The following is a 288,358-nucleotide window of genomic DNA, read 5'->3' as shown; positions in this document are numbered from 1 at the left end:
GAGCCTGCATCATTTTATTATGTCATTAAGCAGAGAGGGGTGCTTAAAAACTAATAGAGACTAGTCAGAAGGATGCAAGAGCCATTTAAGGCCAAATTTGGGGTAATTTCAGCATAAAAAAAATGATAGTGAATTATTTGAAAAAAAAAAAAAAAGAATCTATATGTCCAAAGTAATACTAAAGAAAAGAAGGTGCAAGAGAATTTCTTTATAGGAGAATGCCAGCTAATAAATGTAGGATGAATGTTCAAATTTGAAAACCAACTTTGTGTGACCATCAATAAATGATTTCAGCAAAAATCATGAAGGGATGCTAAAACCATTGGGTGAAAGTTTGTTGAGATACAAGATATTGACATATTCTCATAGTATCTCACATAGATGGCTATGGATTACAAAAAGAAAAAGATTAGCACTGAGAAAATCTGCCAAATGCCACTTGAGCCAAGTTATTAAATTTCACATCTCCAATTATGGGACAAATTGACAATATGTGTGCATCTTGATATGATTCACAATACTTAGAGTAATTTGGGTTAAGAAAACTGTATATAACCCCACCCACTTGCCACTACAAAAGGAACAATTACTCAGAATTATACAGAATAAAAAATCAGAATTACTGTAAAGCTCAAATGATATAATGTATCTGAAAGTCTGTGTGCCAAAAATCAAATCTTATTCTAAAGCCAATTCACTGAAAGTCGATTAGCTAAATGACTAAATTAAAAAGTCCATTTGCCAACTCCCCAATATTAGCAATTTACAAAAGTCTTGTTTCTTTTAACTATTTGAATAACATTTCAATAATTTTCCATATTTTTTATAGCAGCAATATGAAACTAATGCAGCTATTCTGCAGTCTATGCTGTACAGTCCACATCCAAGCCGCCCCCTGATGACACATACTTGAACAAACCCAGCCAACATCAGCAGATGTTAAACTATCCTACCCTTTACAACTTGCTATAACAATTACCAACATTTAAAAAGACATTTATTTTTTGACAAATTGAAACAATAGGTAAATTTGTCAACCTGGTAAACACCATATTTAGCAAACTCACGGAAGTAAAACAAAATGCTTCAAAACATTATTATTTTCATTATACTGTTAATAAAAATACTGTCCTTTTACTGCTGAATTCCATTAAACTAACCAGAAAGATAGAAACTACAAATAAGAGTTTAATGTCCATCGTAATATTACCTTCTGAATGGTAATGATTAATCAAATACAGCCAAAGCATTCTAAAATATGGAATAATTCAATCCAAAGCATTGTACAAAATGAGTACTCGTGAGGAATGGAGTTTAGGATATCATGTGTGTCTATGTGTATAGTTGTGTGTATGTGTATATGCTTCTGCATGTGTGTTTTTCACAAGATGACTGCAAAAATCATCATGTCCTATAGAGTATGTTCTCATTGCCTGAAAATCTAAAAGTGTGCATCAGCCTTGGAGATAAATGAAGAAGGAAAGAGAAGGAATTAGTAAAAAATATAGAGAGAAGAGGAAAGTTAAAGGAAAGCAAAACGAAGAAGGTGGACGTTCAGTCTTTGGGAAGATAAAACAAACACAAGGGTAGCTGCCAATCCACTGGGACCTAAATCTCAACCAGATTACCAGTTTAATGGCATGGGACCCCAGACATTGTGAAGATCATAATCACTGAACATGATCATTGATCACACAATGGCGTCAGCAAGAGGTGGTTCCTGGTAACGTAAAGGCCATTAAGTCCTAAAACAAGACAGGAAAAAGTGATGATTTCATGAGAAGATGAAGCTGCCAAGAGCTGAAGAATCTTTCTTCATTGTCTCATACATAAGTTTTGCCACACACAGACACTGACTGATGACATCAGATTATAACAGCTGACGAGGCTCCATAGCCTTGGAGCCAGCAAATATTTTCATCAATACACCCCAGCAGTTATGATTTGCATCCATTCATCTTTGTTGATCTTGGAATAGTTCCCTTTTATTTTTAATAATATGATAAGCTATTGTTTCTACAATTAACTCTGAACATACCCAAATGCAGTCTGTTCATGTTTTGATGGAAATGTTTTTATCTGAGCATGATTGATGTTATTTTTCCCAGTACCCTTTGGAACCAAGCCATTCATGATTTCCACTGGGTGCACCCTCATATGCTGACAGCAAAGTTCCAATGCTTTGTAAACTTTTCCATAAATCACCTTCAGCACTCATTATTGAAATGCAGTCATACACAGATATCAATTTACCTTTTCTTATCCAGAATCCAAAGCCTGGGTAGGAAAAGGGGTGTATGGTAGGGGGAGATAATATTTGGAGAATAGGAAAATTCTCAAATTGAAAAATGTTTTCAATTTTCACTTTTTGTATTAACAACAGGGTTCATGAGACTTCCAATTCCTGATATATATTCAAACTTTTATATAGGCTGGGTTAAGAACTAATATTTTTACTTTTCAGATAGAAAAAGTCTTAATTAGAACAATTTGGATACTGTCTAAGAACAATGATAACATGTAGCGCAAACATAAGATCTCGGAGATATCTTGACATAACATTTCCTGGATTAAGATCACTACTTCCATTTCTTTTAAAAATTTAGCTGGTATATGAGAAAACTTCCCAAAATAGCTAGCTGTGTGACCTTAGACAAGTAACCTAACTTCTCTAAAATGAAGGTTGAACCCTAGGACATCTTTACCTCTAGCATTTTATGACTGAGTGATAATTAAATTTATTTTGATATGACTTCCTCTCCACAGATGTTTAAAACCCAGTTACCTCTACTGCATATCTTCTTATAATAGCTCTAAATAAATTTTACTGAAAGACAGGTTATTCCTAATCTACTCACAAATTTTTTCTCAATGTATTTTCTTAATTTCAGTTTTTATTTTCTAACATTTTTGGGGTCCTAATTTAAAAATTTAAGATTTCAGCAGATTTTTTAGAAGACTGATGATGCACAATCATTACTGAACTGTTTTGTGACATAATCTATAGGCCCCTACAATAATGCCCTTGTACTTAAGACATGCTTGACCAAGCCTCTCCTCTCCCCCACCCTCACCCACAACCTTGCTCTCACCACCCTAAACCAAGGCATGCCTTCTTGAAGGAATAAGGAAGGCAATGAGGAACTAAAATTCTGTGACCATTTCATTATTAAATGTATCCTTGGTCCTAACTAGCCAGTTGAGTTAGGTCTTTCCCCAAGTTAGGTTGGTACTTCGTTCTACAGATAGCACAGAATATGCCCCCGTGCCCCCGCCCCAACATCTCTGATCTTATTGGTCTTGGCTGGATCCCAAGTTTCAACTTGTTGGAGCTCCCAAGTGACAAGCTGCTACAGGTATTGAGAAATGGAAGAGCTTAAGGTTGATGGCTTTTTTAAGCACCCCCTAACAGAGTCTTGGTCGGGGAAGAACTGTGGGGTTGGGACATTTCTTCATGGATGGGGATTGGCCTTGAGCTTCCACATGGTATATCTTTCTTATGCCCCATTTCAAGGTTATTTACCAAAATGTCAAAGGGATGGAATTACCAACATTCAATTAGTATTTATTGCATGCACACTCAACATAGGAACATTTTCACGTGTAAAATAATCAGATCTTATGGCGTCCTTCCCACCATCAGATAATATTATATGTAGGATTCAGAATAGTATTGTCAGCCACACAATACTGATCCCCAAACCATCTGGGATAACAATGCAAGTCACATGGGGACATTTTTTAAAAGCCAAAATCCTGGCCCACCACAAATCTACTGAATTTGGATATTCAAGTCCTTTTCTCAGTCTCCTTTACTAGTTTGTAAACTGCTTTCAGAATAGATTTTTTGCCTCATACAGCTCTGTATCCTTCACAGTTTCTAGAAGGGTGCTTTACACCTAATAGTGCTTATTTAATAATTTTCAGATTAAAATGGATATGAGCACTGGAAATCCTTCCCTTTATAGCCCAACAAGTGGTTAGAATAAATCAATAGAGAAGAGTATCAAGTTATTTCATATGTGAGCTAAATTCTAATTCAAAACCTCAGGCCAGGAAAAGTTGATCATACTTGAAATAATACTGATGAATCTTCAGAAGCAAGACAAAGTTATCATTTATCAGGTACCTAGAATGTAATATTATCTTGAAACCAGTTTCATAATTATGGGAACTTGAACTCACAACCCTGAGATCAAGACCCAAGCTGAGATCAAGAGTTAAATGCTTAACTGACTGAGCCACCCAGGTGCCCCAATAAGCTCATTCTTTTTTGCAAAGAGTTGTATAATAGTTTTCAAAGGTGTGGACTTTTAAAGCATACTAATAGTACTTCCATTTTATGCCACTATTACTGAGTTTTAGATGGAGAAAGTCATTTAATAAATATTTATTGAATGCCAAATATGTGCAAGGCACGCTGCTGGATAATAGGTATTCAGCAGTAATAGGACAACTTTTATGAGGCTTACATTCTCACAAATAAGATAGCTAATTAATTAGTTTATTGCATTTTAAATAAATGCTATTAAAGAGAATTAAAAAGAGTGGTGTGAACATATAACAGGTGGATTTGATTCAGTCTTACAGTAAACGAACTACCATCTGAGCCGAGTTGAAGAATTAATAGGAATTAACTATGAGAAAAAAGAACGTTCTGACATGAGGAACAGCAAATAAGATTCTACAACTAGAAGGGGTGTGAAGCCTACAAGAAAACAGATGAAGAACAGTGGAAAGCCATAACAAGGGATCCCTGGGTGGCGCAGTGGTTTGGCGCCTGCCTTTGGCCCAGGGCGCGATCCTGGAGACCCAGGATTGAATCCCACGTCCGGCTCCCAGTGCATGGAGCCTGCTTCTCCCTCTGCCTATGTCTCTGTCCCTCTCTCTCTCTCTGTGTGACTATCATAAATAAATAAAAATTAAAAAAAAGAAAGCCATAACAAAATTGAAGCTAGGAGTCACACAGTCAGACTTGCATTTTTCAAAGCACCCTAACTGCCATGAGGCAAGTGAATGCAGCTAGGGGTAGAGAGAATGAATGGAAAGAGATCTTCAAGAAAGCTATTCAAATAGTCAAGGTAAGAGAGACTGTGTCTCCAACTAGAGAATTGACAGTGAAGAGAAGTAGGTTGATTCATGAAAGATTTAAAGCTAAAATCAACAAGACTAGGTGACTGATTAAACATGGAGGTGAAGGAGGGGAAAGAATCAGAGCTGATGCCCAATCCTCTGGCTTGGACCACTGGGCAAATACATGCCAGGGCAGGTCATCCAAGGAACATGTGAAGACTCTAGCCTTGGGGAAAAAGGAATAAGGCTGTCAGGTCATGATAAAGCAAGCAATTATGCAGCAATACTCTGTACTTGGCACTATTCTAGGTGATACAGCTATCTATCTATCTATCTATCTATCTATCTATCTATCATCCTATCATCTATCTAATCTATCTATCTATTTCCCCAATGCTTCATGCCAAGTCTTCAAATAGGTTCTATATAATCCCAAGTCTTCAGATAGGTTCTATACAATCCCCAGTTCACCAGTAGGGAGAAGAGGCGCAGGAAGCCTGGGTGAGTTGCTCAGCCACACAGCTAGTTCATAGCAGAGTCCCTCAACCATGATATTCATATTCAACAACCTACCTGTATTGAGTTTGAGGTGCCCAGGAGGCATCTTCTGAGTGGACTTACCAACCAGTCATGTAGAAGAAGACCTTCAAGGGGATGTGACCGCCAGTTGACCCATAGCCAGACCCAGAAGATAAGAGGCCCCTCACCTCCAACCCTGTTCTTGGAATGTGCATTCCACCCACCATTCCCACAGCCAGAGCCATATTCAAGGACCCAGCCTTGAGAGAGCAACGTGTCGTGGAGACTGAACTGTATCATGACTGAACCCGGTTAAGAGTCTCTATGTAAACTTTGGAGATTCTGACCAGCAGGTGCAGAGGTCTGCCTGTCTTGTGACTACAAGAGACAAGCCTTGTGTATAAATTCCCTTGCTTATTAAAACTGCCACCTACCAACCTGGAGTGGTCCTTCTCTTTGTCATCTCCTTACCCTCTTGTACTCTGGGCCAGTTTACAACCAACCAGTAGATTCATAGGTCTGGAATTAATTGAAGTCTGGCTGGATACATCATTTCATAAAAGAACATAAGGTTGTGTTAGCAGAGTTAAGAACATTACTTAATTTCAGTTGATCCTTGAAGACCAAATAACCTTTCTCCAGAATAAAAAATCTTAAATGGAGCAGATTAATTTTGGAGCCCTTCCCAAATGATTTTCTATTTAATCGCACTGAGGACATCAACACCGTACCATTTCCCCCTCTTTACATGTACGGTGCGGGACTCCGGTAAACAGGGATTCCAACCTCAGGTTTCCCTTATAACTAGCTCTGTGCCCTTTGGGGGCGGGGGGGGGAAGCTTCCTTGGGACACCTGGGTAGCTCAGTGGTTGAGCATCTGCCTTTGGGTCAGGGCATGATCCCAGGTCCAGGATCAAGTCTGTATCAGGCTCCCTGCATGGAGCCTGCTTCTCCCTCTGCCTGTGTCTCTGCCTCTCATGTGTGTCTCTCATGAATAAATAAATAAAATCTTTAAAACAAACAAACAAAAAGCCACTTTGCCAGTTTCAGACTCAGTTTCTTCATCTTTAAGTAAGGATTAAAAAAAAAAAAAAAACAACCTGCTTTCACATGTATAATGATGAAGTAACATCACATATATACAGGATCAGGCACTCCCCTTCTATTCGCTCTCCACACGGCCTCCTGATGAACAAGTTATAGCAAGGCTATGATGTAAATATTTTCCGTATTTTACGTTAATTGGATTATAATGCAGTTGTAAGAGAGTGTAGACTCTAAAGGGGGGGGTGTGTGTGAAAACAGTCTCCATTTAGCCTTGTATTTTTGGCGAGCATCCAAGAGCCTTAACATCAGAAGGGAGGACATTGCTGGGGGGAGGACATTGCTGGGTGACATGAACAAAAATGTTCCAGAAAGAGGAGGTGTGTGACTACCTTGATTCTTACACTAAAATATTCAAACTACTTAGCATTCTTTGTGTTAAGAAAACTGGCTCTGCGTTCCACCCACTTACCCCCACGAGAAGAACTGAGAGGCACCTGGCCTGTATGGACTTGCACCACGCCAGTTTACTTGAACTCTTGTGGTAACATCAACCTTTCATGCAGGAGGAGCAAGGAGGATTTGTTAAAAGGGGGGTGCAAGAGATTTTGCAGGAACTCCTTAAGTGCTTTTAAAGCAAACATTTAAATCACTGCAAGAGACACTCGGTTTTTTAAATTGGGGCTTTCCATTTTACTGTTCATTGGATGTTTATTCATAAGCATGCAGGAGTTAGAAGATTTTCTTCAAACTCTTACTTAATGCTTGGCCAGTGCCAACTGTGAACCTACTCCTTGCTATAAGAATATAAATGTAAAGAAAATCGAATAATTCTTGAAGATCATGGAGCTGCCCTGCTGGGAAGGGAGTTTGAAAACGTTTGCCTTTGGTAACTGAAAAGAATGGTGTTTTAATGTACTATGATTTTCTCCATTTGAAATTATAAGCAGCCACAGAGGGAAAAAGTGAAAGCAGAGGAACTGGAAAAACAAAAGTAGGAAAGGATTTATTCATCTTAGCACAATGACTAGAGCCAGACTGAATCATTCTTCCTTTGCATAAACATTCTAGAGTTGTAAGAATAGCTTATACCCCCAACGCCAACTTGAAGGAAAAGGAAAAGAGGTTAACTTCTGTAAAATAATGAGCTTGTTACTAGTTTTCCATTACACCTGAACACAGGTTCATGTAATGAATTCAGTCAAATATTTTCTAGCAGTTTGCAAAACAGGATGTTTTTAAAAGCTGAAATCAACTGCGCGGGTCTATGCGGACCTTCATGAGTAATAAGGTTTGTATAAACTATATAAAATAACAATACTTGCTACCAATAGGGCAGCTAAAATTCCTGAGTTTTTAGACGAACTTTGAGAGACTATCAATTATAGGTCAAAGGGATCCCTGCTTTCTAGGCTGTGGGGAAACAGGGGGACTCAGCTCAGAAGAAAAAAGGAAGTTGGCAGGAGCCATGTGTATACTTGACCCTTTCAGAACAGACTTTTGACTAATGAATGATTCCCATTACTGCAGAAGCAACAACAATGGCCACAAAGCACAGGTCCACAAGTGGACCCATCAGAACTACCAGTTTCCTTTCTGGAAGGCAATTAGAACCAAAACACACACACACAAAAAAAAAAAAAAAATCACAGAGCCTCTGAGTGAACATCCAGGGGTTCTTAGATTTATCAAAGGGAAAATACCCTACAGAGAGAGGGAAAAATATAGGTCATTCTTGAACTATTATTAAAATCTATTGATTTAAATCAGTAGATTTAATTTAATAGATCTATTAAAATCAGTAGATTTTAATAATAATTTTTAGATGTTTTCTATCCCCTAGCTGGTACCAAAGGATATATTGTAAGCACTTCATAAATCTCCCATTTCCGTTAAACCATTTTCAGTAGAGGAGCAAACTACCATGGCTTCTAGGTTTATTCTCTTATAACCACTGTGGCCTCTGTCTCCCATGGCTTATAAGGGACACACTGGCGGTGGCTTTATCCCTGATGGATTTTATTTCTAGAACTCCTTTTCTGAGGGTCCGAGAGCCCTACAAGAAAAATAATCTTATACACTTTCTACAGTAGAGAAAAAGAGCAGCGGTGAATCACTTAAAATATCAAACAGCAGGTATAAATCACTCAGTACCTCATCCCCATTTTGCTGATGTAAAAAGTCCATTTCCATGGAAACAGGGATTAGAAATAGCAACCTATGAGAAACACTGGGTTTATTGGAGCACATGGAAGTTTTAGTTTGGTTTTCAGCCAAATCTTGAAAAAGAAAATCTTTGACTAATACCTACATGCTATTTTTATCACTTTGAGAAGCAATGTTTGAATTATGGATTAAGGGAAAATCATTTTTTTCCACTTAAAGACAATCAAAAACAACATAAGCTAATTTGGGGATTGGAAAGCATTATAAGATTTGAAAGGCTCTCCTTGATTGCCCCCAGTTTTCTATCTGGGCTCTGCCTAATATAGGTGTACAAGAAAAAAATGAGAATAATCTGTCCTGATTTGCAGGCTTAATTGCAGATTGAACCCAGGGTTTTAAATCAATGTCTATCCCTAACTGTGAAACTTCCAGCCCGTTTCCATTCGCAGACAAAAGAAGTGTACCTTGGTTATGGAAACACATCTAACCATACTTCATTCTGTAAATGAGATGCCTCCCTGTGTTTGATTATGAAACTGCTTCTTTAATCAACAGTAGAGTTCAAAGGTTCGCCTTGGGAGACAGCTTGGTATCCCAGAGTCAGCAGACAATCGGCAGGAGCAAGGTAAGAACCGTGGGAGACTGGCCCCTGTGGGGGCCTGCTGTCTCTCCCCATCCATCTCTCTCACCCTTATTGGCTCATTCCACAAGGCCTATCTCAAAACTCTCCTCTTCCACAGAGCCAGGCCTCCAGGTTTACAATGTACATTATTCACAGATTAGGTGTCTGCAAATTCACCTACTGGCTGCAGTGTGTTTGTAACCCCCAACATCAGTAGTTGGGGTGCTTCCCCAGTCACTCACGAACACGTAGAGAGGAGCAGCCTCCCAGGGCAAGTCAAGCCTGGCAACGCTCTGTCTTCCTATTTCAGCTCTCATACCGTCAACACGTATGAAACTCTTGGCCAAGTACTAAATGCAAGTATTTAATACTGTAAACATCTAGTTCATGCTATGTATTTAGCTACATGTTGGTGCTTCCTGTTGGTGATTTCACTCTTTGAAATGGCCCCCAAGCACAGTGCTGAAGGGCTGTTGATATTCCTAAGCATGAGTAAGCGGTGATGTCTTAGGGAGAATACATGGGCTGGATGATCTTCATTCAATGTGACGCTGTTGGCGGTGAGGTCAGTGTTGAAGAACCAACAATGTATATTAAATAAGTGTCTTTAAACAGAGACACACATGGAACAAGATTATGTATGGATCAGTGGATGAAAATGTTGTGACCCGAGACTCACAGGAACCTAACCCCGTATTTCCCTCTAAAAGCAGTGATCAATCCTAATTAATCCTAACTAATACTGAAGCAATTAGTTTCAGTATTCCCTACTTCAGTGTTCGCAGCAACTCTATAAATCATAACTTGCAAATAATAAGAATTCACTGTACCTTAAACCCTTATTGCTCTCATTTAAATGTCTCTACTTCCTAACTAGCCCTTTATTACAGACTCAGACTCTAATTGTTGATATTATACTGTTCAGCTCTTTGATCTGTATTTTTTGATAATTAACACAGTAATAATATTAATAATATCAGCTCTTAGGGATTGAGGTCCCACTGTGTGACAGACAGGTAACCGAGAGCTTGACAGACATTATCCCATTTGTGGGCGACTCATATCTCAAATTAGGTGGCAAGTTCCTTTATAGTCAGGGACTTGGTCATTTTTTATTGGATGATATTGTCTAACACAGAAATAGACCCATAAGCTGAAAAATTGTGATTTTTCTGTTTTCATTCTTGTTACACATTTCCTTAGATGACTATTTTTGAAAAGTGACTTAATCCAAGTAAATTTTAAATTATGGCTAATGGTTAAATCATAATGATTATATTTCTCATCTCTATCATGGATTGAGCATTTATGATTTCTCACATGCTATATTTAGTGCTAAATCTATATAATTTCATTTTAATCATTAAAAGCACCCTATAGAAAACTGATACAAAACCTTGAAGTAACTTTACAAAGTCATAGGTCCTAAGGGATGGAACTGGATTTGAATGCAGACGCTCTTACCCATTTCAAGTATTTTCCCTTTTAAAATCAGAATGTTTCTTTTAAAATCTCTGTAGGTGAGAAGTTATAATAGTAACTAAACCTTTAGTTTAGCCTGAGCCAAGGGCTGTCTGAGGAACTTGGATTGATCAATTTATTTAATCCTAATAGCAAACTTATGAATTCCATGGTGTCTTTCTTCTACAGATAAAGACATTGAGCCCTGGACAAGTGAAGTAACTTACCCAATGTCATGAAGCTAGAGAGTAAATGGCAAAGTCAGGATTCAAATGCAAAACGTTCTTCCTCCAGAACCTGGGGTCTTAACCGTTGCACAATACTGCTTTCTACCTGTGGGTCTATTTTCTCAAACTGTTACTATATAATGACTAAAGGAAATTCTAATTTTATTAAAGATCTAAGTAGGTTTATGACTTATTTTTTGTGTGTAATATTTAAAATATCTTTATTGATACTACTCTTTTCTTTCATATTTGATGATTTCATCCTCACCTTTTTATTTTTTTATTTTTTATCGGTCTTACACTTTTAATATTCTGTATTTTTCTTTTTTTCTTTTTATAAATTTATTTTTTATTGATGTTCAATTTGCCAACATATAGAATAACACCCAGTGCTCATCCCGTCAAGTGCCCACCTCAGTGCCCTTCACCCAGTCACCCCCACCCCCCACCCACCTCCCCTTCCACCACACCTAGTTCCCAGAGTTAGGAGTCTCTCATGTTCTGTCTCCCTTTCTGATATTTCCCACTCATTTTTTCTCTTTTCCCCTTTATTCCCTTTCCCTATTTTTTATATTCCCCAAACGATTGAGACAATATAATGCTTGTCCTTCTCCGATTGACTTATTTCACTCAGCATAATACCCTCCAGTTCCATCCACGTCGAAGCAAATGGTGGGTATTTGTCGTTTCTAATGGCTGAGGATATTCCATTGTATGACTTATTAATCATAAAATCAACCTTATATGTTTGAAAAACAGGCATAGGTAAATGTGAGAGATACCTTGTTTATTCTATGGGTATGTGACCACAGAATACATGTGACCAAACACAGTGCTGGTTTCGCTACCACTGACATGTGCGTCAAATTGAATAGAAGCTGCCAGAACCAGAACAGCTAATCACAGCTATTGTGACTGCACGATTCTGGGGTCAGACAGACCCAGGTTTAACTCTTAACTCCACCATTTACTAAGAGGTATGGGATGTTAAATAAATCACCCTCCAGGGTCTCATTTTTCTACCCTTCTCCTCAAAATTACTATCATATTCTCCACCTTGCAGACTTGCTGTGAGAAATAAGATAAAATATATGAAGAATCTAGCATAACAAACAATAGGTAATCAATAAATGTAGGTTCCTTACCTCCAGGAAACTCATCACTCTTCCACTAACATAGGGCACCTGGAAATCTAAGCCAGCTCAAATCAGGGAAGAGCTCACCCTCTGATTCCTGAAATGTGGACTGCTAGCCACTGTCATAGCCACATTTTCATGGGAATAGTTTCTGTCCAAGTACAGTAGATCCCCACCCCACCTCCATCCACCATTTTGCTTTCCCCAGTTTCAGGCTGTCAGGCATGGTCAGGACGCAGAAGATCCTCCTTCCGATGTATCTTCAGAAGGTCTATAACAGCCCAACGCTACTGGGCCAATGCCATGATAATGCCTATGTCATTTACTTCACTTCATCTCATCATGTAGGCCGTTCATCATCTCACATCATCACAAGAACAAAGGTGACTACAGTACAATAAGATATTGGAGAGGAAACACATTCAGTTAACTTTTATTGCAGAACATTGTTATGCTTGTTCTCTTTTATTAGTGGTTATTTTTGTCAATCTCTTACTGTGCCTAATTTACAAATTAAACTTTATCATGGGTAGGTATTATAGGAAATCACATAATATAGATAGGGTTTGGTAGTATCTGCAGTCTCAGACATCCCACCGAGGGTCTTGGAAGGTATTCCCCATGGACAAAAGGGGACCACCATATTCTACAATTGATTGTGGCAAGGGTTACACAACACTGAGTATGCTAAAAAACCATTGAATTTTATACTTTAAAAGCATGCATTTTTTGATGTTAGTGTATCAACGAAGCTGTTCAATTAATTTTAAGTAATCAAGGCCTTACATTTCTAAATCAATAAATGTTTTTTTTAAATCTTATCTTTGCATTAAACCCCCAAAAAAGTGAGTTGAAAATCAAGAAAGAGAGATAACTAAATTAGATATCAATAGGGCACTTATCTGTAAAGATACAAATGAAAGGTAGTGAAAAGCCACATGCCTCTTTAGAATGCTAATATAGGAGAGGACTTTTAGGACATTAAACAGCTCTATTCAAACAGGTCCTCAGTGTGAAAGCACACCTAGGGATATGGGCAACAACTGGATAATATTTTCAATTTTCCAAAGATTGCTTGTTTTTCTTAACTAATATTTATCTTTTTATCTCTTTCAGCATTACAAAGTACACTACGAACTCATAAACGTTGAGAACCACTGGACCAGTCTTGTCATGTCATGGTTTCCCCCCCACCCCCAAGAGATACTGCATTTCTGATCCTGAATCCTATCTTGGCACCTAGAACCATATCACTCTCTAAGGCCAGTTCTAAGACTCTGGAATACCAAGTGCCACCAACTCTGGATCTCCTAGTTCTGGTCTCCAGCTACTTACTGAGATAATATGTCTCATATTCACCTTTTTCTTACGGCCAATTATTTCCCAGACCTATGACTGAAAATACAGCTTCTCCTTCAACACTGCATTTTGTTCTCTAGGTTAAAATTCCTCTGTCCACAGCAGTTGCTGGGACAATTCTTTCATCCCAGGAGCAGGTATAATTTCTGATCCAATTCCCACCACAATCTCCATCCTATCTTAATTAATTAATCGTCCCCAGAAGAACCCCAGGATCTAGTAAATGACATTCCTAAACTCACTATTTAACCTCAAACCTTTTCAGATATCGTGGACTCCTTATTGTTCACCATCAATCAATGAGTTAATCACTGTGGTAGTTATTTCTTGTGTTTGGCAGTACTCAGATCTCCTCCACTACCAGCCACAAAGCAGCATTAGATTATCCCATGAAGTGAGGCAGGACTTTATTCTTTCCTTAGGTCAATAAAAATGGTAGCAAAAGTTACCTTGCAATAAAAGTATTTAATTTCTAGTTCCTGACTTTCTTAGCTCCTTCTTCTCCTGTCACAGTGATCATAAAAGTACTTGTTGATACGGAGGAGTCATAGTATCAAAGAATCTCGTAATGCTAAGCCAATACATGCAAGACAAGTGCCCCAAAGAATCATCTAAATCTGCAAAGTAGGGATGCCTGGGTGGCTCAGTGGTTGAGCATCTGCCTTTGTCTCAGGGCATGATCCTGTCCCAGGATCAAGTCCCACATCGGGCTCTCTGCATGGAGCCTGCTTCTCCTCCCTATGCCTATGTCTCTGCCTCTCTCTCTCTCTCTCTCTCTGTTGTATCTTTCATGAATAAATAAATAAAATCTTTAAAAAAATAAATTTGCAAAATGCCTAAATAAGAAATGCATTTATGTTGTATCAAGCACCTTAAACTTTAGGTTTGCTTATTAATGAAGCATAACTTGGCCTATCTTAACTGATAACAGTCAGCAAGTTCTGAGTACACAGAAGTATATTTATTGAACGTGTCAGTGATGATGAAAAACTAGGAACAACTCCAATATCATCAATAAAGGATTGGTTAACCAAAGTATAGTACAAGGGAAGAGTGCGGTCACTGGGAAGAAATATGTAATGACACTGAAGATGTCCAATACAAAAGTACAGATTCAAAGGCGTACAGCACCCCAATGTTTATAGCAGCATTATCAGCAATAGCCAAACGATGAAAGGAACCCAGATATCCACCAACTGATGAATGGATATAGAAGTGGTACACACACACACACACACACACACACTGGAATATTACTCGGCCATCAAAAGGAATAAAATCTTGCCATTTGCAATGACACAGATGGAGCCACACAGTATTATGCAAAGCAAAATAAGTCATTCAGAGAAAGACAAATTTCACTCAGGTGAAACTTAGGGGGAAAAATAGACGAACTTGTAGGAAAGGCGGAAAAAAGAGAAAAAAGCAAACCATAAGAGACTTAATGATAGGGAACTGAGGGTTGATGGAGGGAGGTGAGTGAGAGATGCGCTAGATGGGTGATGGGTATTAAGGAGGGCACTTGTCATGACGAGCACTGGGTGTTATATGTAAGTAATTAATCACTAAATTCTACTCCCAAAACCAATATTATATGTTAACTAGAATCTAAATAAAAGTTTGAAGAACATAAATATAAAAATAAAATAATAAAATAAAAAATTCCAAAAAAATAAATATGTCCAAGATATGCCATTGAGATGAAAAAAAAAGTCAGTTACAAAGCAGCATATAGGGAGGGGCAAGATGGGGGAAGAGTTGGGTCCCCAAATCACCTGTCTCCACCAAATTACCTAGAAAACCTTCAAATTATCCTGAAAATCTAGAATTCGGCCTGAGAATTAAAGAGAGACCAGCTGGAACGCTACAGTGAGAAGAGTTCGCGCATCTATCAAGGTAGGAAGACGGGGAAAAAGGAATAAAGACACAAAAGGCCTCCAAGGGGGAGGGGCCCCGCGAGGAGCCGGGCTGAGGCCGGGGCGAGTGTCCCCAGGACAGGAGAGCCCCGTCCCGGAGGAGCAGGAGCTGCACCGACCTTCCCGGGGGAAAGGGGCTCGCAGGGAGGTGGAGCAGGACCCAGGAGGGCGGGGATGCCCTCGGGCTCCCGGGGACACTAACAGACACCTGCGCCCCGGGAGACTGCGCCGAGCTCCCTAAGGGCTGCAGCGCCCGGCGGGACCCGGAGCAGCTCGGGGGGGCTCGGGGGCGGCTCCGCGGAGGGGGCTGCGGGGCGGGAGCAGCTCGGGGGGCTCGGGGGCGGCTCCGCGGAGGGGGCTGCGGGGCGGGAGCGCGAATCCAACAGCGCAGGCTCCGGAGCACAGGGCGCCGGGACACAGCCCAGGATCCGGCCTCCCACGGGACAGGCAGAGGCCGGGAGGGCCCAGGACAGCGAGGACGCTCCTGCCCCAGCTGAGCAGATCAGCGGCCCCGCCCGGAGCCTCCAGGCCCTGCAGACCGAGAGCTCCGTGCTTCCTGCGGGGGCTGATTCCAGGGCTCCAGAGCTGGCCCCGCCACTGCGGTTGTTCCTCCTGGGGCCTCACGGGGTAAACAACCCCCACTGAGCCCTGCACCAGGCAGGGGCAGAGCAGCTCCCCCAACTGCTAACACCTGAAAATCAGCACAACAGGCCCCTCCCCCAGAAGATCAGCTAGACTGACTGACAACTTCCAGGGGAAGCCAAGGGACTTAAAGTACACAGAATCAGAAGATACTCCCCCGTGGTTCTTTTGTTTTGTTTTGTTTTGTTTTGTTTTGTTTTGCTTTTTGATTTGTTTCCTTCCCCCACCCCTTTTTTCTCCTTTCTTTCTTTTTCTTTCTCTTTTTCTTCTTTTTTTTTTTTTCGTTTTTTTCTTCCTTTTTTTTCTCTTTCTCTTTTCTTTCCTTCTTTCTCTCCTCTCTTTTTCTCCTTTTCCCAATACAACTTGCTTTTGGCCACTCAGCACTGAGCAAAATGACTAGAAGGAAAACCTCACCTCAAAAGAAAGAATCAGAAACAGTCCTCTCTCCCACAGAGTTACAAAATCTGGATTACAATTCAATGTCAGAAAGCCAATTCAGAAGCACTATTATACAGCTACTGGTGGCTCTAGGAAAAAGCATAAAGGACTCAAGAGACTTCATGACTGCAGAATTTAGAGCTAATCAGGCAGAAATTAAAAATCAATTGAATGAGATTCAATCCAAACTAGAAGTCCTAACGACGAGGGTTAACAAGGTGGAAGAACGAGTGAGTGACATAGAACACAAGTTGATAGCGAAGAGGGAATCTGAGGAAAAAAGAGACAAACAATTAAAAGACCATGAAGATAGATTAAGGGAAATAAACGACAGCCTGAGGAAGAAAAACTTACGTTTAATTGGTGTTCCCGAGGGCGCCGAAAGGGACAGAGGGCCAGAATATGTATTTGAACAAACTCTAGCTGAAAACTTTCCTAATCTGGGAAGGGAAACAGGCATTCAGATCCAGGAAATAGAGAGATCCCCCCTAAAATCAATAAAAACCGTTCAACACCTCGACATTTAATAGTGAAGCTTGCAAATTCCAAAGATAAAGAGAAGATCCTTAAAGCAGCAAGAGACAAGAAATCCCTGACTTTTATGGGGAGGAGTCTTAGGGTAACAGCAGACCTCTCCACAGAGACCTGGCAGGCCAGAAAGGGCTGGCAGGATATATTCAGGGTCCTAAATGAGAAGAACATGCAACCAAGAATACTTTATCCAGCAAGGATCTCATTCAAAATGGAAGGAGAGATAAAGAGCTTCCAAGACAGGCAGGAACTGAAAGAATATGTGACCTCCAAACCAGCTCCGCAAGAAATTTTAAGAGGAACTCTTAAAATTCCCCTTTAAGAAGAAGTTCAGTGGAACAGTCCACAAAAACAAGGACTGAATAGATATCATGGTGATACTAAACTCATATCTCTCAATAGTAACTCTGAATGTGAACGGGCTTAATGACCCCATCAAAAGGCGCAAGGTTTCAGACTGGATAAAAAAGCAGGACCCATCTATTTGCTGTCTACAAGAGACTCATTTTAGACAGAAGGACACCTACAGCCTGAAAATAAAAGGTTGGAGAACCATTTACCATTCGAATGGTCCTCAAAAGAAAGCAGGGGTAGCCATCCTTATATCAGATAAACTAAAATTTACCCCGAAGACTGTAGTGAGAGATGAAGAGGGACACTATATCATACTTAAAGGATCTATCCAACAAGAGGACTTAACAATCCTCAATATATATGCCCCGAATGTGAGAGCTGCCAAATATATAAATCAATTATTAACCAAAGTGAAGAAATACTTAGATAATAATACACTTATACTTGGTGACTTCAGTCTAGCTCTTTCTATACTCGATAGGTCTTCTAAGCACAACATCTCCAAAGAAACGAGAGCTTTAAATGATACACTGGACCGGATGGATTTCACAGATATCTGCAGAACTTTACATCCAAACTCAACTGAATACACATTCTTCTCAAGTGCACATGGAACTTTCTCCAGAATAGACCACATATTGGGTCACAAATCGGGTCTGAACCGATACCAAAACATTGGGATCGTCCCCTGGATATTCTCAGACCATAATGCCTTGAAATTAGAACTAAATCACAACAAGAAGTTTGGAAGGACCTCAAACACGTGGAGGTTAAAGACCATCCTGCTAAAAGATGAAAGGGTCAACCAGGAAATTAAGGAAGAATTAAAAAGATTCGTGGAAACTAATGAGAATGAAGATACAACCATCCAAAATCTTTGGGATGCAGCAAAAGTAGTCCTAAGGGGGAAATACATCGCAGTACAAGCATCCATTCAAAAACTGGAAAGAACTCAAATACAAAAGCTAACCTTACACATAAAGGAGCTAGAGAAAAAACAGCAAATAGATCCTACACCCAGGAGAAGAAGGGAGTTAATAAAGATTCGAGCAGAACTCAACGAAATCGAGACCAGAAGAACTGTGGAACAGATCAACAGAACCAGGAGTTGGTTCTTTGAAAGAATTAACAAGATAGATAAACCATTAGCCAGCCTTATTAAAAAGAAGAGAGAGAAGACTCAAATTAATAAAATCATGAATGAGAAAGGAGAGATCACTACCAACACCAAGGAAATACAAACGATTTTAAAAACATATTATGAACAGCTATACGCCAATAAATTAGGCAATCTAGAAGAAATGGATGCATTCCTGGAAAGCCACAAACTACCAAAACTGGAACAGGAAGAAATAGAAAACCTTAACAGGCCAATAACCAGGGAGGAAATTGAAGCAGTCATCAAAAACCTCCCAAGACACAAGAGTCCAGGGCCAGATGGCTTCCCAGGGGAATTTTATCAAACGTTTAAAGAAGAAACCATACCTATTCTCCTAAAGCTGTTTGGAAAGATAGAAAGAGATGGAGTACTTCCAAATTCGTTCTATGAGGCCAGCATCACCTTAATTCCAAAACCAGACAAAGACCCCACCAAAAAGGAGAATTACAGACCAATATCCCTGATGAACATGGATGCAAAAATTCTCAACAAGATACTGGCCAATAGGATCCAACAATACATTAAGAAAATTATTCACCATGACCAAGTAGGATTTATCCCTGGGACACAAGGCTGGTTCAACACCCGTAAAACAATCAATGTGATTCATCATATCAGCAAGAGAAAAACCAAGAACCATATGATCCTCTCATTAGATGCAGAGAAAGCATTTGACAAAATACAGCATCCATTTCTGATCAAAACTCTTCAGAGTGTAGGAATAGAGGGAACATTCCTCAACATCTTAAAAGCCATCTACGAAAAGCCCACAGCAAATCTCATTCTCAATGGGGAAGCACTGGGAGCCTTTCCCCTAAGATCAGGAATAAGACAGGGATGTCCACTCTCACCACTGCTATTCAACATAGTACTGGAAGTCCTAGCCTCAGCAATCAGACAACAAAAAGACATTAAAGGCATTCAAATTGCCAAAGAAGAAGTCAAACTCTCCCTCTTAGCCGATGACATGATACTCTACATAGAAAACCCAAAAGTCTCCACCCCAAGATTGCTAGAACTCATACAGCAATTCGGTAGCGTGGCAGGATACAAAATCAATGCCCAGAAATCAGTGGCATTTCTATACACTAACAATGAGACTGAAGAAAGAGAAATTAAGGAGTCAATCCCATTTACAATTGCACCCAAAAGCATAAGATACCTAGGAATAAACCTAACCAAAGAGGTAAAGGATCTATACCCTAAAAACTATAGAACACTTCTGAAAGAAATTAAGGAAGACACAAAGAGATGGAAAAATATTCCATGCTCATGGATTGGCAGAATTAATATTGTGAAAATGTCCATGTTACCCAGGGCAATATACACGTTTAATGCAATCCCTATCAAAATACCATGGACTTTCTTCAGAGAGTTAGAACAAATTATTTTAAGATTTGTGTGGAATCAGAAAAGACCCCGAATAGCCAGGGGAATTTTAAAAAAGAAAACCATATCTGGGGGCATCATAATGCCAGATTTCAGGTTGTACTACAAAGCTGTGGTCATCAAGACAGTGTGGTACTGGCACAAAAACAGACACATAGATCAGTGGAACAGAATAGAGAACCCAGAAGTGGACCCTGAACTTTATGGTCAACTAATATTCGATAAAGGAGGAAAGACTATCCATTGGAAGAAAGACAGTCTCTTCAGTAAATGGTGCTGGGAAAATTGGACATCCACATGCAGAAGAATGAAACTAGACCACTCTCTTTCACCATACACAAAGATAAACTCAAAATGGATGAAAGATCTAAATGTGAGACAAGATTCCACCAAATCCTAGAGAAGAACACAGGCAACACCCTTTTTGAACTCGGCCACAGTAACTTCTTGCAAGATCCATCCACGAAGGCAAAAGAAACAAAAGCAAAAATGAACTATTGGGACTTCACCAAGATAAGAAGCTTTTGCACAGCAAAGGATACAGTCAACAAAACTCAGAGACAACCTACAGAATGGGAGAAGATATTTGCAAATGACATATCAGATAAAGGGCTAGTTTCCAAGATCTATAAAGAACTTATTAAACTCAACACCAAAGAAACAAACAATCCAATCATGAAATGGGCAAAAGACATGAACAGAAATGTCACAGAGGAAGACATAGACATGGCCAACACGCACATGAGAAAATGCTCTGCATCACTTGCCATCAGGGAAATACAAATCAAAACCACAATGAGATACCACCTCACACCAGTGAGAATGGGGAAAATTAACAAGGCAGGAAACCACAAATGTTGGAGAGGATGCGGAGAAAAGGGAACCCTCTTACACTGTTGGTGGGAATGTGAACTGGTGCAGCCACTCTGGAAAACTGTGTGGAGGTTCCTCAAAGAGTTAAAAATAGACCTGCCCTACGACCCAGCAATTGCACTGCTGGGGATTTACCCCAAAGATACAGATGCAATGAAACGCCGGGACACCTGCACCCCGATGTTTATAGCAGCAATGGCCACGATAGCCAAACTGTGGAAGGAGCCTCTGTGTCCAACGAAAGATGAATGGATAAAGAAGATGTGGTTTATGTATACAATGGAATATTACTCAGCTATTAGAAATGACAAATACCCACCATTTGCTTCAACGTGGATGGAACTGGAGGGTATTATGCTGAGGGAAGTAAGTCAGTCGGAGAAAGACAAACATTATATGTTCTCATTCCTTTGGGGAATATAAATAATAGTGAAAGGGAATATAAGGGAAGGGAGAAGAAATGTGTGGGAAATATCAGAAAGGGAGACAGAACGTAAAGACTGCTAACTCTGGGAAACGAACTAGGGGTGGTAGAAGGGGAGGAGGGCGGGGGGTGGGAGTGAATGGGTGACGGGCACTGGGGGTTATTCTGTATATTAGTAATTGAACACCAATAAAAAATAAATTAAAAAAAAACAAAGCAGCATATATAATGTGATAATTTTTGTAAGAGAAAAATGTATGTACGTACATACCTATGACATAAATAAGATATGTACTTGTAAGTATGGATGTAGGCTATATTCTATTGATGCTATTATATGCAGAGGAAAAAAATCTATAAAAATATTTTATAAACTAAATAGAATTACCGGACAGTTTTACTCTTTAATATGTTTCTGTATTGTTGGAATTTTTTTATTTTTTTATTTATTTATTTATTTTTTTAAACTTTATTTTTTTATTTATTTATTATTTATGATAGTCACAGAGAGAGAGAGAGGCAGAGACATAGGCAGAGGAAGAAGCAGGCTCCATGCACCGGGAGCCCGACGTGGGATTCGATCCCGGGTCTCCAGGATCGCGCCCTGGGCCAAAGGCAGGCGCTAAACCCGCTGCGCCACCCAGGGTTCCCTTGTTGGAATTTTTTTAAATAATGATCACAGTTTACTTTTATAACCAGAAAAAATATATAATTTTTTAAAGATTTTATTTATTTATTTATTTATTTATTTATTTATTTATTTGAGAGAGAGACAGAGAAAGTGACAGCAATAACGAGCCCAGAGGAGAGAAGAACCAAGCTTCCTGCTGAGCAGAGAGCCAGACATGATGCTCCATCCCAGGACTCTGGGATCACAACATGAGCAGAACGCAGATGCTTAAGTGACTGAGCCACCCAGGGGCCCCTATAATTTTTTTAAAGTAAGCTCTAGGCCCAACATGGGGCTTGAACTCATGGCATGGCCCCACTGAGATCGAGAGTTGCATGCTCTACTGACTGAGTCAGCCATGCATCCCTGAAATGTTTTTAATATAAGTCACATTTACCCTTCTTTCTAGCTCATCACTTTCAAGTGTTAACACATCTACCATAGGTTTAAAAAAAAAATCCTAAGTAAGAACATACAGTATTTTGGTTGTTTTTCTTTTCATTCCATTTGTTTAAAAATACCTATTCATCAGCAGAACAGACACAATGTTCTACTTGTTTATTTCCACCCTGAATTCTATGAGACAATTCAAAATTACTTTGTTGATATATTATATTTAATGCTTTCAATGCCACCTTATTTAGTTGTTTGGTTGGTCTTCTTGAGAATTCTTTGCTAGACTATATGAAATATATGCATTCCTGTTTGCTTTTGGCATCCAACATTGTAATGCTTCTGGTTAATGTTTTAATTAGGCATAACTTCAAGCAAGAGAGGAATTCACTACACTGCTGATAGTTCATTGTGTTCAAAATGAATGTTTAAAAATGTAAATTTTTTTAATTCTTTTTTTTAATTTTTATTTATTTATGATAGTCACAGAGAGAGAGAGAGAGAGAGAGAGAGAGGCAGAGACGTAGGCAGAGGGAGAAACAGGCTCCATGCACCAGGAGCCCGATGTGGGATTTGATCCCGGGTCTCCAGGATCGCGCCCTGGGCCAAAGGCAGGCGCCAAACTGCTGCGCCACCCAGGGATCCCTAAAAATGTAAATTTTAACAAAGTGCTAGAATAGATTTATTAAAGAACAATCGACTCATTTAATTCTCTGTGTAACTTTGATTTGCAAAATTTATGTAGTAGTTCTCTTTTATTAAGAATTAGGATTCTCAATTACTGTCAATTTAGCAAATAGGAGAAATGAATGCCATTTTATATAGTTCATTGGCAATTGTGTTTTCAATAGTTCAATATAAAAAATAACACATGGAGGCTTTAAGCTACTATCATGTAAGACATGCAAGTTGAGAAGAGGGTCATTAATGGGATAGAAAATTTTACTCATCCATATTGGTCCAAAGTGAGTTATTTGGGGAAGTTTTTCAGCCTAGAGTCACAGGAGCAGGCTCACAGTCAAATTGCCCGGATTCAAATTCCAGCTCTGCCATTTACTGACCACGTGACTTCAGGCAAGCTACTCGATTTCTCTGTCTGCAAAATGGGGATATTAATAGTACCTAATCTCAGGGTCCTTATGCAGATTAAATGAGAAAACCCAGATAGTTAGTATAGTGTCTGTCATTTGGCAACAACTCAATAAATATTAGCTGCTGCTAATCAGTGTAGTTGATAATGACATTGATATTGAAATTGCTGAAGCTCTGTTTTGTTATACCTTGATTCTTTTCACTGGAATATTTCTCTTACTGGTAGTGTCCATCTAGCAAGAAGCTAATAATATCAGTTAAAAGCCTAATTTTCTGATCCAAGTTTTATCTTTTGGTTTTCTCACTTAGGCAAAGTCTACAATGATCCTAACAGAAAAATCAAGACTTGAATATCTTTCTAAGTGTTTTAAGAGATAGTACTAAAGATTCATTTTATTTAGTAAATTTGAGTTTACTCTTGGTTTATTAAAGAAATGCAATAACAAGGGTCAAAATTGAACAAGATAAATATGAACTTTAATAAGTCTTTAAAATTCTTAAGAACTATGGTGCCTGTAATGTTCTGGATACACCTAACATCTCCTTTTAAAACTATCCTAATATCATATTTGTAAATTTATGGCCATTTAGAAAATTACATCAGCTGTAAAACGTCCATAATCAGCAGCATTCTTTCCAGGAAATCTACTTTATCCTTTTTTTTTCTTCAAAGTGTGCATTCTTTTTCTGCTCCATCACACCTTAATGACTAGCAGACATGTTTTCATAAATTTTAATAAAATGAGTTTAAAGGACATCTATAGTATCTGAAAGGAAAATTCTATAAATCATTGTTTCTCCAACTGATCCTTGAGAATTTTTTCAAGGGTCTCAGAAGGCTCTGTGGATTTTTTCCTTAATGTCATGTGTTCAGTTTAATGTTGAAACAGCACAACTAAAAAGAGATTGTGGAACTTTAGAATAATCTTATAACCAAATACTGTCACTCAATTTTAGTGCCTGCATTGGTGCCTGTATTTATGACTACACTGTCAACAAAGAGTACGCTCTAATTGTCACCAGTTAATGAGAAAAGAACAGAGATTGACTTAATACCTAAATGATTCATCTGTGCCAAGCAAAGACCAAATGCTATCATGGCATGCTGTACAAAGATTTCTTTATAGCCCAAGTTATAAACACAGTGACAAAATTAAGTGATCATAAAATATGTTATAGTACAGACATAGCAGGCTGGAAAGTATCCTGTCAAATAGTCAGTATTCACATAACAAGTAACAATTTCTTTTCAGTAAAACTTTATCCATCACATGAAATTAATATCACTAATTTATATTTTATTGGTTTTGTAGTTTTGTACATGTGTGTTAGTTTTGTTGTCATTTAAGAACCATAAGCATTGGGAATTTATATTTATTTATTTATTATTTATTTATTTTAGCATTGGGAACTAAACCAAGCTTAAGATTTACACATATTTAAATAATGAGAAAAAAATAAATTGTCAATGCTAAAAAATGCTGAACTTGAATTTTTTATTTTTGTTTGAGGATATTTTAAAATACTTGTAGTTAATTTGTCTTAAAGAAAATTAAGACTTAATTTTTATTGATTAATATTTTCTTTCTTTCTTTCTTTATTTTTTTGATTAATATTTTCTTCCTGATGTTTGAGTTGAATTATATATATATATGTGTGTGTGTGTGTGTGTGTGTGTGTGTGTGTATATATGAGTACTGAGTGTTAAACATGCATTTGTAGATTACTAACCATGGTGAAGATGAGTAAGTAAAGCAAATAGGGAGAATGTCTGCTTTCCTCTGTCTTTACAGATGTAATTAGAGATTTGTCAAATAGAATCTGTCTTTAGCACTTGCAATTGTTTAAAACAAATTGACTTTTGATAGTGTTCCCCTCATCATTTAAAAATAAGTGATCATAACCATACAGTTACATATTTTTCTTATTTAGAATTAAACCTGTGCGTGGGTGGCTCAGTTGATTGAGCATCTTCTTTGAGTTCAGGTCATGATCTTGAGGTTCTGGGATAGAGCCCTGGAAGCCTTGATGGCTTCCTGCTCGGCAGGGAGTCTGCTTCTCCTTCTTCCACTGCCCCTCCCCGCTGCTCCTGCGCTAGTGCTCTCCCTCAAATAAATAAATAAAATCTTTTTAAAAAGGAATGAATTCTTGCTTATACTTTAAAAAAATCTATAAAATTTTGAATGTGATCCAAATGGATACAGCTTTGCAAAACTGGTGGCCTGTTTTCTTAGACAAAAATAATATTGGCTACATCTAACATAGTATATCTAATGTTCAAGAATTAAGTCTTAACCACTGCATGCTTATAAGAAATTTAACATGGAGATCATGCTTATTTTAATGCTGAAGTCTCACCTTTTTTATGTTTAGTAAGAATGACTTACAGGTAATCAACACACATGATATGAGGAAAGCACAAATAGTTTCTTTAAATGATTTGGTGATTTCTTTGTACCAAAATTCATACATCTAAAAAAAGCTTAATTGTTATCCTGATATATTAAAAATAAAATACACTGTTTAATTAAGGCATTTGAACATTATTAGCCAAGGATAACAAAACACCACCATGTTTTTAGAAATATTTGTGTGAATATACATACATATCAATGGAGTAAATATCTTCCTCTTCACAAAAAGAGATGAATAGACAAAAATTTTACATTAATATTATTTCTGGTATTCATTTAAAAGGAATTTGAAATAGCTATGCATTCACAAAATTTCCCAAAGATCGAATAATCATTACTTTTTAATTCCAGTAAATCATAGAATATTCTTCCTTTCTGTTGGCTGCGACAAATCTACAACAAATTGACATTTTATCATTGGTTTTTTTTTTCTGCTTTTCTTTCTTTCTTTTCTTTTCTTTCTTTTCTTTTCCTTTTTTGCTAGAATTATAATCACAATTAATAAAACAAATTAATAAAATTACTGTAACAGTATGTTTAAGTATTTTTTCATAGTCTCATTTTTCCTATTCTGACAACCCTTTCTCAACTTTATTTAACACTATAAAAACAAATTGTATGGACATTTATGATGCGCTTAGAACACTCTGTATCTTTATATATGGTTTTTATCGATTATGTCCAATTTAATCTTGTCTTAAGATCGTTTGTTATACATTCATTCATTGCAAAGCACTGTTCTAGGTGAGGGAGATCCACAGTGAATATGACACCTCACTTCCCATTCTCACTGTCATGCTATCTCAATAAAAACAATAATAATCACCACTTATTGAGCTTTTATAAGTAAAGTTCACTGTGAGATGTTTTTGTTTTTAATTCCAGTATATAGTGAGGTGATTTTAATAGAATTATCAGTTTAATTCTCACAAATTGACCTGGCAGGTAACAGACAGTATGTTAGAGTTCCACTCAACTTCTAGCTCTGCCATTTACTAGGTGTGTTGGGCATGAAACTTAACCTCAACTTAATTAGGCCTCAATTTCTTTTTTCTTTATTTCTTTTTTCTTTATTTCTTTCTTTCTCTCTTTCTTTATTTCTTTTTTTTGTAAAATTGGCCTAATCATAGTGTCTTCCCTTTAGCTATAAAGCAGGAATAGTACATAATAATACCTAGTACAAGGAATTCTTGTGACTATTACATTAGTTAAGGTATCTCAGGTGCATAGAACGGTGTCTGGCTCAATGAATATGAGCCATTATAATAGTTGCTGTTTTATCAATGAGGAATCTGATGGATTTAAGTTACCCGACTGTAAGTGGCACACAGTCAAGAAACTAAGGCAGGCTCTCAAAACCCTGGTCTGACTCCATGGATATCCAAGTAAAGCTATAACTGTACCAACTACCAATCTGCAATAGGTTTTGCGCTCTTGGGAAAACTGAGATATAAAAAAGAAGAAACTACTACCCTCTGAATGAAGCTAAAGAAACTCTTTTAAACAGTTTAGTTTTCTCAAGTACAATAGGAGGAAGATACCAAAGATTCTCAAACAACTTATTGAGAGGAAGAGAGGGAATGAAAATGACAAAACATTTAGAGTTACAACAAAAGTGAATAACATAGTGGTAAGAAATTCCTGTTATGCGCTGTTTACTCCTTTGAACACAGATATTAGATACCTGTCACAACATGCAAAATTAGAAAAGTGAAATCATGAAATCATGGACTGATCAACAGACACAAGTAATTCAATCTATACAAAAACAAACATAGTCAAATCCTAACTCTGGTTTTTTGTCACTATAGCTGTCTTGAGCCAGTAATTTAGAATTTAAAGAAAATGAATCAGTCATATATTAAATCAATTTGTGAAATTTCTCACTTCTTACCAGTTTGCAGAATCACAGTAAATGTGAACATTAAGCTTAGTTTTATTTTTATTTTTTATTTTTATTTACGAGAGTCACACACAGAGAGAGAGAGAGAGGTAGAGACACAGGCAGAGGGAGAAGCAGGCTCCTTGCACTAGGATTCGATCCCGGGTCTCCAGGATCGCGCCCTGGGCCAAAGGCAGGCCCTAAAGCTGCGCCACCCAGGGATCCCCATTAAGGTTAGTTTTAAAAGGTCAGAAGTAATTTCGCGTCTAGAAACGTATTATTCCACATTTACATAGAAAAATAATTTAGGGAACTCTGAATGTTGACTGCTAGTGTATTATATCACAATGCCTCTGTATATTTTTATTTGAGTACGGATGATACACAATGTTACATTAGTTTCAGGTGTAAAATTCAGTGATTAGACAAATTTATACATTATGCTGTGTTCACAAGTATAGCTACCATATGTCCCATTACATCACTGTGACAGTGTCATTGACTGTGTTCCTTATGCACTGCTTTTTATTCTCGTGACTGACTCACATTCCATAACTGGAGAACTTTATCTCCATTTCCCCCTCACCTATTTTGTCTAACCTCCCATTTCCCTCCCCTCTGGCAACCATCAGTTTATTCTCTATATTTGTAGTCTTGATTCTGCTTTTTGTTCATTTATTCATTTTTTAGATTCCATTTATGAATGGAATCATAGAGTATTTGTCCTTCTCAATTAACTTATTCACTTAACATTATACCCTCTAGGTCCATCCATGTTGTCTCAAATAGCACAATGTCATCCTTTTTCATGGCTGTGTAATATTCCATTGATATATACCTTATCCATTCATCTATTGATGGACATTTAGGTTGCTTCCATATCTTAGCTATTGTAAATAATGCTGCAATAAACAGAGCGGTGAGTGTTATCTTTTCAAGTTAGTGTTTTCATTTTCCCTGGATAAATACTCAACAGTAGAATTATTGGATCATATGGTATTTCTATTTTGAATTTTTTGAGGAACTTCCATAGTATTCCATACTATTTTCCCCAGTAAACGTACCCATTTACATTCCTATCAATAGTGCAAGAGAGTTCCTTTTTTTCCCACATCCTCACCAGCACTTATTTCTTGTTCTTGATTTTAGCCATTCTAACAGGCATGAGAATGTATCTCATGTGGTTTCCATTTGCATTTCCTTGATGATGAGTGATGTTGAGCATCTTTTCATTAATCTGTTGACTGTCTCCTTTGAAAAAATATCTATTCAGTTCCTCTGCCCACTTTTAAATCAGATTGTTAGTTTTTTTGGTTTTAGTTGTATGAGTTCTTTATATAGTTTGGATATTAACCCCTTATCAGATATATTATTTGTAAATCTCTTCTCCAATTAAGTAGTCTTTTTCATTCTGTTGATAGTTTCCTTTGATTTGCAAAAGCTTTCTACCTTGATGTAGTCCCAATAGTTTATTTTTTGCTTTTGTTTCCCTTGCCTTAGAAGACAAGTCTAGAAAAATGCTGTTGTAGATGATGTCAGACAAATTATTGCCTGTGTTCTTTTCTAGGATTTTTATGGTTTCAAGTCTCATGTTTAGGTCTTTAACCCATTTGGAGTTTATTTTTGTGTATGATGTTAGAGAGGAGTCCAATTTCATATTTTTTCATGTAGCTGCCTAGTTTTCCCAGCACCATTTATGGAAAAGACTATCTATCCCCCCTACTATATATTCTTGCCTCCTTTGTAATAAATTAATTGACCATATTAGGTTTATTTGTGGGTGCTCTATTCTGTTCTATTGACCTATGTGTCTGTTTTTGTGCCAGTATCATATTTTGATCACTACAGCTTTGTAGTATAACTTGAAATCTGTAAGTGTGATACCTCCAGCTTTGCTCTTTCTCAGGGTTGCTTTGGCTATTCAGAGTCTCCTGTGGTTTCATACAAATTTTAGTTGTTATTTGTTCTAGCTTTATGAAAAAATGCTGCTGGTATCTTGGTAAGGATTACATTGAATCTGCAGATTGCTTGCAGTAGTATAGACATTGTAACAATATTTGTTCTTTTGATCCATGAGCATGGAATGTTTCCATTTGTTTGTGTCATCTTCAATTTCCTTCATCAATGTTTTATAGTTTTCAGAGTACAGGCCTTTCCCCTCTTTGCTTGAGTTTATTCCTAGGTATTTTATTATTTTTGGTACAATGTCTCTATATTAAGTTAGTTAAAGCATTCATTCCTCAAGAGGTGAGAGATCATAAATTTTCTATTTCTAGACCACTTACTTAAAAATTGCTTAATATTACATATCTATCAAATAAGTTCTGAAGATCTAACATATAATATGATAAACATAGGCAATGATATTGTATAATAATCATCAAAGTTGCTAAGAAACTAAACCTTAATTATTTCCACAAGAAAAAATAATAATTGTGTGATGTAATAGAAATGCTATTACTAAAATGACAATCAAATTACAATATATAAATGTATTGAATCAATATACATAACTTAAACTTACACATTGTTACATGTCAAATTATTTCAATAAATTGTTTATTTTCTTTTCTTTTAGAAAGAGATAGAATGCAAGTGGTGGCAGAGGTACAGAGGGAGAGGAAGAGAGAGAATCTTAAGTAGTCTCTATACCCAGTATGAAGCCCTATAGAGGGCTTGATCTCACAACTCTGAGATCATGACCTGAGCCAAAATCAGGAGTTGGATGCTTAACTGATTGAGCCACCCAAGCACCCAAAAATTACTTATGTACTTGTTTGTTTGTTATGAAGAGACTTATGGGAGAGTCTCATGGAAGAAGAATAAAACATAGATGATTTTGTTCCCTACCTTGATAAACACTAAAGTAGGAATGGATTCCTTGGCAAGTCTTCACATGATAAAATGGGTAGAAGAGACAGCTGGAGAATGAGTGATGCAAGAAGTAAATAGAAGTCAGCCAAACACATGAGGATATTATTTAGGGCATTTTTGCTTGCATATGTTCACATAACATTGCAGCTGGGTAATGCTGGGCTTTAACTTATGCATATCTGTGGGATAGAGGAATCCTTCAAAGAATGAAGAGAGACTTTATTCAAAAGTGTACAGTGGAAAATTAATCCTCACAATGAGCTTCCTTTATAGAAAACCACTGGGTTAGCAGTATGTATTCCATCACACATGATTTTCTAGGGTTTGATTCAGCTGGTCCAAGTAGAAATGACAATTAGAGCACTGTGCAACAATCATTGCTTGCTGTGGCACTGATCACTTGCTGTGGCACTAATAGAAGCAAAATCCCCACCCCACCCTCAAAGAAAGACGTTTAAGCAAAAAGAGGTGACTATGAATCTTTAAACCATGTCCATGAATAGTATTTAAACATGGGCAAATACAAGGCAGTCACATTTGGAGTAACACAATAATGTAGCAACTTCAAGCTGATATGTCCATGGCATTTGGATGAGAAGAGAACAAAGAACATTTGAAAAACAAATTTAACTCAGATCAAGATTCTCTTTTGGGGGTAAATGAAGGAGATACAATTTTCAATCAACATAATTATAAATTTTGAAGCTGGAGCAAATGAAAATATCCTCATATGTATAAAAATAAATTCTAGGTAAAAGATATATGTAAGGAATATGATCAATAAATGAAGAAAACCTTTCTAATCTACTGGGGAAATAATGGGTTTATTTTGGGCAGGATCTGAAGTAGTGAATCATTAAGAAAAAATTAGTTGGAAAAATCCTTGACCAGTGTCTATACAAGCATGCCCCTTGACCCAATAATTCTGTTCCTAGATGTATAGCCAACAGAAATGTATATAATGTCCACTGAAAGACATATACAAGAATATTCACGGGAGCACTATTTGTTTTAGAAACAAAATAAACAGGAAACAACCCAATAGTCCATTCAAAAGTAGAATAGATAAATAGTGATATAACTACACAATGAAGTACTGAAATGTAACAATATAATAAAAGTGAATGAGTTTTTCTTACACACAACTTAATGAATGAATCTTATAAATATATCCTGTATGATTCCATGACCCATTTATATGAAGTTGAAAAACAAGCAAAATATCTAGGTGTTAGAAGTCTGGTTATTGGTTACCCTTCTGTAGGAGTGTTGTGATAATATGAGGGGGCTCTAAAGCACTGGGAACATTCTGCTTCTTGATCTGCTTACTGACTGCACAGACGGGTTTACTTTATGAAAGTCTATCAAGCTATTATTCATTATTCTGTTTGTATATTATACTTCATTTAAAAGTTTACATAAAAATACAAAGCAGACTCTGGATTCAAGTCATGACTCTGTCTTACAAACTGCATGACCTTAAGCAAGTTAGCTAACTTCTCTTAGCCTCAACTTTCCGATTTGTAAAACATAATAGTTATGTAATTACCTCTAAATAATTATGTAAAACATAAATAGTGCCTACAATTACATAAGCTAATGGTCCTGGCCCAAAATAAGCATTTAATAAACTTGTCATGAACTGGTGAGCTATGGAAGAAAACAACCTGAGAGATAAAAGAAACATCACTAGAGAGAAGGCTCAAGGCACATAGGGAAGAAGACCATTCGAAAGCAAGAGCCATCAACAATGTCAAGAGCTGCAGAGAGGTCAAGGAAGACAAGGAGAGAAAAGATTTGGCAGTATGGAAGTCATTGGTGACCTCTATCTGAGCAGATTGAACCAGGGTAAGAGCAGACGTCAGACTGTTGTAAGTTAAGGCATAGAGGAAAGGTGAGGAAGTGGAGATAGGTAACTAAATCTTTCAAGAAGTTAGGAAAGAAAGAAAGGAAAGAGAAAAAGAAAGAAAGAGAAAGAAAGAAAGAGAAAGAAAAAGAAAGAAGAAAGAAAGAAAGAAAGAAAGAAAGAAAGAAAGAAAGAAAGAAAGAAAGAAAGAAAAAGAAAGAAAGAAAGAAAAGGAAAGGAGGGAGAGAGAGAGAGAGGAAGGGCAGGCCATAGGTAGAGAAGGATATAAAATTAAGGATTATTTTAAATTCGTGAGACTATACATAAAGAAGCAAAAGACAGAGATTGATAACACAGAAAACAGGAAGATCACCAGACTGAGGTATTGAAGGAGGTGAAGAAAATAGGAACCAAAGCACAAGACAGAATTTTCTTGAACAGAAGGAAAGATATCTCTTCCTGTGTGCCAAGGGGAAAAGAAGAAAGGATGAGAGCAGACTCTGAGCTATTGATAGGCAGACAGACAATATCACCAGATGGTTTCAATTTTCTAAGTGAAGTAAATACTCTCAATATATGTACTGAGAGTAAAGGTAGAATTGGTAGGCTAGAGATTTTTAAAAAGAAGTTAAAACAGTAAAATGGGAGTGACCCTAACCAGGGATACAGAAAAAAATACTGCCAAGTAGTGTTGAACTCCCAAATATGGTGTGAGCCATGACTGTTCCATGTCACCAACCTACTAGTTCATGTAAATCTCCAGTAATACTTACAACTCTTAGCGATTCTTGTAATGACTCTACTATTTTTAAGATCCCAGGTGTATAGAGATGACAGATGGTTAGGTTGATATAGACATGAGTTTTTTGAAAATTGGTGCAAAGGAAAGATTCATGGCTTCAGATGACAAAACCCAACTCGAACTAGCTTAAACGGATTCTTATCTGAAAGGAAGAGATGCAAGGCTGACAAAATGGATAAAAAGGAAAAACTCAAAAGCATTTCACTTGAATCCAAGCATCCCCTTTGCATTCAGACTCAGCATCGTCTTTTAATGCCCAGACCTAAACTTATACTTTTTATATTTCTGAATATCCAAGCTTAATCTTTTATTTTTCACTTTCTCTTCTACACATTCCCGTCATTCTGTTCCTTGGTCTCCCCCTCTATTCATCTACATTCAAAATACTTATTAATCTTCACTTTCTAAAATCCTTCATTGACCAAGATTGTTTCAATATTTAAAAAGAAAAGCAATTTTATTTTTTCAATGAATTCAATTTCATTATTACTCAATCTCAAAGTGGTGATGGGATAAAATTAATTTTCAAAATATCTTTTTATATTTAAGGATATAATAAGAAATAAAATGTGTAGATATCCTGCACACATATATGATTCCACAGATTAATTCAGTTAATATATATTAGCAATCTAAATGTAATTGACATTAAATTTAGGAGTTAATACAAATTAGATCATATTTCCTTCTGCTTAGAAGGAATATCTTCATATTCATAGGAGTTAGTGTTTAGTGTTTTGATTTCTCTGAAGGAAAAGACCAAACACCTTAATGTGGCACATGGAACTCACCATAGTCTGGCTCCTGCTATCCCCTTACATCATGCCATAGTCCCTTTGGGCTCACCACTAATCTTCTAGTCTTTCCTATATAACAGGCAACCCCCCCCCCCACCACAGAAGGGTCTTATAGTCTCTTATTTTTGCCTGGTAAGTTTTCCTTTTTTCATTCTTTGGAGTTCTGTTCAAAGTTCCCATCTTCAGAGAAGGAAAAGCCTTCCCTGACCTCCTTGACCACATCAATTCATCCATTAGATTAATTTCAGTTTTTGTGACATTGCAATCTTGACTTCTCTTGACACAGCTATAGCTTCATAGTTGTTTGTGTGATTACTTCATTACATTATGTCATACTCACTGCATTATAAATGCTAAGGTTGGGACTGTCATATCTCTAATATCCAATGCATTGTCCTGTGCATTGTTAGCATACAATAAATATATATATTTCCATATATAAATAAATATATTTCCATATATAAACATATATATTTCCATATATATATCATTTCCATATATATATATATATATATATATATATATATATGGAAAGAACCGATCTATTTATAAATTCTTGATGTAAAAAATAAACTCTTTTCAGTTTAGTTCTTAGCTTCCCAAGAAGGAAAGACTATAAGATAAACTAAAAGAATTTTTACTGGGTCCAAGATTTTACTTTGGGTGTAAAAAGAGTCATAAATAGGTATTTACTAACATTTATTTTCTAAACATTTGTTGTTTGTATATGTTCAACTAGATTTTTTCCTAAGCCATTTTTAGAGAGACAAAATGATGTGACATACTTATCTTCTGTCCAGTATCACCAGGGATATGTTCACAATACAAAAACAAAAACTCATGTATAATGAAAATTCTAGATTTTGGTCACTACTTAGCATTGTGTGATTATATGCAGTATCATCGTCTATTTGATAGCAGATGCTATATGTATCTTGGCATCAACATTATTGTTTACATATTACTGATTCTCCATGAAAAACATCTTTACTTTGTACCCTAGGGGACTCATTATCTCTCCAGGGGCAGATGGAGATTTACCTATAAAAATTGATAATGACCCTCTTTGCAAAATTAAAGATGTTGGCCAACTCCTTCTCTGGCAGCTGTCCAACTTGCATAATTGCATTTGCCTTTCTAAATTTCCCCTGAAGCTTCAGTTGAGTAAGGTGTTCTTCTGAATTTGCATTTTGAAAAGGCTTAATCGTGTGGCATTATACAGCTGCCCCCAGCTGAACTCTCAGATCTGGTTGGTATTGATGAATTTTGTGTGTTAGCAAATCACTTTGAGAATTTTCCAGTCAAATGAAAGCCATTAGTATTTGTGCACTTATATGAACAAAATGTTTAGATTTTGTGTAATGTCAGTTAACTGCACTTAACATTCCTAAGGTAATTTTCCTACTGTACTCAATCAGAAGTAAATGCACATTCAACAGACTTGCTTACTAAGGCTTTGCTTAGAATGACACTACACATAACAGTCAGTAAAGAGAAGTATGGGTAGCTTTGATTCCTCTTATATCCACCAAAGAATCTGATCTAATGTCATCTAAACTCTAATGCAATAAACTAGAAGTCTAATCTGGAGAAGAGTTTATCATTCTCCAAGACTGGTTGTACCCATAGGCACCTTCTAAGAAAGCAACCACATGTAACTTTTAATTCAGGGTTGGTTGGGGTTGGCTACGTATGATTGGACTACATATACTTCAATCATTCTCTTCCCCAGAAGCAACTGATAGGCTGAACTAAGAGCCTGTTAGTTAATCTGGAACAAAAATTTTGCATGATGGACTCCATATTGCAGGGCAACTAATAATCCTATCAGGTGTTCTACCTTTAGACATTTTTATTCATTCAATAAGTGTGTATTGAAAACATTCTCTAGGTCAGACAGTGCACTAAGTATGGCAGACATTGAAGAATGGACAGCGGTCTTCTGTACTCATGAGAATTACTGATGGAGAAGTCAAATAGTAGACAATCACAAGAATGAGTATACATTTACATTCTAACACATGTGCTAAGAAGAAATAAAGCAAAATACTCTGAGAGACTGACACAATATAGGAAGCTTAAGGAAGACTTACTTGATAAAATGAGGTTTGAGCTGAAAATTGGAGAAGAGCTAACAAACTGAAAAATGAGAGAGGAGTATTACTAGTAGAGAGAACAGCATTGTGAGAATCTTTGAACCCATTAGAGAAAATATAAAAATAAATAATAAATTAATACCACTGGAATGCAGGGACTAAGGAAAAGAGTAGGTTGAGGTCATGCTGGAGACACAGATAGGAGCTAACTTGAGAAGCCCTTGAGAGCTGTACTCATTATTTTGGTCTGTACCTAAAACAATAATGTTAAGACCCTCAAGGTATGGGTTTCAGGCATAGAGAGGAAGTAACATACTCAAAATTGTATTTGAAAATATTACTCTATAATAAAATAAGATGATGAAAGAAGTAGAGTGGATATGGGAAAACCAAATAGAGTGAATTTACAGGAGTTCAGGCTAGAGGAAAAAGGTCATGTGGGCTAGAGCAATAGCAGTAGAAAGAGAGAGAGGTGAATAGATTCATAGGATATTAAAGAGATTTGTTAAGAGGTTTAGACACATTGAGACTAAGAACTCTTTGAGATACTCAAGTAGAAATACTTAATAGGCAATTCAGTGTATGGTCTGGTCAGGTCTGGACTAGACGTATAAATTTGAGAATCATTAGCCAAACAATGAAAATGAACCATCCACATGGAAAATACTGCCCAAAAAGAGAATATGTGATAGACACAAAGATATACTACTCACATCTCTCAACAGATATTCTTTAACTCTCAGCTCATTCAGCATATTCTTCAGCTAAGAGAACCTCCCTGCAGGATCTCATGCCTTTTCTGGGCACCTCATATCTGATGAATGAGTAAGGCAGGTGTATGAAGGCTCAGCCATTTCAATTTAATGGTCAATGATTGAGAGTGCCCCCACACTCATTCCCAGATTGGCCAAAGCTTGGTTGGGACTGTCTTAAAATTCAACTTCGTTTTCACATCTCTGCCTTCTTGACACAGGTGTTGGTTAATAATGAACACCTTGTACTCCCAACTCTATCACAATAACATCTGATCTAGAGAACACAGGCTATAACAGAATATAAAGTGGGAAGGGAATAGTGCTCAGAACATACAACCAAAAGGGTGCCTGCAAAGTAACAAAGAAGGAAATGTTAGAAAACAGGAAGGAAAATCTGGATAGCAAAAACCTGGAAGCCTAAATTAACACATTACCAACCACATGGAGTTAGCAAGAGTGCTTAGAGATCAGAAAAAAAGTTACTGGAAAGCATCCATTGGATTTAAATTATGGAAGTCATTGGTGGCCTTAGCCACAGTTGTTTTGGTAGAGTTAGAAATAGCTGTCATAATGGCAAAAGTTAAAAAGTGAGTTAGAGGTGAAAAAAATGGACTCACCAAATAATGAAAGATCTTTAGAAAATTCAGATTTAAATAAATGGGAAAGACTGAAAGGAATTGGGTGGGATGAAATGGGAGTCAAGAAAAGGTGGTTGGTTGGTTGGTTGGTTGGTTGGTTGGTTGTTTTTTTTAAAAAAAATATATTCACTTATTTGACAGAGAGAGAGAAAGCATGCACAAGCAAGGGGAGCAAGAGAAGAAGAAGCAGGCTCCCCAGTGAGCAGGGATCCTTGATGCAGGGCTCAATTCCAGGACCCTGGAATCATAAACTGAGCCAAAAGCAAACACTTAACTGACTAAGCCAATCAACCACCCCAAGGTGGTTGCTAAGATAGAAGGGACATGAACAAGTTTAAATGTAGTTGGAAATAACCCAAGTGAGAAGGATATGTTGAATAAATAGCAGAGTGGAGGTGAAGAGGAGGAAATGATAAAGCCTGATAAAGCATGAAGGAATGAAATCCAAAACAAGTTGTGAAATTGGCCTTAAGTGATCAGAAGACTACATCCTATGCTAAAATAGAAGGAAAAGAGAAGAACATGAGTACAGATGGAACTGTATGAATTTGGTAGCAGGAAGCTGAGGGAGTTCCCATCTGATCCCTTCTATTTTCTTCAGGAAGTAGGAGGTGAAGTCATCTGCTGAGACTGAGGAGGAGCTAAGAATATTTAGAGGTTTGAATAGAATGTAGAATGTTTAAAATAATTTTTGAAAATAGAGGGAGAGAATTTACCAGGGAACAAAGAATTGGCAGACTTAAAGGGCCCAATGTATTGGCACCAATCTGCCCTGATGGGTGACTTTTTGTGGCAATGCCAGGTTGTTCAGTCATAGGCATAGAGAGAACAAAGATGAATTCATTCAGAGTTGGACTTCTGTCACATAAATGGAGGGGAAAATGCTTAAGAGACAAAGGGACAGGGAGTTAAGACTATTAGTGAGAGTGTCATTCAAATCATGGACTGTGGGACCTAAACCAAATAATGATGGCGAAAGAATGAAAACAGATAAGAAAGTGGGAGCAGAAGGGGGAAAAGGTTAAGCAGTTAGCATACTGAAGCAACACTTCTCCAGATCTGAGGATCTTGTTAGTATACAGAATATGATTCAGGTCTGGAAAGGGGACCTGAGATTCTGCATTTCTAACAAGTTCTTAGTTAATAGTGATACTACTGGGCTGAGGACCAGATTTTGAGTAGCAAGGTATTAGAAGTTCAAGAAAGATCAAATTTGAGAATGAGAGAGAGGAGAGAACAGAAGAAGAAGAAGAGGAAGAAGAAGGAGGAGGAGGAGGAGGAGGAGGAGGAGGAGAGGAAGAGGAAGAAAGAAGAAGAAGAGAAAGAGGAAGAAGAAGAAGAAGAAGAAGAAGAAGAAGAAGAAGAAGAAGAAGAAGAAGAAGAAGACGACGACGACAGAAGCAATAGGGGGAAAAAACAGCGGAAAGGAGTCAGAAAAAGAGAGAAGCCGAAATTTTTTAAAAAGTTCAAGCATTAGAATTTGAGAGGAGCAATGGATGCCCACTTTTGAGGGCAAATGACCAGGTCACCAAAGATGCTATTTAGATCAGTAGAGTTACAGTAGCTGAATGCTGAACAATGATAAACGGGATTCCATTAAGGATGCTGTACAACTGCTAAGGAGGAGTTCATCTCCTCAGGTCCTTACAAAATATCCCTGCTTGTGTGAGGTTACCTGAATGACTCTGTGTCCTGGCCATCAGAGAAGTCTAACAAAAGGAGATGCCTTGTGGATCCTGGTCAGGTAGGTTGTAGTTCAGCATGGAAGGGACACCCATACTACTACTAGGGAAGCAGAAAAGGCAGGACTGCCTTTTAAGAATAACACTATTGCAGTTGGAATTTAAGATAAACTTCCAACACATCCCAAAGCCTCAAAAGACAGGGTACTCCAATCTGTAGAGTGATTTTTTTTAAACATGGAGGGCTTTGAGCTTGAAACGTGTATGAACTGGGCCATCTGGGTGGCTTAGTCCATTAAGCATCTGACTCTTGATTTCAGCTCAGGTCACTGAGATCATCTCAGGCTTGTGAGATGGAGCCTCATGTGGGGCTCAGCCTGCCTAAGATTCTCTCTCTTTCTCTCCTCCCCCCGCCCACCGGCCATCTCCAACCCCCCCCTTCCTGTCTAAAAAAAATCCGTATCTATCTAGATATACAGTAAGGTAAGGAAAAGGAAATTGTTAGAACTTCTGGAAAGAAAGAGCCTATCCTGACTTAAGAGAGACTCTTAAATCTAGATAGCTCAAACAGGATTACCCAACCTTAGGCTCAAGTGATATAGAGAGGTCCACAAAGCCCATTTTCCTATCCCATTCTGTGAACCATTCCTTCCCAAGAAATTGTAACTTGACATCTAGTTCCTAAGCAAGCAGCTAAAGATTTCCTCAAATGTGGAATGAAATCAACCATTGAGACTTGTATTCAAACAACAAAATAATAAAAATGATAAATGAAAGCATTTGTAATTCAAGGTGAATTGATCCAACTCAAGTTAGGAGAAAAAACAAACCTGGGTTAGACAAATATTAATAATATCTAATTTTATTGCTCACTTTTGTGCTTAATGTTTGATTTTCTGTAAATCTTGTCCCATATGACTCTTCCTGGGAAATGCAAAGATAAACATTAGTAAATGTGTTGAAGGAATTCTAACTTTTGGAAGGGAAACAATTCAACAGAAAAATAGACTACAATTACAACTTCAAAACTATACTTCAAAAATTAAACTATCTGGACCACAACAAGCCCCCTTGCCTAGGCACAGGTAAGTAATAAGTAAGTGATAAGGCAAGTAGTAAGTAAGTATATAATAGAGTCATCCAGTTCTCTGGCAGAGTATTCAGAAAATAGCAAGTTGCATTATGTAAACCACCCTTGCAAACTTGAAATCTACAAGGAGGTGACAAATGGCACAAACATAAGAGGGCCTATTTGCTATTCAACAATAGCTTCATTGCATCAACCTGAATAAGTAAGAAATATCATCATTTCTAACACATGACTCGCTGGCAGGGAAAGCATGGGGAGCAGTAGGCTTTTCTGATATTCTACAAATCACATAAGCTAAGCAAATGTCTGTTCCATGGTTACTCTTGCACAGACTTGTCCATTTTGGGACAGATGGTGACTATTTAGTATAAACCAGAAATTTATAATTCAAGAAGTATAAAAATGCTTTAAACTGGCCACAGATCATTCTAGGAAGAGTATCTGCAGTAGTTGAGCAAAAGGAGCTGATCACCTAGATTCTCATATGCATGAAAAATCTGTTTCTCATAACAACTCAGTTCAATTTAGGAAGAAAAGCTTGTCAGTATTACCAAGAGTTAGTTCTTTCTTGAATTGGAGAGATCTTATAGACACATTACATTCTCAGTGCTGTGTTACTGTGTAATAGCAACACTCAATTCCAGGGTAGTGCCTGATATAAAGTTTTATCCAAAAGAAATTTATTTAAGGGAAGGAGTCTGGCCTAAAATGGAAAAGTTGTAGGTTTAGTAGGCTTGGAAATTTTGGACTGGAAGAGATAGGAGAAAAAAACTCACACTAGGAAGAAAAAACATAGAATGTTTTCTCTCACTCTCCCAACCTCTCTCTCACTTCTCTCTCTCTCTCTCTCTCTCTCTCTCTCTCTCTCCACTTCACACACACTATTCAAAAATAAATAATGTGGTTTTGGTGCCTTTTATTTTTTAACCTCTTAATAAATTATCTGATGCTTTAGCTCATAATTTACCCAAAATAGTAATCACAAATTAAAATGCCTCCACAAGGCAAAGGAGCGAAATCACTTCTGTCAAGTTTAAGAAAATGTGCAGCAGTGAGAACTTGGCAACGTGTAGAGTACTTGACCCACTGAAGGGTCTTAGTATTTACTTACCTCCACTCAGTTGTCATATGCAGAAATGTAGGCTGAGTGTTGCCAGATGTTACCAATTTTCGAGATAAAGTGTAAAACCCGAATTTTTATGTGCTATCTCCCAGATTTTAAATTTGGCAATAATCCGAACTTTGTTTGGAAGTGCGTGGGGACTTCTAGTCAAGATGGTTTAGTGAGCTCATAAATTACCACACCCTCTCTGTTCCAAACCCTCAACCATGATTGGAAATGTATAAAAGATAAAAGCTCAATGACATTAGCGGCTACAAAATCAAGATAAGTATCTCCACAGACCAGAAACAGAACAGAAAGATGATGTAGTGAGCAAGGAAAGCTCTGGCAGGTGAGTAGTCAGAACCAGACATCCTGCCTGAAGCCTCAGCTGTGTTGAAACTACCATGAGCATGTAGGAGGCTTAAAAAACAATCCACTTGCTTTTAGGGACTGTGGTCTATCAGGAAGTGTTGGACCTGAGAAAGCAGGAAAAAAGAAAACACAGTCTTAAGACCAGAACTGATCCAAAGACCCCCCAAAGATCTCTAGCACCACAACTATATCAGCACTACCTCCAACATTACCATGGGTCAGGAGCTCCCAAACAAAATAACTCTAGAGATTGTAAAGATGTTGTCTACCAAACTACTATAATACCTAATCACACAAACTGCTTCATTAAGTGACTCAGTTATTTACTCAACAACTATTGAGCAGCACCACATGTTAGGCAGCATCCTAGGTGCTGGAGAAAAAGGATCAAACAAAACAAAGCCCTTCATGTATTAAGGTTACGTTCTAGTTGCAGGGGGCGGGGGGTGCAAAATGAGAAGCAGATCACAGGGATCCCTGGGGGGCGCAGCGGTTTGGCGCCTGCCTTTGGCCCAGGGCGCGATCCTGGAGACCCGGGATCGAATCCCACATCGGGCTCCCGGTGCATGGAGCCTGCTTCTCCCTCTGCCTGTGTCTCTGCGCCTCTCTCTCTCTCTCTGTGACTATCATAAATAAATAAAAAATTTTAAAAAAAAAAGAGAGAAGCAGATCACAAATAAAAAGAACGTATAGCATTTCAGAGGGTAAGAGTCCCAGGAAGAAAAAAATAAACAAAGGTAAGGAGGAAGAAGAGCACAGAAGTGAAGGGAAGGATGCTATTTTATAGAGAATGTCAGAGAAGACTTAGTGAAAGGTGTTATTTGAGGGAGCCAGCCACAGAGAGATATAAGGGACAAGCATCTCATGCACAAGTTGCTCAAAGGCTTTGAGGCAGGGGCATGCACAACACATTCAAGGAACAGCAAGGAGACAGGAGTGAATGAGCAAGAAGTTAAGAGCAGAGTCAGCGTTGTAGCAGGAGGCCAGACCACATGGAGCCTTTTAGGCCATTTTAAAGTCTTTAGCTCCCTATGAAGTGAGAAGCCACCGAAGGATTTTGAAGAGACAAAAGAAAAGATATGACATACATTGAAAATATCACTACGACAGCTTCGTTCAGAAAAGACTGGAATGACATGCAAAGAGTAAGGAAAGAGGCAGGGAAATTAGAAGTCTAGTCAAGTAGTCCAGGTTGGAGATCATAACGGCTTAGACCATGGTGGAAGTAGGGGGGTATGTGTAAGACGTGGTTAAAACCTGAAGAGAGAGAGGAGGATTGGTTAGATCAAATCAGGAGTGTGAAAGAAAGGGGGAAAGCCAAAAAGAAGTCCAGACTGTTTGGCCTCCGTAGCTGAAAGAAAGATGTTACCATTTACTGAGACTGGAAAGTATGTGGAAAGGTCAGGTTTGAGTTAGAAGCTGAGTAAGAATCGGAGTTAGAGGTTTGGGACATGTGAAGTCTGTAATATATGGAATTTATCCAAGTGGAAATTTCAAGCAAGAATTCCAGCAAAGAGGTCCAGGCTATGGATAAAAATGTAGGAGTCATCAGAGGAATCATGAAATTTAAATCCATGAGACCCAATGAGATGAACAAAGGAGAGCTTGGAGACTTATCCATCAGTCCAAGGAGCAAAATTCAACCATACACCTTGAGAAGAATCTAACAAAGGGTCTATTTAAGTGGTGTGGCAGTTCAGGGTGAAGAATAATGCAGGAAACCTAAGGGGGTAAGGGGAGGGAGTTGTTACCGGGACCACAGAGGAGGTGGCCAAATGGACAGGGCCCGCTGACAAGAGCTGTAACTTTTAGTCAAGGGAAGCAACACAGCAGTTAAGAGGCTAGAGGAATAAATAGCCCAACCTCACCCTCTTCCCCACGGCCAACAGGAAGACAAGAACAAGGGAAGATGTTGATACAATGCACTCAAATCACCTCTTAGGCCACAAATCAGAGAAGGGAGGAATCAAATGGGGAAAGGCCAAAGATATTCAGCACAACAAACAAAGGGGCACGAGAACCAAGTCCTGAGGAATTACAACTGTAGAGATCAAACAGATAAGGAGTACAGTAGATATCATTACAAGATGGCCCCTATGATTTCTACTCCTTGGTGCTTCATACTCTGAAGCTCTTCTTGCCCACTCTTCAAGTGTGGGCAAGACCTGTGACTTGCTCCTAACCAATAGAATATGGCCAGGGTGAAGGTATTTTGAGATGTAATTAAAGCCCTAAATAATTTTGTTCTGACTTAATCAAAAGCAAGATTATCCTGGTAAGCCTGGTAGGACTTAATCAGATGAAAAGTCCTAAAGGGAGGCTTCCTGAGGTCCGAAACTCTCTTTTTGGTCAAATCCGTAGGATTTGAGCATGATCTTCAGCTGATAACTAGCAAAAAGCCATGACCTTCAATCATACAGCCAATAAAATAGCATCCCAAAAGTAAATTGAAAATATTTCAAGAAGAGAGTTATCATCTAATCAAATGCTTCTGGGAGTTCACGTAAGATGATAACAGAGAGCTGATTAGTAGAATTTAACAACGGGGAGCTAACTATGGCTTTAGTGGCTAAATGAGGACAAAAAACCTGATTAAAATGGTCCTAAAAGGGGTGATTGAGTGGCTCAGTTGGTTAACTATCCAACCCTTGATTTTGGCTCAGGTGATGACTTCAGGGTCATGAGATTGAGACGCGCTTGGGGCTCAGTGCCGAGCAGGAAGTCTGTTTCTCTCCCTCTCCTTTTTCCCTTCCCTCTGCTAGCACATGCTCTAAATAAATAAATAAATAAATAAATAAATAAATAAATAAATAAATATTATATATAATATAAATAAATATTATATATATTTATAAAACATTGTATAATATTATATATTATAAATATACATAAATACACATTAAATTATTATATAATATTTATTATATATGTATTATAATATATAATAAATAAATATTATATATGATAGTTATATATTATATTGTGATATATTAATATGCCATATATATGATAATAAAATAAAATGGCTCTGAGAGAGGATGAAGGTAAAGATGCTGGTAACCATAAATAAATTTTTCATTAAGTTTTGCTATCATGAGGAGCAGAGAAACACAGTAGTTGCTGGAAATGAATGTGGGGTCAAAGGAGGATGCTTTCACAATAAGAGGAATTATATTACTTTTTAATACTTATTAGAATTACCAAGGAGATAGTAGAGAAGAAAGTATTAATGTAGGGAAGAGAGGGAGAATTTGACAGAATTAAGTCCTTAAGTAGGCAGAAGGAGCTAGGAATTAGTGCTAAAGTGGAATAAGATCTGAAGAGAAACAAAGTTCATACATAAGAGAGAAGCCAAATTATTCAGGTTCAGATACCAAAACTAAATAAAGACCGTGTAAGCACAGAGAAGCAAAGAACAACTTCACTCACAAACATATATGCAAATATCCTGAATTAAATACTAGAAATTTAAACCATCGTTAAAACCATTTTTTAACATTTTTGAGATGTGATTCACATACATAAAATTCACCCTTTTTAAGTGTCCAATTCAGTGGTTTTCAGTACATTCATGCAGTTGGGCAACCTTTCCAGAACATTTTCATCACTCCAATAAGAAATCCCAAATCCTTTAGCAGTCACCACCAATCCCGGCTCCCTGAACTAGAAAGCCACTGATCTGTCTGTCTCTTTGGATTTTCCTATTTGGACGTTTAATATAAATGGAATCACGTGATACTGATCTTTTACTAATGTCTTCTCTCCTTTGGCATATTCTCAAGTTTCATCCTTAACCGTAGCACGTGTCAGGATGTCATTCCTTTGTACGGCTGAATAATATCCCCTTGTACGGCTGGCTATACCACCTTTTGTTCATCCAATCATCAGTTGATGAACATTTGGGTGGTTTCCACTTTGGGGCTATTATGAATCATGCTGCTATAAATGTGTGAACGATTTTTTGTGTGGGCATGTGTTTTCGATGTCTATATATCTAAGAGTAAAACTGTTGGATCACATGGTTACCCTTATATATACTTTTTGAGAAACTGACAAACTTACAAAAAAGCTGCACCATTTTACTATCCCATGGAAATGTACACATGCTCAAGTTTCTCTACATCCTTATCAACACTTGTTATTGCCTATTTTTTTTTATTATAGCCACCCTAGTGAGTGTGAAGAGGATTATCATTTTGATTTGCACTGCTCTAATGATTTTGAGCATCTCTTCAGGTGCTTGCTAGCCATTTGTGTATCTTCTTTAGAGAAATGCCTTCAAATGTTATGCCCATTTTTAATTGGCTTGTGTTTTTATTGTTGATTTGTCAGAGTTCTTCATGTATTCTGAATCTAATCCCTTATCAGATATATGATTTTTAAATCTTTTCTCCCATCCTGTGGTTTATCTTATCATTTTCTTAACAATTTCCTTTAAAGCTTGAAAGTTAAGTTGATACAATCCGTTTTTTTTTCTCTTATTTTATTGTGCTATTGGTGTTATATCTGAGAAACCTTTGCCTAATTCAAAGTCACAAGATTTATTTCTGTTTTATTCTATGAGTTTTAGATGTTAGCCTGTAAACATTTTTTAGTTAATTTTTGTACAAATCAGTTGTCATAGCACCATTTGTTGAAAAGACTATTCTTTCCTTATTGAGTTGCCTTGACACTGTTGTCAAAAATCAATCAATCTTAGTGGTACCTGAGTGGCACAGTTGGTTAAGTGTCTGACTCTTGGTTTCAAACCAGGTAGTGATCTCAAGGTTTTGAGATCAAGCCCCACAACCTGCTCTGTGCTCAGCAAGGGGTCTGCTTAAGATTCTCCTTCCCTCTCCCTCTGCTCCTCCCGCCCCCCCCCACATGTTCACACTTTCTCTCTCCCTCTCTCAAATGAATAAATCTTTAAAAAATAAATATTTAAAAGATTTTTTAAAAATCAATTGATCTTAAATGAAAGCATTTACTTCTAGATTCTCAAGTCTATCCCATTGATTGATATATATATATATATATATATATATATATATATCCTTTTTTTTAGATTTTATTTATTTATTCATGAGAGACACGGAGAGAGAGAGAGAGAGACAGAGACACAGGCAGAGGGAGAAGCAGGCTCCATGCAGGGAGCCCAACGTGGGACTCGATCCCGGGTCTCCAGGATCATACTCTGGGCTGAAGGCGGCGCTAAACCGCTGAGCCCCCCGGGCTGCCCTATATATCTATCCTTATGCCAGTACCATACTGCATTGATTACTATCACTTTATAGTAAATTTTGAAATCAGGAAATCTAACTTGCTATCTTTGTTATCTTTCAAGATTGGTTTGGCTAGTCTGGGACCTTTGCATTTACATAGAATTTTAAGATTAGTTTGTCACCTTTTTTATAAAGGCAGCTGGAATTTTGACAAGGATTACATTGCATCTGTAGATCAGTTTGGGGAATATTTCCATCTTAATAATAAGTCTTCCAATCCATGAGCAAGAGATATCTTTCTGTTTATTTAGATCTTCCTTAATTTCTTTCAAAAATGTTTTAGTTTTCAGTGTATAACTTTTTAAACTTTATTCTTTTTTTAAGATTTTATTTATTTATTCATGAGAGATACAGACAGGGAGGCAGAGAGAGAGAGAAGCAGGCTCCATGTAGTGAGCCCAACGTGGGACTCCATCGTAGGTCTCCAGGATCATGCCCTGGGCCGAAGGCAGGCACCAAACCACCGAGCCACCCAGGCATCCCTAACTTTATTCTTAAATATTTTATTCTTTTTGGTGCTACCATAACTGGAATTATTTTCTTAATTTCCTTCTTAATTGCTCATTGCTGTTATACAGAAATACAATTAATTTTTGTATATTGATATCGTACCCTGCAAGTTGGATGGATTTATCAGTTCTCATGGTTTGTGTGTGTGTGTGTCTGTCTGTCTGTCTGTGCATGTGTGTATATGTGTTTGAATTTCCCAGAATCTCTTTCTTTTTTTCCTCTAGGATTTCTATATACAATATCATGTCATCTGTGAGTAGCTTTATCTCTTCCTTTCCAATCTAGATGTCTTTTATATAATTGTTCTGGCTGGAACCTCCAGGACAATATTGAATAGAAGTGAACTATGTCTTTTTAAGAACTCATTATGAAATATGACATCTTGGGAACTTAAAAGCTGTTCAATATAATAACATTATTAAAGTTAATATACTGAATGAGAAATTTCAAATGACGAATTCAATATATTATATAAGGAACACTTATATCATGCTTGCTATGTATCAGATAGTTTTAAGCACTTTGCAAGTATTTATTCTTTGAATCTTTACAACAACCCTATGATTAGGTACTATCATCGAGCCAGGGTTAATGTATCCGATATACACAGCAGTAAGTGACAGAGCTGGAATTTAAACCCAGGCAAGTCAGTCCAGAGTCCTAGCTCTTTACCATTTGGAATGCTGACTCTCATATATACTTATTCATCAAGTAGCTTAATGACGAAATTTGAGAAGCATTATTTTAAATGTCAGGAAAAAAGACAAGCATGCCAGCTATCATTGCTTTTACTGAACATTGTAGTGTAGGTTCTAGTAAATGCAAGTCAATAGAATTATTTGACAAAAATTGGAAAGGAAGAGACCTAACTGTCATATATTTGTGGAAAATATGGTTCTCCACACAGAAAATTCAATAGCCTCTAAATCCAGCCATTTCAATTTTAAAAATCAGCAGATTTATGTCTACAAGGACTGCATACCAAAACTGATGGCATATTCTTAAGCACCACTAATAATCCATTGGAGATTAACATAACATCTGTTATTAACATAACAGAAAAAAATTCCACTCAAAGCAAACACTGTGAGATAGATAAGAATAGATCTACAAAAGATAAATAGTGGAATGAAGAATTAAAGAAAAGGAAGCCGACCACTGTAACTCTAGTATAGGGTTTCTGCAGGGAGATTCACATAAAGGAATTTGGCCAGATTGAAAAGGCTTGAATATATACTCCACAGAAGGCTTTTCAGCAAGGAAGTGGCAAAATTAATGTTGTAATTGAAGAAATTCATTCTGACACCAGTTAAATCGAATCCACTGGCCTAAGCAGGTCAGAAAATGTGGTGCTAGCATTCTGTTTTAACCACCTCCCCAGTGCAGATTTTTATAACTGGACCATTCTCAAGAAAAAGCAACATACTGCCACTGGCTCAATAAAAGAAAAACCAGTATTTTAGAGCCGACTATGTTTTTCCGTACAGTAAAACTGAAAAGCAGAAAACACTGCTACAGTGCTGCTTGTCAGATAAACTCTGTTTGGCCCTCATATTTTCAATATGAGGTCAAATGACGGAATCTTGAGTCATCCAGTGGCCTGGGTGATGACCAGGTCTTCTAGCTAATGACTAACTTTGGCATTTAGAAAGAAGACTAAGAATATCACTGTGATCATGAGCAGAATTCACTTACTTAAAAAATGAGACTCCAGGCTAGTTTTATAAAATTGTAATGAAACAACAGTAATAAGAGGCAGTAACTCTAAGGGTTAGAACGCAGGTTAAGATTTTCACATCAAGGGCCGCCTGAGATGCTCAGTCGGTTAAGCATCTGACTCTTGATTTCCGCTCAGGTCCTGATCTCAGGGGGTCCTGACCTCGGGGTGGAGGGATGGAGCCCCGGTGTCCAGCTCCACTCAGAGTGTAGAGCCTGCTTAAAATTCTCTCTGCTTCTCCCTCTGCTGCCCCCCCCGACCCCGGCTCATGTGTGCACATGCTCCCTCTCTCTCTCTCTCTCTCTATCTCTCTCTCAAAACAACAAAAATTTCACATCAAACTCTGAGGTTAGTTTGGTGCTATGTAGTGGGGGTCTCAGTCCCCAGCTGATCTGTTCCTGCTGCACGTAAGTAACTACAGCAGGCCCTTAACTTTCCAATTTCTTTAGAACATTTTCATTCCCAAGTATTTATTGGGCACCTGCTGTATATCAGGTACTGTGCTAAGTCCAAGGATTTGAGATGAGAACAAAGCAGGTGGAGTAGCTCCCATCTCGTGATTCACATTTCTGCCTCAAGTCCATCCGGTTGCACACTCTTCCTGGGCTTTCATGATGCTGCTCTTCAGAGTTTTTCCCTGCCTCCCGCATCACTGTCTCCCTTCATGGCTCCTAGCAGTTGTGCTTCATCTTCAGCCCTCTTCTCTCCCAATATTCTTCTAGCGCAATCTCATATACTTACATTTTTCTACTTCGTTCCTTAGCAAAATTATATACATATATATGTGCACATACAACTCATGTCTATATATGAATTTCATGTCCATGGTTTAATAGATGTGTGGATGTATAATGATGTGCCAAGCACCATTCTAAACAGTTTGCAAGTATGAACTCCTGCAATCCTCATACCCACCACTTGATGTAGGTAATACCACTTTTTTTCATTTTTCAGATGAGGAAGCCAAGGCACAAACTGACCAAGAAAGTGGCTGAACTCAAATTTGAACCAAGGCAGATCGTGCCTTCAGCCACTATGCTATGCACACTTCCATGACCTCAAACTATGCGTGGATGCTTCCTTCACATAAATCATTAAATCACAACCTTCCATATTGAGTTTCATTTTCCAGTGGCTACCAGGTGTCTGGACTTGAACTTTTCTCAGACAAGTCAGAATCAGTTGCTCCATTTCTCAAGTCACCTCTCGTTCATGTTTCTACATCTATGTCAGGTCCCCATCAATTTTCCTTTGGTAACAGCCTCCTAACAGGGTTTGCTACCCCAGTAGCTGTCAAAGAATGGTCCAACATCATCTGGGAGTAACTGATAGCATTCCCAGGGGTCCACAAGGTCAAAATTATTTTCATAGTAATACTAAGATGCTACCTGCTATTTACCTGCATTGACATTTGCACTAATGCTGAAAAATAAGACAAAACAAAACCCACAGTGGTGGTACAACTTGCTGGCAACTTAGCATACATAAGGTGGAGCAGCAAACTATACTAGAACACTACTGTATTCTTCACCACCATTACTGAAAAGTATCTTTGATGAAGCAGTAAAAATTACTAATCTTTCAAAATTTTGACTCTTGAGCACAAACCTCTTAAGTATTCTATGAAATGAAATGGAAAGTACACAGAATGCTTCTGGCATATTGAAATAATTCTCGTCTCACAGAAAAGCAATTATGTCAATGTTTGAGTTGCAAGCTGGATTTTTGAATTCTTCATGGAATATTAGAATAACATAATATTTATCCCAGTTAAAATATCAGGAAAATTAGAATTTTGGAAATCCAGTGTCTGATACCGTGAACCCGATTATTTCCAAACTTGATTTTTTTCTGTTGAGGTCCACGATGGTATTCACAAATTTTTTAATAATTAATTGAAATGTATCAACATTTGGAATATTTACGTAGCTTAGGAAACCAATATTTTTCAATGACCAATCTATGAGGTCACAAAATGATCCATGGGGACAGGATTCATCCAAAATGCAGGATAGATCAATTGTCTTTCGTGCAATATAGGAACAAATATGGTTTCAGATTCCACCTTGGAACTAAGCTTTATGAAATTGTCATTTTTTTAAATAAATTTATTTTTTATTGGTGTTCAATTTACCAACATACAGAATAACACCCAGTGCTCATCCCGTCAAGGGCCCCCCTCAGTGCCCGTCACCCATTCACCCCCACCCCCCACCCTCCTCCCCTTCCCCCACCCCTAGTTCGTTTCCCAGTTAGAAGTCTTTATGTTCTGTCTCCCTTTCTGATATTTCCTACCCATTTCTTCTCCCTTCCCTTATATTCCCTTTCACTATTATTTATATTCCCCAAATGAATGAGAACATATAATGTTTGTCCTTCTCCGACTGACTTACTTCACTCAGCATAATACCCTCCAGTTCCATCCACGTTGAAGCAAATGGTGGGTATTTGTCATTTCTAATAGCTGAGTAATATTCCATTGTATACATAAACCATATCCTCTTTATCCATTCATCTTCCGATGGACACCGAGGCTCCTTCCACAGTTTGGCTATCGTGGCCATTGCTGCTAGAAACATCGGGGTGCAGGTGTCCCGGCGTTTCATTGCATTTGTATCTTTGGGGTAAATCCCCAACAGTGCAATTGCTGGGTCGTAGGGCAGGTCTATTTTTAACTCTTTGAGGAACCTCCACACAGTTTTCCAGAGTGGCTGCACCAGTTCACATTCCCACCTACAGTGTAAGAGGGTTCCCTTTTCTCCGCATCCTCTCCAACATTTGTGGTTTCCTGCCTTGTTAAATGAAATTGCCATTATTGAGTTTTGCTTTCTGATCAGAGAATATTAGGCATCCTGAGTTCCTCAGCTATGACACCAGCCCACTGCATGGAACACCCACCCGGGCCCCTCCGAATCCCCCCACCAGGGGACTTCTGACGTGAGGACAACCTTGCAAACACGAGGCTCATGCTGCTTGCTGTGCTGTGAGTACTGGCCCAGGAATGCCACGTCTTTTGCCAACATCCATGATTTGGTGGCAGGCTAACCCGTTTGCTTGCAAGGGAGCTAAAATCTCAGACTCCTCACAGTTCTTGGCATCCAATGAATGATGAGAAAAATCTTTTAACTCAGTGAAGTGATCATGTGAGGCGATCCTGGGGAATAGATGAAAATGATTAGGATAGAGATGGTCTGACCTACAGGGAATAGGCCCACTGAGAGCATTTGGCGTAAGTAAAACATGACAAAATTTCACTTTAATAAGTGGCGATGGTATGCCAACGGTCAGTGAAGAGCTGGAACGAGACCCAAGCATCAACAGCCCCAGAAATTGACATTTACTGAGTCCTCCTCGTGAAGAAGGTGTTGTGATACAGATTGTATTTAATCCAGCTACAACTGAATGAGATCATTATAATCAATACTAACACTTACATAGTACACATTATGTGAACTTCTTCAAACACATGAATTCACTACACACGCATCACACACAACCTTATAAGGTAGATATTGCTTGACCACCATTTTTGCAAATAGGGAAACTAAAACAGCGAAAGGTTTAGTGATTTCCCCCAGGTCCCAAGAAACCACAGACAAGTAAATGTAAAATGGTAGAGGCAGGATTTGACCCGAGGAGGTCTTTTTTCCAGAGGCTATGCTGTTAACCATTCTCCTACACTACCTCTTAGGTACGTCGTGGGTAATCATTATCTGTATTTTACAGCTATGTAAAGTGTAGCAAAATAAACCAAAGCAAGAAAGCCAGGAAGTGGGGAAACCAACAATACTCTGCTTAACATAAAAAGATGGAGGTTATGTACTCAATCATATAAATTCGATTTCTACTTATTTAGGTTCTTTTAAATTAATCCTTTATTTGATTGCTTCGTTTATGTATGCACTTTGATTACTATAGCAGCATTAGCTAGTCCCTTTATTATGTCACATAATTATAATTTCTTTCTGTGTTGAGAACAGTTAAGGACTAGTCTCTTAGCAACTTTGAAGTTTACAGTACGGTATTGTTAACGATAATCACTATATTGTGCATTAGAGCTTATTTATCTACTAGCTGCAAGTTTGCACCCTTAAACTACATCTCCCCAATTCCCCCACCCCATGTTGTAAGTTGGCAAAAGTTTCTTCTTTCTCGGGGCTAAACAATATTACATGTATGTACACGACTGGTTCTGATTTAAAGGAATTCCTTTGAAAATTACTACAGAAAGGAGTCTGCCCCACGCTTAAATGGGACCTGCAGTCATTGCCCTGGTGATGAAAATAGGCAAATGAGGTAGGCAATATCTTACAGGATGGCTTCACTCAACTTAGGACTCTGACTAAGGGTGACAAGAACCCCGTTCAAAACTCAGGGTCAGCAACAAAGGGAACCAGGGCCTCACTCCTCTCTCTCTCTCTCTCTCTCTCTCTCTCTCTCTCTCTCTCTTTGGTATCTCCACCTCTCTCTGACCATTGCCATCTTTCTCAAAATCAGATTTTGTCCATGAAGCTGAAACTATGGATATTATAAACTCCAGGCTCATATATTACTAACTTCACCACCAAAAAGAGAAAGAAAAAAAATTCCCAATTCCAGTTCAAAAGATACTCAGGAAAGTATTCCATCTAGCCTGGCTAGAGTCATTCCCTAATTATGACCAATCCTTGTTGAGTAAGAGGGTGACATGTTTACCGATCTCTGGATGGGGGCAGGGTTGGGAGTGTATACAGAGCAAGTCAGGAAAAAAAAAAAAAAAAAAAAAAGATCAATAGTTCCTCCCAGGACCATGTGATTGTAGCCAAAGAGCTACTCTCCAAAAGAAGTAGGCAAAGAAGATGGACAGTCATCTCAGGCAACCAGGGCCAGTAGGTCTTCACAATATCTGGACAGGCACTCTTTCTATTTGGCTCTGGCACCCTTTCCATTTGAAACACATTTTGGAATTCAATACATAATTCAATTCAGTACAAGGCTGGGTTTCATTGCTTTATTCATGGATATCTTGATTTCTCTAACAAGACAACCATCTCCTTGGAGAAGGAAACTGAGCCCACACTGGGTATTTCCATACACTTAGTAAATTCCTGGTGAAACCATGTCCAGCCAACCTTTGTTATCACACCACAATATAAAAACCTTTCTTTGGTTGATAGAAGCAGTAGTTTCAGAAAGACTGATCATTGGAAATTCTTCCTCTTTAATAGACAGATGGCACAAAGTTTTGCTCCCAGAGAGATGGTCCCCACATTATTTTCTTCAAACACTGACAGCTCACTGTCACTAACAGCTCAATGTAACCAAATTAAATGCCCACTGATTTGACTCTGTGATGGTACTTAACACATTCCAGGTTTTTTAATGTTTATAATACACTCTTCACATGCTCAATTTTTAAACTTAAAATAGTATCTACTATTTTTTAAGCACTTGGTTTGGTGTTTTTATATATCTTAGCTGATTGGACAATGCTAGCATTTACACACATCATGCATCACACACACAAACACTCACGCTGGGACAAGATACACACACGCACACACACACACACACATACACACAGAGTTAAGATGATTGAAGAAGCTGAGGTCTAGTGAAATTAAGAGATGTACCCAAAATCCCAAACTTATGATCTCTACATGTTATGTAGCCAGAGTTGCATCGAAGTCTGACTTCCAAGCCTGCCTTATGGCACTACATGGCCAGAAAATCACTCCTACTTGCATCCCCACCGGTTGTACAGAACTATTATCTGAAAGATAATTCATCCTTTGAAAGAATTAGTGTATATTCAGTCCAAGCAAAAATGTTCACCTCCTAAGATAATGACACTTTCTCTCCACAAATCCAGCATGGAATTTCCAAACATTCATAATCATTTCATGTTAAGCTACTTGTTTAGAGAAGTCCTCATCTTGAACACTCTGGGCTGTCAAGAACAAGGACAAATTTGTGTTCTCAGGGTACAGAGATGACTTTCTAAAATTATCTTCAGAAACAAAATCATCACAAAGATTTTGGATGGTGAGGGAAAAACTCTTTTTTTTACATTTTGTTTGTTTTCTCTTACCAAAGATATTTTCCTCACATACTCTAAAAACCTCATTTGGGGCAGAAATCAAACAAAGCCGGCTTCAGTCAGGGGTAAAAAAAAGAGAAAAAAAAGAAGACGTGAGCAATAGGCAACTGCTAGCTAACGGCCTTCGCACATCACTTATGTGTCAACACCTCTCCTTCTGGTAGCCATGTTGGTACAGTCACCAAGAAAGGAAAAAGAAAAAAAAAATCTTAACTGAGGCATGTGAGCCCAACAGGGACTGAAGAGAATGGCAAAACAGTGTCAGCAAGTGGGATAACTATGGGTAAGAAGGGGGCCATGTGGTTGAACGCACAACTCTTCCTATTTCACTACAATAACTACAGAATTATGTGGGATAAAACACATTTGTTACCAAAATGGAAACTCTTTCTCCTTTCTTAATTATAGAATAAACTAAGTAAATATAGTCTGAATCCAACAAGATTATAACACACAGAAAGAACTCCCTCAATTTTTCTCTGAAACTAAAAGAACTCAAGGAGTTTGAATAATGCATGTTTTGGCTGTTGGTTGGTTTTCTTTCTTTCTTTTTTTTTTTTTAATTTCTTTACTTTTTTGAAAGAAGTTAGAATGTACCAGATGATGTCACTGATATATCTTGAGAAGGGAGAAGAGACAGAAACAAAAGACAAGGAAGTAAATTTAAATCAGCGTTCTCTGCCTCTACCAGCTGGCTGAAAAAGTAGTATTCCTAATAAATTTGAGACAATTCACAGCCTAACTGTAATGGAAAGAAAACTCGGTGGTAGTTTAAAGTAACATACAAATAGTAATATATGTGTGATGATTTTGATATTGAAGCCTTATATATATCTATCTGAATATCAAGCCCACAGACTAATATGTTGTCTGTATGTTATGTATAAACATGTATATTCTAATAGCTTTAGTTTTTAAAGATTTATTTATTTATTTGAGAAAGAGAAAAAGAAAGCATAGAGGGGCAGAGGGAGCAAATCTGAAGCAGATGCACACTGAGCACAGAGCCCAACATGGGACTCTATCCTATGACCCATGAGTTCATGACCTGAGCCAAAACCAAGTGGAACGCTCAACCAACTAAGCCACCCAGGCACCCGCCCCCTATTCTAATAACTTTAATTATAACTTCACAGGGTTTTTCTGGAAAGAGAATTTGTTTTAAATATGGTTTTGAATTTGGTAGGCATACGTCTGCTTGTAAGCCATTCTTCTTTTTTTAAGATTGATTTCTTTATTTTGGTGGGTGGGGGGAGGTAGTGAGCGGCAGAGGGAGAGGGAGAGAGAATCTCAAGCAGACCCTGTGCTGAGCGTGGAACCTGCCTGGGGGCTTGATCTCATAACCCTGAGATCATGACCTGAGCCAAAATCAAGAGTCAGACACTTAACCAACTGAGCCACCCAGGCGACCCTGTAAGCCATTCTTTAAAAGAAAAATTTCACATATCCATACAATACCATATTAGGAAATACAGTGAAATAAAATTTCATTTATAATACCAATAGTAAAATAAAAAGGAACAAATATAAATATAATTTGCAGGCAGCCCCAGTGGCTCAGTGGTCTAATGCCACCTTCAGCTTGGGGTGTGATCCTGGAGACCCGGGATTGAGTCCCACGTCGGGCTCCCTGCATGGAGCCTGCTTCTCCCTCTGCCTGTGTCTCTGCCTCTCTCTCTCTGTCTCTCATGAATAAATAAAATATAAATAAATAAATAAATAAATAAATAAATAAATAAATAAATATAATTTGCAAGATCCATATGGAGGGAATTTTTTAAACACTGATAAGAGGTCTAAAGAGAACTTGGACAGTTCAAAGGACATACCATGTTCTTGAATACTGTAATAAGAACACCAATTTTCTCTACTATAATTTAAAATTAACATAACCTCGTTAGAATAACTAGGATTTTTACAACTGGACAAAATTATAAAGTTAATATGTAAAATAAACGTGAAAAAACAGGACAATTCTGGGGACAAAAGGCATAGAGTGGAGGAAATAGCCTTAACAAATATTTAAAACATATTACAAATCTGTAATAATTAAAACAATCAGTACCTGCACATGACTAGACAGAGAAATCAATGGAGCACTATGAAAAGCCCAGAATTAGAGTCAAATACATACCAGAATTTGTATGTAGTGAAAGTTGGATTAATAACTGATGTTGGAAAACTGGGTAGTCATCTGGGAAACAAGTTCATTCTATCTGTAGTTCCAGTACACAAAATAAATTTCAAATAAATTAGAAGAAATCATGATGCATTTTAAAAACATACAACCTTAGAGTGTAGGAGAATTTCTAAGTATGACTCAAGACCTAAAAGTATAATTGAACAAATAAATACAACTCTAAGAAGGCAAAAATTTCTGCATAGCAAAAACTATTAAAAGCAAAATGGAAAGACAAATGATAGACTTGGAAAATATATTTCAGGGCAGCCCGGGTGGCTCAGCAGTTCAGCGTCGCCTTCAGCCCAGGGCGTGATCCCAGAGACCCAGGGTCGAGTCCCAGGTCGGGCTCCCTGCATGGAGCCTTCTTCTCACTCTGCCTATGTCTCTGCCTCTCTCTCTGTCTCTCATGAATAAATAAATAAAATCTTTAAAAAAAAGAAAGAAAGAAAGAAAATATATTTCAACAAGTATCACAAAGGACTATATTAAGGGCTCACACAAGTCAAAAAGCAAAGCCATTCACCCAAAAGGAAAAAAAAATAGGAAAGAATATGAATAGACAGTTTATAGGAAAGGAAATAAAAATGAGAGAAATGCAAATGAACTTCACATTGAATTATCATTTTTTACCTCTCAGATGGGCAAAGACCCAAATGATTTATTGCAGACTCTACTGGCAAGTGACTTGGGAACACACGCTCCCATGCATGCTGGGTGAGTATTGGCAAGACTGCTTTGAAGTATAATATAACAGAGTCTATCAAAGCTGCACGTATGCATATCTTCAGCCCAGCAAAGACTGTCTCGCAGATTTACTCATGTGTACCTGTGAAACACAAAGGCATAAGGTGATACACTGCAGCTTAAAACAAAAACAAAAACAAAAACAAAAACAGCAAACTACTGGAAACCGCTTAATACCTTGCTATAGGGGTTGGCACAATCAAAGTTGGAACACCTGTTCTAGTCTGCTAACTTCATATAACTCAAAACAACAAAGAAATAAGCAAAACACAGGCACACCATATTTATGATGGTTCAAAACCCCAGTTTCCAGGGCAGCCTGTAGTCCCACTCCTTGTCCTGGTAGTCCAGTTAATTAGCACTGTCTGTGTGAGAAATAATTCAGTCGCCCCAAGTGTTTAATTCTTGGGAGTGAAGGAAAAGAGTAGGGGTGAGGCGTGAAGGAGAATACCAACTGGATGAAGAGGAAAAGAAGAGAGAGACGAGGCATCCCGGTACCACTCCTCAATTCCCCTTCTCTTGGCCCTCTCAACGCCGTGTCCCTGGAGCCACATAGCCTGAGTTCAAATCCTAGCTCCCCTACTTACAGACTTTATGACCTTGACAAATTCCTTAATCTCTTTCTGCCTCAGTTTCCTTACCCATAAGATAGGGGTGCTAGTACCCATCTAACAGGATGATTGGGAGGATGTGATGAGCTAACATATATATGGCGCTTAACACAGCCTCAAAGTACTACAGACAGATTGATATTCCTGTGATTCGTAGCGCTTCTGCACGGCTACCACTTCTAGACCTTGACAAAGGCAACACACAGGAAGACTTAACTACTAGAAGCAATCACGGTTAAGATCTAACTATAAATGGGACCCGCTCATTCAGCAATTTTTTCACTGTGCACTTATGTTTAAGGCTCAGAGTTAAGCTCTAGGGGAATAAAATTACACAAAATCATATCAAGCACAGGAGAAAAATAAGATGGGCTGGCACTCAGCCTACATGCAGAAGATGACACTCGGTTTGTTGATTATAGCTTTCACTCAATTAAATTCAGCGAAATACAAATGTGCTAGTTCCCAGGAATTCGTTAAGCTCTTGATTATCTGGCAATCTCAATAAAAATTTCAAAACAGAATAATATAGACCAATCATCTATTACCGAACGATAAATGGGGATTTGTTTTTTTTTTGTTTTGTTTTGTTTTTTTTTGATAAATGGGGATTTAGATGGACTCTCATGGTCAAGACCTTTGGGACCAAGATTGACTCAAGCTTGAAACTGGCTCTGCCACTGCCCATGGGCTACCTTGGCCAAGATACTTTCTCTCCATTGAGCTTCACATATGACGTGAGTCACTCCGGCGACCTACTTACTTCAAGTGTAGTTGTGAGGATTAAACGTTTGTAGGGCATTCACCTAGCACTGAGCACATAATAAATGCTTAATAAATTTTCGCTAGCATCATTATTTTTATTTCTCTGACTTTAAGTACCCAGCACTCATTTTTCTATCCACGTTATATCTTCCCTGCCTGACTTATCTCCATTTATCCCGAAGCAAATGAGACAAAAGACAATTTGTTCTTGTTAGAGTATTCAATATTTTAAATGTATTTTCAAAAACCAGTGACTGGCTGATATTTCTCATAGCGGGAGTATAAACTAACTCCCCTTCAGGGAGTCACATTTGTTTAGGTGATTTCTAGATTTCCTATTTAGGCAAGGCCTTCATCGGCAAGACATACTTCTTCTAATCCTGCTCTGAGTGATGGAGCAATAAAGACTCCCTCCTCCTCCCGCATAAATCACGGATCTGCAGGATGAGGACCCAGTCGGTGGGGCTTCACTTGTAAAAGACACCTGTGAACCACTTCTTTCTTCAGCACCCAGCTGCAGCACCAAAAATTTTCAGCTCTACATCATCTCCCTTATAATCATGTTCTAGGCCAAAAGTTTTGCTAAGCTATTTATGTTTAAAGGCATTTAACTTATCATTTTATAGTATTAATAGGAAAGCAACTTAAAATTATTTGAAGATTGAAATAGAAAAAAAAAGTTGATGAATTACTGGGATAATAACTAAAGTGCATCTTAGGAATTTTAATGTCACATGTTCCAACAGGAAAAAAAAAGCGTGTTTGAGAACTAAAAAGATTAACTGAGAACTGAACTCTGAGGCAGGTATTTTTAGGAATCTTTGGTAATGTTTTAATGTCAGTTAGCTTAAGAAACAAAGTGTTTGTTTCTTGCAGTTGCTAGGCAGCATATTGGGTTTGATTTGGTTTCCAGTCATTTGAAATAACAGTGCCATGATTATAATAGTAAGACAGTATCACCTCTTTCTCGATTTAATATTAAAATACTTAGGAACAATCAGCTTTGGTGAAGTAATTATTACTTAACCTATTTTTTTTTCATTGTTTTCCATATTCTTATTCCAGGATCCTGGAGCCACACACCGTAGTCTTAAAAGAACATCTTATGTTCTAATTATTCATTAGGCTGCATTTCAATTTTAGACCAGAAATTCACATAAAATGCATGATACTGAACTTTGTATCCTTTTCTATAAATCTCCTCATGCTCTAATCATTAAGTTACTGAATTATCCAATATTCGCTTTTTAAGAAGGCAAAGGAGCAGCATTTCAACTCTTGAAGCAGGATAAACTTCAGACATTTTGTCTTTAAAACAAATACAAAAATCTAATACTCCAACCAAGCTGCAAATATTAGTCATCTACTGTTACTGTCACTATGCATTTTTGTGAGCTTTTAACAGATATTGTTTTACTATAAAGTTAATATGCTTTTTCATTATTTTTTTATTTTTTATTTTTTTTCATTTTTTTTTTAATCAGACACTTTTAAGTAGTATGAAATGAAAAGTAACATCCCGGGGATCCCTGGGTGGCGCAGCGGTTTGGCGCCTGCCTTTGGCCCAGGGCACGATCCTGGAGACCCAGGATCGAATCCCACATTGGGCTCCCGGTGCATGGAGCCTGCTTCTCCCTCTGCCTGTGTCTCTGCCTCTCTCTCTCTGTGTGACTATCATAAATAAATAAAAATTTAAAAAAAAAAAAAAAAAAGAAAAGTAACATCCCCCTTTTTACTCCTCCTCACATTCAGTCCTACTCCCCAGGAATAATCAGTACTAACGTTTTATGACCATGTTTCTAAGTTCTGCTTGGAAACCAGCATTTTGGATTTTGACACCCAACTCGTGTATTATTGGAGCTTGAGTGTGGTCTTTGTTACCGCCCAACCAAGAGTTTAAAAAAGAGAAAGAAGAGAGCAATTTTGCCAGCAAAAAACGACATCTCTGGACCCAACCCTTTCCCTCCTGGCTCATCTCTTATAGCACCACTTTATCTCCATTCCATTTCTGGACAACATGCACACACAGGCCAAGGACCCAGCTAACTTACCCTATTGGATGGGAATTTCTGGGTGTACGTTTTTAAAAGATTAATGTTCCTAAAGTAGTTTCCCAGTACTTAGCTCGGTCTAAGTTTAAAGTAGCAAACAATCTCTCCCTCCCTTCCTTTCCCCTGCTTTCCCTCCCCCTCTCTTGCTGCCTCTCCCTCCCCCACCCCAGCTCTGCCCATGTCTCTAGTTCTGCTAACTTTCTTTTTGTTCACATTATTTATTTCATTTATATTTCACATACAAGTCTGAAGGGCTGGGATGACCTGGGCCCCTCAGGGGAGACTGGATTTCCTCTACAGGGACGCATACAAGGCCACCCTTGCTCCACAGGCACCCCTGAACCCCTGACCTCCTCCGGCCTGCGCCCTAGGGCTTGTCCTCAAGGTTCACTTTCCTGCGTAGTCTAAGCAATCTGCATCCTCCAGCCCTAGGACAACCTCTGTTCTCAGACCCATTTTTGGTATCTGGAAGATTATTTTCCTTCCTGTTTAGATCTGGCTTTTTCTATAATGAGAATTCTGTATTCTCTCTCTCTCTCTCTCTCACACACACACACACACACACACACACACAAACACACACACACTTGGAACCTCTACCATAAGCTGTTTTTCCAAACTGTTCCTCAGCAACCATACTGTGAATTAAAACCATCCTGGGTATTCGGCTTATGCTTGTCATCAACACATTTTAGGATGCTCATCCAGCCCATGCCTTCTTCTCTGAGGCTGCATCTTGGTCCAGTCCCAGCAGTTTATATCACATGACACCACCACTCCTTGGCCAGCAGCTGATTGGATCACTGGCAGACATCTGACCCTTGTGCTGGCTCCCACCAGACCCCCCCTTACTTGAGAACTTGAACTAAAGAGTCCCAGAAACTGGGAGTCGGCTAAAATTAAAAAGGTACTGTGGCATCAGGAACCAGGTGGCCATTTGGATGTAATTGTACTGATGAGGAAGCAGAAGGAACCAGATTTCAGAGAGAAGAAAGTGAAATCGCATTCAGAAACAGGCAGAAACATGAGGCCATGTGACTAGAGAAAGTGAAAACAAGACCAAGAATATAAGAAAACAAATATGTCTTAATTATTGACAACTTCCCATTTCTTTACGAAGCAACAAATATATTTTCTGATCCTGGATGGTTTTAGATATCCCAGAATTCTTTTTTTTTATTTATTTTTTATTGTTGTTCAATTTACCAACATACAGAATAATCCCCAGTGCCCGTCACCCATTCACTCCCACCCCCCGCCCTCCTCCCCTTCCACCACCCCTAGTTCGTTTCCCAGAGTTAGCAGTCTTTACATTCTGTCTCCCTTTCTGATATTTCCCACACATTTCTTCTCCCTTCCCTTCTATTCCCTTTCACTATTATTTATATTCCCCAAATGAATGAGAACATACAATGTTTGTCCTTCTCCGACTGACTTACTTCACTCAGCATAATACCCTCCAGTTCCATCCACGTTGAAGCAAATGGTGGGTATTCCTCGTTTCTAATGGGTGAGTAATATTCCCTTGTATACAGAGACCACATCTTCTTTATCCATTCATCTTTCGATGGACACCGAGGCTCCTTCCACAGTTTGGCTATCGTGGCCATTGCTGCTATAAACATCGGGGTGCAGGTGTCCCGGCGTTTCATTGTATCTGTATCTTTGGGGTAAATCCCCAACAGTGCAATTGCTGGGTCGTAGGGCAGGTCTATTTTTAACTCTTTGAGGAACCTCCACATAGTTTTCCAGAGTGGCTGCACAGTTCACATTCCCACCAACAGTGTAAGAGGGTTCCCTTTTCTCCGCATCCTCTCCAACATTTGTGGTTTCCTGCCTTGTTAATTTTCCCCATTCTCCCTGGTGTGAGGTGGTATCTCATTGTGGTTTTGATTTGTATTTCCCTGATGGCAAGTGATGCAGAGCATTTTCTCATGTGCATGTTGCCCATGTCTATGTCTTCCTCTGTGAGATTTCTCTTCATGTCTTTTGCCCATTTCATGATTGGATTGTTTGTTTCTTTGATATCCCAGAATTCTTGGAATAAGCTCACCTTGCTTTAAGAGAACTCAACTGGGCCTCTGTGTTTTACAGCCAAATAGTATCTCTAGTTATGATCTACCTTACTCTCTTTTCTTCTTTTTTATTTTTCTTTTTTCCTATCTTCCTTGGTTTTCCCTGACCCAAAGGATAATGTTATCTGGATATTTTCTCTTATCTCTGAATTAGGGCCAGAAATTGCATGACAGATAATCAATAAATGCTGATAGACTTTCATAGCATTGGGACAGAAATTATAGGATCAATTGTACAAATAATATAAGGCCTCTATTTCTTGATGCAAAATTTGAGGCATTAACGTGGGTACTGTAGAGTCTCTTTTTTAATTTTGTCCTGTTTCAAATATTTAACTTACTTTCTGTTCCTACAACTACCTGACATCTGAGAGGTAATCTAAGAAATAACTCTAAAACACAGAATCAAAGATTTAATATTTGGATGGAGGATGAGACACGGGAAAAATATATATATATATATTCGGTATGATAGAATAATAATGGACGGACAGTCTCAGGTTAAGAGAGGGTTTTTTTTTTTAAGATAAGGTTTTTAAAGACAGGAGACAGTTCAGGATACCTGAGGGAAGGCGTTGGAAGAGAGGAAGGTTAAAAGTATATGTACGTATGCTCAGAATTTCAATTATTTATTCACCCTGAAATCAGCAGGTTATGGACATCTCATTTAATCAGGACAGGTACTACTACTACTACTACTACTACTAATAATAATAATAATAATAATCAGGACAGGTACTGCATGTTAGGGCCAAAATGAGACTGATAAAACAAAGCCAGAAACTTAAATCTGTCAACTAAAGACTATCACTTCTTTCTTTGCCGATAATGTTATTTTTTTCGTAGGTGCATAAGTACTTCTCATAGAAGCTAAATGTGTTACACTAATATAAATGACTCATTATTGTTATTACTATTATATCCCACATAAATGTTTGAACTCAATCAACATTTTTGAGACACTCACCGGATATTGGCAATATAGGGAATTAGTCATCAACTCTTCTTACAGCAACCTTCAAGGTAAGAGTTACTGGTCTCTTTTATAGATGAGGAAATAGGAGTCTGAGAACTGTAGAAAATAATGCTACCCAAGGATACATGTAGAACATGCCAGAGTCCATGTTGTAACCCTAGTTATCTGGCTCCCAAATGAACTCTCTACTGCACCAAGTCCATATATTTTCATGTACAGGTGACCCTTGAGCAACAGAGGTTTGAACTCTACAGGTCCACTTATAGGTGGATTTTTTTCAATAAATACAAGTAATGTAAATATATTTTCTCTTTCTTATAGTTTTCTTTTTTTTCTTTCTTATAGTTTCTTAATAACATTTTCTTTTCTCTAGCTTACTTTATCACAAGAGTACAGTATGTAGTACATATAACATACAAAATACTTGTTAACTGACTGTGTTATCAGTAAGGTTCCTGGTCAACAGTAGGCGATTAGTAGTTAAGTTTTGGGAGAGTCAAAAATTATATATAGACTTTCGACTGCATGGTGGGACAGCACCCCAACCCCTACATAGTTCAAGGGTCAACTATATTTTGGTTTTGTTTTTTTAAGATTTTATTTATTTATTCATGAGAGACAGAGAGAGAGAGAGAGAGAGAGAGAGGCAGAGACAGGCAGAGGAAGAAGCAGGCTCCATGCAGGGAGCCCGATGTGGGACTCGATCCTGGGACTCGATCCTGGGACTCGATCCTGGGACTCCAGGATCACACCCTGGGCTGAAGGCAGGAGCTTAACCACTGAGCCACCCAGGGATCCCCTATATATTTTTTTTAAATGCAATATATAGACTTGAAGAAGCTCAATCTCCCATTGGAGTGCTCGCAAAACTTGGACAAAAAAATACCAAAAGCAAGAAGTCTTCAGTGCTCTTGAAGTCAAAGAAACAATGCTGCAACACAGCAATAAGAATCACAGAATGAATGAGTTCTGTGAAATTTCCTCAAGATGAAAAAGTTGGTAAGTTTCTAGCTTAAGCTATAGAGGACGTGATGGGAGGGGGGTGTCTGTGTTCATCACCACTGAGCCACACTGCTCTTACAGTGTAAACTGTAAATCTATTCTTCAGTGTGATTCCAGTCATTCCCAGTCTACTGTATTGTCATAAAGTTTTGAGTTTAAGAGAATGAACTCATTCTTGGCGTTGCTATAGGTCATATCTGATCTAAGCTGACATTTGTAGACTGATCTGGTTGCCGTTCCCTACCTTTACTACTCAGAACTAGCCCCTCATTCATGACCACAGGACCTGAATACAAACCAGAGGTAACAAGTCCTTGCCTTTAAAGAATCTTTAAAACCATGCTGCCCTGCTTTTGTCCTTTCTCATTGCCACTGATGACTACACCTCATTTTTAATTCATGCTTATTTAAACCTTTCTAGGGTGGGAGGGTGGGGAGAGGTAGGTAGGTAGATAGATAGGTGGATAGATAGCCTCTCTAGGTTTTGGCCTATCTTCTGAGCTTTGGCAACCAACTTTTGCCTAACAGACTGGAGTTAATAGTTAAGTTTCAGTTCCATGGACTCTTCTAGTTTTGTTATAAATCACTAATTTTGTGTATTTTGGTTGGCTTGGTTTCCTTTTTCTGTACTTTCTCTTCACATATGACCCACTCTCCCATTTAGACAGCAGTTCAGGCAGTTTAGAATAATAAACAACAAAAGTGCCAAATTTTGTAACTTTTTAGTTTCTAGGACCTGAGCTTTATTACTTCAAAAGTAGCTAAATAAAGAGTTTAGGGGATAAATATGTGCTATTAATAGTAACCTTGTGAGATCATACTATCAACTAGAGGCAGTGTTTATGGCTCACTTTGGAAATCAGATCTGAGAAAGATAATGACTCAGAGAACGGAGGACGAGAATTTGGATTCTGGGTCTCTACAGGAGTCTCGTGCCCTGATGTTGCTCACAGACCAAATCCAGGATTTGGGGCAGAGGAGTGAGGGAGGTAGAAGATGAGACTCTTGGAGTTCCTTCTCTCAGAGCTTAATGGAGTCTCTGAGATGCAGGGCTCAGTAAGGTGCAGGACCAGTGGAGTCATATTGGCTACAGAGAATACATAGGCAGAGAGAAGCTAAGAGAACTCCTAAAGATCCCATAGATACAGAGGGAACAACTAGCATCCAAAAGCTTTTCCTACACTAGGTTATGAGCAAGAGACAGTTTATTTTTTTGTTTGTTTCAAAATTTTACTTAGATTCCAGTTAGTTAACATACAGTGTAATATTGGTTTCAGGAGTAGAATTTAATGATTCATCACTTACATACAACACCCAATGCTCATCACAAGAAGCGCCCTCCTTCATACCCATCACCCATTTAGCCCATCCCCCACCAACCTCCCTCCATCAACCCTCAATTTGTTTTCTATAGTTAAGTGTCTCTTGGGACGCCTGGGTGGCTCAGTGGTTGAGCATCTGCTTTAGGCTGAGGATACGATCCCACATCTGAGGATCAAGTCCCACATCGGGTTCCCTGCAAGGAACCTGCTTCTCCCTCTGCCTGTCTCTGCCACTCTCTCTCTCTGTGAGTCTCTCATGAATAAATAAACCCTCAAAAATTAAAAAAAAAAAAAAAGAGGCTCTTATGGTTGAGCAAGAGATAGTTTAGCTGCATCCTGCAAGGACTGATGAACAGGACCAGAGAGGTAATGTCCATCTCAGCATCTTCCTGAGTGAATGGGTCAAAACAACCAAGGCAAGATGTAAAGCCTCCACATGGCTGTACCAATACTCTATAAACCATGAGAGAAATTGGCCACAAGCTTGGGGAAGGGATGGTGAAACCCTGAATTGACTTAGATGATGTTTCAGGGGCTCTGGGTAACCAGCGCTCAAAATGGATATTAATTTCAGTCGGGGAACAACTATACAAGTTCTATTTCTTACCCACATGTGTTTGTGAGTCGTCACTGCTGCCCTGCTAGCTCAGCGTTTCAGTTCATGCCTTTATGAACTGTGATTACTTTGGGGCATACTCCTCCACCTAACTCCTGGATTTAACAAGCATCGACTGCTTTACCAGAATTCCAGAAGAAACCAAGCGATGCTTTTAGTTTTAATTCTTTGAGCCTTTCTGATAATCTGATATCCAAAAATGACCACCTATTCTTTACCAGCCTTAAATACTAAGAACAGATTCTAAAGAAAGAAAAAAAAGAAAAAAACAGAGAAAGGTGAGCTTCTATTCAACTGTGAAACATCAGAAATATTTGCATATTTCTGCATCATGAAGTTATAGCCATTATTTGCATTTTAAAGGCATAGGAAGGAAGATATGCAGGAGTTAAAAAAAAAAGTTTTCTGTGATTACAAACGTCCAACTTTCAACAAGATGAAGATTTTTCTTTTCTTAAGATTGACCTTTGTGGACGGCCGTGTGACACCAGAAAGGAGGAAGGTCAATTAAGGCAGCATTCTGGAAAAGTGATCTTAAATCTACTACATATAAGGTGGAATCAGAGTGTGGAGCACTCCCATGGCAGGCTTTGGGTTGGGGAGGGGAGAGCGGGGGGATTAGGATGGTCTTGTTCAAAATTGCGAGGGTAGGCTGGATTACCAAAAGCCAGCAGATTGTCTAAGATTGGAATTAAGGTCAAACCTGTACACAAAATCCATGCTTCTAATCCGCACACCAAGTTTGGGAGCCAATGGGATGGTTCTACAATAAAACAAGTTGACCCAGCCAGGAGTTGAAAAGGAATAGTGCCAGTCGGATTGGATTTGGGCCCACTCTAACGACTTCATTTTAACTTAACCACCTCTTTAATAGTCCCATCTCCAAATACAGTCACATTCTGAACCACTGGGGTTTAGGGCTTCAACATATGGATTTGGGGAGGAACACATTTAGGAACACGAGCCCATAACCTTGTCTCCTCTAAAATTAGACTATCAGCAATAATAAACACAGAATGGGAAAAAAAAAAAAAAACCAACAGTCTCTTAAGAAACAGATCTTCCTACTGTTCACAGAGTGTTTTAGGAAGCCACAGAATCTTTTGGATTAATGGTCTCCGATAGAACACACAGAAACGTATCACATTATTTGAACTAGAAAATCTACAGACCCCTAAGAGGTCTTAAAACCACAAAATGCTTTATATCTTGGGAACTTCTGTATCATTTAAAATCATGGTTGGTTTGGGGATCCCTGGGGGGCTCAGCGGTTAAACACCTGCCTTTGGCCCAGGGCATGATCCTGGGGTCCTGGGATCGACTCCCACATCGGGCTCCCGGCAGCCTGCTTCTCCCTCTGCCTGTGTCTCTGCCTGTCTCTGCCTCTCTCTCTGTCTCTCAAGAATAAATAAATAAAATCTTTAAAAAAAATCATGCTTGGTTTGAACACTGCACATTATGGAAGTTAGTACGTGCTTTATAATATAGACTCTCCTTGGCTATCTTTTGTCTCTTAGCCTGTTTTACTACTCTTTCATTCATTTTTGCCTTGGGCCCCAATTCCCAGGAGTGGACTGCTTTTCCTAAAACATATGCACTCTGCCTAGAGGCTAATAGAGGTTGATTGATAGAAAATGTGCTCTTTCATATTCTCTGCTTGTCAATTTATGATTTCTCCAAGGCCAAATTCTTGCCACTGACCTCAGTCCAGGGAAGGTCAGTCCCAAGGAGAGGTTCCACGTATCCACAGGGTCATGACCAGACTGTGGCATCCACATTCTCTTTTCTACACTTAAAGACAATGTATTGGTGCCACGGGGCATCAGTATAGTCAACCCCTTGTTAGAAGGCACATTGATTCTGTATAAAAGCATTCACTGCGGAGTAACATTTCACTCCTTTTTTCTTCAACAACTTCTTTCCCCACTGCTTCTGATAGAAAAGCAGCTATAAAAAAAATGATTATTTTTACAATTCTTAAAGCCTTACTCCTGCTTCATGCTAATACAGGGCTATCATTCCATTAGAATACATATTGATTTTGCATAGAGTCCCTATGACTAAAGTCATCATTTAAAATATAAATAAAAGATTCTGTCTGGGGTCTGACCTTCTATCTAGTGAAATGGAAATTCGATTCTGTAATTCTCTGTGGTCCCTGCAGTTTAATAAGCTACTTGATAATTTAATCTACTTTTCTCACCGTTCACCGTGCTTCAGAAAAGGAGACTATGGAGGTACAACATTCATGTATTTGGGCATTGTCAACACTGCTGGAAAGGAATGATACTGTACGTATTTAAGGCCAGTATCCAAATATTCTGGAAAGCCGAACCACATAAATATAGAACACTTTACACCAGTCACTACATAGTTGGGAAACTATGCATCAGTTAAACAAAGAAATTAAACACATAGGGCCTGCTACATTTAAATATTTAAGTGCTACATTTTAAACAAATCATATTATTGTAGGCCAGAGGATTTCCAAGGCAAAAAGTAAAGTCTGAAACTTTTATAGAACACCTTTTTTTTTTCCCTTGAGATTTTGAACTTCACACAATAATGCTTTTCATTTCTGTACTTTCTCCAAATGTTTTCAACTTCTTAGAGGCTACATTGTTTTGTAAGAATAAACTGTAGGTTTTCCAAAGAGCCTCTCTCTCCCACTCAGCTGCCCTGAGGGAATTAGAGCCTGTGCACACAACTTATTTTCATTTCCCTCACCCTAAAAATGATCAAATAAGGACTGCTTCCTCACCAACATTTCTAGGGCAAGAAGCTCTGACAAGTGCAACCTTTATCACCACAAACATCTCTTCTCTTTCCTGCTCCGGCATGTCCGAAGAAAAAGGTTTTCTGACACACACCAACCGTGTTAGAATCAGGGCTCCAACAATCACAAAGACACACAAGGTGAATATACAGTTTTAAGCCGTTGGAAAGTGGATACGTTGAGCATCCCTGGAATCCTGCCACTGACAACCGGGAAAGCTCAAGCACTGCCACAGGATCAGTGCTGGTGTCTTCAGAATCTGCCCCTGCTTGCCACCAAAATAGACACATGCTGGCTGCACAATTCTCAGCATCCTGGTTCAAATCAGGATACTGCATATTACATATTCTTTACTATTTTGGAGTTGCCATGGCAGAGAAGAGAAGAGATATTTTTGTTGATGGAATGTCTCTTAACAGAGCTCCTTATTTTGGCCTTCATGACTTTCTGACGCAGTTTTCAGATTTACTTAAAAATCCTTCTAAGACTTTCTTTAAAAAAAAAAAAATCTTTGTGACAGTCAACATTCCAGCATCCCAGAAAGAGTAGAAGATATGTTGTTAAATGCACAAACAGGCAGATGATTATATGGAGTCCGGATGAAAAAAAGGAATAATCTGTCAAAATTCTAATGAGCTTTTTAACAACTTCAGTCCAAACTCCTGGTCCTTTCTCAGCTTCCCTTTTCCTTTCTCTTTCCATTAACTCTTGCCTCCTAGTGCTTCACTGCTGCCTTACCATTTAAATACAACCTAGTGTATCAGATTGGACTAGGTTATGCTGTAACTTGAAAGAGAATCTCAATGGCTTGAAATAACAAGTCTTATTATTTCTTCCCCATGCTGGGTATCTTTTGCAGATCAACTGGGGACCTTGTGCTATTCTCCCCCAGAGTAGCCTCCATCTAGAACAGGGACCAACAGACTATGGCTGATAGACCAAATCTAGCAATTTGGTAAAATATACAAACATATGAGTTAATAATGAGTTCATAATGAATGCTTTAAAAAAAAGGTGGGAGGAACAGATGGACAGTAAAACAGAGCTCATTAGATACTATGGAAATTTGTAGGAGCATGGAATTGTTACTCCATAAATTCATAATAAAAGGGGAATAATTATGCATTCTATCCTGCCTTTCTTGGATGAATTATCTCAGAGTAACCAAGTATCTTTGGTGGATGAGAACAGGTCATTCTATTCATCAAAAATACCAAATAAATGCAGGTAAAATGATGGAATTAGAGAATTGCCATTTACAATTTTTTTTAAGATTTTAATTATATATTTATTCATGAGAGACACAGAGAGAGAGGCAAAGACATAGGCAGGGAGAGAAGCAGGTTCCCTGCGGGGAGCCTGATGCAGGACTTGATCCCAGAATCCCGGGATTACCAACTGAGCCAAAGGCAGACGCTCAACCACTGAGCCACGCAGTGGCTCATTTTTACAAATTCTAATGAACTAACCGATTTAGGATATGGTCGTCGATGGAGGTAATAACATTAGATTAATGGTTGATGGGAGACTGTGAAATAAAGGGATAGTCAAGCTATCACCACTTGCACCTATACAGCAATCTTAGTAACATGGAAGTGAGATGGCCTGACATGATATGTCATCTGATGGGATGTAACAGGAAATACTACATGTGTTGGAAATATACAGAATTATCTATGGTATTTCTGGCCAAAATAATTTAAGACTAATTCTAAGTTTCCACATCTAAATTCCATTCTATAGGAAATTCTACAGATAGAGAAACAAGTCAAAGGACATCATAGGAAGAAATGTGCCAAATGCAGAATTTCTCAGGACACCTGGTCAAGTTTGTTCAACAAGTCAACAGCATGAAAAACCAAAGGAGAGAGAACCATTTCTACACTACAAAGAAACTAAAAGATCTACTAACCAAATATAGTGAGAGTACCTTGCTTGGATCCTAATTCAAAACAACTACAAAAAAGACATTTTTGGATAATTGGGGAAATTTGAATATAAACTGAATATTAGATAATAATAAAAATTATTTATAATTATGTAAGATGTAATGACATGGGGGTAATGTGAGATAATTCTTTCCACTTTTTGAGGTGCATATATATTTAGGGATTGAAGTGACATGATTCTGGGACTTGCTTTGAAATACTTCAGCAAAAGTAATTAGAGGATTGATGAATCAAGTATGTCAAAATGTTGATGTTTGTTAAAGTTGGGTGGTGGGTAATTTTTCATAATAAAAATTTTTAAAGAAAACAGGAAATTCTAATATCACAAAAGTGACAACATCTACAAAATGGTTTAAATAGTCAAAGCTGGGATGCCTGGGTGGCTAAGTCTGTTGGGCATCTGTCTTTAGCTCAGATCATGGTCCTGGGCTCCTGGGATCAAGTCCCCCATCAGGATCCCTGCTCAGTGGGGAGTCTGTTTCTCCCTCTACCCCTTCCCCCTGCTCATACTCTCTCTCTCTTTCAAATAAATAAATAAAATATTTTTTTAAAAAAATTAAAGATCAAAAAAAATTAAAGGTCAAAGCTATGATGATCAAAATTTCAAATGGGTTCTTGATAGTATTTGACAAAATCACTCTAAAATTAATGCGGGAGCGTCTGGGTGGTTCAATTGGTTGGACGTCTGTCTTCCACTCCAGTCGGATCCTGGGGTGCTGGGATCAAGTCCTGCTTCTCACTTTCCCTCTGCCCCTCCCCCTGCTTGTGTTTTCTCTCTCTGTCAAATGGATAAGTAAAATCTTTTTTATAAAAAATAAAATAAAATTAATGTGGAAGCTCAAAGGGTCACATAGAGCCCAGACAGTTATAACAATAACAATAATAATAAGCTCATAGAGACATGCTTACAAAGTCTAGAGATTTCCTGTAGTGCAGTAGTAATAAAGACAGTGGGCTACTGACACAGGAAAAGACAAATACACCAGAGTCAAAGGATGAGATTGATTTCATATAAAAATGGATTCTCAATTTATGGCAGAGCAGACTTTACAGAAGGCTATAGAAAGGGAACTATTCCATAATTGCCACTAAGGCAATTGGTCATCTAGTTATACACAAAATCAAATCAAATCCCAGTTAGAATCTTAAAGGTGGAAGACAAAACTACAAACTCTTTAGAAGATGTATGTCATGACAAATAGATCGTTGTTGGTTTACAAAGGAATCCCCTGGTATTTCCAAATTCCTGAACAAACCGACACTATTTCCTGGCAATTTTTCTTTTTCTAGGTTTAAGATGGGATGTTCATCCATGAGGTCATACTGAGGAATCCCTAGGCCAGAAGATACCAGGCAGCAAGATATCCTGCCTGGCAAAGAGCAATCCAGTGCGCACAGTAGTGTTAATGGCAAAGACATAAAATCTGTTCTTAAGTTCTGAAAAATTTGACAATTACTACAATTTTTATGTAGGAAAATAAAGAAAACCTCTAATCTTTCTTTAAAGTGAAAAGAAAATCTGTAACTATGCATTTAAATGGTCTTTTTAAGAAACAAATTGTCATCTATACTCTTTGCATGTGTTTTGGGCTTTGATTTTAAGAGCTCCACAAACAGTGATGTGTGCCTAAAAATTTTCAAAGTTCAATTTAAATATCATCTCTTTATGTCATTATTCCTTTTCTGTCTTCCTCGCCCTGTCCCAATCTCCATCCAGGGTGAGTATTACCATAAATCAATTCATCAGTTGTTTCCTTTCACTAATGCTTTTCATGACTTAAGAAATTCCTCCCTATCCTGAGTCAGAAAGATGTTCTGTTATATCAGGAGTCAACAAATTTTTTTATGTAAGGGACCAGAGAGTAAACATTTTAGGATTTATAGACCATACAGTCTCTGTAACAGCTACTCCAATTTTGCCACTGGGAAACAAAACAGCCTTAGACAATACATAATAGGTAGGCATAGTTATATTCCAATAAAACTTCCTTTATGGGCACTGAAATTTGAATTTCATATAATTTTCACATGTCACAAACTATTATTATTATTGGGTTTTTTTTCCAACTGTGTTAAAAAAAGAAAGACATTCTTAACCTTTGGGCACACCAAAAACAGGTGGCAAGCCTGATTTGGGGTAGACCATAGAGTTTGAAGGATTGACTATAGAGCTTTACATCGAGTGATTAAGGAGCCATCCTCTGTGGCCTGGGAAATTATGGGGAGTAAGTAGGGGAGGAGAGAGTAAAGCTATTAGATGTTTGTTTCTCAATTTTTCTCCATTCAAACTCTGCTCAGTGATTGAAGAGATGCTATTATGTAAATGACCCAGGTAGGAGGCTATTGCTCAGATCTTCAATTGGGGCTCCACAAAGCAATCCCTCAAAGCTTCCCCACACTAATAGGCCCACCTGGGTCAGCCTGATGGTACATGAAGAGGAAGAATTAGGACTCCTAGCCCAGCCTCGTTACTCATTGGAAGTAAATAGGCAAGTACCATAGAGAACAATAAAGCACAGAAGATGGATAAGATGTGTGAAGATGATTGTCATCTGAAATATGAGGTCAGGGAATTTTTCACTGGGAAAATTTTGAGGAAAGAGAAAAAAAAAGAAAGAAGAAAAGAAAGAAAGAAAAAGAAAGAAAGAAAGAAAGAAAAAGAAAGAAAGAAAGAAGAAAGAAAGAAAAAGAAAGAAAGAGAAAAGAAAGAAAAGAAAAAAAGAAAAGAAAAGGAAAGAAAAGAAAAGAAAAAGAAAAAAAAAAAGAAAAAAGAAATAAAGAAAGAAGTCAAACATCCCAGGAAGGAAATAAGTGCCTCAGCTGAGGTGTCTGGCATGTTCCAGGTATAGCAGGATGGCTATTGTACGGGGACAGAGTGATCAAGAGAGAAAACAGAATGAGATTAACTGAAGGAGATCATGGGGGTTTAGATGGTTGTAAGGGGCTCAGGTCAAAAGAAGAATTTTGATTTTATTCTTTAAGAGATGTTAAGCCATCAGACGTTTTTATGCAGAGAAGTAACACGATCTAACTTTCATTTTTACCAGATCACTTCAGCTGGTATATTGAGAATAGACTCTAAGTGTTGAGGACAATTCCATAAGACCAGCAGGTTGTTTCAATAATCCAGGGGAGAGATGATAGGACCTCGCATTGGGGCGGTAGTGGCAGTGGTAAGAGTAGTTCTGGATATAGGTTCAGCTCTGGATTTATGTTGAAGGCAGGAGCAATGGGATTTGTTCACAGAATAGATATACGTTGCAGAAGAAAGATGGAAGTCAGAGACAAATCCAGAGTTTCAACCAAAGAGCAGCTGAGATTTGGAATCCTTATTTTAAGCATCTAATCTTGTGCACCAGGCAGTGATTCCTTCAATGATCACTGGGACAAGTAGGATGTTTTCTACTCATTGACTTAACTGGACACTTCTACATCTGGGGAAGCCCCTGCTTCTGCGGCCCACTTTCTCTGCACAGGGATTCCTCTTCGGGCAGCCATCTTTCTTCTTAACTTCTTCTAATCTGGTTCATTGTAAACATACAAAGGGCTAGAGTTTAACAGAGGACACTAGATAGCCTGCTTTGTCAAAATTTTTAAATGAAATTTTACAATTCTAAAATGACAGGCTCTGTTTCAAGGGTGGCTCCAGACTGTTATTCGAAGTAAAGTATCTGGGCTCACTTTTGTTAGCCTCACTGTCAATAAGGGAACTTTGTTTGATTTGTTGCTGCTGTTGGGTTTCTAATTTATTTTTGAATCTGAAGTTGGGTTCCAGATTACTAAGGGTATTATAAAATGAACACGAGAAAGCTGGGGTACTTATGTTTGTATTTATGTCCATTAAATAGGCAAGGTAGCTCCATTTCTTCATCCTCTTATCCCTGTTCCTAGCTCTTACTCCTCAAATACTGTGTAAGTTAGGTGTGGTAAAATTTAACATCTACCTGACGGTTCTCAATCGTTTGTGTGCATGAGAATCATTGGAAACCATCAATAAGATGCAGATTCTCAGACCTTACTCCTAGAGATTAAAATTCAGCAGATTTGTGGTAGACCACAAACTTCCCAGATGAATCTGCTGCAAGTGGAAAATAGAGCACATTCTGGAAACACAGATTAGGCCATCCAGTTCAAGTGGTGAGGAGCAGTACTGGCCCAGGATGCCAGAACTGGAAAGGAAACACTGAAGAAGGCCAGAGCGCACTCAGAAAAAAAGTGAGCCTAAGGTATCACCTTTGCATGCAACAGTTCTACCTAATATTGAATATGTTTATACTTGATAGTTGGACTGGGTTATGTGGGGACTGTGAAGTCTTCTTGACCTCTGTTCGAAGGTCTAAGAAGCCTACCAATTAACTATCACTATCTAATCTTGGCCAAATCACCTCATCCTTCTGGACCTCAGTTTCTTCATCTATAAATTGAGGAAAAAAATGCCTAACCTATAGTTGAATAGGCCATTTATTGAACTAAATGAGACAATATAAATAAAGCATTTCTAATTCTACCCTACACACAGTAAACATGCAATTAAGCCTGATTATTATTATCAGAGGGTATAAGTAATACTTGTATAAGGTATTTAAGTATGAGTAAATAGCTTGGTGCACACACATACACATATTCATCCAATATTACACAATTCTATTGTCATCATCAAACACAGCCCTGACACCTCAGGGTCTTTTTATAGATTAAAGAGTTTTTTTCCGAAGCCCATATTCTCTAGTTTGTATTAATTTATAAAAATTAAAAATTTCTTGCCATTCCATCTGTGAGTACAACCTCTAAAACAAAAGAACAAGGCCTACCTGGATCTCTTTATATGGCACATTAGTGTATGTTCTATTTATAGTAGGGAACTTCATGAATGCCTTCAAGAATCTTCATCTTCTTAAATATTTACAAAATTCGCTTTAATCTGAGTTATTTTAATAGACTAACAAGCCAGTTTGAGCAACTGACAGCACAAGAGGTCTGACTCTATATTTCTAATTCATATCCTAATGGGGATAATAAAAAAAGATGAATAAAGGCAAGCAAAAAACATAATTAATGATTTGAGTCATAGCCTTTAAGTTGACACATTCCCACAGCCTTGAAGAATGAGAAATTTTTGAATGGTGATAAAATGGAAAAGAGTAATGACTCATGAGAATATTCTTGATTTTGTACTAAAAGATCCAAGCGTCACAACCCAATTTATATTATTTCCAATGTCCAGAGCCCACCACAGAACTGGAGGGACAATGATGTCAAAAGGTTGTAGGGAACGGGATCTAGACGCATCCCATTAAGTCTCTCCTATTCCAGGAGTGCAGGGTGAGGAACCCTGGAAAGCCTCCTGCAGTGGGTCGGTACCCAGTATCATCCCGTGGAGGTCAAAGGATGGCGCCAGAAGTACAAGTCCCTAAGACTATGAGCTATTACCACCCTGCTACTACCCTACGCGTACATACAAGTGGCAGTACTTTGTTGAGTAACACTTGATGTATGCGAGCCTGATCTCATTTTCCTTCCTCCCATGACAGGTGTGTTTTCGTTCTTCAGCACATCTGACTCCAGTTCTCAAAATAAACAAGGCCTGTTTATCAGGCCCCTTCTTCATCACCTCTCATCCCCTATCCTTCATCCCCACAAAGCTGACTCCTGAACCTTTAATGAAGGAGCCTCTAAGAAGCTGCTCTATGCTACTTAATCGATAGCCATAGTGTGATGCTATGGTTACTAATGATGTTTTTTGTTTGTTTGATTTTTTTTATTCAAGTATAATTAACATACAATCTTATATTAGTTCAGGTGTATAAGATGATTCAACAAGTCTGTACATCACTCAGTACTCATGGGGGGGGTGTACTCTTAATTCTCTTTATCTGTTTCACCCATCCCCCCCACCAACCTCCCCTCTGGCAATCACCAGTTTGTTCTCTATATTTAAAGGTATGGGGCCTTTATTTCTTTGTTTGTCTCTCTTTTTCTTTGTTCATTTGTTTCTTAAATTCCACATGTGAGTGAAATCATGTGGTATTTTTCTTTCTCTGTTTGACTTATTTCACATAGCATTATACTCTGATCCATCCATATGGTTGCAAATGACATGATCTCATCCTTTAATGGCTGAGCAATATTCCATTTTTATATGCCACAACTCTTTATCCATTCACCTATTAATGGACACGTGGGTTGCCTCCATATCTTGGCTATTGTAAATAATGCTGCAATAAACGTAAGGGTGCATATATCTTTTCAAATTTATGTTTTTTATTTCTTTGAGTAAATATCTAATAGAATTTATAAGATAATATGGTAATTCTATTTTTTTATTTTTATTTTTTTTAAGATTTTATTTATTTATTCATGAGAGACACACAGAGAGAGAGGCAGAGACACAGGCAGAGGGAGAAGCAGGCTCCATGCAGGGAGCCTGACTTGGGACTCGATCCCAGGTCTCCAGGATCACACCCTGGGCTGCAGGCGGCGCTAAACCACTGCGCCACAGGGGCTGCCCCTATTTTTTTTATTTTTTGAGGACCCCCCTCTGTGCTGGTTTCCACAGTGGCCGCACCAATTTGCATTCTCACCAACAGCGTATGAGGGTTTCTTCTTCTCCATAACCTCATGAACACTTGCTGTTTCTTGTGTTGTTGAGTTTAGTCATTCTGACAGGTGTAAAGTAATATCTCATCGTGGTTTGATTTGCATTTCCCTGATGATGAGTGATGTGGAGCATATTTTCATCTGTCTGTTAGCCATCTGGATGTCTTCTTTGGAAAGATAGCTATTCATGTTCTCTGCTCATTTTTAGTTGAATTATTTGTGAGATTTTTTGATGTTGAGTTGGATAAGCTGTCTAGATATTTTAGATATAACCCCTTATCAGGTATATCATTTGCAAATATCTCCTTCCATTCAGTAGATTCTTTTTGTTTTGTCGATGGTTTCCATCACTGTGCAAAAAGTTTTTTTATTTTGGTATATTCCGAATAATTTATTTTTACTTTTGTTTCCCTTACCAAAGGAGACATAGCTAGAAGAGTGTTTCTGCAGCTGCTGTCAAAGACATTGTTGCTTATGTTTTCTTCTAGGAATTTTATGGTTCCAGGTTTCATGTTTAGGTCTTTAATCCATTTTAAGGTGTCTGTGTGTTTGTGTGTGTGTGTGTGTGTGTGTGTGTGTGGTGCAAGAAAGTAGTCCAGTTTCATTCCTTTGCATGTAGCTGCCCCGTATTCCCATCACCATGTATTGAAGAAATTGTGTTTTTCCCTCATATATTCCTGCCTCCTTTGCCATAGATTAATTGGCCATAAAAATGTGGGTTTATTTCTAGACTCTATTCTGTTCCATTGAGCTACATGTCTATTTTTGTGCCAGTACCATACTGCTTTGATTACTACATCTTTGTAGCATATTTTGAAATCCGGAATCATAAGACCTCCCATTTTGTTTTTCTTTTTCGAGATTGCTTTGGCCATTTGGGATCTTTTGTGGTTCCACACAAATTTTAGGATTATTCTGTGAAAAATCCTATGGTATTTCTATTTTCAATTTTTTTGCTTTGGCCATTTGGGATCTTTTGTGGTTCCACACAAATTTTAGGATTATTCTGTGAAAAATCCTATGGTATTTCTATTTTCAATTTTTCTATTTTCAAAATTTTTCAATTTTTTCAACTCCATACTGTTTTCCATAGTGACAGTCCCACCCTCCTTAGCCTGCATCCAGGCATCATCATAATTCTAATTTTATTTATTTATTTTAATTTTGGGGTCTCTCTCTTTCCATACCAAACTTGTTATATTAGTTTGAAGGACATACACACATATTTTTGGGGGTTATCCGAAAGAGCTGTTAACTTCCAGTGAACTTATTCTCAGTCCACCTGCCCCAGCTCCATTTTCAAGGAGGCATGTTTGCAAAACCAAAGAAGAGTTCCTTGCCCACACATCACACCTTCACTTTCTTTCTGTATATGCAGTAGCACCAGATATTTGTGGATTCCTAAAACTCTAAAAACCCCACATAGCTCAGTTATAAATTTAACACCTGCTTCTCTTCCCCGTCCCCTCCCAATTTCCCACTGAGTATAGAAAGAGTTCTTCTAGAATTTATATGTTACACACTCACACTTAGAAAGTGTACCTTTGGCTTAGTACCTGGTGCATGACATCAAATGAAGGGTTGTCAACAATTGAATTCTATTTGCACTCCCTTCAAAGGAAATTTCAAAAGGATCATATTTGTTGGAAAGATGAATACAAATGATGTCTTGATCTAATGTTACCTCACTCCTAATCCTTTTTGTGGGAAGAGATATCCTCCTGACTTTACCTCTAGCACCTGCTGATATGCTTTCTCATGCACACCAATGTCTGGAGAGCAATATACACAAGTCTCCATACTTCACCACAAGGAAATCTTGTTTAGATGTTTGGACAAGTTAGTTGAGCTTTCATTTCTGTATATGCAAAATAGAGATAGTGATTCTTACCTTACAGGGTATTGTGGAGATTACCAAGTGGATATGAAACCGCTCTGTAAAGTAGACACATGATAAATATATACATTCAGTTAATACAATTTTAATGGGATTGGCAGCTCAAAGTCTCCCAGTTGGATGCCCTTGTTTCCTTAGTTAGGTCTCATCGGTTACAAGCAACATGAACTACATAAAACTATCTTAAGAAAAATGGGGGAAATGTTTTATAAGAATGCCAGAGTGTCAAGAAAACAAACAAACTAGAGCAGAAAAAATGGCAGAGCCGTGGAAGAGACTAACACCAGGAATTGGAAGATCCCTCGTACTCTTTCTATCTTGTCTTTTGTTTTATCAGTTAAATTAGTTATCTTCCCCAGCAATGTCCTTAGGCCTAGGAAAGAGAGACATCAGCCCTAAACTCAGAACTTTAGAAGGCCCTATGCCTGCCCTTCCCTGACTGTGACCTTCCCCATGAGGCAAGGAATCTGTGAGGTTAAAAAAATATGTTCCACACATGCATGGCCTCTCCTATGTATATGTGGGGACAGGAAGTATATAGAAAGTCTCTGTACCCCCTGCTCACCATTTCTGTGAACCTAAAACTACTCTATAAAATAAAGTGTGTTTTCTATGACAACACCACCAAAAGCTGTACCTTTCCAGAGTCCACATAGCTCTTTCCAGAACATGGTTGGGACACATGAGGCCCCAGAATTCCTTCCCTCCACTATCAGTGAGCCTGAGTTTATTTCCAGGACCTGCAGCAGCCTCTCTCCTGGATCTGTCTTCCCAAGGACAGACTGTTCTGCAAGTGTACCCCTCTAATTCCAAACATGGTCAAGACAGATGGTGATTAAATGAGTTCCTAGAGTGTCCATGTCCATGCAATATATGGCCCTTTGTGGTACTTGGTGGAAAAATGAGAAGCTACAGACTATCTCTTCCCTCAAAACCAGTTTTCCCTTGGGAGAATTCTGAGGAGTTTTAGTATTTTAAAATTCCAAACCTCATCCCCCAGGTTGTTGTAAATTATATTTGTCAAGATAGGAAGAAAGAAAATATCGTTTTTAAAAGTCTGTTTTCTTAATTTATGCCTTTCTGATATTTAAATACATGATATGAGGGCTACCATTTATACTTTTGCTCCTAGTGCCATTAAAGTTACAGTTAAGGGATGCCTGGGTGGCTCAGTGGTTGACCATCTCCCTTTGGCTCAGGACATGATCCCTGACTCCCAGGATCAGTACAGCATCAGGCTCCCTACAGGGAGCCCGCTTCTCCCTCTGCCTATGTCTCTGCCTCTCTCTCCCTCTATTTATTCTCATGAATAAATAAATCTTAAAAACTAAAAAAAAAAAAAAAAAAAAAGTTAAGGATAAGCCAGTTCTTTCCCAAAGGTAGGCTGTATGCTCCAAGGTAACAAGCAGTAGACTCTATCACAAGTGGAAAACAAACTCCAGTCTCCCAGCTCCAACCCCAAATTCCTGGGAGGAAGCCTGATTGGCTCAGCTCAGGTTGGAGAGGGGAGAAGGGTGCAGCTCCTTGTCCAATTATTTGAGTACTTTGAAAGTGAACCTTTCTCCAGAAATAAGACCATGAGAGGAGGAGACATCCCTGTGGTAGAATGAGCAATTCCTAGAGAAATTTAGCTAGGTGGATTCTTCTCTGAGTATCTTTTACCTTCCCAGGTAAAATTAAATGCACGTTTTACTCCTCTTATTTCAATAGAACAAATTGGCAGAAAATATGGAAAATCAATATATTCCAGTTGGAAGACAAATTATACCATGCCTTGTTATCTTTTTCACAGCTTTATTAGGAATGATTAATATGTACTATGGTGGAGAAGGAATTTCTGTTAAAGAGAAATTAAAGTTTTATTCAAATGATAATCCCTATCTCAAATATTTTTAAAAGGGGATCAGTGTGCTATTACAAGTCTAATACTTTTTTTCCTTATTAGAATACCAAGCTAAAGGGCTTGTAAGGCATTCCATTGATTTATTCTTCCCAATCTCCTTTGTTAAAAAAAAAAAAAAGTAACAAACCTAATAAGGTATACAAGTTTCATTAGAAAACACTTGCCAAGCCTTCTAGCTATAGCAGAATGAATACTTCATATTTGGGAACTCCAACAGTCCTATTTGGAAAAATACAAAGGACTGGAAACTAGTATTTGCTTTGGATACATGAAAAGCATCTGGAATAACAATTTTTCAGCAAGATTATCTCCATGTGACGGTATCAAATATGGAAGGAATGAGAAAGTATACTTCAACCTTTTCTGAAAGAAAAAGAAAGCTCATCAAGAGAAGAAAAAAGATAAGCATACATTGTTAGTTTCTTCATAGGTTTCTTCACCTCAAATAACCTAATGTTACTGTTTACACTTAAACTGAAAGGCCCATAGTTGTACCCAAGTCTGAAGCTTAACCTTCCCTACATTTTATGCAGACAAAACTTCTGCTGATTTCTTTTGGCTGCCATAGACAATATGCAACCATCCAGAAGTCATCAGCAATTCTAAACAAAGGCCATATTTGCTCAGGAGCAACAGAGGGTCCCTGACTCTATTTAAGGAAGAGCTTATGGGCAGTAATCCAATTACAATGGGGAATAGAAGTGGGGTCCTCAAACATTTTTGCTGGAGTATACAATTTAGGAACATTTAAATACCGTGAAGCCCCTCCAACATTGTTAAATCTAAATATAAAAAATTATCTCCGTTAGAAATTTAAATAGTAACAAAAGATGCAATACCAACATACCATTTATTTTGACATTTTCAAAACAAAATGGGTATAACACTTTTAAATATATCAAAAAGAATGTTAGTAATGTAATGATTTGGCACCACCATCATCCATTTAAAAATAAATGTGGGCAAGATCTTCTTTAACAGTTCCTTTTGCCCCTTAAATTGGTATTTCCCTGTCACTTCCTTCATGGACTGTACAATGTGATATATTTTCTGTTTCACATCTCATCTCAATCACCTCTATAATATTTCTTTGCAATAAGACTATGCATATATATTGACATTAAATGAGGTTTTCCCCCTATAATCACAATGGTCTAAGTGTCACATTACAAGTCTTCTGGTTATCATTAGTATTCATCATCAATTACTATAAACATCATAAAATATCGCACATTGGCAGTGTGCTAGGACTGTAGATGGAAGAGGGGTAGGGAAAGAAAAAGTAACAAAGGAAAAGTACAACGACTCAGGTAGATGAGTTTTTAGAAAAGATGAACATGAAAGTTTGAGATCGATAAATTGGCCCTCTGATACTTATACGGGTCCAGGTACCCACAGGAAATTCTCCCTATACCCTAGGGATTGCACACTTTGGTTTAAAGATCTTTGAACCAGATTAATTTATCTGAGGCTATGTTTATATAGTAAGCAAATTCTTACACAGATTGTATGTGTGAATCAATAAACAGTTAAAGTTTTGTAATAATGCTTTTATTGAACATTGAAAAAAATCAACCGGAAAATGTATTGTTATTTTTCTTTGGACTTGTTTCAGAGGCGTGGTAGAGATAATAAGGAACTAAAACCAATTTTTTGCCACTCCTGCTGTGCACAGTCACCTTTTATCACTACTACAGTCTGGCCTGCAGAAGCAGCTGGTTGCGGGGCACCTGGGTGGCTCAGTGGTTGAGTGTCTGCCCTTGACTGAGGTTGTGATCCTGGGGTCCTGGGATTGAGCCCCATATTGGGCTACCCACAGGGAGCCTGCTTATCTCTCTGTCTAGGTTTCTGCCTCTCTCTCTGTGTGTGTCTCTCATGAATAAAATCTTAAGAGAAGGAGGAGGGGGGGGGGGGGAGGAGGGGGGGGAGGAGGAGGAGGAGGAGGAGGAGGAGGAGGAGCTGTTTCCTCCAACCCTTCCTAAATTACTCCATGCTTGGTCTATCTAGATTGCTGGTCCAGGTGGAGAGAGCTTTTCTTAGGAAAGTTGCATTGCCTTCCATTTCTACAGGTAATTGACTCAATCCAGTCTGAATCTATGTCTGTCTTGAAAATTTTGCTGAAAGAGTCAAGAAACAGTGAATACACACCAACATCCTGATTTCTATTTACTTCTTTTAGAGCTTTGGTCTCCATAAACATTTTGTCCACTTCTCAAGTGATTGCAGATGACAGCTTGCCAGATATTTCTCCACAGTGTAATATGGCAGCCAAATTTCCAGAATGCAGTAACTGTGTTCTTGTACCACTCAGCCAATGCCCACTTTGAGGTAACAAATTTTGCATTTTTTAGGATACAGGTTCAGGCACTATAACAAAACCCAGAATAATAGTGGTTAAACAAAATCATCCATATTCATGTAACAATCCAAGTTTCAACAGAACTGGGCTGATATAGCAGTTCTGTGTTATTAGGAACCCAGGGCTCAAATTATCTTGATGCTCTGCTGTCCTAAGTAATTGCACTCATCAGAGAGGTCAGAAGTTGCACACATTAGTTATGCTCATATTCATTGGTTTGATCAGATGGCCACACCAAGTGTCAAGACAGGCTGAGAAATGCAATCATTTGGTAGATAGTCGTGTGCCCCAGCTAAATATTCAACCACATAGAAAAAGAAAGGGGGCTGGATATGGAGCACCACTAGCAGACTCCGCTACAATGCCCACCAGAGAAGCTGAGTACGTAAAATCCCAAAGGAGTCATTCAGCCCACTCTGGGTTAACTGCAATAGCAGTAGCTGCCACCTAACCAGGCCATGTGAGATTATCTGATAAATGGCTGTTTTCTGACCTACTGGCTGAGAATTATTCCCAAATAATCATTCAAATGATTTTGAACGATTTTGATGGGATTTATATCACATCAAAAGAGCCAAGAGCAAATAGATCAATATTTTCTCAGAAGAACCATGACTCGTTTAAGAGAACACAGAAGAAAATTTCCTTTACATAAGGGTGTTTTTCTCATTTGAAATATTATGTCCAGAAAGAAAATTTCTCTCCCTTCCTTCTTCCTTTTTCTTTCCCTCCATCTTTTTCTTTTTGGATTAGTATTTACTAAGCAGATATAAACCACCTTATTTATGCCAGGAACTTCCACATATATATTCTCCAATTTAAGCCTTACAACAAGTGTAACTAGTTTGAAAAGCAATTTTAGACCATATGGCAAAGACAGTTTATTGTTAGCCAATATGATTGCATTCCTTCTTCCTTAATGACAGTACCTCCAACTTAGCTGTGCACAAAGTTGACCTACCTCCCTTTGCACCTAAGTATGACCAGTGTAAGCAAAATTTTTCTGTACACCACGTAAAAAGTATCTTTGAAGGAAGGAGGAATAGCCTCCTTCTTCCTTTACTACTTCTGTAGGATGGAATGGAATATGATGTTGGAGCTTATTATGGGTTAAATTGTGTCTCCTTGCAAAAAATATGATTTGTTGAAGTCCTAACTTCCAGTACCTGTGAATGAGACTTTATTTGGACATAGGGTCTTTGCAGATTTAAACAAATAGAGATAAGATCATGAGAGTAAGCTTTAATCCAGTGTGACTGCTGTCCTCATGGGAAGAGGAAACTTTGAACATAGACATATAGGGAGAAGCCATGTGAAGATACATCAACAGACACAAAGGGAAGGCAATGTAGACATCCAGGGAGAAGATACCTGCGTGATTGACAGAGGCAGAGACCAAAGTGATGCATTTACAAGCCAAGGAACACCAAAGAATGCCAGCAAACAGTGAAAGCTAGAAGAGACAAGAAGAATTCTCCCCTACATCCTTTAGAGTATGACCACACATCTTCATTTCATACTTTCAGCCTCCAGAACTGTAAAACAATAAATTCTCATTGTTTTAAGACATTTCATTGTGCTTTGTTACAGCAGCCCTAGGAAGCTAATACAGAGCCTAAGCAGTCATCTTGGATCATGAGAAGACTTGCTATGAATATCAGAACAGCAAGACAGAAGGAACCTGGGGCCTTGATGACTTCATGAAATAGAGTTCTGAACTACCTGTCTGTGGAGTTTTACAAGACAAAGAGATGAATTTTAATTTTGAAGCAACTATTATTTTGAGGGTTTTGTTACTTACAGATGAACCTAATTCTGATAACGAGCCACATACTTCTCCTTCTACCAGGTACTACAAATAGCTCTGGTATCTAATACTAGCCTTCACTGAATGTTCCAGTTCTCTGTCCATTTTCTCAGTGGAAACGCTCAGGAGTGTGATAAAGCAAATTACAGATCCTGGCTTTACCAAGGAAGATGGCGAAATTAGGGGGGTTCTTTAGAATTGCTAAGAAGCAAATGGCTCCAGGGTTGAAATCGTGGTTATTTGGATTAAATATGAAATTAGCATAGCACAGTGAGTAAAAGAACAAACTGTGGCCTCAAGTAGTCTTGGAATCCAACTCCAACTCCTATGCCTTGCTAGCCAACAACACGTTTTTAAGTAAGTTATTTCACATCTCTATTCCTCATGTTTCTCATCTGTAATATAGATAAAAGAGTCATGTTAATGGATGACTTAGCTCGTGAGAGTATGAGTGAGAAGATAAGAATGACCTTACAGGATTATTTCGATTAAATGAGAAAAACACACAAAGGACTTACCACAGTTCCAGAGATATAGTATGTTCCTTCCCACAACAAGGTTTTTGTACATGTAGTTCTATTTCCATGAATGTTTTCTCACTGTCATTAGATTCTAATAGAACTATACTCGTCTAATTAAGTCACATTCATGCATTACCCTCAGCTTAGAGTTCATCTCTTCAGAAATCCTATCTTGATCCCCTCTGTAACTAAGTCACGTAATTTTATGATTTTTAATCAAAGCTCTTAGTAAAATTTGATCTAGGATAATCATTTGTGTTATTAGTTGATTGATTTCTGTCTTCCCTTCTAGACTGGCACTACCCAAAATATGGTCTACTGGCCGTTGCTGGTTTGCAAACTATTTGCTACTCATTCTCCAAGAAATAAATATAGAAACTAAGATTAAGTGATTATAAACTTTTATAGCAATTTGATATAGTAATCAGGGCTTATTTTTTCATGTTTGATTTTTTGTGTGGTTTTCATTCATTTCATTCATTCAAAGTAATTCATTTTTAATATAACTTAAAAAGTATCTGTATACATTGATTTTTTAAATTATTTAACTGATCCTAACAGAAAATAACTAACAAAATGCTAATTATAAAGCCTTCCCAATCAATAAGTACTTCAAATGTAAAAGGACTAAATCTCTAATCAAAAGATGTAAAGTGGTTAAGTGGATTACAAACTCAGACCTAACTATATGCTGTCTACAAGAAAGTCATTTTAGAGTTAAGAACACATATGAGCTGAAAATGAAAAGATAGGAAAGTCAGTACAAACAATAACCAAAAAGGAGCATGGGTGACAATATTACATCAGACCAATTAGACTTTAAGTGAAAAAAATTCATACGAGACAAAGAAGGACATTATATCATGATAAAAGGAAGACACAATAATTATAAATATATATGTGCCTAATGTTAGAGCACCTAAATATATTTAGCAAATGTTAACAAAACTAAGGGAGAAATAAGCAGAAATACAAAATGGTAGAGACTCCAATTCTCCATTTTCAAGAACATCTTCACATAAGATCAATAAAGAAATAAAAACCTTAAATAACACAATAGAGTAAGTGGACCTTACATATATACTGAACATTCCACCCAACAACAATAGAATATACATTCTGCTCAAGCACACACAGATCTCTGTCCAGGTTAGAGCACGTTAGGTCAAAAACCAAGTCTTAACAAATTTAAGAAGAGTGAAATCATACCATGCAGTTTTTCTGACCACAATAAAACGAAACTGGAAATCAACAGAAGAAGGAAAATTGGAAAATTCACAAATGTGAAAATTAAACAACATCCCTTTGAACAACCACTGCTTCAGAGAAGAAATCAAAAAGGAAATTCCTGAGACAATAACAAAAACACAACACACCAAATTTATAGGATGCCTCAAAAGCATTACTAAAAAAGAAGTTGATAGTGATACATGCCTATTTTTAAAAAGAAGAAAGATCTCAAATAAATAACCTACCTTTATACCTCAAGGAGCTAGAAAAAGAAGAACAAACTAAGCCCAAAGTTAGCACAAGGAAGGAAACAATAAAGAGAAGAGCAGAAATAAACAAAATAGACAATTTTTAAAGAAGGAAAAAAATTAACAGAATTAAGAGTTGTTGTTGTTGATAAAATTGACAGACAAACCCTTGGCTAGACTGAGAAAAAAAGAGAGAAGTTCAAATAGATAAAATTAAAAGCAGAAGAGACATTGCAACTGATGCCACAGAAATAAAAAGGATCGTAAGAGACTACTGTGAACAATTAATTATATGCCAACAAATTAGACAATCTAGAAAAATGGATAAATTCCTAGACATATACAACCTCCCATGACTAAATCATGAAGAAAAAGAAAGTGTGAATCGACGTATAACACATAGATTGTACCAGTAATCAAAAGCCGCCCAACAAAGAAGGCTTCACTGATTAATTCTACCAAACATTTAAAGAATTAATGCCAAAGTTTTTTTAAAAAATTGAGGAGGCGGGCACCCTTCCAAACTCATTTCAAGAGGCCATCATTACCTTTCTACCAAAGCCAGACAAAACAAAATGGCACAGAATGGCTCCCTGTCTCAGCACAAAGGCAGACATGCAAACAAATAATTGGAATATAATGTAATGGCAGAGCAAGGGAATGAGGAGAAAACATCTATGTAAGGTTGACAAGCTTATCTGTAAGAAGGGTCAAATAATTATTTCAATTATGTTTTAAAATTGTTGAATACCCACACCACAAAAATCCACAAAGAGAACTTTCCAATCCAGGGAGCATCTGGGTGAGTGAGCCGTGAAGGAGCCTTGTCTTCCTTGTCTACTGAGTGGACACCATGAGCAAAAGTTACCCTCTCAAGGTGAAAAGATTTAAGGACAAGAAGTTACCCCTGAAATCTCACCATGATGTAAAATTCAAGTTGTGAACATTTGTCATAATAAATTTTTAATTTTTTTTTTGAAAGAGAGAGAGTGAGAGCATGAGCGGGGATAGGGGAGGTGCAAAGAGAAAGGGAGGGAGAGAATCTTCAGCAGGCTCCAGGCCCAGCGTGGGGCGGGAGCCCATCCTCAGGATCCATCTCCCAGCCAGAGATCATGACCTGAGCTGAGCTCAGCTAAGCTCAGACGCGCTTAACCGACTGAGCCACCCAGGCATTCCTGTCATATTGAATTTTTTATTAACATTGAAACACCCAAAATTCTGCTAAGATCAAATCTGAAATTCTCTGACTGACATAAAATTCTCCATCACTTGGTCCTAATTTACCTTTCTCATCACTTCACTCCAGGAACCCTTTCCTAAGATGTATCGTCTTAGAGCCACACTAGGCCATTCATAGATTCCCTCAGCGTGCCTGGCACTTGCACAACTCTGTGCCTTTGCTCTAGCTAGTCTCTGCCTGCAATGCCTGTCTTTTCCTCTCCATCCAGCAAATTCTTATCCCCATTTGAAACCTACTTAGCCCCATTTGTGAAGCCTTCATGGCTCACTTACACTGTTCAAGCTTCACTTACAGTGTGAAGCCTTTGCAGCTCACTCACCCAGATAGTTTGTCTCTCACTCCCTTGCTCCGCCATTACATTATATTCCAATTATTTGTTTGCATGTCTGCCTTTGTGCTGAGACGGGGAGCCCCTTGAAAGCTAGTGTTAATATCCTGGTGCTTAAGCAGAATTGGCAAAAATGCAAATAGCCCAAGATGCTGCATTTAAAGCAATGATAGCAGTATTTCGTCATGCGTTCTCTCTTGCTATGCAATTTTTTTCCTGCACTTACCCCTTCTTTCATTTTGCTACTCTCAGACCCAAACACAGGAGAAAACAAATATGTAAGGTTGACAAGCTTATCTGTAAGAAGGGCCAAATAATTATTTCAATTATGTTTTAAGATTGTTGAATACCCACACCACAAAAATCCACAAAGAGAACTTTCCAATCCCGGGAGCATTTTCAGGAAAATGTAATGAGTATGTTTTAATGGACATTTAACTTACCAGCAAGATGTACTTTTAGGAGTTACATTCCAAATGAACACATTTCCTGAAGAAGAGAAGCAATCTATTTTCTATTAATAGGGTGTAGTTTTGCCAATAGAAACTTGAAACATAATAATAATAATAATTAAAGTGAATTTCTAGTTTCTTCAAAATAGTTTTTTGAATGAACATAATGGAGTTCAGGATCTCTGAGTTAGTACTATCAGGGAACCACATGGAACCCTGCCTTTTCTTTTTTCTCTCTCTCTCTTCCTCCTTCCCTCCCTTTCTTTCTTTCTTTCTTTCTTTCTTTCTTTCTTTCTTCTTTCTTTCTTTTTCTTTCTTTCTTCTTTCTTTCTTTCTTTCTTTCTTTCTTTCTTTCCTTTCTTTCTTTCTTTTTTCTTTCCCTCTTACTTGTGTCATGTAACCATTGTGATACTGTGTTGTGTCATGAGAGAGCTTAATATCATAGTAATATAATATTTCAATTTATCATAATAAAAATATTTTTGAACTATTTGAGGTAACTTTGAACACACTCAAAAGTTGTAGTACCAAAATGAAACGGTTTGAATGTTGCAGTTAAATAAACATCCTTCTGAACCTGACCTTTTGATATTTTATTTCATAATAAATCTTGAAGTAGACTCATTCTTCCCAAGTTTTTCTCACATAGAATAGTTACCAAGGTACAAGTTTTCTTTTTGTGAGTCTGACCCTCTAAACAAAATGACAACTGTGATAAGTGATACTAATTTTCAAATGGATATGTTATTCAACAATTTCCTGAGAAGGATACTATGCTGGACACAGGGGAAGATAACAAAAAGTTCGTTTCATATATCTTGAGAATCCACCAGATAAGGTCAAATTAACAGTAGGGAAATAAAGGAGGAGCTCAGCTCTGATAACAGGCTCATCCATGGGAGTAGAGTAGACACTTGACACAGATTCTGAGAGAAACCCCAGTGAGAAGACAATGCTGGTATCTGAAACACTGCAACAAACAGTAGGTGGTAGCCTGGACAAGTAGCCCAGCAGGTGGTTTTTACAAGGAAATAGGAACCCTCCTAACCATGACATAGCTGATGAGTACAGACTAGTCGTCCAGGAGCTTAAAGGAAAGCTAAAAGAGCCACTTAACACCAAGTCAGCAGTAGACAGACAATTGATGCAGTCACAAGCTAAGTCTCCAGGACCAAGCAAGAGTCAGGCAAAGCATCAGACCCCAGGTTTTAAGGTAGGTGGCCCATTTTTAGAACCGAGGTACAATGTCAGAAACCAATTTGGAGAAAAATTATGACATTGCCTTGCACAATTCTTTAGATTACTGTTACCTCTCCTCAGTATTGGTTGAAGGTTAGGGTGAGGTTGCATATGCTTTGGGGTTCAAGTGCAATCAGCAGTAGGGAGGAAAGTACAGCAAAATACAGCAAACACAGCTGAGAACTGGTCCCAGAACTCATGACTGACACTACAAGAACTGAGAGGGGCCAGTGAAGATGGTACCCAAGAGGAAACAGGAGTTACTGTTTTACTGCAGGGAGAATTCATAGATACTGAGTTGGTAAAACAAGAGCTGTTCCCTACTGTGAGTTTCAATATAGCGATGCTGTCTAATGAGTAAAGAGTAGGAAAACTATGGTATGTATTCTGAAAGATTTAGGCTATAGATCAATCCAAAATCATTAACTTCTATGATTCCTGCGACTTTAATGTGTTGGAAGGATTAAAGCCTCTACAGTTTGTTAAAGTTCTGGGAGAACTTTGGACAGATGACTGAGCCTCACATGTGAGTGAACCATTGAACTTTGCTCCCTTTTAATTTCCTTCTCTCTAGCTATTGAAACCTAGAGTTATATAGCTATAAGCATACACTTCCAGCTTACAGTATACAGCAAGAACTTGTGACTATTCTTTCCGGTACTGTAAGGTCAACCCAGCTGGTGAGTGACACCAAGAACAAAGAGATAAGAAGATGACAAATGCTATTTGGGATCGAACCCAGGGTCATTGCCTATCTAGCTGAGGAGTAAAGAATGGGTTGATTCAATGATAACAACCACCAAAGTATCTGGGAATATGATCCTCAAATTATCCCCAGCCTCTGGGTTTTCATCATTAGCCAATGATTTTTTTTTTTTTTCAAAATCATGCCTTCTTTTACATTTGTGAGTTGAGACCGATAAATGGGTTGTAAAATCATTTCAGTAGGTTGGGGCCAGAGTTTTTAATTATATAGAAACGAATAAAATAGAACTCAAGAGTAGGGAATATGGACAAAGAGAAGAAAAGAACTTTTAGTTATGTGTATGCACGTGTATGTGTTTGTGTATGCTGAGTCCCAATATAAAATACATTTCTTTCCGTGGCTTACAGTTCTAAAAATAGATACAGACATAGACCTAGATATGGATATAAATATGGAGATAGAGATATATAAAAGAAATAGCTGGCAAAGTCTCTCCAAAATGCTATCATCAACCCCATTGGAGGCACTCTCTGTCATAATATTCATGGGCATCTACAAAAATGCAATCATAATAAAATAGCTATCTGTGGCAAAACCAAGTAAAATTAAAAGTTAAAACAGAACAGGCTACTTAAAGTTTGGAGGTACTTAAGCTTACCTACTCCATAGTTAATTCTCTCATGTTAAAAAAAAAAATCAAGGGTGATTTAAAGAACATCTAGGCTCAGAATACTTGTCTTCGATTCCATTCCTGTGTTCTGAGTATTGTCATTCACCTTCACCCAATTCTAATACTGCATGTTTTTCACACAGATTATTTATGATGTCTTCTCTATTTTAAAAAAAAGTTTCTTTTTTCCACTGTAGAATGAATTCCCATTCAACAAAGAAAATGTGGAAGGAAAATCTTAGAAAAACTCTTAGAAAAAAAAAAAAGAAAGAAAGAAAATCACTCTTAGGCCTAACATTTAAGTCAAATAGTGAAGATTTTTGTAAGCAGTGAAAATTGTCCAATACTTTCAGAGAGACTCACTTTAAACTGCAAGAACAGGTTTAAAGATCACATTATTTAGGGTCTTCTGCTTGATTTATTTTATATATTTGAGCTATACAGACTTATATAAATGTCCTTCCCGATAAAATGAAGAGCAAGTCAGTAGAGCACTGCAGTGTCAGCCTTCGTGCTGGCAGAAATACCCACTGATATTTTGGAGTGGGGGTGAACGCTGGAATTCCTTTTAAACAGACTACCAGCTGCATAATTCTCTGATCTCACACCCACTTGTGCTGATCTTTGTTTTCTCTGCCCAGGCACAGAATGGAAAGAGATCCGAACTGAATTCTTACAGGGAGGCAGTTTGACCCTCCACTCCCATTCTGCTCTGACTCCAGTTCAAAGATAGAAATGAAATCCAAGCAGGGTGTGGTTACACTGTGGGATGTGAGTTTGGCCAGAGACCGAGCATTGTTATCTCATCTGTTTTACCCAATCCCTGAGCTCTCAAACTCCTAGCTCTGATTCATTCTTCCTCAACCCTTTGAACCTTGAACAGAAAAAGCTGGCATTTTAGAACCGGATCAGAGTGACAAGTATCACCTAAATCCAGAGTCCTTACTGTGGTCCATACGATGCTTCATCATCAGGCTTCTGTCTGCCTGTGGCCCCCTCTTCTACAACCCTCCCCCTCCTTGCACTGCTCTTCCTTTCAGGTCTCCAACATTTCCAGAATGCTCCTGCTGCACATGCAGTTCCCTCTGCCTGCAAAGCTTGTCCATGGGTTTCTGCATGGCCTAATTCAGATCACTGCTCTACTTCCGGAACTCAAGATTTCCTGACCCCATCACTCTGTACCTTACTCCATTTTCCTCATAGCACTTACGTGCTTAGCTTGATTTCTTCTGCTTACGAACATGGCTAAGAATCTTGCCCTTGCCCTTGTTCTGATCCTTGACAAATTACATACTCATACCTCTTGTTCTCCATTCCCTTATTGGTAAAAATGAATTATTGCGCAGTTCAAATGGAATTACATGTAAAAGCTCTGAACTCAGTGCCTCCACATTAGAATGCAAGTTTCATAATGACAAGGATTTGCAGGTCTAAAGCTGTACTTCAACCCCAAAACAGTACCAAGAATTGGTTTAATAAATATACTTAGAAGGAAGGAAATCTGAGAGGGAGGGAAGGAGAAGAGAGACAGGGAGAGAAGGAAGGAAGGAGAGGACAATTATGGGCTCCAGAAATTCCAGAAATTTTAATTTCTGATTCATTGTTATTTACTTTTTTCCATAAAGTGGCTCTGAAATGCTTCTATGAAAGAATAAATGTATGACAAATGAATATACACCTACCTTTTCCTAATTCACAAGAGGTCCCACCTGCCTTCTTACCATCTGACTCCTTTAAGTTGTTGAATGCTTATTTTTTTTTAAGATCTTATTTATTTATTCATGAGAGACACAGAGAGAGGCAGAGACACAGGCAGAGGGAGAAGCAGGGTCCATGCAAGGGGCCTGACGTGGGACTCGATCCCGGGACTCCAGGATCACGCCCTGGGCCAAAGGCAGGCACTAAACCGCTGAGCCACCCAGGGATCCCCTGAATGCTTATTTTTCAAGATACCTGAAAACCAGCACACAAAGTAAAACATGAGAAGTAACATTCTGAAGCTATAGATCAGAAAGGTAATAGTTGAGACGCAGAGTCTAGCAAGACCTACCAGGATAGGACAGCCCATATAGCAGATGGCTCATAATTATGAAGTTATGAATTCTTGGCATGTCCACTGATAGACACTCTGGGAGACCTCACAAACAAAGCCTAGAACCAAAGGCATCTGCCGACAGAAGTCCTAAAAGAAGTCTAGGCAAGCATAACATCAATGTCAGGGAAATCTAACAGCGGTCTTCCCGTCAACTGTGAGCTTCATGGGCGCAAGGACTGTTTCTGATTATTCTCTTCCATATCCACAATGCCTACCTAACTCCTTACATGTTGCGCATCTCCAATGATTATGAGTTCAGTGAATTAATTATGAATAAATTAAGGTCTTTTTTCAGTTGAAGGTAAAAGGCCTTTCTACAATTCTGTTACACAAACAAGCAAACAAAAAACAAACCTGAAGAGTCCTGGTTTAGATTTGATTTCAGAAACAGCTGAACGCAAGGCCCAAATACTATCAGCAGGATGTGTGGTCTCTCTTGTCTTCCCATTCTCAGACCACCAGCACTTCCCAGGGCTATTTGCTTTCTTAGCCTCATCCAACAAGAGAAGAGAGAAGCCTTTCGCATACATGAATGAGGGGAAGTGGGACCATACAGCCTTGCCTCTGCTTAGAACACACACCACTTTTGAGGCAATCACTGGAGTTAAGGGAATGCAAAGTGTTGATTGTCTGAAACCTCTTTAAGGATAGCATAAGGTCAGCCTCACAATAACCACCTGTGCTGACAGATGGAGGGGATTCACCAAAGGGAAATCTGGTTAAGGTTATTTCCTAGAACAAGTGTGAGTGAGTGTTGGGCTCTGTAAAACAACAAATGTCTACACTGAGGCAGCTGGCCCAGGCATAATGAAGGTGCTACCTTGAATCAAGGTAGTCTTGCAGCAGAGACCCAAACATGAGGTCTACACAAGGCTCCAGTCCCGGGAGGCAGAGGGGGGGTCACTGATGGGAGTAAAGCAAGGCTGGAGGACTTCAAGTACAGATTGGGGCAACCACAGAAGTGGGACTCAATCATGAACCAGCATGTTTAGGCACTGCTACTAAAACTAAGGGGAAGCGCAAGACTGCGGGTGAACTTAAAATGAGACCAGCTTCAAGGCTGGTTTAATATTAGGCTCTCAAACACTTCCTTTAAATGAGAACGTGGTTGGCTTTGGTGAAGCCAAGAAGATGGTAGCACTCAGTGATGACTTATAGGTTGTAGGAGTACTTCTGCTGTTAGATGTATAAAAATCAGGATGATAATAAGGTTCAGAGTATCACCATGAGGACCCACTTATTATCCTCTTACTCAACTAGGGTTTAACTATCTCCTCCAGTGCTGGTACTTTACCTTTACACATGGTTCAGATTCTTATATTAAACCGTATGTTGGACATTATCTACAAAGATGTGCCACAGGTAACCCTACTTCAACTTCCTACTATATTTCCCACCCTTCCTTGCCCCAACCAATACAATATTTTCCTCCAAATTTGGCTCTTCACCTATATTGCCGGTCTCAATTAATAGCACCTTTGTCTAAGCCAGAAATCTATCCACACCTAGTCTTTATCTCTCCCTATCTGTCTTATGATCTATCATCTCTTTATCCTTTTTTTATCATCTTTATCTATATCACTATCTCTATTTCTCCTCCTGTCTAATCAAGCCTTTTATTTCTTATATTTCTTAGTTATTGCTTGACTTTATCTCCTTTTCCCTAGCCTAAAAACTGTTGCCCTGAATCAGGCTCATCTTTTGTGAAAAGTATTTCAATTGCCCCCTTGCTGGATTCCTTACCTTAAGATATACATTTCTGAAAACCATAGTCCATATTTCCTCTGTGTTCCCATAGCATTCTGTGCCTGCTTCCAACTTAATATTTACAACATCATATTGTGATTATGGGTTTATGTGTCTGTTGCCCTGATTAGACACTGAATTTCTCAAACATGAGAATTCATCTTTGAATCCTTAGTACCTAAAACATAGTGTCTTAGAAGCAGACCAAATCATTGAGTATTTCTATACTTAAAGACAAGACTGGATCAACAGATACTTCCAACTCTTTGCTAATCACATGACCATACACAAAATATCAACAGTGCCTTGTCTTAGGACCATTGTGTAAAATAATTTTCCTTGGCACTTACAGTGCAATCGAGGAGAACTTTTTAGAATTGGAAGACAAAATTCTACTCTATCGGAATCTTTTCCTTTGATGACATGATTTATTTTCACCAGCAACTTGATGCAATGGCCTGTGGTTCTGTAATATGCATATTATATCTTTGAGGATGAAAGAAAACATTCCAAACTTGGGCTGTGTCCCTCAATTATAATTATAGATAGCCTACTTTGCACCATCATTCTGGATAAAATACAGAGTATCTTCAGGCATCAATCTGAAAACTCTACTATGATAGTGTAACCTCATCTAAATAATCAATCTATAACTCCAAGTAGACATAGGGACATATAAGTATTACCATGAGCAGACAATAAAGTTTCTTCTGAATTTATCAATAGACTGAATTGTGTGTAATTGTTTTGGCTCACCTACTTAAATGATACTTTGATTATGTAAGATAATGACATTTTTAATCATGTTTCTAGGTTACAACGTGTGTTTATCTTTGCTTTGATTGTGATATGTGACCTGCTTTAACTCTTCAGACAAAAAACATTATATAATATGTTTATAGGTATGTGCTTTATAGTAAAATTGTTTAGATGAGTCTATGCTAGGCTCTGATTCTAATAATGGGAATTTTTTGTAAGTGCCCTCTTCTTACTCTTCCCTGTAAGAAAGTTTAATTGAAAATTGGAAAATTTTAGCATTTTTAAGGAATAAAGGTACTTATTGATGTTTATACATTCTTAGATACCATGACCAAGTTCCCTTCTTTTAGAAAAATAAATGTCATATTAGAAAATGTTTATCTTGTAACTCCAATGAATAACTTAGAAATAATACTGATGAATTTGCTCAAGACACAGCCTTAGTGCTATATGATTAAAAGGCTATAGGTGATGAATGCTTGCAGAAATAAGTGATCTACAAGAGTCAAAGTAAAAAAAAAAAGGCACAAGTTAGAGATAATGTTATTTTCAGGGGTAACTAAATATGCAAAATGCATTGTCAAGTCATTCCAAAAGATCTAAAGCTTGGGTCTTCGAAGATAATACATAGCCTTGGGTTTACTTAGTAAACACCCATTAGGTTATTTAATGATTTATGATTTAAAGTAAGTAAAAAAGCTTACTTTAAAAATGCACAATTTCTAACACATTTAGCAAGGACCCAAGATGATGACAATTCTAAACTATACATATTCAAAATGAGAAAATTCACTATTTTTCATCTTTTCCTCAATATGCATCTTTTTAATTGATAAAGCAAGCTCCTTCATTCATGCCAAGGACTGCCTGCTTCTATTAATGATCTCTACTGTGCTAGCATGTTGGAAGTTAAATAAAAGTAAGAATTGTTGAGGCAAGATCACTTCCAAATATATTAGTTTTACTTATAGACATATGAACCCTGACCTTTTGGATTTGCAATTATACAATAACTTCTACTAATGCGTATTCTGTTTCACAGTGCTTGTGTGTGTCTGTATATGTGTGTGACAAGAGAGAGAGAGCAAGAGTCCAGCTTTCTTTTCTTCCATGAATCAGTAGTGTTGGGTCAATAAAATCAACACTCCTATTTCACTCATTAAGTGGAAATAAGCTCTCATGCCAATAGGTATGTGTGTTGATTATGGTAAAAACCTTTGCCCAAAATATACAAATTATATTAGTTTTCCAAATAAATATTCAAAAAAAAGTTAAACAGTTGGAGTTTCCTTATTTTTTATAATAATGTTTTTATGTGCATATACTATTCAATGTTCTATGTGGCAGAGAAAGACAAATGAAAATACCACAATTTGGGGTTAAAATGAAGGGTCATAAATTGGTAGATCACAAGACAATTCTACCCAGCAGGTGTGTTTTGACAAACACATTTCTAAAAATTATTTAATTCCCAGCATTAAGTGATTGAGAGATTTTGTAAAAAAAAAAATCTATATTGGAGTTTCTCTTGACCATCAAAAGATCTAGAAATTCCCATTACTATGTAAACTGAGCGGAGTACTGCTATTTCCTTTAGACTGAGTGTGAATCTTCAGCTTAAGAATTTTCTCCATGCATGCTATACACAGTCTGCTTCATCATCCATATTATCCATATTATCATCCATATTATCATCCATATATTCCCTCCTGCAAACATTTGAGGTTGCAATTCCTGGTCTCCAGAGAGTATAATTTAATTATCTGGTAAATAGGTTAATTAAAAATTTATTTTCCCTGATTCCTCCCCATGCTATAGTGAAGAATATTGATACCTTGATTAAAGTATTCTATTAAATATATATAATAAACACAAAACAAAAAATAATAAAGTATTCTATTGATTAGCTTCAAAATGATTCCTTGTAAGTGTGTATGATCCTTCAAACAAAATGAAGCAAAACAAAATCCTTTTCATTGGTTATTCTAAAACCAGAAAGTCAAGTCTTTCTGCTCAATGGATTACCAGTTTTGGTAAAATGTATTTTTGTAGGTTCAGATTTCTGTATAGTTATTTATCCTTTTACTAATAAATAAGTCTTAATGATAGTTGACAGGTAACATTATCTTCTTCTTTTTTTAATTTTTTTTTATTGGTGTTCAATTTACTAACATACAGAATAACCCCCAGTGCCCGTCACCCACTCACTCCCACCCCCCGCCCTCCTCCCCTTCTACCACCCCTAGTTCATTTGCCAGAGTTAGCAGTCTTTACGTTCTGTCTCCCTTTCTGATATTTCCCACACATTTCTTCTCCCTTCCCTTATATTTCCTTTCACTCTTATTTATATTCCCCAAAGGAATGAGAACATATAATGTTTGTCCTTCTCCGACTGACTTACTTCACTCAGCATCTTCTTTTTTTTTAAGATTTTATTTATTTATTCATGAGAGAGAGAGAGAGAGGCAGAGACGCAGGCAGACAGAGAAGCAGGCTGCATGCAAGGAGCCTGATGTGGGACTTGAACCTGGGAATCCAGGATCACACTGAGCCAAAGGCAGGCGCTCAACCGCTGAGCCACCCAGGTGTCCCTAACATTATCTTCTTATACAAAGCATAACATATGTCCATGGAGGTAGTCCAAGATCAAGACACCCAGCCCTTAGCTTGTGGATTTATTTACTGACTTTCTTTCTTTTATTTCTGTAAAAGTGATATTTTTAGAAAAAGATTTTTCCTTAAACCATGTAGGAGAGATTCTTGGTATTAAATGATGATGGGAAATTATTTTTAAAAAAATTTTTCCCACTGACATTCATTATTATGATGATGCTGTCCACTATAAACGTTTCCTATTTGTTCAAATATTAGACACAGGAAAAAACCAAGCATATGAATATTCCAACACACTGTCCATATTTATAGTAATTTTAAACTCAGAAAATTTATGAAGAGGTCTGCTGAAAGATACATTGTTTGAGTTTTACCTTGAGGCATTTTCCTAGGGCTGAGTTAGGAACGAAATTTTGCATGGAAACATTGAGGCATCTTAGCTGATGTTAGCGAATGGAGCTTGCTATATTTAAAAGTGAGGCATTGAACTGTTGTCTCCTTATATGGATGTAACAGATTAACCTCTAGATTTTTTAAATTTAAGCTCTATTTAATGTGCACAAAAAGGGAGCTACCTGCTTATGTGCTGATATAAATATTTAAATGAACTGATTTTACCAAATGAAGCATTGTAGAATTTATATAACATAAGAATTCTAACAGCATTAAGTTAAACTTTACCAATTTTCCTTAAGAAATTATTATGTATTTTTTCTTCAGAAAGGTAAATTTGCCTGAAGAAAACCCCCTACAAAAACAACAGCTCTCTGTGTCAATTAAAGCTTTGGGAAATAATTTGAGAAATTTATCATTTATTGTCTACTACCTCCTACAAAGATGGTACCACCACCCATTCTCATTGGCCTTCAGTTCTTCACCCAAAATAGAGATGAATATGTGATGATCTCCCATCCTTTCCCAGTGCCCCATTTCACCTGTTCTTGATGCCTTAGATTGTGTGATGCAGACTGTGGCTAAAAACAAGAATAATTTATCCAGTCTCAGTAGGGAACTGAATCTATGACAGAACTTCAACCAGCTGAGTCAACAGGGGAAGGACAGATAATGCTGTTTACACACACCATGCATAATTTAAATATTCCCCTTGAACTGGATCATCCTAGTTCCCCTACCATCTCTCCCACCATTTCTCAATGCTCTTTAGTAGCTTTTATTTTCTCATTATAACATAGAATGGGATCTTCTTTTAATACTCTCAGAATCTTTTTTTATACATATTTTTAGTTTTTTCAAGTTTTTATCTTAATTCCAATTAGTTAACATACAGTGTTATATTAGTTTCAGATATACATTACAGTGATATAACGATCACATATATCACCTGTTGCTCATCGCCACAAGTGCCCTCCTTAATCCCTACCACCTATCACACCTTCCCCCCACACACACAACTCCCCCCTAGTAACCATCAGTTTGTTCTCTATAATTAAGATTCTGTTTCTCTATTTGTCTCTCTCTCTTTTTTCCCTTTGCTCGTTTGTTTCATTTCTTAAATTCCATGCATGAAGGCCATTATATGGTATTTGTCTTTCTCTAACTTATCTGCTTAGCATTATACCTTCTAGTTCCATCAATGTCATTGCAAATGGCAAGATTTCGTTCTTTTCATGGTGGAATATATATATATGTGTATATGTATTATATATATATATATACCACTTCCTTTCCCATTCATCAATCAATGGATGCTTGGGTTGCTTCCATAATTTGGCTATTGTAAATAATGCTGCTATAAACATAGGGGTACATGTATCCCTTTGAATTAGTGTTTCTGTATTCTTTGAGAAATACCAAGTAGTGTGATTGCTGGATTGTAGAGTAGTTTTATTTTTAACTTTTTGAAGAAACTCCAAACTGTTTTCCACCGTGGCTGCACTAGCTTGCATCTCCCCCCACCCCATAGTATATGAGTGTTCCTTTTTCTCTGCATCCTCACCAACACCTATTGTTTCTTCTGTTATTGATTTTAGCCATTCTGACGAGTGAGTGAGATAACATCTCATTGTAGTTTTCATCTGCATTTCCCTGATAATGAGTGATGAAGAGCATCTTTCCATGTGTCTGCTGGCCATCTGAACATCTTCTTTGAAGAAATGTCTGTTCATTTCTTCTGCCCGTTTTTAACTGGAGTATTTGTTTTTTGGGTGCTGAGTTTTAGAAGTTCCTTATATTTTTTGGATAGAAAGCCTTTATCAGATATGTCATTTGCAAATATCTTCTCCATTCCATAGGTTGTCTTTTAGTTTGGTCAATTGCTTCCTTTGCTTTTCAGAAGCTTTTTATTTTGTTATAGTCCCAGTAATTTATTTTTGCTTTTGTTCCCTTGCCTCAGGAGGCATATCCAGAAAGAAGTCGCTATGCCCAATGTCAAAGAAGTTACTGCCTGGGTTCTCTTATAGGATTTTTATGGTTTCAGGCCTAACATTTAGGTTTTTATTCCATTTTGCACTTATTTTTGTGTATGGTGTAAGAAAGTGGTTCATTTTCATTCTGTTGTATGTGGCTGCCCAGTTTTTCCAACACCATTTGTTGAAGAGACTGTGCTTTTCCCATTGGATATTCTTTCCTGCTTTTCAAAGATTAATTGACCATATAATTGTGGGTTTATTTCTGGGTTTTCTATTCTGTTCCATTGGTCTCTGTGTCTATTTTTGTGCCTGTACCACACTGTTTTGATTACTACAGCTTTGTAATATGACTTGAGGTCTGGAATTGTGATGCCTCCAGCTTTGCTCTTCTTTTTCAAAACTTCTTTGGCTATTTGGGGTCTTTTGTGGTTCCATATGAATTGTAGAATTGTTTGTTCTAGTTTTGTGAAAAATGCTGGTGTTATTTTGATCAGGATTGAATTAAATCTGTGGATTGCTTTGTGCAGCATAGACATTTTAACAATATTTATTCTTTCAATCCATAAGCATGGAATGTTCTTCCAGTTCTTTGTGTCCTCCTCAATTTCTTTCATCAGTGTTTTTTCAGAGTACAGATCTTTCACCTCTTTAATTAGGTTTATTCCTAGGTATCTTATTATTTTTGGTGCAATTATAAATGGGATTGTTTCCTTAATTTCTTTTTCTTCTGCTTCATTATTAGTATACAACAATGCAACAGATTTCTGCACGTTGACTTTATTTCCTGTGATTTTACTGAATTCATTTATTAGTTCTAGCAGGGTTTTTTGGTGGAGTCTTTCAGGTTTTCTATAAATAGTATCATGTTATCTGCAAATAGTGAGAGTTTAATCCTGCCATACTGATTTGGATGTCTTTTATGTCTTTTTGTTGTCTGATTGCCGTGTCTAGGATGTCTTGTACTACACTGAATATAAGTGCTGAGAGTGGACACCCCTATCTTGTTCCTGACTTTGGCGGAAAAACTCTCAGTTTTTCACCATTAAGGATGATGTCAGTCAGCTGTGTCTTTTTCATATATGGCCTTTATTATGTTGAGGTAATGTTCCCTCTAAACCCACTTTGTTGAGGGCTTTATCATGAATACATATTGTGCTTTGTTAAGTGCCTTTTCTGTATCTATTGAAATGATCATATCCTTTCTCTTATTAATGTGATTTATCACACTGATTGATTTGTAGATAGTGAACCGCTTTTGCAACCAGGGAATAAATCCCATTTAATTGTGGTGTATGCTTTCTTAATATATTGTTGAATTAGGTTTGATAGTATTTTGTTGAGACTTTTGGCACCAGTGTTCATCAGGAATATTGCCCTACAGTTTTCTTTTTTAGTATTGTCTTTATCTGGTTTTGGTATCAGGGTAACACTGGCCTCATAGAATTAATTTGGAAGTTTTCCTTTCTTTTGTAGTTTTTGGAATAGTTTGAGAAAAATAGATATTAGCTTTTCTTTAAATATTTGGTAGAATTCACCTGTAAAGCCATCTAGTCCTGGACTTTTGTTTTTTGGGAGTTTTTTGGTTAACTGATTCAATTGTTTTGTGGGTTTTCAGTCTGTTTAAATGTTCTATTTCTTCCTGTTTCAGATTTGGTAGTTTATGTGTTTCTAGGATTTATCCATTTCTTCTAGGTTATCCAATATGTTGGCATGTATTTTTTCATATTCTCTTACAATTGTTTGTATTTCTGTGGTATTGGTTGTTATTTCATCTCTTTCATTTGTGATTTTGTTTATCTGGGTATTTTTTATGAGTCTAGCTAGAGGTTTATCCATTTTGTTGATCTTTTCAGAGAACCGGTTCCTGGTTTCATTCATCTCTACTATTGTGTTTGTTTGTTTAGTTTCTATGTCATTTCTTTTTCCTTTTTTTCAGATTGTATTTATTTATTTGAAAGAGAGAGAGCTAGAGAGCACCAGCAGGGGAGGGGTAAGTGGAGCCCAACATGGGCTCCATCCCAGGAACTGGGGATCATGATCTGAGCCAAAGGCCGGTGCTTAACCAACTGAGCCACCCAGGCACCCCTATGTCATTTATTTCTGTTCTAATCTTAATTATTTCTTTCCTCCTGCTGGTTTCAGGTTTTGTTTATTATTCTTTCTCTAGTTTCTTTAGGTTAGGTTAGGTTAGGTTAGGTTAGGTTAGGTTAGGTTAGGTTATTTATTTGGATTAGGTAAGGTTAAGTTACTTATTTGGATTTTTTCTTTTTGAGGTAGACCTGCGTTGCTATAAACTTCTTCCTTGAAACTGCTTTTGGTGCATCCCAAAGATTTTGGACCATGGTTTTCATTTTCATTTGTTTTCATGTAACGTCTTATCTCCTCTATCTCTGACTGACCCATTCATTGTTTAGGTAGCATATTATCTAACCTTCACATATTTGTGGTCTTACCAGATTTTTTATTGGGTCATCCCCATTATGATTATGATTATATATGTCCTTTTTTTTTCTCTTATGATAGTCTTTATTTTAAAGTCTTTTTCTGATATAAGTGTTGTACTCCAGCTTTCTTTCGACATCCATTTACATCATAGCTGTTTCTCCATTCCCTCACTTTCAATTTGCAGATCTAAAATGAGTCTCTTTTAGGCAACATATAGATGGGTCACACAATGTCTTTTGATTGAAGTGTTTAGTCCATTTTAAGTCAAAGTGATCAAATAAATCAAATATGTATTTATTGTCATTTTATTATTTTTTTGGTTGTTTCTGAAGATTTTCTCTGTTATTTTCTTGTCTTTCATGTTTACTGATTTTCTTTAGTGATATATTTGGATGACTTTCTCTTTATTCTTTGCATATTTATTAGCGGTTTTTGATATATGGTTATCAATAGGTTTCTGTATAACATCTTCTATACATAGTGATCTATATTAAGTTGATGGTTGTTTAAATTCAAACCCATTCTTTACTCTTCTCCTCCCCATATTTTAGGTATATGTTGTTATATTTACATCCTTTTATTTTGTGAATCTCATTGATTTTTTTATAGAAATATTCATTTTGATAACTTTTGTGTTTCCTACCTTTATGCTGTCACTTTTGGTCTCTCCACTCAAAGAGGCCCTTTTAATATTTCTTGCAGGGCTAATTCAGTGGTCATGAACTCCTTTAGTTTTTGTTTGCCTGGGAAGCTCTTTATCTCTCCTTCTATTCTAAATGACAGCCTTGCTGCACACAGTATTCTGGCTGCAGATTTTTCCTATTTAGCATTTTGAATATATCATGCCCCTCCATTCTGGCTTGGGAAAGTTTCTGCTGAAAAATCACCTGATAGCTTTATGGGTTTTTCCTTATAAGTTATTATCTTGTTTTAGTGCTTTAAATTTTTAATCACTATATTTTGTCAATTTAATTACAATATGTCTTGGTGTGAATTTGTTTTTATTGATTTTGATGGAGTTCTCTGTTCTCTGTCCCTCCTGCATCTGGATATCTGTCTCCTTCTCCATATTAGAGAAGTTTTCAGCTACTATCTCTTCAAATACATTTTCTGCCCCCTTTTCTCTCTTTCTAGGACTCCTATAATACAAATGTTATTATGTTTGATGGAGTCACTGAGTTCCCTGAGTCTATTCTCATTATGCATAATTATTTTTTCTCTCTTTTATTCTGTTTGATTACTTTGCATTATTCTACCTTCTAGTTCATTACTTTATTCCTCTGCTTTTTCCAGCCTGCAGTTCATTCCATCAAGTGTGTTTCTCATTTTGCTTATTAAGCCCTTTATCTCTATTATGTTATTCATTATCTTTGTGTTAAGGGTTTCATGCATGTCTTCCACTCTTTTCTCAAGTTGGTGAGTATTCTTATAATTATTACTTTCAATTCTATCAGGCATGCTACTTATATCTGTTTTTCTTAGATCTCTGGCTGTGGCCTTGTCCTGTTCATTCATTTGGGATAAATTCTCTCTGTCTTTTCAATTTCCTTAAGACTGTGCCTATTTCTCCGTGTTAGGAAAGTCAGCTACATCTCCAGTTCTTGAGGATAATGGCCTTATATAGAAGAGGCCCTCTAGTGCCCTGCTGTATAGCGAGTGCTACCTGTTCCCCAGGGCCTGGCACTTCCCAGAATGGCTCCAATGTGTGTCATGTGGGCTCTGATCTTTTGTCCTGACTGCTTCGTCCTTTAGGCCACTTGTCTGCAGAGGCTCTCTTTGCCTGTTGTGGGCAGTGTTTGGTCCCTAGCCTAAATGTAATGCATTTTAACTAGGTGTGCTCTGCTCTGTTTGTGAAATATGATCTGTTGCCATTGACACTGGAACCAAAGCTTCACAAAACTCATGCCTCAGGAGACATGGTGTTTGGGCTGATATTCCTAGGGCCCAGGAGGGACCCACCCACCACTCTGGGTCTGAGGCAAATATGACTGGAATGGGTGGTTCCACTGGACCACTGGGGTTAGGGCTTGGTGTAATTAAGATAGGTAGGAAGTGTCACTGCTGCACTAGTTCCCAGAAGTGGCTCTGTGCTTATGCTGAAGAGCAGGAGAGAGAAGTGATGCCTGCCAGTTTCTTTGTTCCTGGAGGGTTTCCCTGTGAACACTATTTCTCTGGGACACCCTACAAGATGAGCTAATAACTGTGTGGCCCAGGTGCTCTTTGGATTGCTTTTTCCATGCTGTGTGTCTGCAGTTGTTTGCCTGCCTTCTCTCCATGAGCAGTGCAATGCACTCAGGGCTGTCTCTCAGCTAAGCCTGCTGACCTTTGATACTCTAGGCTTTAAGTCTGACTGGTTGCAAGAACTCACAAAATGTGGACCTTCTCACTTTCCAAGCCAATTGCTGTAGGGATTTGTTTTCCCAGTGCACTCCCCTGTGTGATAATCTGTCTCTTGCCCTTCTCCAAGACCATGGGTCCCTCCCCACTGCAATAGCCACAACCCACTTGTCTCCCAAGCACTTCCTGCCTCCTTTGATGTGGCCTCTTCTTTACCTTTAGTTACAGAGTTCTGTCAGCCTTCAAGTCAATTTCTGGGGTACAAGGATGATTTGATAGTTATCTAGGTGTATTCATGGGACAAGGCAAGCCTAGGGTCCTCTTACTCTGCCATCATCTTCCAACCTCTCTACTCTCAGAGTTTTAAACCTTACTCTTGGTCTTCAAACACATCAGGAGCTGTTCTCTACAAGTACATACATCAATTTAGCCTCTTTGCCATTGGTTAACATGGTTCGTCCATTCATACCTATAGATACTAGCCTGGGAACACCCAGAAGTTGGGAAGGCAGATTATAATAAGTTCCTGTTACAGCTTTATGTGTAAACTTTGTTCTTCCTATGTACCATATTACCACCCTCAGGACAGAGATTATTATATTACTTTTTTATGGATCATAGTACACAAAAGGTGCTTAAACATGTTTGCTGACTTAATAAAGAAACATAAGGAAATCTCATGGCTTAGATGGACCTCAAATTTTAGTATGCATAAGAAATCATCTGAAGGGTTTTAAGCTTATTTTAAGATTATAAACTGCTCTATCCATGTATGCAGTAAAGTAACCATTTTTCTACCATGAACCTAGCTCTTGTACTCACATATACAAGATAGAAGAGCTATGTAAAGTTTAACAGTAGTGTAGCAAGACTATAAAATAAATTGATTTCTCTAAACTAGACAAGAATATGCATTTGATTATTATTTAACAGTAATGATGTGTACTAACCAGTAGGGGAAGAAAATAGCATAGAGGGGAAACTGAAGGGTGTTTCTGGGAGCAGCAAGGGTGGAGTTGCCAGTGGCAAAAATAGGGCAGTTCTGCTCCGAAGCTATGCTGTCTGGCAGCTCCAAAAGGGTGAACTTGAGTTTTCTCCTCTCTCAAAAAACAGGGTGCAGTGCTCTACTGTCTCTCAATTCTTTCTTCTAATCAAGAAGAGCCCATAGTCAAAGCAATCTGCATTCTATGCGGAAGGAATGAACCATATGCTTCTCTGCTGTTTCACCTAAGCTTAAATATAACAAGAGAGGTGATTTTCAATGCCATTCACTAAGTCCAAAATGTAATAGCAGTGTAATAGCATCAACAAGAAACGATCCAGTTAGAAGTCTAAAGAACGCTTTAAAAATCAATGTTAAAGATTAATTTGGTTTCATTGCAAAGAAGGCAAGCGCACATTGAACGAGAATGTAATGTAGCAAAAGCAGCAAGAAGGGTTCAGTGGAACCAAGCAATCAAAATGCCTGTATTCAGATAAGAACAGTTTCTTCTTTTATTTAGAAAAAGGTCTCTGATTCTAAGGAAAGCTCAATGTTTCTTAAATTTGTATTGCTTCCTCATGTTGAAATTGGAGTTGTTTTTCTATCTAATATAAAATTATTCCTTTATATTTGAATAACTGCTCAGACCACCAACATCAGCCTGCTATCCTTATGAACAAATAGAGTTTTCAATAAAAGCTGAGAGAAGCAACCTCTGCCTATCTACTTTCAAAACTAAAGGGTTTTTCAGGTTTCTCTGATCAAATCACAAACAAAACACTGCCTTTTAGTGCTTTGACCTGCCTTCTGGTGTCACTGAACTTGTTCTTTTTTTCTTTTGTCTTTTTTTTTTTTTTCCTCTTTCCTGTAACCTGGGAATTGGGTCTAAAAACTTGATTAGATTTAGTTTAAACATTTGTGTCATACTGACACTATAATCCTGTGAACACACCCAGAACCACAAACTTCCGCTTGTCTGTTGTGACACTGGGTTTGATAGCTGTATTAAGTCATCAAGTGCCCCCACTGTAAAAGTAAGGGTTTGTTTTTTTTTCCCTTTGCAATTAACAAGTGACTTGCGGACATACTAAACAAATATTTTCTTCCTCATCAGCTTCTCACCTAGTGATTTTGGCTCTATCGATTATCTTTGCCCAAATCAATTTTCCATTAAGAATTCCAAATGGTGATTTTTCTCATTCTCTGTCTTCCATATTAATGAGCTGACGTTGTTTTGTTTGAAAAGTAGGGGCAGTTTGGGGGTACCTGGGTGGTTCAGTGGGTTAAGCGTCTGACTCTTAATTTCAGCTCAGGTCATGATCTCAGGATCATGAGATCCAGCGCTGCCTTAGGCTCCACATTGTGTGTAGAGCCTGCTTGCAATTCTCTCTCTCTCTTTTTCCCTCTCCCTCTGCCCCTCCCCCCAGTCTCTTTTTTTCTCTCTCTCTCGAAAAATGTTTACAAATTAAAAAAAGAGAAGTGGGGAGAGTTTTTACACATTAACTGGTTTCAATACTGCTCTCAAAAAACATACAATAAATAATTTCTTAACCTATTTCCAGACCAAGTTGTTGATATAATGTCACATCCACTGGTGACACATGAGCCTGCCTCTCTCTCTCTCTCTCTCTCTATTTCTCTCTCATAGTACATTATTAATGTCCACTGCTATATATTCTTAAAGTGATGTTTCTACTTGCTCATCATTTATTATATAATTTTTCTTCTACCCAACTATTTCCTCACAGTCACATTTGCTCAGTGGTCATATTCTGCTTTCTCTGCTTCACATGTTATTTCTGGACCACCTGTGCCAGAGGCCTAAAGCCATCTTCACTTGAGCTCTGAGACTCTTAAGAAAGCAATGTATCCAACTCTATATAGTCAGTACCTAGAACTCCATTAGAGGGTAGGAGATACTCTGTAAATTGAATTGAATTCATTTAAAGGAAACATGGCCTAACCAATTGGAAATGTGGTAGCAAATTCCTTCCAGCCTCACCTTCCACGAACACAGAACTTCTGATAATTTTTGTGTCCCCATAAGAAATTAAATTATTATGTTATAAGAGCTAAGTTGACAGATATAGCAAATAAAAATACAGGGCACCCAGTTAAATTAGAGTTTCAGAAAAATTATAATTTTTACTCTAAGTATTTCCTGTGAAATACTAGGGACATACTTAAGCTAAAGAATTATTTATTTGTATCTGAAATGCAAATTTAATGGGGAAGCCTATGTTTGTTTGTTTGTTTTGGGGGTATCCTATGTTTTATCTGTCAACCCTACATGACAGGCACTTGGTCTTTGCTTACGCTTAATGTTTACTGATTGATTTCATTTATGTATGTTCACTATTGCTCAAATGTCTATCACAGTAAGTGCTTTTTTTTTTTTTTTTAATTTTTATTTATTCATGATAGGCACACAGTGAGAGAGAGAGGCAGAGACACAGGCAGAGGGAGAAGCAGGCTCCATGCACCGGGAGCCTGACGTGGGATTCGATCCCGGATCTCCAGGATCGCGCCCTGGGCCAAAGGCAGGCGCCAAACCGCTGCGCCACCCAGGGATCCCAGTAAGTGCTTTTTATAGTGATAATCACCAGGCTCTCCTCTTTGACTTAAGTACTACCTAAGCAAAGCTAACTGTGGCTGTCAAATAGAGATAATAAATACTTTTGGTGTCTATTTTGAATTTATGCAGATTTATGTGCAAATTTAGTAATTATTTTTATCTCAGCATTTCTGGCAAAGACTGTTGGTTGGCTATGAAGTTTATTGTTCTCAAAACATACCCTGTATGTCTTTAATGTGAGTTTTTATTCCCTGATATAAAAAGGTAATTCTATTCTAAGAAACACTGGAGGACTCAATCAGGTACAGGACCTCAAAACCTCAGTGGTATCCAACTTTGCTAGGATAAGGGAACAAAGTCCTATTTTTTTCACATAGACAATTTAGCTCCTGGCTACTCCATAAACTAGCTTATATAAATGGGCATTGATTTTCAGGCTTTTGTGGAAGAGATGTATTTATAGTTGAATCTGCAAAATCCATTTAATTAGATTTTTTCATATATTTTCTAAAAAATGAATAGAAGTTAATATACTTTCTATAAAATATACTACTTCGTTCTGACATGACTTAAAGTTCTCAAAATGGTGAATGTGAATTACTGAATGATTTTCAGACTGTTTGGACCACAGCAAATTCAGTCATTCAAACCTCACTATCTTGATTAGAAGTTGGGCATCCATCAAGCTGCATGTACACGGAAAGTTTGTTTACAGTATATAGTGGATATCTTTAGTTTTGCCTTCCCAATCTTTCATGTTTCTTTTAGTAGCAGCAGCCTGAGTTTTGTTGGGAAGCCACCCTCCCTGCAGTGTCAGTCCTGTACTATTGTAGCTATTAGTTCTAGGAGAGGACAAATGACCTAGAACGAACCAATCGGTGCACAGCATGGGAGTAAGGCAATACAGCATTGGACATGTTACATTTGAAGTACAAATGGAGGACAAACAGTTGGAAATATCAAACAAGTAGATGACTACTTAGGCCTAGAACTCAGATGTAAAGAGTTGTTGGAGTTACAATGCGACTCCATGACACTGTGACTGGCTTGAAGACAGGGAGAAGCCCATCTTACTAGCATGTGTATATCCCCAGCATCTAAGTACAAAGAGTGCCTGACATATCCATTCATGCAATCATTCATTCATCCAATTCATGCATTCACACACACACAAAAAGTGTCATTTGAAATACTAGGGAAGGGAGAAATGGAGAAGTACAGAAGTTGAGGGAATTTGTGTGAGAGAAACTGTTTGTTCTACAAACAGGGAAGACTGGTGGCTTGCCAGAAGGAAGAGGGCAAGAAGCAAAGGAAGATGAAACACAAGAAAAGGGTTGAGTCACATAAGGGGTTGTGAAGGTTGGGAGAGTTAGCAAAGGGAATAGAAGAAGCAGCTGAAGCAGGGTGTAAAATCCAAGCACCAAGGAACACTGGACAGGAAGCTGAAACCGGATGCCATATTATAGTGGCATCAATCCCAATCATTGCTTTTCTCCAGCAATGATCTCCCTTTCAACCAAGAATTATGTCTCCCTGTCCTGCCTTCCTTTAGCAGTGCTTCTGCTGCTCCTATAGCATTTGTCAATATTTTCTTATAGTTGGCTAGTCTGTCCACCCTCACGTACTGTGAATTCCCCATCTTTGTGTTTCTAGCACCTCGCCTAAGGCCTACGACATAGTAGGCATGCAATAGGTGTGTGTTCAATTGAATTGAAGATCTAAATTGCATAAGTAACTCTCCTGCAGATTATAATCTGAAAAACAAACTAAATGCTTGTTTTAATGGGAGTATAAAAATGTGTTTTGAGGGGAAACCTTGAGGTTTGACATGAAAGGTCGATGAGTCCAGTGTCATTCAAAAGTGATAAATGGGAGATCCCTGGGTGGCTCAGTGGTTTAGCACCTGCCTTCAGCCCAGGGCGTGATCCTGGGGTCCCTGGATCGAGTCCCACATGGGGCTCCCTGCATAGAGCCTGCTTCTCCTTCTGCCTGTGTCTCTGCCTCTCTCTCTCTCTCTGTCTCTCATGAATAAATAAATACAATCTTTTTTTTAAAAAGTGATAAACGTGTAAAACCAAACACCTAGTATTACAGATTGCTTAGATTCTGCTTGTGAAAAAAAGATCAAATTAAAGGCAAAGCTTTCTGGACCCAAGTTGCCATGTTGTTGCTCTCCACTGTCCACAGCTGCACTTCCTCATGAGATAATCATCAGATGCTGTCAGAGTGTCTGTTTCTTGTGTAATGCCAAGTTTTCAAAAATAAAAATGGGTTCATGGTAGAATTGTAGAGCTGTAATCATTCAAAATGTTTGTCACTTCTTGTGACCTCTCTAAAAATATGTAAGGTCTACATGGTTGGTCAGCTCCTCTGCTGAAATGCTCAACTCTTCTGTGAACTCAGGAGAGCAAACTAAGACTAAACATTTTACCCATCTATATGTTCATAAATGTAATAGGTAATATGGCGCAATTAAAGGACTGATCCAAATCTACCAACATTAAATAAAAGATTTTATAAACAAAATTTGGAGTTTTTAAGGAGGTTACTTGGCAGCATAAAAGGAAAAGAATACTCTAGGGAGGAAATAATGCCTTATGCAAGACACCAAATTGCCCAAGTAGAGTGGAAGGGGACACCAGCTTTAAAGTCATTGATTATGGGGCACCTGAGTGGCTCCATGGTTGAGCATCTGCCTTTGGTTCAGGTCGTGATCCTGGGGTCCCAGGATCCAGTCCCACGTTGGGCTCCCTGCATGGAGCCTGCTTCTCCCTCTGCCTGTGTCTCTGCCTCTCTCTCTCTGTGTCTCTCATGAATAAATAAATAAAATCTAAAAAATAAAAAAAAAGTCATTGATCAGGCCATATTTAATAGCAGACTCCAAGTGTGAAATATCAGGGATAGCGGCTCTGTCTCATTTGCTCTCTTCCAAGCTGTCAGAACATTAAAACTGGAGCTGGCCCGGAATGTCAGAGGGCTAATCAGCTAGCTTACCTTCAATCTCACGCTTATTTTTACTCCCTGTGACCAGAATAAGATGTAAAATGTGAGTTTGACTGTTAAAAGTACTTTGACCTAAGGTAATTTAAATCCAATTGGATTAGAAAAATGGTTGCACCCCTAAAACTATTATTCAGTTTAACATATTCCTCTGCACTGAGGTTAGTAGCCAAACTGCTAACTTTGCTTTACTCTGTCATTGTTTCTTTTGCATATTCCTGCCACAGAAACTTCTTAGAGGATTAACTGAAGTAGGAGTTGGGTATTTGTACCTGGCTAAAACACCCTAAAAATATAAGAAAGTGTTGACAATTAATGATTTTTTTAAATTGAAATGCATTTTCCTAGACATTGGTTTAGACTGTGTAATGTTACTGAAATTAATCTCCTTATAGATTTGTTTCCTCCATTAGACTGTTAGTTTCTTCTGGACAAAAACTACTTTGAGTCTACTTTACATTCCTAGAGTATAACACAGAGCCAGGCACATGGTAAGCATTTAAATTCGTTGAGAGGGACCATTTGTCCAGTGCCAGTTGTATAATTAGAATTTTTTTTCTTTCTTACAGAGTTAGGAACAAAACTGCAGTGACCTGCTGCTATTCTGAGATGCTGACTATCATGGAAATTTTCCCGACCTGCTTTGTTGGGATAGCCCAGCCGCAAGCTCTACTCAATGTAAAAACTGTACCAAGTATCTTTTGTAAAACTTTGGGGCAGTTAGTGTGAGGCTATGCAAGGAATACTAAATTGGAAGTGTTCTAATCTTGGCTCTGTTACTTAATCTACTAACTATGGGAAAGCCACTTCATCTCTCAGGGGCCTTAATTTCCTCTTCTGTCCATTAAGGAGTTCGTATTAAATTATCTCTAAATTCCCTCCCAGCATTAACATTCACTTAAAATTCATCTTTGTATTTCTAACACAATGCTGGACCCATGATATGAGCTTAATATTTATTAGTTGAGTTAGGTTGAAGTGCTAGGGTCTCTAATACTTTACAATGTTTTAGTTTAAAGCAAACATTGATTTCAATGTTAAGTTTAATATTAAAATTGAAATGGTCTCCAAAAAAAAGGTCATTTTCCTCTCATTTTTCCTTTACCCAGCTTATATAAAAAACACACAGTGAGAAAACCACAGTAAGGCATCTTATACTTTTTAAAATCTTAATTTGACAAGCTTTACCTTTATGATACAATATTCTCTAAGAGAATGAGATTTTAGGAGGAAAATGTTTTAAATTCCTTGTGCAGTTACCTCAAGAAGTTTTGATGGCACACAATAACTACTAGCAATCTATAAGTGAAAAAAGCACTAGTTTTACCTTTACTTCTGTAACATAATATATTCCCTCAAATAACTTCTTGAAAACCTTCAATTTACTTATAGTTATTAAATTAATTTCAAAGTAACATAACTATCTTCACTTTTTAAAAAGTCTGTAATGCTATTTACTAACTCAGGTTTTTTCAATAAAATTAGTGTAGTTGACATACTTAAATGATTATAACCCAAATCATATAGAACTCCATACAAATATGGAATTAATTTTAAGTGGTCATTGTTAATTGGTTGAGGTTGAACACTCATCTCTCAAAAGTAGTAATGCATACCTGCTGGAGATAAAGTATCATTATTATTATAAGGAAGAAAGATTGATATTTTTTTGTCAGTTTACCATATGACAGGCACTTTGCATTATCTCATTTGGCCTTCTCAATAATTTTCAGATTACGATCATCTCCATTTTTAAGATGGGAAAACTAATGCTTAAAGAAGTTGTTTCTTGCTCCAGAAAAAACAGTAGTATTCCAACCCAAGTTATCAAATAACAAAGCCTGTATATGCTCCTAAATATCATGCTGTGTTAACTTTGTTATATTAACTGCCTCACATCATTTTTTCAAGAATTCATGAATTTGTCTGAATATCATCAAAAAGCTTTCTCTAAAACTAGTCACTTAAGAGTAAAAGGTCAGTATCTCCCCCAAGAGTCTTGAATTAGCAAAAAAGTTTTAATTTCTAGTATGAATTTACCACTTCCTCTGATACATGATAATCAAACTACAGTTATAAAGAATCTCCCTATCACTAGTAGGGGACATTATTAATGCTCAACATCACTGAGAATATCAACCACAAAAACAACTGTGGTTTAGTATTTCCCTTTGGGAGATAGTGATATCAAGACTTTGATAGTTAAGTGTATGTTGAGTTTATCCAAAACTTTAGACCAAAAAAGTTCTCAGCAGTTTCCTTACTAAATAGTCATTTCAAAGTTCTTGTCAGTGGACCTTTAGAATTACCTCAAAAATATACTTTTATTTTATTTTTTTTAAATATACTTTTATAAAACACCTTCATTTGCTTAGAATATTAACCATTCCAAAGTAGCGAAACAACAGTTGGATCCCTATAATCAGTCATATAGTCTGATGATCAATCAGAAAGTATTTACTAATCTCATGCTTGGAGCTCAAACTTCTTTTATGCAACTACATTTCAAGAATTTTTCCTTATAAAGGATGAGTCAAGATATTCAGCTATGCATTTTTTTATAATAGGAAATTGTAAAATGCCTGAAAACTCATCTAAAGAAGATTGATTAAATAAAACACAGTATATTCTTATAAGGTAGGCCTCTATTCATTGCCATGGAAAGATGTTCATCATGTATAGCTGAATGAGAAAGATGATTATTCTTTCTGTATAAAGTAACTTCTTTTTTGTTTTTTAAAAAGTAAACCTGTTCTAAACCAGAATGAGATATCACTTTATACCCTGTCAGGATGGCTATATCAGAAAATCAAGTAAAAACACATGTTAGTGAGGATGTGGAAAAAAGGGAACACTTGTACACTGTTGGTGGGACTATAAATTAGTGAGGGTCACTATGGAAAACAGTATGGAGGTGCCTCCCAAAGCTAAAAATAGAACTAGCACATGATCCAGCAATTCCACTTCAGACTATTTATCCAAGGAACACAAAAACACTACCTCAAAAAGATAAATGCACCATGTTTATTGCAGAATTATTCACAATAGCCAAGATATGGAAACAACCTAAGTGTCCATGAATGGATGAACAGGTAAAGATGTGATACACACACACAGTGTGGTGCATGTGTGTATAATGGAATATATATATGTAGTATATATAAAATGGAATATTATTCAGCCACAATAAAGAAGGAAATCTTGCCATTTATGACGACATGGATGGATCTTGAGGACTTTATGTTTAGTGAAATAAGTCAAACAGAAAAAGACAAATACCATGCAATTTCACTAATATGTGGGGAAAAAAAACAGCTCATAGAATAGTTGATGGTTGCCACAAAGAAGTGGGGTTTGGGGCTGGAAAATATGGCTGAAAGGGGTCAAAAGGTACATATTTAAGGTCCACCTAGGTGGCTCAGCTGGTTAAGCACCTGACTCTTGGTTGTGGCTCAGGTTATGATTTCCTGGGTGGTGAGATTGAGCCCTGCATTGGGTTTCACACTCAGCGGGGGGCCTGCTTGAAGATTTCCTCCCTCTCACCCTCCTCCATGCTCTCTCTCAAATAAATAATCATTTTTTAAGTACAAATCTACAGTCATAAAATAAATAAGAGGAGCTCCTGGGGGCTCAGTCAGTTACGCATCTGCCTTTGGTTCAGGTCATGATCTCAGGGTCCTGGAATCAAGCTCTACTCAATGGGGAATCTGCTTCTCCCTCTCTCTCTGCCATATGCTCTCTCTCTCTCTCTCTCTGTCTCAAATAAATAAATTAAATATAAATAAATAAAGTTATATAGATATAATGTACAACATGGTGATTATAATTAATAGTACTGTATCATGTATTTGAAAATTGCTAAGCGAGGCAGGCCCAGTGGCCCAGCGGTTTAACACCACCTTCAGCCTAGGGTGTGATCCTGGAGACCTGGGATTGAGTTCCACATCAGGCTTCCTGCATGGAGCCTGCTTCTCCCTCTGCCTGTGTCTCTGCCTCTCTCTCTCTCTGAGTCTCTCATAAATAAATAAATAAAATCTTAAAAAGAAAAGAAAATTGCTCAGAGAGTAAATCTTAAAAGTTCTCATTACTAAAAAAACATTTTGCAACTATTTATGGTGATGGGTGGTGATCATTTCATAATATATGTTGTACAGTTAAAATTAATATAATGTTATATGTCAATTATAGCTCAATTTTAAAAATTCTAATAAATAGGAAAGGGGGTGGAGGATGGGCTAAATAAGTGATAGGTTTTAAGGAGGACACCTATGATGAGTACTGGGTGTTATATGTAAGTGATGAATCACTAAACTCTACACCTGAAACCAATTTTACCATATATGTTGACTGACTAGAATTTAAATAAAAACTTGAAAGGAAAAAATTAATAAATAAATATACATGTGTATGTATTCATGAATGTATTCAAAGAAACAAATCTGGAAGATATTCTATGCACCAAAATATTAGCAAATTTTTGAGTAACAGAATTACAAGTGACATTATTTTCTTCTTTATAGGTTTTATTGTTTCCTAATAATTTTGCAATAAGAATAAATTAGCTTTATAATCAGAAAACAAAACTGATTCAAAATAAGGTTGATGAGCATTTAAGGGGAAGTTTAATCTATGGTCCCTGAAAAATTATTACAATGGTCATATATTCAGCACATTTGAAAAGAATCTATTTCGTTTGCCACAGCCCCAGTTGGAAAACCCAGTATCATTCAGTTAATCAATCATAAGCATTTGTCAAGCATGCACGACATAAGGGACATAATGCTTCAAGTGTAAGAGAATAGAAGAAATTAAATGTCCCTTAAAGGATCTTAGAACTGGAGAATGAAAACACATCTACAGGATCCATTTTTTACTATTAAGTAGTAAGGAGTGTAAAAACTTGCTAACTGGTGTTTGTGAGAAGGAACTTTATCTTTCGCCAACTGTTGAACCAGTTTCATGCTTGTGCTTCAAATGAGGTTGATGCAGACCTGTAATACTTTTTGTGTCATTTTAAATTTCTAATTTTAAGAGCATTAGTGTTTTAAGGCCTTTTGGACTCTACTGTACCAAAAGCTGAATTTATTAATTTATTAATTTTTCTCCTATGACAATGAAAAAAACTAAAACTAACAGTTGGACTTTATTTAATATAACTGACTTTTTATTAAAATCATCTGAAAATGTAATAGTCTTCACATCTAAATTTTCTTCATGTCCAGAACTTACATTTTAAGGGCCACACTTTTTAATGTTTTACCTAAATATTCACAAAGTACATCCTTGCCTTCTTAAATAGCTAAATAAAATGTGATACTCTCCATAATTTGCTATAATGAATATTCTCTATTATATAAATTTGTTCCAGACTACTGAAGAGTATAAGACTGCCCATTTGTTGATTGGCTCCATGCTGTTATGTTTTCTCAGATCTTGTGTCTGCTTTTTGTTGTTATAGTTTTTAAACAATATAGTCTTTCACTCTTCAGGTGTCACCTGTCACTGGCTGCCAAGTATCTGACTTTAGCAGTATCTCTCTTTATTTTTATTTTTTATTTTTATTTTTTTACCTAATTTACTGCAGGCTAAGAATAAGACCTGGTGAGGAAAAGGTAGGAGCCCTCATATGTAAAGTAAATGGGTTCAAGAACTTTGAGACATTTACATTAGTTGCTCTGGGGTCTTTCTTGTCTTCTTGATTCTCAATACTGCCATTGATTGCTGACGATCTTGTAACCTCCAGATTTCTGAGATGTTCTGTATTCATAAAACTTTGATGGGAACTTTTCAATTGACTTTAATCATTAAATTGATCTTAGAATCTTTATATTTTAAGTTTGAAGGCAGGCATCCTTCTGAAGAAAAGGGCAAAAGAGATACATAGAATAAGTAATGAGAAATGATGCAAAATAACAAAAAAAAGAGAGAGATATACAAAAGGAAATGGAGGGAGAAGTGGAGAAAAAAGAAGCGAAGGAATAAGGGAAGGTGAGGAAGGAGAGGTGAGGGTATGATGGACAAAGTGGGGGACAGAGAAATGGAAAGATTTAGAAGGGGGAAGAAAGGATGCAGAGAAAGGGACAAGAGAAGAGGAGGAGAGAAACTTAAATCAGCAGTTGGGAAAGGAGAAACTGAGGGGTGGAGAGAGAGAAACACAAAGATTATGGGAAGAAGGAGGTAGAGAAATCAAGGCACAGAGGCAGAGCAATAGAGAGATAAAAAGAGAGATAAGAAGGGAGAGATAGGAGCACTTGGGTGGCTCAGTGGTTGAGCATCTGCCTTTAGCTCAGGTTGGGATCCGGGGGTCCGGGGATTGGGTCTCACATTGGGCTCTCCATGGGGAGCCTGCCTCTCCCTCTGCCTGAGTGTGCCTCTCTCTGTGTGTCTCTCATGAATTAGTAGGTAAAATCTTTTTTAAAAAGGAAGGAGGGAGAGATATAGCACCTGATAACACCAAGAATATGGGACTTACTGGGGACCATCTTGGAAGCAGACTCCCTACCACACTTAGTTAACCAGTTTGATATTATTAACTGGAGTTCATATTTAAACTGCTGAAAAACAAATGACTAGAGTGTAAGATGGCTTTTGAAAACTTACCTGTTTTCTTCCAAAGTTCTAAAGAGAGTAACTAAGCTGTATTGAAGGTTATATTAGTAATATTTACCATTGTAACAGGAAAATTATCATCAAGTTAGAAACATGACTTTACAAACATAGCATAATTTTTTCTGGCTGCAATATTGACAGTCTTAGAAGTTAGGTGGTTTCTCTTTCATTTTTTATGATGTATAATTTATCTATAGTAAATTTCACTCTTTTTCACGTACAGTTCTATGATTTTTGACAAATGTATACCATTACATAACCATAACCATAATCAAGATAGAGAACAGCTCTATCACTTCAAAATATTAGTATTTTCTTTTTCTATGTTCTTCCTTTTCTTCCCTTACTCGGGCTGGAGGAAACATTTGTCTTCAGAATTAAGTCAATAATGTACCAGATATAAGAGAGAAAACTACACTGTCAGAGTTCATTTCAAGAAATGAGGTAAACAGCGTTGAAGTGTGATGGAAGTGATGGAGGTAAAGGAAGCCTGAGAGGGTGCCACAGTAAGCACACAAGAATGCAATAAGAATGCACACCAGACCAAGGCTATAGGGACAGATTTTCAAGCTTTCATTCCATGCTGGACTAATCTGATATCATACCAATAGTTCTTGTACCTGAAGTAGTAGAACATTGCAATGGTCTTCAGGAAAACATGCAAAGGAATGGACTTCTTATCTATTCTAAGGTTTGTTTTTAACCTATGTTAAAAGAAAAGTGAGGGACACCTGGGTGGCTCAGCGGTTGAGCGTCTGCTTTGGGCTCAGGGCGTCATCCCAGAGTCCTGGAAGCAAGTCCCACATCAGGCTTCCTGCATGGAGCCTGCTTCTCCCTCTGCCTGTGTCTCTGCCTTTCTCTGTGTCTCTCATGAGTAAATAAATAAAATATTAAAAAAAAATAAATATAGTATAAGTTACACCAAAAAGCACTAAGGAGCTGTATTTTGTAAATTAACTAGCAGAGGAACTATATTAATTATTTTTAATGCACGAAGAATACTGAATGTTGCATTTTTGTTTAGAAATCAGATTAGGGGCAGCCTGGGTGGCCCAGTGGTTGAGCGTCTGCTTTCCGCCCAGGGTGTGATCCTGGACCCCAGAATCAAGTCCCACATGGGGCTCCCTGCATGGAGCCTGCTTCTCCCTCTGCCTGTGTCTCTGCCTCTCTCTCTGTGTGTCTCTCATGAATAAATAAGTAAAATCTTAAAAAAAAAAAAAAAGTGAAAATTAGTTACCTTCCCAGATAGAAATATCTTAGCTGATTGCCTAATTGGATATAAATTCATTAAGAATAAGAATATTTTCAAGGTGCCTGGGTGGCTCAGTTGGCTAAGCATCCAACTCTTGGTTTCAGTCAGGTCATGGTCTCCTGACCCCAAGACAGACTCTGTGCTCAGCAAAAAGTCTGCTCATGATTCTCTCCCTCTGCCCCTCCCTCCTACTCACCTGCACACTCTCTCAAATGAATAAATAAATCTTAAAATAAATAAATAAATAAATAAAGAAAGAAAGAAAGAAAGAAAGAAAGAAAGAAAGAAAGAAAGAAAGAAAGAAAGAAAGACAGTCTCATGATGAAAACCAGGTGATGGGGAATTGTTGAATCACTATATTGTATACCTGAAACTAATATAACACTGTATGTTAACTACCTAAAATTCAAATTAAAACTTAAGAGAATGAAAATAAATAAAAGTAAGAATAAAGACATTTTCATTCATAATTTCAATCTGTTTGTTTTATGTATCTATACATATCTGGCTAATATAACTCTTATCCCTCTCAGCATATCTTTCATATCTTCTTTTACACCCATAAATGAAAATGGAGCATATACAGTCTTTATTCCTAGCTACTCAGATACTATGTATGTATGTATGTATGTATGTACTAACAAGGCATAAAAGAATGCCATAGTTATAGAATTTTATCTATAAAAATAAAAAATAAGATATAAAAAGGATAAAACTCACAAAGATGAATCTGAATTGGGATTAAAGTGAAATAAATTAAGATAATTTCTGAAGTAAATATCAAAGGAGGCTTGGGTGGCTCAGTAAGTTAAGTATCCAACTCTTGATTTTGTCTCCGGTCATGATCTCATAGGTTGTGGGATCAAGCCCCTCGTCCAGTTCCTCACTTAGCAGGGAGTCGGCTTGAAGGGTTCTCTCCCTCCACCAATACCCCCAAAATAAACAAACTTCTTAAAACACAAATATCAAAGGAGTTACATATAATTTACACATAATACGTGAATTAATGTGTGTGTATATCAACAGTGAGAAAGATTATGAGAGGTGAAGATATCTACAATAGGTGTAATAGTATTGGAGAGTTAAATAAAATTCATACAGTTTGGGAAAACTAGAAGTTTCTAAAGCCCAATAGGTGTATATATAGATATAGATTAGATAGATGATAGATAGATAGATAGATAGATAGATAGATAGATAGATAGATAGATTCACTCTTGGTGAATGAAAGGAAAATGGAAGAGTTAAAAAAAAAAGGAAAAAGAGATTAGGTTAAGATGGAGAATTCTTAAGAAAAATGGAAAGCTGATAGATTTGGAGAAATCGTGCAGACTAAGAAATCCAGTGTCTATCAAGTAGTTGTCAAGTCAAAGCAACTACTCTCTCCGGCTCTATATTATCCTGACTTAGCCTCCGTTTTTAACAAAACAAATAAGCAGGCAAACAATAAACCACTGAGCTTAATTTAGCGTGGCTCATTTTCCAAGAGCTTTTAGTTGTGCCTAGTAATCACCAAACTCTTCTCAAAGCTTCCATTCATTTTATGTTTCTTTAAAATTGAGATATAATTTATGTATAATATTATGCGAGGTTCAGGAGTACAACATAACGATTTCATACTTGTATATACCATGAAGTGATCACAATAAGTCTAATTTCCATCTGTCATCATTCAAAGTTACAAATTCTTTTTCTTATGGTGAGAACTTTAAAGATTTACACTCTCAGCAAATTTTAAATGTGCAATACATTGTATTCCTTTTATGTCTTTCTTAAAGTTTTTTGCAGGAACTGAGTGTATAATTTATTGATGTATAGTTACTAGAGAAATGTGAAAATACAAAATGACCTGGGATCCCTGGGTGGCGCAGCAGTTTAGCGCCTGCCTTTGGCCCAGGGCGTGATCCTGGAGACCCGGGATCGAATCCCACGTCGGGCTCCCGGTGCATGGAGCCTGCTTCTCCCTCTGCCTGTGTCTCTGCCTCTCTCTCTCTCTCTCACTGTGTGCCTATCATAAATAAAAATTAAAAAAATTAAAAAAAAATGACCTGATCACTGTGAAAAGCCAATCTATTCAATTAACGCAAGAGAGCTTATCTATTAGTTAGCAGTGTAATAAATGAGGATTTCTAGCAAAATTAGACTCTGTCATTCATCATCCTTCCAGAAACTATCCTACATTCCTTCCATTTTTGACACCCCATATACAGCCAGTAATTAAGCCTTATTGATTTCTGGCCCCTCCTCTCCATCTGTACTATCACTGCCCTTGCTGAGGCTTCCTCCAACTGTCTGGTACCACAAAGAGATATATCCAGTGGTTTCAGAGAATAAATGGTGCTGGGGACACCCATTTATGAGTTTTTTCTCCCTCCTGATCCACATTCCACTATTGCTCTAGAATTTACAGATTCATTTTTTATGGTACCCTTTTCTGCTCCCCAGAATCCAACTTCTCTTTTTTTCCAGACTGATCTTTCTGACCCAACTATCTGACGATAACTACTCTCCTGCTAACAGTTTTTAATGGTTCCCAACATCAGAAGTAAAAGAAGCAATTGCCAATGGACATAGGGTCTATGCAAGTGGAATAAAGTAGATCAGTTGGGGTCTATTGCAGAGTGGTGACAGGAGAGAGGCTAGAAGTCCAGATTTGCACATGAAATTTCTCAAGTTTTAAATGTAACAACTAATTCAATACTTTTTAAACACAGCAGGAGTCAAACCACTTTTGTAGTCTGTGGGCATTTAATCCGCCAACTCTGATCTGATACAATAAAATCCAAACTCTTTAACATGGCATAAAGGGCTCTTCATGATCTATTTCCTACCTACCTTTCCTATCCTATCTTGGCCAGTTCATCCTGCCAAAAAAAAGCACGTATTCTTCATCAATTGCAGGTTACTATCACTTTCAGAAGAAGCACAGTATTACTTACCTTTGTATTTCTGCTTCTGTTCCTCTTATGGAGTGTACTCCCAACTCACACTGCATTACTCCCAAACACCTCATCCAATTCATCTTTGATTGTCTTGCTTAAGTGTCATCTCCTCCCAGAAGCCAACCGTCCCCTCCCTGGCCACCTAGGATAGATATCTTTACAGTGGTCTCACAAAGCATTGAGTAAACCCCAGTCATTATCTACAATAAAGACTCTAAGAGAAGAAGCAAGTATATGTGGGGAGCTAAGCTCCATTTCATGTTTGTAGGGCTTGGATATTTCATGTCAGTAGGCAAGTGTATAAATAGGTATGGGACTTAGATGCAATGTCTGGCCTGAGAGGGGAATCTGAGAAAAACTTTGTAAAGGGAAAAGAAAAGAGAGCTATAGATGAAATCCTCGAAATAAGGTGTGAGCAGAGAAAAAGCAGAGAAAAAAGCAGAGAGGAGTCTTACAAGTAGTGATTTGAGGGGGCGCCTCGCTGGCTCAGTCAGCAGAGCATGCAACTCTTGATTTCAGGTTGTATGTTGGAGCCCCACATTGGGTGTAGAGATTACTTAAAAATAAAAATCTTTTTTAAAAAGTGGAAGTTTGACAATTAGGAGGAAAACCAGAAGAAAATGATGTCAGAGAAGATGAAGGAAAATTTTCAAGGAGGAGGAAGCATACTCATCATGGTTAAATACTACACAATGTCCACTGGATTTAGTGATAACATCGATAGTCATTGTGATAACAATTTTTAAAGGAATAGTGGTTGTGAAACCAAACTAGGAAAAAAACAACAACAAAAAAAACAAAACAAAACAAAACAAAAAAAAAAAGAAACCAAACTAGGGTGAATTAAGGAATAAATTAAAAAATGATGAAATTGAAACCATGAATAAAGATTTCCTATTAGGATTATTTTTTATGGTTTGAAGAAGAAACATTAAAATTGTATATCAGAGGAAGAGGGACATTTTTGGAAAAGTTATTAATCTGTTTATTTTTAGCGTTTCTCAGTAGGGAAGGTATTTGCATTTTGAGAAGGGTAATTTAATATTATGTGAATTTCCTCATATTGTAAGTTATTTAGCATTGCTGCCTCCTCTCTCCCCACTATATCACAGTGGAACTCACCAGTTACTTTGATAACCAAAATATCCCCATCTACATTTCAAAATGCTTTGGGGGCAGTGGTACTTGTCCTATTAGAAAAAAGCACAGCATAGATTCCCCCCCCCCAAGGTTCTTTTTCTCTCTCAACATTTTACTATGAAAAATTTCAAACAGAAAAGCTGAAAGAATAGTATAATAAGTATTTGAATGCCCACTAGCTAGATTCAGATATTATTGATATCTTGCCATATTTGCTTTATCTACTTATGTATGTGTGTTTATATTTATGTTTTATTTTGCTAAACCATTTGAAAAGAAGTTGTCAACATATGACATTTTATACATGCATCTCTTTAAGTTAAGGACTGGTTCTGTAATCACAACATTTTTATCACATCTTAGAACACAAATGACAAAAATATTCCTTAACATCTATCTAAAATCCAATTTATATTCAATTTTTTGCAATAATCAATAACTTTTTTTACCAAATCAGAACCCTAATCAAAATTTACATGTTTAGTTTGGTTGTTATGCTTTTCAGTTTGTTTCAATCTAAAGCATCCTCTGTTTTGTATTTTTTACGATATTAGTTTTTTTAAGAGACCAGGTCAACTGTCCTGTAGACTATCCTACATTTGGGTTTTTCTTATTAAATCCTTATATCTAATATGTTCTTCCAGCTTCCTTACTTGTTACAAAATAATATTAGATCTAAAAGACCTAATTTGGACTCACGCTATTCATTTTTGGCAAAAAATATACCACAGATAATGCAAAGGCACATAGTGGAGGTCCTTCTTTTGTTCTTGGTACTATGATTGATCATGAATTGAGTTATTGCCCACTATAAGTTGTTGATTGTAGGGAATATGTATGTACATTGTTATAACTTTAGCCATATCATTGTATGGAATTTGGTACATGGGAGTTGCTCATAAATATTTGTTGAATGAACAGCTCAATAAATAAATGATATAAACTGAGTTTAAGGGATAGCTAGCAAAATAGAGGGAGTAGGATTCTGACACACAAGTTCTAAAATAGACGGTTATAGATCTAACTGTAGAAAGAAATCATTGAGCATTTATTCTGTATAGTTTTAAATTTTATGTTTTATAGCATATAATTTTCTGCTCATTCTTATTATGATGATGGTGTTCAAAAACATATGCTGATGTTGTTTGCTGTGAAAAGTGAAGTAGTACAGAGATATTTCCTACGGGGAAAAGTCCTCACTTGGTGTAACAAACTATCTCAAAGAAATAAAATATTATTAACAAACCTGAAATTGTCTGATGATCTTTGTCACTTGATATCAATAATATTGCTACCAGGTAGGGTTCTTTGTTGCCAGCACAGAAATTGATTCTGCTAAAATAAATTCTTAAATTTAGCTTTAAGCAAAATTAATTGATTGATTAATTGGAAGGATAGGGATAGTTCCCAAAATTGAAGACAAAAACAAAAGCTAAAAAACCAAGAGTACAGAAACCAAGGTAAGTGATGACAAGAGTAGATAGTCTGTCTAAGGTACCATCATCTGGACAAATAAACTTTGCTAAATGATAAGGAAAGCTAATCTGATTGGTTAAGATGGAGTTATGTCATTTTTTTGTTATTTGTTACTTGTCACAGTTTTTAATTGGGGACAACTCCCACTATGTGAATCTTTTTTTTTTTTTTTAAGATTTTGTTTATTCATGGGAGACACAGAGAGAGAGAGAAAGAGGCAGAGACACAGGCAGAGGGAGAAGCAGGCTCCATGCAGGGAGCCCGACATGGGACTCGATCCTGGGTCTCCAGGATCACGCCCTGGGCCGAAGCCGGCACTAAACTGCTGAGCCACCCAGGCTGCCCACTATGTGAGTCTTGTCGGGAGAAAAGACCATGCCACCCACTATAGAAGTTACATGAGGCTGGACATTCTCTCTTCCAATCTTTTGACAGTTAAACCTTGGCCACTGGCACTAGGTTAGATCAATGGGGCATTCATGCAAAGGACTTTGAATATAAGAAACTTTCGGAAAGCTGAAGGAAAAGTTCATGATATTTCTCAGCAGTGGTGGTAGAAGGGTCAGCAAAACGTATCTGTAAAGGGCTAGATGGTAAATTGTTTAGATATTACGTGTACATATAATCTCTTTCCCATATTCATCTTTATTTGTTCAAAATCCTCTAAAGATGTAAAAACCACTATTTACTCACTGGCAAGAAAGCTGCAGTTATTTATCTGAAGGTTTGATTGGGGCTGGAAGATCTGCTTCTAAGTTCATTCATTTGGCTGGAGACTTCCATTCCTCATCATGTTGGGCCTCTCCATAAAGTCCCACAGAGTGAGTGATCCTAAAGAGTGAGAGAGTGGGATGCCTGGGTGGCTCAGCAGTTAAGTGTCTGCCCAATTTTGGAAGTGACAGGTCATCACTTCTGCTGTATGATATTGGTCACACAAAACAACACAGGGACAACATGGAAGCACTACACAGAGTGTGAATACCATAAGGTAGAGATCACTGAGGTCCTTCGTGGAGATTCATTACCACAATTATTGTAATATCTACTGTCTGGTGGTGGTGGCACCAACAATATCATTCTATTAGAGTTTTCATATAGTATGATCTTGAACTATACTTGTTATTGCTTGCCTTAAATTTGTTCTTGCTCATTCTGGGAGCTCATTCTCCAAGCTTCCCACCAATTCTGGAGCCATTCAACATCCTTTCCATAAATATCTTTTCTGCTTATGGAAGTATGGTGGGCAAACTTCTAAGATGGCACCCAGGATTCTTGTCTCTGGGGTACACACCATGTATAACCCATTCATCTTGAGCGTCAGGAGAAACTGAATATGATAGATTTCACTCCTGTGATTAGGTTCTATTACATAACAAAAGTGAAAGATGTAAACAATGTCCCAAACCAGTTGATTTTTAGTTTGTCAAAAGCAGATTTTTGTAATGCCACTTTACACTTAGGTAAAATGGTACTGATGCTATGGAGAACAGTATGATTGTTCTTAAAAAAGTTAAATATACAATTACCATATGATCCAGCAATTCCACTAAGTATATACTCAAAGAATTTAAAGCAAGGTCATGAAAAGATATTTGTACACTCATGTTTATAGTAGTTTTATTCATAGCAGTTAAAAGGTGGAAACATCCCAAGTGTCCATTGACAGGTGAATAAACAAAATGCAACATACAGATATGTATACACACACACACATGAATATTATTCAGCCTTAAAAAGGTAAGAAAACTTAGACATGTGTTACAACATAGATAAACCTTGAGGACATCATGCTAAGTGAAATAAGCCAATCACAAAAGACAAATATTGTATGGTTCCTCTCATATGAGGTGCTTAAAGTAGTCAAATTCATATAGAGTGAGTAAAATGATGATTTCCAAGGACTGAGGGGTCAGAAGATGGAGTTATTCTTTAGAGGGTACAGAGTATCAGGTTTTCAATATGGAAAAACATCTGAGGATGGATGGTTGTGATAGTTTCAAGGCAATGCAAATGTTGTTTTTTTTTTTAATGAGAATGTTTTTAATGCCACTTTACACTTAGGATAGTAAAATCTAGGTTATATATATTTTAACACAATTTAAACTTTAAAATTTTAAAATGTAAAAAACAAAATTTTAAAGATTATCTTGAATTGGGCCAAATACATAGAGAAAGCTCTTACAAGAGGGACTGGGACCTTCCTAGAGAGAGATTCTCCTACTGAACACCATGTTGTGAGCTGCCTATGGTGGAGGCCACATGGCAAGGACTTGCAAACAAGCCTTAGGGGACACTACACTCTCGATTGATAGCCAGAAAGAAAATGAGGGCCTCAGATTTACAATTACAAGGAATTGAATGCTGACAACAACCAGAGACCTTGGGAGAGGACCCCAAGGCTTAGTTGATGATGTAGCCATATCTGCATTATAGCCTTGAAAAACCTTGAGCAGAGGACTCTGCTAAAATGTGTCAGACTTTTGGCCAACAGAAATTATGATTTAAAAATCTGTGTTGTTTTAAGCCATTAAATTTTTGTTGTAATTTAGTGCAAAGCAATAGAAAACTAATATGAATATGCAGTATCAGTCTGCTATTTGCAATCAAGAATCCTGACTGGTTCATGCATCCACTCTTGGCCAGGGGACATAATTCCAAGACTCTGTGCCATGAAATAGTACTCCTTCCCTTCCAGGAAAAGCTATGCAATACTATTAACACAAGGGGAAAGGCAGGCCAGAGAAGTGAAACTTAAAAAAAACGATGTTAACCACACTGTAAGTATGTATGTGTGTATACATATTTAATTTAAAAGTCAACTGGTTACCTACATATTATTGTTATTATTATACATTTTATTTAATCATTTGAGATAGAGAGCATGAGCGGGGGGCAGAGGGAGGTGGTGTTGAGGGAGAGGGAGAAGCAGGGAGCCAGCTGGGGGGCTCAATCCCAGGACCCCAGGATCATGACCTGAGCCAAAGGCAGACACTTAACTGACTGAGCTACCCAGGTGTCCCCTGCATATTATTTTATATCTAATTTTCCTCTAATTTTTTATTATTATTTTTTAACCAAGTCTCCACTGTCTTAATAGTAGTGCTCCAAGTCTTCATTGATTTCTTATCTTTAAGTTATGATGATGGAGTAGAAATAGAATTGCCCTCAAAAAAAAAAAAAAAAGAATTATTTTCTCTGTAAGTTCGAATCATTTAGTCTAGCCAGACAACTTGATTGAAGCATAATTGGGGACAAGCCAGTAGGACATGTCTAATACTCAAAGATGCAATCAGAATGGACCAATGAGCAAAGGAAGAAAGTGGCAGGGAACACAGTTCTCACTATCCCATTAGCTTCCCTCTACAACTCCATTCAAACTGGCTTTCTAAGTAGAAAAAAAAGGCATTGTCCATTCTGGTCTAAATATACGAGGGTTTGGGTAGCTCATCACTGAAGGGATGACTTTTCAGTCTTTGAAAATTTTCTTTTAAAATGAGATAGGTCATATTTTAAGCCTTAATTAACCAAGATCTTATTTCTCAGCTTATGCCAAGGATTGATTAAATCTGCTAATAGCAAGAATGAGTCACAGGATAAATTCTTGAGGAGGAGAGAAATGTTTCACAGATTAATTAAGCCTTCTTCATATTTTATCTAGGTCTCTCGGAGTTACTCTGAATAGTTCTGTGTGACTCTTTTACAAATCCTCCAATCATTCCCATCATTTTTACGGTAAATATGTCCTCTTGTTCACATAGAAGATGTTACGTAATAAAGTTACTATTTCTCCAGTTTTGTATCTTGTTAATGACTTTCTTGATGTTTTGTGTTCCGGTACTATTAACCTGTTTGTCCTTCTGCTTTATGCATATAAAATTCCCAATCCCTACACCGCCTCCCCCATCTCCTTCTCACACACATTTCATGTTTGTGACTAGCCAATTTCTATTCTGCCTTGAGGATAAACTACCTTCTCAAAGACTTCCCTGATAGGCCATGCTTATCTACCCCTCCCCTCAACCCCCACTGAAGTATACTCCTCTATGCTTCAACGGTATATACTGCTTTCTCTCTAACCCTTTCCTTACCCTGCAGGATGATATACACACATAGTGCTTATAATAGGAATAGGCACTCAGTAAATTCTGTCCAAGTACTAGCACTTATCATCATATTAAAATTACCTGTTTCAATACCAGTTTCCTCACTAATGTGTAAAAGACAATATCTCATTCATTTCCTTTAAATTGGCTCTTAGATTATAGTAAGTAATCAAGAAATATTCATTGAAATGTAATATGCTAAGGAGCTTTTATTTATTGAGCCCTATGTCAAGCAAGACTTCTAAAATAGTCTCAAAGAGATGTCCCTGCTTTAATCCCTTAGAACCTATAAATATGATGGGATATCGTCCCAGTGACTAGTCTCTATTATACGCTCAGTTGACCTTAAAATAAGGAGATTATCTAATTTCATCAACATTTCAAACCAGACACCTCTCTCAGGTTGGTGGCAAAGGAGAAGTCAGAGACAGAGGAAACAAAGCATGAGAGCCAGCATTGTGGCTGGCTCTGAAGATGGAGGGGACCATGCCTAAGAAACAGAAAGGCCTCTAGTGGCTAAGAATGACTCCCAGTCTACCGCCAGCAAAGAAATGGGATCTGTCTTACAACTGCAACTTGTATGAGCTCCCAAGGGCCTCCAGATAAAAGCCCAGCTTAGCTGACACCTTGCTTTTGGCCTTGTGGTAACCCTCCCATAGAGCCCAGCTGAGCCTACTTGGACTTCTGATCTACAGAACTGTGAGATCATAAATGGGTATTGTTATAAGGGCTACGTGTGTCAGCATTTCTTATGGCAACAATAGAAAATGAAGTATGTGTGAACTATACGCAGGACTCTACACAAGTATTGGGAATGAATCTCACTTAAAGACTCCTCATCTTTTCTAATTTTCTATAAAGAACTTAATTTCAACCTTACACCTGGGAAACTCTAAATCAGTCATTTTTGGTGGTCTTTCACCTCTTCCAAGGTTGTGTGTGTCAAGTTTCTGAGAGGACACTCCCCAGTGCTACTGCGGTCATCCATCACGTTTGTACACTCGTTAATATTGGAACATCTATCCTCGCCTGCATGATGTCTTCAGGTGTCTTTGTGACATTCAGGTTCCAGCTAGGGGTAGATTTACTGTCAAACTTCAGGGCCTCTCACTTGAATGGGTCCTTTCTAAGGCCTTATACTTGAGTATTTGAAATTGCCCATCCTTTTTCTTAAAAAGGAATCACCAGGGCACCTGGGTGGCTCAGTGGTTGAGCATCTGATCCCGGAGTCCTGGGATTGAGTTCCACATTGGGCTCCCTGCAGGCTCTCATGAATAAGTAAATAAAATCTTTTTTTAAAAAGGGGGGAAGGGGAATCAGCAAATCGTATAAATGTAAAGCACCACAAAACCTGGATTATTCCTCAGCTCAGAACTTTCCTGATTAAAGTAATCCCTTCTTCACTACCCCACATTGCCCCAATGGCCAGTAACTTCAGATACTGTCTTTTAGTTTCTCTCTCATCCTAATTTTTTCCTTTACTACACTTAGCAATATGTGGATTTGTTTATTCATTTAAAATGTGTTCATTTTCTGTCCCTACCCGCTAGAATGTAAGCTTATTGAAGGCAGGCACTTGATTTACTTATTTCAGTATCTCCAGAACCTAGAATAACAATTGACTGATCAACTTCAGGTCTTGCCAAACTGCTACTGGCTTAGTCTATTTGGGCTGCTATCATAATATACCATAAAGTGAGCAGGTTAGAAACAAGAAACATTCGTTTCTCACAGTTCTGGAGGCTTGAAGTCTTAAGATTGAGGTAGCAGAGGATTCAGTGGCTGGTGAGAGCTCTCTTCCTGTGCCCTCATATGGTGGAAGGAGCCAGGGAGCTCTCAGGGACCTCAGAGCACAAATGGGCACAAGTGACCAAACCACCTCCCGAAGGCCCTACCTCCTATCATCACCTTGGGGGATACGATTCCAACATATGAATTTTAGGGGGGCACAAATATTCAGACCATAGCACTTGCCAGTTTTGGGGCGCAGCTATGGTTGGCTAGGGAGGGTCCCAGGCATAGTAGCCTCTCTCAATCAGCCATCCGCCCTCAGAGCCTATCACATTCCTAGGGACACTTTCAGGGATCAAGTAGCAAATTCCCACTGCTCTAGAGACCCACCACCGACTTCTTTATCCTTTTAGCTTAGGCATCACTTTTCATTCTCAGTGATTCTTTTCTGTGGCAGTACTTAAGGGTCAGCTTGGAAGACCTCTCTGCCTGGTTCCCCCTTTTCCACTCCAAATAAAAATAATAACTCGTGATATTATGAATGGACATTGTTAAAGTGAGGACAAAATTTAGAAAAATGTTTCTGTTTGTATTGATCTATAATACTACGTAAATGTGGCTTCCATAAATTTCATAGCCACCTGGCACACAACTTCCAACCAGATTATTAGCTTTAAATTCTTTTAAATGGTAATTTGGGGGTGGCCTTTTCAAGCTCCAAAGGAAAGTGTTTTGAAAGCAACTTCTGCTTTCTTCCCAGCCACAAACATCCCCTGAGGCAAGGAAACAGAGTGCTATCAGTTTACATGAGGGAAGGAAAAAGAGACAAATACAAGAAAAATAAATAAATAAAATCTCAATTTTTTTCTTTCTTATATGCATGATACATTTAATCTGAAAATAACCACATGAAGCTGCTATTACTCTATTCCCACCTGCTGCAACTGAGCAGTCGTTACCAGCGATGCTGTGTCTGTTGTCACTGCACATGTTCATTCTCACTAGTATTCTGCTCTGCACGTTTTTTGCACTCTGGTCTCTGGAAGAATTTGGAAGCTTTTCCTATAATTTGAGTTGAAGGACACTGAGTTAAATAAATCTCTGAACTAAATGCTAAATGCTAGTGTCCCAAGATGGAGCTCATGAACCTAAATGTTGGAGCAGCATTTACTTGCTCTTGTAATTTCATTACTATGGAGCTTAATTGTGAAGTTCTTGTCATGTTTTCTTCCAGAGCTCATAGATACTTTCATGTAAATTGGCCTTCCAGGGACACCTGGGTGGCTCAGCGGTTGAGCGTCTGCCTTTGGCCCAGGGTGTGATCCTGGAGTCCTGGGATGGAGTCCTGCATTGGGCTCCCTTCAGCGAGCCTGCTTCTCTCTCTGCCTTATGTCTCTGCCTCTCTCTCTCTCTGTGTGTCTCTCATGAATAAATAAAAACTTTAAAAATAAAAAAAAAATAAAAAAAATAAATTGGCCTTCCAATGGCCTGCTTTGATACCCTGAGGTGGGTGTGTCATGAAGGCACTTCTTGTAATCCTCACTAAATTAATTATAATTATTATTATACATGGTAATTAAAGTCAGCCAGTGTTCTCCCAAAGTGTGGGGCAGGTAGACTGGTAGTACATGAAGTAATTTTAGATGAATAGGACATTAAAATACCACTGAAGCACTTAGCAAAAAAGGCTATCCTCTTTTCAATGTACTTTAGTCTTTATGGTTATATTATGTAGAAAAATAACAGGTTAATGCTAATATGGCCAACACTTGCCCATCTTCCTTTTTAAACACATTGAGAGGAGGCCTTGGGCTCAGATCCTTGATAGGTAACCTAACTAGTATGACATTTTGTTTTCATTGCATTTGCTTTTAAAGTCTTCTTTTATTTATATCAATTGGAAATGTTTTCCACTTACAAAAATGACAGAAAGTTTCCTTAAAATAAATCTATTTTTAAAAGTAAATCTATTTAACTTTTTTAAAAGGTTAAAGGAAACATTTTAATAGTATCTGTGGTTTGTGGATCAGGCAAAAATCATGACAAAGTTTGGGGAACACTAAATAAAGCAATTCATATGAATGTCCATATGATGTTCTGACACTGACCATGATACAGGTTGTAAGTCATGTGAAGTAGAGGCAAGTCATCATCTGCTTAGAACTAGTTCTGTGCTCTGAATTTTTGCCAGACACTCATCTGATTGCCTGTTTATGGGGACCCAAGGAGCTTCATGGGAATATCAGCCACAGGTAATTGTATGAGGGTTAGGTTCTTGGGATTAAGCCAGATGTGATAGAACACTTACCCTGAAGGGTTAAAAGCAAGATACCCTTCACAGTAGTGTGTCTTTGGGTCTGGGGAGTGAGGCTGACTTTGTAACCTAGAGTCAAGGAAACAGGTTAGATACTATGATCTAGGCATCAGGTTGATCTAAAAGTAGAGTCTGAAGCAATTTAGGGTGATTCAGGGTTGGTCCCAGTCAACAATCCGGGTGGGACTGGATATTTTATGATGCTGGTTAGACTGTAAACTTTTCTTCGGGTTTCTAAAAACATTTGGAAGAAATTATTATACAATGGAAGAGAGGCTAGCCCAGATGTAGAGTACAGGAGATATGACCAAACTGCCTTCCTGACTATTCTATTCTTAACTGTATAAATGTAAATTGGCATTTCAGGTTTGAATTAGGGATGAGAACTTAAAGGTATGACTTAAAAGTATATATCGATATCTTACACACACTTTGTACCAAAATGCATTTCCAATTGTGTATTAAAAGTTAATAGGGAAAAAGATTCACTGAACAGAAAGTTGATTCATAGAATATTTGGTATGCTACATTGTATTAGTCATATATATCTTCACTATTATAAAGATTGTAAAGGCTGGCAAAGCAGTGAGCCATCAATTAAGCCAAGAAACATGTAGATCCCGAGAGTTCTTAACTATTTTAAGATTTATTTATGTTGAGAGAGAGACAGAGAGAGAGAGAGAAAGCACACACCCAGAGCAGGAGGGCAGAGGGAAAGAAGCTTCAAGCAGATTCCTCATTGAGTGCGCAGCCCAACATGGGGCTTGATCTCCTAAAATCATGACCTGCCCAAACCAAGAGGCAGGTACCTAACCAACTGAACCACCCAACACCCCTTAACTATCTTCTTTACTAAAGATTAACTTCTTTTTATGTGTAAGAAAGTTTTTACAATCTGGCAATTAACCAGTCTTTTAGTGAACAAAAGGCTAATTCTGAGATTTTTATTTTTTGCTTGGGTTGACTTTAAAATTTTTCTTTTCCCGTTCTGTGTTCACATATTACAATATAATCAAATATATTTTTAAGTTTAGAATAATTCATAAGTAAAACAAGTCTCCACATTGTGTACGTTGGTACTAAGTTAAGGCCATACACACACAAGCTTTTGTGTCTATGTTGTTATATTCTCTAGTTGTTTTTCTAATAATAAACCTGAATGCAAGTGTAGTATGTTATTGCTGGACTCTTTAGGTAATGATACATGGGAGAGAGAGCATAGAAAAATACTTATGCTTCTTGTATGTAAGCATTTAAAATAATGATTTAATTAAAAATTCTTGGCCAGCCTGGGTGGCTCAGCGGTTTAGCGCTGCCTTTGGCCCAGGGCGTGATCCTGGAGTCCTGGGATCGAGTCCCACGTCGGGCTCCCTCATGGAGCCTGCTTCTCCCTCTGCCTGTGTTTCTGCCATTCTCTCTTTCTCTGTCTGCCGTGAATGGATGAATAAAATCTTTTAAAAAAAATTCTTCAAATTGATCACAAGTAACAGATAGTTGGGGATATCTGAAGTGGAATTAGGTTTTTTAAAGGATGCATATTCTAGGGGACACCTACCTGGCTCAGGTGGTTGAACATGTGACTCTTGGTCTTGGGGTTGTGAATTCCAGCCCTATGTGGATACAGAGATTACTTAAAAATAAAATCTTAAAAAAAATTCCTTTTTGACAACTTCCTGCATGTAATTAAGACCCCCAATATGATAAACGACTTGCTGCAGCAAAAACCATTTAGCAAATTAATATAGTTCAATTTTTATTTTGTATTTTCATTTCTTCTGCTTAAAGTTTGAGGTTCACTCAGTTACTAAAGTTTTATGAAGTGATTAGCTTTGTGTTGTTTTTTAATTAAGAAGTTTTGTCTCTTCTGGAATTAACCATAGGTCTTCAGTATTCATTCAATAATAACATTTAAAAAAATCTTCCTTCCGAAAGCAAAGCAGGTGCCAGTTTAAGAGTACCTCCAAATGAGATGAATATGGAGTTACTGATCCTCAGAGCCAGAGAAGGAAACATTAACAGCCCAGGTGGGTTTTTGCTGTGTTTGTTTTGTTGACTGGTAGCCTTTGGTAACTGATACTTAGCTATTTATGTTTTATTAATAAACTTTCACTTGCTTTACTTATTAATTCTACATTTTGAAGTACTTGAATCAGAAATAGCAAACTTTCCATCAAACTCTTGTCCAAATGAAAACTTGAGATACCAACCGTATTCCAGAACACTTTTAAGGGCCACCAAATAGACCATAACATTTTTTGGGAAACAGGGTAAGTTAATTATGGCAAAGCAGTGAGCTATCAATTAAGCAAAGGGGCATGTAGATCCCAAGAGTTCTTAACTATTTTATTTTCAGCTTTTCTAGGTAGACAGAGGAAGAGCTGTACTCTGGAGTTCTTCAATGAATAGAAATTTTGTATTTCAGCACTAACAGTTCTTCAGCACCTAACACTATCATTATTCAAAGGCCTGATATTGCCTTTGGTGCATTATATACACATTACACTCACTTTCTATTTCTACAGTACTTCCAGGGGTAATAGTTTTACCCTCATTTGGGTTCTGCTACGATCCTAGTAATAATTGCAGTTCAGAAAATTCAGTCTTACAGGCAAGTGACTTCCTACATGCATTTTACTCAATCATTTCATTTCTCAATACGCCAGGCTGCAGGGTAGTCGACTGGTGGATAAGGAAAGCTGCATCCCCAGGATCTAGAACGATCCCTGACCCAGCAGCACAGGTGCAAAATGTTTGCTGAAGGCACCCTAGTCCTGCTCCCGAATAAAACCAGTTTCCGGCACTCGGTCTAGATAAATCCCTAAAGCTCCATTTGACGGTAAAAATTTAAACCCAAATCTCTTACTTTGGCTCTACATGTTCTAAAAACATGCAGTGTCTGAAAACAGGGGAAGCGTCTAGAAAAACAGCAATTGGTGAAGACCTCAGCTAGATGGCTTGAAATGCTTCAGGTATTTCTTGCAAGTCGTGTGTGTGGTTGTCAAGACAAAGATTAAAAAAATAATAAAATTAAATAACCCTGTTTTTAAAGATGATAATGAATTGCAAACTTTTTTAAAACATGTGACCTCAGAAGGTGGCTTAAATAGGTCATTACAGTCAAGGGGTCGCCAATGCCTAAAACAATGACTGGCTCAGGGTAAATAATCAAGAAACCCCAATCGAGTTGGTTTGCGTAGTATTAACGTTCCTTTGAAGCCCCAGAAGCAGCTGGGGCTTTACCCATCCTTAGAAAGCGACGGAGCTGGAACCAGAAATCCCTTAAAAGGTTAGGACGAGGAACAAGGCTGAGCAAGGCGGGAAGGGTAAGAGGGCTCGGGAGAGTTAAGAAAAAAAAAACAAAAACAAAAGCAAACAACAACTACAAAAAAACCAAAAGACACAACAGGGCAACAGCAAACAAGCCAGAGAGGAGAGAGCCGTGTGTGCAGCGGAGGTTGGCAGGACGCCACCGCCGGGTCACCGCGGGTCACCCCGGGGGCCGGGCGGGCACCCGGGAGAGACACCTCCGCAAGAGAGACCGCCGGCGCCTAGCTCACGTCCTCGCCTCCATCCCCGCCGGGCCGCGCAGCCAGCAGGAGGGTCCTCCCCGCCGAGCCCGTGCCAGGCGGGGACAACCTTCCCGACCCGTCTCCGCCCTTCCAGGTCGGTCCCCGCCCCCCTCCCCCCAGCGCGGCGGCCGGGACCACACCCGCTTCCCTCCGGTGGCCCGGCCGCCCTCGCCGCGGCTCGCGGGAGCGCTCTTCCGGGGGCGGGGCTCCGGGGCCTCGCGCGCATGCGCACGGGCCGCTGGGCGCCTCCCTGCCCGGATCTCGCGAAGTTACGTTCGATCGTCCGCCGGTGACGGGCAGCGGGGGGCGGGGGGCGGGGAGCCGGAGCAGGGGTGGGAGGGGCGAGGAGGAGCGGAGGAGGGGGGAGGCGGGAGGGCTCCTGCGGTCGGAAGGGAGGTCCGCTCGGCCGGGCGCGCCGCCCCAGTGCTCTGTGGGATACTGGAAGTCTCGAGCGTCTCCTCCCGGCTCCCAGCCCTCCCCGGGCCCGCTCGCCTCGAAGCAGTCACACCCCCCCCCCCGCCGGCCCGCGCGTCCCTCGCCGCCTCCCCCTTCCCCCCCCGCCCCCCTCGCGATAAGAAGACCCGGCGGCAGGAGAGGGGATGAAGATGGCGGACGCGAAGCAGAAGCGGAACGAGCAGCTGAAGCGCTGGATCGGCTCCGAGACGGACCTGGAGCCTCCCGTGGTGAAGCGCCAGAAGACCAAGGTGAAGTTCGACGATGGCGCCGTCTTCCTGGCCGCTTGCTCCAGCGGCGACACGGACGAGGTCCTCAAGCTGCTGCACCGCGGCGCCGACATCAATTACGCCAATGTGGACGGGCTCACCGCCCTGCACCAGGTCCGTGCGCGGCCCCGCGGGCTCTCGCCGGCCTCCCGCCGCCCTCCGGGGCGCGGGGGTGGGGGGCGGCGGCGGGAGCCTCCCTGCTGCGGGGTGAGGGGGCGGCTTCCCGCGAGGGCGGGGGGGGGCGAGCCGCCGGGTGATTTCCGGGGCCGGGGGCGGCGCGGGGGCGCCCAGGACCGTTTGTGGACGTGCGGCTGGGGTTTGGGGTTTGGGGTCGAGACGGAGAGGAGTGTCCTGGGCTTGTCTCCGGGGGGTGTCCGTGCTGCGCTCGGACGACGGGGGATGCTCAAGGCAGCGACCCGCAAGGGGCGCCTAGGGACCCCGCAAGGGGCGCCTAGAGACCCAGAAGGGCCCTTAGGGACCCGCAAGGGGCGCTTAGGGACCCGCAAGGGGCGCTTAGAGACCCAGAAGGGGCGCTAGGGACCCCGCAAGGGGCGCTTAGAGACCCAGAAGGGGCGCTAGGGACCCGCAAGGGGCGCTTAGGGACCCTCGAGCGGATGGGCGGCCCCGGCTCAGAGGGTCGGCATGGGGTTTGCTGTCGTCTTTTTGGGGGGGACTCGATGACCAACGATGATGATACTAGGAGTCATCGAGAGCCCGGAGCCGAGCGCCGCAGCAGCGGACGGCTTCCTGTTGGCTTCTTTATTCCTCCTGGTCCCTGGGGAGGGGGAGATGGGGTGTAGCGAGCCGGCGGGCGAAGGGGAGGGGGCGCAGGTGGGTAAGGTAAGGGGGCGTCCGGCAGGGCTTGCCCCCTTCCCCCTCCCCCTCCCTCCCCCCGCCCCGCCCCGCCCCGCCCCGCCCGGGAGCGCGCCGGAGGTCCTGCAGCCCCGCGGCTCGGCGTGTGCACTGCTCAAAGCTTAGAGACGCGGGGAGAGGCGCGCGGGGCACGCTTTTCAGAGCCGGGCACCAGGATTTACCTTTGGGGGATGGGGAGGAAAAAAGCCGTTCACAAACTTTGCTCAAAATGGATGCTTTGTGCACGTTAAAGTTTTATAGTAGTCCGATTGGGATCTCTCAATGTTAGCCAAATAAGGAGAAACTATTGGCAATCCGGAGATAATGTTGCCCTGCCTTTAACAGGCCAAAAGCAACACCACCACGCAGAGCGCTGCATTTAAAAAAAAAAAAAAAAGCGATTTTTTTTTTTTTTTTTCAAGCGACGGTAGTAGGTGACAAGACCTAGAGACCCTTTTTCACATTTTCTTACTGGGTGACTTGGAATCACCGAGAAAACTGCTTGTGCAACAGTGGCCTTCCCTCCACCGGGAGATCTGCGGAGCTGCCTCGGAGTGCCTCGGTTATATGTGGAAGCTCACAGCTGTTTATTTTATTTAACACCCTAACAAAAACCCTGTTCAGAGGTTGAACCTTGAGGCTTTCATATATATATATATTTTTTTTAATTTTATGAATATTGTCTTGGGCTTTTTAAAGGTGTTGCGGTGGCATTTCCCTTTTTACCGCTTCCTGTTTGGTGGACGATGACCGTTTTTAAGTTTTATTTAATTGAATTCTCCTATCAAACTTGGCTTGTAGCCTTTGTTTACAGAGTTGACTGGATGGATTGAAATGACTGACACATTGCAGGGCAAATCTGGAATTCAGAATGCGGCACCCAGTTAAAAAACACACACACAAAAAACTACAGCGCCGTCTTTGGTTCTTTTTTTTTCTCTTTCATTGACTTTAGAGTCTCTAATGTATAGCATACTTTCTGTTTGGCTGAGGTTCATTTTAAAAGCATAGCAAAGTCTAGGTTCCAAAAAAAAAAAAAAAAACCATGGTGCTGAGAATGAAAGTTTTGGCTCTAAAAATGATTAAGTAGTTATGTAAGATGAAGGATCTTTGAAGCGTGTTTTACATGTTTCAGGATGGAATTGATTCTGGAAGACACAGTTACTGTATGCTTAGGTCAAGGTACGATTGGATAATTGTTTATTTACATCAATACGTTTTATTAAAATTTTCACATAGAGATTTAAAGTTACCACACTTGGGGAGGGACCCAATGGTACTGGCTGGGAGGAAGAGGAAACCTTTTGATACTTGTATTAGAGTAGTATTGGCCTAGGTAGGAAAAGAAAATTCAGGGAACAGACTTCTGAAGGCTTTTTTTCCTCTCTCAATTTGGACATGTTGCAAGAAGTCCCAGACTTCTCAGGGTTTTCCTGATTAACTGAATTCAGGAGTTAGTTTGGCAGCATATAGGTACAGTCTTTTGGGGATTTTGTTTTAGCTGACAAGCCTGTGAGCAGGAGTTTAGAAGTTTATGCATAACCATTTGCATAGTATCTTTTTGTAATTTATCTGCACATTCCTTACGTCAGCGAAAAAGTCTTTAAAATATCAAGCATTAAAATTTGTATCGTGTTTTCTTCACTTTCATTTCTGTATTATCACCTCTTGTACTTTTTTCCCAGTGTGACTGAGAACAAGGAGTTTGCTTTGGGCAAATTCAGGACAACAGATAGTGAAAGGTGATAAAACTTTTTTAAAAAAATCACAAGAAAGTTTTAAGCTTTTCAGAAATCTCTTGAATGTTGCTTGTCTTACGTACTTAAATTATAAAGCCTAAAATTGACCCACTGATATAATAGCCCTTAAATAGTGTTTATTTCATTGAATTTTCAAGAAATCATATAATACCTAAAATATTTTTGCTGGGTTAATTATTGATTAGTCTTTTGGAATACACTTTTACCCTTTTGGTTTTAATCAAGTATCTAAAATTTCACTGTCAGGAGAAAAGTTTTAGAAACTTCACAACCTATAAATATCCTTCATCTTTTACTTCCATTTTTAATGTAAGCAGCCTATACTTAAAAGTTTATTGGCAGAATGTGCCCTCTCATTAGAAGTTACAAAAGCAACTTAATTTTCAGCTATTCTTTCTGTATAGAAATATGTCATCCAAATTGGAGAAAAAGCAGTGTTCTTGTCAAATTTCCTGTCTTGGTCTCTGGAATAGCCTCCCTCCCCGACTCCCATAGCTAGAAAACAATGCTGAACAGTACTGAAGCTAAAATAAACTTCTGATGTCCTAGAACTGAAGTCTAGAGTAGATTTTCATTTTTATTGGTGGACATTAATTAGCTCTGATTTTATAGGTACCTGGTGGAGTCTCTACCTTGTGATATCTGTATTTCAGTATGCATAGAGTTTTCTATAGAATGCCTTATTGCTGATTCCTCTTGATACCGGAGTCCATAAAATGCAAGACTGAGATTTTTTCCATCAGTGTTGAGTTTAACCTTTGATTTTACCTTAAAATCTTACTACTTTGTGCCAGTAACTGCCAAGTCAGCTTCCAGTTTTCACATTTCTGTAGAGCTCCAGTCCCTCATTTCCATTTTTCTAGTGATGATGTATTGATATGAAGTGAAATATTAATTCACTCTATTGTGATTTTATATTTAAAAATACATTTTAAGTAGTGACATAGTAAATAGATGTTCACCCCCTTCTGCCATAGAATAGCAGTTACTGCATTTACATTTAGCTTTGTGATTTCTTCAAAAGATTCTTATTCAAACATGGATTTTCATAGTTATAATTCAGTTTTATAATCTACTTTTATTAACATTAGTTTATATATATATATTTATTTATTTATATCTGTAGACTTTACCTATGTCCCTTTTTCAGTGTATTACTCAGTTTTAGATCAATGTCAGGAATTTTTTTTATTTCAGCCTGAAATAAAGCTTAAATCTTTCTTCACCACACCTACACTTCTCATTGATGCCTCTGATTCTTTTAATGATGTCAGTAATCTCTGGATCAAGCTTTAAACATTTCAGTTATTATTTAGTCATCCCTTATTCTACATATATCTAATCCATCTTAATAATTGCCTTTGTATCAATTCTTTTCCTTGCTACTCTCGTTATTAATCTAGTTCATGCCTTTATTATTTTATCCCTAGAGTATAGTAATTGGTTAATTGCTTTCTCTGCCTCTGTTCTCTCTCTGGTCCAATCCAACGTTCATGTTGCTGTTAGAATAATTTCTTAACAGTATCATGTTGTGTCACTCCTTCTTAAATTTAAAGTGTTTCATCATTTAGCTTATACCTGATAGATCTCCATTGTGTTCTATTTTTTTATTCTTTATTTCCATGCCTATGGTCTTGCTTTTTCTGCCACTAAAATATCCTCCCTCTCTTCTTTGCCAGTCAAAATCTTATTCTTCAGAGTTCAATAGAATTGCCAGCCAGTAGGAATCTTTCTGTCTTTTGAATTTGTATAATATTATGGTACTGGAGAAATGCTCTTCTCTGGAGTCTCATTGTATCTTATATTTTGTCTGTGCACTGCTAAATAGTGTTTGTTTTTAAGTTTGTCTTTCCTGATACACGATAAGGACCCAGTTTCCCACATGTTGTCTTTCCAGAGCCTGGCACATATTAGGTGCTCACTAAAGTTACTGACTTGTATCCTTTACCTTGTATTATAAGTACAGAGTTTTGTGGGTTTTTTTTTTTTTAAGATTTTATTTATTCATGAGAGACACAGAGAGAGGGGGCAGAGACACAGGTGGAGGGAGTAGCAGGCTCCATGCAGGGAGCCCGATGTGGGACTCGAACCCAGGACTCCAGGATCACGCCCTGGGCCAAAGGCAGACGCTCAACTGCTGAGTTACCCAGGGGTCCCATAAATACAGAGTTCTGTATGTATTTGTATATTATGAGATAAATTTTAAAGCCTTCACATCCAGTACTTAATGTTCTTACACATGGTAGAACTTATGTGTTTATAAAGTAAATGAAAATCTTTGTTGTAGATCTTCTGTGTAGATTTTTAAAAATATCTTGAGTTTTTAAAAAGTTTTTTTTTTGTTTTTAGACTTTTATTTATTCATTCATGAGACACAGAGAGAGAGGCCGAGACACAGGCAGAGGGAGAAGCAGGCTCCATGCAGGGAGCCCGATGTGGGACTCGATCCCTGGTCTCCAGGATCACACCCTGGGCTGAAGGCGGCGCTAAACTGCTGAGCCACCCGGGCTGCCCTAAAAAGTTCTCAATATTAACCTCTTTCCTATGTAAATCTTGGTTAAGTGATAGAAAAATATTTAGTTGAATCATTAATTTGCCACCTTCATTATAAGAGTCTGAATTAGGTCCTATAGAGAAATACAAACTAGAATTACATCCGTGTTCTGTGCTATTAATTTTTTTAAAGTTTTCCTTTTCAATACAGACTTGCAGATAAGTTTAGTATTCAGTTCTTTTGCTCTTAAAATACAAATTTTATCAACTTTAAGGGAGCCATTTGAAACTTCTTTGTAAAAATATGTAGCTCCCCTCTTGACAGTAAAAGGAATACTTTTGTGCAGTATTTTCTTAAGTGCTTAATCTTCTCAGCCAAGCCATTTTCAATGAATCGTAATCTGAAATGTAACTCTCTTTAAACGTATTCTAATAGGGCTACTTAAAGTGTTTTCCAACCAAAAGGAAGAGAGATTGGAGCAGTTGATATTGAGTCTGTTGTTAGAGAATAGTATGATTGCTATATATGAGAAATCTGTTTAAAACTGAGTATAGAATTTATTGTGTAATGTTTCGGTGAGGGATGTTAAGATCTTAGAAGAATCTGTTGAATCACTTGTAAGTAATAGTAATATCTGTTGAAAAAAATGTGCAGCATACATTGCTTTCTCTACATAATTTTCTTATTAGAAAGACTGTAACACTATGCTGATTGCTCTTGAAAGTTTTTTTTGAAACGATCCTAAATCCATTAAAAGAAAAAAAACCCACCTAAACAAACAACAACTTCTAACCTCCTCTAAACTGGCCCCTCACTTCCTGCAAATAAATGGACAGCCCTAGCCATATATGGGGTGTGCTGGTAGGGCACCAGTACCCAGACTGCTGCTGTTACAAGGTCTTCTCTGCAGTTGCTGCCATTGTGCTTCCTGGCAACAGTTTTGTGGTCTGGGTTTGAAGTGTCATAACCAAAACCATCTTTCATGAGCTTCAGCTAGTGTGATTGCAAGCCGTGACTGAGCATTTTCTAGGATAGCCAGGTAGAAGAAACCCTAGATGGAGTGGAAGGAACCACATTTTACAAGTACTGTTGACAAAAGTAAAGTACTTGTACTTAAAAAAAAAAAAAGTCTAGGGATACCTCACTGGTTTAGTTGGTAGACCATACAATTCTTGAACTAGTATTGTAAATTCAAGCCCTGTGTCAGGTGTAGAGATTACTTAAAAATAAAATTTTTTTAAAAACCTGGTTGATTTTTTTTTAAAGATGACTAGAAAGATGACTTTTAAGCGGAATGGGGAGTATAGAAAATTATTTTGTTACTGCTATAACATACTACTTCTCGAAGGTTCCTGAAATTGGTTTTCATTCCCTTCTGCTTGAAAAATATTGCTGTTTTCACCTCATCTTTTGAAATTTTTGGGGTTCCACAGTCATGTTGAAAAGATGGCAGTATTGGCATTTTGGGACATCCTCTTTGAGAGGTTGAAAACCTCCAACAGTCATTTTAAGTTTATTCTAAGTTGGAGTTCGGTAGTAGCCATGAATTATCATAGTGTTTTATTGAGAAGTAGCATTTGCTGAGGATTTGCTATATACGGACCATTGTGGTGCATGTTTTTACAACCAGTATCTCATTTAATTCTCACAGCATCCCTTTTTTCTTACTCAAGATTACGAAGGTAATAAAAGAGCTGAGTTCTAACATACAGGTCTGATTCCAAAGCCCAAACTTAACACCATGCTAGATTTCTTTCTTCCTTCCTTCCTTTCTTTTTTTTCATTCATTCATTCATTCATTCATTCATTCATTTTTAAAGATTTTATCCATTTATTCATGAGAGACACAGAAAGAGAGAGGCAGAGACATAGGCAGAAGGAGAGGAGAGGCAGGCTCCCTGCAGGGAGCCGGATGTGGGACCTGGATGTGGGACCTGATACCGGAACTCCAGGATCATGCCGAAGGGAGGTGCCCAACCACTGAGCCACCCAGGTGTCCCTCACCATACATATATATATGTATAATTTTTTTCTTCATCTGCTTTTGTTTTAACTAGCCAACTCTGTGAGCTTTCTGTAGTAACTGAAATGCAGTAACTGAAACTCTGTCCTAAATTTTAGGAACTGCCAAGATTGTTTTTAACTGGTTATTATGTGCAGAATGTTTGATCAAGTGCTTTGGGAAGTTGCAAAGGAAGTTAACAAAGGCAACAAAAACTTTCTTTTTTTTAGGACACGGAGTTTATTAGTCTTCAAACGTCTCCATTTTCCTTTATCCTAATAATCATTTATATTATTGTTTTAGATATTTTTATGTATGCATTTACAGAACATGTTTTGCTTATACCCACACACTCTTAACTTTTAATGAAAAGAGATACATTATAGGAAAACTCATATCAGTATTAATTTAAAAATAAAGAAAACAACCTTGAGTTTGTCACTACCATTTAATCTGCAGTTTATTTCCTATATAGTAATTATTTGTGCTTATAATTAGAACTTGAGATGTTACATGAAATGCTAATAAAATTACCTGAATTAACTTAATGAATTAATAAAACAAACTTTTAATGTTATTCATCTTTGATTTTAATTGGAAGCTTTTTGTTAGTAGAAATAAAAATATTTTTAAAATCATTTTGCAAAATTTAGCCAAATTATGTTTCAGGTCTTAACTTGGAAATGGCAATAGGATCTTTCTCCTCATTGATAGTGAGAGCATCATTTGAAATGTGATTTACTTGTCCATCAAATCACTGATTCCCAGAATTTTACATTCCATAGACCAATAAGATGTTTTCTTAAATTTCAGTGACTAATTTTTGTTTGCCAACGTGACCAGCTTATACTATCAACACCATTTTCATAAAGAGAATATTTTCACAACAAAAGGATATAATATCCAATTAAATAAAGGAAAGTGAGGACTCTTGTCAGTCTATAAAATTATTGCTGTATTGACCATATATGTTCTTGTTAGTCTTTCATGCAAGTAGAGAGAGTGGTTGAGGGTGAGCAGATTTCATGACTCTACTCCCTATGTCCTCTTTTTGGTAGGATAGGATAGCATGCAGGTGGTGGCAGGCCAGATCATTAGAAAACAAGTGCCTGGCTCCTGATTATCTAAGATGGAGCAAAAAAAATTCTAAAGAGATTCAGAAAACCAGTGAAAGCGATCCACCAGTTCATATTTTAGGAACCACCAGTTTCATATTTATACTAACATAAGCCTTTTTGCACATGTAATCTTACTCTGGAATGTATTTCTTAGCTTATTTATATTAAAGCACAACTCAAAGCACAAAGTGTAGACTTGCTTGACCACTGGGGCACACAGTGATTCTCTAAATTACTGTTTAAACTCTAAGTTTGGCACCTATACGCTACCTACTATTGTTAGTATATCTTATCTCCAGACAAAATAGTGAATTCCTTCAAAGAGGGATTTTGATTCATTTTTCTTTAAATCCCCTTTGGTATCTGAATTTTATTTTAGCAGCTGCACAGTGACTATTTGTTGGTTTAAAAAAAAATTGAATACAGTGTATATCAATCTTGTGAAGGGCTAGCTGAGTTCATAGAAAGCAAAATGATGGGTTTGTATGAGTAAGTACAAACAGAATTAACAAACATTAAAAATATTGTAATAAAAGTGCATATAAAATAACTTATAATGCTTAAAATGCAGAAGTAGCCATTGCTGCAGTAAAAATTTAGCAGGATCTTAGATTTTTCTGAAATGGAATATATTTCTGATTACCAATACAAGCAGAATTTTGCTCAGCTTATGCAAAATACTTTAAAAGTGATTTTTTTCTTCAAACAAAATTTTGGTTGGTTTAGAAAAGGAGTCCTTAGCATACCGGCATTAGAAGCTAATTCATATTTTTGAATGATTTTAATCACACAGGTTTTTTGTGTGTTATTTTTTTTTTTCTAAATAACCCTTTCACTGTGGATCCTTGTATGCCAGTATTTTCTGACCTTATTAGTATTTTGGTTGTTTATCTTTTCATTGTTATGCTGGCTAACCATAAAAAGACAAACTTGAGCTCTGTATTACTGCCCTAAGTGTGCTTGCTCGACCCAAATGCTCTTTCATGGGTGGAGACATTCCACATTGTCATGTGTTGTATAGGCATTTCTGAAATGACACTCGGTAGAAACCCTGGAAAGAAGTGAGGGCATTCCTCAGCTGTCACCTTTTTAGTGATCTGCTTAAATGCCTTCTGTGCATCAAGTGAGATATTCTGCTGGAAGAGCTTCACTTTTTAGCGTTACTTTAGCTTATTAAGTCATATTTGAGCTGAAGTCACATTTTTTTGTTAGTTTAACATGTTCTCTAACAAAAATATAAGGTTACAGAAAGTTTCTGTGAATTTCTTAAATACTTGCATAGTGCAAAGGAGAAATTTTGTGAGAATGTGAATTGATACGCTCTTAGAAGTTAACCATGTGGAAAAGTCTATTTTCCTGGATTAACTTTCAAAACACGCATACATGCATACCAGTTACCTTTACAGGAAACATATATATAATGTATATTTTATTTAGTCTTATTTTAGATGATTATGAATGTATTCTAGTATTTACAGTTTTGCTTAGAACTGGAACACTTCAGCTCCAAAAGTATATCTTCAATATTGAAGTTTTTTTTTTTTAAAGATTTTATTTTTTCATGAGAAACACAGAGAGAGAACGAGAGAGAGAGAGAAAGAAAGAAGAAAAGAAAAAAAGAAAAGAAAGACTATTTAGATTTTCAGCCTGGAGGTAGCCCCACGTAAAACCTTAATAAACTCTCCTTTATCCATTTTTATTTAGTATATAATTTTTTATAAATGGGGCTATATTTAATTTTCTGGTTTGTAAACTTTTTATCTTATTTATTATTTTTTTGGTAAACTTTTTTTTTTTTTTTTTTTTTTTAAAGAGAGAGTGCACATAAGTGGAGGTAGGTAGAGGCAGAGGGAGAGGATAGAATCTCAGGCAGGCTCCACGCTCAGCATGGAGCCAGAAGCAGGACTGGATCTCAGGACCTCAAGATCATGACCTGAGCCCAAACCAAGACTTGGCCACCTAACTGACTAAGCCACACAAGCACCCCTAAATTAAACTCTTAAAAAATACATACATATATATTTTATATATATATATATTTTAAAGATATTATTTATTTATTCATGAGAGAGACAGAGAGAGGCAGAGACACAGGCAGAGGGAGAAGCAGGCTCCATGCAGGGAGCCCAATATGGGACTCGATCCCAGGTCTCCAGGATCACACCCTGGGCAGAAGGCTGCGCTAAACTGCTGAGCCACCCGGGCTGCCCCCCAAAAATATTTCTATGTTAATGAATACTGATAACACCCTCCTTTTTAATAGCTATAGAGTATTCTTCTGTGTGTATGTGTGTACACATCCCAAAATTTATTTTCCCAGTTTTCTGTGATGAATTTTTAGTATATTTCCAATTTTTCATGACGTGGTGGATATTATACTATGTATGTCTTTGTTCACTCATGACACTGTATTGTTAGGATTGTCTTGGAAATTTCACTTGTAATTTTATGTTTTGCTCAAAATAACAGGCTGTTTTAATGCTTGTTGATGCAAAAGACATTTTCAGTAAAATCTCTGGTATATCTAATACAGAAGACTAACCTTGAAAATACTCTTGCTGACATATACCTGTTACATTCATAATGTGGTAATGTCATCTTTCTTCTCTAAGTCACCCATAGGAAAATTAGTTTTATTACTCCATGTATGTTAATAAAATTTGTGTATGTTATTTAAAATGTTAAGTAGTATTTATTTTACAGATATTTGATGTTACTCATTTAAATTAGTGATTAATTTATACAATGAATACATAAATCATTATTTACCATATGTCTGGCATTGTAAAAATCTCTAAAAACAACGTTCCCTGCCTGAATATAGTGTATAATATAGTGGGATGGTAGTATGAACAAATGATTACAATTAGTTAAGTGTTAGAATGGAAATAAAGGGTGAGATGAAAGTTTTTATTAGGAGGACTTAACCTAGAATATCAGAGAAGACATCCCTGAGAAAGTTATGGTTAAGTTATAGGTAACTTATGATCCTAATCCTTTCTTGTTTTCTGAATGCCCCTGTTCAGTGTCCCTTTTTAGTCTATTTCTTTCTTAAGAATATTCCAAGGTTCTCTTATGTCTGTTTTTTCTTTCCCATTTCATTTCTGTAGCTTCACTTTTCTCTTTATATAATTTGTTCTCCTTTTTAATATAATCCACATCTTATTTTTGATATCATAAGTCTTCCATATACTAATCTGAAATCTCAGGGCCATCTGTTTTCTTCTTTACTTCCTAGTTAAAATTACTATTTCCCATTACATGCATACCTGAAAGAGAAATGCTCCCATTTCCATACTAGCTTTTATGGTATTCATTTAACAAAATCAAAGGCCTCTTCTGTACAATATGCTATTAAATGCTGGGGGATTTTATTTTTAAGCAAAACAGATATCAGCACTGCCCTTGCAGTGTTTACAGAGTGAAGTTACTTAGCCATCAGGGAAATGCAAATCAGAACTGTATCTCATACCCACTAGAATGGCCCTAAATAAAAATAACAGATGATAACAAGTATTAACTAGGATTTGAAGAAATTAAAACTCTACACTGCTGGTGGTAATATGAAATGATGCAGCTACTTTTGAAACAGTCTGGCAGTTCCTCAAAAGGTTAGACATAGAGTTACCATATAACCCAGCAGTTATACTCCTTTTTTATATACCCAAGAGAATTGAAAAGAGATGTCCACACAAAAATTTGTACATTTATGTTTATAGGAGCATTACTCATAAAAGCCAAAAAGTGAGAGCAACACAAATGTCTATCAGTTGAATGGATGAATAAAATGTCCTATATTATGTTATTGGAATCAGTGGAATATTATTTGGCAATGAAAAGAAACAAAGTACTAATACTTGATACAATATAGATTAATCTTAATGACATTATACTTGAATGTTGGTAGCCAGTCATAAAAGACCGCATATTGGATGATTCCATTCTTACGAAATGTTCAGAATAGAGAATATGTAGAGACAGAAGATAGACTAATGGTTGCCAAACGTCAGACGTACTGAGGGGAAATGGGGAGTGACTGCTAATGGGTATATCCTTTCCTTTCAGAACGATAAAAATGTTCTAAAATTGATTATGGTGATGGTTACACAGCCCTGAATATACTACAACTTGAAATGGGCTATTGTAATGATGTGTAAATTATATCTCAATAAGCTATTAATATCTTTTTAAAAATAAAATTCTCTATTTGTGTTCACCACTAAGAATTGAGGCATTGGCAGAGGCTGCAATTATCTTCTCTTAGTCTCCCCAACTCCCACGTAGGCTTAGTGTTCATCACTGTAGTTACATGGCAAAGAGGATGGCCAAACATTGTCCCTGCACTAACACAGCTTGTAGGGTACTGGGATATGTAGGTAAACATAACAGGTTAATTATACATTTATGTCAGTTATGTGTAATGATATATAATGGTAGTAGTACAGAGTGCTATGGAAGTTTGTGAAGGCACAACTCACCTAGAATTAGGGAGAAGGAAGTCTTCTTGGGGAAAGTTGATGTTTGATCTGCTGAGTGATGAGTAAAAGCCAGGGTTGTAAGGGATGGAAGGACGTAGGAAATTATTTTAGAGAGAGGGAATAGTATGTTCAAAAAGCTGGAGGTGAACAGAAGTGTTGAAAGATTTTAATCAGGTTAAATGAGACAATCAGATTTTCTCTTTAAGAAAGATTACTTTGGGTGCAGTCCCGAGACTGCACTTGAAAAGAGAACAATACTGGAGGCAGGGAGACTAATTTAGGAAGTTGAGTAGTCTAAGAGATGAACTCACTTAATGGCAATGGAGTTGGAAAATAGTAGATGGACTCAAGACATATTTGGGAAACAGAATTAGTATGAATTGAAAGTGGATTGACCGGAGGTAATAGGAGTCAAAGATGTGCTTCTGGCTTGGAGTTGAGTGAAGGTGCTTTTCAGTGTGTATTCATTCAGTAAATACAGCATGCTTACTGTGTAGGTTAGAAGCAGAGTATATTTGATATTGGTGGAGACTGGCAATATTCAAGAAATTACAATGGAATGCAAAATGTGTGCTAGAGGATATACAAGTTTTTGAGTCACCATGGAGAAAGTGTGGCCTAATTATAAGCAATAAATCAAAATCTTGAGTGGAGTTGGGTTTTTTTGTTTTTTTGTTTTTTTAGTCTTGGACTTAGCCTTTTTTCTTAGATCTCCCTGGTCCTCTGGATGTGTGAATACCAAATAGAAAATGATTTGTGAGGCTATAGAAAAACCAAAGGATAAGGATTCATGATTAGATTTTTTTTAAGATTTTATTTATTCATGAGAGACGAGAGAGAGAGAGAGAGAGAGAGAGAGAGAGAGAGAGAGAGAGAGAGAGGCAGAGACACAGGCAGAGGGAGAAGCAGGCTCCATGCAGGGAGTGCAATGAAGGACTTGATCCCTGGACTCCACGTCATGCCCTGGGCTGAAGGCAGGCGCTAAACCTCTGAGCTACCCAGGGATCCCCTGATTAGATTATTTTTAAGATTTTGGTGAACTATCTAAAAATACATGAAAAATTCTGTGTTTTTCTGTTCGGCAGAGTCCATTAAGAACTTACAAGTAAGCCAAATTTACTTTTATGATATTGTGGGAAAGGGCAGAGTGTGTGTTTTTAGGGGTCTCGGGAATGGAGCACAAAGCTGTTAGGAATAAAATTGTAGTAGTAATAACAATCTAAAAGTCTTATTGCTTAAAATAATGCACTGTGAAAATAAGGTAATAGATTAAAATGAGAGAGGAGAGTACTTTTGTTTTCAGAGCATGTTGAATTTTGCTCAGAGTGGTGCAGTTAAAGCATTCATTCAACAATCAAAAACTTTCCCCAGTTCCTAAATTTACTAAGTCTTTTTTTTCAGGGCAAGCAAAGATAAAGTATTATTTATATATAAGAAATTTACAACTTGATATATTTTTCTTTTGTCTAATATATTTTTTTATTCAAGTATAATTAACATACAATGATGTGTTAGTCTCAGGAGTACAATATTCTGATTCAGCAATTCGGTACATTTCTCAGTGCTCATCAAGATGAATATACTCCTAATTTCCTTTATCTTTTTCACACTCCCCTTCCCCCCCTCCCCCCCTCCCCTCTGACAACCACCAACTTGTTCTCTAAGAGTCTGATTTTTTAAATCTTTTTTCTGTGTTCATTTGTTTCTTAAATTCCATATATGAATGAAATCATGTGGTATCTGTCTTTCTCTGACTTATTTCACTTAGCGTTATACTCTAGGTCCACCATCCATGTTGTCAAGATGTTCTCTTTTTTTTATGGTTGAGTAATATTCGTGTGTGTGTGTATGTACATGTACCACTTCTTAATCCATTCATCTATCAGTGGATACTAGGATTGCTTCCATGTCTTGTTTATTATAAATAACACTGCAGTAAATGCAGGGGTACATATATCTTTTTTAATTTGTTTTTGTTTTCTTTCAATAAATACCAGTAGTAGAATTTACTGGATCATATGGTAGTTCTATTTTTAATTTTTTGAGGGACCTTCATACTGCTTACAGTCCACAGGGGCTGCACCAATTTGCATTCCCACCAACAGTGCTTTAGTGTTCCTTTTTCTCCATATCTTTGCCAACATTTGTTATTTCTTGTCTTTTTGATTTTAGCCATTCTGATAAGTATGAGGTGATATCTCATTGTGGTTTTAATTTGCGTTTCCATAATGATTTCCCTGGTTCTTTTACATAATATATTTTAAAGGTTTTTTTTTTTTTTTTTCCCCTCAAAATTTGACTGGAGTTGCTTTGAGTACTTATGACTTTTTTGCATTTCAATGTTTTATTAAGTTGTACATTTAATGAGAAAAATAGCAGTTGTACAAAAAGCTTGTATGGGTTATTTTGACTGTGAGGAAATGTCTTTAGACTTGTTTCAACGTAGACAAAATAGGAAATGGTTATATATTAAACTTTAATGCAAAGTTAACATTGCGTCTTTTTCCCTTTTCAACCTACCCTTGACATTTAAAGCTAATCTGGGATGGGAGTGGGGGAAGAGATATATGTGTTTATGTGTAAAGTGAACTGATAATATATAAATTGTCTTCTTTCAAGAAATATTTAAGTATCGGGATGCCTGGGTGGCTCAGTGGTTAAGCTGATCATCTGCCTTTTGCTCAGGTCGTGATCCAGGGTCCCAGGATTGAGTCCTACACTGGGCTCCCCACAGGGAGCCTGCTTCTTCTTCTGTGTCTCTGCCTCTCTGTTTCTCGTGAATAAATAAATAAATCTTCAATATTTCTTTCTTTTTTTTTAAAGTATCAAAAAGTAAGTTTCGACAGGATGTATGGTATGATTCCATTTGGGGGGAAAAGTGGTTTGCATAGAAAATCTGGGGAAATCCCCAACTGTTATCAGTGATTATCTCTGTGAGAGAAATATAGTAATTTCGAATTATGTCATTTTTTAATCTTTTAAAACAAAGGAAATATGAAGATGAATCTGAGTTGGAAAAGAATGCTTAAATGACTACTTCCAGTAATGTTTTAAGGATTAAATAAGTGTAGAGATATTGACATAATTCATGGATTTTTGTTTGCCTAGTCATTGGCTACTCAAGGAGGGTGGTGTTTTTTTTTTAATTTTTTTTTTTTAATTTATTTATGATAGTCACAGAGAGAGAGAGAGAGAGAGGCAGAGACACAGGCATAGGGAGAAGCAGGCTCCATGCACCGGGAGCCTGATGTGGGATTCGATCCCGGGTCTCCAGGATCGCCCCCTGGGCCAAAGGCAGGCGCCAAACCGCTGCGCCACCCAGGGATCCCAGGAGGGTGGTGTTGATGGTTAAATATTTATTTCTGCATTTATGCCTACCTTTTCTCTTTAACCTTTTTATTTAAAAAGGAAAGACTGATTGCCAATATGATGGATACCTTGGGAGAGTTTTAAGAACAAGTAAGAAAATTAAGGGTTACTTAAATGTATTTTGAAGCTTTTGGCCAGTGGACTACAGAAAATTCAGACAAAAGATAAGCATAATTCCCAGAAAGATAGCTAGTCATTGAGGAATAAAGGGATTTTAAAAGATAAAGTTTCGATTTCAGAATTTTAAAAAAGCCCAGTGGGAGAAATGTAGACAAAAGTTCTAGAAAAGCAGTTTGGATATAGTGAACTCTTTTGCCTTGTTTTATTTGAATAGGTAAAGCATTTAATGATAAATGTTTTAAGAATGAATTGAAAAATGACCCCAAAACTCTAAGAATAGAATCAAGAATGTCGAAGCCCAGAGTTACATGAATTTTGTGAAAATACTTTTGAAGACAGTGAATAGAGGCCTTTAAAATTTTTTTCTTCTTATTGAAGTGTAGTTGACATTCAGTGTTACATTGGTTTCAGATATACAATATAGTTTTTTGATAATTGTACATACTATACAATGCTCGCTGGTGTAAGTACAGTTATCATCTGTCATACATTATTATAATATCATTTGACTACATTATGCTGTATAAAAAGAGGGCTTTTAAGAGTGGTAAACTGGAGCAAGAATAGAAGGAAGTAACTAATGGCATGGGATTTAAGTTACATGTTTTTACGTGTTTAAAATGTTCTACTCTGGCAAAATTCTGATATCGATTATTAAGCAGATAGTTTTAGAAAAGATTGTGTTGTTACTAGATGCCAGATTGAGTTTTCTGAAAACTAAGTTATGTTGCTCTATCTTTCACTTCCTTTTTTGACAAGATTGGTAAATTTAAATGAGGGAAATGTTGCTAATCAAGAATAGCTAGATTTTTTAGTGAACCACTTGGACAGGCTCTTGTTAGATGCTGTGGTTAATGTGACAAAAATGTGGTATGAATATTTGCAGGATTAGATGGATTAACTGCTGGACGAACTACCATATGCACATCAACCTACTGATTAATCAATCACTCACTAGCAATCAAGAGGGAAGACTAAAGTAGTAGTTCTTGTGTTCTCAATTTTGACCCTATCCTATTTAACATTTTCATAGCCAAAACTGTAGGAGCTGAAAACTTCAAAAAAAAAAAAAAAAAGCATAAAATAGTTGGTTTTAAACAATAAGATAGGGGCAGCCCGGGTGGCTCAGCAGTTTAACACTGCCTTCAGCCCAGAGCCTGATCCTGGAGACCTGGGATCGAGTCCCACGTCAGGCTCCCTGCATGGAGCCTGCTTCTCCCTCTGCCTGTGTCTCTGCCTCTCTCTGTGTGTGTCTCTCTTGAATAAATAAATAAAATCTTTTAAAAAAAGTAAGATAAAAAGATACTGGGTATTAGTGTAAAATATCTGAATTAATAATTGATAAGTATAGGTTGGCAAAGATCATCTTTGACATGCAAAAAGGCCACTAAAAGTTTAACAGCAAGCCTCATGTCTGACAACAGTGTAATAATTCTAAAACACAGTAAATCATTGTAAAGCTAAATCAGTGTAGCATAGATTTTTAAAAAAATGTTCCTCTATACTGTGAGATCACGTCTGTAGAATGGTATCTAGTTTTACAGTTTGAGATTTGTCTCCTCTTTCAGCAGATATTACCAATTACAGCCTTCTTTTGATTACTCACCAGGAGTATGGCTTTGTCTAACAAAGTTCTGCAGAGAAAAACAAACCTATATCGAATCCATTTTCTGGAATTGCTAACAAATTTATACATAACTACACACACATACTTGCAGTTCTTCATATGCCCTAAGACACCAGTCCCCTACGCCATTTATCAGTTCGGCCGTTTTCTTTTGAGCCCCTTGAAAATAAAAGAGAGCTCATTTTCAAAGGCACATATCTACTTAACCATTAGTAGGAAAATGGTGACTTCTTGCACATATTAATTAGTAAGGATTTTTTAAGTAAGAAAAGCTCATCAGAATTATACTAAATCAAATATAGTAATTAACTGTAAGATTATGGAGATATCTCATGGAATCTGGGCTTCTGGAATGAATTAGAACCAGCAACTCTATGCAACTCAGGAAGTATTCTATCTAAATTTTTCATCGTTTCTGACAAATACACTTTATTCTTTTGTATAGCAAGCTAAATTTCTTGTTTTCCTGGTTCAAAAGGCAAAATATAAGGACGCCAGTAATTTCAGAGTTTTTATTCTGGTCTAGATATCTAGAGAGAGAGATCTTTATAGATCATGATATCTTGATCTTCTGAGTTCTAATCCCAGGAACTCAGATTCCCAGGAAAGGGACCAATTGATCCACCTTAGGTTATTTATGTGTTAGGTTATCAGCAGTGGCTGGTGAGGCTGGTATATCCCTCTGAACAAGTATATCTACTCTTAATTGTAAATCTGATTGTAATGTATTTTGAGGAAATGAAGGAGACCTAAAACAAGAATTAATAAGCAACTTCAGAAAGATGCAGATACTGAATGTGTAAATAAATACACAATCTATAAAAACCAAAAAGTGTAAACAAATGTTAAATCTTAAGTCAGCAATTCTTAAACTTTTTGATTTCAGGCAGCAATTCTCAAACTTTTTGATTTCAGGCCCCCTTTTATAATCTTAAAACTTAAAGATAACACTACACCAATGCATACAAGTAAAACTGGGGAAATGTGATAAGATAGATGAATTATATCAATGTCAGTATCCTGGTTATTATGCTGTAGTTTTACAAAATTTTACCATTGAGAGAAACTGGGCAAAAGATATCTCTGTATTATTTCTTATAATTTCGCGTGCATCTATAATCTACCACTGTCTCAAAAAATAATATTTTAAATTTTTATTTTATTTTAATGTGAAAAAATATTGAGGAGCCTAAAGAGTGAGTGAACTAAGGTCTATGTAGGAGGATTCATTTGATGATTATAGAAAGTAGGTTAGGACACAGCATCTGGGGAACCATTTCAGTAGTTGAGCTTAGAGATAAAAATATTCCTCTAGTCACCCTTTGATTTTATTTGATATTGTAAATTTCCTATTTATTGAAAAAGTTGTTTGGGGAATCTGCATTTTAAATTTTAATCTTCAGAATTCCATCTTTAAGTAAGATACAAAGTGACTTGTATTAGAAGCTGTAAGAAGTTAGAAATCTTTTTTTTTTCTGCTTCAAGTCAGTAACATTAAGTTTCTTAGCCATTAGCTACATTCTGTTTTAATACAGCTGCATGTACTTTACATTAAATTGACAAATTTTTAAATAATTTGAACTGTTAAATATTTTTGTACTATGACAAACCATAGAAATTGGAGGGTTTTTTAAGTTTGTGTTCTAATAATGCATTAGTTCTGATGTTTTTAAAAGTGAAATTCTTTGTAAAATAATCTAAATTTAAATCATTTTAGTTTTATGTAGCTCTTACAAGATCAGAAAAATTTTTTTAAAGAACAAAGTAATTCATGGAGATTATATTTTGAAATATACTTTTTATATAATAAAATATACATTTTAATTAGATCTCTTAGTTAACCCCATCCCATTTTGTTCTAATTGGGTCTTAGACTAATTTACTTAAACTCTTTTCTTACTAAAATCTTCTCTACTCCCATCCAAACAATTAATGCTTGTCATCAGTTTACAAAATAATCCTTCCCCTTTTTATTGTAAAAACAATACGACATATAGAGACACTATAGTTAGGATGTAGAACTTAGTTTATAACAGATTCTTTTTTTTTTTTTTCAAAGATTTTATTTATTTATTCATGAGAAAGAGAGAGGCAGAGACACAGACTGAGGGAGAAGCAGGCTCCGTGCAGGGAGCCTGACCTGGGACTTATCCCAGGACTTCAGGCTCATGCCCCCGGCTGAAGGCAGGGGCTAAACCGCTGAGCCACCTGGGCTGCCCTAGTTCATAACAGATTCTTACAACAAGTGTGGGAATTAGTATCTCTGCATCTTCAGAAGGATCTATTTCTTTGGAATAATAGTAAATTAACATTTACGTAATAGTGTTTATATAACAGACACTGTTTTAGACAGTTATATTTTCTCATAACAATCCTATGTGGTAAATATTTTTATTTTTACTATTCCATTATACCAGAGAAGAAAACAGGTAACAGTTTTAACTACAAGGTTGTAACAACATAAAATTCAGAGCTGAGAGTTGAACCTGGGCAGTCTGACTCAACACTATTAAATACTACATTGTAGTGCCTCTGTACTACTTGAATCTTCAGATATCATCCATATGATATCCTCAGGAATCCCTGGAACTAAATATAGGACAGTAGATAGGCCGGGACAGATTCAGTAGGTCAGTTACCTCCTGAAGCTGTATCATGGTGTATTCCAAGAAACTTTCTAGATATAGTTAGAGAAATCAAGGTTTAGCTCTTGCCAGCTAACATGCTCTGCTGCCCCAAGGCTCATTGTTTAGGATTGTAAGTGATACTGGAATAGAAATTTAGAATCCTGTTGGGTATGGCTCATTTCTGTATCGTCAGCCCTTTGGTTTAAATACCTTTTCCTCAAAAATATTAACAACATATAATGACTAAAGTGAAACACAGAATTAGCAGGTCACAGGTCTTATGTTAGTATTACATGTTTTCATTAAGTTCTTTAAAATGCTCTTTTGTTGGAAGATATTGTGTAAAAAGTTTATTAAATGCTTGTTTCAGGGCAGCCTGGGTGGCTCAGCGGTTTAGCACCTGCCTCTGGCCCAGGGCCTGATCCTGGAGCCCCGGGATCGAGTCCCACATCGGGCTCCCTGCATGGAGCCTGCTTCTCCCTCTGCCTGCATCTCTGCCTCTTTATCTCTGTCTCCCTGTGTCTCTTATGAATAAATAAATAAAATTTTAAAAAATGCTTGTTTCATTTTTAATTTACATATATGGGATCATACACCTGCTTTTCTGCTAGTTTCTGCTCTTGTGTTAGGTCATTTTTTCCATTACTAAAAGCCTGTTTGTTTTTATTGGCTAATCTGATTCCAAGTTTAGAACTTCTACGTTTTACAGGACTGTGGATGACAGATTAAAAAACAGAAAAGATCATAAGAAAAGCAGTTCCTAGTTTCAGCAGAAAATTCAAAGGCATCTCTTTGTTGTTTTTTTCAATGAATTACTCTCTTCCTATTTTGGAATAAAAGTAAAACTGGATCCTAGTTTAGTTATGGTAATTATCAGTATCTTCTTTGAAGATCTGAAATAATTAAATACAGTGCTTTGGATCATCACCCTGTTGTTATTGTTGTTTAAAGATTTTATTTGTTTATTCATGAGACACCCAGAGAGAGATGCAGAGACATAGGCAGAGGGAGAAGCAGGCTCCCTGTAGGGAGCCCGATGGGAGGGACTTGATCCCGTGACTTCGGGGTCATGCCCTCAGCCGAAGCCCAACCACTGAGCCACCCAGGCGTCCCTTGGATTATCACCCTGTTTTAAATAGAAGTGACTTTTCAGGAAAGATTCTACTCCTTAATTACTCTGTAAGATACTACAAAAATTAACATTGATTATAGAAAGCTTTATATAGGAGAAATGAATTTATTTCCAGTCCCAGAGACCCATTGATATGAAGAAATCTGTTCTTTCAGAAATTTACTGTGGCAAGCCATCTGATTGCTCCTTATTATTATTGCTAATAATAATGGAAATCACTCCATTTAAAGTATTATGAATCTTTGTTGACTTATACACCATAAGTGTAGCAGTATTCCAATTTTTAAAAAAGATTTTATGTACATAAAATGTACATAAGCGGGGGAGAGGGGCAGACAGAGAGAAGGAGAGAATCTCTAGCCAACTCTGCTAAGTTAGGAGCCTGATGTGGGGCTTAATCTCACAACCCTGAGATCATGACCTGAGCCAAAATCAAGAGTCAGATGCTTAACTAACAACCACCCAGGCTCCCCAGCAGTCTCTCAATTTTATTTATTTGTTTGTTTGTTTGTTTGTTTATTTATTTATTTATTTATTTATTTATTTATTTATTTATTTATGATAGTCACACACAGAGAGAGAGGCAGAGACATAGGCAGAGGGAGAAGCAGGCTCCATGCCGGGAGCCCGACGTGGGATTCGATCCCGGGTCTCCAGGATCGCGCCCTGGGCCAAAGGCAGGAGCTAAACCGCTGTGCCACCCAGGGATCCCAGTCTCTCAATTTTTAAAGAAAATAGATTTATGCTTATGTGTTTAGTTTTAAGCCCATCATTAAGTGTAAATAGACAGTAGTAGAATGAACTTTCATCTTTCTTTGAAGGCACTTGCTCTGCTTACCAGTTTCTTTTCATCCCCTCCCAAGGAAATATTCTACACTTTACATTTTTTGCTTTATTTTGTTTTCTTTGATTTTTTTTTTTTTTAATCTTGATGATTTTTTTGTTAGTGTAAGCTGATTTTTCTTGGGGCACTCACATTTTTTCCCCTCCGTTTTGAAGTTAATTCTAGAGTTGAGTTTTATGTTCTTAATTGTCTTTGAAAGTCAAAGTGTGTATATTGTACATTAAAAATAAGGGCAAATGAGTTCCAGTAGAAGTAAGGAAAGGAATAGGACTTGTCTAAATAATCTGCTAGGGTAATTAGAAAGCTTGTCAAGAAACATTTTAATTTTATTTTTAATCTTTTTCACAAGGGCTCTCATCTAGATGGCAGCAACACTCTGCTGACCTATCTTTCTCCTCTCTCATACTAATACACCTAAGGGACCACTGAGTGAGAGGAACCAGAGAATTATAACATATTTACACATTAATGAAATAGAATTTAGAACTTAATTATGCACAGATAAAAAAGAAACATAATTTATGAAGTATAATTGGTTTTATATAAAATAAGGAAAAATAAGCTGATTTTTTTTCCTACATATATTTGCTGAATGTTCAAGGTTTTTAGTTTTTTTTTTTTTTTCTTTTTTGATGGTTATATATCTGCCTTAAAGAGAACTTGGAAAATATGAGAGGGAGACGAGGAGAGAGGAAAAAGAGAAGAAAAACTCTTATCTTGCACAGGTGTGTGTCTTGTGTATGTTTTTCTATATTTGTGATTGTACTATAGATACTCTCTCTTTCTTTCTTTCTTTCTTTCTTTCTTTCTTTCTTTCTTTCTTTCTTTTTTTCTTTTCTTTCTTTCTTTCTTTCTTTCTTTCTTTCTTTCTTTCTTTCTTTCTTCCTTTCTTCCTTTCTTCCTTTCTTCCTTTCTTCCTTTCTTCCTTTCTTCCTTTCTTTCTTTCTTTCTTTCTTTTCTTTCTTTTCTTTCCACAGCATGTGCAAGTGTGTGCAGGGGGTGGGGCAGAGGAAGAGAAAGAATCCTAGGCAGGCTCCAAGCCTAGGGCAGAGCCCAATGCAGGGCTCAGTCTCAGGACCCTGAGATCATGACCTGAACTGAAATCAAGAGTTGGACACTTAACCGACTGAGCAACCCAGGCACCCCTCTAGATATTTTTTTATCCCACTTACCATAGAGTTTTTCTCAATTTTTACCACGAATAATGTTCATTTGGATGTTTATAATTTTCTTAACCATTCTAGTTCTGTTCCTAGGTTTTCTTAATTTTTTTTTTTTATTTTATTTATGATAGTCACACAGAGAGAGAGAGAGAGAGAGAGAGAGAGAGAGAGGCAGAGACATAGGCAGAGGGAGAAGCAGGCTCCATGCACCGGGAGCCTGATGTGGGAATCGATCCCGGGTCTCCAGGATCGCGCCCTGGGCCAAAGGCAGGCGCTAAACCGCTGCGCCACCCAGGGATCCCCCTTAGGTTTTCATTATACATAGCTCACTCATTCTTTCATTTATTCATTCAACCAGCAAATATTTATTGTGTGCTTGCTCTGGCACTCTTATTTTGATGTGCATTTTAATGTATAAGAATTTTTCCTGTGTAAGTAGGATAATTTCTTTAGCATAGATTCTCAGAACTGAAACATGTGGATCAAAATTTAGGAATATTTTAAAAACACTTATTATACACATTACCAAATTGCTGTCAAAGGGTTGTCCCAGGCTTATTGCCCTCTTGAAATGGGAGTCTGTTTTACTGGAGCCTCACTTGTTCGGTATGCTTATCATCAGCCCCTTTCAGTTGAATGTGATGATTTGGATAAATTTTAACATTTAAATATATTATGGATAGATTGTGTAAATTTTAAAAAATATGTGTGTGATCTATTTTGTAATTTAAGTGGTTTTTTCTATAGAAAATACTTGATTCAGAATCATAATTAAAAATACAAACACAAGAGTTAAGAATGAAGCAAAAAACAGGGCGCCTGGGTGGCTTAGTCAGTTAAGCATTGCAGCTCTGGATTTTGGCTCAGGTCACGATGTCAGGGTTGTGAGAGCAAGTCCTGGCTCCGTGCTGGGCGTGGAGCCTGCTTAAAATTCTCTTTCTTTTTCCTTCTGCCCTTCCCCCCCAAAAAAAAATGAAAAAAGAAGGAAGCAAAAACCTATGCAAACATATACGAGATAACAAGTCAAGTTTAAAACTGTTAGGAGAAGGATGGTAGTTGGAAAAGAACACTGGTTCTTTCTTAGGTTTAAATCTTTCCTGTGTCATTTATTTAGCTCTGTGTTCTTATATAGTTCCTCTGAGCTTGTTTCCTCTTTTATGAAATGTGGATGATGTAAGCTTGGAAAATGATTGCCGAGAAGTCAGGGGAGAAGATTTAGAGTACACAGGTACTGTATTCCTCTCCTTCAGAAAAAGGAAAAAAAAAAATTAAAGAAAAATTTAAAATACTAGAATAAAGTATTTGAAAAGCTTTTCTTTATGTAACTCTGGTTCTCATTGTTGTTACCTTTATGGTGTGTTATTGAGCTCCTAGTGGTGCTATCTTTAAATTACTGGGCTTTTCAGTTTTACTTTGTTAGAACGTTTACACAGATTTTTGCATAACAGCCTATAAAAAATTGAAGACTTTTTAAGTACACTTAGCAGGAAAATAATAGCTATGGTAAAACATGAATAGAATTAGTAAAGATTATTTTAGGAACATGGCAGCTGGAAGAAACATTAGCCAAGCTATTTGTGAACTGAATTACAGTATAACGTGGTAAAGTGGATTTTCAAACATGAATTTTGCTATTTTAAGTTTTAGAAATGTTTTTTTATATTTGTATTTGAACTTTTGTATGAGCTTGGTATTTACTTCAGGCGAAGTGAAGATGCTTCAATGTGTTTTGAAGAATTAAATGATAGTCCTTCTGTCACCTTGTTCTGCTTCACTTCTATATCACACACTTTTGTTTGGTCCCTCTAAGTACCTACCTAGAGCTGTTGGCTTTCAAAAAGTTGAATATGGAGCAAGTGAAATCTGCAGATATTCAAGTTTATTAAACAGCCAGTTGCTTAATAAAATGTTATAGAGTGCTGTAGGTGTTTAAGAGATCATAAAATGTAGATGGAAGAACTACCACTGGAATGAGCTACTCCATCTGAGTCCTTTCCCCTTCAAAGTCTGTTAAGGAAGAATAACATTCAGCAGCAGGGTTCCCGTGATAAAAGGAGATGGCATATGTGAAAGTACCTAGCACAGCCTCTTTCTCACCAAAAGGGAAAGAGAGCTAATTATTTGAGTAACTATCCAGTTTCAGACCCTGTGTTAGGTATTGGGGCACAAGTGGGATGTATCTGCCTTTGAGTTTTTAATCTGTTTGGGGAGACAGAATGAATGTATCTGAATGACTTAGTCATTTAGAACATTTTTTTCTGTTTAATTGTATGTACAAATAGTATTTTATTCTAGTCCAGGAGAATTGGAAAGAAACAGAACTTTTACATAAAGGTAATTACTTCCTTGTTTGTAGATGATAAATAAAAGCAGATTTTCAGGGGTAAAAATCTAATGTCGCACGGGAAGAAAGGCAGAGTTCCTGATTGAGTGGAGGGGAAAATGACTTTAGCTAGACAATCATAGTTTATAGTGTGGTTTTACTTTCATACTTTTAAATTGATGACTGCTTTTATATTTACCTTCATTTTCTCAGTGAAAATAGAAGATAGCATACATGCATGAAATTTGGGCTTTAACATTTCAAGATCCAGATTGTGGTATTTAGAATAATACAAAAGTTTAGCTTCTGTTTTGCATTTTAGGTAGAATTAGTTTAAAATGGCTTCATAAGTTAAACAGCATAGAAGTGAGACTTAAAAGAATTACTTTGAAAACTCAACATCTGTTTTTTTTATGTCTTTGTAAACCCATCTTTTGAGTACCAAGTAAATGAATGCTTGCTGAATTGAATTTTGTCATTTTAAAATCAGAATCATGTTTTTTTTTTCAATTTGAGAATCAGAGATTTAAAAAATCTAGTATTTGCTTTAAAAATTGGACCAATGTATTGTGAGGATTAGAGGAAATACCAAACATATAAAAATGATGTATAAAGTGTAACTATAATAAAAGAGCTTAAGAGAAAATGTCAAATTTTCACCTTAAACATTGGTACTGATAGTATCATTAACAGTTGAAGCTCAAAGGAAATGATGTTCTTTGTTAGAGAACACTTAACAGTATTGAGATGGAAATCTGCTTTGAACTTCTAGGTCTCCCTCAATTTTTAGGAATTGTCAGGTGTATAAAGTAGTTGATCCAAGCTAAACAAATTTGGCAGGGAAGAAGATCCCAAGATCTGTCAAGATCTGCTGACTTTTGTAGTGTCTTCCACTTACTGTCTGTATTCTAGATACAATTCCTTCACACCCTCAAATATACTTACTAAGCTCTTTCATGCCTCCAGCCCATTAATGTTTTTTTTCCCCTTTGCCTGTTAAAAGTCTCTCCACTCCTTGGCTAACTCATATTCATTAAGCTTTCTGATTTCCTGATGGAAACCTTCGTTGACTTTCTTACTCTCCTCAAACCTGTCTTTCCTTATAAGCACCTTGTTCTTTCATACTTCTTCTCTTGGGGTATAATTATGTGTTTATTTGTTTATTTGTCTGCCATTGAAGCCCAAGCATTTATAACATATCACAGTGCCTGGTTCATAGTGAATTCTCAGTAAATAATTTTTGAATGATTGAATTTAATAATTGAGTAGCTTCTCTTTAGATCCTAATCTAATTTTTATTTTGCTACTTTTTCTTAACTTTCTTTTTTTTTTTGGCAGATTCAGATAGTAAATGACTCTACTGCATGGTAATAGTACCTTTAAGGAAGCTATGCAGGCAGTTGTCATATATATATATATACACACACACACATATATATATTAGTAATGAGTCTTAAGAAGTGAGGAACAAATTAAAGCAAGCTTACTTTTTTTTGGTCTCTTCAAGAGAATTGAAAACATATTGTTGCATTAAAACCTGCATACAGATTTTTATAATGGCTTTATTCATGATCACCAAGAACTGAAAACAAATGAAATTTCCCTCAGCTGTCATATCAAGAGCCCAAATGCCCTTCAGTTGTCCTTCAGTAATTGTAGGAACCCTCCTGAAGAAGATTAGTTGCTCTAGAGAAGACTGGCTCTTGAGCATGATTACTACTGAGTTTTTCCTTCAGGGATGCACTGCTATTTTTCTAGCTCATGCAATTAAGTATCATCTCAAGCAGGTACCTCTGCCAAGAAGCTAATCCTTTTTCCTGATAGAGAACGCTCTTGGGTATTGTCCTTGAAATCTTGCATTTTGCTATAGCAGTTTTGTAGTTTATAAACTTCACTGTCTCTTCCATTAAAATGTAAGTACCTCAATTTTGTCTTTGTAGACCTAGCACCTTGCACAGTACCTGGAATACTGACTGCTAAACATGCAGGAAATGTTTAATGGTCTGAAGAATTCTTTTCAGTGACTCATTTCAAAGACTTCATCTTAGGGTTTGAATAGAAGTGAACATTTGGAAATCTCTCTCCCCAATTTCTTTGTTGTATAGGTACTCAGGTGAATAGTTACAGTAAGATTTTTACTAGGTGGGCAGTCCTTCTATACTATGGTACAGGATAGGATATTTCATTAATTGCCAGCTTGATTTGGTACATTTGCAGGAACTATTCAGGAACCGCTTTCTCTCAAAATTCAAAGTATGCTTCCTGAAGTCATATACTTAAGTTAAAGAAAATAACCATTTCAGGTTGTGTAAAGATAAACACTGGAAAATATTTTAAACCCCAGATAGAAACCTAAATCTGTATCTGGGAGGATATGTTCACGGGTATTATGGTTAAAGCTGTTAAAGCTATAGTTGTAAGAAGCTTTGTTCGTTATGTAAGTTCACTGCTATTATGAAAACGTATATGTAGTGCATATTCAACATAAACATTTTCCTTAAATATTTCTGTTCCTGTTATGTGGTAGGCACTATGCTACGCACTAGGACACATCAGTGAACAAAGCAGACAAAAATCTCACTTGTGGAGTTTATATGGAGATTGAGTTCTATTTCTGTATGTTTCTATATGTTTGTGTCTAGATGTGTAAGATAAACAACATAATAAATGGTTTTATGGTTGCTTCATAGTTTAGCAGAGGACTTAAGACTGGAGGGTACCAACCTTAATTTTCTGTAGCCTCATTTCACAGATCTGCCTTTGAATTTTTTTTTTCATGGCTTAGCCGTAATGGGAAGGACAAAGAAATTTTATTAAGCAGTTCAATTAAACTGATACTTGTTGTTCCAACAAGTGCAAACCACTGCTATAAACATTACAGGGGAAAAAAGAGGGACTCAATTTGTAACCCCAGGAAGTGTATAGTCTAATAGAGGCAAGTACATACATAAGTAATATTATATAGAGTAAGATGAAAGGTTTGCATAAAATGCCAGTTTTATTAAACAAGGGGGAATGTTATACCAGTGAGTGTCTAAATGAATAAAAACTCACATCAAATGTTGTGAGGAAGTGGAGCAATTGGAATTCTCATTGTTGGTGGAGATGTACATTGGTACAATTCCTTTGGGAAAATGTTACCAGATTCTTATAAAAGTAAACATGCACCTGCCCAGAAATTCCATTCTTAATGTTCACTCTAGAGGAATAAAAACATATATTCTAAAAAGACTTGTACATAGTGTTTGTAACAACTATATTCCTAATATTCCTAATGACTACCTGGACTGTTTCCAGTTGAAAACTGGAATGGATCAACTCTGGCTATGATGTAGCCATACAAGGGGATTACTTACTTGGCAGTAAAAAGGATGAACTACTGGTACAGCTACATGTGAATCTCATGAATGTTTTCCTTAAAGAAGCCTTTCACAAAATATGGATCTACTGTAGGACTTACATGAAATTTTAGAATGGCAACATCTAATTTATAGTAGGAACAAAAGGCCAAAATAATGGTATCCTTGGGGGATTGAAGGAGCAGTTTGACCAGAAAGGGACATGAAAGAAGTCTGTAGTGATGATGTGTTCTAAATCTTGATAGGGGTTTGAGTTACACAGATTTATGCATTGGTTAAAACACAGCAAATGTACATCTAAGATCCTTGCATTTCATAATATGTAAATTTTATATGAAAAAACTAAATAAATATTGAACTCCACTTAATGATATAGAGGCTGAACTATTTAGTTAATTTAGTAATTATACTAATTTCTACAGGTTTACTTTTTTTGGTAAATTTCAAAGTAGCTGGATTAATAGATGAATAAAGGAATTACTAGGTAGATAGTGCTGTGCCAAAGCAGGTAGTAATATGTTAATAGTAGAATTTAGATGGTGAATGCATACATATTCACTGTAAAATTCTTTGAACTTTGCTGTATGTTTGAACTTTTTCATAATAAAATGGGAAGGAAAGAGGGAGAATGTTTAATGTGGAAGGTAGTTCCAAGAAATATTTTTATGTTTTATGTAACCTTTAGGATCTAGAGGAATAGAAAGGATGAGGCGGGGAGTAGGGGGCATCTAGGCAGAGATGTAGGGAAAGCATTATAGGAGGAAGATGCAGCATTAGAAGAAATACCAGGATAAGAATTGGAGTAGTAAGTAGTTCACTTTGGCTAAAGCACAGGGTAAAATATTGAAACCATAAACATATAAAAATGAGAGGTATAAGAAGTCATTAGGAATTTTGTTTAGGAATGAATGGTAAGACATTTCTTCCTCCAAACAAAAGGAAAAAAAGAAGGGTGTGAAGATGTAGGAGCTTCTAATGTGAAAAGAGTACTATCCTTTGAAATTGCCGTTGACCATTTCAGTTTCCTTGGTAGTATAGGTGGTGTCATAGAGCAGTAGGGTGTAATAATGTGACAGGAATTCAGGCAAAAGACTGATCTGTTAGTGGAACATTATAATGAGGTTAAGGTGAAGTTATAGCGGAGCATGGTTTCATGATTTTTCTAGCATTGCTCTACAGCATCTGCATTAGAGCACAGAAAGCAAGTAGATAGTATTGTTCAGCCTTGGAGATTAGGAAGGGTTATATGGAATCCTGGGATGGCAAATGGATAGTTGAAATAGAAAATAGCAAGAAAAGCCAGTGAAGGTAGGCTGGGACGAATTAGAATGGGCCAAGAATCAGGAATTCACAATGAGGCCCAGAAAAAAAAGAGATTCAGTGGAAAGAGGGGGAAAGAGTTGAAAGGATGAGGTACTGTGCTCTTCTCTGGGAATTTCATCATTCTGAGATCTTAGAAGTGACATTTGGAAATGGTGGCCTCATTGTCCACCTCATCCAGTCAGCCAGAAATTTAGGAGGCATTCTTAAAACTTTTTTTTCTCTTAATCTCTATCTCAACAAGAATGTTTTAATTCTTGAGTTTTCAGGGGCACCTGGGTGGCTCAGTGGTTGAGCATTTGCCTTTGGCTCAAGGAATGATCCCAGGATCTTGGGATCGAGTCCCATTTGGGCTCTCTGCAGGGAGCCTGCTTCTCTCCCTGCCTGTATCTCTCTGCCTCTCTCTCATGAATAAATAATTCTTCCGTTTACATTGTGAAGATAATATAAACTGTACGACATGAGTAGCTAGATAGACGGGTAGACAGACAAATGACTGTCTTGCAAATGAATACTGCTTCATTTAGTTGCATACATTTGCATTTCTCTTGGATTTGGTGCCAAATACAACGGATTTAACAATCATAGACAAATGAGGAAAGACCTAGATGGATTTAACGAAAATGTCATGTGTGTAACAGGCGGGGGTCAATTCCCAACCAAATGACATCACAGCCCTCTTAATAAACTAAAAAAAAAAAGTGATGAGGAAATTTATAAATTTGTTTTGGTTTATATATGTGCTACAGCATGTATAAAGGTCTAGGTTTATGTTCATAGCTGTTTATCTTAATAATAATTTCAGTCAATTTTAGGGAAGTCTGTGGGAATTTTTTCCCTTTTAGTGAGATCCCCTTATGTTACTCATTCTTGACAAGCACTGTTGTGCATAGTAAATTTAGTCTCCTTAGCCTGGATTATGAGACTAGCTGTAGTATCCCCCTCTCATTTCTAGTTAGTTCTGCCTAATTACCTAGCATCCCTTCTTGTACTCTGTCGTCCTTCAGCAGTACCAAATGCTCTCTGTCCAATCAGCTGCTTCCCCCTTTTAGGAGAAAATTGGAAAATTGTTTTGGCTTTCACCATTTCTGTACCCTTAAAGACATAGATTAGATTTCTCCAGGAAGCACTGGCTCTTCCCTAGACTATTCCTGTCTCCTGAGTTCCTAGAAAATATATGACACTTGCCATATTAAATAAAGATCATCTTTTTCCTGCTTGGATCCCAATTAAAATGATCTACTTCATAACCATCTGTATCAGATGATCATCTGATCATCGTTGTATCCCAGCATATTGTACCTAATGATGTTCAGTAGTTTTAGAAAAGATCTGGATCCTTCTGCAGTGCTGGTGATGGGTATTAGAGTCCACAGACAGTTTTGGTCTTCTGAAAGATGTTTTCTGGAAGAGGAAGTTTATTACTGTGACAAAATAGAGCTTTGAGGTTTAACTCATGTCTCATTTATATAATCTGTTCTCTTATTAACATGAAATAGCTGTATCAGAAAATACTTCCATTTGTATCAGACATGAGTATTCCACTGAGGTTTACATACTGCGAAGTTCTATAAAATGAACTACTGCTTTTCCTTTTTTTTGTTCTTGGTTTCTTAAAAATCGCAAAGTAAGTCATTGTACATTTTACTGTTCTAAAGACAAAGTGTGCAAAGTTGTAAGTAAAAGGTAAATAATAAAAAAGTTAACTGTTACCTCAGGATCTTTGCTCATTTTCTTAGGGTCACCACTGTTTTTCTCAGGAACTCTGAAACTTTCAGCACTAGTTGTGTCACCTGAGTGTTCTTTGTAATCACAACCATGCAAAGAAAACATTGCCAGTAACGTTTATCAGTTTTAGTTCTTTTCAGCGGTTGTCAGTTTTGATGTCACTTGGTCAGCCTTCTACCTTTTATAGGTCATAGTTTCTCTAATACATTTTTTTTCATATTGGGAACTTTATGACCTAAAAGAATTGGAAAATAAGCATTAGTCAAAACCAAAACACACATTGCAGAATCCACACAATTAAGCACAAATATTTTTATTTTACTAAGAAGTCCTCACATAATTCCTATGTGCTCTTCTTTAGGCTCAGTTTTTTGTTTGTTTGTTTTGTGGTTTTTTTTTTTTAGTGTTTGGCAAATTAAGAGCTACAAATTAAAATGAAGATAGGAAGCTATCACATAGTTTTAAGAGATGATAGATAAAAGCAAGATAGAAGGCAGAAAACTATTAAAAGCAAAAATGATTTCCACAAAGCATTTTAAGTATCATTATAGCTGCATAAACTATTAGCTACAAGGACATTGTTGTATAATACTAGATTTTAATAGTTGATACTATAATGGGTTGATAGAGAAAAATAAAATTAACATCTTTTGTACCTGTTTAAAATGTAAAGGAATGTGTAACAGACTTTAAAGGAAGATACCATCAGAAATATTTTTAAGGAAATTCAATAACCTAAATATACTTTTAAAATATACTGTAACTTTGTGAATTTGATCGTAGTGTTTTGCAGGAACACTTTTAGGATTATCTGTGATAATATAAGTGAAACTAGAAAAAAATGTGACAACCTTCTCATGGTAGCTTAGTACCTATGTTTCATGTATTTTAGGGTTATTAGATTTGACTGTTGCCTAGACATTTCCATCCATGGGAATCCCAAAGCCTTATATGGTCAAGACTTAGCTTTTAGACATTCAGTGAAATGCAAGGCACCACTCCAAAAAAGAAAGAAAGGGAAAAAAAAACTAGCTGGCTTTCACTTTGTCTTCAGTACTGTCTTGGCTGCTTTTATTACCACGGTAGCTAAATGACTAAGAACCTCATGTGCATTGAGAGTCTGTCTTACTAATGGAAGGAATTCCTTTTGTGGCAGTAGTTTTATGCTAGAATGCTAATGTTATTTTAACAAAACACTGCATGCTATTGGTTATATAATTTTGGGGTTTTACTTTGTGTGTGTGTGTGTGTGTGTGTGTGTGTGTGTGTGTGTTTTAAGGAAACTTAAAAGCAATTCTGGCTTATTTTATCTTACTACAAAGTAGAGGAGAGGATCATAGCTGCACGTGGTGCAGTTTTCAAAGTGTAGGTTTCATTAATGGCAGGTATTAGGGAATTGAAGATGAAGTTATTTGCTTGGAGTTTTCTTCCTTGAAACTCCTGGTAGTTGATTAGGGGACACAGCTGAAAAAGATGTGAACCTTCAAGAGCAGCAGTGCTAGCCAACAAAAGGGCTGCTAAAACAATAACTTATTTCTACACTATTATGATCTTATTTAGCTCTAGTCATCTTTTTTGCTTTGGAGAATGTGATTTTTTTGAGTGATCATATGATTATCACTCATTCATATATTTAACTCCAAGAGAGTTTAATACTTTATAGATATTAAAACTCGTATTATCAATTACAATTTTTTTATGTTTGAAGAGGGAAGGTATTATTCCCCTTAACATAAGATGATCTGTGGTAAGTCGGATATCACATGGAACAATTAATTTCTCTGATACAGTCAACTATAGGTAACGAAGAATAGCAACCTATTTCTGAGTCCTACCACTGAAGCTAAATCATACTTGTAGCTTCCTCCATTTCACATTTGATTATTGTCTGATATATTCTAGATACCATGTTATAATCCTTAATGGGATCCTTTGGCTTTGAGAGCTCATCGTATAGTTGGAGGCAGGAAGGAAAGTGAATGTAGAGAGATAGTATGTATGGGAAGATAATTGCAACACAATGTTTTAAGTAAGATGGGACAGATGTGTTTGGAGTGTTACAAAAAATGGAAGGAGAGAGTGATTATCACATAAGCTGGGGAAAGCTTAAGAAATAAAGGCTTAAGATGGTTAAAAGAAGACTAACTTGAGGAGTAATCTATAGGGTCCAGCAGTGCCTCAGCCATTACTCCATGTGTACCCTTTATCTTCGAGAGAAGTTATAAAGTTTCCAAATTGCCTTAGTTAAGTCTTATGATCAAAAAGAAATGAAATTTCATTATCAGGTTACTTTTTCTTGGCACCTAAATTCAACCCCCTCCTCCCATCAACCAGCTTTTTGTGTGTGTGTGTGTGTGATGGAACCTAAGAATATGTTTATTTAAGATATTTAGTACTGGGTTTTATCTAAAGACTCTTGATTGTCATGTTTTCCTCAGCAGTCTGAATGACTTCTAAGGCTCAGTTTAGGCTCTTCTCTTTTCCTATTGCTTCCAGTAATCTTTCTGAAATATTGATCTGATCATGTCACCCCTCTGGTTAAAAACTCTGAAGAGGGGCAGCCTGGATGGCTCAGCGGTTTAGCGCCGCCTTCGGCTGAGGGCGTGATCCTGGAGTTCCGGGATCGAGTCCCGTGTCAGGCTACCTGCATGGAACCTGCTTCTCCCTCTGCCTGTGTCTCTGCCTCTCTCTCTCTCTCTCTCTCTCTCTCTCTGTCTCTCTGTGTGTCTCATGAATACATAATAAAATTTAAATTACATTATTTATCTACTCTAAAGTTATAATTTCAGATTGTTCTGGCATATTCAAGAAATGGAGGATGGTCCAGTGTGATTTGTGGAAATGGAGAGACAGGTTTAGATAATTTAGGTAACTCTTAGTGTAAAGGACTACCTGATAGCATTCAAAAGGAGTTGAAATATAGGAGAAATGACAAATTAGAGATTAAGTAGAGAAGGGAGCATGATGTTCAGATATACACTAGTTGAAGCAAAGAAAATTGATATAAATACCATTTACTTTCATCCCAAATATAGTGTTGTGGCTACTGTTTATTGCTGTATAGCAAATTACCTCTAAACTTAAAATAATAAACATGCATTATCATATTTTCTATGGTTCAGGAATTTGAATGTGGCTTATCTAGGTGCTTCTACCTCAGAATCTCACAGGAGATTGCCCTTAAGCTGTTGGCTGGGATTGCAGTCTTATCTGAAGGTTTAACTGGGCTGGGGGCTGGGTAAGTAGAGATCTACTTCAAAGCTTCCTCATGTGGTTATGGACAGGCTTTGCTTGCTTGCCACTTGGGCTTCTCATCAGGACTGCCTCTTGTTGTGACATTTGAGTGCTCCTAGGTTGTGAGTGATCCAGGAGAGGGCAAGAGAGAGTAAATACATAATATCCCATCACTTCTACCCTGTCCAGTTTGTTGCAAGCAAGTCCAGCGTGTAACTACCATGAGGCAAATATCTTTTGCCATCTTAGAGCCTACCTACCATGGCAGCAAACTAAAATAAAATAATTTTTGTGGGATTTTATATCCCTCAATTTATATTAGTAAATATTTAAGAATTGCTTCCTATTAGTACTTTGCTTACTATTACTAGTAACTTCTCTCACTGTTCAACAGAGTACTTGAAAATCAATTATATCTTTGCCCGTTTGTTTTTGTTTATCCCTCTCTGCTCTCCATTTCAGTGTTTGGTGACTCTTATTTTGTGACTTGGAAATATACGCACCTGTTTCCTTAACTCCTCCATCAGTGGTCCCAGAAATACAGAGTAACTTGGTAGTCTGAAATGGAAAATAATATTTGATTGAAATGACCAAATAGAATTTTTTTTTAATTTTCTTTCTTGGGACTCAGAATTATATATCATTAACTTCATCTTTGATGCTTTTTTGCCAAAGCATATCAGAATATAGCAGAACAAGTACAAGGTTCTCAGCCTTTCAGACCTATCTTTGCTCTTTCCTTTATGAAAAGAATCAAGGATATAGTTTCAAGACCTAGGTGGGTGGCTAGGTGGCTTAGCGGTTGAGCGTCTGCCTTTGGCTCAGGGTGTGATCCCAGTTTAGGGATTGAGTCCCACATCGGGGTCCCTGTGCGGAGCCTACTTCTCCCTTTGCCTGTGTCTCTGCCTCTCTCTGTGTCTCTCATGCATAGATAAAATCTTACAAAAAAAAAAAAAAAAAGACTTAGCCTATTTCTTCCCTGTACTTCCTCTCCCCTCCCCATCTATGTCATGGACATGACAAAAATCTGTTTCTCTTCCCAAACCTCTCCCCTTTTCAATTTGAATTTATTTGTATACATATATATAGTTTTTAAAATTTAACATTGTGAGGTTCCATAAAAGATATACTGAAGTAATCTGTGTATACTAAAGTGCAGAGGAGAATTTGAGATTAGAAAGGTTTATCATTTTGTGATTCTATCTATGTATATGTTTATTTCTGATTAGACTGTGAGTTATAGGCAGGATTTGGTTCTTTAATTTTGAGCTAGGCACTGTGCTGTATGCTAAAAAAAATAGTAGTGATAATTGCCCAATGAATGTTGATTATCCATATCTAACCATCATTTAGGGAACATTATTTTAGGATATCTCTGTGTAGACCATTTGACATAGTTTTATTAAACAGGACATGTATTATATATACTGTTTTAATTAAAAAGTGTTAAATTTAGTTTTGCTTTAATTTGCCAAAGAAGACAGCTGAAGACTGAAGTAAAAGTTAAATTTTAGATTAAATTTTCTTTATAACTAGATGAGGTATCTCCTTAAATGTTCTTTAAGGTTAAGAAAATAGCCTATGAATACAGTGACATCGGATTTTTTTTAATGAGCACATTCCAATTTTAGAAAGATTTGACTATTCTCTAAGAAAGGTTAGCATATTAGCATTCATCCATTTTTGTCTTTTCTCCCCTCATTTCATTTTATTAGCTATATTAATATTTCTACTTTGTTAAAATTTATAATATTTACATTCTTTTTTAAATGTACTTATGACTCCTTTGATCATGCTGTCTTGATTTCTGAATGTATTTTGTTCATTTGATTGCATAGATTTTATTGTGAAATAGGGTTTATCATCTTACCTTTGATCTTGTGTTTTACTCTGCGTTATTAAGTAGCACCAAAATGTGGGGCATTTGGCTCGTCAAGTTGTGCTTTCTCCCATACTGCTTTCTCTTTCTGGATTTTTGCCTACTAGTAAACTTTTTTTCCTTTCCTTATATTTTGTCTCCCCTTTCTTAAATACTGGTGGTCCTCCAAGTTTGACATTGCTTTTCTGATCACATCGTACAAATGCTGGTTATGCATTATTTCTTCTCTAGCTTCAGTTACCATGGATGTCAGAAGTTTTTGGTCTAGTCTGTTCACAAATTAGATGGGGAATTTCTTTAAAGTGGAAATTCCTGGGCACCACCATCAGAAACTCTGAGTTCTTCTCTTTCTCTCAAAATTGAAGTTAAGTACTCTAGTTATGTTTATAGCATTTATTTTACCTCTTTTTGCTGTTGTTTAGTTCTCTGTCTCGTTTGCTGGACTCTAAGGTCTAACAGTACAGAAATCTGGTCTGTATCCTTCACCAGTATATTTCTAGCAGCCATCATAGTGTCTGGCTGAAGTGGATACTTAATACTTTCTGAGTTAATGAAGAATCTTCTCTTTATCGGCCACATATTTTTCTGGACACTGAAGAAATCCATCAAGAAATATAACTCACAGCTATCTGAAATTTTTTGCTTTGTTTTGTTTTGGAAAACCGTAAGAACTTTATGTCCTCACTGTAGAGACATTTTTGGAAAATAATTCAATGACTTTAACTTCTATTAATTAACATTTTGGCACGTACTCTTCTGAACTCTTTTTTTTTTTAAGATGTATTCATTTATTTATTTATGATAGACATAGAGAGAGAGAGACAGAGAGACAGGAGGAGGGAGAAGCAGGCTTCATGCCGGGAGCCCGACACGGGACTCCATCCCGGGACTCCAGGATCATGGCCTGGGCCAAAGGCAGGCGCTAAACCGCTGAGCCACCCAGGGATCCCCTCTTCTGAACTCTTAATTAGGCATATCAGTAGCAAGAATGGTATCATATTATGCATATTTTTGTAACCTGTTTTTTTAATTTAATAGAAATATTAGGTAGAAGCTTTTATTTCTTCTCTTGAAACTAAATTATTTTCTTAATAGTATATACATGGATTAAACTCCTCCATCCAGGTCAGTGAGTGATCACTTCTGATGAAAGACTTCAACAAGCAAAACAGCAACCTTATAACTACCTTCCTGTCTAGAGTTCAGACAATAATGAAACCTGGCCAAAGATTTATTTTCTCCAAAAATTTGTCTTTAACTCATCTCTACTCCCATACTGACTCTTTCATTAATGCTATATTTCTTTTAAATTGCTTATTATTTTTGTTTTATATGCTTATCTTACTTTCCTAATTAGATTACAAGCATTCTGTTTTAGCTCATTAGCAAAAATTTATTGGGTGACTGTTAGGTATTGTGGGGTATATAAAGACATTTTCTATTCTTAAGGAACTGTCATCTCAATGGGAGAAAAGATTTGGAACATATGAAACAATAAGAAAGGTAGCAGGTCTTTTTCTTTTTTTTTTTTTTAAGATTTTATTTATTCATGAGAGACACACAGAGGCAGAGACAGGCAGAGAAGAGAAGAAGCAGGCTCCCTGCAAGGAGCCCAATGTGAGACTCGATTCCAGGATGCCAGGATCACACCCTGAGCCACTCAGGTCCAGAAAGGCAGCAAGTCTTGCACAGTACAAAAAAAATAATAAAGTCTTGCACAGTACGTAGGACAGTTTTACCTACACATCCACACACTAGATCATAAATGCCTACTCATTAAGGACAAGTTAGCATTTTGTTTTGATTCATTTTACATGTATTTATTATCTGTTTTCTATATGCCAGGGACTGTTCATGAAGGAAAAAAAGAGAATATAATCTTTTTAGTCTCTTCTTACATTTACTAGAATGCATTATATATAGTAGGCAATCAATACAAATCATGATTTTTACAGTGAGAGAATGATCCTGAAGATCCATTCTCTATAGATCCTAAGAATTTTAAACTCTAAAAGAAATGCTCTTCCCTTATTAAGTCCCCAAATAAAAGTGTTGGCCTCTGAAGATCTAGGTTTAACTTAGTAGTTTATAGATCTTTATCAATAAAGGAAATAACAGAGCTGTGTAATAAGAAGATATGGGTATATTTCAATCTTTGAATATTTATAGTTTCCAATTTCTAGGGTTATCTTTCAAATATGTAGTGCTTGTTGGATGAAGCATGAATGTTCAAGCAGTACTTAGATTGCTTTTCCCCTAGAAACTTTTTTTGGTCTCAAAAATTTTTTTCAGATATTTTTATTGTCTGTTTGCCATGTCTAGTTCATACAATCCACAAATATATATTGGATATTCTCTTTGTCAGATATATGTCTCCTTTATTCTCTCTAGGATACCATAAGCCTGAACTTTTTCTTAATCCAAATGAAGAATTTCCTGTGTTCCAGCACTTTGTATAAGGGACAAGCTTTTTTATATGAGGACAAGCTTTTATTTTTGTATCTAGATTTCCTACCTGCTTGTATATAAGAGTCAAAAGGCAAAAATATTTTAAAGATAATATAGTGCTGAACTTGTTACTTGTTTTCATAACTAATATAATAGATGATTCCTAAGCTTATACATGCTCATTTACTTGCTCCTCTTAATCCAAGACCAAGCTATTTACTTTTTTATTATTCAGTATGAGAGTACTGCTTAGAAGTCTTCATTGTTTTTCTTGTATAAACCACATTCATAACTCTTCCTTTGATAATCCAAATTCAGTTTTCCTTAAAATAGACAAATACTTGCTTGAATAGCTTCAGTTCAATTCCTCTTAAGCATACTCACTGATACGTATGTCCCTCTGAATGCTTAGAGAATGGACTGTTTTCGAATATATCTACAAATTTCTGTTCCCAGCAGTTGAGCAGAACTGAGTTTTCCTTAGTAAGAGTCATAAAGAATTGTTTCAAGGAAGTGCAAATTGGTTTTAGAGAACCTCCATATTTAAATTAATTTGTCTTAATGAACTGTGTTACTAATGATTAGGTACAAATTGTAAACATTTCAACTAATTGGCTGTGATTTCATTTTCACTTAAGTACTTAAGTTCTCAAATGACGTACAACTAAATCTTTTTCTGTTACTTTTCCCTCCTGAGTCTTATATAATATGTATGAGCTTATATTGAAACTTTTATATATAAAAGTTTGTTTGAAGGAAGTTTGAAACCCCGTAAGTGCATCTTTTGAAATTTAGTCCTCCTCTTAGAAATAATTGTGGGTGGGACTTTTACCAAAAATGATACTAAAAGGAATATTTGACAAGTCTCCAACATATAACCTTTTTTATAATTTATAGAGGGATGAGAAAGCAAGTTTTAGATGTGAATATAAAAAAGAAAATTTGAAATGGAGATGATTTAGCATGTCGATTATGCATTAATACAAACATAAGCACTTACTATTTGATACTACTCTAATTGCTTTCTATATTAATTCATATACTTCTCATACTCAACTTTTGAGGTAAGTACTACTATTACCCTCATTTTCCAGAGGAAACTGGCACACAGGATGTTAAGTAATTTATCCAACATCTGGCTAGTAAGTGGCAGAACTGGATTAATCCTTGACAGTCTGGCTCTAGGATATGCACTTTAAACAAACCTTTTTTTTTTTTTAACTCACTTTTATGAAAAGGAATATTATGGTGTTAGAACTTATTTGAAATGCTCCTAATTTTGTAATTGTGATTTTACTCAGTTGAATTACATAGTCACATAACATTTTTGGTTTTATTTCTCTGGGAATGAAATTTAATGATTTTTCAAGCTATTCATGCTCTAACCAAAATTTGTCATTAACTCATGAATTTTGTCTACTTTCAGCCAACATTGTATAGCCCCTTTATCAATACTTTGTTGTTAGGCTTTGCAACTTTTTTCTTAGAAAGTGTAGGAAACAAAGCTTGTCCTTGAGCTTATTCTCTGAGAAAAATAACTAGGTTTCCTTTTCAATAAAAACAGATGTTTTATGTACTTGAACTAGTTTGTTGAATTAGTTCACATCTCAGGTTGACAAAGCTGTTCTGTACCTGGAATTAAATGACAAATGTGTCTTCACACAGCTATTTATTATTGGCGGTTGCTCTGGATATGTAGTCATGAAAAATTTAAGATCTACCTACAAAATCTTACTAGCATAGTTTGAGTCATTCTGTTTCCTTCCATATATGGCTTAATAAACTGACCATATTTAGTCAAATATTTAAAGTTAGCAAGTCATGTGTCTCTTAATGTGCTGCATGTGTTAGGTTTTGATTCTTTTAGCAACAATATTTTTATGGGCATGCCTTGCCAGTTGCTTGTGTATGCTTTATAAATGTTTAGGAGAACATTTTGAACAACTTGCACCACAAACTTGAGATTCATATGTAATATATATATATATTTTGTGACAGTATTTTTACCATTTAATTTATATTAAAACATTTCAGAAATTTATTACATTTATAAACAAAGGAACAAGTAGATTTAGCATTAACTACTTTAGGGATTTTTATTGGTTTTTCTTGCATTATACTGACTTAAACACAAATATTTTAAATCAGAATCAACATTTCATTTATTGGGAATTAGCTGTACCCATAGGTTAATATTTTCAAAGAGCTTGAGTATTGCCTTCTTTTTTTTTGAATATTGCCTTCTTAAACTTTAATTTTATTTTATTTATTTATTTTTGCCTTCTTAAACTTAAAAAAGTAACCATTCATCTTGAAAAATTTTTTATCTTCAGTGTCAAAGATTTACTCAAAGGTGGCAAATAAACTCTATTTTAGATCTTGCATACCTTTTTCCTCACTATATGTGACTTTGCATCTTCATACACCAGAAGATGCCTGTCACTTGTTCATATGTTAAACTCTGATACAGATCCTCCTCCAGGAAATATTCCCAGACTATCACATACCATTCTTCCTTAGTTCTCCTTTTTTGAGCTCCCACAGTAAGTAGTGCACAGCCCTATAATTATATAATATTCCTTTTAATATAGTTATCTATTTGTGTGTTTGTCTTTATACCAGCTGGTAAGCTGCTTGAGAACTCTCCCTTTGACTGAATAAAATAACACAAATGTCTTTGTTTTCCAAATAGAATGTATAGGTCATAATTTAACACTTCTCTGTTTTCAGAATCACTTGCTATATCCTCAGTGATTTCAAGCCCCATTGTATTATTAGCTTAATGCAGATAATTCCCAAATTGATATTTTCATTTCAAATTTATTTTCAAAGCTCTAGATCTGCATATCCAATTGGCCACTGGATATGCCTCATTAGATATACAGACACCTATAAATTCAGCATGTCCAAAGCTATGAAATCATCTTTCTTTCCCCAATCTGTTTCTTGAACCTGTAGTGTTTATTTTCATGAATGGCTTCTCCCTGTCCTTCACTTTAATGTATCCATTCTTTAAGCCTTGCATATTTTCTCTTTAAGTTTTTCAATATGGTCAGTCTGAATGACTTCTAAGGCTCAGTTTAGGCTCCTCTCTTTTCCTATTGCTTCCAGTAATCTTTCTGAAATATTGATCTGATCATGTCACCCCTCTGGTTAAAAACTCTGAAGAGGGGCAGCCCGGGTGGCTCAGTGGTTTAGCACCGCCTTCAGCCCAGGGTGTGATCTTGGAGACTGGGGATCGAGTCCCACGTCAGGCTACCAGTGTGGAGCCTGCTTCTTCCTCTGCGGAGCCTGCTTCTCCCTCTGCCTGTGTCTCTGCCTCTCTCTCTCTCTCTGGGCCTCTCATGAATACATAAATAAAATCTTAAAAAAAAAAAAAAAAAAAAAAAAAACCTCTGAAGAGCTTTTTTCGAACATTATCTTCTTAAAGTTATAAAATGTTTCTCCTGTTTCTCTCTACTGCTGAATTGAGCCAGTATGACTGATGGGAGTATTATAGTCTGTTCCTTTGATGTGTGGGAGTAGAAAGTGGGTTAAAAACCACCTATATAAAAAAAAAAAAAAAAAAAAAGGATCCCTGGGTGGCGCAGCGGTTTGGTGCCTGCCTTTGGCCCAGGGCGTGATCCCGGAGACCCGGGATCGAATCCCACGTCAGGCTCTCGGTGCTTGGAGCCTGCTTCTCCCTCTGCCTGTGTCTCTGCCTCTCTCTCTCTCTGTGACTATCATAAATAAATAAAAATTAAAAAAAAAACACCTATAGCGTCAAATCCAATCATCTTTGCATTATATTCAGATCTTTTACAAATATATTGAGACCTTGTAGCACGTAGCCTTATCATAACTTACCAAAACTCTCTATACCACTGGATGATTTACTTAGTTTATTTCATACATTTTTTTTTTTAATCACAGTGCATTTGCCCAGTGAAGGTCCTTCCACTTGAATTGCTAGTTGAACAACTCCTATGTAATCTTCAAAACCTTGCTCAAAGGTATACTTCTTTTTTTTTTAAGTAAACTCTACCCACAACATGGCGCTCGAACTCATGACCCTGAGGTCAAGAATCACACACTCTCCCAGCTCAGCCAACCAGGTGCCTCTCACATGTATATGGACCTATATGGACCACCTTAGTTGCAAGAAGTTATCTCTGTGTCCCAGTGATACTTTAGTAGTTTTTTATCCACTGCTGTTGTACCCTTATATGATCATAGTCAATTTATGGACAAGCTGCTCTATTACAGTGTGATCCTTCCCCCTCCCTGTGTTTCTAGGGCCTTGGCTTATATGGTTTTTAGTATATATAATATGAAGAATAGATAAGGGAATTCGGGATATTTAGCTTAAAAAAAAGTGGGAATTCTTGGGGGCAAGGAGTTCTTCATAGTATTTAAAAGCTATCAGTTAAAAGACAATTCCAGTCTTCCAGAAAACTCCTTCATGCCCTTCCTTTCCTTACCAATTTAACAATGATTCTGAACTTCAGCATCAGAGATTAGTTTTGTCTAGAAACCATAGTATATATCCTTTCTGTCCTTTTTTCCCTCATCTATGTCTGTGAAGATCATCTGTCTTGTGGAGGTTAGCAGTGGTTTATTCATTGTGCTTGATGTTCTTTTCTCATTGATGTATAGGATCCTTTTACATGAATAGAATCTCCTTACACACATACATTCCATGCCATTTATTTATTTACTACTGTTCTTTATTCTATTATACCTTATAGTATGATAGATATTCTATCATGCTATTATACTTTAGTGGATACTGTCACATAGTTTTCTGAAGGGGTTTTATGAATTTTACATTTTCATCAACAGTTTTTTTCTCCATATTAAAATAAAATAAATTTAATATTTCTCTTTTAAGAATCAAGTGTTGGGGCACAAGGCTGGTTCAGTTGGAGTGTGTGACTCTTGATCTCTGGGTTGTGAGTGTAACCCCACGTTGGATGTAAAGTTTACTTAAAAATAGTATATTAAAAAAAAAAAGAATCAGATGTCAAGTTTTCTTATGTAAACACTGCCTATTCATTGTAAACATTTGGAAATAAAGGGAAATTTAAAGAAAATAAAATTTTTTCTTAGTCTCACAACTAATGATAATGACTATTAACCTTCAGTACAGGGGCATCTGGGTGGCTCAGTGGTTGAGCACCTGCCTTTGACTCAGGTCATGATCCAAGGGTCCTGGGATTGAGTCCTACATCGGGCTCTCCACAGGGAGCCTGCTTTTCCCCCTGCCTATGTCTCTGCCTCTCTCTGTGTCTCTCATGAATAAATAAATAAAATCTTTTTAAAAACCTTCAGTGTATAGTCTTTTTGTGTACATATTTTTTAGTAAAATTGGAATATTAGGTAAACTTCTTGGATTCTTCTTTAAAAATTTAATATATTGTGAGCATTTTCTCATATCCCTTTATAAAGAATCATTTCTTGTTTGCTTGACATTCTCTCATTTAAAAAAATCAGATTCATATTATTTATCAAATAGAGTGTTACATTTTTATGTCAGTGATTTAAAAAATACTGTTACGGAGCCTGTAGGAATTAAAGCAGGTTGAGTGAAAATGGTAATATAATTAAATCTATATCTTTTCTCAAGGAAAATTAATGATTAAGTCTATAAATCTAATACTAATTGAAATCACTGTGGGGCATTAACTATCTCAACATTTTATAGAGTGCTTTCTAATAGTATTTTGACATTTCTTCTTTTTTTTGCTATTAGATAGCTGTGGTTTTCATCTCTCTCCAACCCTTTAACTACTGCTTCTTGAAAAAAATTTTTTTTTCATGAGCAGTATATACTTAAAGTCCAAATGAATGTTATTTATATATTCATTTACCATCTGCCATATGTAAGGTACCATTCTGGGCACTGTGGGACCTTGCCATCAAGTTGCTTATAACTTGTTCCAAGGAGAAGAATCATAGATACATAAGAATCTTAAACATGTTAGGGAGTTTTAGCTTCTTTCCTCCACTTGAAAAACAAAGACACTAATGCCTCAAAAGATTAGTTACTTGTCCATCACTACAAAATTTGTGGCAGAGCTGATACTAGAGCCTAGAAACAAAAGCTATGATTCCATGTCAGTACTTTTCCACTTTGTACTTTGTTCATAGTGCTTTACTTGACACTCCTTTTCCCCCCCTAAGAAAATGCTACTAAAAGTGTTTTCTTCTGTTTCTGTGATAGGTATAAAAAATTGATTTCACTTACACAACACTTTGTAAGTGCCTAGAACTTAATGATATCCTGTTGCAGACACTACAATTAGGTAAGAAATATGTTGATAAACTAGGAATATCTGTGGAAAGCAGTGAGGTGTGGAAAAAGAGCTTATTCTTTTAGATTCTAAACATCTATTAGAGTGCCAGCTCTGTCATCTCCCACCTGTCTGACTTACTCAAGCAACTTAATCTCTTTGAATCTTAGCTTTCTCATTTGTTCATCCATTTATTAAGCCCCTACCACATACCAAGAACTGTATAAGATGCTGCAGATGCAGCAGAATTCCTGTTCTCAAAAGAGTTTATGTGCGGATAGTGTATATAAGTCAGTAAAATAGACAAAATACCAGTCATGCTACCTGGCACAAAAGAAACATTGATAAACGTCCCTTCTTACCTATCATAGGCTGCAGTTTCTCAAACATTTTTGTCTCAGGACTGCTTTATACTCTTAAAAATGACTGAAAGATCTCAAAGAACTTTTTGTTCCTATGCTGTGTGTATATTAATATTTGACGATAATAGAAGTTAAAACGGAGGGTTTTAAGTACTTATTAATTCATTTTAAAGCAGCAGTACTGTACCTATGTTACATAAATAACATTTCAAAATTGAAGTAACTGATTCATCTGCTCTTAAGGCTTGAATTTATCATTGACAACAAATAACTTGTTTTTCTTGAAATGACAGAGTGTTCATTTTTTTAAGAAAAAGAATGCAAAGAATCCAAGTTAGACTAAGTATAGTTTCTCATTTAAGTAAAAATTAAATTTTATGGGAAAAGTGGCTAGTCAGCTAGCATCTTAGTTGTACAAGTGCTTTTCCTCAGGGAGCCATTATACTTGGAAGAAGTGTTTTATCCATATTTCCTGTCTTGTTCTACAGAATATTAAAAAGGATGTGTATTCAGGGGTCAAATTTTGAGATTTATAAGACCTTTAAGATTTATAGGTTTTACTACTTTGTCAAGGATATTCATAAATAAAAATAGCTTAAAAAAAAAAAAAAACTATGAGTGCATAGTGGTAAATATAGTGACTGTTAATAGTTTTTTGGCCACTTCCTTGATTTGTGCTAAGGCACAGCAAGTTTTGCCACTAGTGCTTTCTGTATCCTCAAGTGCACCTGTCAACACAGTGAAAAGTGGAAACACCATCTTAGTATTATTTTGAGAGTAGTTTCGACTTGTCAATTCCTTGAAAGGATCCCTCCTCCCTCAACAGACCACATTTTTGGGAACCATTGCTGTAGAAGATATTATTGGTACTTATGTAATGTTTTGATATTATTTTAACGTGTACTTATTTTCATCGTGAGATTGGCATGGTCTGGTCACCCACAGTACTGCTGTATATGTATCTAAGCAAGGACCCTTACCATTTAGTTGATATCATTAGCCTGTTTGATGGCAGTACAATCAAGATAGCAGACTAAAAGAATATTTATGTTATAAAAACTGTAGTTTATTAGGAGTGTTGATTCAGATTTTTCTGATTGTGCTTTCTATTTTGTTTTTAGGCTTGCATCGATGACAATGTTGATATGGTGAAGTTTCTGGTTGAAAATGGAGCAAATATTAATCAACCTGATAATGAAGGCTGGATACCACTACATGCAGCTGCTTCCTGTGGATATCTCGATATTGCAGAGTAAGCCAGTTCTGTGTTTTTATTTAAATACCTAAACACTATTTTAGAGACCTGAGATTTTATAGAAATTGCTATTACAGATAAGTGAATGAGCACTTATATTACCTTAATTCATGAAAACTCTTCTTCCCAGTAAAAAGAATAAGCCATTCTTGGGAATTCATGTATTGAGTCTTTCATTAGGAGGTGATCCTCCATCTCCCCACCCTCTTTGGCTTTTGGTACTTTGTATTGATATGAGTAATTAATTGTACACTTCTCCATTTCCATCTCCTTTTCTTTTGAGTATATGTAGAGCATTGTCAAATGATTCAAGGTTAATACTTAGCAGTGTAGTCTATTCTTGTGTAATCATGAGTTGTTAGGGAAACTAACAATAACTTAGGTTACTTTACTATAGGGAGAATATGATACATAGTTCTCTAGTCAAAACATTTACTTATTTAATCTTATTATTAAGATTGTTTTCTAAAAGTTTTTTTAAAACTTTTTAAAAAATTCAATGAGAAATGGTCATTATTGGGATCCCTGGGTGGTGCAGTGGTTTGGCGCCTGCCTTTGGTCCAGGGCGCGATCCTGGAGACCCGGGATCGAATCCCACATCGGGCTCCCGGTGCATGGAGCCTGCTTCTCCCTATGTCTCTGCCTCTCTCTCTCTCTCTGTGTGACTATCATAAATAAATAAAAATTTAAAAAAAAAAAAAAAAAAAAGAAATGGTCATTATTCTTATCTACCTTTAATGAGTGGGTACTTTCCAAGAAAACCTGATTCTTCAAACATATAACAAGGTAGTATAGTTATCCTGACAAAATAATTTTTTCACTAAGTTATTTCACTTTCTTCTTACTATGTATCCAATGTATCCAACACCATAAATAGGTTTTATTGTCTGCTCTTATCAAAGCTTACCAACTGGTAAATATTGAATATGGGAGTTCTACTCTGTGAATCTCTCATAGGAAGCCTTAAATATTGTTATTTATTTGTGTATTTCATTTCTCCCCTCATGTATTGGAACTATGATATATGATAGGTCTTTTTTTTTTTTTTAAGATTTTATTTATCTGAGAGAAGAGAGATAGAGAGCATGCATGCATGCACACAAGCAGGTGGTGGGGGAAAGGGAAAGGGAGAAGCAGATTCCCTGCTGAGCAGAGTCTGACTTGGGACTCATCCCAGGACTCTGAGATCATGACCTGAGCCAAAGGCAGACGCTTAACTGACTGAGGCATCCAGTCAGTTTGGTGCCCCAAAACATCATTTTAAAGGGGAGGCAGCATTTAGGAAAATGAAAAGTACTCTGGCCTGGAAATAGAATGTGTGAGTTACTTGAGTTTTATTTACTGCCTATAATGCTAATTACACTTCCCTCTTTTCCTTTCTAGGCCTTGATTTCTTTTTCTTTTCTTTTTCTTTTTTCTTTTTTTTTAAGATTTACATAGTAGAGATTGAGAGAGAGTGCTCATGAGCTTGAGATAGTGGGGAGGGGCATGGGAGAGGGAGAGAAAGAAACCTCAAGCAGACTCCCCACTGAGCTTGGGGCCCAACTCAGGACTCCATCCCAGGACCCTGAGATCATGACTTCAGCTGAAATCAACAGTCAAGACACAACCATCAGAGCCAACTAGGTGCCTCAGGCCTTGATTTCTTTATGTGTAAAATGTGGTAGTCTTTTGTCATTGCAAAATAATGGTGGTTGTTCATAATTACAATCATGATTCTTAACTTCTTTATTCCTTTCTGTTCTTGTCATGCCCAACAGAGGACTTAGATCTCTTCTTCATAGAAAAAATAGCCTAATGTGCATTTATTGTTAGGTGTCCTTAAATATTTGATACTCAGGTTCTGGAGTCAAATAATGTGGATTTTGAATACTTCCTCCTCCATTCTCAAGGGATATGACCTTGGGCAAGTTGCTTAATTTATGAATATTTCTGTTTCCTATAGAAAGGGAATAGTATTTCCTAGTTTGTTGTGAGGATTAACTGAGGAATCCATTAAACAAAGTACCTGGCACATAGTAAGTACTCAGTATATATTAACTTTTGACCATTATCTTTTTTACTTTCTCATGGGAAATGAAAACTCAACCTTTTCTTCAAATGTTTAATCCCTGTGTTTCCTTTTTAAAATTCATGCTTCTGAGTTGGAAAAGAGAATCATCCGGAATAATTTCCTCCACTTGACTGATAACCCACTGTGTTGGTTGGGATGATTTTAGCTGCAAGTCACAGTATCAAATTTAAAATGACCTAAAAAGTAAGGATCCTTGTTTGATGGTATATAATATAGTTTAGCGGAAGGTCATTCAAGTTTATTAAACTGCTTGGTGATATCACCCAAGGGCCTGGGATCTTTCAGTTTTTTTCTTCTTCTGCCTTTCCAAAATAACTTTTTTCTTAGCCTTGTCCCCTCCTGGTTGCAGGATGATTGCTTCAACTCCTCAGTAGTGTTTTTACATATGCACATCTGAGAGCAAAATAAAGAGTGGGGAATGAAAATTATTTTCTCCAGAGAGAGGAATTTTTCTCAGAGTCCTCTGAGTACATCACATATCCTCTTCAGGGATTTGCGTTGGCCTGGGTTTGATCACTTGCCCATGTCTACCTGGGGAAAAGCAGGTACTTGGCATATTCAGTGTTTTACATGTCAGTAAAGAAGTATGAGGAAGGGTAAGCAGTCTGCTGCAGGTGTTCATATTTTCAATGGAACAACTACAACTTTTCATTTTTTAGAAGGTAGGCTATGGAACAAAGTGCTTCATAGGACTTGTACAAACAAAAGTAACTTGATTTGGCCAAGGCTCACTAGAGTTTTGCTGATGTAACTACTTTTCTTTAGGCAGTTTGAATTTATGGCTGTAGTATAACTGAAGTATTTAAATATGTAGTGTCTTTGAACAAAATTAAATGTAGAAGAATGATGACTTTTTCTATTTTGCTCTTTCGGACTTTTTAAAGTAATGACAATGTTTATAAAAGACAGTTTAACTGATAGATACTGACTGGATTATCTGTTAAGGTGATGATAGTCCAAAACCCTTCCAGAATACACCATTATTTTTATCAACATTATCTGTTCCACCAGTTAGTCTCACTAATGTTTTCTTTGGTTTAGAAAAATATAGCATAGTGGCTTAAGAGATAGAGTGAAGATATCCCCAAGTTACAGTGTTTATAGGGTAAAAGAAAGCCCTGTTAATAATGATGTAGAAATAATAGTTATAAAACAGTAATGACCTAGGAAAGTTGGGTCACTGCTAACTGAAGTATTTGGAGTTAAATTTGTTACAAATCCTGGTTCTGCCATTCACTAACTTTATGCCCCTGGCCAAGCTATGTAGCTTCAATGATTAATATTATTTATACAATCAATAGAAATAATCTGGCTTCTTCCTACTTCTGTTTCTCTTAACACTTTCCATATTTTTCACTGTCTTCAATATTGGACTACTTTTAATTCCCCAGCATTTACTGCTGGTTCATATTAATGAGTCTTTTCTTACATTGGTTCATTTGCCTTATTTCTTTGCTTGACCAGCTCCTACCAGATTCTCAAATGTAGCTATATAAGGGTCACTTCTTCCAAAAACTTTTCGGATATTCCTGGCTAATTCATCATCTCTACAATGCATCAGATGTTTACATGCTTCTTTAGGAAATGTATCATGCACAGAATAGTTCTAATTAATCCCTATTGAAATGAGAGATGAAACAAACAATGAAGCACGCATAGTTTACTCTGAAGTTGTGAGGATGGTTTGGATACAGTGAGTTCTGAATTTTTGACTTCTGAGGGCACCTGGCTGGCTCAGTTGGTGGAGCATGCAACTCTTGACCTCAAGGTTTGAGCCTCACATTGTGTGTGCAGATTACCTTAAAAATAAAATCTTACCAAAAAAGTAAATAAATTTTGAGCTCCGGCGGAGATAGAACAAACAGTATGAAATTACAGTTAGTTTCTAGACATTTAACAATTTCACATCTGATTTGTGATAGCTCTTCATTTTCTGGCTGTTATCTTACCTTTTCACCAAAATAATTCTTCTCAACCTCTCCCTGCTTTGAATAAGGTAGAAGTCTTAGGAAAAACTAAAAATAAAGATTGTTTAATACTGCCCCTTCTCCAGAGTGGATTAGAGGAACAGTAACAGAGGTGAGTTTGGGGAGTATGTTAATGCTCAGTATGTGCATTGTTTTGCTAAATACTGATGGGTCAGGTATTGAAACGTATGCATTAACTTCATTCTCTTCCTTTGGTATGCTGAATTGTGTCTGCACATAATTTATATTTTGAAGCCCTAGCCCCCCAGAACCTTGGATTGTGACTGTATAAATGCAGCCTTTAAAGAGATAATTAAGTTAAAATGAGGTCCTTAGGGTCAGCCCTAATTCAGTCTTACTGGTTTCCATATAAGAAGAGGAAATTTGGATGCAAAAAGAGACACCTAGTTCATGTACACAGACCACAGGAGGACACCTGAGTGGTTCAGTGGTTGAGCATCTGTCTTTGGCTCAAGGTGTGATCCTGGGGTACCAGGATTGAGTCCTGCATCAGGCTCCCTGCAGGGAACCTGCTTCTCCCTCTGCCTGTGTCTCTGCCTCTCTCCAAGGAGCCCTGTTCCTTAGAAGTGCTCATTGCTACTGAGTTGGTCACTGCTTCAAATTCATATTTGGCACCAAGGTGTTTTCCTTTACCCTCTTGTATCGTGTATCAATTTTTCCTTTCTCCCTTTGTTCCATTTCCACAATTACTAATTTGCTTTGTTAGATATTACATATACATTAGACTACTTATAACAACAATAGCACTGACAACAACAATACCGATTACTGAAAGCAGTTTGAAGTTTTGTATGGGGGCATTTCTTTTGGTCCCTAAGGTATCCTACTTCAGATATATACAATCAAATTACTGTGTGTCGAAATCACAAAATAGTTCTTTGAAATAGTTCTTTTCTGTGTGTTATGCCACCAACTAGATATACTCTTGGGTTCGTTATTAATTTCATTTACTTTTTAGAGTTTGCTTTTTTAAATTTAATTTTGTTTTATAATTTACGTAAAATACTGAGTTCTAATGGCAATCCCTGCTCTACCATCCTGTTTCCTGTGTTCGCAAATTTTGTATTTTATCCCAATTATTTATTTTTTTAATATTTTATTTATCAGTTTGTTTTTTAACACAAGTATCATTTAAAATATTATTTCCCCTTGTAGGTAAATGTTAGAATACTATATACATAGTTCTTCACTTGCTTTTTTCACTTAATAGTCTATTCTGGAGATCACTATATAATGGAGTATATAAAGCTAGTTCTCATTGTTCTGTTTAGGTTTCCGTACTCTGTTGTGTAGTATGTCATTGTAGTTTATTCAGCCGGTCCTTCTTGGTTGACCAATGAATGTTATTTGTTTGAATGACTCTAGTTTTAGACCTTGGAATTGTCCTTTCATTTTTGCAAATTATAGGAATTTTTATGTTTATGTAAAAAAATTTGTATTTGAATAATAAAACAATTTATTTTATTAACATTTTGGTTATTGATGCCATTATTCTGTTATCTTTTTGTATTTTCATTTTTTCACTACATTTCTTTTTTAGGCTTCCACCACATATGTTTAGGAGTGCTTTCTTCTTCTTCTTCTTCTTTTTTTTTTTTTTTTTTTTTTTTACTTTTTTATTTTAGAGAGAGGGAGAAAGTGTATGAAAGGGAGTGGAAGAGGGAAAAGATCCCAAATGACTCAGTGCTGAGTGGGACCCAGGGCTTGATCCCACAACCTGAGCCAAAATCAAGAGTCAACAAACTGAGCCACCCAGGAATCCCTAGGTGTGCTTTTATCTTGAGTAGTTTTGGTGTTTGCTGTAAAATTTTTCAATAGTAGAGAAAATTAGCCCTGTATAAAGCTTAACATTATGTAGTGTTATAGTACATGGGATAGGATGGTGTTTAATTAGTATATTTAACATATTTTTGTGTTTGTAGTAGTTTCAAAGCCACTACAATTGAAGATTTTATATCATTATAAAAAGTAGGATTATAGTCAGTGACATTTTCATGGTCTTATTTACAGCATGGAAAAAATTTCATGAGCTTTATCACTTCATCATTAAAATATCAACTATTTAAGGGTATGATAACTCTTAAATATTTGTGGTGGCTTATTTATGGCTTTCATTGTAGCCTTACTCCATAAACATCCAATATAATCCTCAAGATTTCACTTGGCTTACCCTTCAAGATATATCCAGTATCTGACTGTTTTCATTGCCGCTTTAATTTCTTCCTGATCTTGGACACCATTGTTTTCTACTGGAATTATTATAGTTGCAAAAATTCTAACCATAACCATCCTCTTCCCGCACACACACCCCCATCTGTTTTCCACAAAGTGACCAGAATGATCCATTTAAAATATTACAAGTGAGATAACACCACATTTTTATTCAGATCCTTCCAGTGGATTCATAATGCATTCAGAGTAGAAGCCAGAATTCCTACATTCCAGATGTCCTACATGTCTGTAGTTTGGGCCCCGTGTTACTCCTGTGGTCTTATATTCTTCACTCTTCTCCACATACTCTCTATTAGCCACCTTGATCCCCTTGCTGATCCTTTCAACAAAGTAGGCATCTTGCTTCATAGTCTGCACCTGTTGCATCTTGTATCCGGAATTCAGCAATTTTGTTATTTGGATAAAAAAATCAGAAGTTCTGGGATCCCTGGGTGGCGCAGCGGTTTGGCGCCTGCCTTTGGCCCAGGGCGCGATCCTGGAGACCCGGGATCGAATCCCACATCGGGCTCCCAGTGCATGGAGCCTGCTTCTCCCTCTGCCTTGTGTCTCTGCCTCTCTCTCTGTGACTGTCATAAATTAAAAAAAAAAAACCTTATAAAAAAAAAAAAATCAGAAGTTCTTAACTAATTTAAGAAATCTATAAACTTCACCACCACATCCATGAGAAATGTTATAATATCCCTGATATTTTAATCTTAACTCTATCAATTAATTGCTATTAACTTTAGGCAAATTGCTGGCTTCTCTGAACCTCTGTGTCCTGATCTGTAAAATGAAAATAATAATACTTATCCCTATTTTATGAGATTATTGTGAAGATTAGATGAAATAATGTATATAACACACTTGGTACAATATACAGCATATTTAGCCTGCAGTAAACGTTAAATAAATTAATTGTTATTATTCAAAATACTATATTTGGTCATTACTTTTAATGAAAAATAGCTGAGCTCTTGGTTCTCCTGGATTTATAAAAAAAATTATCATGTCATTTGATGTGAGGGTAAATGTAACTAGATGAGAGGAACAGAGAATAATAAAGTAGTCATTTGTCATACTTTGATAAGAGGATATTTGAGGATAAAACTCTAATTTACTTAGCTTGTCAAGAATGATACTTTGCCTAAAGCAGATTATGTATTCTGTTAGGAGTCTCAGAAGGTGAAACTAAGTCTAGGGTTCTATGAAAATATTAAAATTTTATCTAAGAGATATTTATATCTTCATATAATAATGAGGTATGTTTGCTTAAAACTGTAAAGATCATTTTCTCCTGCTTTTTTAAAGAACGCTGTGGGAATGTTCAGTATCACATCCATTTCACAATCAGAACTGAACCTTCCTTCTCAGGACTCAAATTCTGATATTCTTTTCATTATATTACAACTGTCTCCTACAGTAGTGTTAGGCTTTGTGAGATATAAAAATGGCTGCAACTCCATTCCTAATCTTCAAGCTTACAGTTATATGTGTAGTTAGTTAACTAAACTACATACAAGAAAGGGACCAAGACATGTAAAAGGAACACTGAGGAAGAAATTATTGAGAAAGATTCTAGAGGAGGTGACATTAACTGCTACATTAAACAGAGGGCAGAGTTTATGCCTGTGAGAATTGGGAGCTGTCTGAATAAAATGTTATTCATGAATGAGAAATAATATATGGTATAGCTCTTTTAACTGGCCTCCACTGTTATTAACTGACATTTGCCACTTTGTTAAAATATAATAACTGATTCCCATAAAGTTGTTAAAAATGAACATTGCAGCAAATAGGCTACTTCTACTAAACTTACTCACTTCAGTTTCACCGAATGAGTTACAAGCCTACCAAAAGTTAATTGTGCATGTTCTGAACTTGTTCTTGATTATTTATTAGATTACCCAAAACTCATGAAATGTGTACAAAAAAGAAAATTATTGCTATAACAAAGTCAAATACTTTGAAAGACTTGATAAAGGCAAGGCTTTAAAAATATAATTGCTGGGATCCCTGGGTGGCACAGCAGTTTGGCACCTGCCTTTGACCCAGGGCACAATCCTGGAGACCCGGGATCGAATCCCATGTCGGGCTCCCGGTGCATGGAGCCTGCTTCTCCCTTTGCCTGTGTCTCTGCCTCTCTCTCTCTCTCTCTCTCTCTCTCTCTGTGTGACTATCATAAATAAATAAATAATTTTAAAAATAAATAAATAAATAAATAAAATTAAAAAAATATATATATATATATAATTGCTGATGGGGTGCCTGGGTGGCTACATCAGTTGAATGTCCAACTCTTGATTTAGGCTCATGATCTCAGGGTTGTGAGAATGAGCCCTGCATCAGGCTCTGCCCTCAGCAGGGGATCTGCTTGAGATTCCCTCTCCCTCTGCCCCTCACCCTACTCTTACTCACTCTTTCTCTAAAGTAGATAAATAAATCTTTTATATACATATATAATTGCTATTCAAGTAGATGTGGTTGAGACAACTGAAAGATTGAAAGTAAAAGATCTAGATGGATTGTGTATTCTGACTGCTGTCCTGTTGACTTCAACTTTTGCTTCATTTTAAAGAAACTAAAGTCTTAGGAAATGCGTTATGAGTATGGTTTGTGCAAGAAAGGCAACATAAGTTTTTGTTTTTTTTTTTAAGATTTTATTTATTTATTCATGAGAGGCACAGAGAGAGAGAGAGAGAGAGGCAGAGGCAGAGACACAGGCAGAGGGAGAAGCAGACTCCATGCAGGGAGCCCGACGTGGGACTCCATCCCCGGTCTCCAGGATCAGGCCCTGGGCTGAAGGTGGCACTAAACTGCTGAGCCTCCAGGGCTGCCCCGGTAGCATAGGTTTAAGTCACTAGAGACATTCTCCCGTACCTTCTGTGTTGAAGTAAATATCTTATTTACATGTGCTTATTTTCATATATGTATTACATTTTATGATTCCCTATTTTAATCAGCTTTTCTGGTTAACCAAGCAAATACTGGTTCTGATTCCATTGGATAAGAGGAGTTTTTTTGGAGCCATATTTTTTCAGGAAAAAGAACATTAGCAGTAGGTATATGGAGAGAGTAGATTTGATTGGGAAGATGAACTGAAGCCACAGCATAGAAGAATTTGTATGCCTTTTTAACTTTGACCTTCAGTGGTGATGCATTTTTAGGGATATGCACTCTATATTTTAGGAATAACATTCTTCACAGATTAGTACTGTTGGACAAGAGATCTCGACAATGGTAGTGAAATTGGAAATGGGGCAGATCTAGAGAAATTTGGAAAATAGAATTGATATGGTTTGGTGTGATTCACTGGATCTAGGTCATGAGGTAGGAGGAAAAATCAAAGGTGGTAATAATGCCTGATAATAGCTAATGTTCATTGAGTTCTTAATATGTGCTAGTCACTGCCTAAGTCCTTCAAATATATATAATTTCAGTCATCCTAACAATCACATGAAAACATGTTGTTACCACCGTCCTGCATGCCTATATGCAGTATTATAAACCTCAAAAACTTGGAAGAATGACAAACAAATTGTAAATTTGGGTGTAGGCTCATTTGGGAGCAAACTGTGATCTAAACTTATATGAAGCTATTTATAGTCTTTGTTTATCCCATTTACTATATGTTTATTTTCTGCAAAAATATTAATGTGTTTGGTTATGAAGTACTGCCTCAGATTTAGTGGGGGTTTTACATAATCTGCAATATAATCTTTCTAAAATATGAAACATTTGAAATTTGGGTTTGGGTAAGTGATGGTAGGCCTGTATGATAATTCTTCTTCTTATAGATGAGGAAACTTGAATCAAAGACTAAATCACACACAGTAAGTGCCAGAGCTAGGATTTGAACCTCACCAGTCTAACTTTTCAAGTCTGTACTTTAAACCATTACACTGTTTTGCCTGCCTGTCTGACCTTTGTAATTGGGAAAATGATGCCTTTAGACTTACTAAGAGATCTAAAGGGGGGGGGGGGGTGCAGAGAAGAGATTGTAGTGGAATGTGGTTTTAAATAAGCCCTAATTGAGATGCTGACGGTAGTGCTGTAGGAAGCCAGGAATATATTGAATGTGTTTATAATGCATATACTGAATGTCATGAAGTTTAAGATGCCATTGTTTTATCACTGTCATTATTTTATATGCCAACTAAAAAAGGTTAAAAAATGAAACTATAATACTGTGCGTGTTTGTGTTTAATCACCTAGGGTTTTTTTTCACACAGTATCATTTTCTGTGCAATTTAGAGTGTCATTGATGCAACATTACTAAAGAATGTTTCCTTATTGCCTTTGGGATTTTATTTTAAGCCATTTTGATTTTCATGTTTTCTTGATCTTACTGGAAAGTATCAACAAAAGTTTAAGATGACATCCAGGAAGACATTTTAAGTTCAAGGAATAAGGTACTAACAATGCACATAAGTTGACTGAAATGAAAATAGTATAAATAGCTATGACTGAGGTCACATGAGGACATATAATCACAACCATGTTGTGTGTGCCATGTGCCCAGTAGCCATTGTAAGATACATGGATTATAGCATTCATTGATTGTAGAAGATTTCAATGATGTTAAAATGTGAGGGAAATGTACATTTTAGAATTGTTGTAAAGTGAGTAGGATTTTTGCCTCTGGGAATTGAAAGTTGCAGTATTAAAGTAAGACAGTAGTGCATTTAATAGATTTTATTAAACAAATATGCCTTTTCAGGAGTTAGTGCATCATTAAAGAAGTATAGAACTACTGTTCTGGGGAGTAATTGAGAGAAATAGGAAATGCTAAAGACAGAACCTTGAGGATGTCCTATATGTAAAGGACAATAGAAACAATTTAAATACTTTGCCACATTTTTATTATTTTTTTTTAAGAAATGATAATCCATGTTCCTAGACAACTGAAAAATAGGCCCTAGTTTCACAGATATATTCATTTCTCTCACTAGTGTTAGCCTGGTCTTTGCTATTGCATAATTAATTATATCTGTAATATAATTGTGGTTAAAATCAGTAATGTTCTAAACATTGCAATTTGACAATAAAAAATAAAAGAGAATTTCTGCTTCTGGGAAGATAGACTAGATGTGGTGTGGTTTTTCCTATTCCTTCTAAGAACTACTAAAAACCCTGAACATTATATATAAAACATAAGATTCTGAGAGGTAGGAAGAGAAGGCCTGATGGCTAAACATCACAGGACCCACAGGAGAAAATGTCCTAGCTTTTCTTTTTGCCTCATGTATTTTTGAACTGAAAAACACTGATAATCCAGAAGCACAAATGGGCACACCAAAAAAAGAGAAAAAGTCCCAACAAAAGCCTAATCTTTTTAGCCAAATACTGGGAGAGGGGTACCCTTGCAGGACAGAAAACTTAAAAATAGTAATAACCACTCTACTTAACCAGGCAAAGTCCACAGGGAAAAAACCTTATTCTCACCCATGCCCTCACCTGGCAAAGGCAAGGTAGGGAGTATAGACCTCCACCTTTACCAGGCTATATTGAGGTACGCCCAATAGTCCTACTGCAGTGATGTCAGATTAGGCCAGAGCCAGCCAATACTTTAATCCCCACCAAATGATTAACTAGCCCTCCCCACCCCCACCTGTATTACATACCAGCCAGCTCCTACTCCTTCCTGGGGTGTGTCTGAAGAGGCCTAGTGGAGAGTGAATACTTTCACCACCACCCACCAGTAAAGATCCCTACCTCCCTCACCTTATAGTCGGAAGCCACATGGTAGTAGTAATGAAGCACTTATACCCTTTTCATCCAGGGAGATATCAGTGAAGGCTTTGTGGTAAACTAGAACAAGGAGCCACCACCCCATCTCTGGCCTCAGTGGAGGCTGAGTGGGGAACCTAGACTTCTGCCCCCACCTTGTGGTAATGAAATGGCACCTCCATAGCTTCCTCTGCTGCAGCAGAGCCAAACAAAGCCAGCTAACAGAAGATTTAGGCAAGATCTAGAGTCTTTTAACATAACACTCAAAGTGTTCAGATTTCAATTGAAAATCAATTGCCATAGCAAGGAAATTCCCCAATTAATGAAAAAAGACAACCAGTAGAGACCAACATGGAATGACAGAGATACTGCTCTTAAAATTATCTGACAAAGTATAGACCAGCTATCACGAAAATGTTTCAACCATTATGAGCATACTGGAAACCAAAAAATTAAAATCTCAGCAAAAAGAAAGTCTTCAAAGAAATAGAAGATATTCAGAAGAATCAAATGGGAATGAACTAAAATGTCTAATAACCAGAATAAAAGTGGGTATGCTCAAGAGTGGAATGGAAGGGATAGAAGAAAGAATTAGTGAACTGAAAAATGGATCAATGGAAGTTATCAAATCTAAGCAACAGAGAGGAAATAGACTAAATTAAAATGAATAGACCCTTAGAGACTTGTGGGACTATAACGAAGACCTAACATTTTTGCCATTAGAGTCCCAGAAGAGGAGAAAGAAGGCACGGCTGGAAAAGTATTTAATGAAATGACAAGTGATGGGTCAGCTATTTTTCATTGTGATATAGAACTTCAAGAATGAAATAGCAAAATGCATTTCCACTGAAGATGCATGAGGGTTTATACTTATTTTAGGATTTTTGTTGCTCGGAGACTACCAAAAGAAAACAGCATGTATTTCTTCTTAATAGTATAATGTTCTGCTTATCCATTTTTGAAAAGTTCAGGTAGTTCATAATTCTGTCACTAGATGACTTTGAGGAAGTCATTTTGATTTTCAAAGAACAACTATTCCAGTGGTATTCTTCTGACTCTCTGATAAACAAACAAAAATTTATTGTAAAATCACATAATATTAAATTTACCATTAAGTGTACAATTCAGTAGCATCAAATATATTCACATTGTGCGGCAGATATGTAATTTTTCATATTGTAATACTGAAATTGTATGCACTAATTTCCCCTCTCCTCTACCCTCAGCCCTTGGTAACCAGCTTTCTATTTTCTGTTTCTATTATCTTGATACTTTTAGATACTTCATATGAGTGGAATTATATAGTATTTGTCCATTTGTGACTATCCTCTAATGCTTAGCACAGACCTTGAGGTTCAGCTGTATAACAGAATTTCCTCCTTTTTTTTTTTAAGGCTGTACTTACTTTCTGATTTTTAAAGACTCCTGTATTGATTACATGAAAAGTTCACGTATTGGTTATAATGACTTCTTGATACTAGTGTCCCTACAGTGAGTAAAAAAAGTCAATATACATTAAATTTGAACACTAAATATATTCAGCTCTTGATGATGGAGTGTCTTCTCCCTTCTCTCTTTGATCCCTATGTTCTCATTAGCTTCTACTTTAAAGACAATTTTCTTTAAAAGATCAAATTTTTTGAATGAAAACCATTTCCTTTTCTCATAATCTCGTCTACAAATTGGTTTTTTACAAAACTCATAATCCAAGACAATTAATAGAGACTGTCAAAATTTGTCTTCCAAATTCAATTAACACTAAATAATTCTAACCCAGATAGAATCCTGTGAATTTATTTAAGGTACCATATCCAAGTTGCAGCCAATAACTTGGTTAAGAACTTCTACCTTTTGGCACCTGAGTGGCTCAGTTGTTAGGCATCTGCCTTCGGTTTAGGGTCCTGGGATCAAACTTCACGCTGGGCTCCTTGCTCAGTGGGAAGCCTGCTTCTCTCTCTCTCTCTCTCTCTCTCTATCAAAAACAACAACAAAAAGAATCCTATACCATCTGTCAGGTTTTTAAATTAGGACGTGTGCAAATAATTTTGTAAAAATCCATGTGAATCATGTCTTGATTTTGTGGTTAATTAATTTATCCAAAATTACTTACTGGCTCAAGGTGCTAGATTATTATAAATTTCAATGAAACTGGCAACTTAAGTTTTTTTTATTTCTATAATCTATAAAGAATTTCATCATTTGTAGGCATCTCCAGTGTTGGCCTCATTTGTATTGCTTGAGAAAATCATTAACCATTGTTAAGGCAATAAAACTGCTTTTTCTTTTTTCTTTTCTTTTCTTTTCTTTTCTTTTCTTTTCTTTTCTCTTTTCTTTTCTCTTCTTTTCTTTCTCTTCTCTTCTCTTCTCTTCTCTTCTCTTCTCTTCTCTTCTCTTCTCTTCTCTTCTTTTCTTTTCTTTTCTTTTCTTTTCTTTTCTTTAACTCTAAAGCATACCAGAAAAACTACTCATCTGAGAAATAGCCCAATTTTCTGACTTTCAATTTGGGACTTCTATGTGAAATCTTTGCTTTTTTCTTTCCAAGAAATCTTAAAATAAATATGTGTTTCCTAATTAGCAGTCACATGAGCTGCTTATAATACCCCAGCTTTTTTTGTTCTGAAGGAAATATAGCCATCTGTTTTCAGTATCTCGAGGGCCCCTCACAGTCAATTTCTGGTATTCCAGATAGTCTGTACTATTTTATTTCACATTATTTTAAACATTTCTAAGTGTGATGATTTTGCATGATGGGATAAAAGATAGAATTTTTATTTTATTTTTAGACATTAACTTATTTAAACTTCACCCAGCCCTGTAATTTGTCCATAGATTAGGCTTCAAATATTCTAATGAATGTCACACAGCTGTCAAGAAGCAGAGTTGGGAGCCTAACTCAAAGTACACAGAACCTAAATGTTTGTGCTTTTTTTTTCCCCACAACCAATCTTTGGATGGCTTTTTGAGATTATTCGTGGAAGCTAAGAATTAATACCATGAGATTTGTTTGTTTGTTTATATCTTTTAAAAAATGTATATTTGCAAGTGACAGTTCTGGAGTGCAGATTTTTGTGAATTGTATGAATGTATACATATACCTAAACTTTGGGCTCAAGAATTGCTCCAGGCTCTGTTTCCTGCCAGTAGTTTTGGAACTTTACTCTTGTTAGTTTCTCTTAACATCCTTCCTGTTTATATAAATTTTGGGTTGTCTGTATTTGGCTTTGACCTGGTATTTCCTTGAGACTCTGCTTCCCATGTAGTTCCCTGTGCTGCAAGCACTGCAGCAACTCTGAGGTACTCCTTTCTGTTTTTATATCATATGAATGATTTCTACCTAAGCAAAATAAAAGTGTTTCATATAAGGATGCCTAATTGTTTGGTTGATATTTTGCCTAGCTAGCAGATTATTTATGTATTCTCCTGGCATGTAGCACAGCTTATTATACCACTTACATCTTTTTTTTTCTCTTTTGCTCTGGTCTCATTTATTAATTTATAGTATATAAATGTTCTCATTTAGTTTTATATTACATTTTTTAAAACTCTGAAACAAAAAGTTGCCTCAATTCTAATATGACTTTGTAAAAAAAATAAAAAGTCTTTCATAGTATCATTTCAGGCTGTCTCCACCAAAATTTTTCATTACCTCCATATTGACTAGTTTCCTAACTGATCTCCATGTCTCCAGTCTCATACAATATGCAGTAGTTTTTTTTTTTTTTTAAAGATTTATTTATTTATTTGAGAGGGAGAGGAAGAGAACACATGTGTACAAGCAGGGGGAAGGGCAGCATGAGCCGCTTATAAATTTTTATGATTATAAATTTAATGAAGATCATAAAAATGAAATGTTACCTTATAGAGAAAGAAATGTTTACAATAAATTATCAAGTATAATGTAAAAGCATCAGGCTACAAAATGGTCATGATCTCAAGGTCCTGGGATGAAGCCCTACACTGGGCTGCATGCTCAGTGGGGAGTCTGCTTGAGGATTCTCTCCCTCTGCCCACCAGTCAATATAGAGCTAATAAAAAATTTTAGTGGAAACAGTATGAAATCCTATGAAAGACTTTCTAATTACCATTAAATAACACTTTTGTATTAATAAAGCAATATATGTACATTATTGAAAAATTAGGAAATATAAATTAAAATAAAACATGCTCTACTTCTTTAAAACTTAACGCATCTAGCGTTGGTTTTTAGTGTTGTTCTTACATAGAAGTTTTTCTCATTTGCTATGCGGTTAAGTCTTACTGATACTGTCATTACTTAACTATCTTCCCTTTCATTTTATAGATTTTTGATTGGTCAGGGAGCACATGTAGGAGCTGTCAACAGTGAAGGAGACACACCATTAGATATTGCTGAGGAGGAGGCAATGGAAGAGCTACTTCAAAATGAAGTTAATCGGCAAGGTAATGTAAAAGCAACCTAAATGGAAGAAACGTTTAAAACTGTTTTAGGGACACCTGGTTGGCTCTAACAATTGAATGTCTCCTTTCGGCTCAGGTAGTGATCCCGGGGTCCAGGGATTGAGTGCCATATCAGGCTCTCCATGGGGAGCCTGCTTCTCCCTCTGCCTGTGTCTCTGCCTCTCTCTGTGTCTCTCATGAATAAATAAAATCTTTTTAGACAAACTGTTTTAAAAAGAATATGATATTCTTTTTCAGTAAATTGAATATTTATTGAAATATTGAATATTGAATTTTTTTTTCAATAAAATAATTGTTGATATTGAGGGAGAAATCATAATTTGATTAGAAAAAATCACTTTTGATAATAATATGTGTATGAGTCTATTTGAAAAATATAGGATTCTCAATTCTATATCTTTTTAATATTTTTTAAATTGAAAGAAGTGTCATAAGTTGTAGGATCAGACATAAAATTACGGTAGTAAAAGTTTTGGAGAGAAAACAGGCAGAGAATGATGGGGAAGTGCACAGGATGAATGAGATACATTGCAAATTTAATTAGGGTGGTCAAGGGCAGCCTGGATGGCTCAGAGGTTTAGCGCCGCCTTCAGCCCAGGGCGCGATCCTGGAGACCCGGGATTGAGTCCCACGTCCGGCTCCGTGCATGGAGCCTGCTTCTCCCTCTGCCTGTGTCTCTGCCTCTCTCTCTCTCTCTCTCTCTCTCTGTCTCTCATGAATAAATAAATAAAATCTTCTAAATAAATAGATAGGGCGGGTCAATAAGTCCTCACTGACTAGTGGGTTTTTAAGCTAAGATCTGAATGAGATGAGGCAACTAACCATGCATCTAAGGAAAGAACATTCCAAATAGGGAACTATGAGTGAAAGGATGGGAGGGTACATGGTTATTCAGAGAAACTGTAAGTAGACTAGTTACTTTAGTAGACTAAAGTGGGCAAAACAAGGAAGGGACTAGAGGGAAATGATATCACAGAGGTAACAGTGAACCCTATCACATTAAGGCCCTTTGGGTTGTTGGAACGACTTTGCCTTAAAAAATGACTCTGCCTAAAAAAACGACTTTGGCTTTTTAGGCAGACAGAAGTAGGAGCCAGTGGAGGAATTGAGATGAAGGAGTGACATCTGACTTACTTTAGAAAGATCTCTGTGGCTATTATATTGAGAATAGATTGTAGGAAAGTAAGAGCAGAAGTAGGTGGTAGTGGACAAAGTGATAAGAAAAGATTGGATTTTAGATACATTTTGAAGGTTTGGTCCAGAGGATTATTGAGTGATTAAGGGTAGAGTATGCAAAAATGAAGGTGTAAATGAGATGTGAATATTGTGGGAAAAGTAGGTTTTGTGGGGAAAGTTCAGGAATTTATTTTCAAATGTGTCAAGTATGTTTTGCTGATTAGATATTTAAACAGTTGAATCTGTGAACAGAGAGAGCTACAGAAGTAGAGCTATATATTTGAGAGACATCAGTTTATAGACGAGGAATGATTATTTATGGATAGAGTTATTTAGGAGCAATGAGTAGTAACTGATTGTGGTAGTAATAGTTTCACAACTTTGCAAATATACTAAAGACCACTGATACTGTAAATGATACATGAATCGTATCTCAAGATATGTATATAATACATAATATATTTATGTTTTATATGTATATATAATATCTTTATATAATCTAGCAATTCTTTAGGGGGGTATGTTCTCAAAAAATTAAAAGGAAGGTTTCAAAAAGATATTTGTACACCCATATTTATAGTAGTGTTATTCACATAACCAAAAGATGGAGGTAAAAAAGTATCTGATGAGTGAATAAACAGATTGTGGTATATACATACAATTGACTATTCAGCTTTCAAAAGGAAATTCTGATATATACTGTAGCTTGGATGAACCTTGAGGATATTATGGTAAGCAAAATAAGACCATCACAAAAAGGCATATACTGTATAATTCTACTTACCTGAAGTACTTCAAGAATCAGATTAATAGAGAAAATAAGTGAAATGATGGCTGTCAGGAGGTAGGAATGAGGGTCTTTTTTTTTGTTTGTTTGTTTAATGGATGTAGCATTTCAGTTTTGCAAGATGAAAAGAGTTCTAGAGATGGTTTGCACAACAGTGTAAATGTACTTAACACTGCTGGACTGCATACTTTAAAATGTTAAGATGGTAAGTTTTATATTATGTGTATTGTACCACAATTAAAAATTAATATGTATAAATAAGTTTGCAGGATTTCCACTATATTCCATTATAGTTAGCAATATATTTTATTTAGACAGCAATTAAATGAGTATTATCAGGAGAGAATTGTGTTCTAAGGTTTGTTAAAGGAAAGGTATGGGATATTGTTTTAGAAGGTTGGCTCTTATGAAGTATGGTTCACCATGAAATAGAAGCAAAGGAGTAGAAGCTAAAGTACTAAATTAGTCCCTTGGAAAGAGATTTTTATTCCTTGGATTAGGAAAATTCATAATGACTACTGAGTGTTTTTTTAAAAAAAAAAATCTTAAGGGGTGCCTGGTGGCTGAGTTATTAGTTAAGCATCTGATTCAATTTTGGCTCTGGTCGTGATCTCAGGGTTATGAGATCAGGCCCCACATCAGGCTCCACACTGGGCTTGGAGCCTGCTTAAGAGTCTCTCTCTCCTTCTCCCTCTGCCCCTCCCCACCTCACATGCATGTTCTTTCTCTCTCTCTCTCTCTCTCTCTTTCTTTCTCTCTCTCTCAAGAAAAACAAAACAAAAAACTTAAGACGCCGAAGCTAATAGCTAAGTGCCTAAGTAGAGTTGAGGAATTTTTTTTTTTAAAGATTTTATTTCTTTATTCATGAGAGACATAGAGAGAGAGAGGCAAAGACACAGGCAGAGGGAGAAGCAGGCTCCATGCAGGGAGCCCGACATGGGACTCAATCCTGGGTCTCCAGGATCACACCCTGGGCCAAAGGTGGGTGCTAAACTGCTGAGCCACCCAGGGATCCCCCAGAGTTGAGGAATTGTAATAGGTAGTTGAAGGTTCCTGAGGCCCAGGAGAAACAGAGCATATTAGAAAAGTAGTTGACAACTGGTGCTTGAATAAGTACACAGAATAGCTTTTAACAGGCATGTTCTAGGCAGGCATTTTGGAGTGATGAGATATTCAAGACTTGAGGAAGCTGAAGGATAGATATAAAGCATCACAACCTAGGAAGTAGACTACCTTATCTGTCCATATCTTGCTCTGATGAATGCCTGGATAGATAGCTGACCATTTCCTGTTAAAAAACACTAATTTTTTATACTATCTAATATTAGCAATAATTATAAACTAGGAAAGTCATAGAGGTGTACTGAAAATTTCTTTCCTTTGGTTTCCTTGTATATAAAGGAAGCTTTTGCAAGACTGATTTTAATTGTAATGATTCATTCAGTATTGATTAGTGTGCCAGCAAATGATCTGAGTGCTGGGTATTATTAAAAAGACAGAGAGGAAGGGAGGGAGGGAGGGAAAGAAAAAGGAAGGAAGGAGAATCTTTATTCTTAAGGATTTCACAGTATATCAGAAGTGGCAGATATATAAACAGAGCTTCACAATGCAGTGTGTTATGTGCTAAAATACAGATAGGGACAGGAGGTTGCAAAGAACAGAAAAGCCTTTTGACTGACTGCTTCCAATAGTCAGTATGGGTTTCACAGTGATGACATTAGAAAATGAGTTTGCCTAGCAGAGAAAGGAGGTGGTGGACAAAAAAGGCCTGTCAGGCAGGGTATCAGTGTGTGCAAAGAAAAGGAATTGGAGACATTGCATATGTGGAGAACTCATTAGAAGAGGAATGGAGATACAAAGTCAGGATGGAATTAGTAGGAGTAGGAGGGCGAGACCTGAAAACATTTGCTGAATCCAAATGGATTATAGGCATTATAGGCATTAGATGCAGCAAAGATCTCTAAGCAAGAAATGAACCTGATCAGATTTGGTTTTTAGAAGTATAGTTGATGGCAGTTCGGAGGATGATTTAGAATGGAAAATACATGGTGGCATATCTTCCTTGAAGAAGGCTCTTAAATTAGTCCAGCTGAAAGGATAAAACAATTACATTTAATATAGAAAAGAACAGGCTGTCTTGAGGAAATATTAAGGTAGAATTAAAACACTTTGGTGAATAATTGAATGTGGAGGTAAAGGAAGAATTGAGGCTATTTGCCTCCTGAAGTTTCCGGTTTAAGAATTAATGATGGCTGGGGCACCTTGGTGGCTCAATCGATTAAACCTCTGACTTGACTCAAGTCCTGATTTCAAGGTCCTGGGATCAAGCCCCTCATCAGAATCTGCAGGGTGTCTGCTTGTCCCTCTCTGTCTCCCCTCTCCCTTTTGCCCCATTCATGCTCTGTCTCTCTCAAACAAATAAGATCTTAAAAAAAAAAAAAAAAGAATTAGTGATGATTAATTTCAGAAAATGTGGGATAAAACAGGAACAGATTTAGGAAGTACATGAGTTTGTTTTGGGATATATTGAGTTTGTGGCAGCCAAAGGACATCCAGATGACAGTATTTGGTGCTTTGTTGGAGCTTAGGCACTGTCACAATGGAAAATGTACATCTAGGAGAATAGTAGATGAGGAGGAATTCTGGGAAATAGGTGAGATGACCCTGGAACTGAAAAGTGAAAAGCTAATACTAATAATAGTAGCTAGCTCTTATTAAATGCTGACAGTGTATGCCAGGCATTGAGCCAGGGGGCTTTAAGTGCCTCATTTCATTTCATTCTCACAACAATTCTAAGAGATTACTACTACTATTACCCCCATTTTACAGATGGCTGATTGAGGATCAGTGACTTACCCAAGATCATATAGGTAGGAAGTACTACTGTAGTTCAATCCCAAATAGTATGACAGATATCTTGAACCCACACTCTTCACCACTGTACCATACTGTATTTTATTAAGAATGTCTCCGGGATCCCTGGGTGGCGCAGCGGTTTGGCGCCTACCTTTGGCCCAGGGCGCGATCCTGGAGACCCGGGATCGAATCCCACGTTGGGCTCCTGGTGCATGGAGCCTGCTTCTCCCTCTGCCTGTGTCTCTGCCTTTCTCTCTCTCTCTCTCTCTCTGTGTGACTATCATAAATAAATAAAAAATTAAAAAAAAATAAGAATGTCTCCTAGAAAATACTTCATGGTGTTCATTTTACTTGAATTATGGGAATACATGAACTTATATAGTATAACTTTATTCCAGAGAAACAGATTATAAGGATATTTCTAATAAATTTTAATAATCCTAAAAAGAACACCTTAAATGTACCTCTTATAGTGATAAGATTTCTCAAGATTTATTTATCCTGATATAAACATTTTTACTTAATATTTTTAAATTCTTCAATTCTTTCAGCTCTAATTTCTTATTTAATATATCTGATCAATAACTGGTTATGCTGGGATGCCTGGGCGGTTCAGAGGTTGAGGCCTGCCTTTGGCTCAGTTCGTGATCGTAGTGTCCTGGGATCAAGTCCTGCATTGGGCTCCCCCATGGGAGAGCCCAGTTCTCCCTCTGCCTGTGTCTCTGCCTCTCTCTGTGTGTCTCTCATGAATAAATAATAAAAATCTTTTTTAAAAAAATAACTGATTATGCTTAATTAAATTGCCTTTGAAACTAATCCTGATTTGGGGCTCCCTTGCTGGCTCAGTTGGTAGAGCATATTGACTCTAGATTTCAGGGTAATGAGTTTGAGTTCCGCATTAGGTGTAGTGTTTACTTAAAGAAAACAAAACAAAGTAGTAATGATTGAGCAGTAGCTAAAAGTATTTCTGGTTTATATTTTAATGCAATTGTCTTTATTTAGCTTGGGACACAAGTCAGTCAGTCTTTGTATCTCTTAATTGTGCCCAAACTCCGATTTATTTTTATTGTTTCTCATGAAGAGATTGGCTACATTTCAATCTTATATTCACTGTTTTTCAATAGTAGTGACGGATGTTAATAATCTAATCACTTTGGATGTTAATAATCTAATCACTTTGTTATATTATACTCAATCTAGTTTTGGTATCTATCGGTTCATTATTTAAAAACCTTGCAATTGTAGTAGGTGGGCTAAGGACCAGTTAAATGGATTGTAGAATTTTCTGGGACACCTGGGTGGCTCAGTCCGATAAGAGTTGGCCTTCAGCTCAAGTCATGATCAAGCCTGGCATCTGACTCCCTGCTCATCAGGGAACCTGCCTGTCCCTCTGCCCCTCCCCCTGCTTCTGTGCACATACTCTCTCTCCTCTCTCTCTCTCAAATAAATAAATCTTAATTTTTTTTTCTTTCTTTTAGACTGTAAAGCAAGAAAAGAGAAGTAGAACCATAGGCATTTAGAGCTGATAGTAATAATTAGTATCTTGGTGCTTACTCCTGATCTAAGCATTTCACATATCTTAATTTAATCCTCACAACAACGTTAGGGGATAGGTGCTTTCATTACCCTTTTTTTTTTTTTTTACAGATAAATATTTTACAAATAAACTGAATATTACCAGAGATGTCTTGCCCAAAATAAGAGAGCTAGTGAATGGTTGATGAGAGATTGAGACCCAGCAATCTAGATTCAACTTCAGTGTTCTTAACGCATTATACTAATATTCAAAAAAGATAGCTTTCTCAAGGTCACCAGCTAGTTAAAACAGTGGAACTAGAAAAAGAAGTGTGGTAATATGTAGTACAGTATGGGATTTTTTTCTAGATTTTAATGAACTAAAGCAGGGTTTGTAATTAAACAATAGTATTTAAATTTTTTTTTAAATATGAAAGAAAAGTCTTTCTTCCTAACTGGGTTTTCTTAAGCATAAGAAATTTCCCTTCACACATACTTTAATTTTAAACTTGAACTGTTTGTTTTTACATATAATTTATATGAGCATGATTTGGAGGCAAAAGAGGGTAATTGCTTTGTACTTAGATAAGGATAGCCCCCTTTTTGGGGAAATCTTATTCAAAGTTTCTTTCAAATGTGATAATGAAATATAAGTCTCTAGTCTGAAGATGACTTTACCTGTACTTAATGTAATTTGAGGATTTTAAAAGTGTTTTCAGTTATGGTCTACTTTTTATTTTTTATTTTATTTTATTTTATTTTATTTATTTATGATAGCCACACAGTGAGAGAGAGAGAGAGAGGCAGAGACACAGGCAGAGGGAGAAGCAGGCTCCATGCACCGGGAGCCTGACGTGGGATTCGATCCCGGGTCTCCAGGATCGCGCCCTGGGCCAAAGGCAGGCGCTAAACCGCTGCGCCACCCAGGGATCCCTATGGTCTACTTTTTAAAAGTTGAACTTCATTTGAGTTAGTTTAGTTGTGCCTTGAATAAATGGTGATTTGCTTAGGCAAGGGAAGGCTACATCTTCTTTATCCATTCATCTTTCGATGGACACCGAGGCTCCTTCCACAGTTTGGCTATTGTGGACATTGCTGCTATAAACATAAAAGGGAAGGGAGAAGAAATGTGTGGGAAATATCAGAAAGGGAGACAGAACATAAAGACTCCTAACTCTGGGAAACGAACTAGGGTTGGGGGAAGGGGAGGAGGGCGGGGGGTGGGGGTGAATGGGTGATGGGCACTGAGGGGGGCACTTGACGGGATGAGCACTGGGTGTTATTCTGTATGTTGGTATATTGAACACCAATAAAAAATTTATTAAAAAAAAAAAAGGGAAGGCTCTAGTCCATGTAGAAGATAATAGCTTGTACCACAGCACACCAGTGTGATGTACTTGACCTTTGTAGAGATCTAGATGGTAAGAACACTGAATGATGCTAGAACAGAAAGAGTAGATATTAAAAGTGCATTGAGACCAAATCATATAAAAGGCTTTGTCTACACAAAAGAGCTTGAATTTTGTCTTATAGGAGGTGAACAGCCATTGACAAATTTGTGTAGAAAAGTGAATGATTATATTTTGATATGGAAAACCAGTCTGACAGTGCTGTAGGAAATGAATCAGAAGGTACTGAGGTTGAGTTTAAGGGCTAATAGTATAGTCACAGTGTGGGATATAGGACATGAACTAAGACAGTGATGGACTATGTTACCATCAAGAAGACAGTCTTGGAGATAGCGGTTCATAGTCTGTGAACTAATTGGATGAGGGCTGGGAGTAAAGTAAAGGGAAGGATTAAGGATGTCTTCCAGGTTGCTGGGTAAGCAGTGGTACCTAATATAGTAAATACAAGAAAGCCAGCAAGTCAGCTGGCTAAGGAATTTGAGTTAAGATTTTAGCATTAAGTTTCAGGTGCCTATGGCATATAATTTTATCATTTGCCTAGTCTTGACTCTTTTCTGTTCTCCAAATTCAGATATCCAACTGACTACTTGATATCCAATCAGATGTCTGTCAGCGTATCTCAAACTTCACATTTCTCATACTGAAAATTTAACTTTTTCAATTGCTCAGGCTGAAAACCTTTCATATGTGACTTCTCTTTTTCTCCTACATCCAAACGAACAACAGATTCTCTTGCTATACCTTGAAGAATCCAGAATCCAACTTCTTTACTATCCTAGGTTAAGCTAGTATCATCTCTTATTTGAATTATTGCGGTAGCCTCCAATTTGATACCTCAGTTTCTTCTCTTAACTTTTCAGCTTAAGTGATCCTCTTAAATTAAGTCAGATTGTGTCACCCTGCTCATTGTTCTCATTACCCTATAGATAGCCTGGCCTTCTAAACAGAAGAACATTCCAGGCAGGCTTCCTACCTCAGAACCTATTAGGACTTCCTCTGCTTAGAATGTCTCCCAAATTAGAGTATGACTATCCCTCTACTTTTTGTCGTAATGTCAGCTTAACAAATAGAGTGTCCTTTACCAAACCATATAAAATAACAGCTTTTTATCATTACCCTCTGTCCCTTTACCTTGTTTTATTTTTCTTCATATATGTATCATTTTCTGTCATGTTAGAAGTTCATTTCTATACCCATTGCACCTTAATAAGAAGTACCTGACATCTAGCAGGCACTCGGTACATACTGATTGGGTGGGTAAATGGATAAATGGATGAATGAAAGAAAAAAAATCCTGACCAGACAGTTGGATACATGGATGTGAATTATAGGAGAGATCTTAGCTGAAAAGATATGTTTGTGTAATTGTTTTTATTTGTTTATTCATTCATCATATAGTTAGTATACATTTACTGATCCCTTTTTACTTTATATTAGGCACTCATCTAGACAGTGGGGATACAGGGAAAAAAAGCAATTTCTTTACCTTTAATAAGTTCATTAGGTTCTTGGAGTCAAACTATAGATGCATTGTGGTGTATGCTGCTTATAAAATAGCCAGCATTTGAAGCCATGAGACAACATGAGACCATTTAGGAATTTCAAGATTATCTTTTCTATTTTAATTTTTTCTCAGGATTTTGAGCTCTTTGAAAGTAAGAAAGAAGTAGAATATCCTGTTCATTCTTGAATTCTTCCCATTCTTACCAACTCCATGTATCTTAGTGCTTAATTAATGCTTTTAAATGAATGAACATCTATCTAACTTACTAAAATTATAATGCTGATATTATTAGTGAAGAATGTACTATGTTATATATGTTGTATATAAAGAGTTTGGTAGAGAATCTTCTTGAAAGCCTGGTAAATTTTAGATGAAACAGCACTTCTGAGTTGAAGTTTCAAGTGTTCAGTAAATATTTCCACCTAGTAGGCTAGAGTTCAGACTAGTCAAAGCAGTTAGATTGAAATTTAAGACTTAATTATGCTTTGTTTTGTCTTACTTTTAAACTAAAGGATGGTGTATGTAAGGAAATAATCAAATTTTAGAAACAAAAGGATTTATCAGAAAAGGTAAAAGAAACCCGAAATAATATTGTGGGCCAAAAACTAATCAATAGAGAAGGCTAATAAAATAGCTACAGTATTCCCACATTTCTTCATTGAACCAACTTATTATTAACAGCTCATTTTTCAAAAATAAAATTTCACTTTTAATTTTTATTTAAACTGGAAATGTTTTGGATAATTTTATTTCCCAACATAGAAAAAAGATTTTCTATAAATAAAAAATAAAAGCAATTTTTATTTTATCAGGGGTTGATATAGAAGCAGCTCGAAAAGAAGAAGAACGAATAATGCTTAGAGATGCAAGACAGTGGCTAAATAGCGGCCATATAAATGATGTTCGGCATGCAAAATCTGGAGGGACAGCACTTCATGTTGCAGCCGCTAAAGGCTATACAGAAGTTTTAAAGTAAGTATTGTTTTTCAGTCATTTTTCTACTTTAGTTTATTTTCTTTATTTACTGTCCCCTTAAGATATTTGCAGACGTTATTTTGAAAGTTTATAAAAGTTATTTAATGTCTATTTATAGGGGAAAAAACTACCTTGAATATTATTGCTTAATTTTTAAAGCCCTTTCTTTAATCTTGAATTTTGATTATTCTACTATTCTTTTCTTTGGTTGTAGTTTTTCACTAAGTCAACTTAGTGTCAGACAGCCATCATACATTACCTTCTAGGCTGGCAAATTACTACAAAGACATTTTGATGTTCCCAGATTGGCAAACTCTGGTTACTGAGACTAAGAACAGTATTATATATAAACATAGAAACATAATCATCAAATTCAGAGAAATTGATTCCTAGTGAATATTTATTTACATGTAATTTATCTAAAATGCAGTTTTCTTTTTACTACATAACACTGGGACTCAGAATGCTTTTAGCATAATAATAAATATCAAGGTATTAGTAACTGAGACTTTATAGGGATTGGCAAATTTCCTTGAAACATAACTTTGTTATATCAGAATACATTTTTTTTCTACTTATGCAATAAAAAGGTGTTGGTAGCCATATGAAAAAATAATTCAGTGCATAACTTTTGTTATGTGTATGTGAAAGGAAATAAGACTAGCCTTCCGCAGAATCTTCTGCATCCTTTATATTGTTATGTTCCACTAGAGCTTCTAGTATCAAACTATTCTCCTTATTTCCTCTGCTCAGTGAAAACAGTGAAATTCAAATGGGTCAGCTATTCCCAAGTTTCCTCCTTTTTTCAATCCCTATTCACTTCAATAACTGAAATCTCTAGAATAGTGCAATTAACTTTTAATTACCTTTTCTTGTCCTCCTATGTGCTTCTTTCTAATCTAAAACTTAGCAAAGTCACAAATCCTGTTAGCAGATCATGGATAAATTCAGTGACTTGACAACAGCATTTTTTTAAAAGAAAAAATTAAAAATATTAGAGGATTGCATATAAGAGAGGTAATATTTTTTGAGTACTAGATTGCACTGTAAAATCATTTTCTAGACAACTTCCAAGTGGTCTTTGTAATTAGGTAGTCTAGGTTCTTAAAATTCTTTATTAAGATTTCAGTGAGGAGTAGGATATATTTTAAATTCCTCAAATCGGTACATGAGACCATGAGTCGTCCTTTGAAGCTAAGCTGCTACCATTGCTCCTCCGGTGTGCATTATTCCAACTATATATATCTACTTGAAGTTCTGTCATGATGTCTTAATGCCTACTTTGTTTCTGTCTAGATACCTTCATTCACCATCTCTTCAACTTGGAGGCAAATTCCTTTCGATCCTTTGCTCAATTCAAGGCTCTTAAGCCTATGAAAAAACATGCTCAACCTTATTCATAATAAATACAGATAAAGCTTCAATGAATTACCATTTTTCATCTGTGATATTGGCAGAGATTAAAATGTTTGGCACACTGTGTTGGCAAGATTGAGGAAAAGGCACTCTTACGTTACTGGTGAAAGTATGACAATTGAGCAGATTCTATCAAAGTAACAGTTATTCTTTGGCTTAGCAGTTAGTTCTACCTCTAGAAATATTTTTTTACAGATTTCTCACAGGAAATAAGGTATGTGCTAACCACATTGTTTGTAATAGGAATAGGAGAATATTGAATAAATTTTGGTACCTCCTTTCACTGGAATACTCCTATAGCAGTTAAAACACTACATATAGATAATAGAGCACTAGGAATCATTAACTGTAAAAAAAACAAAAACAAAAACAAGGGCAGAAGTATTCATCATTTGTGTTTGTATTTCAAAATTTGAGGAGAACCTACCTGGCTAAGTCAGTGGAGCATGCATGCAGCTCTTGGTCTCAGGGTTGTGGACTTGAGCCCCATGTTGGGTGTAGAGATTACTTAAAAGATAAAATCTTCAAGAAAAAAACATTTTTTAAATTGTATTTGCAGATACATACGTAAAATCTCTCTAAGGATCCATTCAAGATTAGTAGGATATTGGGGACCTGGGTGGCTAGTCAGTTAAGCATATCTGCCTTTGGCCCTGATCGTGATCTCAGGGTCCTAGAATTGAGCCCCATATCGGACTCTCTGCTCAGCGTAGAATCAGCTTCTCCCTCTCACTCTCTCTCTATGCACATGCTCTCGCTCTCGCGCGCTCTCTCTCTCTCTCTGTCTTTCTCTGTCTCAAATAAACTCTTAAAAAAAAATTAGTAACATAGGTATCTAAGGAAAGGAAAACTGGTTGGCTAAAGGTCAGCAGTGGGAGTATGATTTCCCTATATAGCCATTCTTTTTTATTTTTGAACTTTGTAAATATATTATTATGAAAATAAATAAAAATATGTATGAAATGAAAAATAAATAGAAGATATTGGTTTCAGATGTAACCTTCCCCCCACCCTTTTCCCCACAAACACACACAACCCCTTTCAATTGATTTTGGTGATTTTCAACTCTGTACTGCCGTTGCATCGCCATGTCTTTGAGGGTTGTTTTACCTGACTTTTGTCTTCCATCAGAATCTCCTTGAATACAATAAGTGACTGTTTTATTTTTTTGAGTATTGTATGGCCTGGCATAAAGAGAGAGCCCTGTGGTTATGGAAAAAAAAATATCTACCTTTCTGTCTTTCCTTTCCACATAGACTCCCAAGTACTTACATAATTTTTGCTGCTCAGAATATTTAATATTATTATTGTTCATATTTTTAATGGGGGTTTTATTTTTAATATCTTACAATATTATTCTGTCTCTGTTAACAAAGTTTCTGATAATATATGGTAATGGACACATTTTTTTTAAACTTTAATCTCTAGACTTCTATCTGTTAGCCTGTTCTTTAGATTGGAGGCTCTTAAATATTGGTCTGCAGGCAGGTAACAGGAGACTTACTAAAAACGTAAATTGGCAGGGCTTATCTCCGAATGTACTGCTTTATTCCACAGGACTGGGGTGGAGCTAGGGAATATTTTTTTTTAACAAGCTCTCAGGATAGTTTTTAGATCCAGAATTGGAAACAGATGCTTTACATATTCATAGGAAATAGGGGATCTGTTCTTGTAACATAAATAAATGAAGGATTGTGTATTAGCTATCACTGCCACCCCTCCTATAGGTAAAAAGAAGCCCTTCTCAAGCTCAGCTTCTTGGAAAGTAAGGTAAAGGTCAACCAGATTTCATGAGTTGTAAAGAATTTACTGTTCGCCTGTGTGTGTGAGGCTGTGCTATGTGCAATTTATAGAACCATTCTTTGCTCTTTTGAGCTTAGTTTCTAAACAAAATAAAAGTTAATGTCAATATACAGTTAGGAGGGTATACAAACATAATTTATACAGTTCTTTGATTGTATTAAAATGTATTCCTCCTTTCTAGCCTTGTTGATAATTAGAATACCTGCTTTCTTACTGCTGCAGAAAAGTAGAATCGACCCCTTAATATTGGTTTTGCTTTGTTTTGTTCCTAAAAGATTGTCATTTCCCTCTAAAAATTAGCCATGGTAGATCATTAAGGTTTGTGAAAGCTTTCCTCAATTGCAAGGCAACAGAAAAACTACAAAAAAACTTGTTTGATCCCAGTATATTTTTAGAACACATTTAGCCTGAGATGATATATTATATGGACACCCGAAGACTTCCCTACAATAAATCAGTTTAACATACAAATTGATCCAGGAGTTTTTGAGTTCACAATGAAAAATTAATGGCTTTCCTGTGAAAATTTCAGCTATAATTCATACTAACAAGAATTAGTCAGTGTTACACCAAACCGTAAGACTTACTAATCATTAGGAATTAATTAAACCTGAATGCATTAATATGGCAGTAGTTCAAGATCCTCTTTGGTAAAGTTTTCTGAGAATTATTTTCTTTTGTCCTAGTTAATTCATTGAAGGGAAGGGAGAAGATGTGAACTAGGAAAAGAAATGCATCACAAAGTTTTATTAACTTGCATGGTATAAAGCTAGAGGTTATATTTTCTCATTTTTAGATTTCTTAATGATTATCTAACTTACTATAATTTCTTTAGACTTTTAATACAGGCAGGCTATGATGTTAATATTAAAGATTATGATGGCTGGACACCTCTTCATGCTGCTGCTCACTGGGGTAAAGAAGAAGCATGTCGAATTTTAGTGGACAATCTGTGTGATATGGAGATGGTCAACAAAGTGGTAGGCCTTTTAATTGTATTTTAAATATTTAAATTTTTAGAAATATCCAATAGCTTTTATAAATAAATGTTTTAAAATCCCCCAAATTTTGGAATATAAATTATATAATTGTATTAAGTTTTATGAACTGTACAACATTTTGTCAACCATTTATGATTTTTATTATTGATTGTTAAAGTGTTTCTCAGCTACTTGTGAGGTAGTTTTGGTCTTGTTCCTCAAAGAAAGAAGCATTACTCTTTGAGTAATCAGATTACCATACATAATGGAGTAGATTTGGGTACTTTGGAATTCATAAATTAAGAAAATTATGCATTTCTCTGTGAATGTTCTCTCCCATCACTCTGAGTTGAAACACATACAGAAATATATTTCTATTTCTCTTTAGCTGATGATCTTAACAGCTTGCTTACAGTAGCTTTTTAAATGACTTGGATAGTGGGGTCTTACAGTACGTGAGAATAGTATAACCAGGAAGTTTTAAAATAAAAAAATAAAATAATTGAGATCCAACATCTAGTTTAGTTTTGCAGATGAGAAAACCGTTTATGAGGTAAAAGATTTACTTAGTATCACCCAATTAGGTATAGAGGAGCGAATGTCATTTCAGTGTTTTGTACAAAATCATGAACAGATTCAGGTTACCCGATTTCCTATTAGATCAGATACTTTTTCCTCTGCTCCTTCTAAGCACCATCAGTCAGTTACCAGTGTCACCAATATTCCTATTAGTTCCCTCCTATTCCGTGTTCATGATTCTTACCATCTACCAACAGTTGAAGAGCTTAAAAACACATCTCCTCTAGTGGGCTTGATTACCCTTAACTTGCATAGAATATCCCTTATATATTGCATTGTCTAAGATAATGTAGTAGATTACTTAGCAGAAGTTCCTAAGATGATCTCATTTTATTCCATTGGCTCCATCTGACTCTGCTGTGTCCATTAATATAAGTGCTAGTACTGATTATGCTCTGATTAACTGCAGTTTCTAACTGGGGATCTGCAAAGGGAAGAGAACAAATATGATATACCATATGCCCAAGATTTCCTGTGGGTGTTTGGAGGTTGGGATACTGCACTACTGTGCAGATTTATGTCCTAGTTGCTGACATAAAACAATAAAAAAGCCTCTGAACTCCTTTGTTCTTTCTAGAGCATTTCACGTGTATATTTATAAATATGTTTTAAGTAAGAAATGTGCAGGCAAGTAAAAGTCCTAGAAGTGGTGAAAATCTCAGGAAAATCAAGATAAAAAATGTTTGAGAGTGATCCAAATGTTTGAGGCTCTAGGTACAGGTTTGCTTTTATACATAAGTATAAAGTCTTCAACCTAATTTTGTAGTCAAAACTTTTGATAATTTGCTCTATTGTTTTTTATTATAACAGTTTTCTGTTTTGTAATCAGCATTAGAAGACAGATGTTGCTACTGTTAAATTTTAGGTAAAAGGCCCGCTAATTTTAGCTTGACATTTCATATTTCCTCTCCTTCGTGTAGAAATTCCCCCAGCAGTTGGGATTTTTCTGAAGAAATTAGTAAATACCTTTTATATTCTAATCTCTGTTCTGCATTCCTGTCTTTTTCCCAAACAGCATCCCCTAACGGCCATTTGTCTGTTGACATGGACATTACTGGTAATTGGTTCATTCATTGGTAGGGGTCTCCAGATAAGGACCAAAAGAGAAGCTTATTAATAGAAATGGTTTTCCAAAAACATTGTATCATTTTCCAGTTTAAACATATTTTGGTAGTGAATCATAGGCAATATATAGTATGTATGAAAAAATTATTGTAATATGTTCTATAATTGTCTAATTCCTATGCGGTACAGTTGATTATAATTATGCTCGAAGAGAAAGACTGCATATAAGTCGTTTTGCTTCATCTCCTTTTGTTTCTATCAATTAGTAGCAGTTTCTTGTGCCATCCTACGTTCATACTCCCCTCATCATTCAGTATCTTTATATGATCTTAAAGAGTTATGCCCCATAATTCCTTAGAATTTTATACTTTTCAATTTGTTTTCACATATATTCTCTAATGCTATCCTTTAACAACCCTATAGAGTTTGAGAACATAATCAGAGAAGTCAAGTGATTTTCCTATAAGTCCCTAATAATTAGTGTAATTAATTGAGAATAATTTATTCTAGGAGTGCCTGGGTGACTCAGTTAAGTGCCTGACTCTCTTGGTACTGGCCTTTAGGTCATGATCTCATTAGATCAAGCCCTGCATTGAACTCTGTGCTTAGCTGGGAATCTGCTTCAGATTCTCTCTTTCTGGCCCTCCCTGGACGTGTGGACGTATGCGTGCTCTCGCTCTCTCTCTCTCTCTCTTGCTCTCTAAAATAAATAAGTAAATCTCTTAAAAAAAAAAAAAAAAAAGAATTTATTCTGCTAAGTCCCTCTGCAGCTTCTTCTTAGTTTTTTATTTCTCATGTTTTATATCTCCAGATACTAACTCATGAGTTATAAAAATACGATTTTAAAATTTTATCAAAATTGGATTTTCTCTTAAAATATCAAATTTTAAAGATATCTTTTAACAGCAAGAAGCTACATAATGTATGTAGCATTCTAAAGGCTTTTATGCCATAAGTATTCCAAAATGCAAGCATTTTTGTTGTTATTGGGAGGGAGACTGTATTCTATAGTAATGGAAGATACTTTTACAAGACTTAATTTTTAAAATTTTAATTTTATAAATTTTACTTGTGTGAGTTAATCTCTTATCACTGGCTGCATTTTTTAAAAATGTCATACTTCATGTTCAATCAAAATTAGTCTTTATTGTGTAAGCCTGTTTGGGTAAATTGATCTTGTCATTTGGTACTGTAAGTACTTGTAGATTAAAGATTTTTAGTAAATTTCTTTTTAAAATGATATCAAAGAAATGTACTTACAAAACTTTCACAGTTTAGATGAATCTTTACTAATAGAAAATACAATTTTGGTAAATGTATACTATAGAAAATGCAACAAATCATAGAAAATCTGAAAGTCTTTCTACATAAGAGTAGGAGAAATGTTCTTAAACAGATTTTTATCTTGTTTCTTTAACTTATTAAAGACATTTGCTGTCATTTTAACTCATTGTTACAAATTATGTGATACAGAGTTTAAACAAAGATTTTTGTTTCTTTATTAAAATAATTGTTTTACTAGAATGTACCCAAATATTGTCCCTTTTTAAGTATTAACTAAGATATTTTTCTAATTGGAATTTTCTTTTAATGCATATTACGGTGATTAGTAGACAACTTTTTAGTTTGATAGCTGTTATTACAAAGATTTAAATGAATAACAAAACCACTCTGCTTAACGAGCATACAGATTGTTTTTCCTGCTTTTATCTGAGCTTATTCTTATTTTCTATAAAGACAGTGAAGCAGTAGAGACCTAGAGTCTATTCCCACTTTGCTTTCATTGCCTGCATGACCTTGAGCAGATGTCATACTGTCAGCATAAGTTTCCTCATCTATGCAGTAGGATCTATAATGGTTGTCCTGACTACTTCACTGGTTGCTGTGAAAATGAAGAGAGATCACACCTGCAAAAGCAATTTAGTTAGAATAAGTGAGAAAAGAATAAATAGTCTATGAAGTTAGACTTCAACAGTAGGTCTGATGTGACTCTGGTAATTTACAGATGTATTGTAAACTAATTTTTAAGCAGTAATTTTTTTAAGATTGTTTTCTTGATTGGTAAGAGTTCTTATTTTCTCATACCTCAGCACTGTGCCCTCCTCTATTGTTTCTTGGTTGCGTTGAGTAATTCTGCTTGTATGCCCTGTGTTAGCATCCCATTAATGAAGCATAGTAGCCTTATAGTAGTTAGGAACCAGGTCATGTTTATAACTTTACAATTGGCTAGCTCATAACTGTCCTATATATTATTTAATGAGCATGGTTGAGTGCTATGCTTTTCTGAAATTAGAAACTTTTCTCTGTTTATAGCCTGCATTTTACTCTAGTTTTTATTCTCTATCAGCTGCTGTTTGCAAAGTAGACTCATTTATCAAGGGAGAAAGTGAAAAGAAAGGTTAGTAAGGTGATCCAATTTCTTATTCTTATAAAGGAAAATTCCTTGGTTACTAAAATAACCCCATTGCATTTAACCACGGCTAAAATTTAATTATAATTCAAAAAAATTTTTAAGATACAGTATTTCATTCATTAGAAGGGTTGATAAATGCTTAAAATAATACTTAAAAAGAAGCCAATGAGTTATTTTCACATAACATGATCTTGAAAACAATGCATAACATAGCATGTGTAACATTATAGAACTAATTATGCAAAGAGACTATGATATAGCAAAATGGATTAACATGTATTTCTAATCTAAAGGGTGCCTTCAAAATTTGAACCAGTTATTTTGTTTCAGAGCCACTTATTCTTCAGGAATTTAATTCTTAGCATTTAATACTCAAGGTTGTAAAGGGGGGGGAAGTTTATTAAAGCTAAAACATTTTCTCCTGGACTGAGTGGGAAAGGATAGACTGCCTCTTAAATCCTTGCTGGGAAGATTTTCTAATGAGAAAAGGCAGATATATAAAGTGTTTTTGAAGCCTGTAAATTTTAAATACGTTCATTCCCCTATCTTGATAAGGGAGCATTTCGTGTATTTTTAGAATACATTATATAGGCCGTATTTTTTTATTTTATAAACAGACAATGGAAAAAACAACTCAGATATTGGTAGCTTTTATCTCATTTTATAGTACTGGGAAATGTAACTCCCATCCAAGTAGATGGCAACATCCTAATGTTGGTCTAGAATTGAGAGTTGTAGATTTATTTTTTAATGAAAGAGTTTATGTGATTTTAGAAGTCATTATTTTCTACTCATCTGGCTTTTTTGTAGCTGCAAGATTCCTTTTATCAAAGAAATTTGAATTTTCTTTCAGAATGATATATTTTCTTGTTGAAAAAAATTTTTTTCTAAGAAAGGATCATATATTGGCCAACATATAAAGTAGAATGTATTATAATACCAAACTTTTTTTGACATTCTGGAAACCTGTACCAGTAGGGTTATTATAAGGACAAATGCAGGCAATGGGAGAAAACCTTACTATGTTTAGTCAACAGCTCTTTGAGATTTTCTTTTCCACAGTGAATAAAAATAGATTGACAGATGTGCATCTGAGCTAATTTTTGAAACTAAGGCATACCTGTGGCTTGCTGAACTTTTAGGCAGTTTAGAAATATATATATATATTTTTGTATATTTTTATTTTGTTATTCTGTTAAGACTTTAATTATTATGGAGGTAACAAAAAGAAAAAAGGCCTTAAAAGCTTAAACATATAGTTACATGACCCTGTAATTTCCCTTAGAGCTATGTCCCCCCAAAAATGAAAACCAATGTTCACTCAGAAACTTGTACACAAATGTTCATAGCAGTATTGTTATATATTACCATATACTACCATATACCATATACCATATACCATATACATATACCATACTGTTCATAGCAGTATGTTGGATATTAAAGCAAAAGCAAATATCCATCAACTGATAAATAGATTAACACATGTGGTGTGTCGTGCAATTATTCAGCAATAAAAAAAGATTACAGTTAGTATTCCATGTGGCAACATGGATGAAACTTGAAAACATACAAAGTGAAAGAAGCCAGTCACAAAGGACCATGTATTGTATGACTCCACTTACATGAAATGTTCAGAACAGGCAAATCTATAGTAACAGAACATAGATTAGTGGTTGCCTTGGGCTAGAGGATTGGGAAAGGAGATGAGGTGGGGAGGTCATTTCTTTTTGGGGTGATGAAAATGTCCTATAGTGATTATGGTGAAGGTTGTAATACTCCGTGAATATACTAAAAACAGTTGAGTTGTACGTTTTAAATGGCTATTTGTATGGTGAGTCTTATGTCAATAAAGCTGCTACCAAAGAGAGTAAGGGGAGATATATCAGCTGCTTCTCTCTCATATGGATTTCTCATACATCTCCTTTAGTCATATACTGTTGTGTTACTACATCTATAACAAACTACATACATAACTGCATACATAACAAAATGTTATCTAACTTCTTTCGATATGATTATACAGAATCACTGAAGGTGTTTTATAGTTTATTGACTTTTTACCATCACCAACCCCCTTTGTTTCCTACCTAGGGCCAGACAGCGTTTGATGTAGCAGATGAAGATATTTTAGGATATTTAGAAGAATTGCAAAAGAAACAAAATCTGGTATGTGTGATGACTGTCTAAAAATTGTAGTAGTGAAAAAAAAAAATAAAATAAAAAAAATAAAAAAATAAAAATTGTAGTAGTGAATTTTCCTAATAGCATTAACTTTCAGACAGTTGAGAAAGTATTTTTGTGATGTTTTATACTTTTTGATTTTAAGTTCTTCCTGACAGTCAAAACCATATGACAGTGAAAGAGAATAAAGGAATAGTAGTAGTGTTCAACCTTTTGTATTGCTTATGCCCATTTCTCTTACCTCCCCTTCACAAAATGAGTATTTCTATAATGTATAATGTACCCAAGAATAACATGGTTTTTGTAATTTCATGATAAAGTTTGCTTAGAAGATGGAGACTAAAAAAATCTCAGATTTCTAAAATAGCGGGCCCTAGATAAGGAAGAAATTTTCTAAGTAGGAAACAGATTTTTAAGTGTAGAGTACCATTAAACGTCCTAAGTGGCTCATTGGTCCTGACTTTATCAGTGATCTAAAGTTGGAGGGAGCAAAAACTTCAACTTTGTCCTTCACTTAGCTTTTTAACTATTTAGTTTTGTTTATTCTTTATTCAAGCCTCCACCCCCCCTTTTTTTTTTTCCAGGTAAAACTTAAATCTTTTATTTGTTTTGTTTTGGTTTTGTTTCATGTTTGGAAAACTACTTTGTTGTTATCTCAAATTCTGTGTTTTACTCATGAATACTGTTTTAATAGTATTCTTATTTTCATTTGCATAACTTTTATAAAGCTGCATAGTGAAAAACGGGAAAAGAAATCTCCGCTAATTGAATCAACAGCCAATATGGACAATAACCAGTCACAGAAGACCTTTAAAAAGTAAGTAAAGTATTCTATGTGGCAACATGGGTGGCTCAGTCAGTTAAGTGTCTGCCTTCAGCTCAGGTCATGATCCTGGGGTCCTGAGATCAAGCCCCATTTCGAGGTCCCTACTCAGCGGGGAGTCTGCTTCTCCCTCTGCCTCTGCCCTTCCCCCTGCTTGTGCTCTGTCTCTGTCAAATAAATAAATAAAAATTAAAAGTAAGTAAAATATTAAAGTAGATTTTGTTATTGTCATGAATGAATTGGCATGAAGACCATAGACATGATTATTAGATTTTTGTTCATCTGAGAAAAATTAATGATTTTTGGTCTTTCGTGTTTTTAATCATTTGAAAACTGTTTTCCTTTCACAGCAAAGAGACACTGATTATTGAGCCAGAGAAAAATGCATCCCGTATTGAATCTCTAGAACAAGAAAAAGTTGATGATGAAGAAGAAGGAAAGAAAGATGAATCTAGCTGCTCTAGTGAAGAAGATGAAGAAGATGACTCAGAATCAGAAGCTGAAACAGGTAAAATTTGAAGCATAACGGGATTTTCACTGCATTTTGATGGAATGTAAAGTAGGATAAACTTAGGCTTTAATTTTGAAACTTTTTGGCTGATTTGCTACTTGTTCAGATGTTGACAAGCCAGTAAATTATCTTTCAGGGAGTATTAGAAACTTGAATATAGTTGTGGGTTATTGTTCTCTAATGACCTGGAGGTTCTTACTCATCTCTGCATTTTGCTGAACTGTATTTTTAGGTTTGAAGAAGGTGAAGGTTCTCTTAGGATGGTACAGATAGGGTATAAATGGGTTCCCAGCAATTCAAGAATGCTCCTAATACTTTCTGAGGCCCAGAAACCCAGGAAGCTGATCCCAGTATCATCCCAAATATTTGCTAAATGATAGTAAAATTTTAGAAATTTGAGGCTGAGTCAAGATACTTTCCTGTGGGGTGTGGCGAAATTTGCTTTGTTTCGAGAAATGTTGAAGATACAGGAAAGTATAATACATCTTCATATTCCAGCTACCAAGAATGAACAGTTGTTGACATTTAGTTATATTGGCTTCAAATTTTTGTTTTAATAAAATTTTAAAATTACAGTTGTCTTCTTTAACCATGAGCCCTAGTCTGCTTCCCTTTCCTTTCTTGCCAAAGTCAGTAACTACCTTGAGTTTTCTCTTTGATCTTCCATTCTATTTTTACATTCTCATCTCATACATTCAGAAGTAAAATACAGTAATTAGAGAACAATTTTGTGTTTTTATTTTTATACCTAGGAGTTGTTATGCAACTTGCTTTTTGTTTTCGCTCAGAAGTTGTATTTTTTAGATATATTTACATCTGTCTGTATCTTTACCTGCATAACTTACCTTTAGTTGTTGTATAGTATTCACCAAATACATTGGTCTCCCTTCTGATAAAAATTTATCTTACTCCCATTTTTCCATTGTTGACAGTGACATAGTGATCATTTGTACAATTGCCTCTTTATATAGGTAAGAGATTCTCTACTAGGTATACTTAAATATTGAATTATTTAGTCACATTTTCAGTTTTCATGGATGTTGCCAGATTTCTTTACAAAGTCTTTATCACAATTTACATTCTTTTCCTTTTTATTATCAAGGGTATGGTTTCTGCATTCCTTCATCTGACCTACATGTTTTTATACATTTTATTTATCAGAGTGCTTTTTATTTTTTTTTTAATTTTTTTCATTTGTTTTTATCGAAGTTCAATTTTCCAACTCAGAGTGCTTTTTATTAAATAACATTTTTTTCTTATTGTGCATCAGTTAATCGTTCATATCCTCTGACCAATGTGAAATTCTGTAAATTTATCAGAAAAAATAGTCCATTTCCATTAAGATTTTTGATTAAAAAAAAATTTATCCTTATCAGGATCGGTATGGTGGTCATCAGTAAATATGAAGCTCTAGAATTTCTTGGGCTTCTTTATTTCCTCTAGACACAGCAATAACAGTTTTAGATCATTTTATTTTTGCTCAGCAAAATATTTCCTATAAGAAAATGCAGAAGCTAAAATTTACTAAATGAACATATCAGAAAAGATACTCATTATCTGTTTCCCATTAAAAACAAAATGTTAAACAGATAAAGGCTAGCTTTGTTGCCAGGTAGTGTGTTTTAAATTCCTTTATTTTATTGAAGCTTACTAACCCTACAATTAAATTATTTTTTGGTAAAACCACAAAGAATTTTTGAGATCTGTAAATGGCTAGATTTTAGTCACCAGGAATATAATTTTTAATTTATTGCTGTCATATTGCTGGGAGATAAATCAGCATATCTTTTGTTTTGGTGAGAGTATGGGTAAAATTGGAAAATAAAGCAACCGAGTAGTCATTGAATATTATAATTTGCTTTTATGACACGCTAATTAAAATATTTCTATTTATAAAAGTAAATTATATGACAATGGGCATGCACAGTTTTTAAAAACATGGACAGACTGGTTTATGAGTAATTGTATCTGTGGTTAATTTATTTAATCTCAGATATCTCTGTAATCTCAGATTTCTCAGATTTTTCCTGCTTTATATGGGTACTGTATAACAATGCTTTGTAGTAAAGTGCTAACTTTGCATAATAATTTTATAAAATTCAACTCTGCTAATTTAAATAAGATTAATACACATGCTTACCTAATATCATTTCAGTTAAATTTGTGCTGTTTCCTTTGTTCATTTTGTGAAAACTAGAAGCTGAAATGATATTATTGAAATTTAAATTTAGATTTAGATATCCACAAGTTTTAGTTATTTTTTATGTAGTTACTCTCCTCCCTTTGAGACATGTTTTGTCCCCCAATCTGTGGTAGAATGTATCACTACTAATCAGATCACAGTATGTGTGCACAAGAAAGCCAGAACTAGTACCTGGATCTTTTAACTAATATATCAGTTTTTTTTTACTAATGTAGTAGAATTCAAGAATCCAAGCATCTCACAGAAATTTCTGAGATTTTGTTATTAATGTTTTCTTAATTGGCCCCTTCTATATAATTAATTCACTGTTCCATGTTGGGCTTTGGGGAACTATTTAAAACAAACAAGACAAAAAAATAAATAAAACAAACAAGACTTCAGATGAGGCCAGTCTTGCCATTAACAAGCAAGTCTCCTGACCTCTTTGGTTGAAATTTCCTTGCTTATTAAATAAGAATTGGACTAAATGATCTGGATAGTTCTTTATAAACGGTTAGTTCTTTCTCCTTTTCTTTTTTTATTTTTTTTATTTTTTTTTTCTTTTTCTTTTTTTAATGATAAACTATACTGCTCTGTAACTACAAATAGAACTAATTGCCATCAAGTTGCATTGTATTCCTCCTTTGGAGTTTAAGCATACCAATCACTCTGCTCAGTTTCTCACTGAGCTAACTTTAAATGTTCCTCTGAAACATTGTACCATGATAATTTTGTTCTTCCTGTTGCTAGTGGTTGGTTTTGCCAGGAAAATTTGACTCTATCTCAAGAATTAATCCATGTAAATGCTGTATAGTTCCCTCTGTCTCATTCTTTTAATATCATCAAGGTTTTATCATACTTTATTTGGCAAGCTTGAGAAAACAGTCATTTCCCTGTAGAGCTACAGCTTGATTTGACAACTTCTAAGTTATTTCTTTTACTACTTTTTTGTAAGGTTATTTCCTTGGGAAACTATTTGATGTAAAATAATGATTTTGCTGATGTAAAATACCCTAATGATGTAAAATATCCTCTTTCATAAGGTATTTACCAAACTGGTTTTTTACAAGTGTTTTTTTTTTTTCCTCATAAATGAGCTGGAAATAGGAACTCAACCAAAAGTTTAATTTCCTTCCAAATGATTTATAAATTTGAGAGGTAGTTGAAGGAATAACCAGGGAAGCATATTTTTGCTTTTGGGCTTTTTTTTCCTCTAGGACTTGAAATTTTTATTCTTCATTGAAATCAAATTAATAGAAGGGCTTTAACAATATTAATAATGATAAATTGGATGGTGGACACTTGAGGTTTGTTCTTGTAACCTTTTTAGTTATGCTGTATTCATGCGCTCAGCTTTTAAGTATCATTTTTTTAATATTTCTATAATGTTAAATATATTAGTCAGATTCTGTTTTACTTTTTATTCTTAGAAGCTTTGTTGTTTGTCATCATGTTCTATTATTTATTTCAGCATACATATTGAGACATTTCTAGAAACTCCTTGAAAAAAATCACTTGTTATAAGGGAGAAAAATAGAAAAGACTTGAATTAACAAAACCTTAAACAAAAATAAATATAAAATACTATTTTTCTAGCATTGAAACAATCCATACTGAATCTTACTCAATATTTTTTGTGTTTTTGTAATAGATAAGACAAAGCCCATGGCTTCCGTAACTAATACCAATACTTCTAGTACACCAGCGGCTCCCGTGGCTGTCACAACACCTGTGTCATCTGGTCAGGCAACCCCTACGTCACCTATGAAAAAGGTAAGCTAAAATTGTGTTTGTTAAAAATACATATACTTTGTTTAAGTACTAAAGCATTAAGACAGTTCTTAAATTTTTATGGTTTATTCCAAAAATATTTAAGGTTTAGAATAAGAATATATTTTTATTTTTAATTTGACTGAGAAAGTATTAGTTTGCACATGAAAACTTATGGTCGTGGTAGTTTTTATTTTGTTGAACTTCTGAGAAACATGGGTTTTATATTCTTTATCCCTGTTCAGTAAAGGTGCATTTTGATAATTTGACATATGTGTGAATTAAGCACAGAAAATACTACCAAAAATCAAGGAGACAGCTAGAATCTAGATTTTCTAACTCTGTACAAAGCACCAGGCATGCAGGTATGGTATGCCAGTAAGAGTATGATATCTGATGTCGAATAAACCAGAGATCCACTCCTGACACCACTGCTTATTAATTGTAAGGACCTTGAGCAAGTTATGGTCTTCCTTATCTATCAGGAGAAAGCCAAACAAAAATAATAAACAAAGAGAAAATAAATTAGCATTAGGACTTTGAGAGAGAGAGCCTGGCTAATTGACTAAGCGCTCTCAAATTGGTAGTTTCATTTCTTCCTCTTCTCCCTTGTTCTGTTTCCAATTTGTTCTCTATCTTTTTGCTCCTTTTCTCCACCAAACAGTACTTTCCAATTAGTGTGTTCATCTTTTTAAAGATTTTTCTTTTCCCTGCTACTCTGAAACCTGTAGTTATTTTAACCCAAATTAAAGATTATGGGCGTTGTTCTAGTTTATCTTGTTTTTTTTTTACCACTGGTCTCTTTTTAAAGCCCTCTTTCCACCAACCCATACTTATCTTTAATGAGCATACTCATTTCCCTGTCTGTGTATACACACACACACACACACACACACACACACACACACTTTTTTGTGGAAACATTTAAGAATTGAGTGCAATCAATATAACTCTTTACCCCTAAATTCTTGAGTATGAATGTCCTAAATACAAAAGCATTTTCCTTCATTCTCATACTAAAATGATCCTATTTAGAATATTTAACTATGATATAATACTATTATCTATGTTTATTATATACAAACCTTAGTCAAGATTTTTTCAATTGTCCTCCTACTAATGTTCTTCTGTTTGTTTTTTTAAATCAAGGGCCCACTGAGGGATTGCACATTGTGTTTAACTGTCATGTCTCTGCCTTTGGACTTCTTATTTTGTTGCTTATCTGACATTATTTGGTTGGCATGGGTTTGAGGACTGATTTTAAATCCCTATAGTGTTTCTATTATATTGTCGACATTCTTGATCTTTGGATTTGGCTCCAAGTGGTGAAAATATGAATCTTTTAGAATAATAAACTAGAGAATTTTTTGAAAATCCATACTGCTGGTAATAATCTTTTTCTAAAACTGTTACTGAGGAAAGAGATAATGTGGATTCTTAGTGGTAGAAATGAATACATAGATTTCACTGGTACAGTTTGAATATCAGGAAATGATGCGAATGATTTATCTTACCTTCTGTATTCCAGAACTGAGTGCTTCCTGAATTCAGCTAGAAGCTATGTTCACATGATAATAATCATATATTCTTAAAAATGAAATCCTCCAGGGGTAATTGCAGAATTTTAAAGATAATTATGCTATAACAGGAGTCATCATAGGTTGCTTTAAACTTTATTTAATTATAGAACCCTTGTATACTTCTTCAATGAGTACCAGACGTTAGCTCTTTTAATTTAATATATGTTAAAATTACAGGATTATCAGAAATTCCCAAAAGCTCATCTTGAAATATCTGGCCACAAACAACTAACTAACTGGCTCTCATTCTTTTGAGTATTTAACTAAGCAGTCTCCTACTATAGTCCCGTAATTGCACTAGACTTCTTTTGATCAATTATATTTTTCTCAAGCATAGCCCCAAATTTAATAACTTAATTGCTCGTAATAACTTTTAATAACTGTTAAAGTTATAACTTACTGTTAGAGTAATAATAATAACTGTTAGAGTTACCCCAGTAACCTCTTTCCTATAAAAAATCCTTATTCAGAACTACTTCTGATTCTGTAATTAAATCGATCTAATAACCATCTGCTTCTATGATTTGCATATTGAGAAACTCCATTTTGTTTTCAATTTCAGAAATCATAGCTTACTTTGAAGATTATGTTTTTTTAGTCTTTATTCTTAAGGTTTTGTAGCCAAATTTTATTTTAATCAATAAAGTCATGGTATACAAATAATTTGAAGTATTATTTTAATGGATAGAACAATCTTATTTTGTATGACTTTTATTTATTTATTTATTTTAAAGATTTTATTTATTCATGAGAGAGAGAGAGAGAGCGAGAGAGGTAGAGACACAGGCAGAGGGAGAAGCAGGCTCCATGCAGGGAGCCTGACGTGGGACTCAATCCCAGGTCTCCAGGATCACACCCTGGGCTGAAGGCGGCGCTAAACCGCTGGGCCACCCAGGCTGCCCTTTGTAAGACTTTTAAACCTTGTTATGTTCGGTGATACTTTCTATGTTAATTTAGCATTTTAATGTTTTCTAAATTAGTTTCAAGAATTTTCCTTTACTTAGACCTAACAGATGAATTTCTTTAGATGAATTGTTAATCTGTAAATGCATCTTAAAAGATTTTGTAGTTAAGAGCTCTATTTTTAGATTCCTAGTCGCTACTCTGGTTTTGATATTTAGACAAAGATATCTTCAGTTTTATTGCTTTCTCCACCAGTGCATAAACATGTACATACTCATGGCAAGGAATAGATCACAAAACTGGAAGCTCTATAACAGCATTAAATATCATTTATATTCTCTAATAACTCAGGATAGCTACAGAGAAATGTAGATACATTCTTTTTAAATGATCTTCCTTTAAGTTCTTAACTCTTCAGCTAATATTAAAGAACCGTTTATGTAGCAGTGACACCAGGACTTTGATTTGTAGAGATGTTTCCTATAAAATTATCAGTTTGGTATATGATTTAAAATTTTAACCATAGGGGCACCTGGCTGACTCAGTCAGGAGACCATGTGACTCTTGATCTCGGGGTCATGAGTTTAAAACTGCAATGGGGGTAGAGATTATTAAAAACTGAATAATAAGTAAACTGAGGGCAGCCCCGGTGGCGCAGCGATTTGGTGCCGCTTGCAGCCTGGGGCGTGGTCCTGGAGATCCGGGATCGAGTCCCACGTCAGGCTCCTGCGTGGAGCCTGCTTCTCCCTCTGCCTGTGTCTCTGCCTCTCTCTCTCTCTGTGTTGCTCATGAATAAATAAATAAAATCTAAAAAATAATCATAATAGGTAAACTGAAATTTTAACAGTAAGTTTATATACTCTCTTTAATCAAAATAAATATTGTTGGGATCTCTGAAAAATATTACCTATTTTGCTGTAGACACATAAATTCTGATAAATGTAAACTGTATTTACTAGATGGTAAAAATTCAAAATTTTCTTGGAATTACATATTTTGATTGGGTCCAATTAAGTATAATAAGAATTAAATTTAATAACTATGTACTGGGATGCCTGAGTGACTCAGCAGTTAAGCATCTGCCTTTGGCTCAGGGCGTGATCCTGGAGTCCCGGGATCGAGTCCCGCATCGGGCTCCCTGCATGGAGCCTGCTTCTCCCTCTGCCTATGGTCTCTACCTCTCCCTCTCTGTGTCTCTCATGGATTCAAAAGAAAAAAAGAAACACACAGACAAAAAAATACTATGTACTGTGGGCATATGATGTATGCCAGTAAAAGTGTACAAATGTAGAATAATGGCTTAAAAACGGAAGAGAGAGTTGCCTGGGTGGCATAATCAGTTGAGCAGATCCTGTTTGGGACTCTCTCCCTTTCCCTCTGCCCCTCCCAACCCCCCACATGTGCTTGGTCCCAAGTGCGTGCACGCACACACATGCTCTCTCACTCTCAGTTAAATAAATATTGAAAAAAGTAAAAATGGAAGAGATCATATTTGATTCAAGGTAATAAAATTAGAACATTTGAGATAGATCTTGAATGAGTAGATAGTATTTCAGCTGACAGAGAGAAGGAGAGTTTGTAAGTTTACTGAAAGGAAGAGAAGATAAACAATGTGAGCAAAGTTGGGATAATGTGGAATATTTTGTAGGAAAAAATAAGTTGTGAAATTTGGTTGATTTTAGGGAACATATACAAAGTAAAACAGAAAAATAAAGCCAGATTATGGAATGTCTTTATTTCTTTGGTAACATTTTTATAGTTTGATAGATAATAGAGAACCATAGAAAATGTTTGTGCAAGGCCATGAGAGAATTATTCTTTATAGGATATATTTTGGCAGCAACATACAGGTGTATTTGAGGAGAGGCTAATTCAGAGAAGATTGATTAGAAAGTCATTGAAGTTGCCCAAGATGATAAACTACAGAAGTGGCAGTGGTCTTACAAAGGAGAGGAGATTCAGAGCCTTGGCACCTAATTTATAAATGGGGGAAAATGACTAAGAAGTCTAACATGACTATGAAGTTTCAAATATAGGGAATTGAAGAAATATATCATTGCTAACAGAAATAGGGAACTGAGGGAGAGCCAGTTTGGAAATAAAGGTTTGATTTTAAATATGTCGAGTTTTAGGTTCTAATGGTAGTTCTATATGGTTCATTCTCCAGGTAAATAGAAATTCAGGGCTGGGAATTTAGGAGTCAGACTGAACTAGAGATAAATTTTAGAATAAGCTGAGTACAGTTAGCTTGAGGAAGGATAGAAGACCCTATTCCTAACCCTCAGGAGAAGGAAGTAGAAAAGGAAGCTGGGAGATCTGAGAACAGACTCTTGAGATGCTTATGTTGCAGGACAATGCTAACAACAGCACGAAGACCAAGAAGGAGGGTGGTCAGAAGAGTAAGAAAGTCAAAACAGTGCCCTGTTACAAAAACCAAAAGAAGAGTGTCAGGGAGCAGGTGTAGTTGAGTATTTCAGAGATGTTCATATACAGACCAAATAAAATTGAAAGGAGCTTTGAAACACATAAACCCTTAAACCCAACTTCACATTAGGCAGAATGGAGGTATATCAATCATTGCAGTGCAACAAATGTCCATTTCAAAATGAATAATACTGCCTCATCTTTCTCAACTCTAAAACAGCAGTAATAATAGCATTCCATTGGGTGGTTGCAAAGACTAAATGAGATAACCCATCAAAAGCACTTTTAAGCTTAGAACCTGACAGGAGTAAACATCTATTAAATGTTAGCTTCTGTTCTAACATTCAGTAAATGTTAGGTTACCTATTTTATCATGGAGGGGGTACCTTTATTTCCATTTTGGGCTTTAATATTTTTATTGATTTGTTTATTTTTAAAGATTTTATTTATTTGTTCATGAGAAACAGAGAGAGAGAGGCAGACAGATACAGGCAGAGGGGGGAGAAGCAGGCTCCATGCAGGGAGCCCGACGTGGGACTCAATCCTGGGTCTCCAGGATCACACCCTGGGCTGAAGGCGGTGCTAAACCGCTGAGCCACCCAGGCTGCCCAGGGTTTTAATATTTTTAAATGGTTGAGAAAATCAAAAGAATACTTTGTGACACAAATTGAAATTCCAATGTGCCTAAATAAAGTTTTATTAGATCACAGCTACGTTCATTCACTTATGTATTACCTGTGGCTGCTTTTGTGCAACAGTGTAAATGAATAGTTATAACAGAGACTCTGTGGTCTGCAAAACCTAAAATTCATAAATGGTCCTTTATAGAAAAGTTTACCAACCCCTATTCCTGAATGTTATGACTTCAGGCTCAGAAATCAATAACCAATCATCTCAGTGCCTGTATTATTGTATAAAATGTTACAGAAGTCCCTGGACTTTCTCGGTCATTGGAACCATTAATGTTTTATTAATTTTTTTCACAGTGCCTCTTGGCCAAAACAAGTACCTCTGTTCCGTTTATTAAGTAGTTAAGTGCAAGTAAGTTAACAATGGCAGTTTGTGCAATGTCCAACAGATGTCACTGTGCTTTTTCTCAAAACTTTAAAGTATCTTACAGTGCCTTTGTGATTTTACTCTGGCACCCTAGAATACCTCAATGCACATTTTGGGAACTGAGGAATGCGGTATATCATGAGTCTATTTTTTTTTACCCTGTTGATAGGAATTAATTACAGGAAGTATCTTACACAATAGTTTTGTCTATGAAATAGCCTTCTGACATCCTCGGTGCTTTAACAAGCTCTCTTAAACTGCTTAAGTATAGACAACTTTGGTAATAACTATGGAAAAAAGTGGGTTTTTTAAATTACCCATATCCTATGCTTATAGGAATTAATTACTGTATTTACCCATCTATTCTTAATTGTGGTTAAATATTTAAACTTTGTGAGTTAATGAAATGAACTAGTTAAAGGTACCACATGTTTCATTTTTAGGGCTTTTGGAAAGTATTTGTACAAAAAATTAGTTTTTAGTTAGAATGTTTAAATTAGCATTTGGTGGTAAAATCAAATAATAAGTTTAAGGATATGGTATTAAAAATACTGAATTAAGTATTATAAGTGGAAGATCTATCAGTTATTACTTTTTGTTGATTATGCTGAATTAAAAATGTTTTAACCCAAGTATATAAATGAATAAAATCAAAATTCAAGCCCAATAGTTTGTTCATTCATATACTGCAACGTTATCTGCTCCGTGTGCCTTTAACTGCTTTAGAAATTTCTTTATTAGATTCTTTCAGAATTTCTCTCTCATGCTAAAACTAGAACTTGTTCCCAGTGACTTTTAAGATTGGATCATTACCCAGTTATTGGGTTTTAATTTGTTATAAAATTCTTTTTTTAAAAAGTGTGTTTTGATCATAACTTCCTTTTCTGTTTTTATGCTTTCAATCTTTATCTCTTTACCTGTCTTATTTTAATTGGCTTTAGTATGATTTCATTGCTCCCATCATGCCTGTGGTGGAATCAGTAGATCCTGCATCATGGAGGCAGGGCTTGCGCAAAACTGGCATTGTTCTTGTGCCCAATAAGGGTGAAAAATCTATGGTGAGGCATTTCTATGTGCAAGGATTATTTATATTAGGTTACAGCATAACAAGTTTAATATGAATATTGGTTCCAAAGATGCATGGTTTTATAGTCCTTATGGTGTGCTCATTTCTGTTCTCTGTATTTGCATCATAATTTTTCTGTGTGATATAAAGTGTGGAGTGTGTTATTAAATCTAACTTTTGGAAAGGTAGTTCTTTTTTTTTTTTTTTTCAGTTTTAGATCTTTACATTTTTTACTAAGACATTAACCTACTTAGTAAAAGTGTTTCTCCTGAAACTATTAACTATAATTTGAAACATATTATCTGTAAACTTGTCATTTCCAGCTTAGGATTGATTAGTCTTGATAATTTTTTTCTTTTCCTTAAAAATAAAATAAAAACAGTTTCCAACCTCAGCTACAAAAGTTTCTCCCAAAGAAGAAGAGAGAAAGGATGAGTCTCCTGCATCTTGGAGGTTAGGACTTAGAAAGACTGGCAGTTATGGCGCACTTGCAGAAATCACAGCATCTAAAGAGGCTCAGAAAGACAAAGACACTGCAGGTGTTATGCGTTCAGCTTCAAGTCCCAGGCTTTCCTCCTCTTTGGATAATAAAGAAAAGGTAATCTATTTCACAATCTGATTTCTATCAAAATTCTAATAATTTTTTTTTTAGGAACATCAAATCCAATGAATTTTCTACTATATATCATTATTAGATCTGTGTATGAACTTAATTCACCTGACTTAATGAATCACATGATAATACAAATATACCCACCTTAAACAAATGTCCATATGGAATTACAGGCATATATCAGAGATACTGTGGTTTTGACTCCAGACCACTACAATAGGGCAAGTCAGATGAATGTTTTTCTTTCCCATTGTATTTAAAAAATATATTTATACTATAGTCACTTAGTGTGCAGTTGCATTATGTCTAAAGAAAATATACATGCCTTAATTAAAAAATACTTTATTAAAGCTAAAAAGCACTAATCATAATCTGAGCTCTCAGCAGTTTGTAATCACTGATCAGAGATCGCCACAGCAAATATAATAATAATGAAAACACTTGGAGGTACCTGGGCAGCTCATTTGGCTAAGTGTTTGGCTCTTGGTTTGGGCTTAGCTTATGATGAGGGCTCTACCCTCAGTGCAGTCTGCTTGAGATTCTTTCTCCTTCTCCCTCTCTCTCTCTGCCCTTCCCCTGCTCATAAGTCTTTAAAAAAATATATTAAAATATTGTGGGAATCACCAATATTGTGACAATTTGTGACATAGACACAAAGTGAGCAAAAGCTGTTGGATATGCTGGAATGTACTTGCTCGATGGAGGGTTGTAACAAATTTCAATTTGTAAAAACAATTTCTGTTAAGTGCAGTAAAATGAAGTTCACCTCTAAAAGTATTGGGAAGATCAGATGTATTCACCCAAAAATTAAATTATGAGACTATACTCAAAAAAAAACTTCACCCTACTTAAAAGCCTGCAATAATATGTATTAAGGGGCATTTATTCTAGAATTTATTTATTTGTTCCAGAATGTAATTATACTCATAGAGTCCATTCATCTAATACCTGTAATTTTTTATCTTCTATTTCATCTGATACATCAAAAGCAACCTCTTTCTGATGAATAGTTTTAATAACTATATTTGGAAGGTAGTATTAAGTTATAAATTATATCAAGTAGAATGTACCACAGTTCATTCAGTGATAATTTATTTAGCTGGATTATTTATTTTCTGTTGCATTTCTAGTGCTTGGACTTTTTTCCAGATAGTTTCCTTCCTCTATTTAAAAGTGTTTCTTTGTATCAAATTCAGAAATGGAATTTCTCATCAAGTAATTTTAATGTTTTTTATTTTTATAAATTGATTGCCTAATTATTTTCCAAGTACTTGATGCCAGTATAGTGGGAATATATCAGATGCCATTACTACTAGAGTCTCAACTTGATTTCGATAAGTATAATCTAAGTAATTTTCGTTCTGAATATTTTAATGTTACATCAAAGTAGTAAATAACTTACATAACATAAATAACTGAGACTTAACCCATCAACCATATTTGAGACCTTATTTCTCTGGAAAAATAAGAATATTTTACTTTATTATACTGCATTACCTTACATAATCTGTTATAGAAGTTTAAAAAAAGTCATTAAAGTGTAGAAGAAGTTTTTTCCTTATATTAAAATATTGCCTAAATCTAGATTAAAGTAGAAAGAAAAGAAAATTGGTTTAAATAGGCTATTAGTATTATTAATAGACATTAATTTTAAAGTGTAGCTAGGAACTTTGGAAACATAAAGTGAACTGTGATGGCTGTATAATTGTACACTGTTGAATACTCTTTCCTTAATACTTTTAGCAGCTCCTGTAATATCACGCAGATTTGTTTTTACTCCTTTTTTTTTTTTTTTTTTTTACTTTGTGTAGGAGAAAGATAGTAAAGGAACTAGGCTTGCGTATGTTGCGCCTACAATACCAAGACGACTAGCCAGTACATCTGACATTGAAGAGAAAGAAAACAGGTGCATTCATTATAATTTGCTTTATGTTTTTACTATGAAATCTTTATTGGGGTGCTTGGATGACTCATTTGCTTAAGTATCCAACTCTTGACTTCAGCTCTGGGTTGTGACATGAACCCCGCCTCGGGCTCTTTGCTCGGCCTGCTTGGGATTTGCTCTGCCCTCTCTCCTCCCCAAATGCGGACATTTAAATTGTCTGATATTTTGTGATCATAAGTAAAATTTCCGTAAAATCTTAATTTCCCCTCCTATAATTAGGAATATACCCTAGGAATAGAATCTTAGAACTGGAATTACTTTCACTTCTTAATAAATATGCCAAAGTGGGACACCTGGGTGGCTTAGTGGTTGAGCATCTGTCTTCAGCTCAGGGCGTGATCCCAGGGTCCTGGGATCGAGTCGCACCTCAGGCTCCCTGTGGGGAGCCTGCTTCTCCCTCTGCCTGTCTCTCTGCCTCTCTGTGTCTCTCATGAATAAATGAAAAAATATTTAAAAAAAGAAAAAGTAAATGTACCAAAGTGTTTTCCCAAAGGATTTTACTGGTTTTTGCTTCTACTAATGTTTATTCATATACAGCTTTCTTAATTCTATTGTAAAATTCTATACCAGAATTTGAAGGATGTTCTTTTCGCAGAGATTCTTCAAGTTTGCGAACAAGTAGTTCCTATACAAGAAGAAAATGGGAAGATGATCTCAAAAAGAATAGCTCAGTTAATGAAGGATCAACTTACCATAAAAGGTAATATAATTCTTAAGTAACTTTCATGTATTATTTTATAAAAATATGAGGCAATTTTTTTGGAGCCCTCAATATCATTGAGAAAATACATGCTTTAACTAATATGTCTTGTTATTTAAATAAAACATCACTTAAAGGCAGAATATATATTTAAAGATGGGTGAAAATTTGATTCTATTTATGTCTTCCTATTGTATATATATTTAATTAGATTTTATATATTAGAAGTATCTTTTAGGTTGTAGCGTATTTAAAAGGAACTCCTTATATAATTGACTAGAGCAGTTGAAATAGATCAGTGTCTTCAGTAATCTGGTCATTATTTAGTGACCTGGAAGTTTCCACTTTTCTTAGAACTCAGAAATAAGGAAATGTCTTGAATGAAAATGTTGGGAATAATATCACATTGAAGGAGCGGGGGGGGGGGGGGGGGGTGGCGGGAACAGGACATAAATATTTCTCTGCTAAAAGCAGCCAGAAAGAAGAGTAAAAGATGAGCAAGTATAATATAGGCATGGGTCACTCCTAAGGATATGCCTCATTACTGAAACACTCTTCTTCAAAAAGATCCATCTTAACCTTCCCTGGTTAAGATTTTGATAAAACCAAACCCCTGACTATTTTTCTCAGACCCAGCCTGGCATGACCACATGATCTGTAACAGTTCCAGGAATGTAAAAAACAGTTCCAGGAATGTAAAAAAAACAGTTCCAGATCAGATCATCTTTGAGTCCTTTTTGAGGGAGGGGGAGGCAGTAAAATGATACACTACCAAATTAGTGAAGTCATCCAGACTCCTAGCAAGTTGTAGATGCAACTCTTGGTGCTGGAGCTGGTGGATCTTTCCTAGTCTTGTGAATCTGTATAATATATAGACATTAACTATAGAATACACATATAAACACATCCTATATAGATATGACTCTTTCCTTTAGTTGCTCCTTTGGTAGAAGACCAGATGATTTGATTAGTTCTAGTGTTCCAAGCACCACATCAACACCAACAGTTACCTCTGCAGCTGGGCTTCAGAAAAGCCTGCTTTCCAGCACAAGCACTACTACAAAGATTACAACGGGTTCTTCCTCAGCAGGCACACAAAGCAGGTGAGTCACAGATACACTTTGTGTTCAAGCCTATTGTGTGCTTATGTACGTGCATGCATTTTTGTTTAGAAGATTGTGGGGCTCTGGATTTTTTCATTTACCTCATTAAAATTATTTACAAGCAAAATTTGGTTCCAAAAGAGGCAATTATGCATGTCTGGGGAAAAAATTAAGTTCCTGAATTATTAACTTTCCTTGAATCAGGCTACTTAAAATGTAAATTTCTCCTTTAACAGCTCTGGGTGAGCTTTTTGGTTCATAGTTGAAAGATGTCTTGCCATGTGTCTTAAAAAAATCCATCCCTGTAGTCACATGTTTTGGCTGCTAGAAAGTGCTTTCATTGTTTAGCTGTTTTCCTTTTCTCTTTTTGTGTTGCTGCTTATGATGCGATAGTACCTCAAATCGTTTGTGGGCTGAGGATAGTACTGAAAAAGAAAAGGACAGTGTTCCTACGGCATTGACCATCCCTGTTGCTCCAACTGTTGTAAATGCTGCAGCCTCAACCACAACCCTGACTACAACTACTGCTGGCACTGTCTCCTCCACATCAGAGGTCAGGGAGAGACGCAGGTGTGTAAAGGTCCTCACAGGACTGCTGATGTATCTTGCCCAGTGATGAAAGTTGTTTGTTTTGTTTTTTGATCTTGTCAAGTTGGTGACAATCTCTTCAGTAAGTTAATAAATGAAATAACCTGTATCAGCTCTGAACTTGCAGATTGATATAATAGGCAATTATTAGCATTTCAGCTTGGTGACTCCCTCTGACAGAATTGATGTTTTTATCTTAAGGCAGTGAGCTAGATACTTAGTAGTCTTCTTAGCCATCTTCATTTCTTTAGTGGTTGTTTTAATTCAAGGTATTTTTGTGATGAACATCTAAACACACCCAATCAGATCAGACTTATGGAAGACTAGATCTAATGTGACAAAACAGATTTTTCATTCTTCTGTTTCCAAATTATTAAAAACTTAGGTGGATGTTAACTGTTTTTGTTCTTATTTTTGAGATTTTAAGATTCTGAGATTCTCTTAAAGAAAGGTCTTTAGGGCATACATGTAAGCCAAATAATTTTTAAGAACATTGAATACATTCATTTAGTTTTATTAATAGCACATAAAAGGTACTCATTAATTAAATTGCTTAAATAGTTGATGAATTTATTTTGTGTGCTTAAATGTTAAGAGCATTGCACACTTCTTGCTGCTGCTAATTGGTATTTCGGAATCATAGATGTGGAAAGGAACTTACCTGTGATATCCTTGCTTTACAGAAGGAAACTAAGACCCAGAGTTATTTTAAGTGACTTTTCCACTTTTATTTAGTTAATTAGTATGAGAACTAAGACAAAGCCCAAGATTCCAGGAGAATCAGTCAACTATATTTTTCTGCTTATATCATGCATAGTTCCTGGCTTTGAATTTTGTTTTTCCTCTTGAAGAAAAAGGAAGTCTTAGGAAACTCAGTGCAACCATTTCTGTATTTTATTCTTTCAAAATTAAATTAGCTACATAACTGTTTGTTTGTTTTTTAATGAAAATACCAATCAGATTAACTTTGTCATATTTCTGGCATGTAGTATTCATATATAGTCTTTAGTCTTTGTCTCTGGTGCCAGTAAAGTGCATGGCCTGTCATATTAATATCCTTACAGTAATATTTGTGGTGAATATATGAAAAATAAAACATTAAATTTGTAAATGTTAATTATTTTCTATATTTGCATCTTTATTTTCTTTATTTTCTACCAATATGTCTACATTTTTATTCTATTTTTATGATAAACCATTATAAGCAGTTAACATTTGGTGATTTGAATAACAGAATAGGTCATACCATAATTTAATACTTCACTTTTCTATAAATTTAAGTTAGTTTTAGACTTTTGAGGTGTTTTCAGGTAAGGCCATATAGCCAACAGAGATTAGCGGATCATAGGCATTCATCATTCTTTAATAGTGAAAAAAAAATTTGAGGACTTTGCTAATGGACTAGGGAGAGTGAAGGAAAAAAGGTCGAGGCATCCTTAGTCTTTTACTCCTTTGAGTGCTCTCTGCTTTAATCCTAAGGTTAGAGTGCTCTCCAGGTCAGAATTTCTTCTTCTGTAAAAAGAGGTATTTTATAATTTTTAACTTCTAGAATACTTTCTGTTTATAGAATTCCATGCTTTTAAAAGTGTTTACAGTGACAAAGCCTAATGAATATCTCCCAGAATCATCAGTTGTTTCAAAATAAGCAAAGTATGATTCTTAACCTCAGATTTCTTTATTATAAGGTTGTTGGAGAGAGTTGAGTTTTCACTTTTTAGAATTAATCCTAGAAGACATTAAAGATTGAGAATTAAATATTTGGAGATATTAATAAGACAGAACAGATTTTAATAGCATAAGAAACAAAATGTGTCTATTGACATTTTTCTGGTATATATTAGAGATATTTGTTTGTCTTACTTTGTTTCGATGATGTTTGCAATAATTATTAGTGTTGGTGTTTTGTTTCATGTCAAGTAATTGTTTGCAGTTTTGAATACATTGTTGGCCTCTTCTTTTTGTCTTTCAATTAAATTTCAGTAATGGTTTTGAAATGTGTATGGGTGGATATTTGTCCTCAAGATGTGTATATTAGTATTTAAATATATATTGTGGGTAAAAATAAGTCCATACATATATTCCTTTTTAGGTAACCTTACATCTATACTCAGATATTATGTAAAATTACCATACTCACTATTATATTCCATAGTATTCCTGATTTGTTATTTTTATTGGTCAAGATTGAATGAGGATTTTCTGTCTTTATTAATATTTTCAATGGGTTAATGGTGGTGAGGAGTGGGAGTAGAGAAGCTAGCTTTAAATAGATAGATCATGATAGCAAATTCTTTTCATTTTTTTAAATATTTCTAGTTCTACAGCCTTTTCAAACTGCAAAACAGTATCTTACTAATAAGTTCATATTTGTAGCATGAATTCACATGAACTGTTGCTTTGTATAATTCTTTTCTTCCACATTTTTCCCTGGGCTCAGCCAGCTTGCATTTGCTCGTTTATCTTCCCTCTGCAAGGAAAAAAGCTAAATGGAAAACAAGGATCGGTTTTCAGTTTTTTAGAAATGTAAATTGTTGACTACCCAAAATATAAACATTATAAATAAATATAAATATTTCAGCTAATAAATGTCAGTGATTGATGTGCCTGGGTGCCTCAGTCAGTTGAACATCCTACTTATGATTTTGACTCGGGCTGTAATATCAAGGTCATGAAAGCAAGCCCCACAGTGGGCTCCCCACTCAGTGGGCAGTCTACTTAGAATTCTCTCTCTCTCCTCTGCCCCTCCCCTTGTGTTCTCTCTCTGTGTGTGTGTGTGTGTGTGTGTGTGTGTGTGTGTCTCTCTCTCTCTGCAGTAAATCTTTTGTTAAAAAGTAGTGAAACGAAAAAAAAAAATAGTGAAACAGATGCCTGGGTGGCTAAGTGGTTAAGCCTCTGCCTTTGGCTCAGGACGTGATCCTGGAGTCCCTGGGTTGAGTCCCGCATTGGGCTCCCTGCATAGAGCCTGCTTCTCCCTCTGCCTGTGTCTCTACCTCTCTCTCTCTCTCTGTCTCTCATGAATAAATAAATAAAATCTTTTTTAAAAATAAAAATTAAAAGTCAGTGAAATTAAAAATCTATAGAATCATTGGAATTAATAGAAAATTCTTAATTCAAAAATAACCTTTCAGTTGCTCAGAAAATAGTAAGCAATCTAAAACTACTAAAGAGTAAAATTATGCACCCTAAGTAGTTTTAAGAAAGAGATCCAGTATAATGATTTAAGACAGCAGTGGATTTTGACTAATATATTCTGTTTTTTGATGGTCATCTCTATTAATTAAATTCACATAAAATATATGAATTCATTTTCTTCTCTACATTTTGTTTGCAGAGGTCTGCTCTATATAGGAGCCCGAGGAGAGGAGAAAGGCTGAATATGAGATGAGGACTCTTAGTAGGAAATACATTATGTATTACAAATTGATTAGCTAGATTTTTATGCTAATTTGGAGGAAATATATAGAAAATATATAGAAAATACATAGAAATATATAGAATATATAGAAAATAAAATAAATATTTATATTTATTTATTCTATATATAGCTAGATTTTTATGCTAATTTGGAGGAAATATATAGAAAATATATATAAATGAACAGATACTGTAAGTCTTCTATCTAGTAATTTTTACCCCCTGTACTTGTATATTGTAAAATAGGTATGTTAAATAGATTTAACTTTTTTTTTAGATTTAACTTTTATGGCAACTTGAAACTGTTGAAAAAAATCGAGGCTCATTTGAATAGAGTGTAATGGTTGATCAGTTCTGTTTGCCATGGGGATTAAAAGGGCAAATGGCAATGCAGACTTCCTTGTTCTAAACTAAATATGAAAATTTTTTCCATTACATAGAGGAATCAGATTCAGAAATCCATGTTCATGCTTATTTTCAGAGCAGCTCCTGAAATGCTAAAGTGATAATGTGCAGCCATCTAAGCTGCTATAAAGTTTTTCTATTTAACCAGATTTGCTATTACGTTTCGGTTTCATCTCCTTTTACGTTTTCTTTTCCTCATCCTGGAGAAGTCCCAAAAGCAATAAATTGCATGTAAATACATAAATAAATACTAAATGAGTGGCTAAAAAAATAGCCATCGGGACATATTCTCCAAGCTGATGTTCCACAGAGCGCTTTCCCACATGTAATAGGTATACTGCAAATTTTCTACTTAAATAATCTTGAGAAAGTTTAAAGAAAAGCATAAAGTTAAACAGGTTTCTTCCTTCCATTTTTCTCAGAGCCTTTAACATGTTGTGATTTTTCTTAGAGAAGGTTAGAATGCATAGCATTTTCCAAATCCATATAACCAACTTCTACCACAAACAAGCTCCTCACTATATTCCAGAATAATTTTCTTAAACTGAAACTATAATAACAAGTTTATTGTTCTTCTCTTTCACCTTTAAATTACTTGTTCGAAAAATCATCAGACCTGTTATAAAAATAGTATTATATCTATTTTTTTAGTATGTTATGCTTAAAGTTAATAAATAGTGAAAATTATAAAATAGTGGATGAAAGAGTAGTATTAAGCTTAGCGTAGCTTGAGCATTGTGGGCCGTCAAGAGGGCAGGTATCCTGCCAGTTAAGCTCATCTCTTTGGATCTGTGCATTGGTAGAGATGAAGCTATGTGTTGCAGAATCTCCAAAAGAAAGTCAAACAAATGAAATACTGATAACTAAAATGTTTTCTTTAGTGAATTTTCTTCTTGCCCTGTGCTTTTAGGAGGTCAAATTAAAAGTAACAGAAAACAAATAATTAGACACTTAATTCTTTAATTAAAATTTTAGGTTTAAAAACATAACTCAATACCAGTATTTTAGTAGAAACATTTAGTAAGATACAGCTCTTCTAATGCTTCATGAGGTGTGCCTGACTTAGGAGTTATATGTAGTGCTACTATAATACCAAAAAGACATAATCTTCCAGGATAGTCTAGAAACCTAGAGGTGAAAACAAGATAGAGAACATACGGAGAAAGAGAAAAACATTAAATTATTTCATTATGAGATAGTGCCATAAGTCATTCAACCAAATAGAGAAAAGAGGTGATACTTTCTCAAACCAGATGATAAAAACAAGCCAAAATAAAGTAGGGAGAGAATTTTCATCTTTCTCTAAATCTGTTGCTCGGTCAAAAACACCCTCTAGAGAAGTTCTTGACTTACCTTGAGTAAAGTTTGTCTGTAATTAGAATAGAAGCAATACAGAAAACCAGTCCTTTAGAAATAACTTTAACCAATAAGTAAGAGTTAATTGATGGAATTGAGGCAACTGGGATTTTGGATGACAGGTGACCTTGTCATCTTAGGGTTAATCCTAGAAATGATGAATCATGTATTCTAGTTTTAGAGAGACAGATTTCTAAAAAATAAAGAGCTCAGAGGAAACGAAAGATAAATCAAAAGGAATGGGGTTTTCTGAAAGAATTTTGAAGAAATTAAATGATTCTAAGGAGTTTGAGATGTGTTATACTCTCTGAACTTAGAGCTTTAGAGAACAGATAGAAACAATAAAGGATAAGGCATAAAACCAGGAATAAATTCTGAAGTTTGCTATGATATATGTATAGTTTCAGGGAATTTAAAGAGGAGAATTACAAATTGGAAAGCATACTAAAACTAAACAGCTCTTCTAAAAAGTAGAATTTAGAGGGGAGGGGCAAAGTGGTATAAACTAGATAGATTTAATAAACAGCATAGAAAATAGAGATACTCTACTTCCAAGTGTTCTCTTGGAAATGTGGATTAGATGGTAATATCACTACATAAACTATTAATGATTGAACTTTCCAAATAATATTAATCATTGGAGGAAAGCTTTTTGTTGTGTTGCAGGGCTCTGTCTTATCTTTGCTTATTCAGCTCTTCATTAATTAATTACTACTCTCTTGACATAGATTGCATGCTTTTGAAATGGTGCGTGTCCTATGACAGGGTGGAACTTGGGCTTCAATGTGTCAGATGAAATGTAGTGAAGATAAATACGAAGTCCTCTTTATATCAGAAAATCAGTCACCAGGAGTAAGATGTTGATTCTAAAGCAGTTTATGTATAAAACACTGGACTTTCTAGAGAACTCAAAGTGTGAACAAGACTATGATATCTGCCAAAAATATCATTAATAAACGCACAGTGGTAGGAATGTAGGGGGTGTAGTCATCCCATCCCGTGTGTTGAATGATGCCTTCAGTCCTATCATTGTACCTAAAAAGACATTGGCAGTCTAGAGTTCAGCCAGATAACTTCACATATCATCTAGCATGGTATTGCAGGGAAGGAACAAAGGGCCTCAGGAGACTGATGTCGCATGACTTTAAAAAAAAAAAAAGTGTTAGGAAGAACTTGAAAAATAAAAGTTAATATGATTATTTCCAATCAAAAATTTATCAGAGTGTATCCTTGAATTTTTGAATGGATGTGTAACCATATTTGAAAACTTCTTAAAACCCATAAAATGGGTGGCTCAGCGGTTTAGCACCGCCTTCAGCCCAGGGCATGATCCTGGAGACCTGGGATCAAGTCCCGCGTCGGGCTCCATGCAGGGAGTCTGCTTCTCCCTCTGCCTGTGTCTCTGCCTCTCTCTCTCTCTCTGTCTCTCTGTGTCTCATGAATGAATAAATAAAATCTTTAAAAAAATAAAATAAAATGCTGAACTTATTATATTCATTCACATGTTCATATATAGTTATTCACATGTATCTCCAACTAACAATTTTTACTTATTACTATAGATCATACCTCACTCCTGTTAGAGATGAAGAGTCTGAATCCCAAAGAAAAGCAAGATCTAGACAAGCAAGACAGTCTAGAAGATCAACACAGGTATATTTAATGTGTATCTTATATAAAGCTCCAAAATAAATTGCCTTTCTCTTTTTCACTTCTCTGTGAAAATACTGATATTAGGGCACCTAGCTGGCTCCGTCAGAAGAGCTGGAGTCAGGAGTTTGAGCCCCACATTGAGTGTAGAGATTACTTCAATAAGATTTTAAAAACTTAAAGAAAAAAACTATCGATGCCACTGTATAATGCACGTAAATCTTAAAGATTGCTGGGCAGCCCGAGTGCTCAGCGGTTTAGCGCCACCTTCAGCCCAGGTTGTGATCCTGGAGACCTGGGATCAAGTCCCACGTTGGGCTCTCTGCATGGAGCCTGCTTCTCGCTCTGCCTGGGTGTCTCTCTCTCTCTCTTTCATGAATAAATATATAAAATCTTTAAAAAATAAATAAATAAAGATTGCTTTAGTAATCCTCCCCTAGCCTTTTGTATATGGTGAGAGTGTTAATATTATATTTAATCTAATTAACATATGCCTTTGTGTATCTTTGAATATTATTTTTTGGCACAAAGATGGTATTTGGCACAAAATGGTATCTGGCACAGATAATTCAGTAAGTGTTAATTAATCAATATGCCTGGTAATTATTAATTCTATGAATATTTGTAGGGGAATAGGTCTATTATGTTATAGATATTTCAAACAGCTAATGTGCACGTATGAAGAACATGTCACTCAATCTAGTTGCCATCTCCTTAACTTCTTTGCTGTTCTAGTTATCTCTAATATATCACCTTGTGTGTATCCTTTCCTACGGTTGAGGAGCGCCAAAGTCCAGATTCAACTCCTTGATCTTTATTCTTATTCACATTTCAAGCTGAACTATTTGCTATGATCTTAACATACTTTTTGTCTTTGTACCTTTAGTTCTTGAAATCCAACCTGTTCTTCAAGCCTTATCCTTCGAAAATTATTTCTTTGCCAAAATTATCTTTGCAAATATATACATAAAAATATACATATAAATTCAGTATATAAACAATGTATATATCAGTTTTTCCTTCTTTCTCTGAACTTCTTAGGAATTCATGTGATATTTCTGTCATCTCCCCTTTGTTTTTGTTAATTTCTCAAATATAGAGATTATTTCTTACACACATTTTATGTCTTTCCCAGTACCTATTATTGTGCTTGCTCATGATAATTTCTTCATAGGATGAATGTGACTTGCCAGATAGAAATTGTGTTTCAATTTTCAAACCAGTTCCAAACATGTGTATTTGACTTTTAATACATTCATATTAAATTTGTCTACTTACAAAATATTCTTTGAAATAAGCTGTAATGCCTCTCATGATTAAATTCACCTTTTTTGTGTACAGGGAGTAACATTGACTGATCTTCAGGAAGCTGAAAAAACAATAGGAAGAAATCGTTCTACCCGAACCAGAGAACAAGAAAATGAAGAAAAAGAAAAAGAGGAAAAAGAGAAACAGGATAAAGAGAAGCAAGAAGAAAAGAAGGAGTCCGAAACATCTAGAGAAGATGAATATAAACAAAAGTACTCTAGAACATATGATGAGGTAATAGTATATCAGCAACACAGCTAGGTCACATGGTATGAATAGTTCGTGTGACTCAAAATACAAAAGATTTATATACCAACAGACCGTATACAAAATACTTAAAAAAGATTTTAACTGGAAATCTGCATTATTTTGAGACGATTAGATCATTATTTTTCCTTTCAAATGAACTTAGTATTTATGTGTTTTAACTGTTTAATACTTTAAATGGATATTAATTTTAATATTTCACAGACTTACCAGCGTTACAGACCAGTATCAACTTCAAGTTCAACCACTCCATCCTCTTCACTTTCTACCATGAGCAGTTCACTCTATGCTTCCAGTCAACTAAACAGGCCAAATAGTCTTGTAGGTATAACTTCTGCTTACTCCAGAGGATTCAACAAAAGAAAATGAAAGAGGTAAGAAGACCAAATTTTGAAAACACTGTGTTTTCTACAAATAATCCTTTGAATTATTTTTTTTCTTTTATAGTTGAACAGAAAAGAAACAACATTCTAAACTGGAAATCATTCTGCCATTCTTAGAGAATATGATGGATGAGAATGAGAAGAGTAGAAAATAAAAGTAAAAAATTACATAGTCTGGCATTGATACATATATCTTTATAATTCAAGACTTCACAAAAATCTTTAATGTCCACCAACATAGAAACAAGTCAGTATAGAAGAACTGGTGGAAGACTCTTTCTCCCAGCAGTTTATTAGTGTCTTAAGTTATTTGTTGCCTATTGTATGAATCATAGTTCTTAAATTTTTTTGTGTGTGAAATGTTTTAAACTAAAATCACCTACACGTGTCATGTCCTTGCTAAAACAGAATTGTTTTTAATGCCTATTTCTTGATAACTAGATTTCTTTTTTCAGCCAAATGCTGGCATATTGATGATCACTATTAATATTTCATATTATTTCATATAAACTTTGTATTTAAATTTTGTAAATTCCTACTTTAAATCAGAGATAGGTACCACATGAAATCATTTCTAATTGTAGACATTTTATATTTTAAAGGAAAATCTCATAGTATTAATCATGATGATACCAGTCATCATATAGGATAAACTTAAGAAAATTAAATTTTTCTTAATTTTCAGCTGACTTATTTTGGTCAGAAGTATTTTGGTTCTTTTTTTTTTTTTTTTTTTTTTTTTTTTTTTTGAGATTTATTTTTATGTTAGAGCACATGCACACAGCTCTTGTGAGAGGAACAAAGGGAAAGAGAGAATCTCAAGCCCCAGAGTCCCTGCTGAGCATGGAGCCCAACTCAGGGTTTGATCCCATGACCCCAAGATCATGACCTGCGCCAAAATCAAGAGTTGACGGCTTAACGGACTGAGCCATGCAGGTGCCCCTTCAGTTCTTTAAACCAAAAAGTGTGTGGCCCACAAGTGTGAGGCCCACATAATGTCTGTAAAAATTTTAAGCCAATTTTAAAAATTAGAGATATTTGCATGAAAGTTTAGATTTTCATCCTATATTGAAAAATTAGAAGATTTAGCAACAGTGTCTAAAAATTCTCACATAAAAAAATAAAAATAAAAAATAAAAAAAATAAAAAAATAAATAAAAATTCTCACATATCAACAGCTAGCTAGAGCGAGCCCTGAACTCCTTGGAATAGTGCTCTCCTGACCCTTACTATCCATTTATATTATCTGGATGGTCACTCTAGGCTTTGGAGTTTGAGATCTTTGCTCTATACTGGTTCTAAATACAACTCTAAAAAACCCTCTTGATATTATAATTTTGGAATTTCTTTTGCTGTGACTGCTTGCTAATGACATGAGACTTTTTAAAATAATATTTAACATTACTTTGTTAAATAGATGTCTGCTTTTTAAAACAGATATAGAGACATTAAAAATGTCTTTTTAGTATAGGTCTAAAGCTATTTTTAACTGTCCTAGAAAGGAAACAAATTTTGAGGCTAAATTTTTTTATGTTGATTTGTTTTTAATAAAATATAAAACTTTTTCTGGAAAAAAAGGGTTTGTTCTTAGATACTATCTAATAGAAATGGAATTAATACTGTATTTATTCTACTACTGAATGAGGACTGGGAATAGTAGAAACAGATCCTGATAAACTTGGATGCCGGCTTGTTCTTCCATCAGTAGGAACTGTTTGGTTTTCTTGAAGTGTTAACTTTGGGTTTAGTAACTATCTTTCTGTCAGACATTAATAACCCAATCCCTATTCTTTTCATAGGATTCAATTATTTTCTGTCCAGCAGATATTAAGTGTGTCTTTTGGCAGAAATTTTGTATTAGACCCTAGGAAAATGAAATAATTAAAATTCTTGTCTTGGTCAAGGACCTATCCAATGAGAGATACAAATACATGTATAAACTGAGTTCATGGGAGCACTGAGAGGCAAAAAATAATCCTGATAGAACTTTAGGTTTCCTGAAGGGGGTTGACTTTGAATTGTTTTTACATTTTTCTTATAAAATAGTGTCATAGTACATTACTACCATGTGGTTCATTGTAATCCTTAACAGAAGGAGAAAAGAGAGAAGAGGAAAAAGAAGGAGAAGATAAATCACAACCTAAATCAATCCGGGAACGACGGCGACCAAGAGAGAAAAGGAGATCCACAGGAGTTTCATTTTGGACACAAGATGTGAGAACCTATTAACATATAACTACTTGATAGTATATTTAATCTTTTCAGAAGTACATACTAATGATTTCTTATGTACCTCAGATTACATATTCTTTAGATCATCATTGTGTGTTTTGAGTTAAGTCGTTAAATCAGAAAAGTTCTTTATAAGGATAGTTAATGAGTACTTTGATTTTTGGTATTACTAAAACGCAAGAGTTATGTCTCAATTTTGAAATAAAAATAAGACCTACAGCTCAGGAGATATATTGTATAGTGGCTACTAAACTGCTTTATCTTGAAGATTCTTGAAAGAAAGATGCTTTACATATTTTTATTATTACATGTTAGTTTCAAATATGCAACATAGTGATTTAACCATTGCATATGAAACCACAATAAGTATGGTTACCATCTCTCATTATACAATTAATTACAGTAATATTGACTATATTCCCTAAGCTGTACTTTTCATCACCTTGACCTATTATATAACTGGAAATTTGGACCTCTTAATCCATCTCATCTATTTCACCTGTCCTCCCATTTGCTCTTGAAACAATCAGTTCATTCTCTGTATTTATGAGTCTCTTTCTGTTTGTTAATTTTTCGGGCCTTCAGAGACCGCATAAAAATAAAATCATGCCGTATTTATTTTTCTCTGATTTATTTCACTTAGCGTAATACTCCTAGGTCTATCCATTTTGTTGTGAATAGCAAGATTTCATTTATTATGGCTAATATTCCATTGTATATATTTCCACATCTTCTTTATCTGTCGATGGATACTTAGATTGCTTCCTTGTCTTGGCTATCACAAATAATGCTGCAGTGAACATGGGGATAAATCTATCTTTAAGGATTAGTGTTTTAGTTTTCTTTAGGTGAATTACCCAGCAGAATTACTGGATCATATGGTATTTCTTTTTTTTTTAAGATTTTATTTATTTATTCATGAAAGACAGAGAGAGCCAGAGACACGGTAGAGGGTGAAGCAGGCTCCATGCAGGGAGCCCAATGTGGGACTTGATCCCAGGACTCCAGGATCACACCCTGAGCTGAAGGCAGATGCCCAACTGCTGAGCCACCCAGGCATCCCTATTTTTAATTTTTTGTGGAAGCTCCATACTGTTGTCCATAGTGGCTGCACCAATTTGCATTTCTACCAGCAATACACAGAAGTTCCCTTTTCTCCACATCCCACCAACACTAGTTATTTCTTTCTTTTTGAAGCTAACCATTCTGACAGGTGCAAGATAAAATCTCATTGTGGGAATTTTTTTTTTTTTTTTTTTTTTTTGCATTTCCCTGATTAGTGACATTGAGCATCTTTTCATATGTCTGTTAGCCATCTATGTGTCTTTTTGGAAAAATGTCTTTTTAAGTCCTCTGCCTATTTTTTTAATCAACGCTTCTTTTTCATGTTGAGTTGTATGAGGTTTTTATTTTTTTTTAATAACCCCTTACCAGATATTATTTGCAAGTATCTTCTTCTTCTTCCTTTCAGTGGGTTGCCTTTTCATTCTGATGATGATTTTCTTCATTGTACAAAAGCTTTTTAGTTTCATAAGTCCCATTTGTTTATTTTTGCTGTTATTTCCCTTGCCTGAGGGAACAGATCCAAAAAAATACTGCATAAGGTTGATATCCAAGAGTTCATTGCCTGTGTTTTCTTTTATATGTCTTTAATCCATTTTGCGTGTCTTTTTGTGAACAGTATAAAAATAGTCTACTTTCGTTCTTTTTCATGTAGCTGTCTAGTTCTCCATTTTTTTAAGAGACTGTCTTTTCCTTATTATATATTCTTTGGCTTTGTTGAAGACTAACTATAGGCATGGGTTTATTTCTGGGCTCTCTGTTCTGCTCTGTTGATCTGTAGGCCTATTTTTGTGACAGTACTATAGTGGTTTTATTACTATCACTTTGTAGTGTAGTGTGAAATCTTGGATTGTGATACTTCCAGTGTTGTTAAAATTCTTTCTTAAGGTTGCTTTGGCTTCACAGAGTCATTGTGGTTCCATATAAATTTTTAGGATTATTCTAATTCTGTGAAAAATACTATTGCTTTTTTGATAGAGATTGTGTGAGTTTGTCGATTGCTTTAGGTAGTATAGACATTTTGACAGTATTTTTCTAGTCCATGAGCATTGTGTATCATTTCATTTATTTGTCATCCTCAGTTTCTTTCAGCAGTATCTTATCATTTCAGAGTATAGGTCTTTCACCACCTTGGTTAAATTTATTCCTGGGTGGGCAGCCAGGGTGGCTCAGCGGTTTAACGCCACCTTCAGCCCAGGGCCTGGTCCTGGAGACCCGGGATGGAGTCCCACGTCGGGCTCCCCACATGGAGCCTGCTTCTCCCTCTGCCTGTATCTCTGCCTCTCTCTCTCTCTGTGTCTTTCATGAATAAGTAAATAAAATCTTAAAAAATAATAATAATAAAATAAAATAAATTATTCCTAGGTTTTTATCTTTTTTGATGCAGTTGTAAATGGGAATTTCTTTTTATTTCTCTTTCGGCTAGTTCATTATTAATGTATAGAAATGCAACATATGTTTTTGTATATTGATTTTGTATCCTGAACTTACTGAACTCATTTATTAGTTCTAATAGTTTTGGGTGGAATCTTCAGGGTTTTCTGTATATGGTATGTCATCTGCAAATAATGACAGTTTTACTTCTTCCTTACTGATTCAGATTACTTTCATTTTGTTTTCTTGTCTAATTGCTGTGGGTGGAACTTCCAGTACTATAGTGAATGAAAGTAGCAAGAGTAGACATCTTTGTCTTGTTTCTGATCTCAGAGGAAAAGCTTTCAGCATTTCACTATAAAGTATGTTAGCTGTGGGCTTCATCCAAGGCCTCCTTTATGGTGAGATATGTTTCCTCTAAACCCACTTTGTTGAGAATTTTTATTGTGAAAAGGATATTGAATGTTGTCAAATGCTTTTTCTGAAAAAAAAAAAATGCTTTTTCTGCATCGAGATAATCATTTTTATCCTTCATTTTGTTAATGTGTTGTATCATATTGATTGATTTATGGATATTGTATCTTTCATCCCTAAGATAAGTCCCATGCAATCATCGTGAATAATCTTTTTGTTGTTGTATTTGGTTTGTTAATAATTTGTTGAGGATTTATGCATATATGTCCATCCGTGATACAGATCTGTGATTTTCTTTTTGTGTGTCTTTGTCTGATTTGGTGTCAGGGTAATGCTGACCTTATAGAGTGAATTTGGAAGCATTCTTTCCCCTTCAGTTTTTTGGAATAGTTTAAAGAAGATAGGTATTAGCTCTTTAAATGTTTGGTAGAATTCATCTCTAATGCCATCTGGTTCTGGAATTCACTCTTTGCTGAGCATTTTCTGAGTACTGATTCAATTTCATTACTAGTAATCAGTCTGTTCAGATTTTTTTTTTTAATTTCTGCCTGATTTAGTCTGAGATTATGTGTTTCTAGAAATTTCTTCTAATTTGTTGGCATTTCATTGTTTTTAGTAGACTCTCATATTTCTTTGTACTCATGTGATGTCTATTATAACTTCTCTTTCATTTTTTATCTATTTCAACTCTCTTTTATTCTTGATGAGGCTGGTTAAAGGTTTGTCAATTTTATCTTTTCAAAGAACCAGGTCTTAGTTTTACTTATCTTTTTAATTATTTTTTGGTCTGTATTTCATTATTTCTACTCTGATCTTTATTATTTCCTTTTTTTCTGCTAACTTTGGGCTTTGCTCCTTTTCTTAGTCCTTTACATGTAAGATTCAATTATTTGAGATTTTTCTTGTTTCTTAAGGTAGGCCTGTATTGCTATAAACTTCCGTTTTAGAATTGTTTTTGTTGCATCCCAAAGATTTCGAACTGTTATTTCGTTTATGTCCAAGTTTTTTTTTATTTCCTCTTTGATTTCTTCATTGACCCATTGGTTATTTAGTAGCATGTTGTTTACTACCATGTGTGGCTTATTTTTTTTTTTTTTCAGTTTTCTTCTGATTTTTAGTTTCATACTATTTTGGTCAGAGAAATACTTGATATGATTTCCATCTTAAATTTATTGAGACTTGTTTTGTGGCCTAACATGATCTGTCCTTGAGAATATTCCATGGGCACTTGAAAAGAATGTACTTTGTTCTGAGATGGACTGTTCTGTATAAATTTATTAAGTCCATCTGGACTAATGTGTCCTTCAAAACCACTGCTTCTTTATTGATTTTTCTTTCTAGATGATCTGTCAATTGATATATGTAGAGTGTTAAAAGTTCCCTACTGTTATTGTATGATTTTTAATTTTCTCCTTTATGTCTGTTAATATTTGCTTTATGTTTTTGGTGTTCCTGTCTAGGTACACTTATACTTAAAATTCTTATATTCTCTTGTTGAATTGATCTCTTTAAAAACATTATGTAATGCCCTCTGTCTCTTTTTTGCGGTCTTTGTCTTAAAGTCTGTTTTGTCTGACACAAGTATTGCTACTCCAGCTTTTTTTTTTCCCATTTTCAAGGAATATTTTTTTTCATCCCTTTTACTTTTAGTCTATATGTGTTTTCGGATCTGAAATGAGTCTCTTGTAGGCAGCATACCATTGGGTCTTGTATTTTTTAACCGGTTTGTCATCTTTTGTCTTTTGAAACATTTAGTCCATTGACAAGTAAAGTAATTATTGATAGGTACTTACTCTCATTTTGTTCATTGTTTTCTGGTTGTTTTTGTAGTTTTTCTCTGTTTCTTTCTTCTCTTGCTCTCCCCTTGTAATTTGAGGACTTTCTTAGTGTATGCTTGGATTCCTTTCTCTTTGTTTTTTGTGTGTCTATTTCAGGTTTTGTGTATCTATTTACCATGAGTTTCATATATAATATCCTATAATAGTCTACCTTAAGTTAATGGCCATTGCTTAAGTTTGAACACATTCTAAAGGTACACATTCTAATGTAGTATTTAGGCACCCAACTATAATGGGGTAGCAACAAAAGGAAATCCATTATATTAAGTAAGAAAAGTTGGATTTCATAAGCTTGGCAAGATTTAGGCAAAGGTCCTATTATATTTAGGTAGTTTATCAATGTCTTGGGAGTTAACAGCACAACAAATATAAAATACCATCTTTCTTCCACTGAGCCTCCAGTTTCTTCATTCCTACTATAAATGTGTTTTTGCTAAAACATGTTTTTAGCTAGATGGTCTTTTTTCACCAGGTATATTAACCTACTTTAGATTGTGTCATGCAGACAAAATAGGGTAGAAAAATTCCCACTTAAAAATCAGTCGTGGGGTGCCTGCAGTTAAGGGACTGGTTAAGGGACCAATTCTTGATCTCCTCTCAGGTCATGATTTAAGGGTCATGAGATTGAGCCCCACGTCACGGTTCCTGGTCAGTAGGAGTCTGCTCAAGATTCTCTCTGCCCCTCCCACCGCCCCCACACTACCCCCCCTTGCTCATACATTCTCTCAAATAATAAATAAATAATAGAAAATTATAAATAAGTCTTTTTTTAAAAATTAAGAAATCCTAAAATATTTAAGTATCAAGTCTTTTTTTTTTTTAAGTATGAAGTCTTTGAAATTTATTTTCACTTTTCTAAAGTAAATTGACAATCTATTTTATTTTAGAGTGACGAAAATGAACAAGAACAACAATCAGATACAGAAGAAGGATCCAATAAGAAAGAAACTCAGGTAAAAAGCATTTTTCTGTGTGTTTAGAAGTATTCATATTTTTAAGGATTACTATTTATTCGTGTTCATATTTATTCATGCAAAACAGTTACTGCACACTGTACCTACATGCTACGGTTAGACTCTGTTTCTCTGGGTTCAGGGATAGATAGACTGGAAGGGATACAAGGAATATTTTAGAGGCAATAGAAATATTCTAGATCTTGCTTGTAGTACTGATTTTCTGAATATATACAACTGTCAAACATCAAACTGCATACTCTAAGTGTATAGTTTATTGTAGGTAAATTAATTTTCAAAGTTGAAAAGAAAAAAAGGGATATCGAGAAATGGGGAGGGCAAAGTTACATTCTAGAAATGATAGTAGGTCTAGTAGGTCTTTTTAACTTTCTTTACAATTAGTGCTTTAAAGGACTTTTATATTATCACAACTGATCATACCAACAATCTTCTCAAAAAAAGGCATTTTTTTTTCCTCAGTAGTGATGAAAAACTAAGGCAAGTTTGAATGACTTAAAAAATTACATAACTAGCAAATACTGAAAGTTTCTTCCCACTAGCTATTTTCCCGTCTCTATTCCCTAGCATTTGGCTGTGGAAAAGCTGACATGCTTTAAAGAGCTCTATTTACATAGGGGTAGAGCCATATAATATGAGTTAGTTCTAATCTTCTAAGCTCAGCAGGATCTAACCTGAAATGACATTCTGGTCATATCATCTTTATTTTTGACTTAGAGTTCCTAAGTAGAGCTACTGAAATTCTTTTCAGTCAGCAAGGATCTACAATAATATGAAGTGAACAGAAGTTGTTACCTGTGCTATATGACTGTGGATGCTACTTTTAGGGTGAAGTTTCCTATTTTGTCCAAAAAGGTACTTTTATTTTATAATTAAGTAACCAGACAGATATTGAAGAACTAAATACTGCCAAGGGTAAACTATTTGCAGGGTTTTTATCACTTTTAAACCCTTTGCATATCAACTGTCAGCACTCCCCCAGTTCCCTATGTCTTGTGTTTATTATCTTCCGTAAACTTAACCATTGTCTTCCCTTCCCAGTGGTACCCTATGAATACCTATCTTTCAAGGAAAAGACAATAGAAGGGTAAAAAGGAAGGAATGGGTTAATAAACCATACCCAGCTGTCCCTTCTCACTGCCTTATCACATGGACCCACATCCCACCAAGCTGGAAGAGAAGGGAAAAGATTTTCTGACTTCAAAGTTGTGACTTTGAAGCATATTGATAATTGTTGTGTTTAAGTTTTCCTTTTAAAATTATACATGAGATACACTAGGATTGAGTAGAAAATTCTTCCTAAGAAGAAACATTTTCTTAGTTCCAAACAATTTCAATAGGTTTCATTCATTTTAAACAGGGGATTATTGAACACTTGCTTTTGTGCTAGCATTTAGTTACAAATAACAGAAAACCCAACTCAAACCGAATTGAACAAAGAGAATTTATTACATTCTCCAGTTATATTACACAACCCTCTATGTCCACTTCATCCTCAAGCAGGTTAACCTCACAGCGCTAGGATTACAATAATTGGCTTAGGCCAGACAAGTTCCACCACTAGGATATTGCAGCCACTTTGCTGCAAATGTGGGCTATATACCATCTCACTTAAACTGAATCTCTAGTACACCCTGAGGAAAAGGAAGAATAAAGGTTAACACTAACAGTGTCTTACTACAATAAACTAGAAAAGTGCTTCTAGTCATTAAGTATACCACTCTTAAAAACTTGTAGCATCAGCCCTTACTTTTCCATGTAAAAGTATTAGCAGCAAAATTCTTCTGTGTTTTCTGAAATAAATAACGTCGTCATCTGAAAAGTGTGTTTGATAACAGAATGTCCATTCAGGTTATAGAATAAACTTTTACCATGCAAAGGACATTAGTAATAAATCAAGGATTTAAGTATGATACCAAGGCAAGAAAAAGAAAAGATTAATAAGAGATTGGATTATTTAAACATATAAAACTAGAATATGTCAGAAAAAATACCCTTATTAAAGTTGAGACACATTTGCTCAGTTAAAAGCAAATAGTCTTAGCTGTCTTTTATAACATTTAAAAGATTAGGTACCCTTTGGCACCTGGGTGTCTCAGTTGGTTAGGCATCTGCCTTCCGCTTGGGTCATAATCCCAGGGTCCTAGGATCAAGCCCCACTTTGGGCTCCATCCTCAGCGGGGAGTCTGCTTCTCCCTCTCCCTCTGCCCCTTCCTCCTGCTCCTGTGCTCTCTCTCTTGCTCTCTATCTCAAATACATAAATAAAATTTTAAAAAATAAAAAGACTCAAGGAAAAGAAAGACTGAATACATGAAATTTATGAATTTTACAAAAGAAATATAAATGGCCAGTAAGCTTGAAAATGCATTTAATCTCATTAATAACCAAAGACATGACAGTTAATATAAAAAGTGAAATTGGCAAAGGCTCAGATTCGGTATGATCACTATTGAAATAGTATTTATGGAGATTAGTTTAACGGTACAAATCAGAAGTTCATATGTGGATACGTATACAAAAAAGATCACAGTCTTGTTATCTAAAGGGTTGGAACGGGGGAGTTTATAGAGGAACTTTTTATGCTATGGTACTTTCATACGAGTTTACAGTACTGTAATTAAGTATTTTTACTTTGGAAAAAGAATTTTAAAACACAGGAGCTAGAACATTACTTTATGAAATAAAGACATATGCTAAATGAAAGAAGCCAGTCACAAAATAGACATACTGTATGATTCCACTTACATGAGTTATCCAAACTATTCAAACTCTTAGTAGAATTGTGGTTTCCAGGGACTGGGCATAGAAGAATATGGGGAGTTGTTTAATGGGGATAAAGTTTGTTTTGCAAGATGAAAACGTTCTAGAGATATATCACACAACAATGTGAATATAGTTAACACTCTTGAGCTATGCTCCTAAAAGTAGTTCAGCTGGTAACTTTTATGTCATGTGTTTTTTATTACAATCTCAAAAATGTAAAAAATAACCAATGATAGCACCACGATTTTTAAAGACAAAGAAATGGAATTTGAGTGATTTCTGTGACTGCTTGGAGTTTTTATTTTTTCTTAAATTTAAATCAGTGAACCAGAATGCAAACTGTCAGGAAAATGGCAATGTTTTCATTTGATAGGTACACTTTTTATTTCACACACAGATATTTTTTTGAATTTGAATATCTCTTGGAGGTTTTTGGTTCTGTTATTTTTTAATTAAAATATAATTGACATACAATATTGTATTAGTTTCAAGTGTTCAACATAGTGATTCATTATTTGTATATATTGCAAAATGATCACAATAACTCTAGTTAACTTTCATTCCCACACATGGTTACATACTTTTTACCTTGTGATAAGAACTTTCAAAGTCTATTCTCTTAGCAGTGTGTGAATTTGAATCTCTTAAAAGTTGAAATTTAACTTCAAAATTATTAATTGCCATAAAACTAATGAACAAATCAATGAAATTAAAGCATTACATCAAAAAGATTAGGAAGCAAGTGCAAAATTAAAATTGGTTTTGCAAGGAAATTTAAATAGACTTTAGTAAGGCATTTTTAATCCTAATTAGACTTGAAACAATCCCAAAGGAATGCAATAATTTTACAGTGCATTCAAAGATAAATATAATGGGAAAATACAAATAACCTAATTCAGAAATTTAACAAACCATTTCTGAATAGTTGCCTTACAGAAAAATATAGTTTGAGCAAGATTTTTAATAGCAAAGAAAAGAGCTAAAGATGACCACCAAAAAAACTACTTTGTCTCCAACTAAAATTCTTTTACCCTATTAATCATTTCACCATGTAGATAAGAAGAGTTATGAAACATTGATAAAGTATACCACTTGCTTGAGAAAGTTAAGTCATAATTTCCTATCTCCAGTTGCAAAACTTTGTAGCTGGATTTCTAGAAAGTAATTTTAAGCAAAATTATGTCCATATTATTGTACATAAACACCTTAAGTATTCATTTGCCTCTTGAGTTATTGCCTCAGAAACAGAAAAAAATGAGAAAAATAGTTGCTTTGGGATGTCACATACTAAACTTTATATTTCTTAATGTAAACAAACATATTGCTTTCTCCTGCTGAATAGGGAGAAGTAATAGGTATATGTCTTAGCCTCCTTTTTTTCTTCTAATTAAAAATATTGTTTGGTGGCATTTGTAGGAATTCATAAAAGATGACCATAAATTGCCAAGTGTAATTGTATGGATGGTCATTGTGCATGAAAAATACATAGTGACTCTGTTCTAGAACTTCTTTCTAGGAACAATCACAGTAAAGTTAAAACATATATGTATAGTAAATAGTTTAATAGTGTGAAAACAGTATAAATTTTAAATTTACTTCATCAGTTAAGTTACTTTAATGAGAGTATAAAAATTTAATAAGCCTATGTTTGTTTTTCTCTTTCTAGACGGATTCCATTCCTAGGTATGTTTTACATTTTTACTGACATTTTTATTTGTGGTTGCTTAGATATTTATAGATTTTGTAAGTTAATAGTAAAAATCTGTAGATATTTAGATGACCCAATAATTGTTACCATCTTTCTTTGTCAAAGCTTTTATGTCTAGTTCATTAGTCACAGTAAGTCACTAAGAAAGAAAATATTTTCTTAAATCCTTATAACAGTGATAACTTTTTAAGTTACTTCATTTTAACTATGTCATTAAATAACAGCAGGGGCTGATGAAACCCACCAGAAATTTATTTGATAGGGTATTCCTAATCTCTCTGATCCCTGCTTTAGATAAAAGAAAAACAATGAAGATGCTAAAAATTGTCATTTAGCTCAAAATTACTCATTTTGGAGAACCTCCACGGTGTCCTTGAGTCTAATCTGCATTCCATTTCCCTCACTCATTTTAGTTAACCAAAACCTTGTAAAACCAGGAACAAATTTTTATATACTGATGATTCTGTTGAATTGAAATGTACAGGCATTTATCAGGAAAAGGTAACCTGAATTCAGAACAAGAGAAGAAAATTCTCATGTACAGATGAGCTACGTTCTTTCTGTTTAGGACAGACCTATAATCTATCACTTTGGATAGACAAGTTTATCAAATCTAAAATGTTACTTTTTTTTTTTTTTAAGATTTTATTTATTCCTGAGAGACATAGAGGGGCAGAGACATAGAGGGAGAAGGGAGAAGTAGGCTCCTTGCAGGGAGCCTGACGCGGAACTCAGTCCCTGGACCTGGGATCACAACTTGAGCCAAAGGCAGACGCTCAACCACTGAGCCACCCAGACGTCCCTAAAATGTTACTAATTTTTAAATAATTACATACCACTTAAAAGAAAAGTACTAACAGTTAAACTATAATGCACCACCAATTAAAAGTCATGTTCTGATTTCAGAGATTTTAAAATGTAGAGAAAGTGTATGGTTTAAAATTGTTGAAAAAATTTATCATGATGTGAAACCAGTTTTGACTTTTTAGATACAGATATATTGAATTTCTTTCTTAAATGATAGAAATTAATAGTATTATAAATAACTTTCCATTGTATATCACAAATACGAATGATAATAGATGAAAGAGAATGTTATGTACTATTTTAGAATGTCAAGTTAAAATATGCTAGGATGCATGTTAATGTGAGCTGTAAAAGTCTGTAATAAAGATTTTGACTTTAACTCATCTTTTTAAAGATACGAAACCAGTTCCACATCAGCTGGTGATCGGTATGATTCTTTGCTGGGTCGCTCAGGATCATACAGTTACTTAGAAGAAAGAAAACCTTATAGTAGCAGGCTAGAAAAGGACGACTCAACGGACTTTAAAAAGGTACTTGGATTATTTAACTATATTTAATTAGAAATTTTTTTGTGTGTTAATATATTTATGTTTGGATATTATTCCTGGAAACTCATAATGAAATCAGTATCTTGAAATAACTTACTTTGATTTTCAGTTTGGGGCACTAAATGATAGGGGTAATATAAAGAGCTGTTTGTTTTTTAAAGGGAAGAGACTTTATTTCACACTTAAGTGTCTCTGGCCAGTGCTAGGATACTGGGACACTGTAATTGAGCTGAAGCGAGGCATGGGCGTGGGGGTTCGGGGGTGTTTGTGTGTGTGTACACTCACACAAGCATGCACACACACTTTTCTTTACCTGTTTGTCAGTAAGAGGCAGCCAAACAAAGAACAGAGCTTTTCCTTGGAGAATCAAGTTTTTCCTAGGTAACTAAAAAAACCTATGGTAGCATAAGTGCTATTATGTCTTAAGGCTGGAAGTATTTAAGAAGTAAGTCCTGGAAACTCAACAGTCTAGGATTCTATCATAATTCTTAATATTATGAGCTTAGAATAAACCTGATGAAGTTTTCTGGGAAAAAAGAAGGCTTGTGATATTTGTACATGTTCCCCTTCCCCAGGTAGTTGGCAGCTATTTAAATTACTTTCTTATAAGCCAAGTCTGCAAAAGAAGGAAAGTGAGGGGTCAGTTTACCTTTTGCATAAGATTGTCATTCATTCAGTAAAAACTAAACACTGAACTGTCCTAAATAGTGAGCTTCTACGTATGAGCAGTAGAGCTGAAGATACTGTCCTTGCTCTTATGGACATCTTTCATGTAGTGGGAGAGACCAACAACATCAGACAGTCATGTTAATAAATGTATGATTTAAAAATTGAAACAATTATCCTAAAGTAAAGAATCCGTTTCATGAAAGTGTGTAACAAAGGAAAGTGACAGGGCCTAAAGATAGATTTCCTTAAGAAGTGAAGCTTCAGAAACCAATCATAGAAGGATGATTAGTGAATTGGCAAAATGGGAGAAAAAAATTTTCTGCATGAAGTGAAATATAAAGACATAGACCTGGTGGTAGAAGGGCACAGGATGCATTGAAGTAATTGATTCTCAGTATGGCTAGTAGAGCAGAAAGGACTGTAGTGTGAGGTTGCAGTTAGTTGTACTGGCCGGGATCAGATCATATAGTGCTTTACAGGCTATTTTAAGGATACCTTTATACCGAGAACACTGGGAAGCTATTCAAGGGTTTCTAATGTCAGGGTTAATGGAATGGTTAGCATATGAAATTGAGATTATCATTTTAAAAAATTAATTCTTGATGCTATGTATAGGACAAATTAGAGGGAGGATCAGGAAAATAATTCTAATACTAGAAGGATAGTCTAGATGAGAGATTATTTTAACCATCTGTATTTGTAATAGTAGAGATGAGAGGGAAAGAAGTAGTAGGTTCAAGTATTAATGAAAGTATCAAGAAGTACTTCACTTTCCTTTAAATTTTAGTAAAAGTAATACAATTATAATGATAAATACTACTGAAGATCCATGTCAGGAATTCAGGAGAGAATAATAGGCAGAAAAGCTCACAGGCCCTAAATGAAAATTAGTGACTTCTCAGCCCCAGCTATAGTTGCTCTTTAGATATGTAGTCCCTCTTTATCATAGGACTGAATTTTTTTTTTTTTTTTTTTTTTTTTTTTTTTAGTGAAAATAGAAATTTTTTAAGTGAAGTCTTAAATTTTAAATACTGGAACTAATTTGTCAAAGAGTTTACATGAGACAAATACTTGTATAACCAAAAATGTTTTCCTTGCAACTGTAAAACATTAAAATATTTTTTATGGATCCTTTAAAGGCTCATATGTAAATTAATCTTTTGGTTTTAATATTGCAAAGTAATCAGTGGAAAATCTTAAAATATTAAGAGAAAAGTAATTTGTTGTTATCCCTTAATTTTTATAGCTTTATGAACAAATTTTAGCTGAAAATGAAAAGCTGAAAGCACAGCTACATGATACAAATATGGAACTGACCGATCTTAAATTACAATTGGAAAAGGCCACCCAGGTTTGTACCTTTTTCTCTCTATTACCCTGAAGATAATGGTTATGATTTATTCTATCTAAAATATTATATTGAAATACTTTCAGATGTTTCTTCAAAACAGAAGTTTGATTACTGATAATAGCTTATTAAAATAAGCAATCAATACAGTTTACTGATAACTTCATTTACTTCTTTCTAGAATAAATTAAAAATATGGAAGTATTAGAATGGAAAGGTTAAGTATTTTTAAGGGAAAAATACCTATGTTTTGATACATAAAGGGATTAAATGCTTATTTCCAGCATACCAAATGTAGCAAGGCATTAATAGCATCTATACAGAATCTTCTTAAAGCCATTAAAAATTTATATAATCATTTTTATTCATTATAAATATTTTGTTTGTTCCCAGAATTAATTTGATATACTAATTCTAGAAGAAGATAGTTTGTTGTTAAGTCTTTTAACTTACCTTCTCTTTAACAGCCTATAGGAGACCATTTTAGACAAAATTGGGATAGCCAAACAAAATTCACAGCTATATACTTATGATCTAGGCTATGTAGGATCTAGCTTGTTTCCCAAGCTTTTTCCATGGAATACTAATTGAAGGGATAGTAATAGGCACATTCCTTCCCCCATTCTCCACCTGTCTCCCTTCAAAGAAAAGACGTTTTTTTGACCCAAGTATTTCATGGGAAATACTGTACTACATCTTGGAGATTTTGCAGAATATTGTTCATGTGTTAAAAGATAATGGGCATTAAGGAGGGCTCGTGATGTGACAAGCACTGGGTATTATATGCAACTGATAAATTATTGAACACTGCATCTGAAACTAGAGTTGTACTATGTATTGGCTAATTGGCCTTTTTTTAAAAGACTCTAAGCAGTCCTGTAATTTTTAAGAAAACAAACTTGTTTAATTTTAAACTGAGACTTTGTAGTATATTTCTGCAGTTCAGCTTTTGAAATCCAGTTAATATCAGTGCTCTAAAAATGACATCTCTGGTTCTGTAAATGAAGCTTGTATACTTTCTTTGGTCATTCTTTTACATTCATCTTTTTTTATAATTTTTTAAGTTAATTCTCTGTGTTGAACTTAACTTGTTACCAGGTCCCTTTTTGTTGTTGTTAACCACTATTACATTGTGAAGCAGTTGTTTACGCACAGTGGAGGCTTTGCCAAAATTCCAGGAGTTAAGCTAACCTTATGAGGTTAAAAAGGTTCTGCAGATTCCATCAGTTGATGAGAGTTTACTATAAAGATACACAAAGAAGTCAGAACAAGAACACGTTTCATAGTGAGGTGTCATAAAACCTTGGAATGTCATTCAAGTTACAACTTGCTGGGGTACACTGAGGCTTCATGGTAAACTGGAAAGTCATCATTCTTTGGGTTGCATTAATAGTTTCGTGAGCCTCCTCACACAAAAATATCACAACTAGTTTTCTGAAAATAGCTTTAGCTCTAGAGATTTGATCATAAGTGTTTTCTAAATAAAAATATCCACTGCTTTTTTAAAAAAAAGTCCACTGCTTCCTACTGCTGTGTCCTGTCATTACAGTGAGTCAGCTAATCTGTGTTTTTACTGCTTATTACTACCTTCTCTGTTTCTCTGCTCTTTTGCTTCCCCTGTTGTCATTTAATTCTTCCTATATGTCTCTCATTCAAAGCCTAAAAGAGAGGGAAACTGATAGAATTATCCAGTTATTATCAGCATGAAACAGTCCTGTTACGGCTCATGAGCCTGTTAGTGACCATTTCATAGGACGCTGGACAACCTATAGCAAGTTGCCTTTGGGTCATGTACCAATTTCTTATCCTATGGATTGTGTCTAGAAAAACAAGTTACTGTTAACTGCCTTAGCAGACATTCTGAGTACCATGCCCAGCATAGTCAATGAATAATGGGAAGGGTAATTCAGAGTATAAGACATTGGTACATATTCTGAGTTAATATCTTAGTTGGGAAAACTACGTAAATGTCCTTAAAATTTAAAGGCACATATAAAGGCAAAACTGATAAACATTAAACTTTTTATTCAATTTTAGAGTATTTATCCTGAGCATTTAAGTCTACTATGAATCATTCCACCTGATTTTTATTTTCTTTTGGGGCATTACTTCCATAATTATTCATGAGTATACATAGTGGTGGCAATTTGACAGTTGCAAGGAGTTTTTTCTGAGGGACTCTAGAATTCTTGAATCCTGCGCTAGTCTAGCCACCCTCCTTCCTGTAATCTCTAACAGAGGAAATAGACTGATTTACCAGAAACCAGTTTGATGAATAATATTTTGTCAAATGCCATTCACTAGATTAACTAATTATGATTATAACCGCTTTGACTAGAATATTCACCAGAATACTAACTAAAGTTGATTTTTTTAAGTTGTTTTTTAATCTAAGAAATTAGCAGATGAATCATAAAATTGCTAAAATGCTGCTATATGAAGAAAAATCCTCAAAAAATGCTAATTTTCCATCTAAAATTTTATCAACTTATTATGTAATGGCATTGTTGCAGCTATTTCTGATTTCTTTTGGGTGCTTTTGAATGTCATTTTTAAATTTTTCAGTCTTTTTTGTTTTTAAGGTAATCTCTACATCCAGCATGAAGCTCAAACTCACAACTCTGAGATCAAGAGTAACTCTCTACTGATGGATTCAGCCAAGCACCCCTGTATTTTTCAGTCTTTAAAGCATTTTTAGGATTCATTTGCAGATCCTCAAAGAGCATATTAGCCTTTGTTTTATATTTTTAGCAATTAAAATGCAAAATTTAAATTTTAAAACATCAAAAAGAAATCAGAAGTAGCTGAAAAGTCTCATCATATTTGACATTTTGAATGTGATAAGTAATTAAAATACATTGACTTTTATTTTTCCAGGAAGAGTAAGCACAAAAGCATAAAACCCTTTAAAACAACAGAGGGTCACCTGGATGGCTCAATGGGACACCTAGGTGGCTCAGTAGTTGAGCATCTGCCTTTGGCTCAGGTCATGATCCCAAGGGTCCTGGGATCAAGTCCTGCATCAAGCTCCCTGCGGGAAGCCTGCTTCTCCCTCTGCCTATGTCTTTGCCTCTCTCTGTGTGTCTCTCATGAATAAATAAATTAAATCTTAAAAAAAAAAATTTTTAAACAACAGAAAAAAAGGAAGGACACGGATCTTTCAATTTTATGTATCATATTCACAAAAAAACTGTGAAAAGAAGATCAAAAAGTAACTTGGTTACAGGCCTTGATGATACTAAATTATGAATGCTGAAATAGTTGACAGAACAAAAAATTAGGTGCCCCTAAACATCTTCTTTACCTGACTGGCTCAGTCAGTAGAGAATGTGACTCTTGATCTTAGGGTGTAAGTTTGAGCCTCACGTTGAGTATAGAGATTAGTTAAAAATAAAATCTTTAAAAAGAAAAAAAGAACGCTTAATTGATGAAATATATTTTTAAGTATATTTTGTGGTTAATAAAAGCATTCTTGTTAAAGTCAAAAACGATTTTGGTAAATTGGTAAAATTGATTATTCAGCAAAGTCACTTTTGGGAAATGAGTCATTTGATGATTTTTATAGCAAACTGACCAGGAATCTCAAGGGAGATATATGTACAGAAGTCAATATAAGTAAGAACCAGGATACCACTTGTTCTTTGTTTTGGGTTTTTTTTTTTTTCAGGTTTTATTTATTTATTTGAGAGAGAGAGTGTGCAAGTGTTGGTGGGGAGAGCAGAGTGAGCCACAGACTCACCACTGAGCAAGGAGCCCAATGAGGGGCTTGATTCCAGTAGCCTGAGATCGTGACCTGAGCTAAAGGCAGTTGCTCACCAGATGGAGCCACTCAGGCACCCCTAGGATGCCACTTGTTTTTAACCGGGTCTTTATTCAGTATCCACATGCACAGCTCTCAGGTATTGGCTGCAACGTGTAGATTAAAACTCCAAGGGCCCTCTCCATCCCCCAAATCTCAGGATTTTGTCAACTTTGGGTACAGAAAAAGCAAGAAAAATAAAAGCCCTAAGCTCTCCAGAAGAAAAGCTGTATAGCTAGAATTTCTTTTAAGTGACAAGGGGTGTGAACCTTCTTACCAGTTTTTGAGTGTGGATGATTGGAAAAGAAAACCCTAGATAGAGAGTGAGCAAGACGAAGCTGTGAGAGACAACAAAATTTAGGCCATTTTACTGGTTTGGCTGCTTGGATACTCACATCCAAGACTGAACTACTTTTCAGTCAAGGTCCTGGAATCTGATCATTCAGATTAGCCTCCATTCCTAGTGGTGTATAAGAAAAGAGAGCTTGGGCAGCCCCGGTGGCTTAGTGATTTAGCGCCACCTTCAGCCCGGGGCGTGATCCTGGAGACCTGGGATCGAGTCCCACGTTGGGCTCCCTGCATGGAGCCTGCTTCTCCCTCTGCCTGTGTCTCTGCCTCTCTCTCCTTCTGTATCTCTCATGAATAAATAAATAAGATTTAAAAAAAAAAAAAGAAAAGGAAAGGAAAAGAAAAGAAAAGAGAACTTGAGCATTGGAGAGGAAACTCTAGGATGTTTTTGGTTTTGTTCCACAGAACAGTCCTTACCCATCCTTAGCCCCACTATATTGTGTAAAAACCTGAGGAAAAGTAACGGGTATGCCATGAGAAATGTAGAGACCATTCTATTTCTAAGTATTCCTTTAACTCTTTTTTTTTTCCTTTAACTCTTTATTGTTTCAATACAAAATTGTTTTTCCTTTATTTATACCTGTGAATACTTTATTTATACTCTGTGAATATTGTTATTTATTTGAAGACCACTAGAGGAGATACTGTGGTCCTCCTTCCTCCTCCTTCCACCTTTATTGCACTTACATCCCTTTTATATTTGTTACTTTGTTACAGAGACAAGAAAGGTTTGCTGATAGGTCACTATTAGAAATGGAAAAAAGGGTAAGTGTCCATTTTATTGAATATCATTTTCCCCCTTTAATTTACGTAAGCAATAAAAGATCTTTTTATTGTCCTTTAGTATTGTTTTTATGGTTGGTAGTTTTTGTTAGTATAAATTAATATTAATTATGAATGTTTTCTGGCTTAGCTTCTTTACAGTTCTGTAGGATCTCTCTAGGCATGAAATTACCTGTCTAGGTAATAAGACTTAAATTTACCATGTTATTCTTTTAACAGATTAAAAAAAAATCTTTGCCTTGATTCTGAAATGTACACATTGTGAATAGTGAATCTGATGTTTTTGAAATGCCATTTATCTCTCTTTGGTTTCCTTATCTCTCTTTGGTTTCCTGTGGTGGTATACTTAAAATATTTTGATCATACATTCATTTAGTTTAACTCTTTGGAAAATTTAAATACATTCTTAAAGTTTGTAAAGATTCTAAGGATATCAAGTTCTCAAAATCTTTTTAAAACTAATGATAACTTTGTTTAATTTTGAATTTGAATATTTAACTTAAATAGGATATTTTTTTAAATAGGATATTTTAAACAAAAAAAATGATTACTAGAAAAGCCTTTTGCTCTTTTATATCTTTCTATAATTTTTTACCTGACTATGATATATTCACTTGTGTTTCTTTATTATTGTTATTGCTCAGAGGTCTGCCAGTGGCCATAGGAATAACTCTACAAGTTTAGTGAGCAGTTGAGAATGTATAAATGATCAAACTTTAAAGAAAGGAGTGTCTCTTAGTCTAAGTGAGCAGTGGCTACACCTACAAGGCTTCAGCCAGAGAAGAAAGTACATCCTGGGTAGCTAGGTCAAAGAATAAATAATCAGGAGCAGTTGATAAAACATTTTCTTCCATTCCATTATAAAAATAGCGAATTTACCTTTTTGACCGAAGAAAAAAAAAGAGAAATGATGTCTGTCCTTCTTTCTTCTAGGCTTGTGCACACGATACACATCTTCATACTCTGACATTGTCACCTGACCTCCTTTGTCTGTCTGCCTGTCAAATGCAGATAAATTACAAAGTAGCTAATTCACTTTCAATTTAAAGTCATTAGTAATCATAGTTTTAATAATAACTGCTAACATTTATTCAGCACTCTAATGTACCAGTCAGGCACTGGGCTAAGCACTTTACATGTATTTTCTCTTAACCATATTTTTTGATGTTAAAAAGTTTGTCAAACAGAAGAAATCCCATACAACTTTATAGTTGCTGATTTGGTGACATGACAGCTTGTCTTGCTTTACCAGAAAGTAGTTAAAATCTTAAAGGTAGGGATCCCTGGGTGACGCAGCGGTTTAGCGCCTGCCTTTGGCCCAGGGCGCGATCCTGGAGACCTGGGATCGAATCCCACGTCGCGCTCCCGGTGCATGGAGCCTGCTTCTCCCTCTGCCTGTGTCTCTGCCTCCCTCTCTCTCTCTCTCTCTCTCTCTCTGTGACTATCATAAATAAATAAAAATTAAAAAAAAAAATCTTAAAGGTACCTAATAAAATTGATGATGAGGCTGAAGGAAAGTATGCTATTTATGAGATTTCACCAAGTTATGAAGATCACATATAACATTATATATCCCACTGTTGGGGAAATATAGTGTTTTTTATGAATTAGTCATGGCTGTATTATTAACTAGGAGAAAGTTCTGTTCATAGAAAATAATGGTTTTGTCTATATAATCGTGTTTAAACAAGCTATCAACAGTAACATGATACTTAAACGTCTGTGCATAGGATTCCATCTACTTTTTACATCACATAATCTAAAAACATTAACATTTACAGTAAATATACTGCTTTACTAAATATCAACATCAATTATTAATCTGGGAAAGAATGTCTTGGAGATTCATAGTGATTAAACTAAATTTAAATGGTTTGTATCTGAAAGGTGACCGGCAAGAGTCAGTATCTTCTGGGCGGTATGACCTAACCAAAGTTTTACAGCACATTAATTACCGCTGCTTGCTTTCTGCATAACACTCTAGAATGCTTCTTATTTAAGGGAGAATAAAACCAGACACTGCAGTAGTGTATGTTGCCTTTGCCTATCACTCTTTGGAAGGAGGTACTTTAAAATAAGTGCTGCAGTTGCTTCTTCCTTAGATTCACTGCGTTAATGCTGCACACAATGTCAACCTAAATACAAAACTGTAAAAGTCAATTGGATAAATAATGGCTAGTATACATTGTAGGTGAAGGTCTTAGATCCTTTTGAAATTTTAAAGTACACATATTTTAGGCATGTTTGCTTCCTGCATTTCTGCTTCTGTCACTGTAGAATAATTGCATCTATGTGTGTTTTTTTTTCTTTTCTATATAATCCTCAGTCTTGAATATTGATTTATTCTATTCCTAAGTTTAATTGAACTAAAAAAATAGTATCAACATGTTATGTACCAAGCTACCAGAAAGTCAAAGCTTTAAAGAAAGAGCTTATAGAAATTAATAAAAATAATAATCTTCGTAATTATTTATCTCAAAATTTGGCTCTTTACACATCACTGGCATCACATCTTTTTCCACACGCTCCTGATTTGATTTTTGACTCTAAAATTTTGTGTCACTATTTCACAATTTAGAAGAAAATTAATAATATAATTATGTGATTAATATCAGTACCTTAAATTGATCTAGGAACGAAGAGCTCTAGAAAGAAGAATATCTGAAATGGAAGAAGAACTCAAAGTAAGTAAACCATGCTACTAGTTACAAGAAATAGTGCTGTTTATGAGTTTCAAGTTTTTCAGTACTATTATAGGTTTACATTAATTGTTTACATTAATTGTTCTCAATCCTGATTATGTAATTTATGGGTTATCTATATTTTGTGCTTCTCTTCCTAAATCCAAGTTTTATGTGAGTTAGGAAAACATTTATAATTCAGATCATTTTGTTAATTGATAGTTTTTATGGGTCTTTTGGTGTTCAGGTATCAAAGAAATTAGACAATAATAACTATAAGATTTGGGATTTATTATTCTTTGCATTTCACATACTCTGTTTCCTAGAGAGTAAATGGTGGAGGGGTTTTCAATACAAATATGTTTTCTTTTGAAAATAAAGGACATTAGAGTGGTGGACTAGCAGAGCTATGTTTTGTTTAACTCTAAATTACCTGTAGAAGTAACTATTTGTTTTGAATGTTGGAAGGGACACTCTTTGCTGGGGGGAAAAATAGCATAGTTAATTGATTACCTTTTATCATATTATCTTGCATAAAATATCTTTATCACATTATGTATTAATGATCTGGTACATAGGAAGGTGTGCCCATAGAATTTCAGGATTTAATTATTATATTACTGAAATTGGTTCCTTATTAGAACATTATTATTGAATGGCTTTGGAGACAAATTCTTTGGATTTTGTGTATGTATTTTGTTTGATATGGAACTTTAGGACTGCACTGTTTACTTTGTAAAACTCATGGAATATCCTTATAGTCAAGACTCTTAATTTTTTTCTTCTTGTATTCATTATCTGTGATTCTTTGTGTTTTTATTGTACTCTTTTCCATTTTCTTATTTTTTTATTTTCTATTTCTTTATGTTTCAATTCCTGCAGAACCTGCACCAAATAAAGCAAATTCAAACTCTGAGAGAGTTAAATGAGCGACTGCTGACTGAGAATAGGGCCTTGACAAGAGTGGTAGCCAAGCGCTCAGGGTTCTGTAGGCAACTGCAGTCTGTGAACCTATAATTTATAGTTTCATCATTTCTTCTTGGTAGAGCCAGGCAGGTGTTTTTGTATTAGTAAGCGTGTCTTAAGCTCACTTTTACAAATTAATGCCATTGTGTCTGAAGCTTATCATATAACTGTTAATTATGCATGGCTTCTCAGAATGTTAGAAAGTGTCACTAATTGTATATTCTGACTGATAAACTACAATAAATTTAGGAGATGATTTAGGGATTTAAAGATTTGTCTGCACTTTTACAAAGTTTGTGCACATTCTTGGCTCTACAGATACTTTAAGGACTAAAAATATGACTTAAGTTCTTTACTAGAAAGAAAATGGAGCATAAGCAGTATAACATTTTATATATAATTAATATGTTGAAACTGAAGATTAAGCATGCTTTATCAGTTTTTCAAAATAATGTCATTTTCTATCAGAACCACTGTAGTTAATATTCACTTAGTTCTTTATTACAGAGGTATCCTAATATAAAAACTTGAGATTACTGTATTTTATATCCATACATTGTGAACACAAGAATTGATTGGTTCCACATAAACTCTTGATAAAGATTTTGCTTAAGGTAATTTTGCCAAGTAGAAGTTCTACTTTTATCTGATTTTTCATCTAATACATTTTGATAGCTAAAGAAAGATTTTGGAATCTTTGGAAAGTATGTTTTAATGTCCAAAATATAAGCTGTTCCGCTTCCTAGCAAATCTGGCAGAGCACATATAATTTAATTTGTTCTTAGTGGAAAATCCAGTTTACTGATAACACTTCCACCCCCTCCTTCTGTTTTTCTGTTTGCTCCAAATACCGGTGGTTTTTTTCAAGGCTTAGATATTTTCATAAATACAGACTGACTACTTTGACTTATACTTTATACTATTTTAATAGTAGTAATTACTGTAATTTAATGAGCACCTTTCTTGGATCAGACGTTGTACTACACGCTTAAACTTGGGACTACAGGTGAATCCTTTAAGGGATTTTAATAATTTAGAACAAATCAAAACTTTGCCAAATAGGCTGGTTTTCTTGTGGAATAATAGTAAGTACGATGGTTTGAGGTCCGATGTAAATAAAGTAAAAGACCTCGGTTTAGGTGCCGACAGGAAGTCTAAGAGGAACTCCCTTTGAGAGCCTATCCTAACAAAAACAGGCTTCATTTTCTTGGCTGCTCTAATATGGTGTGCTTGTGAGTCATAATAGCAAGTGATTTAGTACATTTCAATTGATAACTTTGGAAGAATAAACTTTTAATTCCATCATTTATTAAACTAATTAGCTTCACAAATCAAGTTTTTTCTTCTTTCATATATGTTTTAGCCACTAGAAATTTATATAACTGACAGAGCTTGTTCATGTGTCTTGTGGTGAAAACAAAATTTATTAAGAGTAACATTGTATCTTCTAATTGAAATAAAACTTTTCTTTTTCCCCTCACAGATGTTACCAGACCTAAAAGCAGACAACCAGAGGCTAAAGGATGAAAATGGGGCCTTGATTAGAGTTATAAGCAAACTTTCCAAATAAAAAGCAGCAAATAACAGAATTGCACATATTAGCAACCCAGTGGACCATAACTGACAGTCACTGGAAGCCTGGGAGGAATCCTTGGAGACTGTCATTTTCGGATATCCTGCCAAATGCCCTCTTATCTAGGAATTTTGTTTTGTTTAATTTTCTGTTTTTTTTTTTTTTTTCTTGTATCAAGACCATTGTTTCATGTTAATGCAGCTGCTGAGAAGATTCTTTTTTTTAATGACTGAGAAAACTTGTTTACAGCTCCAGCATATAAGGAAAGTGTTCAAGGCCAGATATGCCTCAGATATTTAACCAGTAAGCCTTAGTTGTACATAAATACTTTTGTGTCGACAAAAACTTTCAGCTCTCACAGAAGACAGTTATTCAACAGTTTCTGATGTGCCACAGTTTCCAGTTTTTCGATATTTAATTTTTTTGCTTTACATCTAAGTTTGGGTTTGTATTTTTTTCCTTCTAACTCTTCATGTGGCAGACTCTTTTATGTTCTCACAACTTTCTCATTTACAGAAAGGAACACACTTGTTCTTCTGATAACATTGTCCTGTATTAGGCTCATGCTGTGTTGTCTTCCACCTGGAACTGAATTGCTTGGTGGAACATTTGCTTTCACTGTTTGTGCAATATGCATTTATTTCTTATATGAATGCTTTAAAGTCAATTGAGATTAGAATCTTTTAAGTCCTTTTTTCTGCCTTCATTGGTCACTTTTTTGTTTTTGTTTGTTTTTTATTATTGTAGTATAAGATGTTAGATTCTGTAATCTTCACATTCATTTTAGCAGGTACTGAGTGATGCTGTATATATAAATAAGTGTATTGTTTTGATTTTTAGACCACCACATGGCATGCTTGACTATTTTCTTATTTCAAACGTCTGTTAATGCAAAGTAGGCTACTCCAAAATAGTGTTAAAAACAAAATTTGCTAACAATGTGATAAAAAGACTTTAAAAGTAACACATTACAATGGAGCCCTATCTTTACAAAAGTTTTCTACTGTAAAGTGCTTTTTACTTTTATTTCCAGTTTTCATTTGATAGTATTCAACCACAATTAAATTTGCATAAGATAATTGCTTCACATTTCACATACCGATATTTATCTGAGTGCTGTCTAAAACTGTTGTGCTAGCCAAAGTAATGCTATGAAATCATTTGCAGACTTAACCCGTGAGTTAATGTTAAATGCACTGTTATTGCCATGTGAAGAGGCATTGACTTTGATACCACCATCATGTTCAAACCATTTTATACATTTCAGTGGCCTTTTTAAAGAAAAAAGAAAAAAAAAAGCAAAACCAAGTACATAGTGAAGATGGCTTTTATTTGGACAAATAGCTTTTATATTTTCATCAAACCATGCAAAAAATATTACATCTTTCTGGCACATAACTGTCTCCTTAACCACTGAACAGTTCAGCCATTTGAATAAATTGTACATTGTAAAGCTTATAGTAGCTAATTGTATTATTGATTGTATTGTATACTATATTAAATGTGAATTTGTACCCCTTCATTTTAAAAGGTCATTGTGTTCTACTGCCTATTTTAGATTACTTTGGGGCTGGGAAAGGGTGTTTTGGTAAGCAGGATTTTAAGTCCTCTCTCTCTTGATTGGTTTTATGAAGATATAAGGTTATGCTCTTACTACCAAGCTCAGGATTCTTGATTTTTAAAGGTACAAGGATAGTTATGGGAATTTTATTTTTGGTAACTGTATGAATGGTGGGTCTGAATAGAGAGAATTTCCAGGGTCTTATGTGGACGTAAAATATACAGATAATTGATCCGTTTGAGTGACTGCAACATATACTGGTTGCACAACAGTTAGGCATGCTAAGGATTATATTTGTGAAGTTTGGATGCCTGTGAAGAATGATTAAATACATGTTTCTAATATTTTAGTGTTTTGTATTTAGGTTATTTATTCTTTGTATCTAAAACTGAACAGCTACTGTGCTATATTGATTTTATTGGTAGTATTGAGCAGACCTTGTTTCTGCATGAAACTAGTTGCAAAACCCACTATTTTGGAAATAAAAATGTATTTTGACATATACAAATAAAATGAATAAAACTATTTTAAATGTGTGACCTTTTACTGAAGACATTTAAATTTTGTTCTGAGATATTTAAATTCTGCATGGGTATTTTTTCACTAACTGCTCTACTTGGATTCCAATTTGAATAATTTTTGAAATTGTAATATTGTGATAATTTGCACAACATTGTACATGCACATCTGTAAATGCAATCTTAATTGCCATATTTATGCAATCTGTGTACCAATTTGGACAAATGTTTATATATTTTACATAAAGCTGTCTGTATGCAGAATCTGAGAACTAGTTTTTTTATGATAATAAGTGGGTAAAAAAATAATAACAGTGAGTCTTAAGATAGTCGCTTTGTAGCACAAGATTTCATTTACATAAACATTTTGTGGTTTCTAAATTAAACCTGTGCTTTTTCTTAGCTGCAAACATGGGTTTGGGAATACATATAAAGATAATACTACATTTAGATATAAGACATTAGATCATTCTTCGACCTAGGTTTGTCCAAAGTCCAATCCCCGATCTACCTACACATACGTAACTGAATATAACTATCATAGGAGGCACTTTTCAGTTTGGGACTTTGGCTGAAGACTTGTAGTAAGCCTATGTTTAAATACAGTAAGGATAGAATTCTGTTCTATTTCCAGTACTTTACCCAATGCATGCTCACGGATTGAAAGATATTACTGCTATTTGTCCTCCATAAAAGAATTTCACTTGTCAATACTTGAAAGCCAAATGAAAAGCAGCAATAGAACCGTGTTGAAGAGTATTCATATAAAAAGTAGATATTCATCAGTCCATTAGGCTATCTTACTCTTCTGATTAAAGGTTTATTATCACTTAGTCTTTCCTGGCCAGTCTGAAATGAAACAGTCATGACTCACAGAGTCTGTTGTAAGAAAATAATCCAGGAGGCCAAATTCTCTCCAGACTAGGACTATGTATTTCCCATAGGACATAATAAACCCATAGTTTGTCCTTTACTTTGTAATTATAAGCAGAATACAGAGCAGACCCCAATAACAATTATTAACTACCCACTAATGAAAACCCTTGGCTGCAAAGATGAAGGCTGACTGGCCATCTTTTCTGTGATGTCCATGTTGTATACCGTATGTGTGCGATCTCTGTGAGTGAGTGTGCATATACAACAGGTGTAATGTACGACCCAAAAAGAATTGGGTACAGAATGAAACTGTTTTTCCTATTTTATTACATACCTCTAACTAAATACATTTCTTGACTTTCCATTTTGGAAAAGCTCTCTGAGGTTAAGTGCTATCTAAACAACAGATTGCTCTTTGTTGGAGGTAAGTGACACAGAGTGTCATATTTCTGTACCTTGACTACAAAATGACCAGATTACAAAGAAGAACTTTAAAAGCTCTATTAGAGTCAGAAGTTTAAGATTCTTATAATAAGGTAACATAAATTATGACTATAACTTGAAATTTTATTACAAGTGTTTTAAAGTTTAAGCTTTTTTGAGCCAGGCTGTCACAACTTGTCACTACTTGAATTCCAATAAATATATGTTACAAAAATTGACTAGGTTTTCATTTTAAAAGGCTAATGAAAAAGAAGGGGGAAATCTTAAATTATCAATATTGGTAGATTTTGTCCTGAATAATATACAGCTAATAGGGCCTGTACCTTGTGCTTTTATGACTGGGAGACTGGTAGTCGAAAAAGGAAGAAATTTACGTTCTCTCCCCTTCCTCACCCTCCGCTTTTCTTAGAGATCTGATTTGATACAGATCCATTTCAGTAGGATATTTCATTTGATCTGTACAACAGACTGGGTAAATAAAGTCCCATCTCCAACTTAAAGGTGAGAAACCTGAGATGTATAGATTATTAACTGATTTTACGTTGCAAGCCTAATACACAGTGGAGCTCTTACCCAAACTTGGTTGTGATTGTCATTGTTTTTCCCATCCCTTAATCCAGGGCTTTTTCTACTATCTATATCAGTTAGTTGGATGGTCTATTTGGATGAAATTGCATAAATTATCTATGAGCCTATTTTATATGCCTCGGCTTAAGGATAGCATTTCTTGATTTTTTTTTTTTTTGCATTCTTTAATTCTACATCCCCACCCCCACACTCACTAAATTTCTCCTTCTCTCCTCAGAACTTATTACTAAACCATTTTGCCCTACAATGTGATTTTCTTTTTAGATGAATGCTTTAATGCCCAAGCAGCTAGTTGATTCCCTGATGCAAATTCTCACTATCTGGGTACACCATCATAAAGTTCTTTAAAAATATTTTCACTACCCACATGCAAAAGGGCTTCTGCATTCTTAAAAAAAAAATAGACATTTTTGGGCAGCCCCAGTGGCTCAACGGTTTAGCGTGCCTGCCTTCAGCCCAGGGCGTGATCCTGGAGACCCAGTATCAAGTCCCACGTCAGGTTCCCTACATCCCTACATGGAGCCTGCTTCTCCCTCTGCCTGTGTCTACATCTCTCTCTCTCTCTCTCTCTCTCTCTCTCTCTCTCTCTCTGTGTGTGTGTGTGTGTGTCTGTCATGAATTAACAAAATCTTTTTTAAAAATAGACATTTTTAATTGGTTATCAGAGTTTCAATCCCACTTTTTTATTCCCAAGTAAGGCAATATTGATAATGCCATGGTTTTAGCAGCAAGTTTTTCTCCCCAGTGAAAACTTTTGGAATGTCAGTATAGAACATAAAAATTATATTTATGTTAACTCCTAGATAATGATCTCAGCCCAAAAGAAAGTACTCAGAAGTTAAAATAGGCCTAAGTGGCATTACAGCAAGATTTTCTCATTTGTTACTTATTTTATGCTTTTAAACACTGAAGAAGAGCTTTGGATTCAATTAGATCTAGATGTAAATCTCAGCTTTACCACTTTATGGTCGTATGATACTGATCAAATCACTTGACCATTTAGGCTCGGTTTCTTCAGGTAAATGACATATCTCTACAAAATGCCTTGAATACGTCCTAGGGTTTAGTGAGTAGATGCTCAAAGTCACAATTATTATTTTGAAGAAGTTAATTTGTGACTTTCTAAAAGTACTAATTTACTTTGGAATGTAATTTATTTTTGCTAAAATTGTTTATTTCCAAAGAAGCTTGTAGCATTTTTTTTAAGATCTATCCATTTATTTTAGAGAAGGATGGGGGCGGGGGAGTGCAGAGGGGAAAGAAGAGAGAAAAAGCAAGCAGACCCCCTGCTGAGCACAGAGCCCCAAGTGGGACTCCATCTCATGACCCTGAGATCATGACCCAAAGAAGCTTGTAGTAATTTTAAAATTTAATAGTTTCTTCTTAGAATATATTAAAACAAAATTTTGGAATGACTTGCCCAGTTACCATAAGTTACACCTAAAAGTTACACCTAAGTTACCTAAAAGTACACCTAATTTTTTGCTCTAGGATCAGTAAAGGGAGAAAGATACATAAAAGGTGGATTTCAGAGGGCTTCTTCAACCATTGCAAAGAAGGAAAAGGTACACCTCTATAACCATGCCATACCTGTGCCAACAGATCCCAGGGACACTGACTCTAGTGGTGTGAATCTAACCCATTTATGGACCCCAGTCGCTGGTACCAGAGAAGGAGAGATGGGGAAAGTGGCAGAGGATTTACAAATATGATATAAAATTTATTTGCCATAGAAGAGGCAGGTGGTAAGTATGGGCTAGTAAAAGATTTAATGCTGATAATAACTGCTACTCAATATTTCTTGTTCTCGTTAAGATTTATAGTTGTTGGAATGTCAGGATCATCACTAATTTTGGATGCTTTAAAGTGTACATGGTGCTTCTCATAAAATATCCTGAGATCATCTCGGTTGTTTATCAGCCTTTAGATCTGACTGATTTTTTAACATTACGATGTTCTGCATAAAAGCTTTATTACCTTATCTATTCTTTAGTCTGAGATTTACAGTCCTGTGTCTCACTCTATGCTGGACCATACCTCTGTCTGATACTTACTTTACTGCAACCAGAAAATAGAAAAAACAGAGGGAAGGCAAGCTAAATTTCACTATTTTCTGTGTACCACATCCTACACATATCTTGGTTTTGTGGTTTAGAGAAAAAAATTTTAGGCTGTTTCTTTTTTATTTTACTCTACTATGAGCTCCTTGAAAGAACAGGGTCTCTTTCATTTTTGTTCTCAGCATTTAACCCAGTGCCTTGCGTATAGTAGGTGTTGGCTGAATGTTTTTAAAAAAGAAAGAGTAAATCCAAATAATTAAATTGTGATACATACACTTTGTGGAAGAAGAAATTTCAGCCGGCTTCTAGATTTTTTAAGTTTTTTAAGCTACTGAATGTAAACATTCTGATTCCTGCACTTTGTTTCAGTCGTTCAGCAAGTTCGTGTTAGCACTCACATGCCAGATAGAGCCCTGTGTGGTGGGTACACACTCAGAAGCAAAGCGGGCAACAGTATAAAATCGTTGCCCTGTAGAAGCTACATTCAGACAGTGGAAAGGTTGAAAACAGGCAGATACACTTATGGTAGAAGCTAGGTTCTATGGAAAAAACAGTAAGGTAAGAGATTTCAGGGAGAGCTGGTTAGAAAAGGCCTCACTGAGAAGGTAACATGAGGAGGACCTGGTTGGCTCACTCAGTAGAATATGTGACCCTTGATCTCAGGGTTGTAAGTACCAGCCCCATGGTGGGTATAGAGATTACTTTTAAAAATAAAATATTAAAAAATAATAATGACATTTGAGCCAAAACTAGAAGAAGGAGAAGGGGAAAATACCACAGGTATCTGAGAAAAGAGCATTTTCTGAGGGACCAAGGAAAGCAAAGACCTTGAGATGCCAATGTTCTCAAGTGTCTGACAAACAGGCTAATTTCCAGCCCTGTGAGCAAGAAGAGTAGGAGAGATCAGAGAGTCAACTAAGAGCTAGATTAGGGACTCCATTTAGACATATATGGGCCACAGACTGCACTAGCCTTGCCCCTGAATGATAGACTTGCTTCTTCAACAACCTTAACTAGTTTATCTATTCCCTTTTGCCAACAATAATTTGTAGCTCTTTATAATAAAAGCCACAAATACTATGTTTTTATTTTAAAATATTGGATTATAAATTTTGAATTAATAAAAATAATTAGGGCAGCCCTGGTGGCTCATGGGTTTAGGGCCGCCTTCAGCCCAGGGCCTGATCTTGGAGACCCGGGATCGAGTCCCTGGTCACGGTTCCTGCAGGGAGCCTGCTTTTCCCTCTGCCTGTGTCTCTGCCTCTCTCTCTCTCTCTCTCTCTCTCGAATAAATAAAATCCTTAAAAAAAAAAAAAAGAATACTAGAAAACTTATACTTAGGTCTCCTAAGGGGAAAATTAAATGTAAAACATTTGCTGAGACTCCTGACAACCAAGTTAGAAATGGAAAAATGGATTATTATAAACATCAATACTATATAAAAGAAGCACATCAGTTCTTTGAGCAAAATGAATATTTTAGGTCAGTTCTCAAAAGTTTTCTCATCAGTTTTACCATTGGTCTGTACACCTAGTACATTGTCCTCATTTGTGGGAAGAGAGGGGTTTGGTAGTATTTCTGTTCAAATGGTCATTTCTCATTTCTGCTTTCAAAAGAGCAAAACCTAGAATGTAAGATGTGCTTCTATAATTGCTAAGACGTAGCTCCAAGAAGGATCACATTACTTTAATCCCAGTGTGTGATTTCAACCATCTTTCTTGCCCTAGGAATGGTTAGCTTAATCATTCTTCTACAACAGAGGTTCTCAAAGATGAGTCACGTGGTGAGCTTGTTCAGCCACAATTTGAGCCCCCTCCTATATCTAATTCCGTATTCAGGGTTTTGAGTGGGACCGGTGAATTTGCATTTCTACCAAATTAAACAGGTGATGCTGATACTGCTGGTTGAGGGACTGTATTTTGAGATGTATGACATTACAGTATCATTTGTCCATCTCCTAAATGGAAATAGAGAATACAAAAGGAAAGTCTCTTGTGAGAAACCAAAATGTGGATATACTATATTAATACTTAAAGAGAGATCACAGAGATAACAAACCTTGAGTAACACCAGTGATAGTTTAAAAGATCATGTAGGGATCCCTGGGTGGCGCAGCGGTTTGGCGCCTGCCTTTGGCCCGGGGCGCGATCCTGGAGGCTCTGGGATCGAATCCCACGTCGGGCTCCCGGTGCATGGAGCCTGCTTCTCCCTCTGCCTGTGTCTCTGCCTCTCTGTCTCTCTCTGTGTAACTATCATGAATAAATAAATAAAAATCTTTAAAAAAAAAAAATCATGTGTCCAATCATAACACATATACCCAGGCTGAGGAAAAGGACACATGCAAACAAACCAGATACAGTTTGCCAAAAAAAATCAAAACAGAAAAGGATTTTTTCTTCATGTGAGACAAGCAACTTGACAACAGTCCCATACATTTGGTCGGGAAAAGGGTAACCAATTCCTTTTTCTCCACTTGGTAGATTAAAAAGTCTAAAACTCCAGGTGTGCTGAGGCAAATGTCTTAAAAATCTAGCTCTCTTGCAAGCTTAAATCAGGAAAGCCAACATAACTACCTTCTTACCTGTAAAGCCCAAGCTACCTGCATTACATACAATGCATCATAAACACTGTATAGCATGCTACAGGGACTCAACAACATCTGAACATGCATCCCTTTTTCCTGGATGGCCTAAGTGGCTAGCTTTATAGGGCTGCTACTTAATAGAGCTAAACTTCTTGGGATTAAATTCAGATGCATACAGACGTATAAATCTCCATCAGAGTTTAAATTGTCATCCTGGGACCACCTGGGAATTTATTAGACATGCAAATTCTTGGGCCCCACCCCAGACCTGATGAATCAGAACCTGAAGATGAGGCCCAACGGTCTTTAACAAGCCCTCCAAGAGATGGTGCAAGATAAAATTTGAGAATTGTTGGTCTAAAATTTTTAAATCCAGATAATCTGGACTGAAATTGGATTAAATATTTTTTTAAAGATTTTATTTATTTATTCATGAGAGACACAGAGGCAGAGACACAGGCAGAGGGAGAAGCAGTCTCCGTGCAGGGAGCCCAACGTGGGACTCGATCCCGGGTCTCCAGGATCACGCCCTGTACTGAAGGCAGGCACTAAACCGCTGAGCCACCCAGGGATCCCCTGGATTAAATGTTTAAAAAGTTCTCAAAGACTTTATTAGTGGAAAGTGAAAAGAATGATCACTAGGGAGTAAGAAATCTCTAGCTGTATCCAGAGCATGCTGCTGGTTTTATTCCCTCAATCTGAAAAATTCCAGGAAACATTTTACTTTTGAAACTGGATTGAGAAGGGTCATAAGCAGATGAATTAATCTGAAGTGGAGCATATCCATCTCAAATGAAGAAAGCATCTCCTTTAGTCTTCAAAAGGAACCCAACAATAAATTATTATTTGGGGACAGATAGGGTTATACTATTAAATGAATTTGTTACTCAGTGCTTATAAAGTTACAAGTAAGCCCCAGTCTAATAGAGGTCTCCTACCTCAAGGTGAGCCGCAGGATCATCCACCCCTGAGACCCCTGGAACAGTCTAAGGCTGAGGCTGAGGCTGAACCAGAAAGACAGTTCCTCTGGCCTCTCTCCACCCTCCACACCCTCCTGTCAAGCACCAAGTAACAAGTAACAAGCAACACAAGTCTGTTGGGGAAGGGACAAGAGCATGGAGAGACACCCCTCCCCCACCCGGAAGAACAAACTCAAAGAGAAGACTTAAGGGAGAAGCAGAACATTGAGAAAAAGTCTCTGGGAAACCAACTCCCACCCTAACCACAAGAAAAATCCAGCAGAATTTAAAACATGGGACATGGAAAGTAGACATAGCAGCAACAAAAGACAAACCTAGCTCAATTCCAGCTGTATTGACTCAACCCTCTACAGGCCTAGCAAAAGAAGGGGGGTCACTTCCAATAATAGATACTATTTGCCTTAGTATCTACTGTTCTATACATTAGATGGAGTAAGTAATCAAGTACAAAATACAAAGCAAAACCTTTAAAACCCATCATCAAGGGACAAAACAATCAGCAGAACCAGATTTAGATATGGCATGGATGAAATTTTCAGATAGGGAATCTAAGATAATTATGATTAATATGTTAGCCTAAAGTGGAAAAGATAGGGAATATGAATAGACAAGGAAATTCAACAGAGTTATGGAAACTGTAAGAAGAGTCAAATTGGAAAGGGCAGTCCGAGATGATGATGGGGGAAGGTCCTGAACTCACTTCCTCCCACAGATGTAGCAAATCTATAGCTGCATATGGAACAATTCCCTCTGAAAAAGGCCTGAAAACTAGTCTGAGCAGCTCCTCCACAACAAAAGATAAAAGGGCCACGTTGAGGCTAGTGGGAGGCAAAGACATGGTCTCACCAAAAAGCCCACTCCCAGAGCAGCGACCCAAAATCAGGACAGATAGCACAAAGCCTGAGCTCCTTGCTGAGACCTGGGGGTTCATGCCCCACAGCAGGCGCCCCAACCTTTGGGCCTTCACTAGAAAGTTGAGCCCCCCAAATAGAGGGCTACTTGGGGTCTTTTGTGGTTCCATTATCCAAAGCAGTGTTGAGAAAGAAAAACAAGCTGGAGATATCACACGCTCCGATTTCAAACCATGTTACAAAGCTATAGTAAAACAGTACAGCACAGGCATAAAACCAGACACATAGGTCAAAAGCGCAGAATAGAAATCCCACAAATAAGCCCATACATATATATATGGTCAATTAATTTATGAAAAAGGATACAAAAATATACAATACGGAAAAAAATAGTCTCTTCAATAAAATAATGTGGGAAAACTGAACAGCCAATATGCAAAGGAATGAAGTTGAACCACTGGCTTACACCTCCATGTACAAAGATGAATTCAAAACTTATTAAAAAGTTTTAAAAAAATGTATTAGGTGGGCAGCCTGGGTGGCTCAGCGGTTTAGCGCCGCCTTTGGCCCAAGGCGTGATCCTGAAGACCCAGGATCGAGTCCCGCGTCGGGCTCCCTGCATAGAGCCTGCTTCTCCCTCTGCC

The 288,358-nt window shown here is 36.2% G+C and overlaps 1 protein-coding gene and 1 long non-coding RNA gene across 3 annotated transcripts; one reads left to right on the top strand and one right to left on the bottom strand.

The window, feature by feature from the left end:
- Nucleotides 1–52,011: 52,011 nt before the first annotated feature.
- On the bottom strand, nucleotides 52,012–139,851 carry LOC111098888. Of its 2 annotated transcripts, XR_005370399.1 has the most exons (8): nucleotides 137,718–139,851; nucleotides 134,784–134,910; nucleotides 128,708–128,845; nucleotides 80,966–81,009; nucleotides 58,221–58,416; nucleotides 57,543–57,624; nucleotides 52,278–52,483; nucleotides 52,060–52,117 (listed from the first exon to the last, which is right to left on the bottom strand). It is a non-coding gene; the product is annotated as an uncharacterized LOC111098888 (long non-coding RNA). The 2 variants fall into 2 exon arrangements; XR_005370398.1 differs by lacking the exons at nucleotides 134,784–134,910; nucleotides 137,718–139,851 and adding an exon at nucleotides 132,685–134,160 and having other exon boundaries at nucleotides 52,012–52,483.
- A 479-nt stretch (nucleotides 139,852–140,330) lies between these two features.
- PPP1R12A (protein phosphatase 1 regulatory subunit 12A) lies at nucleotides 140,331–279,595 on the top strand. The gene is given in 26 exon segments (XM_038558529.1): nucleotides 140,331–140,567; nucleotides 188,086–188,216; nucleotides 204,523–204,641; nucleotides 214,719–214,878; nucleotides 218,936–219,080; nucleotides 225,232–225,306; nucleotides 226,050–226,138; nucleotides 226,495–226,652; nucleotides 230,489–230,610; nucleotides 238,019–238,234; nucleotides 240,061–240,155; nucleotides 240,790–240,894; nucleotides 241,830–241,997; nucleotides 242,391–242,567; nucleotides 249,323–249,413; nucleotides 250,752–250,952; nucleotides 251,190–251,339; nucleotides 251,341–251,359; nucleotides 253,461–253,582; nucleotides 259,176–259,241; nucleotides 263,689–263,705; nucleotides 264,932–265,067; nucleotides 267,001–267,105; nucleotides 271,967–272,014; nucleotides 274,666–274,716; nucleotides 277,163–279,595. Coding segments are annotated over 26 exon segments (3,090 nt in total). The 3' UTR covers nucleotides 277,250–279,595.
- The last annotated feature ends 8,763 nt before the right edge of the window (nucleotides 279,596–288,358 follow it).

Source organism: Canis lupus, chromosome 15 (genome assembly GCF_011100685.1).
Source record: "Canis lupus familiaris isolate Mischka breed German Shepherd chromosome 15, alternate assembly UU_Cfam_GSD_1.0, whole genome shotgun sequence".
Classification (NCBI taxonomy): Eukaryota; Metazoa; Chordata; class Mammalia; order Carnivora; family Canidae; genus Canis; species Canis lupus.
Note: the sequence above shows the minus strand (reverse complement) of the source record. Positions and strands in the feature narration are given on the sequence as shown.